We start from the raw sequence: 257,897 nt of genomic DNA on the forward strand, positions 1-257,897 counted from the left end.
TGTGGCCAGTACAGTGAAAAGATGAGAGACTAAAACAACACAGATATTTCGCCTGTATGTAAAATAGGAGTCTTCAGCACAAAAGAAACAACGACAAAAAAATTAAACTGAAAAAAGATAAAACCACCACTAATATTAATAAAATACAACTTTCGCAGCTGATCCACGCAGGGAAAAGAGCCATTAAGAGCTACTTCGATGAGAACACCGAAGCAACTGAGTAGAAAAAAAGTTTAAAAATTGAAATGAAGTTAATTATTCTGTTGCAAAATAATTCTCTTGTTAGCTATTCTTGAAGCAATTCTTTCTGGTCTAGTAGGTAATCTCGTCCTCTTGTGATTATGTAAAATCTTAATTCTCTTATTGACTATTGGTTCATTTCTCAAAAGACTATCATAGATTGGGTCAATATTTAAATTTCCCGTGTCTCTATTTATTGAAAGATTAGCAAACATATGTTTTTTAGTTTCTATAGCCTCCCTCGCCCACTGAGAAAAACTTCTATTATTAGAAATACCCTTGGCCTCATCAAATTGTATAAAATGTTCAAGATGAAAGAAAATATGTTCAGCCAGAGCCGAAAAAAAAGATTCAGGAGGCTTGCTTAATTGTAGGGATTTCCTATTGAGTTACGATGCTCAATAAAACTTTCAAGGCTCCTTATTAACTTTAAAGACTTACCAAATGATGACGCTGAGGCAAACCAAACTAGATTTACATTACATTTGACACAGCAAACTTTGCAGCAACCACTGGTTGGCTTTTTCAACAAGAGCATTTCGGGAGATACTCTTGTTTCTTTTTTTTTTCTTCGTCATCCACAAAACACAGTAGTTGTCGACCCCTCTCTTTTAAATGGTAAATGTTAAGAAAAATAATGTCTATAAAACTTGATGACACGTTCTTATACACAGCCTTGAAACGGATTGTTTAGCCTTATAGCCAACTTTTTTCTTTATTCCCCGACACCAAATCAATGTTATTACATTTAAAATGTACCGTCTATTTAAGCTAATGTTATTTCAACCTATTTTATACCCAATATATGCTAATTTAAAAAAATGTACAATGTGCAAGCTAAGGTTATGCTACTTTGCCACCATCTATAACGAGTAGTATTTTAATGTGTAGTAGTTTTTAATGTTTGTATTTGATGGTAAGTATAATTTGAGCCTTTCCATCACCGACTAATCGCCACATAAGCAGATTGCGTTGCAGTCATTTACAATCTTTGCGTAACCACTTACTTAAAGATAAATGTCTCTAGTCGACAATGTATCATGTCAGGCTGACTAAATAACCCATTTCTGTAATCCTTTGTCGCTGAAGATGAACAAACTCTACGATTTTGCTTACAAGTAGCTCTCCGTGATTAGCGAGAAATCGTCAAACAGTGTAAGTTAACACCTAACTGTACGAATCAATCCCATAAATTTTCATGTTTTGAGTTTACTTGCTGGAACCAAGCTAAGAGACTTGAAGTGAATACGAATACTTTACTGAAGGCGGGTGAATCTAAAGCCCCTGTCCTCTTAATCTAATTTCTTGGCCAATAAGTATGCCTCTGAAAATCATCATTCTCATGTCCCATTTGCTCTTTACGGTTTGAACAAGGTGGAACACGACTGAATTGGTGGTAAAAACTTTGAAAAAGGAGGGTAAGGGTGTTGTTGAACTGTTAACAATCCTTTCTTGATCCTCTAATCATAGAGATTAATAATAATTCTAGGATCCTTCCTTGATTTTGGTTCAAACAAGGTTCAACATGCCTACCTTTGTGCTAAAAACCTGAAAGGGATAAATAAGGGGCATATTGACCCCACTTGGATCTGTAATCACACCAATTGAAAATCTCTCTGTGATTTGGTTCTAACACGGTGCAACATGTCAACCTTTCTGCAAGAAAGTCTACGGGATCAGGCGGGAGTATCTTGGGAGGGGCGCCGGCTCACTTTACGCATATGATTCAGTAGATTAAATATCTTTGCATAATTCCGCTTCAAACAGTTCACAACATACTCACTTTTCTATAAAAACGTCAGTGGCTAGGGCGAGGAAAATGAGGGTGTTGTTGGGTGAGTCATTGGCCCGATTCCTCTTCCAGCCTTGCATATTGAAAATCACGGTCGTAATTTTAGTTCAAAAGAGGTTTGACAAGCCATCCATTGTACTAAAAATTGTGGCAATAAGAGAGATAGGCGAGCATTGGAGTGTATCCAGTCTTGTTTCCCCCATCATTCGAATCCAAAAACCTCACGCAATATTGATTCAAACGAGGTGCAACATCCCTAACTTTCTACTGAGAAGACGGTAGCAAAGCAAGGATACTTGGGGACAGTGGACCCACTCTAGACCTCAAATTACGTATATATATATATTGAAAACCATGGAATTATTCTGCTTCAAATAGGCGTGTACAGCATGTCTGCCTTTCTGCAGCACAAATTGCAGAGAAGAGGGCTGTGAGATGGTCAGGAAGAGCCATGGGTCCGTTTTGTTCTACATTAATACTAATTGCTATTCATGTGTGATTATTTTCAAAAAGGGTGCCAAATAATTAGCCTTTTTCTAAAAATCTGACAGCTGTGCGTGTTTTGGTGGTCTATGTTTTAGGTTATTGGGCGACTCTACAGTTAGTTGATATGTTGTTTAATGAGATTTGGATTGAATCAAATTTTGGTTGAGTTTACATTTGTTTTTCCACATTTACTGGACTGGGGCTTTGGACAGCCTTAGTTCAGGCTCTTGGGCAGTCCAGAAAAGTATTATGTTGTAATGTATGCTTTAAATAATTTGTTCGGTAAAAAAGAAGAGATCACAAAACGCCACATGTTGCTACAGTTTTACTAGAAATTCGCCAAATATATATCAATCATCAAAAAAATAACTAGTCCGTCGGTGAGACTAGACTAAGTAAGTTGGCAAAATGTCCAAGTGTCACTATAAGTCAGTGAGAGTCAGTTAAACAGTTTCAAAACATTCTGGCGGGTGACGTGTTCGATAACTTTGGGATTTATATGTATGTCTATATTTAGACATAACGATAAAATTTTTCTTGTTTCTTTTATTACTTTCAAAAATAAGAAAAAATGTAACGAAGGAACATAACATCAACAACAATAAACCAGAAAATTGCCACATCTCTATACATCAACACGTGTTTCACCAATAACAGCGCTCAGATTTTCGATCAATGGATTTAAAGTGCCCTCTAAATTCAAAAGTTGACCAGTATTTGAATTAGATTCAGCAATTAGTGTCACGAGCAAAGGGCTTCGGTTGAATTGAACGGCCTGTAAAAAGAGCACCGATTTAATACATACAAAAGTTATCGCATGTAACCATTTAATTACTGAATAGCAAAATGAAAGTTTTAATTTTCAAAACTTAAGTTAAGTAAAAAAAATAACAGCACATGCGTTCTTCGATATAATTCCGTTTAATCTACGCTTTAAGACAATATCCGTCATAAAAGAAAATATTTTAGCTGTTTTCAGTCACTAATTCTAGACCTAGGATTCGTGCCCCTATTGGGATACACAGAAGCTCATCGCTATTTCCCCACTCCTACTTTTTAGCTTTAGTCAGTGAGTCATAACACCACAAAATATCCAATTTAAGAAAAACGATTTGTTGAAAAGGTTTTATTAATAATACAGTATGGTAAAACCATTCTAAAATATGTGTAGAAAAAATTGTTTACTTTATACTGGAATTTAATACTCTTAAAATGGCAATTTAAAATAATGATTTAAGTTCTTTTTAGCCTTAAACGTACAAAAAAATTATTATAACTGCCCGCTTTACAGACCAAAGTTCATTACTTTACTCAGAGGTTACCTATGACTATTCAAGCTTGTGGGTATAATTCAGAATAAATCAAGCACAAAGGAGTTGACTGGAGATTTCAGACATTCACCTTAATTGATGGATAAGAAAATTCAAATCAACAGAGTCAGTCATAACTTATTGCAAAGAATGAAATTGCTACCCCGCCCCGTTTTATGCGTAGTGATATAGTTTTTCATAATACTATCTTTTCACTGTGTGCAAATTTAAAATTAGTTGTAGAAAGACAAGTGGACCAGAACGACAGTAGATAGAAAGAAGTGGAGAAAGACAAAAACGTCACTTGAAAGCATCAATTACACACCAAGATAGAAACCAAACGCTACAAAAATTGGATAGAATATTTAATAAAGAAAAAGGGCTATGTGGTGTAATTATTTCAACAACTTCCAAGAATGATACGAACAAAACAGACTTGACAGGCTCATGTGTATGTGAGACATGAACTGTTGAAAACAACTGTATTAGTCATAAATTTAGTTAGATGACTCTAATATTAATTTGCATTGTCTTTTAATTCTGATGTTGGAAACAACTATTATTAAAAAAAAACTGTTTGTGTCATTTTACGCAAAAAAAAATGTCTGCAATATATCCGTCCTATTTCAACGCCATCTAGAGTAGATTAGATGAAGAGGCCTAATATACAAATTAAGTTTCACCACATACAGAGAACAGGGCGAAAGGGCTTCACTATTCACGATCCCTCGTCTCCCACCTAAGCAGCTAGGCATTATCTTTTAACTTTTTAATTGACTTATTACAGTTTATTTATTGACTCATAAATGATTACTCATTATGATTTTTCTTTTTTGATGTTTTTTTTTTGCATTTTTGCCAGTTTTAGTGCAACCATGTGATTTGTCAACTCCGAAGTCCAAATTCGGCCCTTTGTGTTCCTGCGACAGAGACTGTTTTTGAAATAAATATCTTATCTAAATATAAGTTTTTTTCTGGGAGAATACCTTAACTGCCCCTCTGAAAAATCGAACTCCGCAGACACCAATACCTATTGGTGCAGTTTTAAAAATGGGCCTTCCTTATAGAGTCAAAATTTGCTACCAAAAACCTTGCAGCTAAGAAATATTTACAATTTAGGTTGACATAATACATGTGGTAACTTGATTTGCTGTGCTTCTAATTTGTTTCTGCACTTATTTTTACTCAAAGTCGGTGTATTTAGGTCACGTAGATTAGCTAGCTTCATGTAAATTCAAAGCCTGGTTTTTAACAAAAAATTTCTTACCCATTTTCCTCTGTTTCTGTTTCATACTCTAATTAAAGATTAAAAACCAACTTTCTACAATTTGCTGTTTTCGGAACCAAATATCAGCTTTCTTAGCACAGGCATTTCTAACAGTATAAAAAGTCGCCTATCCTTCCTCATCTGCAGTACATAATATCAGCTACAGCAAAGAACACCTCCTTTGGGGTCTGACTTAGTTCATCTACTGGCTTGTTTATTTCAGCTCCACCGATTACTAGTCAAACTTGGTGATTCTATATGCCATAAATTGATTTTAAATATGTAAGATTTACTAAGTTCAGGGTTAGCAATCAAAATACAAGCAAGATTCCATAGTTTCAAAAAATGAAGACAACAAATTGCCGTTTTTCAACATTTTGGATTGCAGAGCCACAATATTGGCCCCACAAGGTCAAAACATCATTAGATAAAAATTACGAGATAGCAATTTTCTTTAAAGCTTCGAGGAGCCCTATCAAAGCCATTCAGTTTCTAACAGCACACTCACATACGGTGAACCGTTTCGTTCTTGTGCATATTATCAAATAGTTTACAATTCACTTATAGCAACAAAAAGCAAAAAAAAAACAAGCGAAATCTAATGTTTTATTATTCTAGAAGCAGAGGGCAACATTAAAACTTAAATTAATAGAATCAAGCAGTTTACGTTGCCTGGGTAGCGCTGAGTGTTAAAGCAGCCTTTGGTCTGATTCTCAGACAAGTGTTGTGGTAGCAAAGCTTCGTTTATGTTTCTTCGCTGACAACGCTATAGATGGCAGCGCCTCAGCACTTTAAAAAAAGTAAGGCCTAAGAATCCCATTTTTGCTTCTGAGAAAACGACTGCCAATTAATTATAGGCGATTTCTGCTGTTTTTGTAAAAACCCAATTCATTTTATATTTCCTGACATCTAGTTTATAGTGTTGCTTTTTTGCGTCACCGTGCACACACAGCAAGCCAATGCTTTGCTACCTTGGTCCAAAATATAAAAATAATCATTTATTTTTAATTTATCTGGTGGATGGTAAGAACAATTTAATCCCAAACGATTTTTCATTGGCAAGTCAGAAATAAGTAATGGGCTATGTACTTAGTGCAAGTATCTAACCACTCCCCTGTTTTTGAACAGTGTAAGATTTTGATAATTGTTAATTAAACGTAACACACTCAAGAATCAAACAATTCATGGTAACGAACTGTGAGTAAGGAGTGACCCGGGCTCAATAGTAACCGAAAATCTGAAAAACAGAATTTTGATACCAATAGACATACCAAAAGAATTGGATTCTTAATAATTACTATAATAATAAAACAAAATACAAAAAACAAAACAAAAACAAATAAAACAAAAATATAATAATAATAATAATAAAATAATAATAAAACGTCATCCAAAAAGATATAGCTATTGGACCTTTCAATTATACGGAACAAAATGGCTATCTCAAAATTTTGATCCGATGACTTTGGAAAAGGGCGCTGGAGAGGGGGGGGGAGCTAGTTGCCCTTCAATTGTTTTGATTACTTAAAAAAGTAACTAGAATCTTAATTTTGTCCATTTGAGCCCTCTCCCAATATTCTAGGACAGATGGTTCGATATGGTTACCCCTGGGGAGAACAAAGATCAAAACGAACAAAGAATTTCCAAGGGTAAAATAAATTATATTGTATACTTAAAGGGAACCATGTTTCTCATTATTTTTTTTGGTCGTGGAAATTACGCACTAAGCAGCATCATTCATCAAAACAAGAGGGGTCCATATCTGGATAGTCAATGGGCATGGGATAGATAATATTTTTTTCTCCATATTATTGGGGATGCAACTACACCCACTACTTCTGAGAATATTTGCTTTATTTTTGAAAAAAGGGGGAAAACACCCCCAAATTAATAGAATATCAAAGTAATAAAATCACAATATCAGATTCAGCGTATCAGAGAACCTTATCGTAGAGGTTTCAAGCTTTTATCTGCAAAAATGTAGAATATTGTACTTTTTGCCAGAATAAAAATCGTGCATGCTTAGTTATTTGTTTTTGTTTTTTTGCCAAGGGTGACCGTATTGCCCCAGTGGTCCTAAAATATCGTGAGACGGTTCATTCCAACGGAAATTAAAAGTTCTAGTGTTGTTTTCAAGTGACAAAAAAGACTGGAAGGCAACTACGCCCCCTCCGCACTCTCTTTTCTCCCCAAAATCGTCCAATTAAAATTCTGAGATAGCAATTTTATTCATCATAGTTAAAAATCCCAATAACTATGCCTTTCGATATAACTTGACCCCCCCCCCCCCCCCCCCAAAGTCCCCGGGGAAAGGTCTTTAATTTATAAAAACTGTCCATTATTTATGCACAGTATTTGTTATTGGGAAGCATGCATACATTTTAGAGTGGGAAGACGAATTTTCTGCTGGGGGTTATTTCACAGGGGAACTTACCATGGAAAGGGAAGTTTCCAGGAGGTGAACTTTCCAGAGGAAATTATACACTGAAGGGATTTGGCAGAATTCCTACACAAAATTCTTTTTATGCTTCTTGCTTTCTCTTTTCCGTCTCAATTTTACGTATGGAGTTGTTAAGGGCAATTGTCCAGGGTACATTTTCACCAGGATTGAATCATCTAGAGCAGGGCTTCTTAAACTATGGGTCGTGACCCCATTTGGGGTCGCAAAGCAAAATTATGGGGTCACGAGTGATAAAAATACAATTTAACAAAAAATGTTTTTTAACTTCTAAAATTATTGTTATAAAGAAAAATAACAATCACCGTAGATAAATGTATCATAAAATCTTCTGGTTCGGAAAGACTGTTTATACCAGCATTTCTATTCCGATCATTATAATATCTTGTATAAATTTACTATGAATCAGAAGATGTTATAGAAATTTATAAAAAACGTCGATTTATTTTTGTCAATCTCTTAAAACCGAAATAATCCTGATAAATATTATCAACAAAATTTCTAAGTGTTATTTTGAAGAAACTATTTAAACATTTGGTGTTATTTTCATTTAGCCATTGTATGATTGTGAACGAAGTGCATGTTATTTCGAATTAGTCAGTTTAATCCTTTCGCGACCGGCGGGACCTTACAGTCCCGGCATATAAAGATCCTATGGGCGCTTCTTAATTGATTAATAGCACCAGAATTGAACGATGTGCTTCAGGATGCTGTTAAGGTCATAAATTTGATTAAGAACCATGCCCTTAACAGTCACTTATTTTCAAATCTCTGTAAGGATACGAATTCCAACTACACAACTTTGTTATTACATGCAGAAGTAAGATGGTTGTCAAGAGGTCAAAGTTTAAAAAGATTATTGTTATTGAAGGATAAGATCGAAATATTTTTAACTGAACGAAAATGTGAATTTGCTGTTTTTTTGCTGTTTGTGGCTATCCAAGCTGTGTTATTTGTCAGATATTTTTGCGAAGTTAAACGATCTTAACTTGTCTCTTCAAGGAAAAAATTGCAATATATTTACTTCAAGCAACAAAATTGAAAGTTTTATTTAAAAAATCAGCATTTGGAAAAGTAGGGTCGAAAAAAATTCGTTCGAAATGTTTTCCGGTGTCGACAATTTTGTAATTGAGAAAATTCATCGTAAAATTTTAATTGCAAAAACTGTTGTAGATCACTTAAAAGCACTAGAAATACAGTTCCGGACATATTTTATATTAAATATTGATTTCCAAAAAATAGTTTGGATTCATTTGCCCTTTTGGATTGGCTTAAGTGAGATTGATCATCTGCCACTTAAAGCTCAAGAGGAATTTGCTGAGCTTTCGTGTGACTCAAACTTAAAACTACAATTCCAAAAAAAAGCCCTTGACTGAAATCTGGATTTGAACTAGAACTGAATTTTCCACAATCGCTGATATGGCGTTAAATGTACTTTTGCCATTCAACACCACATATTTATGTGAAGTTACTTTCTCAGCTTTAACACACATTAAATCCCAATATCGTTCAGCGATAATAAATGTTGAAGAGGTCTTACGTCCAGCAGTTTCAAACATTACACCAAGATTTGATTTCTTATCCAATAAAAATAGGCACATCCATCTCATTAAATTTTTAACGTAAACTTTAATTTAATATTTACCACACAACTACTTGGATATATTCGAGAGAATTAAACAACAAAAAAACAAGTTTTTTTTTAAATGAAAGTAAGGAGCGACATTAAAACTTAAAACGAACAGAAATTACTCCGTATTTGAAAGGGGCTTTTCCTCCTCAACGCCCCGCTCTTTACGCTAAAGTTTGACTCTTTTTCTAACTCTACATTTTAAAACAGTAAAAAACTTTGGCGTAAAGAGTGGGGCGTTGAAGAGGAAAAGCCTCTTTCAAATATGGAGCAATTTCTGTTCGTTTTAAGTTTTAATGTCGATCCTTACTTTCATTTTAAAAAAAATGTTTTTTTTTTGTTTAATTTCTGGATGTTTTTGAATTAATGCATGGCTTGATCTTGGCTCTCCGCACATAAATAATTAAAACGGAATTTGCATATTAATTTTTTGGGGCTAAATGGCTTTTTCATAGTTTTAATCGGAAGATTTTGAGAAAAAAGGAGCGAGGGCGGAGGCCTAGTTGTCCTTCAATTTTTTGATTACTTAAAAAGGCAACTATAACTTAATTTTTTACGAACGTTTTCATAAGTAAAAAATATACGTAACTTACAAATTAAATTACGAAGAGAACTTCTATATTCTTATGTTTTTATTGCGTATATGAGGGGACTCACCCCTCGTCAATACCTTGCTCTTTACATTAAAGCTTAAATTTTGTCCCAATTCCTTAAGAATAACCCCTGAATCACAAAGGCCTTATTCCTTAAGTCCCAATTCCTTAAGTCCCAAGTCCCGAATATGTCCCAATTCCTTAAGAATGACCCCTGAATCACAAAGGCCGTAGAATAAATAGTTGAAATTACTAAAAATAATTTAGCGTAAAGAGCGAGGTATTACGAGGAGGTAAACCCCTGATATGCGTAATAATTTCTGTTCGTTTTAAGTTTTACTGCTGCTTCTCACTTTCCGTAGAAAAAACTTTTCATATTTTTTTTTTTCATTTTTTTTTAAATAATGCTAGAAAATCCTGCGCCCCCCTCCATTGAAAGTCTCTTCCCCCATGAGAAGTTCCTCCATGGAAAGATCCTCCCCGGTATCCCTCCCCCTCAAATATCCCCCCAAACCAAAAAAATCCCCCTGAAAACGTCTGTACACTTCCCAGTAACCATTACTATATGTAAACATAGGTCAAAGTTTGTAACTTGCAGCCCCTCCCACGGGGACTTTGGGGGAGTAAGTCGTCCCCAAAGACATAGATTTGTCTTCTGGCAAAAAATGCGAAATTCCACATTTTTGTAGATAGGGGCTTGAACCTTCTACAATAAGGTTTTCTGATACGCTGAATCTGATGGTGTGGTTTTCGTTAAGATTGTATGATTTTTATGGAGTGTTTCCCCCTATTTTCTAAAATGAGACAAATATTCTCAGACTCGTAACTTTTGATGGGTAAGACTAATCTTGATGAAATTTCTATATTTAAAATCAGCATTAAAATGCCATTCTTTTGATGTAACTATTGGTATCAAAATTCCGTTTTTTTTAGTTTCAGTTACTATTGAGCCTGGTCGCTCCTTACTACAGTTCGTTACCACGAACTGTTCAATTAAGACGGTCAGAATCCACGTTTGTTTTTGAAACTATAATAAAAACATTTCTATAATTTCAATTTTAGATTTTTATATGTTTTAAAACAAATTCTAAATTTATGTATTTTCATATGCATATGCATATTGTTACCTAATAAATATATCACCAAAAAATATTAAATTTATTTTTCTTTTATATTTGTTGGGGTCGCTAAGAAACTCGCAATCATAAATGGGGTCGGGAATTACAAAAGTTTAAGAAGCCCTGATCTAGAGAATATATCCGTGAGGAGGGTATTTTTCCATGGAAGTGGGGCCAGATTTCTGGGATTATTTAAAAAACGATCAGAAATTAGACAAAAAAAAGTTTTTTCAACTGAAAGTAAGGAGCAACCTTAAAACTTAAAACGAACAGAAATCATAACGTATATGGAGGGGGGTGCCTCCTCCTCAACAACTCTTTCTTTATGCTAAAGTTTGAATGTTGTTCCAATTCTTTGAAAACGGCTCCTGAAATACAAGGGTCGTTTAATTAGAACAATAAGAAGCTTTTTTCAGAAGTACTAAAAGACTTTAGCGTAAAGAGCGTGGTGTTGAGGAGGAGGGAATTCCCATCATATACGTAATAAGTTTTGTTCATTTGAAGTTTAATGTTGCTCCTTATTTTCAGGTTTTTTTTTTTTTTTTTACGCTTAGGTTAGATCTCACAAAACTGGTTTCATAGCAACTAAGACCAGTGACGGGTGATTAGAATGCGCTGGACATGTATAATTTAGGCTATATATTTGCAAAATAGGGGAGGGAGGTAGTTTAGGTTATGTTAGGCTATGGGGCGCTGTCCAAATACATTACCCCCACCTCTACCTCAATATGCAAATATATAGCCCAAATTATGCTATTATATAAACTAAAGGTTATATGAAGGTTATATTCCATTAGAATTAACTTCACTTCTTCGGTGTGTTTCATTGTGTTGCGAGAGCAATATTTTGGTTTTGTCCCGGTTTTTTTTTTTTTTTTATGCCGCCGATCTCAGCTAATTCCTGGAAACTGGTAAGGGTCTAACCTGTGCGGTTTTTACGGAAAGTGTGGGCCTCAGACCGGATTGATGAATATGACATTACATTTTGGAAAGCTCCGCAGAACTCTTGCCTGGGGCCAAAAAGAATAGTTTTTGCTTGTCCACGAGCCAGGGCTTATGGTGTGCGAAGTGAAAGAGTAGCTATATAGCATAGGTCAGTATCTGAAGTTGTGCAGCCAAGCTTTCGTTTCATCAAACCATGTTTTTGCTTTCGAGTGGAAAGCTCCGTTCTAGCAGGCAAGCAGGCAGGCATCACTTTCAAATTGAAGATGGACTAAAATCTATAAGTGTTAAATATATGCGGCAGTTACCCGGCCCCAAAGCCAATATATCTTCTTTGAGTGATAAATAGAAATATTTACAGAAGCAAAAAAGCGGCATTTTCCCACGGGTCTGAAAGTGCTGCCGTGATTTCGGCTGGGTTTATCATTTGTTTCTTCGGACTTGGGATTGAGGTAAAGAAATGTTATCAGATGTTCCTCTTAAACTTTAAAAGTTCTGTCATTGCTAAAGAAATTGGAGCTTATCCTTTGCTCCTTTGAAAGGGATGACGTTAAAAATTTGGCCTACGGCAAAAAAAAATCAACTATTGAACTAAGACAGATAGAATTTTTTTTTGGCGGCAATCGATAGCTCTTGATGAGCTGATCAAAGTACATGTCATCCATTTTTTGGTACAAAAATTTCTTCATGAGATATACTAGTTTGAAAGTTTTAAGGGGTTGAAAACTTCAGTAGTAGGGTACACACTGAAACCAAAAATAGGCCGATACCAATTGTGAGACAAGTAGAGGACTTGTAAGCAAAAGTCGACTGTTAGACCATAATCATCTTCGGCAATAAGGGGTTTGCAACTTTGGCTATTTGGTGTACCTATTATTTGTTTCCGGTGCATTTGATGGTAAGACCAATTTAGTTCCAGTGGTAAGACATACAGGGGACTTGTAAGTAATAATCGTCTGTTAGGCTACAATCATCTTCAGTGAAAAGGGGTTTGTAACTTTTTCTAGTTGGTGTAGCCTACCCATACTCACTATAACCTAGAATTAAGTGTTTACACAACGGGTACAAACGATAATGTAAAACAATGAAAGCACTGAGGGGTTGGTTTGTAACTTTTGCTAGTTGGTGTACCCATACTCACTGTAACATAGAATTAAGTGCTTACGCCACGGGTACAAACGATAACGTGAAACAGCGAGGCAGTTTCGTAATAATTAATAGAGTTTCATCTATGGTAATTTGATCCTGAAAAGTTACGGATAGCTTTATAATACCAACTAGATTATATAAGATATTGTTCCAGTCTTGATCCGTCACGATGTCTACGATTGAAAAGGACAAAGTTCAACTGGCTGCAAAGTCAATTTAGTCCCTTCTTTCGATATTCTTTTGTTATTGTTGTTTTTTCAACGCTGAATAATAGCCTTTGATCATATGATTACTGATCGCGTTCGTTTTTGAACATAACGTTTTAAAAGCTTCGGTAGGCTGACAACTTCAGCGTTTAACCGATAGCAAAGAAACAAAACTAAAGTGTTGCTCTCACAACACTTTATTCGGCGAAGCCGGACAAAGGTTGCCGTAACACTTCACGTTGCTCAGGTAACGCAGGTCTAGTTTTAATTAACAAGTAGCAAGATTTTTGCTGACAAGTTATTCTCTTTGATAGAGATGGCAACAAATGTTTATTAGCCTCAGTTTCATGACAGAAACCAACAATACGTACACCAAAGAGCGAAGGTTGCAAACTCATCATAACCAAAGAAAACTATGATTTAACAGCCGACCATCACTCCGAACCATAAAATTCATACCAGCACTCCTTCAGTAAATCTTGAGAACGAAGATTAGATGAAGAAGTAAATACTGAAATGTGAAAAAATCAGATCGCAGCAGATCATGTAGGATGCTGCTAAGCTATGTTAAAAACTAAGTGTAGTACTTATTACCCTGAGCAATGAAAATAAGGATTATCTGGTAGTGTCTTTAATAAGGAGTGTCTAGCGGGTGGAGGGGGGTCTTTGTATTATGGAGGAAAAAGATTTTGTCAGAGCTAACCGATGGACTCAAATACTTGAGTCAATCAAGTACTTGATGAACTGCCATCAAATACTCAAAAGAATCTAAATGTGTGGGCGATCTGGATTTCAAAATTCAGGATTTCGCAGACTATGTATTAGGCTTCATTAGGTAGAAACTAAAAGTCCATGTGAGTACGGTTAGGTAGCCAGCTTAGCAACATTATTGCTGTTCGGAAAGATGTAAAACACGACTCTATGCTTTGCCCAGCTCTTTCCAATAATGCCATCCGAACAATCACTAAAAATATTCTTTCATGTCTGACTAAGCCCAATGTAGATGCTACCCACCTCTGTAACGCAGACTATATTCTTCCAATATTAGACCATCTCCAAGCTCTTGAAAATACAATTGGTATAATTTGCTTTAGTCTCAATGAGATAGGCATCTTAGTTGCCTCCTCGGAAACTGAGTTTCTCGCTTACTGTTCGTCTCGCAAAGAGTTCCGTAACTACCAACGTTGGCTCAGTAACTATCTCTTCATGGTCTTCGCTGAAATACTTGTCTCCCGTATGGTTCAGCTGTCAAAGCTACTAATATACTTGCTATCTCAGCGCTGAAATAAGAGCTGAGGAAATCGTACGGGGTACTTGTTCGAGTTAAAGCCAGTTTTTCAAGATGACCCTGGGCTTTTCTGCCCCATATTTCTTCTTTTTGGTCCCCGTATGGAGTTTCTTCACACAACTGAATGGAAGAAAATTCGACCTATTTTCTTTTGCTTTAGCAAATATCTTCTTCAGTTGCCACTTTCGACTTCCGCTTCATTTTGTAGTATAAATTTGTTGTTTACGCAGTTGAGATGGGTTTTTTTCGTGTGGGTCTTTGTTGCTGCTTTTCTAAGCGCATTAATGTTTTGCATAATTATAGGGTTGAAATCAGTGCTGTCACTTACTTGAAGTACTACTTAAGTAAAATTTTCCGTTACTTGTACTTGTACTTAAGTAAAAACTCTAGGGTTTACTTATTACTTGATACTTAAGTAAGATTACGAAATACTTATTACTTAAGATACTTTTAATGTACTTGTTTTTCAAATACTTTACTTTTGACACGAAAATTGTGTGTGTGTGTATTTGGCAATGTACAGGAAAACATCACCTTTAGATTTAGAGCAAACTCAGATATAGCTTTTGTGTGTCTGTGCTTTGGCAATTTACAAGAAAACATCACCCTTTAGATTTAGAGTAAACTCAGATATAGCTCCATGCCCTGTTTTTGGAAATGAAATAAGGTATTTGTTTTTGACGAAAAAAAATTATAGTATGATTAACACTTGGTTTAATTTTTGTTTAGAAGTTATATAACAAAAAAATTGAAATTATTTCACAGTTCACTGGTCGACAGTGAGCTAAAATCCTTTGTTTTGTGCTAAATGTTGCATACTGTAGTCATTCGGGCTTATATTTCTAACATTGGTGTTTAAGTTTTATCATCTCGTAAACTGAACCAGATTTCTACCATTTCATCATCTTAAGGACCATATTATTGGTAAAACTACTGAAGCTATGAATCTTTGTCCATCTAAATGTTGTCTGCAATAAACAAGTCTAGGCAATTCTAGCTGGATCCAATGCAGTGGTATTTTGTCAAATTCGTTCCAGCAAATTCAGGTATTCAGACTTCAGATTTGTCACTCCTTTCATAAGTTATAGGCCCTACTAAATTAAAGGAAAACTCAACTTTCTTAAGACTTGAAACCCTCTCCCCCTCGCCCTATTTGAGATAGGGTTTGTGATACCAGAACTTGATATGAGCCCTGATCTTAGGCATCTTTGGTCTAGTTTTCATTTGGATCCATTACTCCATTTGCAAGTTATACCAAATTAAACTGAAAACTTGAATTTTTCAGGAATTAAAACCCACTCCCCCTTGTTAAATTTGAGCTAGGGTCTTTATCTCAAAACTTGATATGTGTCGTGGTCTTAGGTCTCTTTGGTTCAATTTTTGTTCAGATCCATCACTCCAGTCGCAAGTTACTATGAATTAAACGAAAAACTGTTTCAACAAGTAAAGCCCTCCCCCCTGTTTTATTTGAGCTAGGGTCTTCATCTTTCAACTTGATGTGTCTCATGATCCTTGGCACCAAATCTGGCCATCAAATTTTTCATCCAAATCCAACCAGCGTTTCTCCCCCTATACGTGATTACACAGATGGACGGACGGACAGACAGACGAACGGATGGATTTTGCAACGTCTTAGGTAGCCATGTTGGCTAATTGGATCCAAAAAAAGGAAAACAATGGCATATCATCATCCAGGTATCATTACCTATTTGGATAGTGGAAAATATCCATCGACATAGGTTTTGGAGATATGTCTGTCTGTCCGCCCGTCTGTGCGATCGAGTATAGCGGAAGAACCGCCAGTCAGATTTCTATTTAAATTGAACTATTTGGATTTAAAATTGAGCTTAATTAGGGTGATGAGGCTTTAAGTGTTAAAAAAATTCAAGTTTTTTATTTAATTCACTATAACTTGCATATGGAGATGAATTTCGATGAACATTAAATAAAGATGCCTAAGAGTATGGTATGCATTGAGTTCTGGGATGGAGACCCAAGCTTAATTAAAAGTTGAGTTTTTCATTTAATTCAGTGTAGCTTGTGAGAGATTAATGGATCTCAGTGAAGCTTTTGGTTTAATTTAGTATAACTTGCAAATGGAGCAACGGATCCAAATGAAAGTTAGACCAAAGATGACTAGGATCAGGAATCATATCGAACTCTGATATCACAAGCCCTATCTAAAATAAGGCAAGGGGGAGGGGGTTTCAAGTTTTAAGAAAGTCGTGTTTTCCTTCAGTTTAGTAGGGCCTATAACTACTTCCACCCATGGCTTGCCCAAAGCCTGGAAATACCCTTTTCCAAACTGAAGCCAACCATCAACCAAATATTCCATTCCCAGAGAAAAATTACTTTGTATGGCACTTGGTATTTGCCGAGTGACATACAGTGATCACAAATTCTGTAGGTCTGTTGGTCTGTCAGTCCCATTCTTGCTAGTTTAGGCACTTCCAAATAAGCTAGGACGATGAAATTTAGCAGGCGTATCTGGGACCAGACCAGATTAAATTTGAAATAGTTGTTTCCCCGATTCGACCATCTGGGGGGGGAGTGGGAGGACGGTTAATTTGGAAAAATTAGATCGAATCTTAATTGAATTTGATATTTGGGAGGATATCATGTCTCAGAGCTCTTACTTTAAATTCCGACCGGATCAGGTGAGATTGGAGGGGGAAACCTAAAATCTTGGAAAATGTTTAGAGTGGAGGGATCGGGATGAAACTTAGTGGGAAAAATAAAGCACATGTCCTAGATACGTGATTGACATAAACAGAAGGAATTTACTCTTTTTTGGGGAGTTAGGGGGAGGGTTAATTCTGAAAAATTAGAAAAAAATGAGGTATTTTTAACTTACGAAGGAATGATCGGATCTTGAATTTCATCGGATGAAATCTCATATTAAAAGGACCTCGTAACTCAGATCTCATGTTTTAAATCCTGACCGGATCCAGTGTCATTGGGTGATTTGGGAGGGACTGGAAATCTTGGAAAACGCTTAGAGTGGAGTGATCAGGATGAAACTTGGTGGGAAGAATAAGCACAAGTCCTAGATACGTGATTGACACAACCGAAATGGATTCGCCCTCTTTGGGGGAGTTGGAGGGGGTGTTAATTCGGAAAAATTACAGGAATTGAGGTGTTTTTAACTTAAGAGCAGATGACCGTTCGTGAGGTATTTTGAATTTGATATTAAGAAGGAACTTATGTCTCAGATCTCTTGTTTTAAACCCCGACTAGTTCTGGTGACATTGGGTGAGAGTTGGAGGGGAAAACCGGAAATCTTGGAAAACATTTAGAGTGTAGAGATCGGGATGAAACTTGGCGGGTAGAATAAGCAAATGTCGTAGATACGTGATTGACGAAACTGGACTGGATCCACTCTCTTTGGGGTAGTTAGGGGGGTCCAGTGCTTCGGGGAGTTCGGTACTTCTGGACGTGCTAGGACAATGAAAATTGGTAGGCGTGTCAGGGACCTGCACAAATGGACCTGATGAAGGTGATTTCCCCGATACAACCATCTGGGGGGGAGGCTGAAGGGAGAGGAAAAATTAGAAAAATGAGGTATTTTTAAATTGTGAGTGGGTGATCAGATCTTAATGAATTTTGAAATTCAAAAGGAATTTGTGTCTCAGAGCTCTTATTTTGAATGGCGACCGACATTAAGCCTCTGATTTTTCTTTTAAATTAATCTATTGATTCTTATAATTTTGCTAGAGCTCATGCCATATGAGCTCTTGGCTCTTACGACCTCGTCACAAGTGCCATATGAGTTCTTAGCTCTTGTTTTATTCCTTTTTTCACAGAAGATTTTCGACTTTGTCTCATGGTTTTTGCCAGTTCATGGTGTGAAAACTACTGCTAGAAATAGATAGGTTGCAACTTCTGCCGTATTGTCTTCTAGTATATTTAAATGTGTGCTTGCATCGTGCCTGCGTCCCCTTAAAAGTTTTGTTTCTTACGGTAATATTGGTTTATCTTCTGTTGCATATGCAGACGACCTTCTACTTGTTGCCCGGACTCGCCGTGGATTGCTTTCCAATTGTACTATATTAACCAATGAGCAATCTAAGATTGGACTGTCAGTTAATGCGTCTAATTGCGAGTTTATTTGTTTTAGTAGCCCTTATGCGGTCGCTCCATTCGTTGCTGGGACTGCAATTCTGTCATGTTCTTCTTTAGTTAGTTGGCCTGGTCTGTGTTTCGGTCCAACACTTTCCACTACCTTTTCATCCCTAGTGAATCAAGCCGTGAAAAACCTACGCGTCGCTTACGGAAAAATATCCACAAACAAAAGCCGTTACAACTGCAACGGTTTGTGCATGATTTATAACGCTTATTGCGCCCCTGTGCTTTTGTTTTTATCAGGCATGGCTCATCTGTTTTGTAAGAAAAATCCCCATACTCTACGTGCGGCTTATTTCAGAAATTGCAAGATCCTCCTCCGGCTTCCTAGATGGCACCAAAACAGAAAAATAATTACTCGATTTGGTTTAATAGATATGCCTTCTTGAATTCGGTCTTCCAGTGATGATTTATGTAAAAAAACTATCTACTTTATTCACGTTTACGACCCTCTGCAGCCTTTTTTCCATATTGATACTGGTTAATTAGTCCATGTTGTCTTTTGTTAGTTCGAATTTTTTTCTTGCTGTTTATCGTTTTTGTTTTTGTTTATTTATAATACTCCGTACTTTGTGTTTTTTTTTATAACTTTTACGGATAATAAAGTTCATTCATTGATTCATTCATTCATTCTGCACTTTCATAGCGTGTCTGAAATTTAACTTGAAAACATGAGGCAGTTTCCTTGTAAAGGTGCCGAGGGCGAGACATGCCATCAATTGATTTTTGATTATTGAGCTTTAATTTTTTATTAAAATAGTCTGCAACTGACTCACTTGGCTCCTTACTTTTAAATTTGAGTTTTTTTTGTTGCTAAGGTTTTTACTTATTGAATCAGAGAACGAACTACTTTATTACCTTTTATCTATTTTAAAGCCAATCCAAAGTTTATTTTTCTATTTTCAATATTTTTTCCACCATTCCGACATGTTTCAGAATAACCCTGTATTTTTTCAACCGTGCCAGATTTGACTGAACACTAATCGCCAGAAGTTCAACTTTATGTGCACTGTATTAATCCTGTCATGTGATCTGTCTGATCCAATCAGAAGTTATTTGACTGAACTTAATTGTTTTGATAGTCTTTTTCTTTCAAGCCGTTGTGTTGAAAATTGGTTCAGATTATTTTTTGGACTTTGTTGGGTGTCTACTAGCCAAACAAGGGAAAAACTTATTTTCAATATATTTTTTATCATTCCCTCATGTTTCAGAATAACCGTGTATTTTTTTCAAACGTGTTAGATTTGACTGAACACTAATCACCAGAAGTTCTACTCTACGTGCAATGTGTTAATCCTGTCTTGTGATCTGTCTGATCCAATCAGGAGTTTTTTGACTGCACTTAATTGTTTTGAAAGTCTTTTGCTTTCAAGCCGTTGTGTTGAAAATTGGTTCAGATTATTTTTTGGACTTCATTGGGTGTGTACCAGCCAAACAAAGGAAAACAATACTTTCAATATTTTTTCCATCATTCCCACATGTTTCAGAATAACCCTGTATTTTTTCAGACGTGCCAGATTTGATTGAACACTAATTGCCAGAAGTTCAACTCTACGTCCACTATGTTAATCCTGTCATATGATCTGTATGATCCAATACGGAGTTTTTTGACTGCACTTAATTGTTTTGATAGTCTTTTCCTTTCAAGTTGTTGTGTTGAAAATTGGTTAAGATTATTTTCTTGGACTTCATTGGGTGTACCAGCCAAACAAGGGAAACGGTTAAAAACGATAAAATGGAAATTCTGGTTCTTGATTACGATTTCCAAGAGAGGAATGACAGGGGACATTTTATAGGCAAGGGAAGGGGCTAAGAAGCCCTCAGAATGGCTTTAAAAAAAGGTAGCACGTGCTTTATATCAGATATATATATATATATATATATATATATATATATATATATATATATATATATATATATATATATATATATATATATATATATATATATATATATATATATATAGAATAAATACTTGAAGTAGTACTTGAAGTATTACTTAAGTACAATTTTGGCAAGTACTTGATATTTGATACTTAAGTAAGAATTTGGAAAGTACTTATTACTTGATATTTAAGTAAAAAAAACAATGAGTACTTAATACTTGATACTTAAGTAAAAATTTGGAGTAATTGTTGCAACACTGGTTGAAATGCATAACTAGTATTCAATTTTTTCTTCGATTATTCCACTGTTTTGGCTAAGTAAAAAACAAATCCCTGACGTTATATTTGTAAAAGGAAGAAGTAGATTTAAGTACTTCTTTTTTTTATATGGTTACGCAGCAAGTTACTTCTAGCGTATTACCATGCTTAAGTATATTCATTTTAAGTCTAATTTTTCAATTGACTGATAGTGCATGGTTTGTCACTGGGACATTCTTTTTTTTCACTTTTTTCTCAGGGAAGGAGTCTGAATCTCAAATTAATCAGCTTTGAAAATTTAGAGACTTTATCAATGATTTAATCGTTCCCCAAGAGAGCCTGATGGTTTTCATTTGCACTCAAAGATCCAAAATCAAAAAGGCAATCATCGACAATAGGTTGGTAAGAGATTTTAGTAGCAGAAAAGGTACGAACAACGCTAGAAAGAGGCTTCATGAACAAGCAAAAATGGTCCCTTCCCCACTAAGGAAGATAAACGAACTGGTGGGCTAAAGTACGTATGCCTATTCGTCCCAATTTAAATCAAGGGTAGAGTTTCCTTAGCCTAATAGAATTTTCACTATCTGTTCTAAATTAAGGGAATTTACTTTTAGGTTATTAGCATCACCTACTAGAAAAATAATGGCGTTCAAGAACTTACAGAGGACAATACCAGTACTACCAAGCATAAGTTGCAGAATGAAAATCCTTGAATGATGCTGATCCAAACAAGGTACACAATTCCATATTTCTAGAAAAAGTTAGTTGGGGGGGGAGTACCTGAGGGGCAATGACTGCGTTGGTCCTGCAATTATTCAGATTACATGACTTTGGTGCAATACACCCACTTTTGTACAAAAAAGATGGCATGGAAAGGTTGATATGTGTCACTGGCCCATGTTGCTTCTTCAATAGTACATATTTAAAAGTCCTTGATGATCTAGTTCAAACAAGGTGCAATACACCTATTTTTGCATTAAAATCCTGACGTTGTGGAGGGGGGGGGTTGCGAAGATAAATGGGCCACTTTGCTCCCCCAGCCGTAGCCTACAGGTTGGAGACACTTAGTGAACAGGTCCACTTTATGCTTCAAAAATACTGCTTAAAAATCCTTACGGGATTCCGCTTCAAACAAGAAGCAACATACCTACATTTTTGACAAAAATTTGGCAGTGGAACGGGCGGGGAGCTGTTGCAGCAACAACAAGACCACTTTGCTTCTCTATTCCAATGGATTGAATTTTCCTTGATTAATCCACTTCTAACAAGGTGGGAAATTTTCAAGCAGAAAAACTTTATAGCAGTAAATATTTTTCTAAACAAGTTGAATTGGAAGGGATGGAGTGCTGGAAGTGTCATAGTTTCTTTGTCCAGCCATGCAAGTTATGAATCCTTCACGATTCTTCTTTAATCTACAAGGACACGAAATCCCTCATTTTGGCAAAGGAGGATAGTCATTAGGCATATTTTTTTCCCCTTTTCCTTGGGTGAATACATTGACCCAGTTATCGAAATAGGACTCATTCAAACGAAAAATGTAAATCATCCCAGATACAAGACCGTGGTGGCGCACAGTATAAAATTAGTACGCAAGAATAGGCGGGTTCTTAAAGCCTCAAAAACAACCTTTCAGTCCACATTTTCCAACTTCCCATGAAATGTGCTTTAGATTAATTACATGAACATGCATATAAACACGGATTGACCTTGTTTCTTTTGGAAGAACAAGCGAAAGCTTAATATAGGATGAAGCGTACAGTTTGGATACTGAGGGGGTAATATTTTCACTCTTTTTACCCTCTCCCCTTCACTAATTACGGTAAAAAGCATTTTTAGGGCAAGAAATACATCTAGAGGTTCATTGCAAAGGTATTACTTATTGACTACCTTTCAAAAAAGTTTCAATGAAAACTCAGTTGTTGTTTACAGCCAATATACATTAATAGACCCTGTCATTCTTGAGGCACTGTGAAAAATGTGTTTTACCCCATATTCATTCCCCTGTGTTAAAGCATCTGTTGTTAACTGTGGATATAGAAGTCAAGATTTAGCGTAAAGGGTAGGGGGTTTCATTTAAAAGTTTTATTTTACTTTTCATTTAGTAATAATAGATGGAAGCACTTTCAGATCCTTGGGAACGTGCTCCTTTTTGGACCTCAGTCCTAATTGTTTAAATAATGTAAAATGCTAGGTGTTTTTAAAACATTGATATAGACCAGTTTATTCTTTGTTAATGTTAAAATAAACCAATGCATTCTACCTATTTGCTGCGTGCAAAGTAACTAAGTGTACAAAATAGCATAGTGTAAAGTAACAGAAACAGATTTCAACAAGTACATTGTCAGTAACGAAGAGAAAAAAAAAATTGGTGTTTTTTTAAGAACAAACCTGGTAGTTTCCATAAGAGGTGATAATTAACTTGTTTTTCCCCACTCCTAGTTTGCTTGCTTGTTCAGTTGCCATACCAAAAGTAGCAAGAAAATTCAGTTTCAAGGCAAGTTCAGGACAAGAAGAGGTTGTTGCTACAAAAAAAGGAAATGACTAAGAAGTAATGACATAAGAGAGTAAAAGTCAAATACCTGGCTAAAATTTTAAACCAGAGGGAGGAGAAGGTTTCCATTGGTTAGACATCGCAAAAGGTTTTCTACAATTGTCCTTCCCTTCTGTAGGTTCACGAGGATTAAATAACACCTTTCAAGTTTCCACAATCAAGGTCACGAGTGAAAGCAATTTTCTACCTAACATTGTTCTAAACGAACCTAAAGATAGACTATACAGTAAACACGATGAAAAACAAACACATGGGTACTTTGGCCCAAAAAAATTACTTTATTTCAGCTTCATATCCCAATAGTTCTGGGATTTCTCTTCCACACAGCACCCCCACCCACCCCCTTCCAAAAATCTAGGTTGTGCAGACCTATGGCCAGATACCATCTCCAGCATGTTACTTTCTTTTCCTGGTAATTAACCCAAATAAATATCAACAGTGTAAAACAAAATTTCTTTCATAATAGTTCCTCTGTGTCCAATCAAGACAATCTAATTTCAAGATAAGGCTAAAGACAAGGTCCCAAGAGTGATAAAAACAAACGAAAAAGTTTCTTTAATCAGCTTCACGCGCAGCTAAAATTCAGTATAAAATATAAGCATAAACTAACCATTGGATTAAATTTGTTAAATAGAAATAAAAACACTAATCAATGACACTATTTTTATGATAAAGAACTCTTTACGTTTGGTACAAGTTTTAACTTGTGCCATACAAGTAGTGAACAAACGAGTTATTAATTTGTATCTAATATCTAGGAATCTTAGACATTAAAATAGTGGTAGCAACAGTAATAGATAGATAGATAAATTTATTACCCATTCGAAAAACGGTACAAAACCACAAACAGAGTAAATAAACAAACAAAAAGGAACAAAAACTTAGGTGCTATAAAAATACACAAAGACACTTAAGGACGAATCATGATGGCAAGCCTATGGGTCTCAACTGACTTTCAAAATTCCGTCTGACGCCTAATGAGAGCTGCAATGGGATCTGCAACACCAAACCGACGCACTCCTTGTCCACGGTTTTAAATTGAGCAGAAAATTTTAAATATTTACAATAACCTGAGCGCAGCTGTCTTTTGTCACTTTCGGAAAAAATATTCCAAAATTGAGACATAGCTAGAAAATGAAGTATAACCAAAGCATTGTATAGCCGAGCTAGAATCTGCCGGTTATACTTATTTTAGTTTTGTTGGTGATAGAACGCCATAAGCTTTTCTCGCCTATTCTCCAAAATGATTCATCTGTAGGGCACGTGTAAAAACCATACTCGGCCCTACGAGCATTCCTAAATAAACAATAGAATGGAATAAAACAACATCATCATCACCAAACTGGACAATACGGTCCCATGAGTTCACTCCTTTTCTGCAAAACGCAACAACTTCACTTTTGCTAGTATTAAATGCGAGACCAATCTGTTTATACGCTGTGCTAAGTATATCGAAATTTGCTTCAATTCTAGAAAGGCATCGACCCATGTTTAAAATATCATCCGCATAATTTAACAGTGAGAGATCCTTCCCCCGGAAAATAAAACTAATTTTTACTGAACTCTGGCTCTCAAGGACGCTATTATTATACAACAGTGGTTACCAAATAGCATCTTGTCGGATCCCTTTCCTTACTGGTAATGAGCTATGCAGAATAATCCGTCCACTGCTAGAAGACACTTTAACTCGGATAGAAAGTTTACTATACCTATTACAAAAAGATAGATAACCGACCGGTCCATGACACGTTTATGTGCTTCAAGTAATAGCTGAGCATGTATTCCAGAGTTAAATACCCTACAGATATCATGACCTGCCAGGAAAATGCACTCATTTAATGCATCAGCTTCTATAAGCATATTAGCCCAAATATAATGGACACGCTCGCGACCAATACCTTTTTTAAAACCAAACTGGTTATCAGGAGTATGACAATTACTTAAAATATACTCAATAATGACCATTTCCATCAGTTTACACAGAATAGGTGAAACAGTTATTGGACGGTAAGACACGCAATCTGCCGGGGTCTTCCCCTTTTTTTAACACATGAGTAACAATGCCGGCACAAAAAATGTCAGGTAAAAGACCAGTATTATAGATAATCTGAAACAAAAGCTCAAGATGGCACAAAAGATAGTCACTTCCACATGTAAGGTGCAAACAACAGAGTCCGCCAAGACAACGCGATTGTTCTTTTTTAGCTTACAGATGGCGAAGGCTTTTTGATGGCTATTACGTAGCCAACATTAAAGTCAGGTAACTTTAGAGCTTTATCTAGTACTTTGCTGAACTTTTCTTTCAAGCTCTTGATCAGGAGGGGAAAAGTCAGAAGTAAAATGGGACATCCACTCTGTCCCTGGGATCGCGGCTTCGGAAACACTGCAATTTCTCCAATGCTTAAGAAATCTCCACATTAGATTTGGATCATTATTAGCTAATTTACTTTGCTGATCGGTCACTTCACACTTATGCTTAGATAGGGCTTTAGCAAACTTAAGCTTAACAAATAAGCGAACTTTATTTACGATACTAAATCTCGGACGATCACACCCAATCAAAAGCAAATTCCAAAAATTTGCACTTGCACAGCCATCACCAAGAGCAGGATTTTCAGACCACTTCGGGACTTCCGTACTGATTCTAACTTTCCGACTAGGCATCGCAGCTGTCTCTGCATACTCTAAAGGACGTGAAATTTCCGTGCAATATATGTTCAGACATATTTGTTTTTCTTCTTCTGGAATCAGTACTTTCTACTGTTATAACTGGAAAGGTATTTTAATATTGGCAAGAACCCCGTCTAATACTGCATGGTAAGTATACATATCAATTTTATTCTGGTCAGTCTTGAATGCCCACTACCTAGCACTAGGGGATTGTCAGGTAGTACGTAGGTGACTTGAAAGGAATTCATAATCGGAAAATGGTCAGATGCAGAGACTCTTATATCGACATGACATGGGCCACAGGCTGGGGCTTTTGGTAAGCTTAGAATAAAAACGAGGCTGGATGTCGAGGCCGAGTTGTGTATGTAGGTAAAACCCAGGTCATTGGTAGATACACTAAGACCATCGCAGGAGGCCAAGAACATTTCTACATAAGGATTATTCCTGTCAGAAAGGTCACAATTTGGATCACCGGCTATCATGTATTCAAAATCTTGACTATGACATCTGCTCACCGAGCTTGACTAATTGCTACATGCCTCACTAAATCGCTCTTCGAATATTTCATTTTTGCAATCTGTTCGCATACACACTGAAAAGACTACCATTCTGTGTACCTTAACAGTAACAAAGAATTCCTCAGTTTTATAAAGGGAGGGGTTTAGGGTGCAACTACTGAGTAGGGCAAGATCCCCAGGGGGCCTTCTTCTTCCTAATGAACTGGCTGGGACCACATAGGATTTTACTCCATCATTTATCTCTAGCCGGTTAACAGCTTGTTTGGAAAGGAATTGTTCCTGCACAAAGACCACATCGTTACAGCACAACCGTCCTTCCAAAAGTGGTATTTTCTTAATGACACCGCCATTTAAGTTCCACGAGACTAAGCGCACAGTGTCAGCAGTCATTGCTTAGAAATTAGACTTTGAGCAACGGGTCATTTAAAGCTGTAGCACGGGTGCTCGACGAGCCATAATTAGCTCATTTTTGTGGTGTTTTGATATGGATTGTCACGAGAGCTGTTGAGACTACCACTGCATTTTGAACATTTTGCCGCATTAGTGCAGAATTTTGCAGAGTGTCCATATAGCTGTCAGTTGTAACATTATATTGGGAGGAATTTATACTGCTTAACAGGAAGTCGTTCATAGCCAAATATTGGGGGAGAGTTAATTGCTTCGCATAGATGACTTTTACTGTCAAATTTTTGTTTAAACGAGCGAGTACTACCAATTTTTTGGGCATTTACAATTTGAAGCAAAATGACCAACAATAAAATGTTAGGTAATAAATATATAGATAAGATTAATTGACGAAACACATAATACATCAAAATAAGAAGCTATAAAGTCGTTCGTAGCCAAATATTGGGGAAGAGTTAATTGCTTTGCACAGATGACTTTTAATGTAAAATTTTAGTTTAAACGAGCGACTGCTACCAGTGTTTTGGGCATTTACAATTTCTAACAAAATGACCAATAATAAAATGTTAGGTAATAAATATATACATAAGATTAATTGACGAAATACATAATATATCAAAATAAATCAAATTATCTCAACATACAGCTAATAGCTCGTGGGGCTGAGGATATCCTTCTGAACAAAACCAAAAACATATTACCAGTAACACTATTACTAGAAAAAGAAAAAAGAATCAAAACAGCACAGAAAGAAAACTAAAATATAAGATCCACGCGTATATACTGATAAACAAATAAATAAAAAAGTCCGATTAAAAGATATAGGAAAAACCCCGACCTCAAAACAACCAAAAGGAATCAGCATAAATCGATAAATACACCACGACTCACTTCCTGCCATTGAGACTTTTTATATTGTAATGTATTTTAATTCTTTTGGACTAATATTTTAAACGCGTAAGAAAAAAAAACTTTCTCTCACGTTTTACTTGCTAGAAATATGATAGGCAATATATCGAAATGAACATCGTGATCTCTTTGTTATAAGTGTAGGAGGCTTATAATAAGTAAATCTACTAGCGATCTTGCTAGCTACTGCTATTAATACTACTAACAACTCACTGCAGCGCCAAGGCACCAGAGACCAACAAAGCTACGCATGCTCTTCCTCCATCCCAAGCTATTCAAATCCTCCGTCTGTAGGCCTTCAAAATAAGTTCCCATTTAAATTGTTCTTAAACATTAACTCTTTCATATCTTAAATCTTTCCTTACAACATCCTCCTATCCCATTCGGGGATGACCTGCTTTTCGGTTAGCCCTAGATGGTTGCCCGATTAGGAAGATATTTGGCAATCTGTCATCCCTCATCTGCAGAACCTGTCCTAGCCATCTCAGACTTTCTCTCATAGTAGTCCTAGAAAGCAGGACTGGACAACATTTTTTGTACAGCTTACTGTTTGAGATACTGCCAGTCAGTAGAGTACCCAAAACGATCCGTAGCCTATTTCTCTGGAAGACATTTAGCAAAGCTTCCTCTGTTTTTCAGAGCACACACGCCTCACAGCCATACTTGACCACTGCAAGATTTAACATAAAATTAACCATTCTAACAATGGATAACAAAAAGCCATACTGCAGTCTTCACTTCTCTTATCCGAGTCGAATTCAAAAAAACATGATCCAGTTTCTGAGACATCTGGAAGATTACGTCGTCTTTTGAAGTAACTCCCTAAAATCTCACTGATTTGTTTTGGAAATATGAGGATTTATTATCAATGATCAAAAAGTACTTAGATAGAAGTGTACGCCAATAGTTTGAATAAGATTCAATCAAAGGATTATAAATCAAAATATAAAAAACTCAAATAATGTATGCAATCACCATCCTGTGCTAATTTGACATGCAGTTGGATAGTATTAACTCAAAAGGTCAATGATTCATAATAGTAATGCTTATAACAATTAATATAGTAACTGATTCAACCCTTTTATTTGTATGATTTCCACTTAATTTTATCTTATTATTAGTCCTTGTTGAAAGACAATACCATGAATTTTTATTTTACCATACTTTTTCATTGATGGAAACCAATGACTAACATATTCTACACTTTTTAAAATTGCTGATATTTATGCACTTTTTATTATTACTAAATATCTTTTGCATTTACTGTTAGATTTCCAAGTAGCAAAGTACATGCTTCATCTTCAATCGTTAATGCTGTATCATCTGCAAATAGCTTTGCAATATACTATCTCCTTTTGAACAGCCAGGAAAGGCATTAATAAAAAATAAAAATGATAAAGGACAACAACTAGAGCTCCATGGGACACCAATACTCTCATTATTTGAAAACCGTTTATTAAAGAAAAGTATTTACTTCAACTATAATATTCCAACCAGAAAGGTATGATTCAAATAAGAACAATCCTTTTAAAAGTTATTCTTTAGAGGAAGAATCTAATAGATGTATGTGTTTTTTTTCAGGAACTCTGGCAAGTAAGTTCGAGTCTATACCTACAACTCCACCCTGCCTTAGTAAGACATGTGTGCACACAGGTTCTATAGAGTCATTAGGGGTTAAAAGATTCAAATTTGTTATTCATAGAAACTAATTCAGTTTTTTTATTAACAAATTTATTAGTTTTTAAGTAATAGACTAATGCAAGTATATGCTAATTTTACCGTTTTTTCAAATTTTAGTTTATAAGATCCTTTTACAAGTTTTAAACAACTGGCAAGATGTTTTTTTTTCCTTTTTTGTACGGTGATGCCACATCTTTGTTTAAATAACATTGTTCAGGCAAAAGTCATGTGTCAGACCCTGAAATTCAAAGCCAGCCCAAATCAGTTATACTATTTGTGTAGAAGATTTACTTGACATGGTAATAAACAAAATGAATAGAGCTTCAATATGTTGTAGTCAATTCTTCTGATAAAGCTCAAAAGAATAAATCCAAGAAGATGTGTGCAGAATAACATGTAGCCTACAAAAAAAAACACTTGGTAATATCTTGTTTTGCAATACTTAGCATACTTAGAATAATCTTTTTAAAGCGGGATTTAATTGCTTGCTTTAGCTTCAATTTTCAATTCCATTTTCTAGGCTAGCTATACCTTTAATGAGATTCACTCCGTCTCTGTCTGTTATGACAACTCCGAGCAACCCTTCAACTGAATCCAAAACACTAGACAAGCTTCTCTTGACATCCTGAAATTACTTCAACAATTAAATTTCCCCTAAATACCATGAAAAAATATTACCTAAATATACACTGAAAATACAAATACTGATTTGTCTATTAATGACTTAGCATCTCTGATAATCTATTTATGTTACCTGAAAATTGTACCAGGTAAAACAGAAACATATCCCAGAAGTGTTTTTCCCCAATGTGAATGGATGCATCTTGATCTTTTAAGAGCTGGACTATACATGGGTATTCAATAAATAACATTTTTTTTTTTACTTTTTCTATTGCGAAGTTTCGATTTTGTATACTCCCTACATTTTTTCCAATTAAAATGACATAAGTTAAACTTTTTAGAAATCGAATAATTTTGATTAGTGACAGAACTTCATACTATCTTTTTGAAAACCTAAGCAAAATTTCATTATCTCTTGTAATTTTAGGGAATTTATTACGGATATCCTGATTTCAAAAAAGAATTTCAATTCTTTTGCTTTTTTTCGAAAATTTTTGATTTTTATATTTATTATATTTTATACCTTTAATGGAATGAAAAGTAAGCAAGAATACCTGCACTCTTCTATATCCAAAATGAACTATGCACTAAAAAATCACTCGAGTTGTCATTGCATATTGATTTCCTTGACATCCTAGAGCTAATTTTTTTGTACACGGTAAAATTGTTGTAACCAATGCAGAAAGAAAGACTTTAATCTTCAAAGAACTTGAGCTCACATTTTTTCCAGAAAAAAATTCTGTGATTTCTGTGACTTTCTATTTTGAAGTTTTAATTCCGTGAACTCCCTACATTTTCTCTAAGTAAAAATGTCAAAGCTTCCAAGCTAAACTTTTTAGAAATTGAACAATTTTGATTAGTGACAGAACTTCATACTACCTTTTTGAAAACCTAAGCAAAATTTCCTCATCTCTTGTAATTTTAGGGAATTTATACCGGATATCCTGACTTCAAAAAAGAAATTCCAATTCTTTTGCTTTTTTTTTAGAAAATTTTCGATTTTGATATTTATTACATTTTAGACCTTTAATGGGATGAAAAGTAAGTAAGTAACCTGCACTCTTCTATATCAAAAAATGAACTATGCACTAAAGAATCACTTGAGTTGTCATTGCATATTGATTTCCTTGACATCCTAGGGCTAATTTTTTTTGTACAAGGTAAAATTGTTGTAACCAATGCAGACAGAAAGACGTTAATCTTCAAAGAACTTGAGCTCACGTTTTTTCCAGAAAAAAATTATGTGATTTCTGTGACTTTCTATTTTGAAGTTTTAATTCTGTGAACTCCCTACAATTTCTCTAAGTAAAAATGTCAAAGCTTCAAAGCTTAACTTTTTAGAAATCGAACAATTTTGATTAGTGACAGAACTTCATACTATCTTTTTGAAAACCTAAGCAAAATTTCCTTATCTCTTTGTAATTTTATGGAATTTATACCGGATATACTGATTTCAAAAACAAAATTCCAATTCTTTTGCTTTTTTTAAAAACTTTCGATTTTTATATTTATTATATTTTATACCTTCAATGGGATAAAAAGTAAGCAAGAATATCTGCACTCTTCTATATCCTAAATTGAACTATGTACTAAAGAATTACTCGAGTTGTCATTGCATATTGATTTCCTTGACATCCTAGAGCTAATTTTTTTTTGTACAAGGTAAAATTGTTGTAACCAATGCAGAAAGAAAGACGTTAATCATCCAAGAACTTGAGCTCACGTTTTTGCCAGAAAAAAAAAACTCTGTGATTTCTGTGACTTTCTATTTTGAAGTTTTAATTCTGTGAAGTTATAACTCCCTACATTTTCTCTAAGTAAAAATGTCAAAGCTTCAAAACTGAACTTCTTAGAAATCAAACAACTTTCAATACTGAAAGAACTTCAAATTATCTCTTCAACAACTTAAGTAAACTTCCGTACCTCTTATAGACTTTAGGAAAATACTACAGGAATCCTGATTTCAAAACAGAATTTCCTGTTACTATAATTTTTGTATCCTTTTAAAAAGTTTTGATTTTTATGTTTAGTATACTGCAATCATTTAATGCCATGAAAGTAAGAACACCTGAACTCTTCCATATCAGAAAAGCAGCTATACATCAAGAAATAAAAGTTGACACAAATAACCATTTCACAGACGTTCATTAACCGTTTAAATTGTACATAGTCTCAATTTAGGTAAAAATTAAAATAATACGGATACAGAGTTTGATGATTACTTCTTTTTCTTCTTCATAATGGTATTAGGACTATGAAAGATAGGGGTACAATAGTTCCGTATGAGATAGCGCAAGAGTTTTTCAAAAATAAAGTGTTGTATCTTGTTATTGATGTTCTAACTACAGAGATTGAAAGTAGGCTAGAAGAGAATTGTTTGGAGGTTTTGAACAGCTTAATAATGCTAGCGGCAAAAGAAATGAATAAAGACAGTGTAAGCTTTGTGTTTGAATCCTAGAAGCTAGATTTTGAATTCTGCATGTCTGAGCTACAGTGTTTTTATGGAGTAGCAGATATAAAAAACAAAAATATTCTAGAAAGAGCATCTGTTTTGCTGAAAAACGCCTGAAATGTGTTTCCTCTGATATTTCATCTATTTAAACTGTAATTCATGATTCCTATGAATTCCGCGTCATGTGAAAGATCTTTTTCTTGCCTTGAAGTCGTACTGCCACAACACTACAGGACAAGAAAGATTATATTCACTTGCACTGTTGGTAATTTAAAGAGAAGTACAAATTGACCTTGATAAGTGAAAAAGGAATTTATTATAGAAAAACATAGACGACTGCAGTTTTCACAACAAGCCTGTGTAATACAGAGCTAAAACGTTGATTTTTCAACCCAGGATTAAGTGTGTATTGGAAGTTTATTTTATATGTACATTTGTCAAAATTTGATATATCATAAGATTCGTGTTACAATAAAATATTACACTTGGAATTATATGTAGTAAAACTTAGAATTATCCTGTATTTTTCCTTTTGCTTTATGGGGCCTGCTTTTTTCAATGCTATCTATCAATATAAAGCAACAAACCCACTACCAAATCAATTTAATAAAAGTCATAAATAATATTTCAATGAATCACGCATAGTAAAAGTTTAGCACATCAAATTTAATCTCACATAGTAAAAATATGTGCAAAATTGGCATGCAACTGAATAGCACAATACATGCGGCTGTTAGAATGGTGCTTGGTTCAACTATAAGATTGAGCATCGTGTGCTGGGATGGGAGGTGGGGGAAGTGAAGGAGGGATAGGTTCTGCAACATTAGTGGTGAAGCCTGCTGAAAAAAGCCAAATGTATATGAAATTCACCTTAGCCCACACAAAAGCTTTTTTAAAATTATACTACTTTTGCCTGCAGCAACTCATTGCTGATATTTTCGTAAAAGCTTGGTCACCAGTACTTAATTTTATGTTTATTTAATGTGTGTTTATGTTTATTATGTATTGTTTAATATTTTGAGTTTAACCTAGTAGCGTCTTTAGTAAATGGTAACTTTTCTTCAGTAGCATTTGAATAAGATTATTGCCCACTTCCCAATAAAAATGCTAGCACTATGCCCCTGAGGGAAGGAAAGGCAGGTTCTTTCACCTTTTTATTGCACTGGCTACAGCACAGGGATATAATCATGACCTTTAAACTAGGAAAATCAGGTGCCATAAACCCAAAGCCGCAACATATCACTTGCATATTTGTCTCTTCTTTAGTTTTTAATTGATGACATAAATATCATTTTATCATAACGAGGAGGGAGATCAGAATTCAGGATTGCAGAGAAAATGTCCAGTATTTTAGCAAAGGAGCAGTGGCACTTGGGGGCAATGGTCAATTCACAGGGAGTATAGCTTATTCCTCCATAAGATCCCCCATGGAAAATGCTCTTCCTCTGACAATTACTTCCTTGAAAATGCTCCCCAAATGTAAAATTGAGCATCCAAAGGTAAATTAAGACAAGTAAAAAGAACAAAGAAAAGTGTATGATTGTACATCAGCTTTTATGAAGGATGGGTGGTAGGTAACTGAGTAGGTGGAGGCACATGCCTGATGCCTAAAAGAGCACATGTCAATGCCCAAATTGTCTAAATCTCCGTGAGTCTTCAGATAAATATAGGATTATATTTATCACTCATATCCCTTCATTTAGATTAAATAAGGGTACGACAGGGTGATACCTTACTTCTTGTTGTAGAAAAATGTTTCTGACATTTATTTTAAAATTTCGTTCAAGTAAACTAAGCTGCTTCACCATCTATAAAATTACATGTAATAATGTGTAAGTGCATCAGGTATTAAGATGGAGGTGGTGCCAGCTTTATTTCTTCAACTGACATATGCCATCCTGAATTGTTGGGAATCAGAAGACATGGAGTCTGAACTTGTGGGTATGGATAGGAATGAAAAGTTTTGTCCACTCAACAAAGGTAAAACAATTGGTCTATCCACTTTCACTCCCTTTAAAGGGCAGGATTCTAGTGGGTGTTCTAATGGTCAGTCTAGGGATCATCTTTCTGCTAGGGAAAACAAGGACTCTGGGAATTACATTTTTAAGAACTGACATGGTTTACTTTTAAAACTTGGAGAGAATCTAATTCAACATATGGCTGTAGATTCTATTTTGTTGGTGCATGGAACAAAAGTAGCTTAGTGTTCACAATATATAATGCAGCTACTCCTATCTACACAACACTTAAATGTTTATATGCATAATTTTGTCTTATTTCTTTTACACACTCACAACCAACTACACAGATTCTGTAAGTCTTAAAGTATGCTGACAAAGTATTTTGTTAACTTCTCTCTTGAAAATCAAGGGGGTTATGGAAACAATAATTTCCAGAGTGGAAAATACCATAACAAATGCTTGATTACATGTTCTAGATGAAAGTGCTGAAGTTACAACTTTGTTTGCATATTTTTCAATAGTAAACTGCAAAACCAATAACAAAGCTGGAAACCAGACATCCCGATAACAAGGATGCAAGGGTGACAGCCGATGCTTCCATCTGTAGTAAGCAAAGTAACTAGAGGAGTAATAACAAGTTATATGATTTTCTGCATCAAAACAAAAATTTTGGCATGAATGACAAAATGGAAATGAAAGAAAATTGTGATGGCAAACCAATGACAGAAGGCTCTACAACAGTTTTACCTTGAGGGTAGGGACACCCGCAAGACAAGGGACTACAAAGAGGTACATTAGATGGAAAATGTATGAAGCTAGACAATAAATTATGAAACCTCAAGATTTAAAAGCAGGGTAAAGTTTTTAAGGCCTCAAATCCTCTGCATCCATCTGAGCAATAAAGTCCAAAATATTACCATAATTTTGTCTTTGTCAAAAATCAAAACCAAGAAACAAATTGGAATGGTCATGTGTAGCTAAAGTCAGACTTCATTAATTTCTCTTAAATAATATATTTTACAGAATAATATTTGATTTTACAAGAGACTTGCTCAAAAATGGGTGCAGCGTCTGAAAAGAAAAAATTATATTAGAAAAGAGCATCAAATAAGGAATCAAATGGCACTAGTCTTTGTTTTATACTGTTCCATTCAGAGGAGGCAAAACTTTATGGTGATACCCTTTACTCTTACCAGTGTAATTTCTTCAAATATTATTTCATGGGTCCTTATGATTTAGTCCACGTTTCAAAGCCTATATTCTTTGGAATTTTCCAACCAATTCCCTAACTTAGTCCATCATTATCCCTCCTTTCTTTACAATGATGACTGGCAAAAATTTTTGTTGCAAATATTCTAAAACAAGGTTGATGTTTTAATTAAAAACATAAAGTTTGGAACAAATTTTAACCAGCTAACAAAATTCAAATTTTGAAGTGCTTTCCTACAATCATTAAAAGGAGTTTGGTCAATTATTTAAGCCAAGAATTTTGCTATTAACAGTGATATTTTAGAAGGAGAATACTCCATCAAGATTACTAAAGCTACTAATATTTTCATTTGATGTGCTTAAAAGAAAATTAATAATATTTTGTAGTTTCTTTAAAGCAGAAAAATTACAATTCAAGGATTGGTACCAAAAACTATTGCACAATCATGCCAAAATCCACAGGACTGAACCTTCACAGGCAGTTTCTTTAGTTATAAAGCCTCAAAAATAATTTTTTTGTTATTTGTTGAGCATTACCTCAAACTGCATCTGAAGCGATTTAAGAGGATAATACCATGTTTCTTGCTCCTCACACTACCAAAGTTATTGTTTGTCACTAAATAAGAACTAGGCTAGTTTAAACATTGGTAATATGGTTGTGACTCCAGGTAGTCCTCCTGTCTGTCTGCAATTTACTTCAATAGGTTAAACATGGTACAGAAAACAAGAATTATACTGATTGACCTGAAGTTTTCTACTTTATTTTACTTCCAATCTTGAAATAGTAGTTATAAGACCAATCATAGACTAGAAAATGAGTTTTAGAAATAGTTTTTTAGCATTGCTAAACAAAATAGTGATTTAGTTCATAAAAAGTATGACATATGAAAATTGTAGGTAAGATTCTAGTTGGGGAGCTTCTTGCTTATGTCAGAAGGTAGAAGAGTTAAATGGATTTAATTTTCAGAAATGAATCCTGGGTCTAAAACATAGGAAGGTGTTTTCAAGCTCCTCACTGCCCCTTTCTTCTTTGTAGGTCTTAAAATATTTCATAGATGACATATTATTACACGTTCTTAAATTTTGAAGAGTGGTGCCACTAAAGGAAATTATAGCCTAGTAAACAACACAACAATCACATGGAATTTTGATAAATGGACAATTCTTCTGGGCTTGGTCTGTTTTGACAGGTATTTTCAGGCTGAAAATCCTCTTCCTTGCTAATTTATCTACATTGCCTCACCATACTACCATAATATTTTTAGGAATGGATATATAGTGAGTTGGAGGTAAAGGTTTGAGACTGTCTGTGCAGAATTTCATCTCCTGATGATAAAAGAGCATTGCCAATTGCTGAAGACCTTGTTATGACCAAGATTGGCCCAGGATTGCACAAAGCCTCCGCTCATACTGGGGTCCAAGGGACTTCTTGCAGTTCAGTTCTAAGCTGGCTTAAGCACTTTGGTGTAGACTTGACAAGATATGTTGATCCCATCCTGCACTGGATCACTCCAGGATCATTGCTTTTCCTGAGGCCAAAATAATTTCAGTGATTGAAAGAACATGAAAATTGGAACTTTGAATGTTGTCATTTTGTCATTTTGACTGACAAATTCAGACAATTGGAACTGGACTTATTAGGAGTTTCTGAAACTCATATCCTAGGGTGAAGAGGCATGAAATTAGGTGATACAGAATTTTTTAACTCAGGTAGGAAATATGGAGTATATAGACAGGGAGTAGGGCTCATGGTGAATAAGGAGGCTGCTAAATCTTGTTTAGGCTGGGATGGTATTAATAATAATACTAATTGCTCATTTTATGACTAAAAGGTTAAGAGTATTGGTTATAGTAGTATATGCCTCTGTTGAAACAAATGGCAGAGATATTAGAGACTCAGATGAATTTTACTTATGGTTACAGGAGTAAATAAACAGGGTTCCAGATAGAAATATGGTGTTTTTTCTAGGAGATTTTAATGTCCAGGTTTGTAGAAATAGGGGTAGACAATATCCTAGCCTAGGTAAATTTATTGTAGGAAAAGAAAATAGTAATGGCTATAGACTTTTGCAATTTTGTAGTTATAACCAATATGATGTTTGGTCATAAAATGGCCTATACATTAACATTGTATTCATGTGATGGTAAGACAGGAAACCTTGTTGACTATGTTATAGTACACTGAACACTAGCAGGATCAATACAAGATGCAAGGGTATATAGAAGTGCTGTTATTGGTGTTAAAAGTAAAGATCACTATCTAGAAGTGTCTATGGTTAATTTAAAGATGAAATATTGGAAGGGTAACTATCTCCCAGGAAGTTATGATGTTGATAGACTCCAGGATGAAAATTTGAGAGAAAGTTTCCAGGAACAGTTGAATAGTGAACTTGATAGTTTAAAATTTGGCAATGTGGAAGATGGTTGCAATAACTTAGAAGAACAATTTGTGGAGTTGCTGACAGTGTCTTCTGGAAGAAAGTTAAGACTGGAGCTAGGAATATCAGTGAAAAAGCTTTGTTTCAGAGAAAGGAGAAGGGATTTGAACACAAATTAACTGAGTGATAGATCATATAAAAACAAAAGGAATGAAAAGAAAGTAGAGAAAGCATTAAATTATGAACTAAGAAGAAGTGAACTGGAGGCCATGGATAAAATTGCCAATGATAAATTGGGGGGGAGTAGTCAATCTGGACTTGTTCTAGTTAAAGATAGGAATGGGGCCACATAAGTCATAAGGAAAGAGTTAAAGAGAGATAGGCAGAACATTTTGAGAATGTGCTAAACCAGGATAAAGTTGAAGAAAAAAACTATAGAGGAAAATGAAAAGTTTGTGATACCTTGGATGTGATGGAAGAATTAGTTATGGTATTAAAGGCATTAAAAAATAATAAGGCTTCAGGTGCTGATGGTGTGGTAAATGAGTTTCTTAAAAATGGTGGCTCTGAGGTTAGAAATAAGTTACTGGTGATTATGAATATGATTTTTGAAAAAGGGGAAATACCTAACAATTTTAGCAAAACCTTAATTAAACCACTGTATAAAAAAGGTGATAAGAGTGAGTGTGGTAATTATCAAGCCATTAGTCTGGTCTCTATAGGTAGCAAATTCCTTAGTAATATTATACATTTTAGATTGAGAGATGTTGTAGACAAAGTTTAAGAGAAGAACAGTGCATTTTTGGAAAAGGTAGAGAATGTGTTGACCAAATTTTCACTCTTAGGTTAATAACTGAGAAGTGCCTGAGTTATCAAACACCTTTGGTCCTCAGTTTTATAGATTATGAGAAGGTGTTCAATTCTGTTGATAAAAGAGCTTTAGCAAAGGCCTTATCCTTGCATGGTATACCAGACAAATACATGAAAGTGATTAGTGCTATATATGAGAATAACACTGCTGTAGTTAAGGTAAAAAATGAAGTTAGCAGCTGGTTTTGTATTAAATCAGGAGTTAAGCATGGTTGTTTTCTATCCCCCTTTATATGAATCAATTTGATGACCTTTGTCATAAGGAGCACAAGAAAGGCAATGGAAGACCATGGAATCAAATGGGAAGGGGGAACTCTCCTGGACTTAGATTACACTGATGATTTAAGCATCTTAGATGAAAGTGTGAGCAAAATGAATGAAGTTTTAGAGGTTTTTCAAGTTAAGGGTGCTAGAATAGGTTGGACAATTAATGTTAAAAAGACTAAGTCACTAAGGCTAGAAATAAGTAAAGATAAAAAAGTGACATTGGGTAATGAAAAGATTGATGAAAGATTTGAACTCTTAAAAATGGCAAATTTTCAATTAAAGTAGGCCTATGAGTTATCAGTCATTTTCTGACAAAATATTAGTATCTTTTCTCAGTGCTGTTTTCTTGGTCATTTTCAACAAAATAATACTACATTTTCACAGTGCCAAAATTATTTATAATAAAGTTAGTTTGGGGTAGGTCAAAAGGGCTTAAATTTGAATTTGCAATAGAAGCAATTATTATATTAATAAAGAGCATAAAAAAGCATTGAGTGGAATGTTTGTTTTATTAGTAACTTGTAGGGCCTAATATGAACTGTCATAATTTTACCACCAAGTATTGTGCAGCAGAATAATTGTATTTGTATATTTGTCAATACCAACTATTTTAGCCTTAACTATCACTGAATCATGGCTATCTAAACCCAAGTCCATCATAGGAATCTGATATTTATATTTAATAAAGATATAACCTATTTTAAACAGCCATTTTATTTCAGACAAAAAAGGACATGAAGTAGTGTTTTCACCTTGTCTCCATGTAACTAATGCAACCTTTTCCAAGTTTATCCTTAAAAAATAGGAAATACAACCCATTCTTAAGGGTTTCTTTTGCCTAATTCAAATACTTCCCAATATAGGTAACTCGAGACTATAAAGTAGAATTTTTTCCTTACTAAGTCATGTACAAAATAACCTAACGAAATATGACAATGAACAGCATATCTGGGGTTGAATACAAATAGATTCGCCTTACTTCCATAATCAGCGTTTGAGTTACTTGAAAAGTTTGGCCAATCGTAATCATACAGACTTGCCGACACTTCAGTACATAAAACGTCGAAACTCGAAAAGCATCTAAAGCTGTTTTCGACCTCTTTCAGAGGTGCCAGTTAACTATAATAAAAACGAAAGAAATATGTACAAAGCATTCATAAAAATCAGAATGACAAAGTGAAATCGCGAAACCTTATAAACATATAAATCCCTTACTTTGGAGAAAATTCTTTCCTTGCGACATCACTGGCATAATCAGAATGCTCAAAAAAACAAACATAAAAAGCCCTACTTTGGTGAAAAGTGATATTTTCTTCCAAAATATATATCTAATTGGACAATATTTCTATTTGTCCCAGATTTCTAAATTCTACTTTTCATTCTTTTATGTCGTTGTCAAAACAAATTAGAATTTGACCTTTTGACTCAAAATGCGGCCAGTCGGCATTTTAAGTGAGCAAAGTGCGTAGCAATAGATAGGGGAGTCATAAAAAGAATATATGCCCAAGGTCCCATTTCTTAGGGTGAATTAATTCTTTTAAACAATCTCCTAAAAAAAATATTTTTAGTTTCAATTTTTTAAACTAAATTGAAAATTGTATTACTATGCATGTTATGTAACTATATACATTTGAAGAGCAGCGAAGTGTACTTTAAATAGTGTATTTTACTGCTTTAGTTTATCACAACATCGGAAAAACAAAAATAAATCACTATGATGATCAATATGACTGCAAGGCACGAATAGAAGTTAAATGAATGTATTTTATATAGTAATATTAATTCCAGGATACCTCGACAAATCAAGGTTTGTTTCACTGTATTTCTTTATTTTTGAATGTTACAGATATAAAAAATGCTCATAATAAGTTTCGTTTTCAATAAAGGAAAACATCGCAATAGCTTCTAAACTTTTTGTCGTTAAGGGAAGTGAAAAGGGGCAGTTGACAAAGACCTATCTGAAGTAATTTTTGTTAGTTTAAAATTGAATTTAATATATAATTTAATTATTACTTGTTTTTTTATTTGTTCATTCATTTATAACAGTGTGGGCTATTTTTATTTTTGATATGTTCATTCGTTTTAATCTCTCTTCATTTCATTTTTCATGATTTCCTTAATAGAACCTTCTGGTTGTTTTGATTGCGAATTATTATAGGATTTGTTGCTTCTGATCTTAAGTTAAATATGGCTCTTTTCTTTTATTTGAAGGAATACTTTCGGGAAAGCTTTTCTAAAATTCATTTCTGCTATTTTTTGCCAAAGCTTCATTATTAGTTAAAACAATGAATATTTCTTCAGTTTTTCACGTGTTCAACTTAAAAAATTAAAATATAGATTCTAATTTATCAATTCCAATTAATATTTTTCCTAAAAGTTTTAACTAAACTCCGTTAGCAATTCCGGAGATTTTACAGATACATCCTTCTGACAATCGGGATGTATATAGTGTCTATTGATCAAGTTCAACATTTTCCTAGACATTCTCTGAAAGTGTCAATTTAATAACCTCAACTGTACTTAAGATATTGTACACATATAGACCACACAAAGGCCATAATATTTCTTGTGCTTTACTGAAAACAAAATAAATTTTAAATGTTTTTACTTTTTAACTTTAACAAATGAAAAGTTATTAAAACTTTAAAGAATAAATAGCAGTATATGTATATAAAACTGACAGTCCACGGTAATTTTTTTTTTTTTTTAGTAAAGTACAAATTATATTCTGGTCTTAAGAAGGTATGGGGTTTGCCAGACTCATGTTAATTTTTGCTTATTTTGATTTTGACTCGGTTATTTATTCTAATTTCTGTTCGTTTTGGATTTTATTAATCTGTTGATGGTAACTCTGTGTTAGTCTTACGCCCAGAAAATTATCTGACTTTATTTCTGCTCATTTTTGGTTTATTGGGGCTCATTACTTTTATTTTAAAAACTTTTTTCTGTGGAAAATGATTTTTCTAATTTCACAGCGGATAGTAATAAAAGTTCATAATTTATTATTTTCAATACTACACGCATAAATATAAGGAAATAGTTCCAATACTCGTCATCATAACCGGCAAAAGCTTGTCTAAAAGTCTGCCTTTCTGCTAATGATAGTTTTGTCAGCATGCATCCTCCTCCATATACCAGTGCAAAAACAAAATATATGTATAAATAACTGTTCCAGCACTATCATATTTAACATCAATGCCATAAGAGTCACAGGGGATTAGGCCAATAATTCTCCTCTTTTTGTTTGTCTAGTTTATTAGTTGTGTTCATGAAATGAAGTATCAGTTTTATATTTTTACCATTTTTGCTGTCGAAACGGTTTTCCAATGGGCTCCATCCAGGATCAAATTCTGCAATCTAGATTCTGCATTATTTTCCATTCCCGTGGTAAATCCTTCAATCAAGGCTGGAATTACAAATAATTGCTGAAAAACTCTTTAGGTTCACATTTTCCCCCCTCAAACCAAGATGTCTAATTCGCAGTTTATACTATAAACTCAAAATTCTGATTGTCAGTAGGATGGCATTTCAATGATCTAGATTGTGAAAACAACAGTCGATCTAGAATATGAATTTAAAGTCTGATTTGTCTGTGGAAAAGGCCTCGAATAAGCCAAATGTCGTATTCGTTTCATAATTCTTAAAAAGGCAAAAAAATGGAACTGTGTTTAAGTACTGTTGAATACCTGGGGCTTCCACAATGTCAGCCATTTTCCTCACAAGACTTTGTTGACTTAATTATAGTCGAAAAGAAGTTCAATTTTTTTAACTCTCCCAAGAAAAGTCACCTAGCTGCTCTAAATATGTGTCTTCTTCTTCTTTGAGATTTACTGTAAAAATTCAGAAGCTTGCCGTAAAGTCCAAAAGGTGTAATCCTTATCTAAAAGGTGCAAAATGTTTAGTATAAACTTCATGGAAAACTTCATTAGCTTTATCGGTGATGCAAATCCCCACAATAGACCCCTTTGCTAATCCTTGAATTTGTTTGAAATTTACTTTAATAATATAAGAAAAAAGAAATTTGATGTGCTCTAAAATTTAAAAATAACACCAGGCTCAAAACTATTTAATAGTTTGACTCAAAAATGACTAAATTTTTCATCTATATCAGCAAATTTGATTGAAATTCAGTATCAGTTGAAAGTTTTCAGCATTGAACACTTTGATTTTATAAAAATTTATACATCCTCTTGAAAGCGATAGCCAAATGAAGAACAGTGAAAGTCATAAAGGTAAATTTCAAAATAAAGCATGCTTTAAATTACAAACTCAATTCTTGAAATAAAATTAACCCAGAGCTTAAATGGAAAAATATCAAGTTTTAATTCAAGTGGCTTAAAATAGGAAAATTTTATGCCTTTGTGGGATCTTCTATCTTGTCTGCTGAATTATGTGCCATCCGCCTGGCCTTGGATGCACTTATAAATTATAACATGGAATGTGAAAATATACTCTGTCTCTCCGACTCTAAATCAGCATTACTATTGATCCAAAATATTAACAGAATTGCTAATGACAAGGATTTATATAATATTAGAAGACAGCTTTTTAATCTTAAGATCAAAGAAAATGAAGTTTATTTTCAACATGTTCCTGGTCATAAAGGCATCAAATATAATGATATGGCTGATTCTCTAGCAGCAAAGTCTTCCATGTTATTTCCTAGTCCTTCCTCTGACCTCAATTCACGAGATATTATCAGGCAAAGATCCAAAGTTAATCACAGTAAATTAATTTTATCTCTATTTCATACAAGATTAAATACAGTGTTATATTACCGGCTGAAATCAGGTGCCCTATTTCTAAATAGCTTGTTATTTAATTGGAAGCTACATCATTCCCCTTTATGTCGAATCTGCTTTTCAGCAGAGGAAACAATCCAGCATATATTATTTGATTGCCAGGCTCAGAGTGAGGAGACTGTTGCTCTTAAGCGTTTATGCTCCTTGGCTAAGATTCCAAATACTTATACAGCTATCCTGGATTCTAACCTGCCATGGGAAATTGATCGTAAGATATTTAAGGCCGCAATTGATACCTTAAAGAAGAGAAATATTGTTTAATAAAGATTAAAGCTTGAAGAAGTCAATTTTTAAAAGGATGTGATTCACCCATAGTTTTTGATTGTGCAGAATAGAGCGGGAATGAATAGGAAGAGCCGTATTGGTACCGGCAGGCCTAGTGGCCTTAAACTGCTGGGGACAGGTAGCTCAGGTACTCGCACTTCCCACAATCAATAACAGTGTATAATTGTTCATAATTGCATATATTCAATGTTTGCAGACTGGAGGAGAATAGCGCTTCCAGTGGCAATTTTTTTTCTGGAGAAGAAGTCAAAGAGGTGAAAGGACTTGTTGTTAGTCTATATACCTCCCTACAATTTTTGGAACTGGAACTTTTTAATAGTTTGACTCAAATATTTCAAAATGGCTAAATTTTTCATCTATATCAGCAAATTTGATTGAAATTCAGTATCAGTTGAAAGTTTTCAGCATTGAACACTTTGATTTTATAAAAATTTATACATCCTCTTGAAAGCGATAGCCAAATTAAGAACACGTGAAAGTTATAAAGGTAAATTTCAAAATAAAGCATGCTTTAAATTACAAACTCAATTCTTGAAATAAAATTAACCCAAAGCTTAAATGGAAAAAGATCAAGTTTTAATTCAAGTGGCTTAAAATAGGAAAATTTAATAATGGTTATTATAAAAACATAGCTAGCGGTCTTAATTTTGGACACAAAAATCAGTTTTACTCTTTTAATTCGAAAATTGAAAGAACTGCTCTACACGTTAATTCTAGTGGTCTTAAGTTCCCTCTCTATATGCCTTTGTTTCTCATGATGTAACAACAATTATAGTTGAAAACAAAACAATACAATAGAGTTAAAATCTTACACCTTCATGCAGTTCTTAAAAAAAGTTCTAACAGGAAAGATAATGCATTTATATTTACTTGTTTGATTTTTATGGCGACGCTTTCTCGTAATCTTGTCACCAAAATCAAATTGTATTTTTTAATGTGTAGATATATACACTAAGTATTTTCTATTTACAAAAAAAAATACCGTTACTAGGCTCTGAAGCACAATAAGCAAATAATTAATTTAACAGTTTTCAATAAGCACTTTTGGACGCAATCCACTGCCTATTGAACACCAAAAATACAAAGCAAGAATTTTAGTGAACGGAGGATACCTTTTTATCCTGTGAGGCAACAGTGAGTTTGATCTCATTCTGATAATGCGTGACCAAGAGTTCGAACATGGCTGTAGCAACACACTGTAAGGCCAACTCAAAGACCCTAGTAGATAAAAAGTGTATTTACACTGAACACATTGTGTACACGGTTATTGATTCTTTGGTCAATGAATGTGTCCTTTGAGTATCCAAAAATATGTCATTTTTAGCTAAATTGTATCTTTCGTGAAATCTTAAAACCAGTGGTTATCTTTTTAGCAGTTGCATTATTGACAAAAGACGCTTTTTTAAATCTCTTTCAAAGTGGCCAGTTAACATCAAATACAATTAAAAAAGGAGTCTGTATAAACACTCATACAAAATGATTTAGTGGGAAAGCACGAAACTCATATAAGCATGTAAATCCCTTACTTTGGAGAAAATTCTTTACTTATGACATCTCTTGCAAAACCTGAATGCTAAAAAAAACGAGAAAAGTACTACATTCGTAAAAAGTGATTTTTTTTTACCTAAATATATATCCAGGTAGAAAAAGATTCGTTCTATGTCATATATTTCCTACATTCTTTATTTATTGTATGCTGTTTCCCAAATAACGGGTCATTGAGCCCTTTGGGATATTGTTTTTGTTATTGTTAGTTTATGAAAATAAATAGAACTTGAACATGATATTTTCAAAATGTGCCCATTTTTACCCTTTTATGTCCCAAGTGTCTAAAATTGGTAACGTTTTTTTCCTTTTATGTGACTAATAATCTTTATGCCTTTTTATGATATTTTTGCCCTTTTATGATTATAGATAATCTTGCATCAAGAGGAATAAGAACTTATTTCCAATATGTCCCAAGCCACTCTGGTATAAGTGGTAACCATAAGGCAGATGAAACTGCGAAAAATGCTTTAAATATTGACCAGCCAAGTGGGAGACCTATCCCCATTAGAGGTATATACCGTTGGAGTTTACCAGAGGTACTGTTAAATAAGAATAATCCAATCCTATCGCCTTTCCCCAAAAAGCACCTTTCTAAGATTTATCATAGGATTCGGTCTGACTACAATGGGCTAAATTTTCAGGCGCTTTCATATCAGTTCCCTAATTCAAGTGGCGAAGTTCCCTCTTCTCCCCTTTGCATGTCTTGTAATGATAAAATGAATCAAATGACCATTGCCTAGTCGAATGTAATATGCTGACGTCTGCACAGTTTACCCTGCAACGTATCAGCCAAGAGTCTAGCTGACCATACCTGCACACATAGCTCAGAAATCCCTGTTTATCTTCTTATATTTCAACTCTTAGAGTCAAAAGATCTCCTGAAAGAAATCTGAGCAGATTCAAGATAAATAAGAAATAACCTATTCAGTAGCTTTGATCATCTCATAGAGTGAGTCAAAAGGAAAAGGGCTGAATAGTCTCGACTGAACAGCCCACGTTTGCTGAAATAGAAGAAGAAAAAGTCACTGTGTCCTGGCACACGGGAATGTGACCTTTGGACATAAAATGTGTCCAGTTGGCAAATCTGATTAGGAATATAATTTGCAAGCTAACAACAAAAATGTATTGCAGCTACAAACATACATTTTTTATCTTTTGCTGGGCATTGTATCCCCATCACTTTATCCAACCAAATAGAAAAATTGCAAACACTATCTTCCGCCTGAGAGCTGGCCATGCTATGACCAGATCACGACAAGCATTATACCATCTTTCAGATAGCAAGACATGCCCTTTTGATAGTTGTAGAAATACTGACGAGACAATTGACCACATCCTCTCAGAATGTCCCCTTTTCACAATTGAGAAATATGCTAATAAGAAAAATTGAATCATTAGGTCCGAAGACGTCCACCCTTCTTGTTTTAGGTTTTACTTGCGTCAGTGAAGAAAAAAAAGATAGATATATCAGAGGAATTGGGTGTTTTCGTGTCTTCAACAAATGAATGCAATTGGTTGTACAAATATTCACAATTGGTTGTGGTTTCCTTTGCACCAATGGGATGTTTGCTTTTTACCAGTCGCAAGAGGAGGAGAGAAGACAAGGAGATTTGATTTGTAATTAAATATAATTTTATTCGATTTTGAATTTCTGTTTGGTGACAGAGAGCGAAAGCCGACCTTTTTTATTTCTACAGCAGCAACAGATAACAAGATTAAAATTCCAACACACAAATAGAAGTACTGTCTATGAAGACTGTTCAAAAATTTGGAATCATGAGTGACCAGAAACGGAAAATCGCTGATTCTTCTAAACTGAAGGCAAAAAAACTGTAAGTAATTCCTCACTCATAGTGATTTAAATTTCGATAGCAGTCTTTGTGTATGGGCTCTTATGTAGGCTACTAGGTGATAGTAGCCTAATCAATAATGCTAGGCCTACTCAATTTCTACGTCCAACACTGCTTCCAAGCATAGGCCAATGATTGCTGGGTTGGCTGCAGTACCAATTGTGCTCTGATCAAGTTATATTGAGGCTTTGAAGAAGGAAACATGATAAAATTCTGAAAACAACTAAAAAAATTAGGCTAGCCTGTGGGCTATTAATCCCAAAAGCAATTCACTTTAACCCCAACCCCCTCCTTCTAACCTGGGAATATATAGTCCAAATGGTAAATTTATAGCAAACAGTATTACTGGCTTTTGTATAAAGTGAATATACCACTCAATGCCTTTTTTTATGGTCTTTACAAATAAAACAAACATTGGTCTCAAACTTTATAACATTGGACTCAAACTTACCGTTTCATTATAAATCCATTTTTTCTAATGTTATATTATCCACAAGCACTGATTTTCCATGATTAAATTGGATAAATAAATTTTACCAATGTTATGGCGTTTTCTTCTTCCTTGTTGTCAAAATTTCAATTAAAGCATGCGTTTTCTGTCTTTTTTTTACAAAATAATAGGATATTTGTAATTGCAAATCTGTAATAGTTTAGAAATAAATTTGGGCTATATATTTGCATATCAGGGGGGTGGGGGTAAAGCATAGCATATATTAAATAGGTAAACCAACCATTGCTTTATTTAATAGAGTTAAATTTATAGCAAACAGTATAACTGGCATTTGTAATAGCTGGCTTTCATATTTTCAACCAAAAATGCATGTTTTTATTTAAAATTCAATGTCAAGGAAGAAGAAAACATCATAACATTGGAAAAATTAATTTATCCAAATTAATATTGGAAAATCAGTGCTTGTGGATTATATAACATAAAAAAAATGAATTTATAATGAAACAGTAAGCTTGAGATCAATGTTATAAGGTATTTAAGGTTTGAGACCAATTTTCTTAGCCTTTTTTATACCCCATATTTAGGTCATTTTTAAGAGGTCAAAAAGTGCTTAATTCTGAATTTCTGGTAGAAGCGATTATTATATTTGTAAAGACCATAAAATAGGCATCAAGTGGTATATTCACTTTATACAAAAGCCAGTAATATTGTTTGCTATAAATTAACTGCCCAAATTATTTATTTCTCTTTCATTTTGCTCTGTGTCCCTCTTGTTTCAACTTTCTACTTGCAAATTGAATCAACATTGACAAAATCAAGAAAAAGAAAAATGCATGAAAAATAGGCTATATAATTGTTTCTACCAGATACATTTTGCATTGGGCTGGGGGGGGGGGGGTAAAGCAAAGGGAAGTGTTGTTAAAAATGATATAGGTCTAAGTAGCCTATGGCAAGTATTTAAAAAAAAAAGGTAAAATTCTAGTTAATTGACTTCTTGCTATCTCAGAAAGGGTTTAGGTTATGAAAATGAAACTTTCAGGGATGAATCTACTGACTAAAGTATGTCCTGGGAAGGTATTTTGAAGCAACTACCTCAACTCCTCCCTCTAGAGGGCTCTGACCTTTGATGACCTTTAAAAATATGTGTGTTATAAAAGTGAAACTTGTAAAATAGATCTTCTGCTTAATTGAAGTACAACAAAATTGTTTTCAGCTTCATAACTTTTCTCAATCCCATTTTATAAGGTTTTAAAGATATGCAAATGCATTTCCTAAATTTTGAAAAAAACAACAACATTGATATGGCTCAAAATTCTACTCAAATAACAGGAATTGTATTTTCTGAACTAAAGGCAGAGAAAAAGCAACTAGTAACTGAAAATTAAGGTAAAATGTTGTTTTGTCAAAATTTCAATAGGGATAGACCTGTCATGTAGCAAATTTCAGGGCCCTTTAGAGAGAGAAGGAGTAGAGGTGGGTATTTTAAAATACCTTCCCAGGACATACTTTAGCCTGTAGACCCATCCCTGAAAGTTTCATTTTCCTAACCTAAACCCTTTCTGAGATAGCAAGAAGTCAATTAACTAGAATTTTACCAAAAAAATTAATAGTTTTAATAATTTTATAGCCTAGTGTTTTCTTTTTTCAGTAGTCTATGCTCATAACTGACTTACAAATAAAGTGTACATAGCCTACTACTTGATGCCTTTTTTATGTTCTTTACAAATACAATAATTGCTTCTATTGCAAATTCAAATTTAAGCAGTTTTTAATTTAACCTGATTATAAGTAATTTTAGCACTTAGAAAATGTAGCAGTATTTTTTCAAAAACAACCAAAAAAAGATGGCACTGAGAAAATATTGTATTATTTTGTTGAAAACAAGGGATTACTCATACTTTAATTGAAAATTCATCATTTTTAAGAGCTCAAAAAGTGCTTAAATTTGCAATTGAAGCAATTATTATATTTGTAAATAACATAAAAAAAGGCATCAATTGGTAATTCAGTTATATGAACTGTCATAATTTTACCAACAATTTCAGAACTGTTCCTTGGAACATCAACTGAAGTAGCATATGTACCTCTGCTGTTTCTGCCTCTAAAAGCCACTGATCTCTGATGAACCTTCACAAACTTTGTGTTATAAAAATAGAAATTTCAGAGGCTGTGTCAGATCAAAGATTAGGAACCAAGTGTCAGTGTTTATGAAAGTATGTTTTAATTGAAATATCAAACCTAGGCTTTTACCCTAGATCCACAGTGTACTCAAGGGCTAGGAAAGTGCTTTAAAGCTCTAATCTTTACCAAGATGGGATTTTTAAATATTTACAAGAAAAAATATGTCCTGAACTCAAAGAAAAGCCCTAATTCTGCTTAAAATCTTACTTAAGACATAATTATGTTTTCAAGACTTAGAATCAAAGAAAATCAGACTCAAACTAAAATTAAGAAAAATCAAAATTAAGAGAGGTATACTCAGGGGCATAGAACTAGTATTTTTATTAGGGACAAGAGGGGTCCATATTTGATTATTCAAGGTGCATGGGCTACATAATTTTACTCTCCAAATTATTCAGGGACAACTGCCCCCCCCTGAACCCAAAAAATGACACCTTTGGGTATACAATATATTAAGCCTTAAAAATACAAATTCATTTCATTTTTTGTATAACCCTCCCACCTCCTTCACCCATAATTTGGCCAAATATAGCTATAGGCTATATAAAATTAGGCTGATTCTATTTGTTTGCATTATATTATACTACTATAGTTCTTAGGTCTACATTGATTTTTCATTCCTATAGTTTTATGTTGATTTTTCATTCCTATAGTTTTATTTCACAATAGGCCATAAATAAGACTATTGCCCAAACTTTGGTAATGTTCATTATTTCCCCTTGAACTAGGCTAAATGCTATTATAATGCAATATTTGGCTAATATAGTTTTATTTGACATTCTTTCTAAATATAACAGGTGTTGTAAACTTACTTAGTTGCAATCTACAAAAGACAACATCAGATACCCATCCCATAGCATATTAAGTGAAACACTACAGACAATTAGGCAAATAACAACATTAATCATATGGCTTCTATTGTAAACATAGCTTAGTGACAAATTCCTAAAAGTGTACCATATTTCACAATGCTGTCCCATTTCTTTCTCTGCATATGGTTTTGTAGGTTTTTCAATTTTTGAATAGATTAAATTTTTGCTTATGTTATGATGTCACTTATCCTGCATTTTCTAGCGTTAGCAGGTGTAATACATGCAACAACTAGTCCAAGCTGTTCTAGGAAGTAATTCAGCTAACCTCTGATGTTATTTCTATCTTGGGGTTTAATAAGGATAAGTAATCAGGCCTTTTGTATGGCATGCCCAAATACACTAATAATGTTAACTGACAAAAAACATAAAGTTTTTAGGAAAGAGGATTAGAATACAACTACCAGAGTAGCCCTAATATGTTTGGAAAGAGTGTTGAATAGGGAATCAACCCACTGTGCAAAAAGCAGGGTAACAAAGTAGCAATGCTACCTAGGAGTTTTCAAATTTGTTGGCAGATTTTGTCTGAAAATACCATTTTTACATATAAAAATAAGTTTTGCTCTAAGAAAAGCTGTCAAAACACAAGTTGTGCTCTGCCATGCAAAAAGTGGGGTAGCATAGTAGCAATGCTACTTGGCAGTTTTCATGGCCTAGTAAAATTTATTGTCAGATATTGCTTGAAAACACCAGTGCTTCAACTATCCCAAATTTGTGGCAATTTCCCTGAAAATCTGTCTTCTTGAAAACAAAATTGGTTCCCCAATAATGTTTTCACTACTTTCCAAAGTTTTTGTCTCAGTTATTCAACACATCAAAAACCAGACATAGATCTTTGAATTACTGATGGACAAATCAATTTTCAAATGGGGATAAATCTATTTACTTAGACAGTGAAAAAAAAAAAAAAACAGGTACATAAGTCCAGATATTTCAATCATATGTACAGTAACCATCATCAGTAGTATTTATTTGTTTGTCATAGAACAGCAGTGTGGTTTAAGAAAAGAATACCTAGTTTAAGGTGTTATGTTGAAAAAACATTGTATATATAGGGAAATGAGACTAGTTGTTCCTAGTGAACAACTATAAACTCAACAATTCATTTGCAATTATGAATATTTATTTATTTGTCATATAATGGCAGTGTGGTCTAAGAAAAGAATACCTAGTTTAAGGTGTTATATCTATATACTAGCTGTTGGGGTGGCGCTTCGCCACCCCGACACCTAGTTGGTGGGGGCGCTTTGCGCCCCCCAAGCCCCCCCCCCTGCACGCGTAAGTCGTTACGCGCCATATTAGTTATGCGCCATTGTAGTTGTGTCCCTGTGTCCCACCTGTGAATATAGATAGATATATATATGTTTTTAACTACATAAAACTTGCTAATATACAACATTCTTTGCTGTCCCATTGTCTGTGCGTATAAATAGATTGTCAGGTTTACCGACTCTTGAACGTGCAATATATAATTGTCCATGGGAAAAACAATCCGCATTCAGATCTATACCTCATTATTCTAATGATTGCCCTTGAGCTTTGTTGATGGTGATTGCTAATCAAACATTCCCTGTGTCCCCGTCGTCATTTATATATCCCCCTGTGCCCTCCGGCGTCCCCGTTGTAGTTGTGTCCCTGTGTCCCGGTCGTCATTTATATTCCCTGTGTCCTGGTGTTTTTTTCTTTTTAGTTTTTTACCTTTGTTATTTTTTTCCTTTTTTTAAAGTTTTTTTCTTTTTAGGTTTTTTCTTTTTTTAGCTTTTTTCGCGCCATATTAGTTACGCGCCATTGTAGTTGTGTCCCTGTGTCCCACCTGTGAATATAGATAGATATATATATGTTTGTAAAACTTGCGAGTATACAACATTCTTTGCTCTCCCATTGTCTGTGCATATTATATAGATTGTCAGGTTTACCGACTCTTGAACATGCAACATATAATTTTCCATGGGAAAAACAATCCGTATTCAGATCTATACCTCATTATTATAATGATTGCCCTTGAGCTTTGTTGATGGTGATTGCTAATCAAACATTCCCCGTGTCCCGGTCGTCATTTATATATCCCCCCGGCGTCCCCGTTATAGTTGTGTCCCTGTGTCCCGGTCGTCATTTATATTCCCTGTGTCCCGGTCGTTATTTGTGTCCTGGTGTCCCAGTCTGTAATTTCTCTTTGATTGTCCTGGTTGTCATTTGTGTCCCGGTGTCCCGGTCTATAATTTCATCCGTCGATAAACAACTTCATGATGACATACAGCTCAATCCTTATAATGATGTCAGTCGACAAACATGACGTCAGTCAACACACAAACATGACGTCAGTCAACAGACAAACAACTTATTTTTATATATATATATATTATTTTTATATATAAGATAGACATAAAAATAAGTTGTTTGTGTGTTGACTGACGTCATGTAAAAATAAGTTGTTTGTGTGTCGACTGACGTCATTATAAGGATTGAGCATTATGCTGTCATGACGCTGTTTGTCGACTGACGTTATGGCGTCAAAGGCTTTGTATATGACGTCATTATAAGTATATAAAAAGGCCTATCAAAGAGAAATTTTTAATATAGATCTTAAAATGACAGAAGAACCTAAAATGGCAGAATAAACAGCCGAGGAAGCTGCTCAAAGAGTCTATGCTAAAAGCCTTGCGGCTAATAGAGAAAGTATGAAAAGAAAGCATGCCAAGGAATCACAACAACAGCGTGAAAACGGGCTTGCGTCTCAAAGAGAAATCACCAAAAGAAAGCATGCCGAGGAATCACAAGAGCAACCTGAAAATTTTTGTTAAACATCAGAAAATATAACTCATGTTTCCAAATGACGTTGTTTGGTGCCCAAATCGAAATCAAGATCAACTTATGCCTACTTTCAAAGTAAAAGGGCAAATTTATCATAGAGCAGGGTCCCTTCTACCATTCTCAGGCAAGAATCAAAAATTTTTACAACTGTACTTCATCAGTGATAGAAATTCTGAATTGAATGCACGTTGCAAAATTTCTCCCGACGTTGAAAGGACTATCGTTTCCCAATTGCAACATCTTTTCCACGAAAATAATAATTTAGTGCGTCTGTTCAAAACAGCAATCGATTTGATGCCTACTGATATGCATAAAATTGTTATTTCTGCTGACAAAACACCTACTGGCCAACATGGCTGACACAAGACCGAATGGGTATCTTTTCCATCTGTATCTTCCGAAGACGGTGCTAAACGTTGTTTAGAATGATGACCGTTCGGTTAGCGGGAGTATCCAGTAGCCCGACCGGACGTCAAGTTTGCTTACGGTTGATATGCCGTGTGAGTCCTCTGTTGCCTCTTCGAACGTGGGAATTGGGTAATGAGGTCGTCGGATTGCTTTGTTTAGATCCACGGGGTCTATACATAGGCGGACGCTCCCGTCCTTCTTTTTGACCATGACTATAGCGTTTACCCAGTCGGTTGGATCGCTGACTTTTCCAATTATGTTTAGGGCTTCTAGTCTGTCCAGCTCGTCCTTAAGGTTCTGTTTCATTGCTAAAGGTACTTTTCTTGCAGGGTAAACAGTGGGAACAGCATTTTCTTTTAGGGATCTCGCATTTGTTTTCCAGGTTTCCAATTCCTTCGAAAGTGTCCTTGTACTCATTTACCAGTTTGGACCAAGCACTAGTCATCCTGTCTTCTTTTTGGATGTTTAATATCAGCTTGATCAGCTCCAGATCTTTGCTGGTTTTTAGACCCACGATTGGAGTAGTGTCTTTCCATCTTTGTATTGGCAGGTCAGGTGACTGGTTCCCACATAAGGGATAGCTGATCCACAGTAGCTTGTCAGTTTGTGCCTGCCTTTTATCAAGCCAGGTTTTATTGGCAATTTATTGTAATACTGGAGTGGTTGCACATTCACCTGTGCTCCTGTGCCGATTTTGAATTTTATACACATTTGCCCCTCAATGGATAATTCGGCAAATGCTTCATCTTCTCTAGTGTTGTTCTGTATTGTGTACAGGAACACTTCGTCTGTGTCGTCTGCTGTTTCAGATATTGCTTCACCGTCCTCCACAGTATGTACAGCTTTCTTTTCTGCACTTCTGCAAACCTTTGCAAAGTGGTTTGGCTTTCTGCATTTTGAGCAAATCTTCCCTTTTGCTGGGCAAATATGCTTCTGTGAGTACGTTCCACCGCAGAAGTACCATTCTGGTTTCTTGGACTTGGGGTGTGGCTGACTTTTGGCAATGGAATCGATTTCCTGCTTGATTTCTCTGCCTTCGAAGGTTTTCAGCTGTGCTTGGGTTGTTTCGAATGCTCTACAAATGGTTACTGTTTGGTTCAGGGATAGAGTTTCTCCTACCCAGAGGAGTTTCTCACGTATTTTGGGATTGGCCACTCCGCCCACTATCCTGTCTTAGCATTTCGTCTTTGTCCGCGTAACCGCATGGTTTCACTAGGATTTTCAAATCGGTAATGTATTTGTCTATGCTCTCCTGCTTTTGGTCATGCTTTTGGAAGATGTATCGTGAGAAGACTTGATTTTTCTTCGGGGCTGCATATTCCCTGAATTTTGTGAAGTGTATCAACGTCTTCCTTTTCAGTGTCAGTTAGGTCAAATGTGCTGAAGATTTCTCTCCCTTGTTCGCCTGCCCAGATGAGAAGATATGCACATCGCTGTTTTGCTGTCTTTCCGGCAAGTGGTCCAATGAAAATTAACTTAGCATGGTTTTCTAACTTCGTCCATTCGGATTCTAGATTATCCGAGCTCCAGTTGATTCTAGGCGTTTCTGCATCCATCCCACTTCTGACACCATGTAGTGTTCGCGTCGGATTGAGTAAAGTCTATTTATTCAAAACCCAAGCATCTATAAATAAAAAAAAACAATAAGCTGGGGGTAAATAAACAATGCGCACACTAAGTAATTTGTAAGCAAGCATTACTGCAGTCTTTATTGTCGTAATGTTTAGTGCAAACAGGTTTGTAAAGCTTACTCTATTTGGTATTAAGAAATAAATAAACAATAAATCAAATGCTCTTTGATATAGACCTTTAATTTACTGATTTTTTTTTTACTTTGAATCTTTGCATTCTTCTTTTCATTTTTTCCCTCATTGATTCATCTTTTCCAGGGATCATAGAAACTTTTATACTATGAGTTAAAAGAAAACATTTATTCAAATAAAAAGTGAGTTTTCAAAAGCATTTCAAGAGAGTGTTATAAGGAATCGGGTTAATAATGTAAGATGTGAATTTTGTTTGTCTTATAGGTATTTTAAAAAGAGAGTGCTTCACCAAGATTACCCGTTTTTCCAGTTTAACCATGATTTTGTTTATCCATCATTTCCGGAAAGATGCTGGTTATTTTTGCTTTTAATGAAATTGGTTCTAAATTCTATTATGTCCATTGCACAAATAAAAAAAATTCTGGATCATGATGTTCCATGATAAAATCTGATGATTCTTTTGAAAAGTTGATTAACTTGTAAGGTAAAAGATGAGTATACCATTTGATTGGTCATTCAATATTGTTTCCAAATAAGCCTATAATAGTTAGTAAGTTCAAGTTCAATATATTAATATAATACGCAGAACAAATCAAATACACTGGGTTACCACGGAGTGACAGAGCTCGTGATTTTGGTGACCCCATCAATATTTACAACATAAATAATATTAGTTGAAGATCCAATACCCAAGTCGACAGCCCACCACAGAAAGCAGAATGACAAAATAATTACCAAAAAAACAAAACAATCAAGCAAACGTGCACAGAGAATGACATCATGAGCAATCAGAGATGATGAATTAAAAAAAAATCCATAGAGAGAAAAAAAGATATATATCTACCTATATTCACATGTGGGACACAGTGACACAACTACAATGGCGCGTAACGACTTGTGCGCGCGGGGGGCTTGGGGGGGGGGAACTAGGCTTCGCACCACACCAACAGCTAGTATTAAATGATTTAGTATCATCATATACAGTATGAAATTTTCTCCATGCGCTTGTTATTATGTTCCTTGGTGAAAATCTCGACCGCTCCGTTATAAATCGAGAAGAAATACGCTGGTCTTTATGCCGAGTCTCATAATGATGAAGTTCGCCCTTTCTCCCAAGCATATCAATGGACTGAAAATAAACTGGGAGTATTTGACGGTCATACTTAATTTTAAAAAGCACTGAAGAAAGATTACATAGACAAGAAATAGGAAGGATATGCATTATCAAATAAAGAGTTTCTGTCGTCGTCTTACCAGGGTATGACGAAGGTGATGGTAGATACTCATGTAAAAGCCCTAGGGCCCGGTTTTGCACAATTTGTAATGGTTTAAGATGGGTTTTAAATGTTGCCAGATAAACAATAGGACAATATGATAAGTGGGAATGAACTAAAGAAAAATATAACAATCTTAATATTTCATAAGGAAAAAAATGTTGCAACCTATACATGATTCCAACTCCTTGTGCTGCTTTAATTCGTAGACGACCAAGTTACCGGATCGAACTTACTCTATGTATGCTTATATTTAGGCCTTCAACACTCACCTTATCAAATTCAATAGGCTCTTTATAAATGCGGCTGTAAACCATGAATTTTGTTTTAGCTATGTTTAGTGACAATCGATTAGCCTGTAACCACTGAACCAATGCTGTTAAAACTCCCTTAATCTTTTGTTTCAAATCATCTGTGGACTCGCCAGTAAAAGTTGAACCTATATCATCAGCAAACAAAATGTTGAGACTCACCCCGTCAGAACAGTTGCAAAAATCATTAATATAAATCAGGAATAGCAAGGGACCAAGTATGGACCCCTGTGGAACGCCAACCTTTTCCGACTGATGACGAGGCATAGACAAATCATTAATTTGGGTTACCTGATACCGACCATGTAAGTATGATTTCACAAAATTCAGGGCTGGGCCTCTAATACCACAGTTATCTAACTTATACAGCAATATTTTATGACAAACTGTGTCGAAAGCTTTTTCTAAATCCAAGAACAGCGTCGCAGGAAGAAGCCCTTTATCTAAACATTCATGAATATACTGCAGCATGGCAAGAACTGCATGCTGGGTAGAATGTTCCTTCCAAAAACCAAACTGAAACTTACTGAAAAATTGCTGTGATTCCAAGAACTTGTACACTCTATTGTAAAAACACCTTTCAATTACTTTAGAAAAACCAGATAATATGGATATTGGCCTGTAATTAGTTGGGCACGCAGAATCCCCCCTTTATGCAACGGAATTATCTTAGCCCTTTTAAAAAAAACTTGGGAACGTTCCTGTTGAAAATGCAAGGTTAATTAAATGAGCCATAATTCTACTAATACTAGGCATAATAGACTTGACAATATTAGTCGAAGATTCATCAAGTCCTTGAGAATCACCTTTCTTCATTAATAGACATACATTCAACAGTTCACCTTCCATTACAGGAGTCAAAAATATTGATATATCTGATGAACTCGGTAAATACTTTATAAATCCATCATTACTATAAAAATTTCCTTTCTGCAATTTTTCAGTCACAACCTCTCCAATTGAAGCTAAGTGATCATTAAGGCAATCCACCACGTGAACATCGCCTTTTATAATTTGTCCTGCTAAATTATGTATCTCTATAGGACTCTTTGAAGGCAGGTTTTGACCAGGACAAGGATTAATTAGTTGTCAAGTCTTCTTAGGTGAATTTGAAGCATCCCGAAATGCCTCAAAATAATAGCTTTTCTTAGCTACGCGAATTATTTTAGTTAGACAATTCTTATACTTCTTAAATTGGAATTTATTTGATTCAGATGGGTCCGCCAAAAATAACTTAAACAGCTCATTTTTACCCGGATAGTTTTGAGTAGACCTGGTGTTATCCACGGTTGCTTTGGGACATTATATTTATTTCTACGAATTTTAACCTCAGGGCCACTATCATCAAGAGCCAGGCGGAATTTTTCTAAAAAAAGTTCTGTAACAACATCCACATTATCGCAATTAAGAAGATTAGACCAATCATTAGAAGATAGAATAGCGTTAAGTTTAGCTAGAGTACTGGTGTGATTTGATCATGGGACAGGAGATTGGTTACTTAGGGACACTGCATTAATTTAACAGATACTTCGTTTATTATTGGATTCAAAAGGTTGCTAAAAACTACAAAACTGAATATTTGTAAATGGAACTTGACCATTAGATGATTACCAAACTGAATATTTGGTTAGATCCACACGAAGACATATCAGTTCCATGACTTGTTGTTTCAACTGGAGACTGCAGGAGCTCTTAAATATGTCACAGCTTCGGCAGATTTTTCGTGATATCTTGAAAATAGGAACTTCCAGGCTGGTATATTCCTCTTGAGAAAGTTAACCAAGTACTTATCTATCTTAATTTCAAACTCTTTATCAATACAAAACTTCAAGCCTTTTTTCTTTTATATTCTACAAGGATAAAATGTCCACATTCTATGTTGGGAGTTTCACTTCTGCCATTCCTACACCCTATTAGCAGAAGGAATTGTCTGAATTATTGTTTCATTCTAAGTCAGAAACTCCTTGCTCGTTTCTACTTTTATCACTGAATGTTGGCCACTTTGTGCTTTTATTCTTTAGTATCTTTTCATTATTGCGCCTGAGTTGCTTTCTTGTTCTTCTGTAGATGCTCATTATGTTTTTTTCATTCATTTTCACCAGATTGAATTGTATATTTTACTGGAATAGAGGTTAGGATATTTGATACTCCAGGTTGCTTCCTGTCTTCCTTTTCAGTTCTTCCCTTCTAGGCAAGAGTGCAATGTCTCCTCGCTGGTTGAAAAAAATAGATATTAGTGTCCAAATAATTGAAACTTTGGCCTGATAATAGCTCTTCAGGCCAAATGTTCTTTGTTGAGAGACTGCTGGTTAGAGAATTAAAGTTCAATAGGTTTTTTGTTGTAAATCTAGCCAAAATTCACACTCTTGCATCCCACCAATGTCGAAGCAGGAAGTGCCAAGCTCGGAGAAACCTCTGGTTATGTTTGATTGGATGAAGACCTTTGTAAAAGCAACACCAGGCAGTTCTACAATCGTTTACTCTGCCAGAGCTCTATCAGGGTGAAATCTTAGTTGGTTATTGCTTGCCTTTAGCTAATAAGTCTTTGAACAATCATATGCGGTAGCATCAAGAGGCTTCAATGTAGCAAGAAAGGTTATCAAGTGCGTTTATTGTTGCTTGGTATGTGAAAAGGCATCATAGCTAATATAGTCTTTATGATTTTTCCATTAGATTCAAGACCAAACCCATGTGTAACATATGCATATGTGATATAAAATGCACAAGGTAATGCCTGAAACGGTCCTTCATAACTTCTGATAATACTTCTGTTTGGTTTCCATTAAGTCTAACGGATGAGCATAGGATAGAAAAGGTTCAGAGAAGGGCCACTAGATTGGTCCCATACCTTCAGCGCCTTTCTTATCCGCAGACACTTTCTAGGCTTCAACTCCCGTCGTTGAAATTTCGTAGACGTCGCAATGACCTTGTAAATGTGTTTCGTATAATTAAAGGAGTGGATGATGTTGATCCAAATTTATTTTTTAAATTTGGCCATTATCACTCTACTCGTCAGCATGATTATAAATTATATCCCCCAAAACCACTGAAAAAAATTGGTCAATTATCTTTTGTTAGTAGAGTTGTCGGACCATGGAATGGTTTGCCTTTGGAGGTTGTCGAGGCAGAGAGTGTTCGAAATTTTAAGAGTGCATTAGTAAATACGCCTTTTTATTTAGACGCTTTTGTTGTGTAGTGTCGTTTTATTTAGAAGTTTTTGCTGTTTAATTTGTCGTTGCCAATTTACTTTAGATTAGTATTATGATTTTGTGTTTTTGTGTTTTTGCGACAAGCATTAATGCTTACCGCTATTGTAATAATAAATAAATAACCTATGCATTTAAAGATTAAAAATTCAACTTTCTGAAAACTGAACTTTGGGCATTATTCATCAAGATTAGAGTAAAATGCATCAAAGCAATATCTTGAGGCCAAAATTCAATTGGGCATTTCTTCAAGGCAGACATTAGGTCTTCAAAGTGAAATTGACAGATGCCAATTGACAGATGCCAATTGAAAGAAAGCCACACAGCCAATTGTTTCATGTGGCTTCCTCTGTATCAGAGGTAGAAGAGTAGGACATTCCATTTGCTTTTGACAACAACCAGGGAAGTTTTCATGCTTCCTTTCTAAATAGGCTACAGTGAATATGAACAGAATGTAGTATATACTCCTCAAGTTGCACATCTTGTTTGCTTTTAAACACCTTCCTTTTGCGATATAATTAAGTGAAGCTGAATAGTTCATTCTCTTCATAGTTCTGTTATGATAGGTGGTAGTGTGTCTGCTAAGGGTAGATCTCTATACATTAAAAATTTCTGTTGTTGTTCATAGTGGCATTCTATTGAGGTGTGCCTGTGCTGCTTTACCAGCAACATCAGCCCTGCATACTGGAAACTCAAGTAATTCTTAAAATCAACTTAAAGAGCTTGTACTTAAAAAGTGTAACTAATTTATAGCTTTAGAAAATAAGTACATGTTTTATTTACATGTTTTTGCATGCACCAGAAAATTATGTTAAATCTGCATTGAGAAGAAACTGTCCTAGTCTCGTTAACAGACTTTTAATACATGATTTGGAAACTTAAATTTTTAAATAATGTTGTTAAGTATTTTGTTTTGTTTAGTCTATATGTCTGAGCTTGCTCACATTTTCAGGCAACTATTAAAAGAAGCTGTCATTAAGAAGAAAGAATGTCTGAAGAATGTTAGAGAAATAGTTGAACACCTCTCAGAGCAATCAGTTGATTTGTCATACTTGCAAGATGTGGTAATATTTTTCATTTTCATTTTCCTTTTATTCCCTATCCTCCTAGATTTCTTGTATTCTTAGAATATATCTACTTACCTTAGAATAGGCAACCTCTTGCCACAAATGTTAGCGTTCTTCTTTTTGCTACAAGTCTCAGTTGCTCTTAGTATGTTGAGTGGGTATTAGTTATGGGTCAAATTATTCATCTCTTTAACACTAGTTCTGACTTAACACTATCATAACCTTTAAACAAATAACATAGAAGAAGATTTGAAAAATTAGATGCCACTAAACAGGCATTGATTGCAATATTATAACCAGTTAAATAAATATTTTTGTAGTTTAGCCAATCATTCATGTTTTTAGATAATTTGAAATATTTTGATGGAGATTAGTGTCCTGTTGGGGTTCAGAAATGTATAAAATGGAGTGCAAGCAAATTGAAGAAACAAAGCCTTATTTTTAACAAAAGGACGTAATGGATGTTTGCAGTCTGGAACTATAATTTCTCGAAACTATTGTTTAGAAACTGTTCAAAACTGAAGAAAAAGCATGCTGACCTTTAATCCATGACAATGTCCTTCCTTGCATTAGTTGTGTAACCCAACTCAGTCAGTTTTAATGGGACATTTTGAACACCCGCCAAATAGTCCCAGCTGGGCTTCCATCTCTTCCCTAAATCGAAGCAGTGGCTTGGGTGGGAGGAGCACTCTCAAACTGACAAGGAGCTTAAAAAAGCTTCAAGTCATTGGTGGTGACATAGTAAAGAGCAAACCACAGCCCATAGTTACCAAAAGTTGAAAAACGCGTTTTGAACAAAACTGGCTAGTGAAAAAAAATCGCCATTTCACCCTGAATCAGGAATGGTAACTATTGCTTTGGTTAATCTTGAAATTAAAAGTTTATTCCAAAAACAAGTTTATGGCTTGAAAATGTCGTTGGATCGAAATAAAAAGTTCACCATTGGTATCAGCATGGTCGAAAACCTTTTTGTAGGATAATTACAATCCTCCACCTTGAACACCAAGGAAAATCTGTTTTTTGCATGGGTTGCACTGATGTGTCTCCTTTTCTTTCTTTTTTTTTTTTTTTCACCAGGGCTAGGGAATGACCAGAACATCATAGAGAGATGTTTAAAAGCTCATTTGAATGGAAATCAAGTTTGCCAGTGCCCTTTTTAAGTGACGAAAAAGATTGGAGGGTAGGTAACACTCCTCTCCCCAAAGACATTTTATAGAAAATTTGAGATAGCCATTTTGTTTAAAGTAGTTCAAAGGTCCAATAAATATGGTTTTGATGATTATATGAAACTCCATAGTTGCTGGGGAAGGGTTGTATGTGGTTTTTCGTGTATCGTTATTGGGCGTACTGGTATCGCTTGTATCGTATTGGGCATATCGCTATCGGGTGTTTTTTTTTCAGTCATTGGCTTTGTGCCTTCTATTGTAGTTGCTACAGTAGATGCGACCTAGTAAAGACCAAACCACAGCCCATAGTAACCAAAAGCTGAAAAACGCACTTGAAAAAAAAGACTGCCTAATGAGAAAAAATTGTCATCATGCATTGATTCAGAAATGGTAACTATTATTTTGGTTTAATCATAAAAGTAAAAGTTCACTGAAAAAACAAGTTTTAGGTGATTTTGAAAAAAATGAAACCTCTCAAAAATGGCATCAGATCAATGTCAAAGTTGCACCGTTGGAATCAATAAGGTCAAAAACCTTGTATAGGGTAATTAGGGTCCCCCACCTTCAACAGCAAAGAAATCATTTTTTGCATGGGTAGTGTGTGTCCTTTTTTTCCTTCTTTTTTTTTAACCAGGACTAGCGAGTTACCAGAACAACATAAAGAGATGTTTAATGGCTCATTCAAACGGGTATTAAAATTACTAGTGCCCTTCTTAAGTGACCAAAATGATTGGAGGCAGCTTAGTATTTTCGAAAAATTAAATCATGTATTTGAATTCGTCAAGGTTCAAGGTTCTTTTAATATAACCAATATATACAAAATATTAGGTAACTCAAGGCTGAGAGTATAGCTCGAATGCAATTGAGCTACCTTTAAGCAACACTAAATATGCACAAAAATTAAAAATAAGTAGTTCTCTTAACCAATCTTGGCAGAAATAAATTAAAAAACGAATCCCGTGCCGTACGATACCATTTCCATCCTCCGCGCACCATTTTGAGACACAATTAAATTTACAACTTAAAATCAAGTGAGTCATAAGACATCTGGAGGCTTCATGGGCGAACCCCGGAGACCAACCCAATACTTAAAAAAATAATAAACATCCTTAAAAAAAGAAGAAGCATTTTTTCATATTATTTAGATTTATAACTTTCAATCAGCACTCTTTTCAACTTCCGTCTTATAGCATCTATGCTTACATTAAAATCAATCTCATTTTTCAATCTTTCCCAATGTAGAGAAATCAAATACCTCAGGCAAAAACGTGACCTCTCTGTAACTATTTAGGAGTCCGCAGATTATATTTACCACGGGTTCAACTTGTGAAGATGAAGGAGAAGAAATAAGACCCATTGATTGAAAATATCTGGGGAGCTTTTCTCGTTCAAGCTTAATCTTAAACATAACACTTAAAAATTGGATACTTTACCGAACAGGAAGAATATTATGAAGTGAAAAAAGGGTCTCTGTTGTGGATTTTAAGGGGAATTTTGATGGCGATGGCAGAAAAGGTTTAAGGATACGAACTGCTTTATTTTGGATAATCTGTAAAGGGGCAACATTACTTTTAAAAGTGTTCAAAAAAAAGAATAGATGCATAATCAAAATGGGATTGCACAAGGGAAAAGTAAAGGGATTTAAGAGCGCAATATGGAAGAAGGTTTTTCAGTCTGCACATTATACCAACTCCACGGGCAGACTTTGCTCTAACCTGATTAATTTGCTCTTTCCATGACAAATTCTCATCAAACACAACTCCCAAATATCTTAACGATACAACCCTTTCAATAACAGACTCAGGTTCATTCGCAGAATGGGAAACTGATTCTATATCTGGAAACTTGTAACCCGTTCTGCTGTAAACAATAAACTTCGTCTTCTTTCTGTTCAGAAGTAGTCTATTATCGGAGAGCCAAGTAGATAATCTATCATATGTGGATGTTAAATTGACCACTAGCTCTTCACGAGATTTACCAGAAACGGTTGCTGCAGTGTCGTCAGCAAACTGAGTGTCTATAGAAAAAACTCCAGTAGCTGAGCACAAATCATTAATGTAAACTAGGAAAAGCAGAGGTCCTAATACGGATCCCTGGGGAACACCAACCTTATCTGACTGCTGTAAAGAATCAGATCTAACATCATTATATATAAGTATCTGCTGCCTCCCATGGAGATACGATTCAAGTAACCTAAGGCAATTACCACGAATACCAGCATTCGAAAGCTTATACAAAAGAATTTGATGAGAAATGGAATCAAAAGCTTTCTGTATGTCTAAAAATATAGTTGCAGGCGTTTCGCCACGGTCAAGACAATCACTAATATGTTGGACAATAATAGCCATAGGATGATCAGTGCAGTGCTCTTTTCTAAATCCAAACTGAAGTTTAGAAATGTAATCAAATTTTTCAAAAAAAGAATAAATTCTGTTATACAGTGCTCGCTCTACAACCTTCGCAAAAGCAGAGAGTATCGATATAGGACGATAATTAGCAGGAAGCCTCGGGTCATCACCTTTATGTAGGGCCACAATTCTTGCTGATTTAAATGTTGAAGGATTGACACCAGTTACAAATATAAGATTAATAATGTGGCATAACACCGGTGATATAACTGGGAATATTTCTTTGACCAAATTAGTCGAAGATCCATCAAGGGCTTCAGATGAACCGTTCTTCATTTTAGATATGATGTGTTTTAGTTCAATTTCAGTGACCGGGGAAAGGAACATGCTTTTATCAGAGGGAGGGGGCATGTGATCTTTAAATAAATCATTATTATTATTATTTGGAGAAACATGAGATGCATTAGCTGTTTTTTCACCAATGCTTACAAAATGAGCATTGAGAAAGTTCACTATTTCCTGCTCATCGGAAGAAAAAGTACCATCACCACGTAACATTTCATTCGGAAATAAAGATTTCTGAGACCTTCCCAACAGAGAGTTAATAAGTCTCCAAGTGTGTTTTTGATCCCCACGAGCTTCTACAAATGATTTTTCAAAATATCTAGCTTTTGCTTTCCGAATTAACTGTGTCAGGACATTTTTATACTTTTTAAACTCTTCTTTTTTTTTAGTAGATGGGAGTGACATGGATATTTTAAATAGCTTGTTTTTATTGAAATAGAGTGTAGAAGCCCGTGTGAGATCCATGGTTTTTTAGGGAGTGTATATTTTTTTATTTTAATGCGCCTCAATGGACATGCTTCATCCAAGCACTCACGGAAATATTTTAAAAACAGAGCCGTAGAAATCTCAGGGCATTCACATTCTAGAATTGCAGTCCATTCATTTAAATACAAAAGGTTCCTCAATTTATCCATTCCTTCTTTATCAATTTTTCGAGTTTGTTTAAATTCCGAAAATTTTGGTCTGTGATTAATTCCAACATCGGCAACTACCACACAATGGTCAGAAACATCTGTAAATATAATATGCGAAAGAGTAACGGGGATAGTAGAAAAAATATTATCAATGAGAGTAGCCGTATCTTCCGTAACCCGGGTCGCAGACCTGCATTATGGTAAAAGTAATTTTGATAGGCTCATGCACTGAAACTCAAGCGATTTTTCATGCAAATGATTAGAAATTCCCGGTCTATTTGTCTGAGCTAACAATAAATTAATATTAAAATCAACCATTACCAAAACCTGCTCAGAATTCAAATTAGTCACATCTTCAATGAAGCATTCATAAATTCGCAAAAACTCTTGTAACGAAGCCGATGGTGATCGATAAATAACACAAACAAGAACTTTCCTATTATCAATCACACACTCAATGCAAAGGCTCTCAAAAGTCATCTCTAGGTCATGCTTAGGTAGTTGCTTCTTCACAACAAATGGAATATCATCCCGAACAAACAGTCCAACTCCGCCACCCTGTCTATTTTCCCTATTATTAGATATAAATTTAAATTCATCACAATTCATGAATTCTTCATTTTCATTACTTAAAAACGTTTCACATAGGCCTAAGATACTTACCCTGTGGTTACAAAGTAACTGCGAAACAAACTCGTGGCTACTAGCCAAACCTCTGCAGTTAAAAAGTGCTAATCTTAAGTTCCCATCAATTACAGGTGTTCCTAAATCCCCTTCAAATAAAAAATCAGTAGCAGGAAGGCTAGCTAAATGATCATCATAAACACCTATAGCAAAAGGGGAAAAATCATAATAAATATTTTTTAGATCAAGCTGATCACCGAGGCGGCTCCCCAATCTTCCCCCAGACTCCCCACCACTCACGTGTTATATATAAATTTCATCTTTACCTTTTGTCCCAGACAGGCACGGCGAAAAAATGGAAATGGCATCGCACCACTAATCAGGCAAATCGGGTAAAAAAGTGGCAGAGAACAAACAAGACCTCGAAACCTGATTTTTTTCACTTGACCTACTAACACTAGAAAACTAAAAAAAAGATTATACGCAAAAAAACGAGTTTGTAGAACCCAACATGTACACAACAGTGTGACAGAAGTGGCAAGAAAATCAATCAAAATTTCTATCACAATACTAATAATAATCACAAAGGGACAGCAAAAACTAGCCCATCACTCTTTCCCAGAGTGACGAGGCCGTGGATTTGGATTCAAGCCAAAGCTTCGAGCCGTTCTGTTTAACACGCGTAAACTTTGCGGAATCTGATTCACGTAAATCCTTTGCTTTCGCAAGAAGTTCATTTCGAGTAGCGTTTAGCTTGGGGGGAAGATCCGTGCACACACGAATGCCGCTCCCCTTCAATTTACGAACTGAGTTGAGAATCCTCTGAATGTTCTGTTCGTTTACAACCGAGATAAATACAGGTGCCGGACGAGGCCTTCGATTAGTAACGTTAACGTGGCCTGACAGACGAGACGGAGCATTGGAACCACCGAGCATGCGGTAGCACTTCGTAATCTGAATGGGGTCGCTTATCTCCATTGTAACAGATAAAAAAATTTCACATTTTCTTCAACTGTTTGAGACGGCCGCTCAGTAGGCATGCCATGAATTAACAAATTCAATTTGCGGTCCTTGACATCACTTTCCAGTACCTGATGCTCCAGTTGATCACACCTTAATTTTGATCCTCCAACTCCTTTTCCAGTTGCCCAATTTTTATATCTCGATCGGAGGCATCCTTTTTTAGCGTAGCTATTTCCCCCGTAAGGGACTGAATGGACTTGTTGATGCCTTTTTGAGAACGGGTTACAGCATCAAGTTTTTCCGTTAAAATCTTCACTGCTTCATCAAAGTTTTTTGTGATACTGCCATAATGATTGCAATAAAGCCACTTCCTTATTGATTTAATGCAGCATGTAATCAAGTACAGGTAAACAGTAAATCTCCGGGCGAGCCAAAACCGGTTAGCTATTTCACTTTGCAATGCGACCTAGATTGAATAAAATCCAGTCAAACCAGTCCAATTAGTTTTATCCTTTTTAGACTAAATGGTCTTCACACCACGAACACGAATGAAAGACTGAGTCAGTTCATTGTTTCTTTTGGTCCCCATAGTCTTCAAAGAAAGGGTTTCATATATACCCTAGTATTTGTTATTGGTAAATATTTGGACATTATCTAGGGTGGGATTTTCTACAGGAAGAGTTTTCCATGGGAAAGAAAATTTCTGGGGGGAACTTTCCAGGAGAAAATTTACAAGGGGGGGGGGGGAATTTCCTAACATTATTCGAAAACCGTCATAAATCAAATAAAAAATCAACTGGAAGCAAGGAACAATATTAAAACTTAAAACGAACAGAAATTATTGTTTATATGATGGGGGGGGGCTCTCCTAGTAAACAAATAAAATAGATCATGGCAGTGTTCTTCTACATTAAACTTAAATCAAAAACGGGCAAAGATTGATCTTAAAAAACAAAGTTAATTAATAATCAGTTTTCTGTTGTTGTTTTTTTTTTGTTTTTTTTTTTGAAGAGAATATTACAAGACCTTTTTACAGATATGGTAAATGCCTTTGCCGCGTGGGTGATTCTGCTGAGAAGTATCCTAGAGTGTACATTTCTTTTAGTTATAAAAACATTACTTATATTCACCCCTCTTTCCTGTATAGGCAATCAGAAGTTGAAAAAAAACCCTAATATTTAGACTATTTATCATGTTGTGGCTTTGGAATTCTAAATTTGAATATTAGCCTCATATGTGTAATCTTATTAGACTCATATGAATCCTTAAATACAATCTTTTTCAGAAGATTGAATAGTGCTTGCAATAGCTCCTTCAGACTTACGATGAACAAGCTTAGAGTCCCTGAAATACCAACTTTGGTGGGGATCAAACGCCATTTGGGGAATGAACAATAGCTAAGTTTCAATATCTGGGCTTTTATATTGCAGTCTGAGCTTCATATTGGTAATCAAACAAGTCTTGAAATCATTAAAAACCAATTTAATTGGTCATCAAATACTATTTATGCATTATGTACTTGCTGTCTTTTGATTTCCGATTTCTTTATTGCAATATCAATATTTTTTACATATATGATCATAAACCGCCAAAATCTGTAAATACAGTAATTAAACAATATTTGTGGAATTAACACTTGGTGTATGTTGATTTTGGAGTTCTATTTTGCAATATTAGACTTTAATTAACCAGTTCAGCAACCTTTATATGCCAAGTTCAATGCAAATTGGACAGTATATCCGAAATACATCCTTGATGTGTTCTCATTTCCGGCAGTCATACTATGATGTTAATTATTGTTAATGATGAACATTTAATTGTTTTGTATCATTCCCTCAGTAATCCCTAAATGGTTGTAAGTTGAAGTAGGTACAACATGTCTATATGTGCAAAGTAGAAGGGTTGACAGGCGGTGGCACATGTTGACGGGAACACAGGCCCAACGTACTTTGGTCCCTTCAGTCATGTAGGCTGAAAATATTTACATGGCTCTTGTGTAATATATCAACCACTTGCGAATATGTTCTTGATTTTTGATAGATGGCTCTAACCCTATGGAACCAAATAACACATTTGAAATACTATGGAACGATGGTTTAGTTGGAGGGTTCATGTCTAAGATGCCTTCTTTTAGCCCTTTAATTATGTGGTTGAAATCTTTGCACAGCTTTGATTTTAAGAAGGTATACTGTGCCCAAAATTTATGAAATGTTTATCTAACGTGTTTTGATTTTAGACAGGGATATTGCTATGATAACATTAAATTTGCAATCAGCAAGCACAAAAACCCTTGAGTAGCAAACTTGGTATAATTGTCAGTGAAACATTGTCCCTAATTTGTTTTTATTGAGGACGGTCATTCTACAATCTTGACGTTTTTAATGATGAAAAATTAACAATTGATAATTTAGGAGGGTGGCGGGACAAGACTGGTCAAAGGCGTCTTCCTATGGGCATTTTTGAGAAAATTACACTAAAACGCAAAAAGTTCTAACTACGTGCACCTTAAAAAGATCCTGTCACATCTGCACAGAGTTGGGGGGGGGGGGGGTAAAAAAAATAATTGGCCTAAAAACTTACTTGCTTAGTGTCCATTTTGTGGACACCACGTCCACTAAGCGTCAAAAGCCTCCACTTCCTTAGGAAAAATGTCCAACACCCTCAAAAGGAAATAAATTAGAATGGTAGTGGTATAAGGTTTATATAGTTATGTTTTCCCTTCACCCCTTAAAGGTTGAATGTTTGTGAAGCTATGATACATAATAAAGTATTAGAATGAAAGTATTGCGATGCCCCCTCTCCCCCATCCTCAAATATTTACAATGGGTGTACTTATGCATAGGCCAAAAAGACTGCAATGCAACGGAAAGTAAAGCCCTTGATTTTTTTAAAAGAGATTTAAGATGTTTAGTACATGCAACAGAGTACAAAGAGTAATTAGAAAGGTAAAATGAAAAAGCTGTGTGGCTTGGTTTCCCTGGATTTAACCTGTCTTTTTGAGGTTTGATTTTAAAAAATTGTGCTTGTTCAGGAAATTGCACTCATGAAAATTTTAAACACCATCAAAACCGAATATGTGTATTTGCTTTGTTTTTTAGGCTGTGTGGCTTGATCCCCAATCATATCAAGATGTCGTGGAAGAGAGAGCTATTGGAAATATTTGTGGTTACCCACTTTGTTACAACGAAATAAGAGAAACACTGAAACAAAGTTACAAAATAGATGCTTATCATAACAAAGTTTATGACGTCAAGGATAGGAAAGTAAGTTTCCTTATTTGATCTCAGTAAGGTGAATTTTGAGCTTATATTAACCATCCAATAAATCTGTCTTTCTTAAAAAGTTACAAAATAATGAAGACACGAAATGTTAACACACTAGATACTCAGTGAAACGAAAAGGAAAAATTATCACTACGATAGTGATAAACATAATGAAGCCAACAAATATTTACGCCTCAGAAGGCTAGATTGTGATGGATTAAGCGAAACGAAAAGAAAAGAAAGGTAAATTGTAAAAGAGAAGATGCAAGCTAATAAAGTGGCCGAAACCAGTTCGTAGTATCAAAATACTGTGATAAAAATTAGGGGGGGGACTCTTAAAGAAAGTATAGAAATGTTTTTAAAGAAAAAAACATATCAAAGAATTAGCAACACGTGGAATGGACTATCAAAGTAAGACTCCACCATTCTAATTTCCGACATTGTTTAGTAACTACTTCAATTGGTTGTACTATCCACTAACATGAAGATCAGCACTGAAATTGAAGACTCATTGTGTATAGTAGAGGTTATTGACCGTTTGATTTCCCTTAGTCACAAATGGATTGCCCAGCACAGCCCCATAACCCCTTAACTTGGCTATTGAAACAGTTGTCACCATTTCTTAAGTTAATTGCTAGCATAATTTCCAAATATTTACTAGACTAAGCACCAGAACTCGAGGACTGGGGATATACATAACCCAAAATACGAACTTGTGACGAAAATTGTTCTTAGTTCTAACTTAGCTGCATTATAATGCTAAATTGAAATAAAGAAATTAATTAATTAACTACTTTATTGATTGGTTACATCTGACAAATCACTATATAGTGCCTTTTTAATTTTGCTGGTTTAAACAAATGACATGAAACGGCATGTCCCATCTAACCTATGAGCTTCAAACTTCAATTGCTTGAAATTTTTATTAAAACTGAATAAAGAAAAGTGTTTTTTCACAGAGTTGCCACCTGTAGCACGAAAATGCTATTTTGGCACTATTACAGTAAATTTTTTTCTACATAGCACCGAAAACCGCTGTGTAGGACGCACATTCGGGCAATTGTCCATTTTAGTAACTGACCATGGTGGTAACCCTGTTTCTTCAGGTTATAATGTTTCCAAAAGAAGATGGGCCCTTTGAACATATCTTGGAGGTTTGTATTCAAAAAATCTTCTATCTTGGAGCTGTGTAGTCATTTATATCATTTTATTACCAATATACACGAGTCATTTATTATCAAGTTTTGAGCTACAGAAATATAACCCCTGTTGTAAAAAATACGGTCTACGATACTGTAGCTACGATCTGATTGTAATAGCGTACATCAAGTCAAGAATATTGTAGCTCGAGGCAATTTTTTTTTTTTTCGAAGAACAATGGAAAGTGGCATTAAAAACTTTCTGCAAAGAGATTGCGCTGCCCAAACGCTTATCTTAAATTAGATAAAATTAATGAAGTAAAAAATATAGCTTCACAAAATGTAAGCTTCTTGGCTTACTACTTTGGATTAATTAGACATTAGACGAGTCTAGAAATTGAAGAACACTGCTGTAAAATGTAATTCAGTTGCATTTTGTATTTAATGACAACTTCCGGTATAGTATGGAAGAAGAGGGAAGAAAATTGTTAATGTAGAGCTCCAGACTCTTCTCCAATAAATGAAATAAAATAGGACAGTTCTCAATTTTGAAGCACCCGCGTTGGGTATTGATGCCAGTAGCCTTTTTGCAACCCCTCTGTCATATACTTGGGTGCACAAAAAAAAGCAAACTTAACTTTTTGTAGTAAATTAGCCTAAAGAGAAGATTCTATGCTTTTTTTTAATGTTTCAACTGTTATGAAACTTTGCAGAGATATATGGAAAACAGGCAAAGAACTTGTGATGTAGTCCTTTGTCCTGGTTTCAATTTATTTGTCTTATTTGTATGGTTGATTTTTGCCTTTTAAAAGTAAACCAGATGTGTTTGTATTTTATTAACAATTTTTTTGCCTAATTGCTTCTCTCTTTCAGAATTTTTGCTCTAACAGTTGCTACATTGCTTCATGTCATCTTAAAGATCAACTTCTAACTTCCCCTATATCGTCGAGAGATGAGGAGCAAAAATTAGAGCTCCATTTTAAACCACATAATATTCCGAGTAAAATTTTTGGGGAAGAAATTCGATTTGGCCATTTAATTTCAAATGAAGACCAAGAAGTTTGTCAAAGTGACTTAGATTGTGATATCGATGAAACTATTGATCTTGATGAAGTAATGCAGAGCCAAAAAACTCACAAGGAACTTGATGAAGTAATAAACAAGACAGGAGGTGGTAATACAGTAAAGCAAGTTAGATTTGCAGAGGAGTTAAAGACAGAGTGCCACTCCTCTGGAAAAATTGATAAACAGTGTGGAGTAGCTAAATCAAGTATCGGATACGAAACCGGTGCTATCCAGGGACATATTGAAGCGGGTCAGGAATTAATGAGTCTCAATTTGAAAGATAACAACTCTGAAATAGAAAGACTAGGTGAAAAATTCAAGAATGAATGCAAAACCATCGAAACGGAGAATATTTGTGATGCCATGAATGAGAACGTAAAGGAAATCTATGTTAAAGCTGTTGCGAACCTAGATGAAAATGTGAATGTCGATAATACTGAAATAGAAAAAAGAAATGAAGAAACATCGCTTAAGAAGGCAAATCATCTAGACTCTTTTAAATGTGACGTAACAATTACGAAAGAAGATCATTTTCCAGATCTGAAAGAAGAGGCGAGTCAGAAAAATGCTCAGATCCATGGTCAAAAGAAAAGAATAGCTAGGATAAAGAAAGTAAGAAATTTAAAAAGAGAAGAGCAGGCTTCCAGTCCACCTGAGTTAGTGTCCATCCATGTTGAGCGCACACTTTGTGAATGGTTCACTTTAGATACTTTGAAGTATCTACTTGGTGAGAAAATTGTGAATGATGCGTTAGCTGCAAAAGGCAAAACAATCACTGTAGAATCCTGTGGAGTGGATAACGGAGTTATGGATAGGCTGCTAGAACGCCTTGACCGCATGGATGTGCAAGAAGGGATCGCTGATTCTCATGTAAGAATCCCCGAATTTAGTACTAGTCTCATGTTAGCATAATCGTCTAACCGTTATATATTCTGTACATTAAAAAGAATTGAGCCACACTAAGTTGCCAAATCAAACAGTTCTTTCCTTCGTTTTTATCTTCTTTTTTATTCCTTTATTTTTGCTCATGTGTTTAACCCTAGAGGATATAAGAAAGTATTTACTATTGAACGAATAAGGCTTTTTTATTGGTTTGGCTATGATTTTATTTCTAGGAAAATGTCTCGTAGCAGCACGCTTTCAAAACTTATTCAAGTGCTTTGATGCTTAATTTAAAAGAAAATCCGTGCAAAGACCTTATAGATTTATCTTTTGAATGGCTGAACTGTTATGTTTTGCCTATAGAGGCCAAATGTGATCCTAGTAGTGGGGCGTTGAAAGGTCGTAGTTAAAAGAAAAAAAAAATGATCTTGCCAAATATTTAAATTCATTTGTTTCAGTAATACATAATTGCAGATGGCGTCGAATGTCGACAGCCTTTTTACCTAATCAATTGATGCCCAACCAAACTGGTTTATTGAAAATACAATGGTATTAACAAGGAGGAGGTTCCAAAGGCATTGTTAAAAGTTTCTTAATCATATAGTTCATTTACTATATTTCTTTAAGTATAGAAATTTTACTTGGTTAAAACCTTGAATTTGTAACTTACAGTCTGAAGGATAGGCTTTGGATTGATAAATAATTGCTATTTTATATAACAAATGCAAGAAAATTAGATTTTTTTTTTCCCAACCTCCACCTGTAAAGGATTAGAATGATCTAAGAAAATAATAAACACTTGAAGCAGCACTTTCGTTATTCAGAAAAGGTCTATACTTTCAGTGAGCAGCTCACGAAAGTAGAAGATTTTAGAAAAAAAATTGTTGGAAATAATGGATCAAATATGCGTAAAGAATATAAAATACTGAATTTACTCAAAGGATTGTTACATTTCTGTTGCTTTCCTTTTCTGCATTTCAGGGCAAATCATTTCGTTATTAAATAAAAAAATAAGTTTTTTTTAACTGAAAGTAAGGAACAACATTAAAACTTAAAACGAACAGACATTACTCCGTGTATGAAAGGGGCTGTTCCCTCCTCAACGCCCCGCTCTTTACGCTAAAGTTTGACTCTTTAAACAGTTAAAAACTGTATGAAAGGGGCTGTTCCCTCCTCAACGCCCCGCTCTTTACGCTAAAGTTTGACTCTTTAAACAGTTAAAAACTTTAGCGTAAAGAGCGGGGCGTTGAGGAGGGAACAGCCCCTTTCATACACGGGCTAATTTCTCGTGTCGTTTTAATGTCGCTCCTTACTTTCAGTAAAAAAATTGTTTTTTTTATTTAATTTCTGAACGTTTTTGAATTAATGCATGTTTTGATTTTGGCCCTCCGGACATCAATAATGAAAACGAAATTTGTATATATATTTTTTTTTTGGCTAAATGGCTTTCTTTTAGTTTTGATCAGACAATTTTGAGAAAAACAGCGGTGGGGGAGGAGGCCTATTTGCCCTCCAATTTTTTGATTACTTAAAAAAGCAACTATAACTTTTTATTTTTTATAAACGTGTTTATTAGTAAAAAATATGCGGAACTTACGAATTAGCTTACATAACGAACTTCTATATTCGTATATTTTTATTACGTATATGAGGGGGTTTGCCACCTCGTTAATACCTTGCTCTTTACATTTAAGCTTCAATTTTGTCCCAATTCTTTAAGAATGACCCCTGAATCACAAAGGCCATAGAATAAATAGTGGAAATTACTAAAAATTCTTTAGCGTAAAGAGCGAGGTATTTAGGAGGAGATGAACCCCTGGTATGTGTAATAATTTCTGTTTGTTTTAAGTTTAATGCGGGATTAAGTCATCCCCAAAGACATAGCTATAAGTTTTTCGACTTTGCTGAACATAATGGCTATCTCAAAATTTTGATCCGTTGACTTTGGAAAAAAAGTGAGCGTGGATAGGGCCTAGGTGTCCTCCAATTTTTTCTGTCACTTAAAAAGGGCACTAGAACTTTTAATTTCAGTTAGAATGAGCCCTCTCGTGACATTTTAGGACCACTGAGTCAATACGATCACCCTTAGAAAAAAAATAATAAATAAACACGCACATGCGATCACTCTTCTGGCAAAAAAATTCCACATTTTTGTAGATAGGAGCTTGAAACTTTTACAATAGGGTTCTCTGATACCCTGAATGCAATGGTGTGATTGTTACGATTCTATGACTTTTAGGAGGTGTTTTCCCCTATTTTCCAAAATAAGGCAAATTTTCTCAGGCTCGTAACTTTTGATGAGTAAGACTAAAATTGATGAAACTTATACATTTAAAATCAGCATAAAAATCCGATTCTTTTGATGCATATATTAGTATCAAAATTCCGTTTTTTAGAGTTTCCTTTACTATTGAGCCGGGTCGCTTCTTACTACAGTTCGTTACCACGAACTGTTTGATAAAGGTCAGAGTTGTCTCACCCTTCAAGTGATAAAGGCTTTTTTCACAGTATTTTTTTGTTCTTTTTTTTTGTGTTACTTAAATTATGTCAAATAGTGTAGGTATGATAATCAATAATACTACTATACTTATTAAAGGATGAAAAAGAAATTGAAGCAGTCAAAAAGCCTTTGCCATCTTTGGAGCAGTTACAAAAGGAGACACGAGAAAATAATGCAAAAGTCTATGCACTTCTAAAAGGGAAAATGGTCATTGAGCGACCTGATAATGACCAAGGTGAGTCTTTTTTTCCTCTCTTCATCTTTTTTCTTTCCTTCTTTTTCCCTTCGAAATCTGGTCTGTTATTTCTTATGAACTGGGCCTGTACCTGAAGAAGAGCCGAAGTTCATATAAAAAATTCTCGGATTAACACAGGTCCATACCCAGGTTTTGACTTGGAAGAGGGGGGGGAAGGATTTCAATGATAGAAAAGCTTTTTTTGCCTTTTTTTAACTAAAATGTGTGTATTCCTATATGAATTCTTCCAGTGGAGGTGGGGGAGCGTCATGACTAGGATTTTTGTTCCTGGAAATAACGGTTCCCACTTATCTTGTTAAATTATGCTTGGTTAGACCGAGTTGTGTTCGTTCAAACAAGACTGAGTTAACTAACAAGTCTGCTTTTTTTGCTTTAGTTTTTTATTTGTCAAAAAGTGAACTGGGAAAGTTCACAGGGCTTTTTCAAATAGAACGGAAAGGTTGGAAGAAAATTTAATGTTGCTATAACATGAGCCGTACACGAAATTAAAAATAGACTATCAGGCTCAGGAAGGTGAGACCTAAAACAGTCATAACAATGAGGTAGACTAAAACCATCCAGACTAACAAAAAATCAACCGTTTTTTGAAAACTTTACATGAAAAAAAACTGGAGTATTAAAAATATAGCCTCTGGGCGAACGATTTCAATAAACAGCTGGGAAATACTAAATGAATCATCATAATTTGCAAGAGGCCAGCCTTTTACCACGGCGTTTTCCACCCGGGGGTGTTACTAGCCAAAATATTTTGAGGAGGGGGCAATAGGTTTTAGCGACTGGCTGGCCATTTTTACTGACAACATTTACTTCCCTAAAAATTAACATCATGTCCGTTTCTTTCATACCGTATGGAGAAAATGTGCTTCTTATAATGGTTACCCTGTAAGAAGCTTATGGTATAGCTAATTGATCACATAACAGGGCTGCTTTGATCATGCTGACGTATTGGATAATAAACCCGTTGAATTCTCCAAAAAGACAAAAAACCTTGAGTTGAACTTCCTGTGCTTTGTGTTAATACCAAATCACTATCATAAAGGAAAGTAGACACTTAGTTTATGGTTGTGGAAAAACTGTTCATTCCTGGTCCAATATCAGTTGAGATATGGCAAAAAGAAAATTCATGGTATCTGTCCTCTTCCTTTATGTACCTGTACATACATGATTTGTGCATAAAATATCATGGAAATTAATCACTCACCAGACTTGTACACAAATAGGCCATTTTTGTAATACTGGTACTGGTATATTTCTTGCATCTCCATCTTTGAAGTGAAAGCACGAGCTGTCGAGTTCGAATTTCTTGCCAGAAATTCTTGGTAGATTAATAGTAGTTTCGTAGTCAACTTTTTAGTCTTTTTAGTTTACTAAGAATTCATTCAAAAAAATTGTTCTAAGTTAAAAGCTGTACCTTTTGGTAGACGTTTTTAATTCTCAAAACAATGTTTTTTAGTGTAATATTTCCCAACTCTTCTACCATTACTGAGCTGATTTGTTTAAATCACTTAAAAGTACAAATAACATTAAGCCTCAACGGAGAGCTCATAAAGTTGTATATAAATAGCAGAACATATTTATCACAAATAAGATGAATCTCGTCGTGATCTAATTACAAAAGTTAACTTGGTTAACAAAAAGCATAATCAAAAGAAATGATGGGTAAGAAGGGCGTGGGAGGCTACCTCAACAAGAGTACACTAAGATAAACATACATACACACAATAAAAATATAATATATTTTAATATTCCATGATCACTTGTCAATAAACAATCTTCAATATTTCTTTCTTTAATTTCAGCTGAGATTTATGGGATAAAGCAATTGAAGTTTTATCATTTATCTGGCGTTTCCTTATATATATCTTTATTTATATTACTTTATATCATTTAAAAATCAAAAAAGTAAGCAGACAAATCAATAGGCTAAGCATAGAATGATTAAGCACCAAATGAGTAGCCTATTGTAATTCAACTGTCAGGTCTTTCCGCAAATAATTGTCCGTATCCCCTTCAATATCCACGTCCGTGAATTTTTCGTAATTTATCATGCTAATTATACGTAATTATCAATTTTTCGTAATATAATTTATCACCAATAGTAGCTCACGCTTTTTTACGAATTTCGGCTGAAACATCGTCGCTGATAAACAAGCTAATGTTGTTTGCATGGGATATCTTATCCTTGAGCTTCCTAGCATTTTTTATTATGGTAAACATGTCATCTTTTTTATTCAGTGTCACCTTCAGAAATTCGTGATTAGTGTCATACTGAGTGATTTTGAAATTTACATTAGGTTTTTCCAATTCATGGCGAACTACCTCTGTGAATAAAACTTTAGCGTGATCATTATCCTTGGAAACTGCATTCCATATGATGACATGATTTTTTAACTTAGCGGCTTCCATTCTCACAATCTTCTTGACTCCTTTTTTTCATTAGTACATGTTTTATGTGCAATTTGAGGCAACAAGTTTCTTTTTCAATCTTTGAAATTTCCAGTTCAGTATTATTCATCTTATTTATTTGCAGCGGATGTTCTTTCTCCAAATAGTCAACCCTTGCAGTAAGAGTTCCTAATTGATTGTTGATATTTTCTAGTTTTTTTTTTTTACGACGTCGATATCAGCAAAAAAAAAGTGGTTCATTCGAATAACAATGGTACATTTAAACATGTCAAAATTGTTATGTGTAAATCATACTTGACCAACACAGCCAAAGTGGCAGAGAGAAGTGAAAAAGCGGCCCAGAATGTACCAAAATGAGGGGATTATCTGAAGCAAGTATCCTTGTCTGGATAGAAAGAGAAGATTTTCCACGCAGCTCAGGAAAAGATGGGAGGCCACCACCAACAAACATTCCAGATGCACTGCAATTCAAAGGAAGATTAAGAAGCCACTGTAAAGAATTTTTATAAAGAACCCGAAGAGAATTCTCACACCTAACAGACAGAGATTTGGTTAAGTCCGCAACCAGTATCAAGTTTTTCTGGTTTTGAGCTAGAGCCTGAGGTGTCAAATATACAATATTTGCACGTAAAGGAAAAGAGCATTGAATGTACTGATAAGAGACACTCTTTTTACATTATATCCGAGTTTAACCATATCTATTTTGGAGCGTCTAAAAAACAGATGTGATAAAGTGCTTCTGCAAAAGTGTATGTCTCTTATTGCACAGCACCAATTTTTCTTGTTCTTGTGCCGAAAATCTTCCACTGTATTTCAAACCAAACTTCTTCTATTATATTGTCCCCCCCCAGGGTTGGGCCTGTGTGCACCAATGGCGTAAAAGACATGGCAACAAGCTGAGCCGTTCCTAGGGTTGGTGGTACCCAGGGAAAAATTAATTACTGCCCTCCCCCCTCCAGACTCAAATATAAGTAAAAAAGCACAGTCAAAGCGAAAATTCTGATCAAAGTAGGCAATCCCCAAGCTGTGATGCCCGGAACAGCTGACCCGATTACCCCTCCCTCTCCCCTAGAAATGGCTCTGCCAACAAGCCCAATCTTGGTAATTTGAATCATTGCTGTTTGAGGCATGACCTTTACTGATGATTAAATAAAAAAAAACAAGTTTTTTAAATGAAAGTAAGGAGCGACATTAAAACTTAAAACGAACAGAAATTACTCCGTATATGAAAGGGGCTTTTCCTTCTCAACGCCCCGCTCTTTACTCTAAAGTTTGACTCTTTCTCTTAACTCTACATTTTAAAACAGTAAAAAACTTTAGCGTAAAGAGCGGGGGCGTTGAGAAGGAAAAGCCCCTTTCATATACGGAGTAATTTCTGTTCGTTTTAAGTTTTAATGTCGCTCCTTACTTTCATTTAAAAAACTTGTTTTTTTTATTTCTGAACGTTTTTGAATCAATGCATGTTTTGATTTTGGCTCTCCGCAGAGGAATAATTAAAACGAAATTTGCATATTTATTTTTTTGGCTAAATGGCTTTCTCATAATTTTGATCGAATGGTTTTGAGAAAAAAAGAGCGGGGGAGGAAGCCTAGTTGCCCTCCGATTTTCGGTTAATTAGAAAGGCAACTAGAACTTTTAATTTTTTACGAATCTTTTTATAAGTAAAAGATATACGTAACTTATAAATTAGCTTACGTAAAGAACTTTTGTATTCCTATGTTTTTATTACATATATGAGGGGGTTCGCCCCCTCGTCAGTACCTCGCTCTTTACACTAAAGCTTAAATTTTGTCCCAATTCATTAAGAATGACCCCTGAATCACAAAAGCCGCAGAATAAATAGTTGAAATTACTAAAAATACTTTGGCGTAAAGAGCGAGGTATTAGGAGGTGGTGAACCCCTCATATGGGTAATAATTTCTGTTCGTTTTAAGTTTTAATGCTGCTGCTTACTTCCAGCTGAAAACAACTTTTTTATTATTTTTTTAAGTAATGTTAGTAAATCCTGCGCTCCCTTCATGGAAATTTTTTCCCCCATGACAAATTCCTCGATGGAAAGTTCCCCCAACATATTCCCCTCTTCTCAACCCCTACCTCCAACCAAAAAATCCTCCTGAAAACGCCTGTACACTTCCCAATAACCATAACTATATGTAAGCACTGGTCAAAGTTTTGAACTTATAACCCCTCCCACGAGGACTGTGGGGGAGTAAGTCGTCCCCAAAGACATAGTTATAAGGTTTTTCGACTACGCTGAATAAAATGGCTATCTCAGAATTTTGATCCGTTGACTTTGGGAAAATAATTAGCGTGGGAGGGGGCCTAGGTGCCCTCCAATTTTTTTGGTCACTTAAAAAGGACACTAGAACTTTTCATTTCCGTTAGAATGAGCCCTCTCGCAACATTCTAGGACAACTGGGTCGATACGATCACCCCTGGGGAAAAAAAACAAAAAAACACGCATCCGTGATCTGCCTTCTGGCAAAAAATATAAAATTCCACATTTTTGTAGATAGGAGCTTGAAACTTCTACAGTAGGGTTCTCTGATACGCTGAATGTGATGGTGTGATTTTCGTTAAGATTCTATGACTTTTAGGGGGTGTTTCTCCCTATTTTCTACAATAACGCAAATTTTCTCAGGCTCGTAACTTTTGATGGGTAAGACTAAACTTGATGAAACTTATATATTTAAAATCAGCATTAAAATGCGATTCTTTTGATGTAACTATTGGTACCAAAATTCCATTTTTTAGACTTTTGGTTACTATTGAGCTGGGTCGCTCCTTACTACAGTTCGTTACCACGAACTGTTTGAAGTATATCTTAATGCAGCTTCTTTGGATACGTCTTATGTGGTTTTAGATTTTTGGTTATTTTTTAGAAAGTTGTGGTTTCTTTACTGAAGATAAAAGACGATTTACTCCCGGACACTTATAACATTAAAAAAAAATATGTTACTTCTTTTATCAGTATTCGTTTTTATAGAACCTGAAGAAGAAGAAAAAGAATCTGTGTACCTGCCACCAGTGGATAGTTATTCTCAAAAGATCCAAAGACGCCATATCGTTGCAACCAAGCTTAAGCTTGTCATTCCTGACCTATTGAGGACATTGGATTTTGGAGACTGCAATATTGATGCTGAGTTGCGAGACTTGATGTCTACTTTTAACTTTTCGTCGCAGAATATTGTGCATGAGCCATATCACTGGAACTTGATCGGGTTGGCTTTAATATACATGTAAGTTGTAGCATCACTTTCGAACGTAATTTATTTATCATTACTTTTGTAACTCGCTCAGACCAGTTATCAATCTTTGTAGCCCCCGAGGGAATCTTAAAATATCCGTGGAATCTTTCCATACTCCAAGGAGCCCTGGTGGAGAAACTTTATTTAAACTAGTTGGTATGGGTTTGATTTGTGGTTTAGTAATTGAAGGAAAAGGCACATATGTTCGAAGGAAAATAGAAGTAAAGGGTTTTCGAGACAAAGGTATTTTTGAGCTATGGCGCGACCATGGAATCTTTTATTACCTGTTCGTACACTAATGATTGACAGACCTAAGTGTCCTGAAGCTGACACCCTGGCAAATTCTTTACCTACTATTTCTTTAAACGTTCTGCCTTGGCTACGTACCACTAAACCCCCAAATATTTGGATTTCATGTTTATCAGGTACTGTATTAAAAACCTAAATATGTTCTTTTCTCAATATTTTTTCAAAAATGTGTTTGTAGTTGTTTTTTTCATAGTTCTGTCTTGGTCGATTGGAATATTCAAGACATTCTGCTTATTAAAAAGAATGAGAAGGGCTATTTCATCATTCAACTGAAAAGTATGTGGGACCAGGGACGTCGCAGAGGAGGGACCTCGTGGCCAGCTTCCCCCTCCTTCCTTGAATCCCGAATTGTCTCCAATTTCTGGACACTTTTTGTTCAAATTATGAAATTTTTTTATCAACTCTCCTCCTCCTCCCCACCATCCCAAAAAAAGAAAACAAAACTGTGTTCTTGGCTACGAGTGACCACATTGGATAACCCATTGGGGTCTATCTAGTCATCAAAACGTAAAAATATACCCTGCTTCAGAATTTATGAATCTCTGAAGCAAACATTTAAAGAGAAAGGAAGACCTTAAATTAACTTTTAGTTTCCTTGTACTGAGCCAATTCAAAATCCATAGGTGTGGCAAATAATGTATAATTGTTAGTTTGCTTGTCTTGTATATCTTACAAGATATACAAGATACAATGTATATCAAGATATATATCTTACAAGAGTTTTACTGCTGATGATGAACACTGTATATGTGTTCGAAATATCAAGTTAAATAATTTTATATTTCACTGTCAATAAAAAGGTATCATCCCTATTTTGAACTGTTTTACTTTCTTGTATATCTCATTAGTTAAGAGCATCTCAAAATACCAAGAACACCAAAAATTAAAACTAATTCTTTAAATGAGTTAAGAGAAAACTTACACAACCAGAAACGTCTTTAAAAATTAAGAAGAAACCATGAACTCAATTTTGATTTTTGATTTTTTTTTTTTTTTTTTTTTTTTTTTTTTTTTTTTTACGAATGTTCACCAATTTTGAAAATAATGAATGTGTTAAAAATCAGCAAAAAAATGTTATGGAGCTCTAGAAAGTGCAACTTCCCAATTGCTGTAACAGAAGGAAAACACAGTCATTAATTGGCAGTAAACTGAGTAAAAATCCAATGAGTTAAGTATTGGATAGCCCTAACATCTTGTTAACAAATAAAAGTTGGAAAGAAGTGTATGGATCATGGAATTGCTGAAACCCAAGCTAAAACGCTAGACATTAATTTATCTGGTATTAAAAGTATTCTGTGATTCAGGTTATTAGTTGCTAACTTACGTATAAGAACATCTTTTTTGAAAAACCAACTGTACTATTTTGCTCTATTTACAGCTTAACTTGTATCACAAAGTACAAATATCAATAAACTAATGAAAGAAATGAAGATATAGCACATTCAAATGTCACAAAGACAGATTAAAATCACCCTTGTTTCGCCCGTGGGTAGTAGGGGGTAGATACAGGATAAAGAATTAGACTACTTCATGGGAGATTAGTCTGAAATATTGCGTAATGGAAACTCAAGACATGTCTTTAAATAATTTGTTTTCAGGTTTCTGCAAAATCTTGGGTTTTTGCGTGGTCTTGGGTTGTTTCAGGTTTCTGAATTTTTGAGTCCAAAAAGCATCATTGAATTTTCTGAATTAGTTTCTACATATTGTTTTTCATGGTTAGTTTTGGAAACACTGGTGAAACTTTTTGCTCACGAAATATTTTATAACAAGCAAAAGAAAAAATCTTAGTAAATCCTGGTTTTTAGGTATGGATATGCCTAAGATGGAGCCAGGGAACAAAAAAATGTTTTCATTTCGATGTCCTTGGTGCTTGAAAAATATGGGCTTCGACTCCAATAGATGGTTCTGTAATATCAAATTACAAAAACACTGATGTTCTGGGAAAGAAAGGTCGAAATATAATGCATAAAGTAGCATTTTTTCTTGTCATTTAAAACAAGAGATTGGCATAACTTACTCGTCCAAAATATCAGGCGATGTTTTCATAATTTCTTTCAGAAGGAAGAGATTGAACTGCCAATGATGACATTTATAGGCCACTTTTTTCATGATATTGATCTTTTACACCGATCATAAAGAAAGGGTAATCACTACCCCCCTCCCCTGTGCACGTGTGGTCTTTAGTCAATTAAGGGTTCTAATTTAACCCATTATAAAACCCAAGAAGAGTAGTGGAGGAATACAAATAAAAAAGAAATTCAGCTGAAAAGCGTTTGGGAAAATCATACAACAAACTAGTTGAAAAACATGGGAAACGACCATGAAATGGCTCAAACTTCAAAATAGCATCCTCGGAGGCACATTTGTTCCTTAAGGAACAATTTGTTTATTATTGTTTACATACTGTACACCAGTTTTGTGAGTTAAATGTGTTTAGGCTAGACAATTCTTGTGCAGTTAAACTTCAGGAAAAAAAACTCTTCTGTTTGGGGCTGCTTCTTTTTCCCCTTTTGTGTAAGCCGTATTTAGTGTGAGTTGTGATGCTAATATTTTATCTTCGTGGATGACTGTGGTCTTCCAAAGGTAAAAACATAAAGCACGATAAAGTTAAAGTTGGGTGTAAGCGAATGACGACTAAAATCTAATGTGGGTTATTATTTAAAACATATTTGCTTTGTAATCAAAATATTTGTAGTGTTGCCTGTACTGTTGTCGCATCGAAAGAGATGTGCAGATATGCCATTTAACTCAGCTCTTAGGTAGTCAGTATTTTTCTAAGCTGTTTGACTTATCAAATTAAAATAGATTTTGTTAGTCATTTTAACCATTTCTAAAAATAAAATAGCGTCTTTAAAAATTTTAGGAGATTAAATTTTATTGATTAGCAATTTCATGAAGTCCTATATGGCAGCCACTTAACATAAATTTTATTTGCTTAGTAGTTTCAATCATTTTTAAGTGAAGTAAAAGTCAACATGCACTAGTGATTAAAGAAGGAATCCAACAATTCACTTATCTATTTGTTTTTTCATTTTGCCGTCTCTGATTTTTTTTTTTTTTTTTTTTTTGACCGATTTAAGTGTAATGACATTAGGGTGTGTGTGTGTTGTTTTTTTTTTTCAGTATGAAGAAAGAGAAAAGATTCTTTTTTTCTCAGTCATTTTGCCATGCCTTTCTAATTTTCTAAGATTTAATTTTTTTTTATTTTTACAGAATTTTCAATGTCTGAATCTATTCCCTTTTCCACCGTTCTCTTTTTCAGACCTTTTTAAACCTTGAAAAGAAAATGAAGATTTACATCCCTCGAAAAGAACTCACTTGTTCTGATTTAGCTATTCTAGGTAACGTTGTTTTCCTTTATCTTTTCAGGATCTTATTCTTCCAATTCTTTTATTAAAACACTTTTCTGGTTGGTAAAAACCCATTTTTCTTTTCTTTTAGTATATGCGAGCGTGATGCAATTTTGAGGCTTAAATTGGAAGAAGAGTTGCCGCAGAAATACATGAAAATGATGCTTCTTGGCTTTAATTTAGATTTTATGTACCTCCAGAGACTCGCTTGTTGGCTAGTCGACAAGATTCTCTCTTCATTCTGAATTCAGTCTTATCCTCTATTTCCGGTTATTTACTGGGTGTCTTGAGAGTAAGTTTATCCAAATGAAAAATTGTAAATAACTTACTTTCTTTTTTACTTAGTTGCAGCTCAAATCCTTGGAAGACCATACTTACTCAACCACTTCCGTTTCTGGTCTGCGGCCAGAGATTGTCGTAAAACTCTTTATCTTTTTGAGTCGTTAAGGTTGGTGTTTGCCGTCGGGACGTTTTTTGACATTTGACCTGGCACTTGTCTTTGTTACATTCTCTCTTAGTGACTGAGTCAAGATGCTTCTCTTTTTTTTTCTTTCAGCAACAATAGTAGGCACACCATACCTGCCATAACCTTTTTTTTATGTTATTTTGTATGTCATTCGCTCCTATCACAACTCTTTTACTTCAATGTTGGTTACCAACACTATCCAAGTGGGGATCAAAGAGTATAGGTAACTTACCAGAGTAGAAACTGGCGATAATGTCAGCCAAAAGATCATCAACACTATCTAGCTTTTGGTGTTTTTTAGAATATTTTCAGTGTAATAATAAGCCAGAATTAGTTTAATTATTGTAATTGGTAAGTTATTTTAGTAATAATTGTCTGATCTCAGTTTCTGAAAAACAAAAAAAAATAAAAAGCTTGAAAATAATACCATGAAACGTCAAACGCTAAACAGCGTAGCTGATTTTATTTAGATACTAATGCCAGTTTCCAGTCTTATAGGTTGTCCATACTCTTTGGTGAGGATGTGGTAAACGTCTTGTCAACAGTTAACTTGTCACATGGATTTAGTTAACTTTTGAGGCACCCTATGTTACCTACTTTCTTTCCTATTTCTGTTTCATTTTAGTGCAAAGTTTTACCCTGAAGAGTTCTTTCAAAATGTCTAGATGCATGTAACGTGAGATAGGCATAGAAGCCGGTTTTTCTTCTTCTACTGACTAATAGAGCTTTCACATTTTCATGTAAAAGAGACTACATTAAGTGACCTCCGCCGTAAGAAACGGTTTGATTCGTTTTGGCTATGAAGTGCAATGCATTAGTATAGCTTCAGTATTTATTCATTAAACTGTTTCCTCTCAAAACTAAAGATAGGTGATATTTTGCCCATAATCAATACGCTCTAATTATTATTTAGTTTTTACACTTACAATCCAAAGGAAACATTTATCTTAATATTGGATTTATTCTTGCTTCACACTGATTATCTGTAAAATTTTCCAGTGTGCACTTCCCTTAAGCTTTATCTTTCCCTTAAGCTTTAGACTTAAGAGTTTAGTCTCAGAAAAGCAGGTCCATCTTTCAGAAGAAAATGAGCATGTGTTTTGTTTTTCTTATATGTAACCGTGTATTTGTTTTGTTCGATAAATTTTATTGTCGCTCTGAAAATTGAAAGTTTCTGTATTTTTTTTTATTTTGTTCGAATAAATATCATAAAAAAAACTACAGCATTTAATTAGTTTTATTTTTGCTGATGTCAGTTTTGTTCTCTTATCGGTTTGTATACTTGTGATCAGTAAAAATCTCGGTTGATTTCGGCTTCTCGGTTGAATACAGGTAATGTGTCAGCTCCAAAAGCCAACATGAACCAAATTGTCGAAGTTCACAAGTACCTATGTACAGGATCAAAACGGAAATTTCCTCTCAAACGATTCCAAGGTAAAAAAAGAAAAAACTTGTAGCTCCGAGTTAGTAGCCATAAGCTACGCCAATAAACCTGGCCTACTAAACTCTAGCACCATCTACGAAGGCATCCTCGTTGACGAACTAACCCTGACTGAGGTCCCACAAGCGGCAAAGAAACTTAACTCAAAGAAGGCCCCAGGTCCGGACGCCATTCCTTGTGTGCTGCTCAAGCTCCTCAAGAATGGAGATATTCGATAAGTGACGTTGCTGCGGTTAAGGTAGGAACTAAGATTAGTTGATGGTTTCGTATTAAATCAAGAGTTAAGCAGGCTTCTGTCCTATCTCATGGATAATTTTAATGCACCTTGTCCTAAGGAGCACAGTAAAGGAGATGGAAGAAAACGGAATCGATCGGGGAAGTAAAACTCCCCTAGGCTTAGAATATGCTGATGATTTAAGGATCCTAGGTCCAAATTTTAGCAAAAGCAATAAATTTTTGGAAGTTTTGCGAGTTCAGTGTGCAAGAATAGGCTTGTAAATTAATGTTAAGAAGACTAAGAATAAGTGAAGGTGAAGAGGTGACGTTGGGTAATGAGAAGATCGATCAAGTTGACAGCTTCACTTACCTAGGTAGTATTATTAGTTAAAACGGTGGGTGCAGTGAAGATATTAAAAATAGAATAGCCCAGAATTTTCCCAGGTTTGGAAAAAGTTTGGAATAACAGGAAGATAAGTTGCCACCCCAAGATTAGAATATTGGAAGCTACAGTGATGATAATGGTCAAGTTTGGTTCTGAAGCGTGGGCGCTCCGAAAAACGGATTTGGATTTGCTAGATGTTTTCCAGAGAAATTCCTACGGATTGTTTTGGGTATCCAACTACTGACCGTATCTCCAACAGTAAGTCGTAAGAAAATGTGGACCAATCCCACTTTCTAGGGCTATGATAAGAGAAAGGTTGAGATGGCGAAGACACGTTCAGCGGATGAAGGACAGCCCAAGATCGTCCTTGTCGGGCTACTGTTTAGGGCCAAACGAAAAGCAGATCAACCCCGAACGGGGTGGGAGGGTGTAAACAGGGAGGCTTTAAATAGATTGGGATGGAGCTGTGTTGGCCTCGTGCAACTTGGTGCTGCAGTGAGTTGTTAGTAGTTACTGTTACTTCTATTGGCAGTCGAAGTGCACAGACAAGGCTATCAGAAAAGACTTCGACCAGGAATCGGGACTGCTGAGTAGTTTTTCGTCCTCGGTCAAATCCTAGATAACAGAGGAAAACGCCAAGAATAGACTGCTACACTGTTTATTGACTAAGTCACAGCCTTCGGCTTGACTTTGATCAAAAGAATGTCGAAAGTTCTGGCTGAAGACGGAAAGCCATTAATTCGAGACGTTAATAAGTTATCATCAAGGCATACTATATCCATGCTAGAGCTGCAAACCATGTTACTGGATAGCTCTCGTGTTATTTTAAATTGATTATTGTGCCAGATAGGGATGCGTTTCATCCCCAGTCCTTTTTAACTTTGCCATTGACTGGATCCAGAAACGACACTATGAAACTTCCATAGTGTTAAGGTTAGCCCATATTTTTCCATAACTGAGTTGAATTATGACAACGATATTGGCCTTCATTCAGAAACATCCTCAGAATTCCAGTCCAAGCTGGACGAAAGCCAAGTCGATGCATACTTCTCAGGAAACTCCCACCATGCTCAAAGGCTCTACAATAGATCTGGTGAGCGCCAATTCGAATACCCCGCTTCGCTTGTCGACCCTTATGGTGGATGCTTGCCTGAAGTCGGAATGATAATCTATCATGGCCAATCGATTTAGAACTGTCGAAAAGCTATATATATATATATATATATATATATATATATATATATATATATATATATATATATATATATATATATATATATATATATATATAGCCTCCTAGTTTCAGAGGTCGTTCTTGTTTGTACGTCAGAGAGGCAACTCTTGTTTTCATCCGTAAGAACCTATATCATATTGATATCAATAATAAACGGAACTCTCAATAACAGGGAAGAGCCCTTCGCAAAAAGTCGACGAGTCACACGAGTAACAAAGAAGAATGGCACTTTTAGAAAATTTTCCTAAGGACTAAAAAATTCGATTTCAAGTGATAAAATTTGTGTTGTTCTACATTTTGAATTTTGACTCTTGACATTTATAAAGACAACATAGCAACACTTAAGGGCCAGAAATGATTTGAGGGCAAACAAGCACCCCTTCTGTACCATTCCCCCACCCGCTTGATATTGGACCGATGTAGTTCTTTTGTTCAAAAATTTTGAAAAGGCATAATATGGAAGTAAGCTTTCGGCACTCGTACTGGAGTTGGTCTTATTATAAGTGGTTGCACATTAAATGCTATTCAACAAGATTGAAAATTGGACATTAACAAAAAAGAAACTTGGGAACGTAGGATAAATTAGGCACTGGATTCTCAAATTACTACATATTGGAAGCCACAAGCTGGTACTGGCAAGATTCAGTGCTTTTTTCCTTGATATGAATATAAAAACAGCATAAAAAACAACGGATATTTGTTTTCAATTTCTCAAAGCTAAACTTGACAACCACTTTACTATTTGAGAATTGAGAAGCTATTTGTAGATTGGTTAGCCTGTGTTGAAGGCAATGACATTTTTTTTTCAGTTCTCATTTATTAGGACTTTTTCGTGTTTATCAATGGCGGAAATTCCAAATTTAGGGTAAACCATCCTATTCGGAAACAATTGCATTCCAGACCCAAATTTGTGGCTAAATTTAATTTTACTGAGGCATTATTAAATGACCTGATCGCATCAATGAAAAACAGTTGAAACGACTTCTAGATAAAAACTGAAAAGGAACCGATGGATATAAAAATATATTTACCAAATGTAAAACACCTGAAATACAAAAAGTAATTTCGAATTTTTATTGTTATTTCATTCTTCTAAATAACTTCCACTACAATATCTTACAACAAAAAATTTAGCTACTTTACTGTTTGTTCACGAAGAACTTACCCTTGGGGGATATCAATGCATGGGAACGCGTCATACTAGAACAAAGAACAAAAAGAACGCTACGGGCCAAAATTCATTTTTCTTCAAAGCACCTACAAAACTTCCATATTATTGGTGTTTGTTGAGTAAGAATAGTCACTACTTAACGATCATCAGTAAATTCAATCGTAGTTTGACTTTCCAAAAGGTGTTGGAAGCGAAAATTATACCATTATGATGAATATTAAAGGCCATACTACTAAGAGGTATATGAATTTATTCTTCATTCCTTTCAATCTTACATCTTATTACAACTAACATTAAGGAACTGTATCCTCTACTTTTAGAACATTAAAAGGTTTTTCAGCTAAATGAGTAAGATAATCATGCTTAGTGTTTCGTCGCAAAATATCACCAGCAGTATCACCAGCATCATTAGTAATAGATAGATCACAAGACGGGTGACTAAGCATAACAATTGCAGTGTCTCTCTTTTGAGACCTGCTAGCAACATGAAGTGGGGTAGAGCCACCAACGGATTTAGAGTTGACGTCAGCGCCACACTGAAGAAGAAAATTAACGCAGTCCACAGCATCCCAATGTGCTGCTGAGTGAAGAGGTGTCCAGCCTTCTTCACTTTTGGCAGAAATATCCGCTCTATTATATATCAAAAACTTGGCTACTTCAAGGAAATTACACTGACAAGCTTTATGCAAAGCTGTATAGCCGTCTCCGTCTTTGAAGTTTATAATTTCCGGATGTGCCTTGATGATGGCTTTTATTGCACCACAATTCCCATCTTCAGCCTTAGACAAAAGTTCATAGCCAGGGTGGCCCTCCTGATAATCAGGGATAATACCAGTGTTGTCATCTTCCCAGTCACTTACAGCCACGCCTTCAATACTTCTTTGTGGATTCTGGTCCATTTGCTCCATTTCAAATCACAAAAAAAAATCTGAAAGTGAAAAGTTTTGTTACATCATAACAAATATAACAGAAATTGAGAAAAAAAAATACTTCCTTTGTACTGAAATAAGGGCAGCTCCATCAATGGAAGATAAATTTTTAACAACAAGTATAATTATCTTAAATAATAAATTTAATTTTCATTTTTACTCAAAAGCAGATGTATTCGCTTCTGATTTCCCTATTTTCTTCACAAGTTCATTACAGTCCTGTTTTGCAAGTTCATTGTCTTATGGCTCATTAGATGAGTTAAAGTATTTTAGTTAGGCAGTAAAATCCCCTTCAGTTCCGAAACTCACCGCAGTCGAGTGAGGAAGCAGAAATTTCAAAAGAAATTATTTTACATGTACCAAGCTTTCATGCAAAATGATAAAACATCTTGGAAAGCTTTAGTTTTTCCCATATTTCAACTTTAAAATAGTTTTTTTTTATAGAAATACCAAATGCGGTGGTTAAAAATTGATATCAGTAGAAAAAGTATTGTAGTAAAACTAAGTCAAACTTAAATCGACTAGAAACAACTGAACAAGTAAATGAAACCTAAAACAAATAGAAATTAACATTAATAATAAAGACAAACTCAGAGTCAGCAGATACTGGGCTGCAGCTTCCTCCGACTTTCCCTAGAGGCTTTTGGGATTTGCACTTTAGTGAAAACAATACATACTTCAAAGTGTATTTTATTATAGCAATTTTAAAAGAAACTAAGAAAACGCGAAAAAAAATCCTTGAAACAAGTGCAATTGTGACAATCAATTTATTTTTTTTACTTCTAAAATAGCAGTCGTTTTTATCGTTATATTTCCCTTTCTTTCTATTTCATTTAAAAATACATGAAATTATTAGCTAAATGAATTTCTTAAAATTTCAATTAGCTAGCCAATGAACTGCGCTTCAAAGCCCCAATGCTGAATTTATTAAATAAAATAAGTGGCGAATCTGTCTCACCTTGTGAAATCAGGGTTTTACTAAGATTTTCTAACTGCATGATTGAAGGGTCCTTCTGCCCGCGTCCCCTTCGTCGTGGCCTAGAATGTCCAATAGCGAAGTAAAAGCTGCTTTGGCATGGCTGAAGAGGTATCCTCTATCATCAAAAAACGTCACCTCAAACTTCTCGGCCACACCTTTTGCCGACCCAAAGGTACGATATGTCGAGACGTCCTCATCTGCGAGCAAAACCATCCTGGAGACGACATCGTGGAGGACAGATGAAAAATATTTGGCAAAAAGTCAAAAAGGACCTTGAGCTATGGGGAGGCTTCCGTAGGAGTGATAGGAGATGGGAAAGAGACTGGCTGAAGATCGCTGGGGAAACTGCAGCTGACAGATTGAAGTGATCGTCGGATGTAATTCCAAAGTCCATTGGTGTCGGCAGGAAAGTTCTTTGTCCAGTTCCCGCTGAAAGTAAGTAAGTCCCCATCGGCAACCAGCCCTCGGCCGCCAACATAAACATCGTATACCTCTTTTGCCGCATTTCATTCAAGGATTACCTAGAGAATGGTCCTTAATGAATAATTCTATTCATTAAAAATCATTCAGATCACAGCGTGAATGTCGTAAATAAACCCACATTAAGCGCATGTTTCATAATGCTGACTTATTTCCACCAGAATTTTTTTGTAAAGCGTTTTTCTTGCTGGTTACACTTTTGAGGTTAATATTGTAATGACGTCAATGAAAGGAAAAAACATCATCTACCGACTTCACAAATGGAGGCCACATCACGCCTTACAAAATTTGAGTCATGCACAGATTATATTCTTTAAAATTTAAAAGTCAAAAGTTGAAATCTTGGGCCTGTGCTCTTCCAATCCCTTCCCGTAATTAAATAAAAAAAAACTAATTTTTTTAGCTGAAAGTAAGGAGCGACATTAAAACTTAAAACGAACAGAAATTACTCCGTATATGAAATGGGTTGTCCCCTCCGCAATCCCTCGCTCTTTACGCTAAAGCTTTTAATTATTTTAAAAAGTAGAATTGTGGCAAAAAGTCAAACTTTACCGTAAAGAGCGAGGGATTGCGGAGGGGACAACCCATTTCATATATGGAGTAATTTCTGTTCGTTTTAAGTTTTAATGTCGCTCCTTACTTTCAGCTAAAAAAATTAGTTTTTTTTTTATTTAATTTCTGAACGTTTTTGAATTAATGCATGTTTGGTTTTGGCTCTCCGCACATAAATTATTAAAATGAAATTTGCATATTAATTCCTTTTTTGGCTAAATGGCTTTCTCTTAGTTTTGATCAGACGATTTTGAGAAATAAGGGGTGAGGAAGGAGGCCTAGTTGCCCTGTAATTTTTCGGTTACTTAAAAAGGCAACTAGAACTTTTAATTTTAACGAACGTTTTTATTAGTAAAAAATATGCGTAACTTAAGAATTAACTTACGTAACAAACTTTCATAACCTTATATTTTTATTATGTATACGAGGGGGTTTGTACCCTCGTTAATACCTCGCTCTTTACACTAAATCGTAAGTTTTGTCCCAATTCTTTAAGAATGACCCCTGAATCAGAAAGGCCGTAGAATAAATAGTTGAAATTACTAAAAATACTTTAGCATAAAGAGCAAGGTATTTATCTCCTCCTAAATACCTCGCTCTTTATGCTAAAGTATTTTTAGAACCCCTCATATGTGTAATAATCTCTGTTCGTTTTAAGTTTCAATGCTACTTCTTCCTTTCATTTGAAAAAACGTTTTCATGTTTATTTTTCATTGTTTTCTTATAGTAGTGCTAGAGAATCCTGCGCCCTTTTCATTGAATTTTTCTTCCCCCATGACAGATTCCTCCAAGGAAAGATCCTCCAACATAGCCCCCTCTCCTAAGCCCACCCCCAAACAAAATAAAATCCATCTGAAAACGTCTGTACACTTCCCAATAACCATTACTATATGTAAACACTGGTCAAAGTTTGTAACTTGCAGCCCCTCCCCCAGGGATTATGGGGGAGTAAGTCATCCCCAAAGACATAGTTATTATGGTTTTCGACTATGCTGAAAAAAATGGCTATCTCAAAATTTTGATCCGTTGACTTTGGGAAAAAAACGAGCGTGGGAGGGGGCCTAGATGCCCTCCAATTTTTTTTGGTCACTTAAAAAGGGCACTAGAAATTTTCTTTTCCGTTAGAATGAGCCCTCTTGCGACATTCTAGGACCACTTGGTCGATACGATGACCCCTGGAAAAAAACAACAAAAAAACACGCACCCGTGATTTGTCTTCTGGCAAAAAATACAAAATTCCACATTTTTGTAGATAGGAGCTTGAAACTTATACAGTAGGGTTCTCTGATACGCTGAATCTGATGGTGTCATTTTCGTTAAGATCCTACGACTTTTAGGGGGTGTTTCCCCCTATTTTCCTAAATAAGGCAAATTTTCTCAGGCTCGTAACTTTTGATGGGTAAGACTAAACTTGATGAAACTTACATATTTAAAATTAGCATTAAAATGCGATTCTTTTGATGTAGCTATTGATATCAAAATTCAATTTTTTAGAGTTTTGGTTACTATTGAGCCGGGTCGCTCCTTACTACAGTTCGTTACCACGAACTGTTTGACAAAGTCGCAATTATAGACAAGTTATTCCACTTTCATCTCATTATTAAACATGGATTATTTAAAGAATGGGCTTAAACGATTAAATACTAATCCCGATTTTTATACTAATCCTGATATTAAACATTAAAAGTCATAAAGATCTCAACATGAAATTCATAAGTCAAAACATACTAAGTACATAAAGGGTAAAAAAGACAAAAGGGAAATTTTGAAAGGCATACTGCCAGCCATATATAGTTGACAGCATTGAGTAACAGGAACCTTGAGCTTTTTATTTAGTAACCAGATCAGTGGCAGAGTCAACCCATCAGGAATGTCTGGTACTTTACACTGCAAGGCAATCAAAACCAACCGTATGAAATTTGTTTAGTGACTAACATCTTAGGTCCTCAAGATCACTGGATTTGTCTGTCTGTGATTTTTCTTGTGACCCTAACCTTAAAGTGAGACCTACACGGCTTGTCTAGGATAGGGGACGATTTTTAAACAAAGGATTCAAGACAAATATTAGGATATTCTAGGTGAGATTTTGCAGAGTCACTGTGGAACCTCGACACCAGATTAGACAAATGTATATGTGCAGAAGGACGCAATCTACACAAAATAATGTGCTTCATGACTGAAAATGAAAAATGAACACTCCAAAAACACTCCGTGTTCTTGGAGTGTTCAAACAGTTTTCTTGCAATAACTGTTCTACTCCCAAAGGGGAGGAGGAATCCATGGGGAGAGCCCCTTGTGATTTAATCAACAAACCGCGTCACAGAGCTAACCCAACTAGGGAAATAGTAACATTAAATGTATTGAGTATATTTGAAATTCAATTCGTTTTTTCTTTCTTCACTGGAGAAATACTTGCTTCGGGTGCTGGTGCATAATATCTTGTGATTACTATCAGACTAGTGATTGGCTTAGAGTTACCAAGATTGCCAGTTACATAGGAAGATTTGGATGGTGAAAATTCTCAAAAAGCTCACTCAAATCATTAGAATTGTACTTTCAAAACCTAGAGTCAAAGAAAGTAGACTCGAGCCAAAATTAAGGAAAGCAGTTGCTTTTGTCAAAGCCAGGACACTGACCTGTCTTCTATGCAATATTATAAGCCTTAGAAATAAGAAAGGAACAGACATTTGGTAGCAGAAATAAGAAAGTAGATTTATGTAATGTGCAAAAGGGAGTGGGAGTGAGTTTGAAGAGTCATATTGGTACCAGCCGGCCTTAAACTGCTAGGGACAGGCAGGTCTTATTTGCCCTATTAAACAAAATAACACATAAACAAAATTTTTATTAGATGCATTTGGGGAAATGATGGGCGTGGGGGGGGGCTGTTTGCCCTCCAATCACTTTTGACGATTAAAACGTGCACTAGAACTTACAATTTCCCATCAGATGAGCCTCTTTTGAAATTTTTATGACAACTCCTTCTATACAAAATGCCCTGGTCTAAAAAATAAATAAATTAATATCACTCTTTACTTAGGCAGTACTACCTATGATATATATATATATATATATATATATATATATATATATATATATATATATATATATATATATATATATATATATATATATATATATATATATATATATATATACCAGCCAATCTTGAGGAAGATCTTAAGGAGGGGGAGGGCATTGGATAGAGGGCACCAAAAAGACTATACAGGACACAATTGATATTTTCAATTTATCTGCATTAGAGTGCGTTACTCATAACAGTCAAGTATAGGGGACAAGCCTTTTTGAGAAAAAATGAATCAATGACGTGATCTATCTTTGGAAGATCATCTCTACATGTTTGCATGAATACTAACATCTCTAATCTTACCTCGGTAATTTTTCCTTCTTCTAGGTTGACATTGGAAGTGTTGTGAGAATTGTCAGTAGAACTAAGATGGTTGGGAAAACATTTTCCTGACACCTTTTTAGTGCTGAAACAGCAGTTTTTGGATTTTCCCTCAGTTGACCAATACTGCTTCCAAACCTCGAACTCCATCTTAATTTTTTTTTTGTGTCCAAAGAAGCTTTTTGTCCTGTTCATACCTTAGCTGATTCCAGTATTTACTTTTAAGTGAAGCCAAGATCAAAGACGACAGCTTTGCAGCACTTCTAAAATGAGAATTGAATTGTTACTTGAATCCGACATCAAGGAATCTAGGGCAGTAATGAAAGCAGTCATTCCATGATGACTTTCTGGATACATCTAGGGTGCCCCTTGTCTGATAATGCAAAGTGAAGGTTTGATTGGTTGTTTAATCTTGATTGTAGCATCAATCTTAACAGCCATACTCTCACCTCCTTGGAAGAGGGTAATGAATTCCGTTTCTGCTTGGTACCGCATATCTTCCAGTGTTGCACTCGCACAGCTTATTAGTAATAATGATCTTACAAGGTCACCAAATTTCTGCTGCAGTGACTTTGCCAAGGGTTTCATAATTGATGAAACTGAGTTGTCAGACATGCATGTCTGATTTTTAATGCAGTATCTTAGAGCAGAGACTTTGCTACTTGCCTCTTGATCATATCATTCATCTCCTTGAGGGCAAAAAAATTATGAAAGGGAGCCCAAAATCTGGTGATCACTTCATACCTCCCTACAAATCTTATTACGCAGAGGCTGGTCACTGTCTCTTCTTTTACTTTATCAGAAATAAAATATTTTCAAGAAGCCTTGTCTGGTTAGAATTTGAAATGAAGTGAAAAATTGTGGCTTGGACTGTGTCTTGGGTGCTGTGAAAAATTTGAACTGATGCTATTTTCCAGCATGAGAGATTAGTAACATGGCTGACACAGTGAAAGTGATATTTCATCTCAGCAACAGCACCACTAGTCAAACTTGCCATGCTAATAGGTCCATCATGCTGCTGGGCAACACACTTCAGCAAATCCAAACTGAATTCCCTGATTGCATTCAACAATAGCTTTCAAAGACTTTTGCCAACTTATTTCTCTTCAGAGCCTTAGCTACTCCCAGTTTCCTGGTTTCTTGATAGGTTTGTAAGGCATCAACTACAGCAAAGAAATCTTCTCAAATTACAAATCTTTTTTTCTGTTTTATGCATATAACACTAGAACCATTATTTGACTACCTGTTGACTTGTTAGCAATTAGACACCAAACTATTGCACTGTTTAGTGTTCTGGCAATTTTGATTTTCATTATCTATCCGATGGTTGCAGTTAATTTGTTCTCAATCCGCTTACTTGCATACTTTGCATTCCCTCTTGCATTCTCTAGTAGCCTCTGAAGTTGCAAGTCTCTACTCTGAATGCAACAGTGCAGCATATGATGGAAACTTACATGTTTCCGTTGTTCAGTTGTCCTGCTGAGACAACTCAAAACCTTGAATACCACGTTTACCATCGTCATAGTGACAGCAAGGGGGGGGGGGTTCTGTGCCCCATAAACCATGATATTTTCCACGAAGTTTCACAGAAGTTCACTATTTTTTCCACAGCATTCCTGGCACCTTATTTGCTGTTCTTCAATGAAGCTAAAAGCACAGCAACTCTTTCCCAGTAGTGTTTATGAATTGTGCTTCAGCATGGCTTTTAAGAGCATCATCTTTTATGGTAAGATTGTAATAGTCTTTTGAGGGATTTCTCATCAGACACCCAATTTTTCAGCACAGGAAGACCATTTTCCCCTGTTTTCAGATTTTCTCATTAAAACAAAAAAGACTGTACCAAAGGCCCTCGTGCTCTGGAGAACAACTCATAGCAGCCCAGAGAGAGCATACAGGATGTTCAATATTCAAAGGATGCTTAACTTCACCTCTTTTGCTTTTGTATTGTGGTTGAAAGATCAACTTGGTTCTTTGACATCCATCTCTTATTTATGTATTACAGCATATCTCCAGAAGATAGTTGATTATGTTCTTCCATAGCAAATACAAAACCAAAATTGCTTGGACTTGTCCTTTAAGGTAAAAGAGAATGTCTTCACTCTGCTGCAAGGGTCTTGAAATCTGAGTTGGAGTGAGTACCAACCTTTCCATTTGTTTCTAAATCTTTCAGTCAGCTGGTCGGAAATATTATTTTTGTCAGCATTTCTTGCATAGGCCTCTTACAAAGTTGATTGAGCTGCTGTCCATGATGAAGGTCTTGATATTTTCATCACTTAAATATTTGTTTCTAAATTTGATTTTGTTGGCATATCTTTGTTGTCCCCTACCAGAGAATCTTATGCAGTACACTTACCTGTAAAATTAAACAGTGCTTTACTGAACCACAGAATGATTAATAATGCTCCATGTACAATTAATCTAACTTTGAATAGAGTTTTCACCTCCATACTGTTTTTAAGTAGTGCTGTAACACGACAATTAAAAATTATAGTATAAAAGTGAGTTTTCTGTTCAAAATTATGTTTGCTATATCCCCAGTAGAATTGTCATGCCATGTTTGCGTAAAAAAGCATTCAGGTGAATTTTCCTGTCAAAAAACTAGGGTAAATTAGTAGGCAACATTGTTTATTGCAAACTAAGTTATCTGTCTTTTTTTTAAGAAAATTGCTAATTAATTTTACAGATAATACGAAAATTAGGCTGGTTGAGTGCCAATAATATTTGCTCTTTACAAGTTTCAATTTTGCTCTTTACAAGTTTCAATTTTGCTCTTCACTTTCATTAGAAAAACGTTGTTCTTTTCTTTGAACTATGTCAGAGAGTTGATTAGTAAGCTGAGTTGAGTTTTAATTTTCCAAGTACTTGACAAAAAGACATTGTTCTAAGCTTACATCCTCCTTGAAGTTTCTTTGTAAAATAGTCTGAAATATCCTTGGATTCTTCATACTTCCAGCCAAAAGTCTCCATTTTTTTATTATACTTTCACATCTAGATTTATTTTATATATCCCATACAATTAAGAATTCATGATACTTGATATTTCCTGTGCAATTGTCAATCTTATCAGGGCTCACCATGAGGTCAAAAATAAAATTACTAGAATCTTGAGAAAAAATGAATAAACAAGCATAAGTAATACAAGATTTTGACAACTTTTTTTCTTGAAAGCAGAAAAGAAAAGACATAGCTCTCAATTAACCTATCTTTGTCTTAAGAAAATGACACTTCGGCCACAGACAAATTTCCCACGTTTTGTTGCTTCTTTCTGAACTGTTATGGCATAACCAAGAGACCACTACAACCAGATTTGTGGAGATTCACCAGATTAATATCCAATCACCTATTCATAAGACAAGAATACCCCAATTTTCATGTTTTCCAAGAATTCCAGTTTCCCCCTCCAACTCCCTCCAATGTCACAGGATCTGGTTGGAATTTAAAATTAGAGCTTTAAAGCACAAGATCCTTCTAAATATCAAATTTCATTAAGATCTGGTCACCCTTTTGTAAGTTACAAATACCTAATTTTTCCAAATTACCCCCCCCCCCCAAACTCCACCAAAGAGAGTAGAGCCAGTCTTTTTATGTCAGTCATATATCTTAGACAGGTTTTTATTCTTCCCATCCAGTTTCATCCTGATCTCTCTGCTTTAAGTATTTTCTAAGATTTCTGGTACCCCCAACTGCCCCCCTCCAATGATGCTGGATCCAGTAGAGATTTAAAATAAGAGATCTGAGTTATGGGGTCCTTCTAAATATGTAGTTTCATGAAGATCCAATCACTCCTTTGTAAGTTAAAAATATGTCATTTTTTCTAATTTTTCAGAATTACCCCCTCCCCCCAATAGAGCAGATCCATTCCAATTATGTAAATCATGTATCTAAGATTTCTGCTAATTTTTCCCACCAAGTTTCATCCTGATCCCTCCAATCTAAGCATTTTCCATGAATTTTGGTTCCCCCCAATGTCACCAGATCCAGTTGGGATTTAAAATGAGAGCTTTGAAACACAATATCCTTCTAAATATCAAATTTCATTGAGATCTGATCACCCATTTGTAAGTTAAAAATACCTCATTTTTTCTAATTTTTCAGAATTAACCCCCCCCCAACTACCCCAAAGAGAGAGGATCCATTCTGTTTATGTCAATCATGTATCTAGGATTTGTGCTTATTTTTCCCACCAAGTTTCATCCCAATCCCTACACTCTAAGTGTTTTCCAAGATTTTAGGTTTCCCCCTCCCAACTCCCCCCCCCCAATGTCACCAGATCCGGTCGGGTTTAAAATAAGAGCTCTGAGCCACGATATCCTTCTAAATATCAAATTTCATTGAGATCCGATCACCCGTTCGTAAGTTAAAAATACCTCTTTTTTTTCAGAACCCCCCCCCCCAACTACCCAAAAGAGAACGGATCCGTTCCGTTTATGTCAATCATCTATCTAGGACTTGTGTTTATTTTTCCCACCATGTTTCATCCCAATCCCTCCACTCTAAGTGGATTTGAAATAACAGCTCCAAGACACAATATCCTTCCAAACATCAAATTTCATTAAGATCTGATCAACTGTTTGTGAGTTAAAAATATTTCATTTTTTCTTAATTAACAGGCCCCCCACTCCCCTCCTGATGGTCAAATCAGGAAAACAACTATTTCTAATTTAATCTGGTCTGGTCCCTGATATGCCAGCCAAATTTCATTGTCCTAGCTTACCTGGAAGTGCCTAAAGTAGCAAAACTGGGACTGACAGACCACCAGACAGACCAACAGAATTTGGAATTGCTATATGTCACTTGGTTAATACCAACTGCCATAAAAACCACTTAAACAATGAAATTTTTGCTGTATGATATAGAGCATTTTCTAGAGCCATTCAAAGGAAGGGGCAACAAGGACAAGCTACCCCAAGCATGGTTGCCCACTTTGACTTGGCTCTTTTTACTTTAATTTGAGTTGGAAGGGGGCACTATAATTCAATTTTTGGTAAAATTCAACTTCAGCTACTTTTGGCTATCTTGGAAAGGGGTTAGGTTAGGAAAATGAAACTTTCAGGGATTGGTTACAGGCTAAAGTATGTCCCAGGAAGATATTTTGAAGTACCTACCTTTACTCCTTCTCTCTCTAGAGGGTCCTGGCCTTTAAAAATCTGTGTGTTATAATAGTGAAAAGTACAACAAAATTGTTATCAGATTCACAACTTTGCTCAATCCCAATTTGTAAGATTTTAGAGATATTTAAATAGGCCTACAGTTCCTAAATCTTGAAAATAAAACATTGATATGGCTTGAAATTCTACTCAAATAACAGGAATTACATTTTAAGAGTGAAATGTTGTTTTGTCAAAATTTCAATAGATAGCCTATAGACCTGTCATGCAGGCAAATTTCAGGACCTTCTAGAGGGAGAAGGAGTGGAGGTAGGTATGTCAAAATACTTTCCTGGGAAAAAACTTTTGCCTGTAGAATCATCCCTGAAAACCAAATCTCTTTCCAAGATAGCCAGAAGTAGCTAAGTAGAATTTTACTAATTTTTATCCTGGGTAACACCAGCCCTAAGAATGGCTCTGCATTTTTCTAGTTATCAAATTAACTTCACTTGTTAGGCTAGCCTACTTATACTCATAAATTACTTTAAAATAATGTTTGATATCTGACATAGCATATACATAAATTAAGCCAAGGTGAGATTATGTCCAGATACAGGCCTAGCAGTTTTGACAAGTCAAGGAATCTTTTCACAAAGAGAATGAAGCATCAATAGATACAAGGCAAGAGAGAAAATATATCAAATAGTCTAGGGCTATATACAGAACCATCATGTTGTTGGGGTGCATTTACAAGTAAAATAAAACTTAGAAAGAGCACAAAATATGGTATCAAATAGTGTATTTTCACCTTATCTCATACCAGTAATCAAATCATGTAGGCCTATATAGCCTATTTACCAAAAACAACACAGCAAACACAAGGCTTATTCCAGAGCAATATTCATTGCACTACCCTGGTAAGTAAATGCACTGTTGTCTATCTTACCTCAGGAGTGGATATTAAGGGTTAAACGTCCTCTATTTATAAGCTGTGCTTCTTATTCCTATTTTAAGCTGTGTTATTTATAATTGTCATGCTGAACTGATTCAAATTTTTGTTATACATATTAAATAGATGGCCTTTTTTAACTATAAACCGTTCCTGAAACTCTTTATTGGTGGTAACGATTAGGTAGTGTTCTGTGACAGCAATCACAGAAACTCTAAAACGAAATTCTCTTAAAGAATATATCAAAAGAACCTCTCTTCCTGGAAAACCCCAAATTTAAACTGAAACATTGAATTATCAATAAAATTTGCAGCCTGTGAAGTTTGTGTAATTTAGAAATTGTTGCAATTAGGAGCCCCTACATTCTAGAATGCGAAATTTTATATTTTTCCAAGGAACTTAGCAACAGATAAGTTTATACTTGTTTTCTAAGGGATAACGAAATTGAAAAGTAGTCTTGAAGTATCAAGAAGAGGCTCATTCGGACGAAAATGAAATTGTGTGAAAAATTTTAGGTGTCCAATCGACTAGTTTGTCTTTTGTTCAGTTGATGTTTTGACGAAATCTGTGCGCACGAACCCTGAAAAAGTATATTTTCCTCAAATTTTCTAAATGTTCTTGTGAGGTATTTTTGATTAACGTAAATAAGAAATTTAGTCCATAGTATTCCTCATTTGAGGAATATATTTGGAAGATGTAATATGGATACTCAGGGGAGAACTGGCTTCCTTATTATCGGGTATTCTAAGTTTGAAGTAAATAATCACATTTGTTTGATTCTATTAGGCAGCTGAGTATATTCTTCAGCATATTTATCCAGCATAAATATTGACCATATTAGAAACTGTATGGGAATGTAGGCCACTTTTATGGCCTACATTCGTATCCATTAATGCTGATAAAATGTTCAAATATTGTTTATTATTTATGCTAAGTCTGTTGCAATGGCCGAATAGCGTTATATTTCAGGCGTCACATCATATTCTTACCTGTACAAATACAGAAGGGGAAAGGAGACATTTAAAAAAATATTAAGGGAATGTCTTTTCCGGGGGTAATTTTCATTTTTGAAGCATTGCTGTGCAAAATATATGCTTAGGTGGAAAGCCAAGGGCTGCATGGACAGGAACTCCCCTAATATTTAGGTTATATTCGAATTTAATACTTAAGTGAACTTAGTAAATATGCAAAAAAAATAACGAAAGTAAAGAGTAACATTAAAAATTTAAAACAAACGTAAATTTATTTTATATATTTTCGTATATATTTGTTTTTTTTTGTTTGTCGGTTTTGCAATTTCTTATTATTTGGTAGATAATAAATATATAGTAATAGTCAAATAGTTCATGATAATGAACTGTAAGTAAGTAGTGACGTGGCTCAACAGTAATCGACAGTCTAAGAGACAGGATTTTGATGACAATAGAAACATCAAAAGAATCAAATATTCATGCTGATTCAAAATACATAGAGATCACTAAGTTTAATATTACCAAAAATTACAAGCCTGAGAAAATTAGCCCAATTTTTTAATGGGGGAATAACACCCTTTGAACATTAAGTGACCTTAATGAAAATCACACCATCAGATTCAGTATATTAGAGAAGCTTACTGGAAAGAATTCAAGCTCCTATTTACAAAATGTTGAAATTTCGCATTTTTTCGCCAGAAGCGAGATCACGGATGACAGTTTATTTTATTTTGTTTTTGTATGCAGGGGTAATTTTATCGAACCAATGGTCCTAGAAGATAGGCAGAGAACTGATTCAAGCTGAAATTAAGACTTCTAGGATCTTTCTTACGTGATTAAAATATTGAGGGACAGCTAGGCCCCTGGGTCTAATAATTATGCTTTTGACGATGACATGACCCTCAATAGTTCCTGGCGGAAGGTCTGTAAGCAATACAATTGCGGTAATACAAGAGGAATTGTGTCGAAACAATGGTCTTAGAAGATCAAGAGAGGGTTCATTTGAATCCACCAAAAGGCTGGGGGACAGTTATAACTCCAACCCAGCCCAAGTTTAACTGTTTGTCACGGATCTACTTTTTAAAGTAATAAAAAACGTTAGCATAAAGAGCGAAGTGTTGAGAAAGGGGCGGCTCCTGTAATATACGACGCTCCTTACTGTTAATTGAAAACATTCGATATGTTATAACGATGGTAAAGCCGTCATATGAATCCCAATGGGTATCCGTAATGGTTGTTCAATGATGTTGCTGGTATTGTTTTTGTTAATAAATTTATTTATCCCTCTCCATCTAAAAAAAGAATTATGGTACAAAACATTGAGGTTACTATCCCTTTGGTCTCTTATTCTTTATATTAAAGTGACTTTTTTTCTTGCTGATTTTAGACTAAGTGCTCTTAGAGAAGAAGAATGTGATTAAGAGAAAAACAAAAATTATCACTGTGCTTTGTTGATGAAAGATCATATTTATTTTAATCTACCTTTAACCAATTGAAAAAATCAAATTTTCAGTTCAATGTTTTGAAAGGCAAGCGGTAAACAAACAATTTTGAAATGTCAGCTAGCTATGTATATTGAATTAAATAAAAAAAACAAGTTTTTTAAATGAAAGTAAGGAGCGACATTAAAACTTAAAACGAACAGAAATTACTCCGTATATGAAAGGGGCTTTTACTTCTCAACGCCCTGCTCTTTACGCTAAAGTTTGACTCTTTCTCTTAACTCTAAATTTTAAAACAGTAAAAAACTTTAGCGTAAAGAGCGGGGCGTTGATAAGGAAAAGCCCCTTTCTTATACGGAGTAATTTCTGTTTGTTTTAAGTTTTAATGTCGCTCCTTACTTTCATTTAAAAAACTTGTTTTTTTATTTAATTTCTGAACGTTTTTGAATCAATGCATGTTTTGATTTTGGCTCTCCGCAGAGGAATAATTAAAATGAAATTTGTATATTTTTTTTTTGGCTAAATGGCTTTCTCATAATTTTGATCGAATGGTTTTGAGAAAAAAAGGGCGGAGGAGGAAGCCTAGTTGCCCTCCGATTTTCGGTTAATTAGAAAGGCAACTAGAACTTCTAATTTTTTACGAATCTTTTTATAAGTAAAAGATATACGTAACTTATAAATTAGCTTACGTAAAGAACTTTTGTATTCTTATGTTTTTATTACATATATGAGGGGGTTCGTCCCCTCGTCAGTACCTCGCTCATTACACTAAAGTTCAAATTGTTTCCCAATTCATTAAGAATGACCCCTGAATTACAAAAGCCGCAGAATAAATAGTTGAAATTACTAAAAATACTTTGGCGTAAAGAGCGAGGTATTAGGAGGTGGTGAACCCCTCATATGGGTAATAATTTTTGTTCGTTTTAAGTTTTAATGCTGCTGCTTACTTCCAGCTGAAAGAAAACTTTTCCATTGTTTTTTTAAGTAATACTTGTAAATCCTGCACTCCCTTCATGGAAATTTTCTTCCCCCATGACAAATTCCTCGATGGAAAGTTCCCCAAGCATATTCCCCTCTTCTCAACCCCTACCTCCAACCGAAAAATCCTCCTGAAAACGCCTGTACACTTCTCAATAACCTTTACTATATGCAAGCACTGGTCAAAGTTTTGAACTTGTAACCTTTGGGGACGTCTTTGGGGGAGTAAGTCGTCCCCAAAGACATAGTAATAAGGGTTTTCGACTACGCTGAATAAAATGGCTATCTCAGACTTTTGATCCGTTGACTTTCGGAAAATAATTAGCGTGGGAGGGGGCCTAGGTGCCCTTCAATTTTTTGGGTCGCTTAAAAAGGGCACTAGAACTTTTCATTTCCGTTAGAATGAGCCCTCTCGCAACATTCTAGGACAACTGGGTCGATACGATCACCCCTGGGAAAAAAAATAATTAAACACGCATCCGTGATCTGCCTTCTGGCAAAAAATATAAAATTCCACATTTTTGTAGATAGGAGCTTGAAACTTCTACAGTACGGTTCTCTGATACGCTGAATCTGATGGTGTGATTTTCGTTAAAATTCTATGAGAATATAAGAATTTTTCTAAGAATTTATATATTATATATCATTAAGATAATAGGGGGTGTTTCCCCCTATTTTCTAAAATAACGCAAATTTTCTCAGGCTCGTAACTTTTGATGGGTAAGACTAAACGTGATGAAACTTATATATTTAAAATCAGCATTAAAATGCGATTCTAGATGTAGCTATTGGTACCAAAATTCCAGTTTTTGGACTTTTGGTTACTATTGAGCCGGGTCGCTCCTTACCACAGTTTGTTACCACGAACTGTTTGATAATATATAATCAGGATATTAAATGAACAATTCGAAGCCTAGGGCACTAAAAGTTTTAATTCCTGTTTGATTAAGCCTTCTCCAGATATTTTAGGACTACCGGTTTGATACGAAAATCCATGGCAAACAAGTAGCAAAGAAACATATAAAAATGTATTCGTGATGTTCTTTCTTGAAAAATAATGTCAAAAGACACATGAAAACTTTGCAACAGGGTTTCGTCATTTGCAACACCTTACGATTCATTTTTCATCATGATCATTTGCCGCTCTTGGAAAGTTTCTCCCCTTTTTCATAAGTCTGGTGAATTTTCTCAGGCTCGTAGCTCTTTGTAGGTAATTTCAAAGTTGTTAACTTTTTGTATATTTGAGATCAAGGAGGCACTCTCGTGCCTCTATAAAGAGGCGACACACGACAATGTTAAGCGATCTTCGGTTCCAGTGGTCGCAGAGAGATGGGGAGGAATGCATTTCGTAGTCCGAGCTCCAACTAAGAAACCTGCAAAATTTCATCCCCCTCCAACTTTTCCTTCATGGGGAAAATCTGGCCGAAAGTTTCGACCCGTCAACACCAGCCCCCCTTTAACGTTGTCCGATCGGGCTGAAATTCACAATTTAAGGTCCCCTAGGGCCCAGGAGCTTATCCGCAAAGTTTCAGCTTGATCCGATAACTCCTTCCCTGTTTTCCAGAAACCACGCATAGCCACTTAAAATTCATGTTCTTTTTTTTCCTAGACGCCTACAAGTCACATCCGACATCTGATCTGGGTGTACGAAGACTCATTCGATGCGGAATTCTCCGAGTAATTTTCCTGGAAAGTTTCGTAGGAAAATCTTAACCCCCCGAAAATTTCGACCCTCCACCCCCCCCCCCCTTTTAACGTTGTCCGATCGGGCTGAAATTCACAAGTTAAGGTCCCCTACGACCCAGGAGCTTATCCGCGAAATTTCAGCTCGATCCGATAACTCCTTCCCTGTTTTCCAGAAACCACGCATTAGCTAATTAATTAACGCATTTCTCTCCATAAGAGCCCATGTTAATTTGAAATTTTTAAAAGTTATTGAGAAGTTATATTTACACACATGCAAGTGATTAGCTCAGTCGGTAGACCGTGGGACTTTTAATCCTCGGGTCAAGGGTTCAAGTCCCTTACGGGCGGTTTTTTTTCACAACATCAAAAAAATTTTGATAACACCTGGACAGCTTATCATTTGAGAGATAACAGAATATTAGCTTCTTATGAGCAAAAGAAACATTTCGGTCATTCTATCTATTTTTTTTCTATTTTATACAATGATTTAAAAGCGGGGGGGGGGCGGCAGCCACCCAAGTTCCTCTCCTAATTCCTGTACGAGGAGTACAGGAATTATTAAATTACATCCACCATGGATTGTAGAAAAACGTACAGAAATAATATGAAAAAACTTCGTTTTCTTAAAGAGTTAAAGAGGCTGCGTCCCAAAGTCGAACCTTAAAACGTACAGGAATTAGAAGAGGCAGTTGGGGGGCTGCCGCCCCCCAAACCACCAGCTTTTAAAGACTCTTTTGTACAGGTTTTTTTTGTGGGGGGACTTCATTGTTACTAATTACTAGTTTCGGCGCAATGGTTCTCCTGTCCTCTTGTGTTTAACATTTTTCGAAGTTATTCCATTATTCATTCATTTCAATTTTTTGTTAATTAAAAGAGGGCCTTTCCGAAGCCAAGAGCGGGGGGTTAGCAAAAAAACAAAAAACCTGTACAAAAGAGTCTTTAAAAGCTGGGGGTTTGGGGGGCGGCAGCCCCCCAACTGCCTCTTCTAATTCCTGTACGTTTTAAGGTTCGACTTTGGGACGCAGCCTCTTTAACTCTTTAAGAAAACGAAGTTTTTTTCATATTATTACACTTAAAGTTCATTACTCGAATTTATATATTGGTTTCAAAACTCTTTTTTTTTTCAGTTTCAGTTACTATTTAGCCTAATCGCTCCTTACTCACAGTGGTTGGGACGTCATCTAATTTCCTTTTTAAATGTCAAATTTTAAATCGTTCTAGCGTTGTTCAACGTTTTGACTTCGTCTGTAAAACTTCAAAAACAAGAATATCACTTGCAAGTAACTTCAATCTTTTTTATTAACCCTGCTTTGAGAATTTTTTTTTAAAGCTTGAAGACACATTTCTAATGTTTTGAATATGATTATTAGCCGCCTTAGGACTTTTTTCGGTAAAATTCTAGTTAATTGACTTTTTGCTATCTCAGAAAGGGTTTAGGTTGGGAAAATGAAACTTTCAGGGATGAATCTCCTGACTAAAGTTTGTCCTGGGAATGTATTTTGAAGCAACTACCTCCACTTCTTATCCCTCTGGAGGGCTCTGACCTTTGATGACCTTTAAAAATATGTGTGTTATAAAAGTGAAACCTTGCAAAATAAATCTTCTGCTTAATTGAAGTACAACAAAATTGTTTTCAGCTTCATAACTTTTCTCAGTTCCATTTTATAAGGTTTTAAAGATATGCAAATAGCCTACATTTCCTAAATTTTGAAAAAAAAAACATTGATGCAGCTCAAAATTCTACTCAAATAACAGGAATTGCATTTTCAGAACTGAAGACAGAGAAAAAGCAACTAGTAACTGAAAATTAAGGTAAAATGTTGTTTTGTCAAAATTTCAATATGTATAGACCTGTCATGTAGGCAAATTTCAGGGCCCTCTAGAGGGAGAAGGAGTGGAGATGTGCACTTTAAAATACCTTCCCAGGACATACTTTGTTAAATTTATAGTTTACAAATTAATTTTATCTAGGATGAAAGAGAATACATCAATTGTTTGTTTTTTATGCTATTTCATAATTTTTTACTGCTTCTGGGGGAGATTGTATTTTGAGCCCTTAATAGGGCCCCAAACAGTCCTTAGCAACCAACAGTTAGTAAAATGAAAAAGAACTGTCCAGTGTGAAAAACTGCCATTTGTAGCTGATTCAGGAATGGTAATTGTTATTATTCTTAGTCTTTATTATAAAATATTATTTTGAAAAAAATTGCAGAAGTTCTCAAAAAGAGGCTGAAACCCATCAATAAGGCTACTAGTATTGTATGGTAAAATTCTAGTCAATTGACTCCTTGCTATCTCAGAAAGGGTTTAGGTTAGGAAAATGAAACTTTCAGAGATGAATCTACAGACTAAAATATGTTCCAGGAAGGTATTTTGAAGCAACTGCCTCCACTCCTCCCTCTAGAGGGCCCTGACATTTGATGACCTTTAAAAATATGTGTTATAAAAGTGAAACCTTGCAAAATAGATCTTCTGCTTAATCAAAAGAGGGAGAAGGAGTGGAGGTGTGCACTTTAAAACACCTTCCCAGGACATACTTTAGCCTGTAGACCCATCCCTGAAAGTTTCATTTTCCTAACCTAAACCCTTTCCGAGATTGCAAGAAGTCAATTAATTAGAATTTTACTGGGACTGAGAAAATGTAGTATTATTTTGTTGAAAACAACCAGGAAAACAGCACTGAGAAAAAAACATAGTATTGTTTTCTTGAAAATGACTAATAACTCATGCTTTAATTGAAAATTTCTCATTTTAAAGAGCTTAGTAAGTGCTTAAATTTGAATCTGTGATAGAAGCAATTATCATATTTATAAAGAGTATAAAAAGGCATCAAGTAGTATGTTCACTTTATTGGTAAGTCAATAATATGAACTGTGATATGTTTACCCAAATGGCAGCATCCCATATGGGCTGCCCCATATTGGGGCAGCATCCCAATTTTTTAGTGAGATGGCTGTTACCATCTCACTAAAGAATTCCAGAATGACACAATTCTCTTAGAGAATAAGTGGTTTGCTGTAAGTGTCTGGGCTCTTTTCTGGATGAATTTCAATGAGTGACCTCTAGTCCTCTGCTGGGTATCTAGTTGGAGATAAGAAAGAGGGTTGTTGCTGGTTAATAATTACTTAGTCAGAATTGTGTCTCCCTTTGTCTTCTATAAACTAGTGAAGTTAACTTAAGTTTTTGTAATCTTGCTAGATAATCTAGACCTTTGCACCCTTCTATACATTTTGTGGTCTTTTGTTGACTGGATCCAAACAAAACAACATCATCATTCCATATTCTATGACAGGCTGAACTAGGGCTTTGTATAACTTTAGCATGGTCTATAGAGCTCTGGAGGAGATTTTCCATTTTATTAATCCTAGTCTTTGTGATGTTATGCCAACAATCATTCCTCTATAGGATGTAAATTTCAACTTGATATGAATAATCAGCCCAAGATCTCTATCTTCAGTTGCAGCTGGAATTGGCTGGGTTGTGCATTAGTTGAACATATATTGTATATTATGTATATTATTATTATGTATATGTATATTATTATTGTATATTAGTACTTATTGTATATTCCCAAAATGGATAGTTTTGCACTTTTTAATATTTAGTTCAAGGCAGCAACTCTCTGCCCATTTAGAGAAAGAGTCAATAACAGCTTGTAAGGTGGTGTTTGCATTTACTGGGCCAAATGTTTTAGAATCATCAGCATATAGGCTCAGCTTATTTAGAACTAAATATAGGGCATCATCAATATAGATATTGAACAATGTTGGCCCAAGCACAGTACCTTGTAGAACTCCACTAGTGACTGTTGCTATTTCAGAAAAGAAAGATTAGCCTCCATCACCATGAACCATGACCATTTGCTTCCTGTTTTTCAAGAAAGCCATTATCCAGCTGATTACAACTGAATTAATAGCAAACAGCTTTATTTTCAGTCTTTTGTGGCACACTTTTTCAAATTCCTGGGCAAAGTCAAGAAGCAGAACATCTACATCCGCTCCTTGATCAATAAGTTCAGTTCCATATTTGTAGGCATTTAGGAGGTTAGTTTCATCAATTTCCTTTGTCTAAAGCCATGCTGTTTTGGGATGAGCAGCTCATTAGAAACTAAGTGCTTAATTATGGCTGAATTCACAAGACTTCCCAATACTTTACCCACAGCTGATGTTATGCTAATAGGTCTGTAGTTCTCAGCCATATCCCTATTACCTGCTTTGTGAATATGTGTGATAGGTGCCAGCCTTCAGTTGTAGGGTGCTACTGATGTGTCAAGTGATTTCTGGAATAGCTTAGTTAGTGGCTCAGCTAAACTGAACAACCTTCCTTCAAAAGTCTAGGGGAAATTCCATCAGAATGTGTTGACTTACTTTGATCCAGCTTTTTCAACTCCTTACAGACAAACCCAGAATCAAGACTAAGGGGTGGCATAGGATTATCAATTTGGTAATTAGGCTCTTCTGGTAGAGTTGTATCATCTGGGGTTATGAATGCGGACCTGAACTATTCACTTAGTAGATTTGCTATGTTCTTAGGGCTGGTAATCAATTGACATTGATATTTTAAATGGGTTACTTAGTGTCTATCTGAGTTTTTTTTCAGATGCCTTTTTCCAAAATTCTTTTTTGATTTTCTTTTGTCTCTGTTGCCAAAAAATCTTCATATTCTGTAGTTATTTTTCTGTCAAGTATCTATGGTGGTTTCTAGCATGTTTGAACTTTTCTAGTTTATCTAGGGCTAAAGATTTTTTTTTAATTTGTCCAAGTTTTCTCTCTTTTTTTTTGTTGACAGCTTTGCATACATCTTGGGAGATAAATGGAAGTGTTCTTGGTTTTTTTTTTTTCACAAGTTTCACTGTTTTATGTTTTTCAACTGTTTCTAGCAATAAAGTTCTCATTTCACTCTATGCACTTACAATACCTTGTTTTTCAATGAAAGACCAGTCAGAGTTTGTTAATTCATTAGTTACTTTGAGGTTGTCCACAAACACATGTCTTTTAAATTTATGTTTTCTAGGTGGAAACAAGCAATGTGTACTAAGGATGCACACATGATCACTATGCCCAAGTGGTGGTAAATCTTTTACTGATGAAACATCATCTATATCATCCACTATAAGTAAATCTAAGAGTATGGTTCCTGGTTTGCTTGGTATCATGTATTAAAGCTAACTACCTAACAATTCATTTTCATATAAACACTCAGGAGAGAATTGTCTCTAAAAAACTCTGTCCCAGATTTAGGGAAATCTCCCCCATTTGGTCACTTTATATCTGCTAAATTGAAGTCTCCTGTTACTATCATATGCTTTGAAATTGACTAGTTGGTTTATTGATCTTGTAATAGCAAGCAAGGATTCATCTCTACTAGGTGAACTGGGGCTGTAGTAAACACATCCAAAAGTCACAAAGTTGCCTGGGATGCAGATTTTTAATCATATTTGTTCAACCCAAGATTGAAAATTGTAAGTCACTTTGATTTGATTCACTTGCAAATAGTCTGGCATTACAAAAACGTTTTTCATTTAAGCAATCAGGTAGATTAAGTTTAGGGCTTACATGATTAAATGATTCCAGAGTATTAGACAAACAAGAAGCTGCTGAGGAGTAAGAAGTTGGTGTAGACTTCCTAGAGTAGCTAAATGATAATATAGTATTTAAACAATTAACAAAGGTAGAAGGAGATACAGACGTTAATGGGACATTGGAGAGGTTGGGGGATTGCTCCAACTAGTAAGTTTTCTTTTGAATGATGGCACCCTTATGAATTATCAAATCTGCCTCTCCTCTAGCTTTTCTGCATTTTAACTCCTCAACTTGAGCTTTGTGCTTTATTTGATCTTCCTTGGGACTATTATCATAGAAACTGACTGATCCTTTTGTTTCAAAGGATTTCTGTATTATTTGCTTTCTAAATTCAGTTGATGGCACATAGAAAAGGAGAGGAGGGGTGGTTACCAGACAGTTGATGGCAATTTGAAAGTCTTTTTACTTTGGCTGGGGGGAGGGCACCAGTGTCAACTCCATAAGTGCATAACAGATAATTATACAGGAAAACTACATCATCAGTCTGGGTGGGGATTCCATATGCAACAATATTAAAACGTCTCTCAAAACGCTGGCACTCTGAACTTGCTATATGACAAACGTCAGTTCCAGTTAAATGGGCTACAGGAAGTTGAGACAATGGAGAAGACACTGTAGAAGCCACTAGGTCCTGAACAGTTGAAACAGAGCACACTGACTGTAGTGGATTTTCAATCTGTGATACCCTATTGGTAATATCACTAAGCTGAGCAGAAATGTCACTGCAGAGATATACTAATAATACTAATGAAAATAATTCACTAATTACCATTTCTGAATTAGTAACAAATGGGAAATTTTTGGTATGAGTCTAGAATTGGGGCTGTTGAGAAGAAAACATGTTAATAAAACAATTTTTACTTCATAATTACATGGGCTAATATGTAATTCTGCATGATATGCAAACTATTTCATAGTATGTTATAGTTAACCCATTCCAACTACAGCTCTGCTTTACTTCACCCCCAAACCCTCCCTAATGTGTAAATATAGGCCTGCAGCCCAAATTAAATTGCCAATTCATTTTGCCATTTATCACTCTTGTTTCAACCCATGTACCCATAAATTGAATCAACTGTGACAAAACCAAAAACCAGAAATCACATGGAAAATTTATAATTTGGGCTATAATGATAAATTTATTTTAGGCTAACAAATTTAGTTTGGGCCTCTAATAATCTTCATTAAGATATGTTTCCAAGGGGGATGGGTCTTCTACTTGGCAGGTTAATATATAGGAAATGTTCAGCATTTTTTTCTGCAGGATGATTTGGTGACCACACTGAAATTTTCTACTCACTTTGGCAATTTTACCACACAGTTTAGTGCTCAGAAAGTGCAGTTTAAAAAAAGTTGAAAGTGGCAGAATTGATAAAATGTGAAAATAGCAGAATTATATTGAATTTGACAGGAACAAATCATTGCATGTAGAATATTTGACTTAGGAATAATTGATTTATAATGGAGTGGGAGGTTTTTAACCATTTATTTTAATCTATTTCAAGCAGAAAAAATCAAACAGTTCATGTTAACAAACTGTAGTAAGGAGCAATCCGGCTCAATAGTAAACAAAACTCTAAAAAATGGAATTTTGATACCAATAATTACATCAAAAGAATCGCATTTTAATGCTGAATTCAAATATATAAGTTTCATCAAGATTAGTTTTACCCGTCAAAAGTTACAAGCCTGAGAATATTTGCCTCATTTTCGAACATAGGGGGAAACACCCCCTAAAGGTCATACAATCTTGACGAAAATCACACCATCAGATTCAGCGTATTAGAGAACCTTCTTGTAGAAGTTTCAAGCTCCTCCAGTTCCAGTTCCAAAAATTGTAGGGAGGTATATGGACTAACAGCAAGTCCTTTCACCTCTTTGACTTCTTCTCCAGAAAAACTAGCTACTGGAAGCGCTATTCTCCTCCAGTCTGCAAACAATGGATATATACGATTATGAACAATAATACACTGTTATTGATTGTGGGAAGTGCGAGTACCTGAGCTACCTGTCCCCAGCAGTTTAAGGCACTAGGCCGGCCGGTACCAATACGGCTCTTCCTACTCATTCCTGCTCTCTTCTGCACAATCAAAAACTATGGATAAATCGCGTCCCTTTAAAAATTGACTTCTTCAAGCTTTAATCTTTATTAAACAATATTTCTCTTCTTTAAGGTATCAATTGCTGCCTTAAATATCTTACGATCAATTTCCCATGGCAGGTTAGAATCCAGGATAGCTGTATAAGTATTTGGAATCTTAGCCCAGGAGCAGAAACGCTTAAGAGCAGCAGTCTCCTCACTCTGAGCCTGGCAATCAAATAAAATATGCTGGATCGTTTCCTCTGCTGAAAAGCAGATTCGGCATAAAGGGGAATGATGTAGCTTCCAATTAAATAACAAGCTATTTAGAAGTAGGGCACCTGATTTCAGCCGGTAATATAGCACTGTATTTAATCTTGTATGAAATGGAGATAACATTAATTTACTGTGATTAACTTTGGATCTTTGCCTGATAATATCTCGTGAATTGAGGTCAGAGGAAGGACTAGGAGATAACATGGAAGCCTTTGCTGCTAGAGAATCAGCCATATCATTATATTTTATACCTTTATGACTAGGAACATGTTGAAAATAAACTTCATTTTCCTTGATCCTATGTATAAAAATGCGGAATTTCGCATTTTTTTGGCCAGAATACAGGTCATGGTTGCATGTTTATTTGTTTGTTTTTTTGTTGTTTTTTTTTTCCCAGGTGTGATCGTATCGACCCAGTGGTCCTAGAATCTTGCGAGAGGGCTCATTATGACGAAAATGAAAAGTTCTAGTGCCTTTTTTAAGTGACCAAAAAAAATTGGAGGGCACCTAGGCCCCCTCCCACGCCAATTATTTTCCCAAAGTCACCGGATCAAAATTCTGAGATAGCCATTTTATTCACCGTAGTCGAAAAACCTTATAACTATGTCTTTGGGGGCGACTTACTCACAGTCCCTGTGGGAGGGGCTACAAGTTACAAACCTTGACTAGTGCTTACATATAGTAATGGTTATTTGGAAGTGTACAGACGTTTTCAGGAGGATTTTAGGTTGGGGGGGGGGGGTTGGGAAGAGGGAGATATGTCGGGGGAACTTTCCTTGGAGGAATTTGTTGTGGGAGAAGAAAATTTTCATGAAGGGAGCGCAGGATTTTCTAACATTATTAAAAAAAAAAAACAATTAAAAAATAAACATGAAAAAGTTTTTCAACTGAAAGCAAGGAGAAGCATTAAAACTTAAAACGAACAGAAATTATTACGCATATGATGGGCTCACCTCCTCCTAATACCCTGCTCTTTACGCTAAAGTATTTTTAGTAATTTCAACTATTTATTCTACAGCTTTTGTGATTCAGGGGTCATTCTTAAGGAATTGGGACAAAATTTAAGCTTTAGTGAAAAGAGCGAGGTACTGACGAGGGGTTGAACCCCCTCATAAATGTAATAAAAACATGAGAATACAAAAGTTCGTTACATAAGCTAATTTGTAAGTTACATATATCTTTACTAATAAAAACATTTGTAAAAAATTAAGTTCTAGTTGCCTTTTTAAGTAACCCGGAGGGTAACTAGGCCTCCTCCTCCGCTCTTTTTTTCTCAAAATCATTCGATCAAAACTCTGAGAAAGCCATTTAGCCAAAAAAAAATAAATATGCAAATTTCGTTTTAATTATTCATCTGAAGAGAGCCAAAATCGAAACATGCATTGATTCAAAAACGTTCAGAAATTGAATAAAAAAAACAAGTTTTTTTAACTGAAAGTAAGGAGCGACATTAAAACTTAAAACGAACAGAAATTACTTCGTATATGAAAGGGGCTGCTTCCTCATCAACACCCCGCTCTTTACGCTAAAGTTTTTTACTGTTTTAAAAAGTAGAGTTGAAAGAGTCAAACTTTAGCATAAAGAGCGGGGAGTTGATGAGGAAGTAGCTCCTTTCATATACGAAGTAATTTCTGTTCGTTTTAAGTTTTAATGTCGCTCCTTACTTTCAGTAAAAAAAAAAATTGTTTTTTTATTTAATAAAAATCAAGGTTTCACCTTTAAGGGATCAAAATTGAAACTGCAACAGAAGCGAGTATTATACCTAAAAAGATGCATCAAATTGTGCATTTACCTTGTTCCTAGCTAAGTAATAGACAAAAAAGCTAAGTAATAAACTTGAAAGTTCTTTCCAAATATAATAATTCTTGCAGTTGTAGTTGTATCAGCTGAAGTTAGACTAATAGGTTCATAATTCTCAGGCTTGGTGCAAACCCCTTTTGTGAATACCAGCATTATTTTGGCTAATTTCCAGTCTACTTGTATTTTTCCTGGACGTAAATGATGTTTGGAAAAGTTACACAGGGGCTCTGCAATCATAGCCATGGTTTACTTCAGTCTATGAGCAGTTAAGAAATTAAACTATTGGAGTGACAAAATGGTCAATGCACCATTGCATGATGCATTTAAGAGAAGCCTTTAGCAGATGGTAGGAGCATGATGATAGGCCTTTTAATTATGACTAGTTTCCTCCATAAGCCATTGAATAACAATTGGGTGCTTCGTCATTTATTAACTTTTATTTTCAAATACATCTCCTGTGGTGGCATGTAAGTGGGTGGTCAGCAACACTCAATTTTGGCTGTATGTACTGGTCATCAGAATGTAATTTTTAGCAATTAACTTGAATACCACTTCTGCAAAATAAGGTTTCATGGGATCCTGTCAAGATTTTGTATTTGAATCTGTTAGGTGGAAAATTATAAACAAATAACAATCTTCCAGTCCCATCACAGTAAGTTGCCTTTTCAGATTTGTTGATTGTTTCTGAAGTTACTTTAGACTTAGAAAAACCTTTTTGTTCCAAATTTGGATGGTTTGGATCAGGAAGAAATAATGCTGTACTCTACCAAAGGAAGTGTTCAGTAGCTATTTTTTGGAGTAGCCAGATGTAGCACATTTTGACTGCTGAAGGAATGGTGTGAGGATTTTGGAATATAATGGACTGCAAACAAATGTTGCCTCTCCTGTATTTTCATAGTAGGCTACGGTTGGAAGCTTGACTACTACTACTAAAAATTTGCTGCAGCACCAAGCTACCTAATGTCAGCACAGCTGCTCACTCTCCTTAATCTTAATCTATTTATAAATTCCCTATTTACACCCTCCCAAGAAGTTCCAGTTTTCTTTAGATCTTTTCCTACAAGCTCTTCCCACCCGTTGGAGGTGACCTGCTTTCTGTTTGGCCCTAGATGGATGGCCAAAAAGGATTCTGTCATCCTTCATCTGCAAAACCTGTCCTAACCGTCTCAACATTTCTCTCATTACAGCCATAGAAATTGGGATAAAATCAGATTTCTAATACAGCTTACTGTTTGAAATACAGTCAGTCAGGTACCCAAAACAGTCCATAGACAATTCCTCTACAAAATAGCTAACAAATCCTCCTCTGTCTTCCAAAGCACCAATGTTTCTTAACTACATTTGGCCACCCTTGTCAGTGTATCTTCTAATATTTTAACTTCTTATTGTGAGCCCCTCTCCCTGTAGTATTAATTTTACTATTATAGTACCAGTGTAGAACTTGTTTCATAAATAACACAAACATTGATATGAAGTTAAATTTTTCCTCAGGGAGGTTGGAGCTTGACAAATTCGGTTAAACCTCTTCTCAGTGTGCTGGATGTCCCTCAGTTGAATACTCTTAAGCTTTTTAGGATGACTGTGGCCCCAAGTCGTCATAACTGTGTACCTGTGTTAATAAATAGTTGTCACTGTATTTCTCTAAATTTAGTTCACATTTGTGATCCGTGAGACTGATGGTCATTAGTATATTGGAGACTTAAAGAAGCTATCAACTTACCTTTTTTTGAGATTTATCAAAGTTTATATATTGATTAGGAACTTCGTAATTTGAGCTTGTTTTTTTTTTTAATTTGGTGGTTGGGGAGGTGGTAACGTATCATGTAGGACTATGCTTACTTTTGAATTTGGTGTTAACTGTTGTTTTTTATACAAAAAAAAGTTGTATGGCTCACAATTGAAAAAGAAAACAATACTTGTTAATCTTGGAACATGCACTGAATTTGTCTCTGTGTCATTTTAACTTTGATTGCAAATTTCACAGCTTTAGCTTAATTCAAAATACATTTAAACTCTCTGTTTCTCATTTCCCAAACAATTATGCAGTTGATTACCATATTTCAAGTTGAGAAACAGACATGAAGAAAGCCCTATTAATTTTTCAGGTTTCAACTAGATAAAACTTTATACAAGTTTTCCTTGAACATTTTGGAAGTACCCTCTAGTGCAAGCATCAGGATAACCTGTCAAATATAACTCAAGGTTTTTGAACTGTCTGTGATATAATGAGGTTCAACTACTCCCATGTTGTACGGATTGCAACGTTAGCTTCAAGAAAGGTAAAAGTTAATTTTAATGCGTCATCTTAGCTTTTACTGTGTCCCAAAAATGTATACAATGTGATTAGTTTTAAAATAATTCTATTTGACATACATTTTATGTTGGATCTACATACACCATTTAATCTTTTACAAAAGGCTGCTTTCAAATGACATCGATTTTGGTGCAGCTACTTCTGACAAAATGAAAAAAAATAAAATTGAAACATGACAAAAATACTTTGTTTAGTTGTTATGTATTAGTTGTTATGTACATTTTCATTGAATAGTTAAGGTCTTGCACATTCAGTTTCAACTGAACATCTGTCTTTTAAATTGCTTTTAAGTGCTGTTGTCTTTTATGCTACCTTTTCAGGATTATAAAGAATAGTTCTGGGGAGTGATACCAATTGAACATGGGGTATTCCACAAAACCTTATACTCCTATATTCTCTTGTCTGGTAAGATCTAATCAACGTTTTATATAAAATATAATGATGGTAATGCGGGGATTCCCTGATCTTTTTGAAAATAGGACACACTAAGTTGCTTGGTCATTCCATATAATATCAATGGCAAAAAAGGATATTTTTAATGTTATTTTCTCCCATTGATGAAAACTTGTAGGTTGATTCCTTTTAGGGAATTAAGCAGCCATGTAAATTATTTGTTGTACCCTTTTTAGATCTGGTTTCACATCCATTAAAATATTAGCTTTATTATTGTTGTTATTATGGAAGACTAATTCTTGAAGTTGTGTTGCATACATTGTTATTAAATCTTCATTTTTTGGAGTGTTGGTTTCTATTAATAAGTGCTGCTTTGGAATGTCAAGATGGATCATAGGGTCATAATTTCCACATTATTCAAGGTTTGCTCTCCAATTAATTTTTTTTATAGGAATGTCCCCAAAGAACGCCAGTATGGAGACCAGAAGGTATTAATCCCCCCCTGCAAGAAATGAGAAGACAGAAATATGAGAAATATTCTCATGTAAATCTTGATTAAAAAAAAAATGTATAGCATTTGTCCACTGGAAAATTTTCTGGTGGTGCTCATGATCTCTCACACCTCTCCCTCTTTTGTGCTTGTAAGCATATGAATACAATCTTTTGCGTTACATAAAAATATCTGCAATTACATGGGTATTGTCACCCCAACTACCCATATACCTATAGTAACCATAGTCCAAAAATATTCATGGGCATGAAGAGAAATATATTTCAAGACCTCCCCCCATCTCTCTCAAGCTCTGATATTTGTAGGTCAAAGAAAGAAACGAGACAATTTACAGCCAGTCAACCAAGAGAAAAATTTAAATATTTTGGCCGAGACCTCTTGCCAAAAGCCATTTTAATTCTGGAAAAATCTAATCCTTAGGGTTTCCATTTATAAATAAAAACAGGAAAAACTACACAACGATAGATACTTGCACTTTCATCCAACCCCACTGCTTATGTAAAAAAAAAAAGGTGTGGTAATAACCTTAGTTGATTGAATGTTCTTCTGAAATTTGTATAATTCCAAAACTGAAAACTACCATAAGAAAGTTTTATTCGTAATCTATATCTCATCAAATTGCTGGAATCTATTATAGAAAAAAAAAGGAACCGAAAATGCAGAAAACGATGCATTAATACCACTATATCCACCTGACAGTGTCCCTATGAGGGGTAATAAGAAACACTTCACCTTCTCAATAGTTCTCACCCTGAATTTCGTAACTGGGTGACAAACTGGGAATAAGTTTTAAAAAAGTCTTTGTCGCTTTGAAAATTTAAACAAAATATAGGGTTTTCTTCAGCTGTAGAAAGGATAAAACCAGCTCCATTCTAGGTAGCAGTATTAATTGAATACCTGGTTCTTGTAGTTATTCGTATGGTGTGGAAGTTGCAATTTTTAGTGCTATTTTTACTAGTAAGAAGTGATGCAAGGCTTGCCTTTTTGTCTAGGGTCCATTCCTGGTAAAATACGATGCGAGATTCCAAATAAAAAGAGTTACATGTATTCCAATGAGAAAGATTGAAATGTACTAAAACTATTTTCCTCAAGGCAAAGTCACTGATATATCTTGAAAAGGATGTTAAAATTATGTGATTGCAGCATCAAGCCACCTGAGGCCAACATAGCTTTTCTCCAATGTGTTCAAAGCTTGGCTCTTTACTCCCTCCGATGAAGCTCCAATTTACTTTAAATTCTTGTCGATGACTTCATCCATCCGATTTGGGGATGACCTGCTTTTTGCTTGGCCCCATAAGGATCGCAAAAAAAGCACAATCTTTGCCAATATGTCATCCTTCATCTGAAAAACATGGCCTGTCAATAGTAACCTTTGTTTCAACCCTAAATAGTGTGATCGAACTAGATGTTTATCAAAGCTTATCATGGTTGTAGCATGAGCTACAGCCTTGTAAAGAGACAACTGCATCCTATAAGTAATGTTTTAAGATGCGTTAAAAAAAATGTCTAGTGAGACAATTTTTGTCACTAAAAAGTGATTCAGTAGTGATTAAATAAAAAATACAAGTTTTTTTAACTGAAAGTAAGGAGCAATATCAGAACTTAAAGCGAAGAGAAATTGTTCTGTATATGAGGGGAGCTGTCCCCTCCTCAATTCCTCGCTCATTATGGTACATTTTTAAGCACTTAATCTGGTTAAATGGCTCTTGTGTTTCAGGAGTTGATCTTTGGGACAAAAAAAAAAAAAAAAAAAAAAAAAAAAAAAATCAAACTTCAGCGGGAAGAGCGAGGGATTGAAGAGATGCCCCTCTCCAATATATGGAGCAATCTCTGTTTGTTTGAAGTTTCAGTTTTGATCCTTACATTTACTTGAAAAAACTTGTTTTTTTATTGTGACTGTTTTCCAAATAATACCGGGACCTCCCCTCACCTCTCCGTGGAAAATATCCTCCAACTAATCCCCCCAATGCAGAGTTCCTCACGCAGAAAATTTGCGCATAATAAATTTCTCCCGAGGAAAATCCTCCTATACAATTCTCTCCCATCTGAATATTTCTCTTGGACTATTTCTCTTTGGACCACTGGAACATTTCCTCAACATTTGAAATTGAATCGCGAAACGACAAAGATAAGACGAATAAAAAGAATTCCGTTTGAAAATTCCAGCAGTCCCCCTTCCCTCCCGTGTGAAATTTCTCTTGAAAATTTCCCTCTCTTCTGGAAAATTTTATCCCAATAGGAAATTCTTCCGATGGAAAGTTCTTTCCCCACAGGAAATTCCCCTCCCCCTTTCCGAAAAATTCCGTATATTTACCAATAACATACTATCTGTGAACAATGTGCAAACTTCATTACTTACAGTCCTTATTTTTTTTTGTCAGTCCCAGTTAGAAAATTTGTCCAGATCCCAGTTAGAAAATTTGAGATTGCATCTTAGAAAATTTTGGGAAATGTTTTCTCTACTCAGTTTTCTTAGTTATTTATATTTTGTTACTGATTATCAAGTGAACGATATTTCAGAGCTGGAGTCCTCGCAAGTTGTTATTACCACTTCGAGCTGTGCCAAAAGGTACTACAGTCACGATTGGATTATTTAGTTTGTTTTCTACACCAATTGGCAAGCAAGAAGAAATTCTTGAAGAAATGGTAAAAAGGGGGATTCTAGAGTATCAGGTAGGTTACAAAAGGTTTTTTTTTGCGTTTTAATTAACTTGCTGTCTCTATCTGTCTCTTGGTCGCCAAAATTTGAGATGTTTATTCTGACCCCTTCTTCTCATCCAATTTGGCTAAAAATTTGTATATGGTTTTGCTTTACCTCACATTTTAATATTCTGACATATCTGAATCTTAAAAATGCGTAATTATCCTATAATTTAATCACACTTTACTTATAATAGTCAACTCAGGATAAAAGTATTTGGACAAGCATTCTGGCCTTCAAGTTATTTTCATGCAGGAGCAGAGACGACAGAGAAAACAAAGATTTCATCCTGAAAACTGATGCAAATTCCTAAACTTTTAAAAATTTTCCAAAATTTTTAATGTGGTGCGCATTTTACTTAAGTAAAAAACTGTGAATTTGTCATCTACAGTATTCATAAAATTAAGCTTGTATGATAAATAGTTAGATATCTATAAGTAGTTGACTGAAAATATTCATATCCGTTCGCAGTTGACTGAGAACGGATCCGGTCTGGTTATGTCAGTCACGTATCTTATTCTTTTCACCAAGTTTTATCCTGATCTCTCCGCTTTAAGCGTTTTCCAAGATTCCCGGTCCCCCCCCCCCAATGAAGCTGGATCTGGGCAGGATTTGAAATAAGAGATCTGAGTTACGAGGTTATTCTAAATATGAAATTTCATTAAGATCCGATCACTCCTCCGTAAGTTAACAATACTTTTTAGTTAACAATACTAAATGAGTTACGAGGTTATTCTAAAAATGAAATTTCATTAAGATCTGATCACTCCTTCGTAAGTTAACAATACCTCATTTTTTCTATTTTTTTCAGAATTAACCCTCCTCCCCCAAATGGAGCGGATCTGTTCTGGTTATGTTAATCACGTATCTAGGACTTCTGCCTATTTTTCCCACAAAGTTTCATCCCGATCCCTCCACTCTAAGCGTTTCCCAAGATTTTAGGTTCCCCCCAACTCCGCCCAATGTCACTGGATCCGGCCGGGATTTAAAATAAGAGCTCTGCGACACGATATCCTTCCAAACATCAAAATTCATTAAAATCTGATCAACTGTTCGTAAGTTAAAAATGCTTCAATTTTTCTAATTTTTCCGAATTTACGGGCCCAACACCCCCCCCCCTAGATGGTCAAATCGAGAAAAAGACTATTTCTAATTTAATCTGGTCCGGTCCCTGATACACCTGCCAAATTTCATTGTCCTAGCTTACCTGGACGTGCTTAAAGTAGCAAAACCGGGACCGACAGACAGACGGACACACCGACAGAATTTGCGATTGCTATATGTCACTTGGTTAATTCCAAGTGCCATAAAAAAAGAAAGAAAATAAGGAAGATAAAAAATAATAAATAAATACTTTATAATTTTAAAAAATCCGTTTTAGAAATGGACTCAAATGGGTAAAATAAATTTTTCGGTTCTAAAAGAATACTTTTGATATATATATATATATATATATATATATATATATATATATATATATATATATATATATATATATATAGGCTCATTTTAAATCCTGACCAGATTCGGTGACATTGGAAGGAGTTGGAGGGGGAAACCGGAATTCTTGGAAAACGTGGAATTGAGGCATCTTTATCTTACAAATGGGTGATCAGATCTTAATGAAACTTGATATGTAGAAGGATCTTATGTCTCAGATGCTCCATTTTTAATTCGAATCAAATCCGGGGACATAGGGGGTTGGAGGGGGGAAACAGAAATCATGGAAACCGGAAATCTTGGAAAACCCTTAGAGTGGAGAGATCGGGATGAAACTTGATGGGAAGAATAAGCACTAAGTATAGATATGTGATTGACATAGTCGGAACAGATCCGTTCTCTTTGGAGTAGCTGGGTGGTGATAATTTGGAAAAATTGAGGTATTTTTGACTTAAGAACGGGTGACCGGATCTTAATGAAATTTGATATTTAGAAAGAACTCATGTCTCAGAGCTCTTTATTCAAGTCCCGATCAGATCTGTTGACATTGGGGGGGAGTTTGAGGGGGAAACCGGAAACTTGGGAAACGCTTAGAGTGGAGAAATCGGGATGAAACTTGGTGAGTAGAATAAGCAAATGTCGTAGATACGTGATTGACGTAACCATACTGTATCCGCTCTCTTTGGGGGAGTTAGGGGGTGGTGTTCAGTGCTTTGGCGAGTTTGATGCTTCTGGACGTGCCAGAACGATGAAAATTGGTAGGTGTGTCAGGGAGCTGCACAAATTGACTTGATAAAGTCGTTTTCCCTGATTCGACCATCTGGGGGGCTTAAGGGAGAGGAATAATTAGAAAAAATGAGGTATTTATAACATACGAGTGGGTGATCGGATCTTAATGAATTTTGATATTTAGAAGGCCCTCGTGACTCAGAGCTCTTATTTTAAATCCTGACTGGCGTTAAGCTTCTGGTTTTCCTTTTAAATGAATCTACTTATTCTTAGAATTTTGCTAGAGCTCATACCATATGAGCTCTCGGCTCTTGGGTCTTCCGGCCTCTTCACAAGTGTCATATGAGCTCTTAGCTCTTGTTGACTATTAAAATTAGGTAGAAGATCTGATAGCATATTTTTTAAATTTTTATTTATTTCAATTCTGTTTTTTTCTTTTGAGGCTGAGTTATGATTGCAGGGTAAGATTCCATATTTGAAAATATGAAATCAGCGGCAACTGTATATGAGTTGTCTTATGATGGAAGTACACAGAGATAACAGGCTGGAACCAAGAAGTACGAGTGATTATTCTCCAAGGACTTGGTCTGATACTGACCAGAGTCATTACTATCCAAAATCTTCTGGGATAGGCAGGGGCGTAGCTACAGTACTTTTATGGGGGGGGGGGGCAAGAGAGGGTTCCATTAAAGTGGATGTTATTTAAGTGGTAACGAAGAAAAGTAGTTATTTAACAAACACGCTACTTGGTGAATTTAAAAACACTACGCAATACATTATAAGTAACAGACACACATTAAACAATCATAAATATAATTGCTGGTGCTTGGCTTTTACTAAAAGTGTCAGCAATGAGCTGTTGCAGACTACAGACGACAGCTGCTGTAGTGGGAAAAAGCTTTCGGGTGAGCAAAGGTGAACGTCGCATACACTCGATTTTTTCTGCCCCATTCTCCACTTATACTACAGTACAAATCCCCCTTCACTTCCTCTAACTCCCCCACCAGCACATGATGCTCAATCTCATAATTGAACCAAGCTCTTATTCTAATAGCCCCAGGTATCGCGCTATTCATTTGCTCGCAATTTTAAATGGATTTTCACTCTGTAACATTTAAATGGTTTATTAAAATATTATTTATGATTTTTTATTAAATTATTTTTTTTGTGGGTTTGCCAATTTGTATTAATAGATAGTATTGATATCAGCGGGCCACACAGAGCCGAAACAAAAATTATAGGCAGCGCAATAGTGCTGTGTAAGGAAAGATATAGGATAAGCCAAAGTATTACCACAGATTGTGCTACATGATATTGTGACATATTCCCCACATTTAAATAAGTGACCGTATTTCAAATTTGAAAGCGTTCGAAAAATAAAATTAGAATTATTTACTTATCCGTTAGGCATCGTTTGACAAAGAGTATCCAGAAAATCTGAGCAACTCTTGGCATCATTGTTGCAGAAATCTTGAATTAAGTAAAAGTTGCCAGAGATGCCAATTGGAAGGGTAAATTGACTCCTAGAGTTCAAAAATTACCTTCCACTTTGTATTTTTGTCGAAAAAAAAATGAATTCTATAAAAATTACACTAAACTTTTTTTGTGTAAATCAGGGTATGGGGGATATGAATTCTCGGAGTGCAGTTACACTCAGTATCGTTTTTATCTATATAATTCCCTTCACAAGCGAAGCTCGGTCTACTAGTAAGGTATGATAAAACTGATTACAATAGAAAAAGACAATGGTTTGATACCGCTTATACGTACACACAATTTCTAAATTGTGAGAAAAATATACATATTTTTTTTTTCACTTTGTTATATTCTTTGCAGACATTTCGAACAGTATGCTGATACTGAGATAAAAATGTCCCACACGTAGCACTGGCTTTGTGTGAAATGTGACTAATTTCAGCCATAATTCTTAGCCCATTTATGTAAAAAAAAAATTTGGAGGTGGTTAAAAGACATTTAGAAAAGCGAAAATAGAAAAAGTCAGTATGGTATTATGCATAGTGGCAGTTCTGTATTTATGAGCTAGTAAGTGAATCCGAAACATAAGGATTAGGACGTTATCAGTGCTTATTAGGTGTTTCAATGACAAATAAAAGAATCGGAGTTTCAACTAAATACTGAAAATAAAAATTAAAACAATTAGGGGATTCTTGGAGCGATCCCCCTCTACGAAATTCCATGACCAAACTACAACCGGAGTGACCTATCTAGCTATAGCACGAATATCATTATAAAAAACACTAAGTCTTATTTTCTTTTCCGTTATTTCTTTTTTATTCAAGAAATTATATTCAATGTACATCTACCTCCTTATTCTTCAATGATTCTATTTCTGTCCTATCTGTAGTTATAGATATGTATTCATTTTTGCCTTTGAAAGTTTTAAAACAAGAAAATGTAACCTTGAACTGATAGATTTTAGGAAGTATAAGCTAGAGGCGCCATTTGGGGGGGGGGGTCAGGGGTGGGCAAATGTCCACCCCAGATTTTCCAGGGGGCCCAAGCTTCCACCACAAAGAGCCCTTTGCCGGCCATAATAATCCATTATGTCCAACATAATCCATTCTGTCCAATTGATTTGAAATTACTGCACGCCTATTAACCAAAGAGCGTAATTACTTGACGACCCTTGGGGTAGTTACGCTATTTGCTATTAATTATTGTAAACTTTGAAAGTAGGTAAGATACATAATAAAATTCTCGAGTTCTGTCAAATGCCCATTTCCTAGATGAATACGCGACACGAAGTGAGTCGGGGGGCCCAAGATGGAGTTTATGCCCACCATAAGATTTGGTCCAAATGGGGCCTCTGGTATAAGCACCTTAAATATCAGGGGAAGAGTTGACTTGAGCAAATATGGCGAAATAGGAGGTATAGAACATTTTTCAATTTTACCATTAACTAGGCTAACATTTTTATTTGATAATAAGATTTCAAAGACAGTATATTTTGAAAATTATTAATATAGAACATATTATTAAGTGTAATGGGCCCCTGTTTTTCTCGTTTTCCTATTGTTAAAAACGAGTATGGATTAATTAAGAAAAATTATCAACTCAAATTAAAGAGCAAATTTGACACTTAAAACGAGCTTTTAAACAGTTTTAACGCTACTTAATACATTAATTTTTTCCCAAGTTATTTGGGGGAAATTGCCCCCCTCACCCAACGACGCCACTGGGGATGGGTCATGGGGTGATGGATTTTACTGATTAGCTCACCTTGTTTATATAATGATTTGGGATGTATTAGTAATAAAATCACTTCATAAAAAAAAGCAAACAAGCACGCATCCGTGACTTACGAGTAATTACTTTCCCGGGAATTGGTGTTCTTCTGCGTAACTGGCCAAAATGTTTGGGAGGGAGTAATTGATTTCACCACAGGGCAGGCCATTTTTAACGACCTTTTTGGGCAGTATTGCTGTCAAAATTAATTCATTAAGAAGAAAGAAAATCAACACACATTTGATGGGTTTTTTTCCTGGATAAAATACAAAATACCACATTTTTGTAGATAGGAGCTCAAAACCTCAACAATGGGGCTCTCTAATATGCTGAATCGGATGGTTTGATTATCATTGTGATTACTTGCTATTTCGGAGGTGTTTGCCTCATTTCTTGAAAATTTGTAATTTTATTTGGGCGTTTGATGTGTAATATTAAACTTTGAGTTATATGTATTTGAAATCAGCATAAAAATAAAACATACGTTATTTTTTTTTATTTTTTTTTTTTAGTTTTGGTAACTGTTGGCACGAGTTGCTACTTCAGCTCGTTACCACAAACTGTTATTTTACACCTTATATTCTGCGTTTACATTTTACAATGGAATATAGGTACAATTTCTGATATCTCCTTTCATTCCTTTGATTTGTCTTAATTTCCCTTTGGCAGCTCATTTTTAAATTTGGAGATAGTTTCCCTGGGTGAAATGTCGGGGTGAGTTTTTTAGGGGAAGGGTTCTCTGGGGAGGAAATTTTTCCGTGGGGTGTAACTTTTTAGAGAGTTTAGAAGGATTTGTATTTCAGGGGGAGGGCACGCGTCGGCCCCTAAGAAGGGCAGCAACTAGCAAGAAAGACAAGGCCCGAGCAAACATTCTTTTTAAGACTTTGAAAATGCGGTATTACAGCACATTCTAAATTTATCTGAATTATCAAATAAGGTTTCCGTTGCTATTATTGAGGCTCCTAATCTACTCAGGTACGTCCCTTGACAGGCGAATACATGCTATAAAAGTGATTAAAATTTTGTATTAGATATTGTAGAAACAGCACCAGTGCAAAAATTATCTTTACAAATAATTATCGAAAATAAATACACTGAAAGGGTGAAAACAAAGAATTAAGATGAAACGTTAGTAAGTCATATTTTTATTTAATACTCCATCTACAACTAGCCTCATTTAACAGAATTGTTTAACTCATTTTAACAAACAGCACGAGATTTGAATGTTGAGGAGTGGGCTCGGAGATTTGAATGTTGAGGAGGGGCTGTCCCTCCTCAACACCCTTAGGGTAAAAATTAAATTTTGTCCCAATTTTTTAAAAGTGACTCCCGAAACACAAGGGTCGGTTTACTACAACAATAAGAAATTTTTTTAAAGTACTGAAAAAATTTAGCGTAATGAGCGAGGTGTTGGGGGGGGGGGCAACCCCGTCATATAAGTAGTAATTTTTGTTTGTTTTAAGTTTTAATGTTGCTCCTTACTTTCAGTTGAAAAAAAATATTTTGTTTTATTTGATTACAAGACTGAAGCTGTTATTCACCTTTTTCTTATCTGCATAAAATCAATAAATTTTAACACACGGTACTCTCTGTACTCAACCAACATGATTATTGGCAGACGCTAATTAAATTTATGTCTGCAGTAAGTAAGGTGAGAATTATAGAAAATCAAAATCTACTTGGAATCTAGGACTGTCAATTGTAGGGTGGGGAGCAATTTTCCCTCTAGATATTTCGTTACTCTCCCGAAAAATAACTTCTATATTATCTGTGATCAAACCTGTTCTCAGGAATTTTTGTTGCACAAGAACATCAAAACTACTCCACCTATGGACGCCCCTACGAGAAAATTCAAGATAAATAGCACATTTAAAAAGTATACTTCCCATATATTTTTATATACTTTATATAATTAAATTTTTCATTTGTAAGCAATCACTTTCAAACAGGGGCGTAATTCCAGCATTTTTATTTGGGGGGGGGCGCAAGAGGAGGTCCACATCTTTGGAGTCAAGAGAAATAGAATATCTTTCAAGGGAAAGGGGTTTTGGAACTTTTGTGAAAAGTTTTAGCCTAAAAATGTTTTTAAGATGCCTAAAAACTTTTTTTGGGAAGTTATTTTATAATGGATATTGAATTTCACTCTCTTTCCATTTCCTCCAACTCCCACACTCGTCGGAGGATACCAAATCTCGCAGTTAAACCACGTGCTATTCCAACAGCCCCGTGTATTACGTCATTTGGTTTCATGTAATTTGAAAACGGTGTCTTAGCAAATTCGAAAGTACACCCTTTAAATCGCAAGGTGTGAACCTTGCATCTTTTTTATAGATCGGATTCTATAAAGCCGTCATGAAGTTCCAATATGACAACCTAAAAGTGCAATTAGGGTGACTTTTCTGGATTAGGAAGGCCGAGCCGGGCCGGGCCGGACACATGAACATCTTAGAGAGCTAATTATGGACCTGTTTATTAAATAATCGTTTTATAAATTCAACTTAATAAGGCAATCATAAAGTGCCATATGACAGCCAAAACGTGTACTTTTGTTAAAAAGACTTTTTTATATAATATTTATCTTAAATATTTAATGTGTTTTTTCATTTAATTTCACGGTTGAAACATGAGTTATGCCTAGCAAAATACACGGGAATACATAATTATGGCTATATATTTGCAAAGTAGGGATTGGGGGCTGTGGGTAAAGTATTGTGGTGTTACAGTCAAAATGTGTTAACTACAATTATTCTACACGTTATGAAGTAATTAAGAATTTTTTTTTTACATTATACATTTTACCTTCTCAAGACCCCCAATTCTAGACTTGTACCAAATCTAGGGAGTGGGGTAATTTTGTTTCTTCATCTGCTTTCAACGAAAAGACCAAATAAAAAGGTATTTTTGAAATCAAGGGATAGTGGAAATTCAGAAGGGAAATACTCCCACCCCCCTGATTGACACCACTGGAACTAGTTACAATAGCAACTAAAGAGTTATTCAGTACCCGGAATTTGGTTTCTTAGAGCTGTGTAGGTCTGAATCCCCTTAGCACAAACCTATGATATAGCCTTGATCCGGTATCGAGTAATTACTTAATCTAGCTAAAAAACGGAAAATTAACGTACCATATTCTAATTCAGATATAAAAAACTATCGAACTTTTTTCTCGCTATAATGTATTTTAAACACTGGACCTCCCAACAAAATGCTTGGAATTTAGAGCAAAATTCTCCCTGGTTGATGTTACGCTGAGCTTGTATATGAAGTAGATGACCTATTTGCTTGATGATAAGGTTTCAAAGGCGGTATATTTGCGTGAATATTACTTGCTCACCCTTATTAGGACTTATGAATTGTACTCGCTCACCCAAGAACTAATTTAGCTCTGTTAATGCACACGGCTTGCTTATGGTTTCTGCAATTGTATGGGGCTTTTTTTTTGCAACTTCTAGAGTAATTTCATATGATGCCTCGACTATAGCTAGGTTTTGTTTTTGAAACGTAACAATCAAATCAAACATTTGTTTCTTCAAGGCAGACTCACGTCGTTTGAAGAAGTCTAAATGTTTTCCAATGTGATTGTGATGCTTTGTCACTAAGTGACCTTTGAGGGCACATTGCATGAATTAATGCGTAAGCATAATTATCCCATTTTTCTGTAGTTTTAATTCATAGGATGGTAAATCTGCAATTTTAATCAGATTAAGAAATTCTGGCGTGAATTCCATACCCCATTCCCGTTTGCTTTTCTTAGAATTATGGCTTTTATACGATTTGTATTCCTCTGGGAAACGATGAGCAATCTGTTCTTTTGTCTTTCGTTTCTGATGGTTTGATGGAATGGGAGTTCTTTAGTCAGCGACGCGAGAATGACACGTTCCTTCATTCCGTCGTAATTTCGATTCGCAAAGCAATTTCCGAATGCTTTTGGATTAAATTACCGTTGAAAACTATATCCTCAGTTGATTTCATTTTCGTGAAAATTAATATTTTATATTTGCCTAAGTGTTTCTTCATGGTGACTGGATACTCCCCTCTTTTCCTGCGGGAAATTCTGCAAATCAAATTGTAATATACTTTTGAAAATATTTAGCACATACAAAGTAAAAGAAAATAAGGAGAAATTTTATGAACACAGTGAAGGCAGCCTAAGCAAATATATAACCTACATCCGTCATAAACGAAATATAAAACAAATAAAGAGAAAACACCTATTCAAAAAATCATGGATTAAAAAATTTTCGACTATAATTAAAAAAAAAATTGAAAGAGTCCTAACTTCCTTACATCGCTAGATTCAGCCACAGCTCGCTACTAGCACTGTCTCGACACGATCGCCCCTTGTTAAAATTAAATAAAAAAAACAAGTTTTTTTGACGGAAAGTAAGGAGCGACATTAAAACTTAAAACGAACAGAAATTACTCCGTATATGAAAGGGGATTTTCCTCCTCAACGCCTCACTATTTACGCTAAAGTTTGACCCTTTCTCTTAACTCTACTTTTTAAAGCAGTAAGAATCTTTAGCGTAAAGAGCGGGGCGTTGAGGAGGAAAAGCCCCTTACATATACGGAGTAATTTTCCTCCTCAACGCCTCGCTCTTTACGCTAAAGTTTGACCCTTTCTCTTAACTCTACTTTTTAAAGCAGTAAGAAACTTTAGCGTAAAGAGCGGGGCGTTGAGGAGGAAAAGCCCCTTTCATATACGGAGTAATTTTCCTCCTCAACGCCTCGCTCTTTACGCTAAAGTTTGACCCTTTCTCTTAACTCCACTTTTTAAAACAGTAAGAAACTTTAGCGTAAAGAGTGGGGCGTTGAGGAGGAAAAGCCCCTTTCATATACGGAGTAATTTCTGTTCGTTTTAAGTTTTAATGTCGCTCCTTACTTTCCGTTAAAAAACTTGTTTTTTATTATTTAATTTCTGGACGTTTTGGAATTAATGCATGTTTTGATCTTGGCTCTCCGCACATAAATAATTAAAACGAAATTTGCATATTAATTAATTGCAATTAATTGGAAGATTTTGGGAAAAAAGGAGCGAGGGAGGAGGCCTAGTTGCCCTCCAATTTTTTGATTACTTAAAAAAGCAACTAGAACTTTTAATTTTTTACAAACATTTTCATTGGTAAAAAATATACGTAACTTACGAATTAACTTACGTAACGAACTTCTATATTCGTATGTTATTATTGCGTATATGAGGGGGTTCAACCCTCGTCGATACCTCGCTCTTTATACTAAAGCTTAGATTTTGTCCCAATTCCTTAAGAATGACCTCTGAATCACAAAGGCCGTAGAATAAATAGTTGAAATAACTAAAAATACTTTAGCGTAAAGAGTGAGGTATAACGAGGAGGTAAACCCCTCATATGCGTAATAATTTTTGTTCGTTTTAAGTTTTAATGCTGCTCCTTACTTTCAGTAGAAAAAACTTTTCATATTTATTTTTTCATTGTTTTTTCAAATAAAGCTAGAAAATCCTGCGCCCCCTTCGTTGAAATTCTCTTCTCCCATGAGAAGTCTCTCCGTGGAAATATCCTCCCACATAACCCCCCTCCCCTCTCAACTCTCCCCCTAAACCAAAAAAATTCCCCTGAAAACGTCTGTAACTTCCCAGTAACCATTACTATATGTAAACACAGGTAAAAGTTTGTAACTTGCAGCCCCTCCCACGGGGACTGCTGGGGAGTAAGTCGTCCCTAAAGACATAGTTATTAGGTTTTTCAACTATGGTGAATAAAATGGCTATCTCAGGATTTTGATCTGGTGACTTTGGGGGAAAATGAGCGTGGAAGGGGGCCTAGGTGCCCTCCATTTTTTGGTCACTTAAAAAGGGCACTAGAACTTTTAATTTCCGTTAGAATGAGCCCTCTCGCAAGATTCTAGGACCACTCAGTTGATACGATCACCCCTGGGAAAAAACAAACAAATAAACACGCATCCGTGATCTGTCTTCTGGCAAAAAGTGTGAAATTCCACATTTTTGTAGATAGGAGCTTGAAACTTCTACAATATGGTTCTCTGATACACTGAATCTGATTGTGTGATTTTCGTTAAGATTGTATGACTTTTAGGGGGTGTTTCCCCCTATTTTCTAAAATGAGGCAAATTTTCTCAGGCTCTTAACTTTTGATGGGTATAACTGACCTTGGTGAAACTTGTATATTTAAAATCAGCATTAATATACATCAGCCTTACTACAGTTCGTTACCACGAACTGTTTGACAGACAAAGGAAAATACACGCATGCATGACCGTCCTTCCGGGTAAAAATATGGAATTTTGGATTCTCGGGGAATTCATAGGGTTAAAATTTCTGCTGTAGGGGTTTCAAATGTTTTGAATTTGATGATTTAATTTAATCCAAGTCACCCCCTTTTTGAAACATTGTGCATATTTATATTTGGAATATATTTTTCTGTACGTTTTGCATCAGATTATTTATAGTTGGAAAATTATTTGACAAAACTTTAGGTTGCGATGACCAAAATCTTTTTCTGTTTTCGTAATTACTGCAACAGGTGGTTAATATATGAGCTACTCTGCTCTAAAGCCAAATACAATTACTCTGCTAAACAAACGGCTAGAAAAGAGATACATTTTTCTTATTTTTTGTCACCATGCTGCTAAGGCCTTACTTCTCTGGTAAAACACCATACAACTAAGTTTCAACTCTCAGGCGTGGATCTAAAACTAGTTTAAATTAAATTTGGGCCACTCGGTTTTTCCATTCCTTTAAGTATTTATGACCCCCCCCCCTCCCACATCAGTCAACAATATTCAGCTATGAAAAACAATTGCTTGGTGTTAACAACAGGTACCCGATGTGAATAATCCTCGCTATACATTCATTAGCTTTCTGACCCTCATAATATTTTGTTTTGTTTTCTTTTTTTTATGATGTCTGACAGGCTGTGTTCCGAGTTTAGATAATATTGTACATGTTACTCTCTGGTTGAACAGTTTTACGAAGTTTCTTTCGAAGCTTGAGCTTACAGATCAATGATTGAAAGAAATATGCCATAAATTTCGCACAGTTTTCTTCTATAACAATGTGATAAGCCAATCAAGTTTTTTATGCTAAAATTCAAAACAACAGCGTCTCTGAACAATATATGTTTCTGTGTGTCGTTACTACAAACACATTACTTACTGAGTACTTTTTCTTAATTTAGAATTTTCGGAAGAACAATAAAGATTTTCATGTTATTTCAGAAAGGAGATGCAATTAAAGCAGAGAAACTGTTGCACGTTGCTTTGAAAACAGCGCAGGACTTGCATGACAAGAATGGTATTACGTTTATTTACGATCTGATGGCTAACATCGCTTTTGATACGCATAATTATCGAAAAGCAGAAAAGATATTCAGAGACTTGATCGGTAAGTATTTTGAAGATCAATAAATTTATTACTATCACTACTACTACTATGCAGCACCTAGCCGCCTGAGGCCAACACAGCTGTACATGCTCCTCCTCCATCCCAATCTATTAAAAGCCTCCGTCTTTACACCCTGCCGGTAAGTTTCCGTTTTCCTTAAACCTTTACTTACGACATCCTCCCACCACAACGGGGGATGACCTACTTTTCGTTTCGCCTTAGACGGTTGACCGAAAAGGACAATCCTTGGCAATCTGTCATCCTTCATCCACAAAACGTGCTCTAGCCATCTCAACCTTTCTTTCATTATAGCCGTGGAAAGCGGGATAAATTTATTGAATATTCTAAAGCCTAAAAAAGAAGAGAAATATATTAATTTGGAACCTAGTTCGAGATAAGTTTTTAACAAACCAATGTTTCTAATGTAAATAAGCATGGACAGTAGATTATTATATGACGATGAAAACGTAAAAAAGAATTCGTATGAATGATTATAAGTGTAGAGGTGCTGTTCATATGATATGAGTATCTGTAATTCATGACTTCTACAAATCTGCTATCCTAACTATTTTCTGTTATTTTTCTTGTTTAAAACCGTCTCGCTAGAAATACTGTTATGCCTTAAAAATTGCGTTAACAATTTTCTCACACAGATTTTAAAGTTACTATGATTGTCATGATTATTTCATTCTAGTCCAAACATACCAACTATTGTAGTTTGAAATGTATTTTGTCTAAGTTTTAGCTTATAAATCTCGAAACTGGTTTTACTGCCTATCTTCGTCAGGAAAACATGTAAGGAGAACGGACAATCTTTAAAAATTGAGTTTAAAGCTGTATTTATAAAAATGTGCCCATTGGTACCTAAATAGAGGGACTGAAAATATCAGAAAATTCATCTTTGATAAACGGAGTTCAAGGATGGTTTTAGCTTATAGACGAATACACTTAACGTTTTTTTTTAGGGAAATCAGTGTTTGAGGTGTGTAGGGTAAGGGAGAGGGTCGAAATATCTGATGGTTTTTTTTTGGGCGCTTCAGTGACGATTACTTCACGTCAGATTGACACTCTGGAAGCTTAACTATTAACTCTATAGTCAAAACACCAAACATTTGTATTTGAATTACTATATCTTTCTTGGAAATGTCCGTATTTCTGAGCGTTTCCACTTCTGGCTCCATTGAAAGGTAGCTTGCCTCTCTTCTTTACGCCTATATCCAAAAATCAAGACAATGTCTTTTTAAAGGAATTTGGTAGTATTTAATACCCAAGTATTTAAAGTGTTTGATTTGTTATTATTTGAATAAAATCTTTTTGTCCTTGTTCTAAATTTTCTTCAGTTGTAATAACTACTTTTGTTGATAGACTGTTTGCATTTGTGATATGTCTGTTTTTGTACAGCTAGATAGTATATTCTTTTCCCGCTCGCATTAATATCTAAATGTTTATCCTATTTTTTAGGCCGACTTATAGGAGATGGCGTTGACCCAGACCATAACAAAATCGTCCATGTCAGCGCAAAATTAGCCAGTATCTATGGCATGCTAGAAGAAAATGAAAAAGCAGAACAAGGCTTTCAATTTTGCATTGATACCATGAATAAAAAGATTGCCAAGGGAGCTAGCGATGAAGATACTCTTTTATTAACTGGTCTATGTTTAGATTGGTATGCTCGTTATTTGATGGGGCATATGAAGCTTGACGAAGCTAGTGCTAATTTCCAGAAAGCTTTTGAGCTTTGCAGTAAAGTGCATGGACTGCAGCATGATCAATCATTAGTGCTATTGAATGACATGGCTTCCGTTCTTGCTTTGAAAGGCAATGCTGCTGCAGCTGAAGAAAAAATGAAAGATGTGATTTCAATTGGTGAAAAAATTCAGTCAGAACACATGCCTGCTTTCTATGTCAATCTGGGCAGTATCTACATGCAAAATAAGTCTTACGAAAAATCCAGGGATGCTTGTGCAAAAGGGGTCAATCTGGCGAAGAAAATGGATAACAAAGAATATATTGAGGAAGCTGAGACCTGTCTTGAAGAGCTGAGAAAGGCAATGCGGCTGACGCATTGACGATGTGAGGGAAACGCGTGAGATATTGATGGATTTGGATTTTTTTTTTCTTTATTTTATGAACTGTGATGTGTTAGCTTCGAAATCAGCCACAGAATCGTTTTTTTTACGTTTTCTTTTTACTTTTTTTTTTTTTTTTTTTTTTTTTTTTTTGACGAATTTTGGTAAGATAGGCTTTTACTCGCTGCTAGGATTTTGCTTGCCGATTACTTTACTAGCCACAATTTCATTCAAGAACAGATTAGTGGTGCTTTTTATAGGGGTATTAGGTGGGAGGGACACATTTTTCATTTTTTATCCCCAAAATTTTTTAGAAAGAGTGTAAAGGGAAAACGGCACAAAAAACATGTATGGGTGCCATCTCGGTATATGAGCTATTTGCTTAGTGTATAGATAGAAATAGATACTGTCTACCATGATTAACAAAGCCGTCTACTGTAATGTTTACTAACACAAACACAAAAAAAAATGCTTAATATAGTGTTATTTGCTATTTATCGTATTTTGAGGTCTTCGGTGTTACAGAATCAATGCATTTGATGAGGCACATTTACCTTTTACTCAAAAGCTACCTGAATTTTCTTTTACTCCATCTAGCAGCATGCTAATTTTTGATGGATGTTTATTACTTAGATATTAATATTATGCTGCACATCAATTTTGTGCAGAATAATGTGAGTAAAGCTACTGTACTGTATCCACAATTTGATGCTGTTTATAGCAATCCTTTTTTCTTTAACTTATTGTCAATCTTTTTCCACTTTATTCATCTCGCTACTAAATTTATGGCAATCATTTTGTATCCGAACAATAATCACTTCTGAAATGCAAAACACAATCTGAGGTTTACAAACGGACAATTTTGTTGCCTTTTCACCAGTTGCCTCAGATGAATTCAATGCTACTGGTAAACTAGGTTTAAAAAGAAACCTACTTTGTAACCGTCATCAGAAACTGATAAGTTTTTGTGATTACATAAGATAGTTGTGAAAGCTGTGCAGCCAGTGTTGATAGCGAAATAGGGGACTTGTTGAACTTAATGTACATGCTGGTACTGAGCTAGGATATGGTTAGCTCTTGAATGAAATTAAAGGACAGTAAATCACCAGAAAACCAAAAAGTTTTTTTTTCTGATTGGTATTAAAGACTAAGTGTCAGTTTGCGTTCTAAAGCAGGCACTCTGACCAGCAAGTACTGAAAAATAAGTTTTATAATCAGGGTATCTTGGCGCAAAATATATCTTTTTTGTGAACTACGAGGAACAATTTTTAGACCTCTCCCCCTCTCATCTTTACAAGCCTTGACTGTTTGACTTCTGCTCCAAAATCTTGAATACTCGAGGATTTTCTTTCTTTTTCTTCAGAATTATGAACTATGCTCTAAGTTCGTAGCTCTGTGGAATATATTGTGACGTTACTTCCATGAGATATCAGTGCTGACTTCCAATTTCATCAATTGTTCGAGTATCAACTGATGTTAGTGTAGAAAAATACTCGACGCTTCTGTGGCTAGTTGATGTAAATAGTTTAGATACTTTTTAGAACCAAATCCTTTCTCTACTCTCCCCTCATTCATTTCTTTCTTTTTTGGCTAAATTAGTACCTGTGTTTCTTCTTTTCTTTTTTTCTTTTTTTGAGGCTTTCGTATTCGATTTTCAATTTTATCTTTTGTATTAGGTATTTTCTAGGTAATAAAAGTTTGTTCTCTATCGGAAGCATTTGTCATTGTGCATGTGCGAAGGCGGGGTCATGAATCTTGTGTGGTTTTAGATCTGTCCATAGGTAAGCATAATTGTAACTAGTAAGATCACCAGCTTCTCAATTATCCTAGTGACTTTAAAAAAAGGGCTGCCGTTTAGCCATCCTTAGTGCTGCATAATTATGATTTGCATTAATTCGTGATTAATATTTACTTTGATTCATGAAATGTTGCAGCAGTATTTAGTTACGTTAACTCAATGATCATACGTGATAATGCTAGATGGCAGGAGATATGTTTTTCATGGCGTGTTTGAAGGATCGGTAAAATTTTCAGTTTTAAGAACCTGTATTGTGCACACTAAAAATAATACTTTTGCTTCGAAAAATCGATTTCGCTTTTCGGGAAATGCGCAAATACGTACATAGCTAAATCAACCTCAATCTTTGTCCCATTATCACCTTGTGTTGGTATCGACATTTATTCCCTCCATGACTGTCCCATGGGGTGGGACCATATCAGAAAATGTACGAATATTCCATTCAGTTTTTGTTTGTGTTCAGCTTATTGGGTTCAACTAAACAAAATGATTCTTCTGGCCTGTGAACTACTATTATAATTTCGTGATGTTGATTTGCTAATTGAGATTATGAATATCCGTCAATTCGATTTTCGGTTACCCGCTAAATAGATGTAATATTTTCCAACTAAAATAAGTTTCAATTGTCCCTGATATCGTCCTGATATCGTCCCGATATTAGTACTGTTAACCTGATCTATGATTTTTTAAATAACAGAACATTTGTTGTCCAAATTGGTAATTGTAGGAGCCACAGTCACCCTATTAGAGAAGGCTTACCCCAGGGAGCCATCTTTAGTCCTCTACTGTTTAATCTATATGTATCTGAGTTCTATTATAAACTATGAATCTTCAGTGAAGTAATTGGGAATTGTTTTTGATTCCAAATTAAGATGGCATGATCACATCAAATCACTCAAGAAGAATAAAATCCAGAAACTGAACCTACTTAAACGACTTGCTAATTCCAAATGGGGTTCATCACCTAAAACAATGATAGATTTTTATAAAGTTTATATAAGAGCAAAAATGGAATATGGCATTCGATTTTTTGCTAATAGCTCGCCACAGATTTTTAACATGCTAGAGTCATTGCAAAATTCTGCAATCCGTATTGCTATGGGATTTCATAAGCGTACTCCAATAATTAAAATGATAAACCTGCCAGGGATCACCTCTTTGCAAGAAAGAGCTTTGCTTCAGAGAAGAAGATATTTCGCCAGAATACAAGCATATGGTAAATCAAAATTATGCATACCAGAAAATCTTATAAAATAACCCACCCTTTATGATTTCGGTATCATCTTCCTGGAATCTTTTTGTAAAGGAGTTTCCAGAGTGATCTTCTCAGTGGATGGATACTTTTCCCTTTGTGGATTCCCCACCATGGGAGATGGCCCACCATGGGAGATGGCCCATATTGAGTGTCATAAGAGTATGCTAAAAAAAGAATAAATCCTGCTATTTAGCCAAGGAAGTCGAGATAATTTTCGAAAATTATGTGAATGCCCATTTTCCCAATTATATGCATGTTTACACTGATGGTTCTGTTAAAGGTTCTAAAGCCGGGGCAGCTGTCTGTATCCCTGATCTAAACCTGAATGTTTTTGCCCCCCACTTCCAATTAATTCATCAGTACTTTCGGCTGAATTATTTGCAGTTCGACTTGCATAAGATGCTTTAAGTGAGCTTGGTACCTCTTCAAGAAATGTCTTGTTCCTGTCAGATTCCGTTTCATCAATTCATCTTCTCAGCCAGATAAATTATCAAGCTGATGATTATGACCTGAAAAATATACGTCAAAAGATTGGATATCTGTTCTCAATGGGATGTGGTATTGCATTCCTTCACATTCCTAGCCATAAAGAAATCAAATATAATGAAATGGCAGATAATTTGGCAAATAAGGCTGCTGAGATCCCTCCGGCAAGAAATTTGAGGACAATGAATTACAGAGATGTTGTTAGACCCAGAACAAATATTACTTACCAGTGATGTTTGTACCCTCCTATTTTAGGAATACCTATACTGTACCCTAACTATTTTACTTAACGCTGATCTTTTTAAATGGGGAATTCACCACACCCCACTATGTAGAAATTGCTGCCAGACGTTGGAAAACGCTCAACATGTGCTATTTGATTGCATCCCATGAGATAATGATTCCAGGAGACTGTGGAATTACTGCCATCAATTAAAGATCCCCTTAAATTTGATGCTCTCATGAATTGCTCCCTGTCACATCAATTAGGAGCTATATTTATAGGTTGATGATGTCAATCCTGAAAAGACGCCATTATTACTACCAGCACGTTGCTTGTTATCAACCGGCAGATTTTTTTTCTAGGAATATTGCCAGAAGCTTTCAATAATCAACGAAAGTATTCCTGTAATATCTAAGAGGTGAATGGACATCCTGCTGATCCACAGACCTCATAAACATATGAAGAAGCATATTACCTATTTAAAACAGTTTTATTCTTTTGGAGAACATTTATACATTTAGCTCTTTACGCTAAAGTTTGACTCTGTCTATCAATTCTTCTTTTTAAAACAGTAAAAAACTTTAGCGTAAAGAGCGGGGCGTTGATGAGGAAGCAGCCTCTTTCATATACAAAGTAATTTCTGTTCGTTTTAAGTTTTAATGTCGCTCCTTACTTTCAGTTAAAAAAACTTGTTTTTTTTTATTTAATTTCTGAACGTTTTTGAATCGATGCATGTTTTGATTTTGGCTCTCCGCAGAGGAATAATTAAAACGAAATTTTCATATTTTTTTTTTTGGCTAAATGGCTTTCTCATAATTTTGATCGAATGATTTTGAGAAAAAAAGAGCGGGGGAGGAAGCCTAGTTGCCCTCCGTTTTTTTGGTTAATTAAAAAGGCAACTAGAACTTTTAATTTTTTACGAATATTTTTATTAGTAAGAGATTTACGTAACTTATAAATTAGCTTACGTAAAGAACTTTTGTATTCTCATATTTTTATTACATATATGAGGGGGTTCGCCCCCTAGTCAGATCCTCGCTCTTTACACTAAAGCTTAAATTTTGTCCCAATTCATTAAGAATGACCCCAGAATCACAAAAGCCGTAGAATAAATAGTTGAAATTACTAAAAATACTTTAACGTAAAGAGCGAGGTATTAGGAGGAGGTGAGCCCCTCAAATGGGTAATAATTTCTGTTTCTTTAAGTTTTAATGCTGTTCCTTACTTCCAGCTGAAAGTACTTTTTCATATTTATTTTTTCATTGTGTTTCTAAATAATGCTAGTAAATCCTGCGCTCCCTTCATGGAGATTTTCATCCCCCATGACAAATTATCGATGGAAAGTTCCCCCAGCATATCCCCCTCTTCTCAACCCCTCCCCCAACCAAAAAAAATCCTCCTGAAAACGCCTGTACACTTCCCAATAACCATTACTATATGTAAGCATTGGTCAAAGTTTGTAACTTGTTGCCCCTCCCATGGGGACTGTGGGGGAGTAAGTCGTCCCTAAAGACATAGTTATAAGGTTTTTCGACTACGCTGAATAAAATGGCTATCTCAGAATTTTGATCCGTTGACTTTGGTAAAATAATTAGCGTGGGAGGGGGCCTAGGTGCCCTCCAATTTTTTTGGTCACTTAAAAAGGGCACTAGAACTTTTCATTTCCGTTAGAATGAGCCCTCTTGCAACATTCTAGGACAACTGGGTCGATACGATCACCCCTGGGAAAAAGAAAAAAAAACAAAAAAAAACAACAAATAAACACGCATCCGTGATCTGCCTTCTGGCAAAAAATACAAAATTCCACATTTTTGTAGATAGGAGCTTGGAACTTCTACAGTAGGGTTCTCTGATACGCTGAATCTGATAGTGTGATTTTCGTTAAGATTCTATGACTTCTAGGGGGCGTTTCCCCCTATTTTCTGAAATAACGCAAATTTTCTCAGGCTCGTAACTTTTGATGGGTCAGACTAAACTTGATGAAACTTATATATTTAAAATCAGCATTAAAATCCGATTCTTTTGATGTAGGTATTGGTATCAAAATTTTGGTATCAAGAGCCGGGTCCCTCCTTACTACAGTTCGTTACCACGAACTGTTTGATACATGTAAAGAATAAATCCCGAACTAGGAACATATGAAAATGTGTCTTGGCGTTCTTTTTAGAACAAGGATCTTGCTCCTTTCAAACATACATCTTCGGACAAATGTGGAAAATGGGTAGTATGTAGGATTTTGTTTTATGTATTTACGCAAGAAAAATCGTCTCGAGCTAGATAAAAACTGATATAAAAAAATGATTAAAAAAGACAACAAAAAAATCTTAGAAATTGGGGCATCTGTTAAGACTTCCTAGCGACAAGCACAATCGGATCTGGAAATCAATATTTCGGAAAAGCAATTTCTTGCACTATGCAGTCACAAGGTACTGTAATATGTGATCTTTCTACTGCTGTGTTCACATACTTTTTACAGAAATGTTACAGTGGCTTATATCTTCCTCTTTTGGGGGAGGGGGAAAGGGCTAAAAAGTAATGAAAGCTTTTGTGATTATTCTATTTAGGAATATATACAAAATGCAAGAAAAACGATGTTTTAAATATTTCTTTTTTAGATAAAATACAGCATTATAAAGTCTCTCTTTTTACTCTTTATCTGTAGTTCAATGGTAGCGTTGGATGACAATATAGGGTTCGACCGGTTGAGGATGTCTAACTTCTCTAACTTTCATAAAGTTTGTGTAGAGTATAAACTGTTTTTTTATACCACTGTATATAAATTTAAACAGTATATTCATTCCCTATCTCAACCATTATCCAAAGCCTGACAGAAATACACCTGCTCCGGAGAATATATAAGCAAATAGAAACATAAGCGACATTAAATTTTTTCAAGGGTGGGGGACGCGTGCGTCATCGGTATTCGAAGCCAGGAAAAAAATAAACGAATCGGGCGTCTAGGGGATAAGGAAAAATGTAATACGCTTACGCTGAAGAGATAAAAAAGGAAAGGAGAATAATTGGTATGGGTGTAATAATGCTAAAGGTTGTAATAACAATTGGTTTAATAACATGGGTATAAAAATAACATTGGTTTAAGAATGGAAAGAAAAACAAAGAATGACTTTATATCGATAATCAGGTGAAAAATAAGTGTTATTTGAACAATGCCATTACGTGATGACTTTTGATTAGAAAATTTGGTTCTTCGCATTGATATTTCAGTAAGCACTAGTTTTAAAAAAATCTCTTTGTTAATAAAAGAAGATATCAAATATTTAAAGATATCTAAATTAAAATATTCATTTGCTAGTTTATTTTCCTTGATAGGGATCTCTCCTGATTTCCTGATTCTTAAATTTTACTGCGTAATATGCACGTTGTGCAAAAATATTGCATGAATTGTTCGAAAGGGAAGTCCACGTAGCCAGTTTCCCAGTTCAGGTCTTTGCACTCAAGCCGAATTCGATGGATTGCTCTCGGTTTTCAACAAGAATTTCAATAATGTTTGAGAAAAATGGTATCACAGTCTTACAGAAACGAAATAACAACTAGCGAAGGAGCTGTAAGGTTGTATAAATCCAGGCTTGACTACTGGTAGGCCTTTCCTGCCGTAAAAGAGTAAGTTTCGTCGAAAACATCACTATCACCTTGAATTAGCTTTAAAGCACACATCGGACACTTATGCCAAGTGAGCAGCTTCTTAACAGAAAAACCAACGATATAAATGTAAAAGTGTAATTTTCAAGGCTGTCAGATACTTTGTTGAAGCCTTCATTCTCTTCTTCCGACAGAAGCTTATTCCCTTGGTGAGCTGTTGTAAGCCCAGTCAGCTTCACCTGCGGTATGTCACTTTTTTTCTGCGAAAGGAAGTTGACCAAAATATTTCCCTGGTCAGGAATTGGCTCGCAGTTACCTGTGTTTTTACATCTACAAACAAAATGTAAAGAATCAAATAATAAGAAGAAAAAAAAAACTCATCCCTGTTCCTTACTCAGTTAAATTTAAAAAAAAATTTTTTTTTAAACTGAAAGTAAGGAGCAACATTAAAACTGAAAACGATCAGAAATTATTCTGTATATGAAAGGGGTTGTCCCCTCCTCAACGCCCCGTTTTTTACGCTGAAGTTTTCATTGTTTTGAAAAGTAGAGTTGTGAGAACGAGTCCAACTTTAGCGTAAAGAGCGGGACGTTGAGGAGGGGACAGCCCCTTTCATATACGGAATAATTTCTGTTCGTTTTAAGTTTTAATGTCGCTCCTTACTTTCAGTTAAAAAAAACATGTTTTTTTATTTAATTTCTGAATGTTTTGAATTGATGCAGGTTTTGATTTTGGCTCACCGTACATGAATAATTAAAACGAAATTTGCATATTAAATTTACTCTTTTTTTGCTAAATGGCTTTCTCAAAGTCTGGATCGGACGATTTTGAGAAAAAAGGGGTGGAGGAGGTGGTCTAGTTGTCCTCTAGTTTTTTTGTTACTTAAAAAGGCCACTAGAACTTTTAATTTTATTTACGAATGTTTTTATTATTGATATACATACATAACTTACAAATTAATTACGTAACGTACTTCTATATTCGTACATTTTTATTACGTATATGAGGGGTTTCGCCCCCTCGTCAATGCCTCGCTCTTTACACTACAGTTCCAACTTCAGGTAATCAGGTACTAGTAAATGTAAACTAACTCTTGGTATTTCTCTATGTTTGCAGAATTCTAAAACCTAGTGCTTTACTGAGCTCACAAAATTGCCCCAAAAGAAAGGAGGACGTTCTTCCAAGAGCAGACAGATCAAGTAGTAGCGGGTAGAAAATAAAAGACTGATTTATGAGGCTCTCAATAGTCTATCGCCGGCCAGAAAGTCGATAAATTTTAATTTGCAGTTAAGATTCTATAAGAAACTCAAATAAGATCACTTTCAATGAAGCTCTAGGTTTTAGAATCCTGCAAATATAGGGAGGTACCACCAGTAAGCACGAAAAGTGCATTTTCAGGCGTACGTTTTCCCTCTTTTTTTGGGGGGGGGCATTTGGGAATGCCTTACGTAGGCTCACCTCCCTTTCCTTTCTACGTGTAGGCATGCTACAGATTGCAATAGCTTTAATATACAGTTTCCTAATTATTGGAACTCCATTGGAAAATGTTCGTTTACCTTCCTTAGGATTTGGGTAGTGTGCCGAGACACTTAGATACAATTTATTTCACTGGAGAATCCGTCAAAACGGGCGAAAGGTAACGGAGATAAAACGTACACAAAATTACCTCAAAGCTATAAAAATTGTGAAATTTTGGAAAAAGTCTTCCCATCCCCCCCTACGCATTTGCTTTCAAGCTCCATCGTGGCCAAATGTATTTTCATTTCTATTTTGTTATCTTTTGTGTAACCTATTTAAGAAAAAAAAATACTCGCTCCTGATTTTAGCGCAATCAATATTGTCCTTGACAAATCGGCACATGCTTTCCCAAGTTGTTCCAGATATTTGCGAATACGGGTCACGCAGGCCTGTGACGTCGGGACGAGTCTCCAAATTTGGGTCAATAGCGCTTCCCATAGCAGCAATAATAAACCAAACATGATTTTAGTAGTTACTCAGACATGTTTCGTGATTCAACTTAAAGGTATTATTCAATCAAATGCGTAAATATTTTAATCTTTTTTATGAATGTGGTTTTTAAATTCGTTGTTGAGGCCATTACAGTAATTCCGTTTCAGATGTTTGTTCAGGAACACGGAGGTGATTTTTGTCCTATTGCGGCAAAACCAGCCACTGTTATTACAATATAGCCTAGCGTTTTTCAACCAGAGTACTCATTTGGCAGTTAAAAGGGTTCACGATAGTTATTTTAATGGAAATTAAATGTGTTATGGACAGAAAAAATTTAGGATGTCTGTGATAAAAATTGGACTTGGTTCGTTTTTATAGATTGCTTAAGCCAATATTAAAATAAATTGTGGATTATTCTTGACTACCGGGACACAATCAACCCATAGGTGCAGTTTAAGGACATTTTTTTGGTAAATATATCGCAGTTCATATTATTGACTTACCAATAAAGTTAACATACCACTCGATGCCTTTTTTATGCTCTTTGCGAATGTAATAATCGCTTCTATCGCAAATTCAAATTTAAGCACTTTTTGACATAACATAACCTTATTATAAATCATTTTGGCACTGAGAAAATGTAGTATTATTTTGTCGAAAACAACCGAAAGCTCATACTTTAATTGAAAATTCGTCATTTTTAAGAGCTCAAAAAGTGCCTAAATTTGAACTTGCAATAGAAGCGATTATTATATTCGTAAAGAGCATAAAAAAGGCGTCGAGTGGTATGTTCACTTTATTGGTAAGTCAATGATACGAATTGTGATATATTTACTAAGTTGGTCAATGTTCCTATTACCTGAACAATTGTTTAGGGTCATGAAACTATTGTTAATAGATGCATTTGGACTTTTGGAACATCTTTTCTCGCTTGCAAAACTACCGCAAACTCACCGTTATGGAGTTATTCCGGCCCAAAAATCCTGTATTTACACATATAGAATTGCAATCATTGTGTTACGGAGCAACACTGCTTTCATAGTTTTTTTTTTTTTTTTTTTTTTTTTTTTTCACCGTGATCAGCGACCTGTAGCTCCGAAGTGGTAAGAGTTAAAAATTTGAGATTTTTCAGAGGGAAGGGAAACGTGAAACAGAGTAAAAAAGTTCCAGAAAAGTTCCTAAAATTTCTAAGTTTTCCATAAAAAAAAAATAAAACCGTTTTTTTCTTAGAAACTGTGCGTTCGATGTTTGGCGTCAAGTTAAGACGACCCTAGCTTCAGAAATAAACTTGTTAGAAATACAGTTATGCTGAACTCATGTAGAACTTTCTTTTGTCTCTTCGAGAACCGGAGCACAAAATTCCGTAGCTCTTACAGATTTCCCGGAAATTATTCCGGAAAGGTCCATCTCGTTCCGATTTTTTTGGAATTTTCTCAAATTTTCGATTTTGATGTTTCTTATATTTTTATCGAGTAGTGCTATGAAAAGTATGCAAGAAGAAGTGAAGTGTTCTATATACCAAGTTGCTTCGTTCTCTAAGAAATAATTTCCGAAGTTTCGACGTTCTAGAGGTAACTTCTGTTCTGGACCAGCTAGAATTTTTTTTCCAACGCGGTTCGACAGGTCTCGATCTCCTAACAACTGGAGCTTGCAATAGTTTCTCCGAAATAAAATTCCTTCTTTGGGTTTTTCTATTTGGAAGTTTTGTCATGCCCTCGGGGCAATTTAAATTTTTTGGTGAATTTGGTTTGTTTTATATTTTCCTAGTTTAAACCATCAAAAGTTAAGCAGAAAACTATAAGACGTTATTTCCGTATCTCTTTCAGATTTCCCGGAAATAATTCCCGAAATGTGCGTCTCGAAACATAATACTTCGAATTGGCGTCAAGTTAAGACGGCCCTAGTTTCGGAAGTAAACGTTTTAGAGATAAAATAATTATGAACTCATATAGAACTTTTATTGATGTTTTCGAGAACTGAAGCATGAAATTCCGTAGCTCTTACAGATTTCCCGGAAATAATTCCGGAAAAGTCAATCTCGTTCCGATTTTTTGAAATTTTCTTAAATTTTCGATTTTGATGTCTATTTTATTTTTATCGAGTAGTGCTATGAAAGTTATGCAAGAAGAAGTGAAGTGTTCCTTATACCAAGTTGCTTCGTTCTCTTAGAAATAATTTCCGAAGTTTCGACGTTCTAGAGGTAACTTCGGTTCTGGGCAAGCTAGAATTTTTTTTTTTCTCGTTTATTTCTGGACCAGCTAAACATTTTACCAAACTCAGTTTAGTAGGAGCTCGAAATAAAACCATATCAAAGATGCTTCAAGATAACAATCGAAGCCGCATTAGAAAAATGTCCTCTGAAGGACATAATGGAGACTGTTGCTCCGCAACTGTGCCCTAAGGAACAGGGCACAGTTGCTGCAACACTTCCCGTTGCACAGACAACGGAGGTCTAGTTTCCGTTTTCGTTGATCGGATATTTGAAATCGCGAATCTGTAATAGTTTAGAAAAAAATTTGGGGTATATATTTGCACATCAGGGGGGTGGGGGTAAAGCATAGCATATATTAAATACGTAAACTAACCATTGGTGTATTTAATATATGCTATGCTTTACCCCCCCCCCTAATGTGCAAATATATAATAACTCCATAACGGTGAGTTTGCAGTAATTTTGCAAGAGAAAAGATGTTCCAAAAGTCAAAATGCATATATTAACAATAGTTTCATGACCCAAAACAAATGTTCAGGTAATAGGAGGTAAATGTTTAGTTTCGTTCCAAGTGCGAAAGTTTCGTTCGAAGCAGCATTATTTCCAGTTTAGAGCTCTTAGAAATGCTAATTCTAGAAGCGCATCCATTTCTTGTTGAGCCTCCTCCATGGGGCAAACTAAAAATGCGGAAAGTGGGCTTGCTTACAGGTAACATTACCTGTTGAGTGAATATTATCAGTTGAATTGCAAACACCCCCCCTTCCCCTGACGGTCCTATATATAGCCTAAAGTTTATATAAAAACTAAAAGGAAATGAAAATTCTTTCATTTTTATCCACAATCATTCAAAAAGTAGTCACAATCGTTCAATCATTTCATTATTATTTACAATCATTTTTAAAAGTAGGCCTATTTGGCAAATTACGTAACCAGACATGGAGATAAATTCTAAACTGAGAAGAAAACCAATTAAGGTGTTGCCCTTTCCTGCATGCGAGGTGCCTCATATTGACTGCATTGCAAATAGTGACTTTATTGAATTAGTTGTCTACCTTGTATTCGCTGTAATGTTTAATCAGTTATGAATAAATCTTATCTAACTTTCAAAATGCAATAGAGTGTACAGTAATCTAGTAATATTGAGTGTATTTTTGTGCATCGATATGCAAGGGCGTATCCAGGATTTTTGTTTGGTGGTTGTTTTACACAAAAAGTGGTACGTATGTATCATTGCGGCAACACTCAAGTTTACATTGTGTAAAACTCGAGAACAAACCGGTTTTATCTGTCTGTATTAAGAGACAATTATCTTACGTTCAGTGGAAAACAAGTGGTGGGTGACAAAATACATTGGAATGTGGGTGGTAAAGTATTTGGACAGCAAGTTAGAAAACCATTCTTACTGCATAATATGCAGGATAATTGTAGCTTACATATTTTGCGTGCAGAACCGCAATAATTTACTTCCCTTCCCTCCTCCCTAATGTAAAAATACATAGCCCTAATTTGTTTCTAAAGTACTATATTTTCATCATGTTTTGGTATTTTTCATTAGGACTAGTCTAACTTCACTTCTTGAGTGTTTCCACTATAACACACAAGTACAAAAAAAAACTTCAAAAATGCATAAAAATTTCGTTGATATGCCCATTTTTTTTGTTACGTTTTCAGGGGTCGGGGATTATGTCGGGGGTTTAAAATTCGGTGAAGCCTGCCCAACGTTGCCCAGCCAGGGACGGATCTAGACCTGTCGGCGCCCGGGGCAAGGATGGTATTTGATACCCCCTCCCAGCCATTATTATATATACCAAATTATGGTTATTTGACTTCCCTAACCAATATATTGATTTATTGTATCATCCGGGGGCGTAATTTGCTATGGGGTAGGGGGGAGGCTGCTTTTATATAAAATGTATCAACATTTAATTGTTGACACAGCTCACATGTAATTTAAATTATATACATCCAATCGTATTCTTAACACTAAAACTTAACTTTACGTTCTTTTTTCGAAGTAAGTGTCTTTATAATATATTCATATGAAAGCTTCGAAGCCATATCATGTTCTATGTGGATTATGTCCAAGTATGTCAAGCGCTCCTCGCCGTCCTGCCCCTGAGATAGTTCTCAGTTAATTTTTATATGCTAAAGCTGCTTTTATTAAAAGCAACTGATAAATACACAGTTAAATACATATTCAAGGCGATTGTCACGTTCGGATAGGCTGTGTATCCTGTAGAATGTGCGGAAACAAACGGAAACAAGATGTGGTATTAATAACAACGGTTAACACTGTTGACAAAAACTTCAACCAAATGTTTTATAGTATAAAAGCTATGGGAGATAAAGGTTTTTTTTCACTTTCCGTATCTATTTTTTCCTCTTCTTAGTATATGTTAAAAACGATTGGTCTAGTAAATAATTTTCATGATGCTTTTAAAATATATATATATATATTGAATATAATTCCTACAGTATCGAACCGTAGACATGATAATGGTACTTATGTATTATAGCGGTAACACTCAAGTTCTTCATCCATTGACGCACTGTAGAACCGGTTTTATTCGTTAGTTTCTTTCAGCTTAGAGTGAGACAAGACAAAGACAAGTGACAGAATAGGTGGGAAATATATAATTCGGGCTATATATTTGCACATGAGGGGGGGAGGCTAAATTACTTGGACAGTGTGAAATTAGAAAGCAATTCTTACTTCATAATATACAGAATAATTGTGCCTAATACATTTTGCATGCAGTCCCGCTATACTTTACCTTCCCCCCTCCGCCTAATGTGCAAATATAGCCTATAACTCAAATTTAATTCAAAAGTATTATATTCTCATCATACTTTGTGACATTTCATTTGGATTGAGTGTCAGAGAAACAGGTTCTACTTAGATGAAGAGCTTTAGTGTTACCGCTGTAATACATAAGCACCATGACCAATAAGGAGCTTTTTTCGTTCCACTGACTGGTGCCTGAACTGTGAAATTTGAATGGTATTCACAATTTCAATGAGCTCATAAATATGGTCTTGACTATGAATCTATCAGCAAGCATAAATAGATGTGACATAAATATTGCAACTTTGAACACAGTGTGGCAGTGTGAAAGTACACAAAAGACGACAGAGTTCGTACCTAAAAACAATAGCATATTTCAAGAGTTCTATATGCCTTTCCTTCTACACAACAAACTATACTTCCTTTAATTTGGGGTTCTTTCGGAAAATGAAAAAAACACAAGGAGAAAAGAAACAAAGATAATAAATGTCTCTAGTTATCTGAAAAATGCCGACACACTTCAACTACATAATTCACAGACATTTTTAGGTCGGAGTCGGAACTTAGTACGATAGCTGTACTACTATGCTAGTTTCGATGTTGGAAGCACTTTATTAATACTGAAATTGACAAATGAAAAAATAAATGAAAGATGTTTTGTGCTAAATATCAAAGTCCCAAATATAATACCACTCACACTTATTGGCCTTTGGTATTCAAAGCTCAGAACGGCATTTTCCACTTGTGTCATCATAGTATTGTAACCAACTTTTAAGTGTTCTTCAGATCCGGCCACTTCCTCCTGTTAAAACGAATGCACACAACTATTTCCTACAAGTAAGGTTGCCTATAGGCGTTTTTAAGGGAGGGAACCTTCCCCCTGTCGTTTCACTGGTCCTATCTTCTATCCCTATCGCTCCCCGAACGTAGCATTGCCTACTCTCCACTTCCAAACGTCAGTGCGTTCTGGAGCTCAAAAATTAGCGGTCCAATTTTATATCTTGAGATCAAAAAGCGCCTTACGAGACAGGAAGGCCTTCCCCTTGTCCCCTCTTAGATCCATCCCTGTGCCCAACCCAATAGACTAGAGCGAGAAAGGACAAGCAATTGCACAACTAATTTGGACCTAAAATATGCAGTACTTTTAAAAGTTTTTTTTTTGCCAATAATTTAATTCTGACAAAATAAGAAAATGAACTATAAGATTGATTATTATTTTTTTTTTTTTTTTTTTTTCAAAAAAGACGTCTGAAGTCAAAACATTGTCTATGAATCTTATTTTCACATATCATTTTCCTGAAATGTTCTTTCTGCCGATGACTACACATCCATTATTTTGAAACTGCAGGTTTGCTAACTTGCTAACCTGCTAACGAGCATTTGGAATGATCTGGCAAGATGGTCTTTGGTATATTTTGGGTCACTACGGAATTCCCTCTGATATTATTCATTTTATAAGGAATACGTACCAGAAGGTGAGAAGCATGGCGCAAACTAGCGAAGGACTCACTGAAGGGTTTTCTGCTTATACAAGCGTTCTCCAAGGACGTCTTCTTTCACCCAGTCGGTTCTGCCTATTCCTAAATGCTGTGTTGGTACTTGTCCCTACTAGCATTGGGTAATCTTAAAAGGATACCTCTTCGACCTGCGCGCATATACTGATGGCATCAATCGTTTAATTTAGAAATAGAGGAGATTGAGGCGAGTGCAAATATTTTCAACAACGTAGCTATATCATTTGGAATGAAGATAAATGCTAGCAACACCAAGGCGATGAAAGTAGCACGGCACTCAGAAATGAGTCTGCTTCACACCAGAGTTGCTACTCATGGCAAGGAAATCAAGTGGGTCGATATGTTTGTTTACCTAGGAAGTGTGCTGACCTCCAGAAATGACTCTTCAAAGGATATCAAACGACGCCTGGTTCTCAGTTCCGCATGCTTCAAGTCACTATCACTGCTCCATTTGGAAAAATAAATACCTGTCTATAAAACCGAAGAAACGACTTTACAGTACTTTAGTGATTTCGGTTGCAACGTATGAAGCGGAGACATGGACTCTAAAAGCCGATGATGAGCACGGACTGGTGGCTTTCGAAATTATATCACTGCGAAAGCTTACTGGCACCACTCCATTAGTTTATTTTTTTGAGGTATTCTCGCAAGCCAATTACATTATTTCTTAAGTGTGTCAGAAACGGAAGCCAAATATGGATCCATTGTGGCTATTTCTAATTTTGAGCTAGTAAAAAGTACATAAGATCTGACTGGGTTTTCCGCACGGAATTTCAAGCGCGTTAAGCCAATAAAAAAACAAAATTTTTCACTGAGTTTTTTTCACTGAGAGAACAATATCTGTTGCCCGATATTTACTAATTAACTTCGGTTCCGAAATGACTGTGGTAAATAAAGTAAGAACTCACAATACCGATAGTAATCCGTTTTGACCCTCTTTAGATCACCTTTATTCAGAAGCATATAAAACCCAGCACAAAATAACACAGAATGGTCGTAGAAACTTAAGTACAACTTTGTAAGCGCTTGTCGCCAGAAATGTCCACGATTTTAAACAATTTTAGAATGCCCCATACTAAGCTTAAATTAAATATCCCGAATTGTCTGAAAACGAAAAGAACTGAGAGAATTGCAAACAGAAATCCCAAGTCATCGAAAAGAAGTGACTTGTGGTACGGAAAAAGAACTGCAATCCAAAAGATGAGACGAACCAACCCCATTAAATATAAGAAATTCACATTTATCTACGTTTAGCAATAATCCAATTCTTGCAAATGCATTAGCGACGGATGGGACGGAACGCGCTAAACCGGCCTCAGTTTGGCTAATACGAAGCAAGTCACCAGCATAAGCTAAGTATGATACGTCTGTGAATCCTGTAAAACAAGAACTACGTATACCAGGCAAAACATTTTCAGAAGAAGCATTAAAGATATGAGGAGAGAGAACTCCCCCCTGTCTAGATCCACACTTGACTGGTATATGTCCAGAAAAATTACCATTCCCTGACATTAATCTTAAATAAGAATTTGAATACCAAAACTTCAAAACCAGACTCACAGACGCATTCACACCAAGTTGAGTAAGAGCATACCAGACCTGAGGATGGCAAACACTATTGAATGCTTTAGATATATCAAGGGTGCAAAAATGAAGACTAACTACTCCGAGTGGCTTCCTTACTAAGAAAAAGAAAAAAGTGGCTTCCTTATTAGAAAAAGAAAAAAATAACTTAGAATATGAAAAAAACACACAAAAAACAGCCAAAGAATGATAAATTGAAAGATCATACACAGTCTGCAATAGACTATATTTTTCGTGCAGAAGAGTCTCCAGTCAACTGAACGAGAATCTGGCCGCGATATGACCACACATTTTCACCCCAAACTTGTCCCTTGCTTGATTTATGATGTCACGACGACGTTTTGTAAGAGCTTCCGAAACGTAGATACCAGTTTTTACTAGTTTGGACTTTGTCTTGTATCTTTTGTAAGCGAAATCTTGACTTGTAATTTTGACAAAAACCGGAGGAACTTTTTCCAAACTACTCTGTGATTGCGATGTATTGTTCATTCTGAACCGGTAAGTAAGTGCTATGTCACTCTCCGATACATTCACACCATATTGTGGTTGAACACACCAAGCAGGGTAGTTTGTTTTCAGACACACTCCTGGTTTCTGCTTTTTTCCTTGGAACACAAGACTGTCAAGCAGAGCATTCTGGTCGTATCCATCCATTCATGCAGATGCTGGTGATTGCTCTTGGGTTTGAGTCGCATTAAGAGCAGCAAATCTTTTGGAAACAATTTTATACATTTCTGGTGACGTTTGGGCTTCCTCAAATGCTTTTATTCACCCCCTTTGCAGTTTTCTTAGCGGCTTTATCAGAATGATCCTTGAAGGATGCTAAGCTAGCTTCAGTGACTCGGTGTTCAGAGTGCGATCCATAGCAAAACAACAAGTAGCTGGTGCCTTTAGCATTAGTACTAACTTTTAGGATCCTAGGTGGCCATAGTGGGTACCCCGGGAAAGTTGCTAAAACCAATTCAAGCTGCTTAAATTTGGCCATCATATAAATAAATAAACCAATGACCGATCAGATGTACTTAATTTAAGTGGGACAGGCCCAATGCAATAGTTGCGATCATCCTGTTCCAAGGTAAATGAAAGCTTGATAAACAGTGCAAAAACTTATCTTTAAGTAAGGGCTGGCTCTCATGAGAACATCCAAAGTTGAAATTCAAATTTTGTGAGGTCAGCTCATGTGCATTACACAGTTCTTACAATATATTTTAAGCATATCCTATTAATCCTTTAAATAATGCTAGAGAAAAATTAGCTCGCATAATTTGTTCACAAAATAATTAATCACTGTGTTTTTACAATAAATAACAGTTGTCTCTATTGCGTAACTACATTTCTTCTGGGATTTCATACACTTTCATACAATTTGCTTGAATTGATTGTGCATACGAACTTGCCCTCCTCTAAATCAGTTTTTTGCCCACACTTAAACTATCACCATTTCCAACCAAAGGGGTTTGAACCCCCCCCCTTAAACCGAAAAGTTTGTCCGACTCATAAAACGTAACAAAAATGAATATAAAAAATTTTTTTTAAGCGTTTTTAAAGTTTTTTTTGTACCCCCCACCCAATAAAAGATTTTTTGTCCAGCCCCCCCCCCCGAAAAAATCCTGGATACGGCCTGGCATAATCATCCTGCGATTAGATAAATAATTTTGATACAAGCTCTGACATTGATCTAGCTGTTTTGAAACAACCCAGTATAGTTTTTTTTAATTAAGACTTATTCTTTCAGCTTTTTAATCTGTCACCTTGTTTTCCAAGAGCATGGCAAGGAGCCAATTTTACCAGTTTTGGAGAATGAATACAGCCATACACAGAATTATGGAAACATAAACCTGCAATCCTTGAATCATGCCGGAAAATGTGTCTAAACTAGGATTGGCTTATTTAAAGGCTTCAACAATTTTGAAAAGGTAACTTTCAAGTTTTTTTTAATTATTATAACTTTTAACTGTGCAAATTCTCTATCCTAGCCTCGTGTTTTTAAAATATCAGTAGCCTTTTTGCTGTCACGATTTTATCCCTACATTCTTTTGCGGTAGTTCGAAAGGTGTTGAGGCACAGAATATGAATTTATGAAGGTTTTTTTGAAGTTTCATTCCCCGTATTTGTAGAAACTGATAGGACCAATGGGTCCGGTTTGCTCATATTAAGGGGTGGGATCAAAGAGTTTTGGTAACTTGTAAGATAAGAAACTGTCGCTAGTTTCGACAAAACAAACTATTATCACCATCTAGCGTTTGACAACACTTACATTTTTTCAGTTTAATAACAAGAATAATTAATTTAATTATTGTAATTCGTAAAATTAGGCTAGTAATGAATCTAATCTTAGTTCCTAGCAGAAAAACGATTATAAAGCTTGAAAAAATGCCAGGTGTCGCCTAGATGGTGCAGATAGTATTTTTTGTTAACACTGGTATCAGTTCCCATACTTATAAGTTAGCCATACTCACTGAGGTGGAATATTAATCTATCTTCAATTTACTTTGCTGACCTGGTAGTGCCATTACGCCTGGGGTTTTCACTTTCGTTTATTTATTATTTTTAATATGAAAATTATTTAAAATGCTCTTGAGATTTAAAATATAGCTTCAGAATACTACCGTCGGTCATCATTATTGTTGATTATTGGAGTTTTTCCTCCAAGGATTTACACAACGGGATAGTTTTGTTTTGTTTTAGTTAGTATTTATAGCTCCTTACAGTTGATAGTAGAACTACCCTTTCAAGCTGTTTTTCTCTTTCCCAATGAAAGTGAATGAAACTTATACTTGAATATTTAGTGATTTAGCATAGGAAGATGGGGATTCAATATTACTTGCCTCAATTATAGTCTAGATCCCGACCAACGATATTTTAAGAAATGTTGACAAGTTCAAAGGAAATTGGTCATTTTAGAGCAATGGTCTAAATTGCAATAGGATTAAAGCTGAATTTTCTGTTAGTAACGATTAATTAGTATTCTAATTTCCAAGAATTATCTTAAGTCACAATACAGTCTGCAATATGTAGACTTAGGTTAACTGGGAAAACATTTGCAAGTTTGATAGGATGGTTGACTTTGCGCTTCTAGGTCTCCTGGGGACAAAATAGCTTTCTTAACTCTCCCTTGTATTTCGAAGTACCTAAAATAAAGCACACTTCTGTTTTTGTCAAATAAAGTAGCCAAGTGCTAAATGATGTTGGTAGTTCTTATTTTCAACACAAGCGCCAGTTTCCAGTCTTACAAGCGTTCCATACTCTTCGTCCCGCTGTGTGTTATCGCAAGGGCAACCGACACACTTCAAAAAGGGTAGATAATATGCCATTTACTTTTAAGTATATTTTTCAATTATCATTCCTTGCGTTTTACGTTGAAATCGATTTTTGAAGCCAAAAATTGCCATTTGAATTGTTTTATGATACATGTTATATAATTGATATAGATTAAATATCTTCCATATTTATAAATAAACAAAAGTATTTTTCGCTTTTTCGTCATTTTTTTTTTACATCATTTCACCACTAATTTTTTCACATCATACGAAAACAGAGAATAATATCAGTTAACTTGTGAAGTATGCTCTTCCGTTTGTGAAAAAATCAAATCTTTTAAGGAGCTTAAAAGTTTCAGGCGTCATGCAGTCTACGGAACAGATATCAAGGTTGCAATCTGTGAAACGCTGTCATTGCCTCAACTAATAACTTTATACACTGTCTGATAAAACTCTTTTATAATCTAGAAGTGTATTAAAGTACCGACAATTAGTATACTAGACTAACTATAATTAGTTTAGTAAACTTCGGTAATCATTATTAAGACAGAACTATTTTACGCAAAAGAATACATCTGTGTGCATCCGGATGGTGTGCCCTTTATAAAAATCAAAGCGAAAGTATGTTTGGACAATAATACCTCCACCTCCTCCTATTTCCACTCTACTGAAAGGTCTCCCTTTTTTAGTTTTTTACCATAAAAAAAAAAAAAAAAAAAAAAAAAAAAAAAAAAAAAAAAAAAAAAAAAAAAAAAAAAAAAAAAAAAAAAAAATCTGAGGCAACCATCTTAAGCAAACTTCTCTTCGAATCGAGACTTTTTTTTGATGTTTTGCAGATCCTCAATCAGCCAGTGACGGATATCAAAACAACAAATATCTTGTGTGAAGTCAGACTTATTCAGCAGAATATCAGAATATGAGGACTAGGACATTGCCTGGACACAGACTAGACAGCTTGAAGTTGTTTCACGAAATGTATATTTTTTCTACCTCTTTTAGTTAGTTATTTTTCCCATTTCTCTCAATACCGTAGATTTTAGGTTTTAAGTACAGTACCGAATTCAAGCTTCGAATTCAGAATAAACTTCACAAATTAGCTTCATGTTGTCTTGCACAAGAGAGGGTGAGAGGAACATTAAGAAGAACACTAAAATATACTATCCAGATAGCTTAAAGTTATTTCATGAAGTTTATTATATTCTACCTCCTTTCTAATTTGTTATTTTTCTTGCTTCTTTCCATTCGTTAAATTAGTTTGTGTTCACAGATTAGCTTCTTGTCTTATTGTAATTGTGAAGACAGAAAAAATGCCACAAAGTGAACTGAAATGCACAGCAAGAAATAAATTGTTCTTATTCTACCTCTTTGTTTAGTTAGTGCTTATTTCTTTCTATTGCTTAGAATTTTTTTTTTTTTTATAATACAGTGGCGTAGCCAGATTCATATTATCGACAAAGAACATCAAATATAAAAATAACTCGTAAAATAGGCTTGTCTCTTTTGCATTCATGCTTGGCTTACCACATCCAAGAATCTACTCCAACTATGAAGTCTTTAGAAGTTAACATTTTTATTGAAAAAGAAAAGAATATTTATCATCGGGGAAATTGAACGAATGATATGCGAAGGTATATTTGAAAACTTGGTTTCAAACCTTTTTTTAAACCTAAAACTAATTCGTTAATTGTGGGAAGGATCTTTATTTTCCTCAGCCCCTTTCCTAGCTACGCCACATTTTGAATGAGATACACAGCATTGTTGTTCCTACCCTATATATCACTGCCTTTATTTAGTTAATTGCCATTCTGTTGATGATTATCTATCATCAACGAGGCGAACCGAGTAATTTTAGTGCAAAGTTAGTTGTAGGTAGTGTTTTATTTCTAGTTCGATTTTTTTTTTCTGAATTTGTCGCTACCAATTTCATAAATTTTATCGTTTTACTTTTCTCTTAACTCTATTACTTTTTTGCATAATCAAAACTCTTTCTATCTCAAATTTATTAATTCTCATCAAATTATTTCTTGCCTATTTTTCAAATTCCTTTTAACCTAACCTTTTTTTTAACTGTATCGCTTTTCTTCTAGATTTTCCCAGAATAGAAACGCTTCCGTTTTGCTTCTATACAGTCAAAAATAAAATAAATATTCAAATATAATTAAAGGCTGATAAGTTTTCGAAGCTTTTGCAAAGTTCTGTATTTCATGGGTACATATTTACCCTGTTAAAAAGTAACTATCAACAAATTAGCTTTCTCATTGCTATTGACCGTATGTAGCACCCTTTATTATTCCTATAAATTCGACTGTATTCTTTATGAAAAATGTGTGTTAGATCTAATCACGGTAATGTATCAGAGTCAGAGTGAGCTATTCTAATATAAAAATTTACTATTTAAATTTTTAAACCTCTATCACAATTTAGTTGCTATTTGTAGTGATAAGGGAATAAATACTTCTACAGAAGCAAAGTAAGAAAAAATCAATAAAAACTGGGAAGGCTTACATGCAAAACACTTTGGAACTACTATTTCTAGTGATGCATTTGAATCGAAATCCTTTTGTGTATAATAGAAAAGATAAAAAAAAACAAGCATATACCGTACATTCAAAATAGCATAAAACGCCTTTAAATTATGGTGGCACTTTGACAAGTGAAAACATTACCGGATGGAAGGTTATATTTCGTATGTTATGAATGTGTGTCTTTTTTTTGTTTTGTTTTTTGTCGCTGGGTCTTAATTAGTATAAATGGATGTTACTGCCATGAATTGTTCCATCAGTAATTTTTTAGTGCTGTCAATGAACTTTAATTAATGTGTAACAGCGTCACAGTTTAAGAATTTCTCAAATATGGCTCTAAATGTTAATCGAAACTAAGTTGACATATTTCTTAAAAGGAGATCAAATGTGTAAGGTTTTTTGCGTGAATGTTGGAATTTAAAGTAGTATTTGATTTATTAAAGGGCTTTTAACCATTTTTAAAGGGCGATGAAAAATCCCGGTGACTAATTAGACTGCCAAAACTGCGCCATTTTCTGGAAAAATGCCAGGATATTTAAGGGCCAGCGGCATTTAGAAGTTTTAGTGCTTTAAATTTTTATAGCTAATGCTTGTTTTATGTACTGTAAAGTGTTGTAAAGTTTTATTGCCTACCTTTAAAGTGTTCATAAAAACCCAAACAGTTAATTTGAAAATTTACTGCATCTACAACTGTTCCTGATATTCAAATCTAATTCTTCCCAAATAAAATCATCCTCAACTCGCTTCTAGATATTTCTAAGTGATTATTATGCTAAAATCAGAGATTATTTACTGTGTATGTTTTTTTTGTAATATGTAGCAACCCGTAAGTTAAATATGTCTAATAAGGAATGAGTTAACTTGAAAGTGTTTTGCTGCCTCTAAATCTGTTCCCGATGTTTAAAATTGACTGTTTTCAATAAAATCGTTTTTGTTTCATGTCTTTAACTTCTTAGGTATACACATACTAGACTAAGTTACATATTTATTGCTGTGTTTGTTTAACAATCTGCAGATCACCGTTGACTTTTGAAGACGGAGCAACAATCGTGCTGTTTGGGAATCCAGCTGTTCGACATCGATACTTGGTGCGACATATCGATATCCCGTATCGCCCAATACTGATAGTGAGCACCCTTTGAAATTATAGTAAATAGTTTAAAAAAAATCGAAATTCAAGGTTTTTTGGGTTCGCTGATTATAAAACGAGGCTACATAGTAAGTGTTGATTTCACAAATTGCGTTTTTGTTTTTAACAAATCGATATTTAAAAGTTTTCATGGCATTAACTACAAACGCGAGGCTTAGTTTGCAAGAAGAGTGCAGGCTAGATATTTTGCAAATAGCTTTCAATGTCATCAATCTGGTGCAAGTCCAACACCATTTGTGAAATGTGTGAGAAATTTATTATGTTCTTGAATTTTAGTCTAAAATTAGTTTCAAATTTAAAATTACCGAACTTTGGAATCCTTTAATACAGTACGTGATAGGAATTGGGAGTAATCTATAAAACATGATAGTACAGGCTATGTTTTGTTTTAAGAGACTCACTTCGCCTTTCAGCCTCATATTCAAAATAAGTGTCTTCAAGAATCCTTAAATGTCAATCTTTGGTAAAATGGAACGCATTTCTGAAATATATACTTAGGCTACTGTGGAATGTATCCTGTCAAAAAATTTGGAATTTCAATGGAAATTTAATAATATGCTGTTTTCTTGATGGGGAGTTTAGTGGGAACCTAGTCAAGCTTGAGTAATATTAAATGGTTAATCAGATGTGTATACCCAGGCTGGGTAACCCAGTAAGATGGCACTGCAGTTCACATAACCTCAAAGATTTTCGTAATTTCACAAAATGAAGAATTCTCCAAAAAGTTTCCCAGATTCAGAATAGACCCCTTAAAAGACCAAACTATTCGACAAAAGTACACCGCTACTCTTTTCGAAGAATAGACTAATTGAGTAATTTTACCAACTACAATTTAAAAATTACTCTGAAATCCATTAATTGCTTTATTAGTATTCAGTTGACTCTCGAAAAAAATATACTGACAGGAGATTTCCTATCAGTATTATTTTTTTTTTGAGAGTAACGAGAGTAAGCAACTTTGAACGCCGGTTGAAATCTTCAGTTATTAAAATTACGAAAATCTTTGAAGTTATGGGAACTGCAGTGCCATCTTACTCGGTGACCCAGCCTGGATATATACATTTGCTAACACTAGTACATTTTGACCATTTAATATTACTCAAGCTTGACTAGTATCCCTCAGCCTTCGCAGCTATATCCTAATATTTTGTTAATCTAAGTAGTTGACTATAGCAAGTTTTCGCAGATTTGGAGATGAGAATAGATTTCTTAAGTAAATTTGTTCCTACTCCCTCAATCATTAAATTAGAAAGAGCAAGAAGCAGAATGCAATTAATTACCATGTAGTATACTGTTTTCTTATATATCACTACATTTCCTTACAATTATAGTTCTTAAGAAAAGAATAACAGCATTTTTTTAACCTCATTATGACCTCAATAAAATGAACATCAAAGTTTTTTTTATTGAGGTATCAAGGAAATCCTTCTGTTTGGAACAGTCTCCTGAGGGACGACATACCTGAAAATCTGTCTTGATTCCTTCGAAAAGAAATTCCTTGGATACAACTCTATATCAGGCACTAATTTTTACATTGCCTGGGGTTATGACATACATGATAAAAAACGATAAATATCTTTAGCTTTACGCAGCAGATATACTTCTGTCTACGCAACCGTTGAGTCATAGAATATCAAAGCAGGATTGCCGCATCCTTCTATTCCTAGGCACACGTGAGGAAATGATACATTTTTTCTTTGATTTTATTCACGCTCAAAATGGTCCTTATCTTCCACAAGTTCATAAAAATATTCAATAACTTACTAGATATTTTGCTTCTTTTCTTGCCCAATAAAGCAATACATTTTCGGTAAACAACGCATTTCAAAACCACTACCCAGGAAAATTATTTCTGAAACATAGCTGTATCATCGAGTTTGAGTATCAGCGCAAAATTTAATTAGATTAATCATTAGAACATTCGTACTTAGTATATCTTATCTAACTATCTCATTTGACCCATATAAAGATTTCTGAGTACCTACTGAGTTACCTTCTCAGCTGGGGCCTCCCCCGGGCCATTCAGCGCGTTCTCAGGTGGTGGATAGGGGAACGTCCTACAGATATGTAAGATACCTCCATGGAGATGAGAGCTGCAGACCAAGGAGGGACCCGATTTCTGGGGGATTTTGAAATATAACTGGAACACCCTCACCGGGGGGGGGGACATAAATACAGGTGGAGGAGGAGGATGGCCCCTCTGATTTGCACTGGGCAGCGCCTTCCAGCGTGTGGACATGTCCCGTCAGTCACAATCCACTCCCGCAGCAATGGGTAAATTGTTCTTGATGCAGGATGCCATAAGGGCGCATTATCCGCAAGAGATGTAGTCGGCCCCTGCTAGGAACAGGGAGGAGTGGCTTATTGCTGTCCTGACGTAAGTCGAGAAACTCCTCCTTCACTTTCATGATGATTATGAGCAAACAAATGAATGAGAGAACCAAAGCTGCCGTATCCTGGGAATTCGACGATGCTACCGCGTCCGAAAACCCCGACGACGCTACCGCGTTCGGGGCAGCCGACAATACGACGAGCGTAAATCGCGCAAATACCTCAAATTTGACAACTCTACCCTTGGATGCCATTATATCACCTAAATCGACGTTATCAATTGGTACCCTCAACATCAGAACACTCGCAAAACAAGGGGAAAAGGAACTCCTCCTGAGAGAGATAAACCGTTAAAACTGGGACGTAGTCGGCCTATCCGAAACCAACATCCCAGTCCCCGGCGAAGAAAAACTTGATATCGCTACTCTAATACTGTCAGGACGCAATGATTGGAAACACCGGCAGGGTGTTGGCTTCCTACTCTCCAGTAAGGCTAGGAGATCACTAATCGCAGCAACACCCATCTCTGTACGTCTGATCATGATCCGCCTGAAAGGCTCACCAGCAAATCTTACAATCATCCGAGTATATGCATCCGACTCAAGCAGAGATAATGAAGAATCTGAAAATTTCTATCTCCAACTTCAGCGTCTAGTGGACTCTGTTTCAAAAAGATATAGCGTTTGTCATCGAGGACTTCAACGCCATTGTCGGTGAGGACCCATCTGAAAAAAATAATAATAAAAAGCCTAAGATTCAGCAGCCTCCTGACAGTCACCGGTAACAAAAACATAAAACAAATAAAAATACAACTAACAGTTTGTATAACATAAAACAGAAGCGATAAGACAGAAAAATGATTTATTTTCTATTTTTTCTCTTAATATTAGCAGGTCTGAAAGACTTTTGCTTTGTATTCCCAGTTTTTAGCCTTTTCAAGTTTTTCTTATGCTTAAGCAGATCTTCCAGGTCTTGGGCAGTCTTCTTCAATTTTGGCTTGTCTTGCTTCTTTTCAGAGAATTTTTTAAGCCGCTTTGCAGCTATGCTTCCAACACCACCATCAGACTTGCGCTTCTTTCCAGTAGACGGAAATAGGTCTAAAAAGAACGAAGTACATACATTACAAAAGCTGTCAGCTGCGTTAGAGCACCTTAGGATCGTGCCAGGAGAATTAAATTAACTGGAGTTTAAAGGATCCGGTGAAGGCATTTCGGTTCTATCTATAGTGAAAAACTATAAGCAGCGAAAGTTGTTTTCCGACACATAGTTGAATTTATGATTCCTTAGAAATTACGGCTAAAATATTCTACGTTGGGTTGCTAGTAACTAGTTCATGTCAACTATAGTATTTGAAAATAGTTTAAGCTTGTTTATTAATTTTTAAATATTAGATATATCACTAAAACCTGTTTATAGTTGGAAATCATGTTGATTCTTCCAGTTTTTGCAATTACGTATTATGCCAGTAGGACACTTCTAGAATGGTGATGCTAATATAGAAAATTTTCACCGAAAAGCTTAGAAACTTTTTTATTTTCGATTTTCCAAAAGTTTAGGTATTATATTCATAATTCATAGATATATTCCTCGCGTTCAATTAGCTTATTGCAACTGATTTTTGGCGTTCAATAGGTAACTACAACTATTAAATTTGCATTCTAAAGCACTTATTAAAACTTGTTGCAATTAATCATTTCTTCTCATTCTTCAAGGCTCAATAAGCTACAATTCGTCATTTTACAGATAGAAAATTCTTGCTATATTTATCTATTAGTATAAGCTAACAATATTTTTTTTTCAAAGGTTCAACGGGTTTGCCAGATTTTTTTGATTTTTCTTTTGTAAGAAGTTCATGTTGATGTACAAACAGCGTTCAATAGTCTACAATCAATACGCTTTTTCAATAAGTTATTAGAATTAATTGGGATCAACTGCAGTAAGATGTTGTACGAGGGGATCTTTTTACTGTAATAAGACCTCAAGCAAATTCTGACCAGCCCACCTACGTGTGAGGATTGCTTGGAGTAATTAAATTGACATGCAATACTTTATGCAATATGTGCTATCTATAGTTTAGTGTAAAAATATACAATTTCAGGTTTTCCAACTGCAGTCCTTGAAATAGAGGCACTCAGTAGGGTAGTATATCTCTTCCAAAGCCACTGAGTACTATTCAGAGAGCCCAATGAGTAGTGACGAAGATCACCCTTCTCGTTTAGAGTTGTTGTTGAAAGTGGTTCAATTAAAATGTTTTTACCAGTGGTTTTGAAAACAATAATGCAATGACTCGTACTATTTCTATGGTTAGCTAAATGTCAACAGCATCTGTGTCATGTCCTCTAGCTCATAGAGGAACACATTTAATCGACTTCAAATTAAAAATCAGGTAAGACAACTGATGTTGCGGGTTTAAAACAACAAAAAGTAATGGAAATCAAGCCTATAAATAGAAAAGCTCAGCTATGCCAGACAGGCAAATAACAATAGCACCTGCTCTACGGAGTTTGCTCATAAGTTTTTGAACAGAAGCCCCTACTCCTGAAAAAATGTTGATAAAAATCTGTCTGTCTAAATTGAGATGGCTCACCATTATATGTTATTCAATTTTATGATACACTAAAGTAAAGCCAATTTTTGAAAATTTTTGAACATTTCTAGCTTAGATTACCTTTGTCAGGAGCTACGCCAATTTCTTTCTTAAACCATTCTTCGTCATTATCTTCTTCCTCTTCTTCCAGATTACGTTCTTTTTCAGCCTTCCATTCTTCCTTTTTTCTTTTAATGCCTTCCATTGCCTTTTCATCGAGTACAGATTTTTCTTGCTCTTTCTTTCGCACATTCGCCTCCTTAAAACGTAAATAGTATTTATAAATATAGCTTAATCAGTCAAGTCAAATAGAACTACAAAACCTGTTTATTTATAACAAAATCGAAACAGTCAAAAAAAAAAAAAAAATGTAAATTGGACAAAAATTAAATGATTTCAAATATACAAATGAAATTTGCAAAAGTTTAAAACACAGTCACGTAGGAAATAAAACGAGATCTAATGCAAACTATATTCGTCAAATTAGACGACTTTAGACATTAATTGCCGATATGGATAGTTAAACTGCTTTCTGCCAGGCACGTAAACACGAACTAAGTTCAGGGTAAAATGGGGATGGTGGAACCCAAAAAAAACATATAACAGTGAAAATGTAAAGAGAAGCATACAAATCTGGACATTAGGGGGTTTGGGGGTTAGGTTCGAAGGAAACACATTCTGGCTTATTTCTTTATACTGTGAAATTTTGCATCATTGAATAGTCTCCGACATTTCGTTGTCTGACAATGTTTCTTGAATATTTTCTGTGAAAAAAATTTGATCTATGAACATGGTCACACATTATACTGTGTTCTTCTTTCATAATTCTTTCCATGTCCGTAATACTTTGTCTATTCAAAATAAAAAGAGAAAAACCCCATACAACACTCAGCAGCAGCCAGAGCTATCTAGCCTTTGCATATTTTATTATTTGGAAACTGACAAACGTCAGGATTTACTACTTCCTCTCAATTTCTTAATATGCAATGTCTTATGGTTGACACTTTTCATATCCTTGACAATTTTATCTGTAGTTTCTATTCCACTTTTACAAACACGCCCCTCTTCTGCGCACCTTAAAGCTTTCTCTCTGATATTTCTAACTTGGTTTCTTACATTCCTCCCTTATGAATGAAACACAGCAGATATATGTAAATATCTTCATTCAAATACTAGCCAAAAGGTTTTTGGCTACCAGAAGCCAGCCAATTTCGAGAACTCGGGTTGAAAAATTCCATTTAATCACTCCTCTTACAATGCCTTGAAAAATACCTGTGCAATAAAAATTGAAAACTGTGTTCTACAGACAGGGAAATAAACACTAACTTAATCTGGAATAAAAGAAGCTGAGAAAGTTCCAGCTTACCTGAATCTTCCTTCGCTTTTCTTTCAGTTTCTTTCTTTGCTCTCGACGCTGTCTAATCAATTTCTTCTCTTCTTCTGTTTTCTTAACAATGCTATGGTACAGCACTTCACCATCCATCACACCTTCTTCAACTTTAACTAGTTTCATTGTCATTCTTGGACCCAGTTCTACCATTCGGACAGCAGATTGTTGTCCTACTTTACCACCTCTGGAGGAAAGTGTTTGCGGCAATATTGTTTGATTCCCAGGTTCATCTTCACCCTCACTCTCTGACAGTGTATCTTTTGTAAGAAATTCAGAAATATCATCCAAGCGTGATAAGTCTGGTATTTTGCTCTTTACAATTTTTTTGATCGCTTTCGAAACACCAGTCGGGGCAATTTTTATGGAATAATGTCGGAACTCAATGGTCCCTGTCTCTTCGTCGTAGCTGAATAAGACACAACGGCGAATATTCACGAGTTTCAGCTAAAAATAAAAACAATTACAATACTATCAGACAAAAAGGATCTTTTTAAAGCTAAAGTTGTTATCAGCAGGGGTATGGAGTCTCTCCTAATTTACTGCTAAAGAAGCCCGAATCAGTTGAATAAAGCTGGAAGTAGAGTCGTTAAAATTTAAGTTTTTGGGGTTTGATGTAAGTGGAAACAAAAGAAACTTGGATTTCCTTTTCAGACGTTTTAGGGTTGTCACATTTATTGATATCTAATACTTCGAGGCTGCGAAATCGCCTCGAATGGTTTCGGTTAAAACATTTTTTTTTCCAGGATTCAAATTAGACCTAGATTTTTAGGAATAACGAGTCACATATACAAAAACCAAAGTAGTCAGAGACAGTGTCATTCCATCAAAAGTTAAACGAAATGGGTTCGGTGCAAAAATGCTACAGCTCTAGAAACGAAAGCTCATTTCGGTTCTGATTATCGCAAGTGCACTGGGATAAATAGACCAATTTTATGAAGGATGCATAAAATATAATATATACAAGGATAGAAAAGCCACAGACGGAAAAAAGAGCAAAAAAAAGGAAGTAAGACAATATACACAGAATTTCTGTGAAAATACCAACGTTTTGCTAGTATTTTATTGCCAATATTGCTGATTCTACAAAATATTACATCAAAGATAGGTACGTACCCGACAACTGACAGTGTAGCGTTATGAGGGCCACCAACTATTTTTAGTGTTTGCATTGAAAAATAATTTAAATTGGTTTTCGAAACAGACTAGAAAGTAGAAAACTACTCTTTCCAGAAAATCTATGAGTATACGTGAAAATGAGGGGCGCAGAACGGATTGGGCTTTAAATAACAAAAATCAAATTTGTCGAAGTTATAAATGCATAAATGGAAAAGTCCTTGAGTAGAGGAAAACGAGTCCCAAAGATCAAGTTATGGGAAACCTAAGCCGTTTTGCACCCCTCGTAGTTCACTGTATCAACACATAACCAAGCTCTTTTAGGTCGCTCTTAAGGTTTAATAGAAAAACATAACTTGCCCACACGAGAAGAATTTCCTTTTCTCACCTTTCTTTAAAACTATTCGCCACCGATCAGAACAATCCAGGTTTATTGGTAGAAGTCAACGTCGTGATAAAGGAAGTCAGTTGAATTTAGTTTTCAACTTCTGTTTCTCTAAAGAAGCAAAATTTGGCCTACTTGCCTGCTGCGAACCTATTAATCTATGGAAGTGCACAAAAAAAGAAATGGCTGATGTGGAATTTCCTTCTATTAGAGAAGCTGTGTGATGAGTTCAATATGAAGTTTCCTGACCACCCAGCAACAGTATTTCAAAGCCAGCTTCTGGTATCTCATTTTATAGTTGATACTGTTGCAAAACTGCAAATCTAAGACCAGTTTTGTTTCTTTGATGCTAATCTCCTTGGTGAGCTGACTGTGTTGCAAAGCAATTGAAACGTCTGTAGGCGAATTTCATCGTTCCTGTAAAGTTTATAAGGCTCTTTTTGTGGGCGATAAACTTTTTTTTTCATTTATACATTTACTCCTAATTGTATACGAGATTAATATTTCGATTGGATATCTTGACTGATATACTCGTATTCCCGCTTGCCTGTTTTAATTGTTTGTTAACAAATCAATCATTTAGCGCATCAAAAGAAAAGAAATTATACCTCAGAAATTAGACAGCGGAGGGCGGACTGAACGATCTCGCATATATGTCTACAAAATGAATTCTTAAGGTGGATAATGGATAATGACGATGTTTTAGGCGACTTAGGGAAGAAATCGAGAAGAATCAGAACGGAAGAAGTATTTATAGTGTTCACGTAATTTTGTATCTGATTCAAAGCTTAGCAAAACTAAATATTATTGGAATTATTTTTTTTTGGTTCAGCGAAATTTTGGAATAACATAGTCAATACTGGTTTTGGAATAAGCTTAATAGATATTTTACATACAGAGGTAAAATTTTTTCCCTCTTCCCCAAGTACAGAATCAATAGGCACCCCTCTTAAAAACCTTTCAATCAATTTCAACTTGGAATCGAATTTCAGTTCGATCCGGAAATTTTTGGCTAACTTCTTCAGTCGTGAGTCAAAACAGGATATGCCCTCATATGATGATAAGAGACCAAATGCCTCTGGTTTTCACAATAATCTGGAGAAATAATGAATTCAGCTACCTGCTGCAAAATCTAACGTGATGGGTTGACTGTTACGGACACTTACCAGTTGAATAAAGTAAGTTTTCTAATAACAAGCTACAAAATGTAATTTTCAGATTTTTACCTATTTGAGTCCTTGAGCAAAACTATTCACAAGTAAAACTTTATACCTTAACCTTTGTCTAGTGTGAAATCAAGAAAACAGGAAAAGAGCCCTTTTGTTTCAGGACTTCAGACCGGAAGCATATCCGAACTTGACAGGTTAATTAGGAGTACCATAACTAACATGGGTAGACAAATATAATTGAAATGGCATAGTCTTGTCATTATTGAAATTTGAATTTTTCCCAATTTAGCAAAAGTACTTGATTCAATGCCATTGCCAGATTATTCCAAAAAGACTGAGATGATGTGAAGTTGCCGAGTGGAGTGTTACAGCAGCTTGTTTATCGATGTGGAGCAACAATTGTGACTATGTCTTACAAGAAAAACTTTTAATTTGTTTCATAGTTGCTTTTGGACTTCAGAAATAAGTTTTACACGTACAAAGCACCAATTAAATGAACACCCTGATGACAATTTCTAGCTTCACACAAAACTTAAGACATTATTTCAAATTGGATTGATATAATCAATTCATTCAAAAAGTCTTCTTTTGTGTAGCTGGATAATCCCCTTATACAAGTCCTACAAAAAGAATGTTACTTAATATGGCTGCTCATCACTTTACAACGGGCTCTAAAAATTTTGGGACCCCGGATTATTCAGAAAAGGGTATCCAGTAGAGGGGGGGGGATGTACCATAGGCAGAGCCCAACTGCTTCCTTTCAAGGAAGAAATTGATATGACGTTCCACATGTCTTCCACAAAAACATCAACTCATATCGTTTTGGTGCAATTCCTCTTTCTGTTTCAAGACCACGCGACAAACACGTAGGCACACGACTCTGATCATCCTCAAAAGAAAATATCTAAGAGGAAATACTTAAATCAAGCTTTATCTGGAGTTGTACGGCAATGTGGGACCACCTTTCGTAGAGGGTATCTCTCGAAGTTGCTTGTTATTTCCATCAAATAGTAGTTCAACACTATCATAAATTTATTATATATCTAACACTGTAAAATCTGTTACAAAAAGAATGTTATTCTAATTTGAATATTTTCAAGTGCTACTATTCGTTACTTTTCAAGTTGGGATTAAATCCGACGTAGACCCCCTTGTATTTGTCAGGTCTTAATCGATTTGGAACAAATCTTTTAGGTACCGAATTATTGCATTGGACGAAGACCGTTCTTCTATAGAACATACAATACATACATACATAGAACATACATGTGGATTATTATTTGGTTTCAAGTATCCGTATATGATTTCGAGAGGTCTGTTTTCGTTCAAGGCAAATTACTATTCCCGTATTGATTATAGTTTCTGGTTCTATTAGTTACTTCTATTCAGAAACTCTAAAAAACTTTTAAATTCGTTTACTCCTCTAACCAAAAAATTCCTTCAGAGCCTCCTTTTATTACAAGAAGACATCATTTATGCCACAACTTCAATGACTTCTTTGTTTTACCATTATTTTAAAAATAACCAACTTCTTTTTTTTTATAAGAAAAACACAACAATTCCATTGTTCCTATGATTAGCCTATTCCTGGCTTAAATTGTTCTGTTTTTGTAGCCAGTTGTTGCTCTTACACCTAAAAGACAAAGCTCTTTATTCTATAGATTGGGCATGTACGCGGAATTTATGTCAGGAAGGGACATGGCAACCTTGTTAAAACTAGAAAACAAGGAGTGTGTTATAAGAAAATCATCGGGAGAATATGGAAAATATCACCAAAACTTTATGGTTCACACTCCACCACGGAAGTGCCCGGTCTAGACCGTCTTTACGGGAATTCAATTAAAAACTTAGTTTCATGTTTGATAAATTCTTTTGAGGGAGGGTGAGGGGGGGGGGGGTATTTTCTCTCTAATAAATTTTGAGTCTTTCGCACTCAACATTTACAATGTATTGTTTTTATGTTTTTATTTTTTACTGTTTATCAAGTAAACACTTTCTATGCGAATCACGTCTAAAAATCTACCACATTTGAAGAATACATTCATGCTTTTTGAAGAGAATCCTAGGAGATATTTTTCATTGCGTCATTCAACGCACTTTCAGAGCGAAAAAAAAATTAAAGACAAATTTTACAAAATTATCATATACACGGTGCGCGCATGACGACCAAAACATCTTTAACTATGATCTCCGTAACTTAAGATTATTCTAGTAATGTAAACATAAAAAAAAACAAGAAAAAAAATACCTTGACGACATTAATAGAAGGGAACATGTTTTGAAACATGGAAGACATGACTTTGACATGCATCTCTTCTGATCCTCCAAAGTTGTTCAGAATCACCAAAGGATGAGTCTTAAACTGTAAATCATACGTATTCTGCCTTCTCTGCAGGGAAGTTATGTCCTTAGCCAAAGAATATCTGAGAAGTCTGAATGTCAGAGTAGGGCCCTAGCAAAAGAAACATACAGTAAAGAAAGGTTCTCGAAAGCAATGGAGTCCATAGTGATCCGAAACGTTTCAATAATATATATATATATATATATATATATATATATATATATATATATATATATAAATATATATATATATATATATATATATATATATATATATATATATATATATATATATATATATATATATATATATATATATATTCGAAAGTAATCGGAGGGCGAATGCCCCCCCCCCCCCCAGACACCCATCATTTCTCAAGACACTTCCGGTCAAAATTTTTATAGCCATTTTGTTCGATGTGGTTGAAAATTCTGGAAATTATGTCTTTGAAGATGACAACCCCCCCCCCACAGCCCTCAGGACATGGGTTTTAAGTTTTGCCCATAGGACTTATAATGTTTTTATAGAAAGCGTTGTCGCAGAAACTTTAAAAGGGGCTGATTCGACTGGAAATCCAGAGGACTAGTGCCTTTTTATTAGTTGAAAGTGATGGGAGGGCAAATGCCCCCCCCATGCCCATCTTTTCCTGAAACACTTTCAATTAAAATTTTGAGAAAGCCAGTTTGTTCAATATAGTTGAAAGTTTCGGAAATTATATCTTTTGAGGATGAAAAATCCCCCCTCCCACCCTCAGGTCAACGGTTGTAAGTTATGTCCTGGGGGCATATAAGGTTTCTAAAGAGAGTGTGGCCATATAAACTTCGGAGGGGGCTCATTGGATTGGTAATCAGAAGCTCTAGTGCCCTTTCTAGGAGTCAAAATGATCTGAAGGCAGCTATCCCCCACCACACACGTCGTATTGTCCAGAAATGCATCTAATAAAAATTTTGAGATAACCATTTTATTCAAAATAGTCTAAATATCACATAACAAGGCTTTTGGGGTTGAAACAAATCCCAGAGCCTGGGGGCAAGGGTTGTAAGTTATGCCCCAGGGGTATTTCAAGTTTTTGTGGAAGGGATGGTTGTATAAACGTTAGAGGAGGCTCTTTTGGTTGAAAATTGGAAGTTCTAGTTCCCTTTTAAGAGTCATAAGTGGTGGAGGGCAGCATGCCTCCCCGACTAACCATTAAAATTGGGAGATAGTGATTTTGCGCAAAATAATCCAAAAACATATAACAATACCTCTAGGTTTGACACAACCCCCAGTGCCCTGGGAATAAGGCTGTAAGTCATGCCCTGGGGCATGACTTTTTATGGAATCTGTCGTCATATAGACTTCAGATGGGGCTCATTTGATTTGAAATTGCAAGTTATAGTGCCCTTTTTAAAAGTCGAAAGGGAATCGAGAGCAACCAGACCCCCCCCCCCCCAACCCCAGGCTCATAATTTCCCAAAGACGTCAAATCAAAATTTAGAGAAGGTAAATTTGTTCATTGTAGTCGAAGACTCTGGAAATTATGTCTTTGAGGAAGAAACTCCCGTCCCCACTGCTCTCAGAACAAGGGTTGTAAATTATGCCCCAGGGCATATAAGGTTTTCATGAAAAGGGTGGTCGTATATACTTCTGAGGAGACTCATTGGATTGGTAATCTGAATTTCTAAAGCCCTTTTTAAGAGTCAAAGTGATATGAGGGAAGCTATCTCCCCCAAAAAATATCGTATTTTCCCAAAATACATCGAACAAAAAATTTTGAGACGGTTATTTTATTCAAAACAGTCCAAAGATCATATAACAAGGCTTTTGAGGTTGATGCAAACCACCAGAGCCTCGGGGCAATGGTTGTAAGTTATACCACGGGGCATTTAAGGTTTTTATGGAAGGGATGGTTGTTTAACTTTAGAAGAGGGTCATTTGGTTAAAAATTGGAATTTCTAGTTTCTTTTTAAGCGTCAACCTCCTCCCAGACAACCTCTCTTTTCACCAAACGTATCTGATTGAAATTAAAAGTTAGCGATTTTTTTTCCAAAATAGTCCGAAGAACATAGAATAATATTTCTAGGATTGACACAATCTCCCAGTGCCCTGGGGATAGGGTTATAAGTTATACCATGAGAACATATAACGTTTCTATGGAATAGGCGGTCGTATAAACTTCAGATGGGGCTCATTTGATTTGAAATTGGAAGTTATAGTGCCCTTATTAAGAGTCAAAGTCATTTGAGAGCAACCAGCCACTCCCCCCCCCCTCAACACTCATCATTTTCCCTAATACCTCTCATCAAAACTTGGAGATAACAATTTTGTTCATCGTAGTTGAAGGGTCCGGAAATTATGTCTATGAGGAAGACCAACCTCCCCCTACAGCTCTCAGGACAAGGGTTGTAAGTAATGCCCTGGGGGTATATAAGGTTCTTACAGAAAGGGTGGTCGTATATGCTTGAGAGGGACTAATTGAATTGGTAATTAGAAGTTCTAGTGGCCGTTTTAAGAGTCTAAGTGATCAGAGCTCAGCTCTCCCCCCCCCCACACACACAAGCATGTTGTGTTTTCACGAGATACATCCAATCGATATTTTGAGACAGGTCTTTTATTCAAAATAGTCCAAAGATCATAGAACAAGGCTTTTAAGGTTGATACAAACCACCAGAGCCTAAAGGCGAGGGTTATAAATTATGCCCCTGGGGCATTTAAGGTTCTTATGGAAGGGATGGTGGTTGTATAAACTTTTCAGGTGGCTCATTTGGTTGTAACATCAAAATTCCGTTTTTTAGAGTTTCGTTTACTTTTGAGCCGGGTCGCTCCTTACTACAGTTCGTTACCACGAACTGTTTGATATTCACGCTCAAACACATCATGGATTAAGTTGTGTTTCTTGATCTGCTCCAGCAGATCAAATAATTTGATATGCAGTAGCCATAGAAAATATTCACCGTAGAGTAAGTCTGCGTTACGGACAACCAAGAATGAAATCCAAGTTACATTATTCTGACTTAAATAGCCTTTTAACGACATCAAATCACTAGGGAAAGGATTAAACCACTCAGCGCACTCGAGCAAGAGATAGTCTCATTACGATGCAATTCGTTAAAATTTGAAGCCAATCGCTGCAAAGATTGTGTTTAACCATTTCAAAGATTTCAGCTGTACATTTCCGAAATATAAAAAAAGCTCCAGTAAAACCATCTCCACAAAAACATCCATGAACAAGGAAAGGAGGACCGGAAATAAATCTGAATATGTTGATCCCAAGGGTGGCATCTAGAGACTAAAAGCTAAATTACAATATAAAACTGCTAGCACTATTTTTATAGCTCCGGTCATACTGATTTTTACACCTCATTTTACAAATTGGTTTGCTGTACAACTGTATCTTGAAAAACAGCTTCATGAACACAAACTCACTGATGACAGAGCTATAGTTACTCATCTAAAGAATGTGATGAGCGTAAGAGAAAGGAAGCGGCAAAGGTGCAAACTATAGAGTTTTTTTTAAAGTTACCGAAAAAGACTATTTGACTTCGAAACGACTGTCCCCAAACAATAGTGACCAGTAGTTGGAGTGCTACCGTGCCAAACTTTCAGGTCAAAATCCAGACCAGGCTTATACGTAGAAGTAGCGAAATCCGACTACAGAAATAGCGATATTGTCAACACACGAATAAAGTAAAACAAGGATAATTCCCTCTATCACGTTTTGTGCTGGGTTTATCTTGGTGCTAAGAATATCAAGCCACATTTAACGAAAAACACTTGTCAACACCGGACATGGCCCGGGATCGTTCAAAATGGGGACCAATCATTCCTGTATCTTACTAACTTAGACACAGGTCTTTCCACGCCTAGAGGCGCTTAAGACAGCAACGGTAGACCTCTAATTCAACTGAATTTGTACCAGGGATCAGCGCTCATTCAGGGTAGTTTCAAGACCAACAGAAGTCAAGTTGTTAAGTATAAAAATGTTTATTCTGGTTCCCTTCCTATTTCTTGAGGATTCCCACAGGGTACACTTGCAGGTCCTTCACTATTTTTGGTAATGATCAACAATCTTGCTAATGAATCAGCCGATCGATGGAAGTTTGTGGATGACATGTGATTGCTTGAAAAGTGCAGAAGAATATTGAGAGCAGTGCAATGGACATTCTCGAAGACGCTGCAAGTGAAGCAGTCAAGTCAAAAATGAAAGTGAATTCTCAAAAATCTAATATTATAACCATCAGTTTTCTTAAATCAAAGCCATCGTTTATAACTTCGATATCTAATGAAATAATTACAACAAAAACTAAATTCTCAGGGGTTACATTGACAAGCGATTTGAAATCGGAGGGCTATGTTTGTTCTATTATTAAACAGGCTAGAGCATCTCTGCTTAGGCTATTTGCTAAATTTTCATGCCCAAAAGCACATATCCTCCACCTTTACATGTATTTTATCTGTCCAATGCCTGAGTATACTTACCCGGTATGGCATTTTGGCCTTACGGTGTATCAAACCGATAAGCTGGAAATTATCCAGAAGAGGGCACTGAGAATTATCAATGATCGAGACAAAGTTTCTTACATTCTCCTTCTCAAGGAATATTGCATCTCAACCTTGGCAGCCCGACTTGTTACTCTGCACCAAATTTGGAAATAACCTACGTCTTAACCCACGTTTTCAATATCTGCTCCCAGCCTCTTATTGCCTACCAACATTTATTTCGATCAAAAGCACGAAAAATTCCGGTTTCCAATGAATGCAAGAGCTGAGTGCTATAGAAAGAGCTTTGTGCCAGCGTTTGTTGAAATCCTAAATAAATGAAAATTGTACTCTTGACAATGAAATTAAAATTGACAATATCTCAATTTGATTGTTGGCGTTGATAAAACGGCTTGTTGGCCTGATAAAAACGGCAAATTTGCCAGTTTAGTGTTCGTGAAAAAAAAGACCTATTACCTCTTTCTCCAGGGAGCGAACTAGTGTGTTGCACTCTTCTTTCCCTCCTTGGAAGAACGGGAGGGGTCCAACACCATATATCGGTCTTGATATATGGTGTACACCATATATCTCGTTACTCTGATGTTGTTGGTTACCTTTGGCTGTTTGGTATCTGCCCTTATCTAAGCATTATTCACTATATCCGTCCAGTGGATCGCAAGGATTCTACGTAGGCAATTGTTTTCGAAGCTATGTAATCGGTTCTTTGCATTCTTTCAAAGGCTTCGTAACTCACATCCATACATAAGTACCTAATAGTCTGAGTTTCACTTTCTGGGAGTAATTTCTGAATTTCCAAAGGTTACTCAGCTGAGAAAATGCTGCACCTGCATACGCTATATGCTGCATGACTTTTCTGTCAGTTCCCATTTTGGGTAATTCTGCTGCCAAGATATTTGAATTCTCATACCTCAAGACAGTAGGAAACCTAAGCCAAAGCAAAGTATGCACTGTACAACCTTTTTTTCTAGCAACCCAGGCAGCAAAAAATTAACAACTTCGTTTTAAGGGTATCTTATTTTCATTCTTTTTAATTAAACCAGTGTTCTAAGTCAGAAACAGTAGATGTTTTACATACCTGCGGCATCCTGCATAATCTTAAATAAGGACTCAATTCTGATCTGGTGATGATTCCGAGATGTGTCACATGGAAAGATCCAGCGATTGAAACATAGTCCTGCAAACTGCACTTGGGGCGCACCTAAAAATGAATATAAAAGTCAAACAATTGTTTTCATCTTTTTTCCTTTAGGTTTAAAATTTGGTTTCACAACTAATACTTCCACCCAACCATCCTAGTTTTCCATTACAAGCTCTTAAGACTTGATATCTTTCCACATACAAAACTATAAAAAAACAACAAAAGAAACAGCAACAATTAAAAAAAAGACAGCAAAAATGAACAGAAAAAACGTCTAAATTTATGGGAAATATATATACTATATAGCCACAACACTGTATATACATAACCCACAACATATATATATATATATATATATATATATATATATATATATATATATATATATATATATATATATATATATATATATATATATATATATATATACATATATATATATATATATATATATATATATATATATATATATATATATATATATATATATATATATACATAACCCACAACACTGTGCTGGGTAGAGAATTTAAAGTGGCGAAACCCTATATAGGCCAGTGTATTCTCCTGATGAGCCCTTGTGTTGGGTTGTTGCCTCTGAATTATTTGTCTATATTATTTTTTCTATTGTGCCATGGATATTCTATGGTAGCCACAACACTGTGCTGGGTAGAGAATTTAAAGTGGCGAAACCCTATATAGGTCAGTGTATTCTCCTGATGAGCCCTTGTGTTGGGTTGTTGCCTCTGAATTATTTGTCTATATTATTTTTTCTATTGTTTGGTAAATGACGACTTATACTTATTGACGACATGACTGCCTGTCCATGGATTATTCTTTATGGTTGATTGTGTATGGCTATGCTGTTTGACCTATGTGATTGTATGGATGAGTAGGGTTAAGGCCTCATTCAAGTGCTGGTCTATATTGATCACTAATTTAGGAAAACAGTCTTCCTTTTCTCCTTCTGTCTCTCTCTTTTTTTTTTTTTTTTTTTTTTTTTTTTTTGTGTTTGTGCTGTTTCATTGGTGATTTCTCTTTTCACGATATATATATATATATATATATATATATATATATATATATATATATATATATATATATATATATATATATATATAAAATATATATATATATATTAAAAAAAGAGTGAAGATCCTCGATTGTAAAAAGGTAAAAAGTAATATTCATGCCCTATCCATACCCCTCCCCCCTTGCCGTGTCTCCTACCTAAATCATTTGAAAAAAAGGTAGACATGTTGCACCTTTTAGAACCAGAATCCCACAGAGATTTTCAAATTTGTAGGTAGCTCTTAATGTCTAAGTAGACAGGCCCTTTTGGTACGGTCCGCCCCTTCCACATCAAGCTTCTTAGTTGAAATGTTGGCACATTACAATATTTTAAATCGAAGCGTGCATCGGTTTTGAATCTGTATGATATGAGGCAAAACGTTGATCCCTCGGTCGTTCCTACAGCCCCTTCTCATCTTCCACTAACATTTTAGCAGATAGGTAAACATGTTGCACCTTCTTTGAAGCAGAAATAGGCGAAGATTTTCTTTCTGCCCCCTTACTTTTCCTTGCAAATGTAAGTAAGGGGGCGTGGAATGACTTTTTTTCTCCAGCAATAAAGATAGAAAATCTTAGAATAGAATTTTAATTTAAAAGCTTCTATCACAGCATGGTTGCCAAATTTGAATTTTACGTAACAAATAGCACTAGTATATAACATATTACATCATATATATATATATATGTATATATATATATATATATATATATATATATATATATATATATATATATATATATATATATATATATATATTGGAAAGAATTTGAACTTCACGTCAAACATAATTCATTGTACAAAATACATAAAAAAAGAGTCAACACTTAGTTAAAAAGTCAAAAATAAAAATACATAGATAACAATAAAATTAATGACTAGTTTTCCTGGTTATTATACAACTCATTAAAACTCAGAACAAAACACTTGCGATATCGTTCATGTTTAGTGGGGATTACAGTCAGTTTGGAGACTTTTTGGAATTGTATACGGGACGGTCTATAGCGGGAGGGAAGGTAAGGTTTGGGGATGATGGAACGTAATCAGGCAATAGACAGAATCTTGGTACTGAAACGAAAGCACATGAGGTTTTTTTCTCTTGGCCAACATGGTGGGCTTGAGCTTACCAAGTGGATAATGATACTGAACCTTACTTTCACCACTTATGATTCTAAGGGCTCGTTTTTGGACATTTTCAATCGTATAGATATGCTCTGAAGAAAGACCGAAATGCCACACTGGACAAGCAAACTCGAGTATTGGCCAAATAAAAGAACAATAAAGTTGGAGAAGATCCTTAGGGGGTCAAGAAAATTTTTATCAGAAGTTTTAGAAGGGAAACCGAAGAGGAAGCTTTTTTGAGGATGTTTTGAACAGGGGAGTCCTGCTTCAAGTCAGCAGTAATTGTCACCCCGAGTAGTTTAGTGCATGTGACAGAGATTTTGGGAAGAATGAGGTTTGTGAAAAAAGGGGATGATTTAAAAAATTAACCGTCAGTACTGACGATTTATTAGCGTTAACTTTCATCTTCGACAAAGAAGCCTCCTGTGTGACATCGTCAAGTAATGTCATATTTGAGCTTTTAATATTTCGTCGACAAACCTCAAGTGCAGTAAGGTCGTCCACATGCTTCCATCGCTCTGTGTGGTCAGTCATGAGGCTATTAACCATCATAGGGAATAAAATCGGACCACCAGAATTTTCCGGGGGACCCCATAAAAGATAGGAAGAAGATCGGAATAAACATTTGTATATTCAAGCGCTTGAGAACGATTTGTTAAAAAGGAGGCAAAAATTTTAACTCGAAAGGGACTCACTTGAAACTCCGTAAGCAGTTTTTTTTACAAGGATATTGTGGTCAATTAGGTCGAACCCTTTCTGTAGATAAATTAATAAAAGATTCAACCAAGTATCACAGTTTTCAAGGTTTTTAAGAATTGTGTCAAGAAGACAAACAAAGTAGCGTGAAGTAGATGTCCCTTTCAGGTTTAGGTTTCCAAATTGTTGTAAGTCAATAAGTTCAAGATTCTCTGCCTTTAACCAACTAGCTAAGAAACCCTCGTACATTTTTGAAAAAATGAGGTCAAGGTGATTGATCGTACTCCAGTAAAATCGTTCAGAGCTCCCTTCCTTTGGATTGGAGTAATATAGCCCAGCTTCCGGCACGACGGATAACATCCGGAATTATTAATATGATTAAAAATACTAACAAGGGGTGTTAATATTTCATCAGGGAATGCTTTATTAGATTAATTAGGATAACAACTGACAAATACTAGTTTTTTCTAGTTTCTGTATTTTTTCTATTATTTGCTTCGCAGAAATTTCCAGGATTTTATCTTTTGGAGTTTCTGGGATTAGCTAAATTTCCGAGAGAAGGGGGGACGTTTGCACAATGGTAGCTAGCTGTTTATTAAGCTCATTGGTTGTCTTTCCAGGTGATTCATCCAGAAGAAAATCAAGGTTCTTGCACGAGCGACCCCCTATTTCGTTCAATTTCTTGAACCATTGCTGAGGTTTGCCCTGTTTTAAGGAATTTAATTTATTCTTACCACAACGAGAATTAGCACGACGTATTTCTGTCTTTATTTGTTTACAGAGGCTAAGGCACCCTGTTTCTTTCCGAGGCAATAATGTTTTAGTTTCAAATGGATTAGTTTTTTTTTTCATTAATGTAAGGTTTATCTGAGGAACATACCTTCTTGGCAACTTCAGGGAAGTAATTTTGGTAATTTTTTCTTTTTAATTTTGTTTGAAACAAACTAACTTTTGAATTAAGATTTAGACACGACAAAACATCATCCCAACTCTCAGACGTAATCCAAGATCCCAAATCAAAAAGACCTTGACATATAATTGGCAGGTAAAAAAATTCAGATACTGAGTAATTTCTTTTAAAAACTAGCAGTGGTTTCAAATGTAGCAGGAAATAATAGCTACCACCGAGGGGGAGAAGGGTAGTTGGAGTATTGTAAAAGGTTTTAAGGCTGGTACAAATAACATCCAAACTGGTTCCTCCTTTTGTAGTAGCACAACAATGTGCTTAAGCTTCTGATCTCTGCACAGACAATTAAGAGCATGAACGGACGCAAACTTAGATCGTTTGCGTCTCCTGCTATGAAAATGCCGGCATTTGGATACATTGTCGTCACATAGTGAAGATATGCTTGGAGCCTGTCATGAAAATTATGACGAGAACAAGCGTTCTGTCCGGGTGAATAATAAAATGAGCAAATGATTTCATCGCAATCACCTAGACCTGGCACATGGATAAGGGTAGTAGATAGGCAATCTTTTGCGAAAATCATTACTCCCCCTCCTTTTTTCCCCAGTGAGTGGTCGACCGAGCGTACCTTTATAAACTCCTGGAAACCAGTCATTTTAAGGATATCTGGATTTAGTGCTTGGACTTCAGTAACTGCAATTATCTCAATATGGTTCAATTTTCTGTTGCTTTTAACTCAACTAACTTTTCAAAATCCAAACTTTCGGCATTTGTAAGGAAGAAAACGGGGAAATGATAATGGTTTTTATAAACTCTTTAACAACAAATTTACTCAAAAAACTTTATTCTAAGGCAACTTTGGTCGGGGTAAGCGTTAAAATTAATGCTAGGAGGGGGAGACCATCCCGGGGTATTGTAGGATGGTTTGTCGTAAGGCTCAAACTCACCATCCTGGACCGAGAGACTACTAAACCGGTTTTGAAGTGGGAGGGGAAGAGGTTCACTTTTAAAAGTTGGGGGGTAAATTGACAGAGTCGCGAGTAAAAATTTTCTACCTCTGTAAAATTTTCTTCCATTAAAGAGGGGAAACTATATCTTTTATCTGAATATTCACGGGTAATCATCGCATGTAGGAACTCTCAAACCAGAGTCAAACTGGCAGGGTAGCCAGGGGGATTAAGTGCAAGAGAAGGGAAAAAGGTTTCCTGGTGATCGGGGAATAAGTCAAATCGGGAGTGTTCTTTATATGGAGGTGGGAAGGCAAGATGATGCTGGGAGAGGAAAGTACGGTGGAGGGTGTCTGAGAGGGGAGGGGTTGGCTTTATTTCGGCAAATAACGGGCGGAATCCAGAACCAGTCGATAACTTCTTGGACGCACGGAGAGGAACAGAGCCCAAAGAAAGTGGATTTTTGGGACGAATGTGGGTGAGGGGGGATGGTCCAAATTGAATAAAGTGATTTTGGGGGTTGGGTTGACTGGACACACGTAAGTACTAGGGGCGGAGGACTGTTTCGAGGGATGGATTCCTGGGCTATACTGCTCTGCATCGGGTATGCAGGGGATAAAGCTGAAAGTCAAATGGAACACGATCTAGGGGAGGAGGGGGTCCTGAATTCTTTCGGCGCTGCCTTCAAAAGGTTGGTTTTCAAACCTACCCTCCACCCCCTGATGATACATGAGCAAAATTACACGACTTATCAATACAAGATAAAACAGAACACCGGTCAACATGGTCAAAAATACACTAATCAGACACACAGATTCCTGAAATAAAATGACGACAAATATGTGAAAACTTGCATTGTTTGTGAAACTTGCTGAAACTACAATTAAAATAATTACAGATCACATTTTCCTTTCTGCTTCTTTTTACATTTCTTTTCCTTTTATCCTTCGCTTTCGTAATTTTTTCAAAAATAATAACTATATCATCATCTGGTAATGACTTCTCAATAACCATGCTATTCCTGTAATTTTTTTCATTATCACCTGATAATTTCTGTAACAAACCGGAAGTCACTCAACCATTCATGAACTCAACAGCTTCATCCATCATACTACAAGTAGGTATTTGTAAGCTCTCTTGGGATATTTTGCAGTTAATGCTGGAGTTACTAAACTTTGATAGTTGATCCCCTAGTGTAGTAATAATCGCTTTGTTGTTGATTAAATTCTCTTGTACTTTGGTGATTTTTGATTTTAGGGTCACTTGATTGTTTTGTAGAGTTGAAAATTCATCTGCCATAAGAAGGCGATAGGAGTTATGGGATTTGAAATCTTCATTTAGTTTTTTAATCTCCAGATCAGGTTCATGGAGTATACTGTACCCTTTTTTTCGTCATTAAAAAATACGTCAACTTGTTTTTTTTTCAAATCTTCTATGGTTGTTTCATGGTCTAAATTCTTCTCTAACAGTGAATTATATTTAACTCGGAAATCAGCAAGCTGTTGGATATATTTAATACTGTCAACACAAGGGGGACTTGAGAAGCTGGATTTTTTTAAACTGATCTTGGAGTTGTTGATTTTGTGACAGACTTGGGTGTACAACGTGGTTAGAGTTAGGGGGCAGAGAAAGTGCTGTTAAAGGTAGTTCAGGGTCATCGTTCAGAGAACAGGGGGACTGGCAGTTCAAACATAAGCACTCACCACATTGTTTTCTCTCCTCAATAGAAATGCTTACACACTTTCGATGAAACCACTGTTGACACTGACTGCACTGCACTGTTCCACTAGCGGCATGAAGTCTGCACTCTGGGCATGTGAATTTCATGGGGGTCTTGATATAATAGTGAAACAAATAATCCAGATTATGAAGCTTGGAACTGGTCAATGACTGAATTTGGGATTATAACAACTTCCAAAATGGTTTCACAATTTACCCAGCATAGATGTTCACAAGTCAAGTGTTTCTGCTTCAAACAAGTTTCAACATGTCTACCTATCTGCTAAAATATTAATGGGGCCTACTAACACCCTTCCTCTCCCAACAAAACATGTGTTACTCATGGCCCAGGGAATGATCCCTGAAAATCCCAGGCCAATCGGACACCCAAGACTTCAGACTTCTCAAACAAAATGACTATCTAAAAGTTTTGATTCAATACTGCAAGGAATTACAGGAGGTTGGGCATCAAAAATGGGTAATGTAGGGAGAGTTGGTTACCTTCCAGTCACTTCTAATCTCCCAAAAAGGGCACTAGAACTTTTGATTTTCAATCGAATGATACACGTAAGTTTCTACAGCCACCCCTTCAATATAAAGTGGTCTAGGAAACAAAAACAGCTAATACACGTGAAGGAAGCAAGTGACTCTATTTTTTTAGGCACTGACTGTATATTTTTCTACTAAGGATCCAAAGAATAAATTCTGGCAATGGGACTTTAGATTCGTTGCATATTTTAAGCACTTTTAGATTTTAATCGAACTTCAATTAGAAACTACAGTTTGTGTAAATCGAGGTTTCCATTTGAAAGTAGTGACATGGATCGAAGAGAAAGGGAGCTTGGAACAAAATATAAAACAAAAGAAACGCACATTCGAGGAATCTGATACCCGAGATTTATTAGTTAAGACAGACTCACAATTATAAATAAATTTCAAATTTCTTGGCATTTTAAAAGTTCAACTATTTTTATTATATCTGCTGAAGACAACTTTCGAGAGTACAAACGAAATGTCCATAAGAAGTTCATCTAAGATTAAATTGTAGTTTAGACTACAGTTATTTTGTAAAAACACTAACAATTATCAGTAGCTACAACAGAAATCAGAAGTGGACATGAAATCTTGGTGCAAGGGATTCAGGTTTATACTTTGTTCACCATTTTTGCATATTTTTTTTTTAATTATGTCCCTCTCCTGAAATAAATTATGACACATATCTCTCCCCACTCATATAAAGATTTGAATCTCTTCCTAAGATCAGCAACTTAATTACACACTGGTCTTGTAAAACAAAACAAAACTACTGGTCTTTTAAAACAAACCAAAACATCATTAGCAATAGACACAGAATTCCAGGTTTTTTTTTGCCATACCACAAATACTGTTCTATAAATTGAAAAAAAGATTGTACTTTTTAGCCACCCATTGGGGGTAAAAACAAAGCAGATTATCCCCAAACGGGGTGAAAAGAAGACAAAAGAAAAGATTAAAGGGAGTTGGAACTGAATGGGAGCGAGTAAACAGATAATTTGGGAAAGATTGGGATGGAGGAGGACTGTGCACCATTGACCTGAGGTGGCTTTCTGCTGCAGTGACTTGTTAGTAGTAGTAGCACACTGAAGAAAATTACTTTGATTGATTTAAACCATTCCACTGATGCAATTATGATTATACTGTTGGTACTTTTCCCTAACCTGAATCTAAAAATTCTACTCAGTTTCACATAGTTTCTGAGGTTTTTTTTTATTTGTGGGATGTTTTGTTTTGCATATTTAGTTTAAGAAATTCTGACCTTCAGGTTACTAGCAGTGTTTGGCTCCATCACTTTCCTGATATCTCTCATCAATATTTGTAGGTACCTGCCAACATGGCCTCTGTAGACAATTACTGAGTGAGGAGCATTTTTCGCTTCTGCTGATTCTCCTTGTGCTTTCCCTTTTTTTGCATTTGTTTTCCTCTACGAGAAAACATAAAATTATAAACTTGAACTTCTTTCTTTCAATAACAGTTTCATTCAAAGATTAACACCACCTTTGCTGAGAAAAGTATAAGACCATTAGGTGCTTCCATTCTATTTAATCAATGCTGTCTTCAAAAAATTTCATTTCTATTATACAGACTAACCATCCTTATATCTTATAGTGACAGAAAGCCAACCAATATAAATTCAGGACTGAAGTACAAGAGAAAGATACAACACCATGTTAAATAGTAGTTTTACAGTAGAAAAGGGGTGAACGTACAAATTTGGAAAAACGTTATTTTTTTATTTAATTATGGTTTCAGGTAAATATCTAAAAACATTCTTGGTGTGATGTGATTACTACTGTAACATTTTTAGGAGAAATCAATATTTCTTGGATAACACTGCCTTTTCAAATATAATTATAATGAAAAATAATATACAATAAAAGTATAAATTTAAATTGTGATGGTAAAAAAATTTTACAAATGAATCTAAATATTTTGGCTTAGAATCCATAAACTTTTACTAACAAGAATTTTTAGAATAAGAAAAAAAAAGTGTTAACAGTTGGCAACACTAAAAAAAAAAACATAAAAAGATGAGTAAATGCTATACAACAATGGGAATCAAGAAAAAAGAAAAACCTACGTCTGATAAACTATATTTTTTTTTTAGTACAAACAAACAATAATATTTTACACAAAATATTTACTTTCAGTTGGTACAGTATACCTTACTCTTGTAGAAAATGTTAGTGTAATGATTTCTTCAGTGGACTATTCAGTTAATAGGTATATTGACCCAAGCACCTAAAAACAAAATGTACATAAACAACAACTTCTTAAATAAAGCAAACAATAAGTTCATTTCAGTTAGGTCACCCAAAGAATTTTCTTTTTAATATTCATTTATTTATTAATACCAAATTTGGTAAACATTGTAAAAGCTTGTCACACTAAAAATTACAACATCAAAAACAACAATTAAAAAATAACACTGAAACCTACTTTATAACAACATACATGTCAAAAGGACAACTAATGTAAGAAAAGTTTTTTTTCTCAAAATGGACCACAATAAGACCTAGTATGGAGCTTTATAGCTAATCTGCTTTTTTAAGACTGTACTGTGATATTGGTAACTCTTTCTGGCAGTAAAACATTCCAGGTCTTTCACGCATGGCCCAACAAAGAGTTTTGACCTAATCTTTTCTTTGGACATGGTGGGTATATTCTGAATTGGTACTGATAGGTACTATTATATTTGGTCAAAGTAAAGAAGTGATTTGAAGAAGTATTATCCATGTTCCCAACAATAAAAATGTATTTATTAATTCAGCTTTGTCATGTCAGAACTGAAAACTAGGTAATTGAAGTCTGCATTTGCTGGTGGTATGCCAGATATGTCAAGCAAGGCATGACATTAGTGCCCCTCTGCTGTACTTTCTTAATTCTAGCTCTATCTCTCTTACTAGAAGAGAGACTTACAATACTGACCATACAGTCTTACCGTACTGATGAGCAACACTCAAATATTGGACATGCAGTAGACACATAAAGTGACATCAATGAACAAAGGTTAAACCTAGAGAATGTACATTATGCACAATAATTGGTAGTTCCCCCAATAGGTAACATCTGAAACATGTTTATCAAACTTCGGACTTTAGTTGAAGCAAACTCTCAGCAGTCTCTGAAGCAGTCTCAAACATACTCCATAGATAAAATTGATTTAGCATCAATGATATAATGATAATATTGAAGGAATCTATACAAATTGCAATTCTTGGCTGAATGGCCACAAAACAGAGATTGATACTGGTGGTTTGGACCTTAAGCATCTAGTACTGACAAACTTACTTTTTTTTCTCAGTCTACACAACAAATTCACTGCAATTGGTTTTGTTAATACATATTTTGCAGTGCAAAACATAGAATAAAGCATCAAACAGAATATGCTCCAAGACTATTAAACTCAGTATATTTCATATGAAATTGTAAGAAAAGACCAAAGATTTTCAATTCACTATTAACAACCACATTTATTTGATCAACTGGGCCAACTTAATGTAGTATCAAAGAAAGAATATTTGATTATCAAATTAGACTTTTATCTAAAAGGGGATTAGTATAAACAAGGATGGGAGGAATTACAGCTAACATTCTGCTAATACTGGTTTAATTAAAGAAAAAGCTACCACCTCATACAATCTTAGTAAAGAAGAAGACGTGGACACAGAGGGGAGAAGTCACCCCCAGCCAAAAGTTTGAAGCTACTTAATAAGAGGCAATATCCTAATGAAATAAAATTTAGAATATTAGGGGAAATTCAGGAAGTCAATGCCATTTTTTCAGATTAGTAAATCAAACAATCTATTATTTGTTAAAACATAATTGTATTTAAAAACATAAAAAAAACCTTGGACCTGTTACGATTTTAATTGGCTTTATTTGTAATGACCTAATCTATATGTGAGTATTTTTGAGCAAAGATATTTGCTTTTTTTTAGAATATCCATGTCAAAAGATATCATTTAAACTAATGAACCTACATAGCATTACAAAACAGTTTCACCTAGATCACTGTAGTATTTGTGTAGCCTTTGCATGTCTATTTTATGATCTTTGCATAAAAGTGTTCTAATCTGCTTTAAACTTGTAGACAGGAACCTTTTATTTAGGGAAGGGATTTTTAGATGTACATCACTTCCAAGCCTCATTTAATTCACTCAAGAAATTTTTATAGAACTGTCTTTTTTGGCCAAGGGGCTAGCAGGCTTAAAAGTTTCATAGGTAAACAACAAAATAGAAGGCTACAAGTACCTCAACCTACTATTTATGTTGACTCTAATTACAAATGATGCTTTGACCTTGAAAAAGATTGGGACATTATTCCTAATCCTGTTTGTGGTAACTTCTATTTGTTTCTAGTTTGACTTTATTTGCAGTAATTTTGGTTCATTTATGGGTTTTATGCTTGAAGTTTTCATTTACTTTCTGCTTGTCTTTGGTTTAATGTAGCTCTTTATGTTTCTCTGAAAACTTTTTCTGTTGAAAAAATTCCTTCAAACTAGCTTTTATTTACTGCTATTATGTTTGTTTTTAGTTGATAGTTTTGTTTTTCTTATAGGAAGATGAAAGAATATTAAAATATTTTTTCTGCATTTACCTTCTTAAGAATCAAGATTTTGGCTTGCTATTCACTTTTAGACAAAATTTTAATAATAGTTTTGCTAAATTACTCTGAATGAGTAGGTATGGGTAATAATATTCAAAAGAATGAATTGAAAATATGCATAATCTTTGGGCTCTTTTAGGGCTGAAGGAATTCTGACCAGGCAGACAATTATTAATTTGCCATCCTTCAGAACATATACTGAAATTTTCAACTTAATTCACTTTGCCTTTTTAAGATACCCTTTTGATTATATTAGACATAACATCTTTTGATTTAGTTCAAGATCCCTGTCAGCATGCCCTATAAGTTTCAACTTAATACCATACCTGTTTCTGATATATTGCAGAAGCTTCATCATTGGGTGCAAAGAATCCAGGATGTAAAATATACACGGGAAAGCTATTACCAAGCTTCTATGTTAACACTTTTAATTTCTATGTGGGAGAAATTTGTCTACTTGACAGGCTAAAATTCACACTTTTTACCATAATAAATTTTAAAAATTAAAATTTAAAGTTTACTACTTGACAGGTGACCTATTGAAATTAAAAAAAAAAATATTTTACCTTAATTTTCATTTATCAGCTTCTTTGTAGTTCTGAAAAATGCAATTCCTGTTATTTGAGCAGAATTTTAAGCCATACCAATGGTTTTTTTCTAAATTCAGGAAATGTATTTGTAGATCTTTGAAACCTCATGAATTAGGACTGAGCAGAGTTGTGAAGCAAAAAACAGTTTTTTTTATACTTAATTTAAGCAGAAGACCTGTTTTGCACGGTTTCACTTTCATAACACAAAGATTTTTAAAGGTCATCAAAGATTACTCCCCTCTAGAGGGTGAAGGACTGAAGGTAGATACTTAAAAATACCTTCCTGGGGCATACTTTAGTCTGTTAACCCATCCTTGAAAGCTTCATTTTCCTAACCTAAGCCCTTTCCAAGATAATGACAAGTAGCTAAACTCGAATTTAACTGTCCTCTTCTATCAATGACAATCTTGTGAAGTTAGTTTATACATCATTACTTATCAGTTCTTTGTCATCAGTAAACTAGTGTAGGCCTAGATAGTTTCAACAACCATCAGTAAACTAGTTTAGGCCTAGATAGTTTCAACAACTTTAGACATCCATCATAAGACTTGTCTATTCATCTTTGTTACTAGACTTACCTTAGTAGCCTAGGTCTCCTTTGTACCTATTCCAGAAGCTTTATGTCATCTCTGTGCTCTTGTGATACTATGCCTATTCAAAAGCCAAGCACTGGCTTGAAAACAATCGTGTAAAGGCTCACAAGACATAGAAAGTCCTACTAGAACTAGTCTAGTTCTCTTAAAGAAGCCAAGGACAGTTTGCATATGACAAAGTCTCAATGCAGTTTGAGGGGAACTTACACTGGTTGTCAGCAACAATACCAAGATTTTTTTCTTTATCCACACTTTGCAGCTCTTGCATGTTATTTACAGCTGGACTGACCACAGTAAAATTAAAACATAGGCTGGACTAGGCTAAATAAAATTAGCAAAGGACACAACTAAGCAGTGCTGCAACAAGTACTCCAAATTTTTACTTAAGTATCAAGTATTAAGTACTCATTGTTTTTTTTTACTTAAATATCAAGTACTTGCCAAAATTGTACTTAAGTATTACTTCAAGTATTTATTCTATATATATATATATATATATATATATATATATATATATATATATATATATATATATATATATATATATATATATATATATATATATATATATATATATATATCTGATATAAAGCCCATGCTAGCTTTTTTAAAAGCCATTCTGAAGGCTTCTTAGCCCCTTCCCTTGCCTATAAAATGTCCCCGTTCATTTCTTTTTTGGAAATCTTAATCAAGGACCAGAATTTCCGTTGTATCATTTTTAACCGTTTCCCTTGTTCGGCTGGTACACACCCAATGAAGTCCAAGAAAATAATATTAACCAATTTTCAACACAACGGCTTGAAAGCAAAAGACTTTCAAAACAATTAAGTGCAGTAAAAAACTCCTGATTGGATCAGACATATCACATGACAGGATTAACACAGTGTACGTAGAGTTGAACTTCTGGTGATTAGTGTTCAGTCAAATCTGGCACGTTTGAAAAATTACACGGTTATTCTGAAGCATGTGGGAATGATAAAAAGAAAAAATATTGAAAATATTTTTTCCCTTGTTTGGCTGGTAGACACCCAACGAAGTCTAAAAAATAATCTGAACCAATTTTCAACACAACAGATTGAAAGAAAAAGACTATCAAAACAATTAAGTATAGTCAAAAAACTCCTGATTGGATCAGACAGATCACATGACAGGATTAATACAGTGCACATATAGTTGAACTTCTGGCGATTAGTGTTCAGTCAAACCTGGCACGTTTAAAAAAATACAGGGTTATTCTGAAAGATGTCCGAATGGTGGAAAAAATATTGAAAATAGAAAAGAAACTTTGGATTGGCTTTAAAACAGATAAAAGGTTATAAAGTAGTTCATTCTCTGATTCAATAAGTAAAAACCTTAGCAACAAAAAAACTCAAATTTAAAAGTAAGGAGCCAAGTGAGTCAGTTGCAGACTTTTTTAATAAAAGAAACCAAAGCTCAATAATAAAAAATCAATTGATGACATGAATTGCCCTTGGCACCTTTACAAGGAAACTGCCTCAAGTTCTCAAGTTAAATTTCAGACACGCTATTAAAATGTATGGCATCTATATCCTTTGGCTGGTTTTCACTCAAGCAAGCCGCATACTGTGTAGTCAATTCAGATGGTCGGTAAAACTCCCTATAAACATATATTATAAAATCACGGGCCTGCAGCAAGCCCGCTGATTCAGACGCATTCCATATGGCTGGTCAAACTACAGAATGAATGAATGAACTTTATTATATGTAGAAGTATAAAAAAACACACAAAAGTACTGAGTATTATAAATAAACAAAAACGATAAACAACGAGAAAAGAAATTCAAACTAACAAAAGACAATATGGACTAATTAACCAGTATCAATATGGAAAAAAGGCTGCAGAGGGTCGTAAACGTGAATAAAGTAGATAGTCGTTTTACATAAATCATCACTGGAAGACCAAAATCCAAGAAGGCTTATCTATTAAACAAAATCAAGCCATTATTTTTCTGTTTTGGTACCATTTAGGAAGCCAGAGGAGGAATTTGCAATATCTGAAATAAGCCGCACGTAGAGTATAGGGATTTTTCTTACAAACAGATGAGCCATGCCTAATAAAAACAAAAGCACAGGAGCGCAATAAGCGTTATAAATTATGCACAAACCTTTGCGGTTGTAACAGCTTTTGTTTGGGGATATTTTTCCGTAAGCGACGCGTAGGTTTTTCACGGCTTGATTCACTAGAGATGAAAAGGCAGTGGAAAGTGTTGGACCAAAACACAGACCAAGCCAACTAACTAAAGAAGAACATGGGAGAATTGCAATCCCAGCAACGAATGGAGGGACCGCATAAGGGCTATTAAAACAAATAAACTCACATTTAGATGAATTTTCCTCTCACCTCGGTATTGCTCGATTTGTTCCCAGCAATATAAATGACGATGAACTTTGCGCACTGATTCCTAAATGTGTCAGTTCAAAACAGATTGGCAACACCCACTCGTTTCGATTGAAATTTGAAACCAAAGTTGATCTTATGAATACCATAAAAAATCCCCCAGTCATAGATTATGAGAGGATCAAAGTGGCTGAGTATCTCTCCCTCCCGGTAAGATGTTTCAAGTGTCAAGCTTACGGCATATATCCAGTAGCTGCAAAAATGAAGCTATTTGCGCAGTCTGCGGTGACCATGGTCATTCAAGCTCCAAAACATCTCCTTGTCAAAGGCCCAAGAAGTGTGCATTGTGCAAATCACAGGATCATCCCTGTTACAGCTTCAAATGTCCAGTCGCCCTTTAAGGACTTTTAAGTAAAGTTAAGTCAGCATAATGGCTCGAGCCTTAAGTCTCTTATCATGGAATATCAATGGCAAAGTGGTTGACAAAGGCCTAGTCCTCTCTAAACTTTTAAGTACAAATGAAATAATTTTTCTGCAAGAAAATTTTTTATCTGATGAAAGGAAAAATCTACTCAGCATTTCACAGAATTCTTATCTCTTATTTCACCCAGCGAAAATGAATAAGAGCCGTGGCCAACCTTCAGGTCTATTAGCCAACATTTCACAATTTTCCGGCAATCTCCTTGAGTCGAATGACCATTTTATTCCTGCCGAATTTTCGGACCTAATCTGTATAAACGTTTACCTGCCAACTAATTACTGCTCTTCGCAATCAGAGAATAAATTCATAAATGCTTGCAAAAAGCTAGCGAGTTTAGTGAAGGGAGTTTCAAAGCGTCCAAATGCTCGAGTTTTGATAGCAGGAGACTTTAATTGTGACTTAACAGACAGTTCATCTCCAAGAACCAACTACTCCTGAATTCCCTCCCCCCTTCCTACTCAGTTGCTGACAAAACAGAAACTTTCACGTTTATTGGTGTCCTGTCAGCGACTTCTAACCTTGATCATTTTATTGCATCTTTCCCCGGAGAAACTGTCGAGGTAATTAGTGATGGCTTTTATTGGGATCACCTTCCAATAAAGTTGAAAATAAATGCTTCATTTCATGCCCCTAAACAGCCAGACAAAAAGTGGTTTTATATAAAAGACTGGAAGAAGTTAACCGCGAGATGTTTCGTTTTGAATGTGACAGAATATTAAATAAAATAAAGGTGGCCTTTCATTTGCTGTGCACGCGCTCGGGCCTTAGTGAAAAAGAAATAGCCATCGGACTTAACACCTATCTAGCTGAAATTAACCATGCATTAAAGTATGCTGAAGCTTCAGCTGTCCCGTGCAAGCGTATTAGGAAAGGCTTTCAAGTTCAGGGTTGGTCAAAAAACCCTTCCCTTATTTCTGCATGCAAGTTTTCTAAAATTTGGCTGAATATTTGGAAGGGTTGCGGCAGGCCTAAGTCTGGGACTATAAATGGTTTGCGGCTACGTTCTAAACATTTTTTTGCTAAAGTGTTAAGAAAACATAAGGTTAATCTTATTGAGAAAAACGCTCATAAAATTGTAGAGAACCCTTCGAAGCTCTGGAAAAAATTTGAACGCCCTTGTGAACACATTAGTGCAAATAATATTCCTGAGTGGATAAATTATTATAAGCATGAGTATTCTTGTCCCGATCCTGCTCTTGAGTCAAAATTTGAAAAAGAATTAAGTGCTTGTCTGAAAAAACACGAACCTTCAACATTTATAATTAAGCCAAGTGACGTATTGTTTTATTGTAAAAAACTAAAGAAAAGAAATTCCGCGGGAGTTGATGGAATTACTACCAGACATTTTGATTATGCAAGTGCTCTTTTTTTTAATCATTTATCTCTACTTTTTCAAATGTCTATTGAAAACAGAGTTGTTCCTTATCAATTTACAGTTGGTCAAATAACCCCTATCCCAAAAAAAGGCAAAAAGGATTTTACTGCGTGTAATTCGTTCCGACCTATAACAGTTTCTTGTACTATTTTTAAATTGTTTTTGTCAGTTATTTTGGATGAAATTGTTTCTAAATGTTATGTCCCACCCCACCAGTTTGGTTACCAAAAAGGTATTAGCCGGGAGCATGCCCTTTTTGCTTTAATGAATGTTCTTGCTGATGCAGAAAGAAGTAGATCCCATATTATCCTTTGTGCTTTAGATGTTGCTCGTGCTTTCGACTCTTGCGTTTTTTTCCCAAGTTTTATTTGAAGCGTATAAAAGAGGGGTAAATTTTTGTATAGTAAAGTGCCTTCTGTATATGTACCACCACCATAAGGCGAAGTTAAAGGGGGGATATTCCCTTTTTGATATTTTGAAAGGAGTCCGTCAAGGTGGCCTTACCTCACCTTTTTTATTTAATAACTCTATTTTAAATGCCCAAAATTCTGTTAATTTTAGTTGTATTCACTGTGGATTTAACTTGTCTTGCAGATGACGTTTTGAACCTAAGCCGTACTTTTAGTGGTTGTGAAAACGCATTTAATCAGCTTTACAATGAATATAAAAATATTGGGCTTTCTTTCATTGTTGTAAAAACTGCTGTTGTAGCTTTCAATTTTAAAGAGACAAATGGTCCTATTTTTTTTTTATCTTTAGCTAATGTTCAAGTCCCCCTTTCTCAAAAATTAGTTTACCTTGGAATGCCTATTGGAAAAAATATGAAAGAAACTTTGAAATTATCCCTTGAAAATTTGAAGAAAAAACTGAGAATTGCTTATGCTTCAATTGTATCTAATATTAAACAAATTGATAAATTAAATCTTGCGAAAATTTATAATAGCCTAGTTGTACCTCATCTCCTTTCTCTTTGTCAGGTTTGGCAGTTTTTTAGCGAACCTCAGAAATTATCTGTTCGTAGAGTATATTTTCGTTATGCTAAATTCCTTCTCAGTTACCTTCCTGGGACTAGAAATAGTCACTTAATGAACAAATTCCACCTAATTTCTCCTACATCTATTATTGATAAAAGGCTTTATGATTTTCGTTCTTCTATGTCGATAGTGTCTCACCCATGGTCAGCATTACTTATTTAATTGTTTGTTTGTGTTGATTTGTATTTATTTGTAGCTTTTTTTCTTTCTTTTCTTTTATTACTCCATCTTAAGGGCGTTCTGCCCTCTTTTTTGTAGATGGGTTATAAATAAATTGATTGATTGATTAACTGACCGTCCAATCTTAGATAGTTCTTTGGTTAATATAGTAAAATTGGAAAGCAATCCACAGCGAGTCCGGGCAACAAGAAGAACATCATCTGCATATGCAACAGAAGACAAACCAATATTACCATAAGAAACAGAACTTTTAAGGGGACGCAGGCACGATGCAAGCACACATTTAAATATACTAGAAGACAATACAGCAGAATTTGCAACCTATCTATTTCTAGCAGCAGTTTTCACACCATAAAATGGCAAAAACCACAAGACTAAGCCGAAAATCTTCTGAGAAAAAAGGAATAAAACAAGAGCTAAGAGCTCATATGACACTTGTGACGAGGTCAGAAGAGCCAAGAGCTCATATGGTATGAGCTCTAGCAAAATTATAAGAATCAATACATTAATTTAAAAGAACAAGAGCTAAGAGCTCATATGGCACTTGTGACAAGGAAGAAAAGCTAAGAGCCAAGAGATCATATGGTATGAGCTCTAACAAAATTCTATGAATCAATAGATTGATTTAAAAAGGAAAATAAGAGGCTTAATGCCGGTCAGGATTTAAAATAAGAGCTCTGAGTCATGATGTCCTTCTAAATATCAAAATTCTCTAAGATCCGATCACCCACTCTTAAGTTATAAATACCTAATTTTTTCTAATTTTTCCTCTCCCTTTAGCCCCGCAGATGGTCGAATCTGGGAAAACGAACTTATCAAGTCAAATTGTGCAGCTCCCTGACACGCCTATCAATTTTAATCGTCCTAGCACGTCCAGAAGCACCAAACTCGCTAAATCACTGAACTCCTCCCCCCGACTCCCCCCAAAGAGAGCGAATCCAGTACGATTCTGTCAATCACGTATCAAGGACATTTGTTTATTCTATCCACCAAACTTCATCCCGATTCCTACACTCCAAGTGTTTTTCCAAGATTTCCCCTCCAACTCCCCCCAATGTCAAACAATCTGGTCGGGATTTGAAATAAGAGCTCCGAGACATGAATTCTTTCTAAAAATCAAATTTCATTAAGATCCGATCATCTATTTGTAAGATAAAAATACCCCAATTTTCACGTTTTCCATGAATTCCGGTTTCCCCCTCAAACTCCCCCCAACGTCACAGGATCTGGTCGGAATTTAAAATAAGAACTTTAAAGCATAAGATCCTTCTAAATATCAAATTTCATTAAGATCTGGTCACCCTTTCATAAGTTAAAAATGCCTCAATTTTCAAAATTACCCCCCCCCCTCCAATTCCACCAAAGAGAGCAGATCCGGTCCGGTTATGTCAGTCACGTAACTTAGACAGGTTTTTAATCTTCCCATCCAGTTTCATCCTGATGTCACCGCTTTAAGTATTTTCTAAGATTTCCGGTCCCCCCCCCCAATTACGCTTGATCCGGTTGAGATTTAAAATAAGAGATCTGAGTTACGAGGTCCTTCTAAATATGAAGTTTCATGAAGATCCGATCACTCCTTTGTAAATTAAAAATATGTCATTTTTTCTTATTTTTTAGAATTAACCCCCCCCCCCCCAATAGATCGGATCCGTTCCAATTATGTTAATCACGTATGTAAGACTTCTGCTTATTTTTCTCACCAAGTTTCATCCCAATCCCTCCAATCTAAGCGTTTTCCATGATTTTAGGTTCCCCCACCCCAAACTTCCCTCAACGTCACCAGATCCAGTCAGGATTTAAAATAAGAGCTTTGAGACACGATATCCTTCTAAATGTCAAATTTCGTTGAGATCCGATAACCCGTTTGTAAGTTAAAAATACCTCATTTTTTTCTAATTTTTCAGAATTAACCCCTCCCCCAACAACCCCAAAGAGAGCGGATCCGTTCTGGTTATGCCAATCATGTATCTAGGACTCGTGATTATTTTTTCCACCAAGTTTCATCCCGATCCCTCCACTCGAAGTGTTTTTCAAGTTTTAGGTTTCCCCCTCCCAACTCCCCCCCCCAATGTCACCAGATCTGGTCGGGTTTACAATAAGAGCTCTGAGCCACGATATCCTTCTAAATATCAAATTTCATTGAGATCCAATCACCTGTTCATAAGTTAAAAATACTTCATTTTTTCTAATTTTTCAGAAATACCCCCCCCCAACTATCCCAAAGAGAGCAGATCCGTTCCGTTTATGTCAATCATGTATCTAGCACTTGTGTTTATTTTTCCCACCAAGTTTCATCCCGATCCCTCCACTCTAAGTGTTTTCCAAGTTTTAGGTTTCCCCCTCCCAACTCCCCCCACTGTCACCAGATCCAATCGGGATTTAAAATAAGAGCTCTAAGACACGATATCCTTCTAAACATCAAATTTTATAGAGATCCGATTACCCATTTGTAAGCTAAATATACCTCATTTTTTCTAATTTTTCAGAATTACCCCCCCCCCCTCCCAACTACCCCAAAGAGAGCGGATCCGTTCCGATTATGTCAATCATGTATCTGGGACTTGTGCATATTTTTCCCATCAAGTTTCATCCCGATCCCTCCACTCTAAGTGTTTTCCAAGATTTTAAGTTTCCCCCCTCCAACTCCCCCCAATGTCATCAGATCCTATCGGGATTTTTAATAGAGCTCTGGGACACAATATCATTCCAAACATCAAATTTCATTAAGATCCCATCACCCATTCATAAGTTAAAAATACTTCATTTTTTGTATTTTTTCCAAATTAACCAGCCCCCCACTCCCCCCAGATGGTCAAATTGGAAAAAACGACTATTTCTAATTTAAGCTGGTCCCGTTCCTGATACGCCTGCCAAATTTCATTGTCCTAGCTTACCTGGAAGTGCCTAAAGTAGCAAAACTGGGACTGACAGACCGACAGAATTGGTGATTGCTATATGTCACTTGGTTAATACCAATTGCCATAAAAATCAGAGGGTTAATGCTGATCGGCACTTAAAATAAGAGCTCTGAGACACAAGGTCCTTTTAAATATCAAAATTCATTAAGATCCAATCACCCACTCACAAGTTAAAAATGCCTCATTTTTCTAGTTTTTCTTCTCCCTTCAGCCCCCCTCCCAGATGGTTGAATCAGGGAGATCAGCTTTATCAAGTCAATTTGTGCAGGTCCATGACATGCCTACCAATTTTATTGTCCTAGCACGTCCAAAAGTACTGAACTTGCCAAAGCCCTGGGCCCCCTAACTACCCCAAAGAGAGTGGATCCAGTCCGGTTTTGTCAATCATGTATCTACAACATTTGCTTATTCTACCCACCAAGCTTCGTCCCAATCTCCCAACTCTAAGCGTTTTCCAAGATTTCTGGTTTCCCCCTCCAACTCTCCCCCAATGTCACCAGAACTGGTCAGGGTTTAAAATAAGAGATCTGAGACGTGAGTTCCTTCTTAATATCAAATTCAAAAATATTTCACAAATGGTCACCCACTCCTAAGTTAAAAATACCTCAACTTTTGTAATTTTTCCAAATTAACACCCCCTCCAACTCCCCAAAAGAGAGCGAATCCATTTCGGTTATGTCAATCATGTATCTAGGACTTGTGTGCTTATTCTTCCCACCAAGTTTCATCCTGATCACTCCACTCTAAGCATTTTCCAAGATTTACAGCCCTCCCCCCAAATCCCCCCAATGACACTGGATCCGGTCGGGATTTGAAACATGAGATCTAAGTTACAATGTCCTTCTAATATGAAATTTTGTCCAAGGAAATTCAAGATCTAATCACTCCTTCATAAGTTAAAAGTACCTCATTTTTTCTAATTTTTCAGAATTACCCCCCCCCCCCCCAACTACCCCAAAGAGAGCGCATCCGTTCCGATTATGTCAATCATGTATCTGGGACTTCTGCATATTTTTCCCATCAAGTTTCATCCCGATCCCTCCACTCTAAGTGTTTTCCAAGATTTTAAGTTTCCCCCCTCCAACTCCCCCCAATGTCATCAGATCCTGTCGGGATTTTTAATAGAGCTCTGGGACACAATATCATTCCAAACATCAAAGTTCATTAAGATCCCATCACCCATTCATAAGTTAAAAATACTTCATTTTTTGTATTTTTTCCAAATTAACCAGCCCCCCACTCCCCCCAGATGGTCAAATTGGAAAAAACGACTATTTCTAATTTAAGCTGGTCCCGTTCCTGATACGCCTGCCAAATTTCATTGTCCTAGCTAACCTGGAAGTGCCTAAAGTAGCAAAACTGGGACTGACAGACCGACAGAATTGGTGATTGCTATATGTCACTTGGTTAATACCAATTGCCATAAAAATCAGAGGGTTAATGCTGATCGGCACTTAAAATAAGAGCTCTGAGACACAAGGTCCTTTTAAATATCAAAATTCATTAAGATCCAATCACCCACTCACAAGTTAAAAATGCCTCATTTTTCTAGTTTTTCTTCTCCCTTCAGCCCCCCTCCCAGATGGTTGAATCAGGGAGATCAGCTTTATCAAGTCAATTTGTGCAGGTCCATGACATGCCTACCAATTTTATTGTCCTAGCACGTCCAAAAGTACTGAACTTGCCAAAGCCCTGGGCCCCCCTAACTACCCCAAAGAGAGTGGATCCAGTCCGGTTTTGTCAATCATGTATCTACAACATTTGCTTATTCTACCCACCAAGCTTCGTCCCAATCTCTCAACTCTAAGCGTTTTCCAAGATTTCTGGTTTCCCCCTCCAACTCTCCCCCAATGTCACCAGAACTGGTCAGGGTTTAAAATAAGAGATCTGAGACGTGAGTTCCTTCTTAATATCAAATTCAAAAATATTTCACAAATGGTCACCCACTCCTAAGTTAAAAATACCTCAACTTTTGTAATTTTTCCAAATTAACACCCCCTCCAACTCCCCAAAAGAGAGCGAATCCATTTCGGTTATGTCAATCATGTATCTAGGACTTGTGTGCTTATTCTTCCCACCAAGTTTCATCCTGATCACTCCACTCTAAGCATTTTCCAAGATTTACAGCCCTCCCCCCAAATCCCCCCAATGACACTGGATCCGGTCGGGATTTGAAACATGAGACCTAAGTCACAATGTCCTTCTAATATGAAATTTTGTCCAATGAAATTCAAGATCTAATCACTCCTTCATAAGTTAAAAGTACCTCATTTTTTCTAATTTTTCAGAATTAACCCTCCCCCCAAAGGAGAGTGAATTCATTCTGTTTATGTCAATCCTGTATCTAGGACCTGTGTTTATTTTTCCCACTAAGTTTCATCCCAATCCCTCCACTCTAAGCATTTTCCAAGATTTTAGGTTTCCCCATCCAATGTCACCTGATCTGGCCAGAATTTAAAGTAAGAGCTCTGAGACATGATATCCTTCTAAATATCAACTTTAATTAAGATCCAATCAAATTTTTCCAAATTAACCATTATTTCCAGGCTTTGGGCAAGCCATGGGTGGAAGTACTTATAGGCACTACTAAACTGAAGGAAAACTTGACTTTTCAAACTTGAAACCCCCTCCCCCTCGCCCTATTTAAGATAGGGCTTGTGATATCAGAGCTTGATAGGAGTCCTGATCCTAGTCATCTTTGGTCTAGCTTTCATTTGGATCCATTGCTCCATTTGCAAGTTATACTAAATTAAACCAAAAGCTTGACTTTTTTCAGCACTTAAAACCCCCTCCCCCTTGTTCTATCTGAGCTAGGGTTTTCATCTCAAAACTTGATGTCTGTCATGGTCTTAGGCACCTTTGGTTCAATCTTCACTGAGATCCATCAATCTCTCACAAGCTACACTGAGTTAATGAAAAACTCAACTTTTGATTAAGATTGGGTCTCCATCCCAGAACTTGATGCATATCATACTCTTAGGCATCTTTATTCAGTTTTCATCAAAATTCATCTCCATATGCAAGTTACAGTGAATTGAATGAAAAACTTGAATTTGTTCTAACACTTAAAGCCCCATCACCCTGATTAAGCTCAATTTTAATCCAAATAGTTCAATTTCAATACAAGTCTCACTGGCAGTTCTCCTGCTATACTTGATTGCACAGATGGGCGGACAGACAGACATACATCAAAAACCTATCTTGATGAATATTTTCCACTATCCAAATAGGTGATGATACCTGGATGATGATATGCCATTTCTTTCCCTTTTTTGATCCAATTAGCTAATATGGCTACCTAAGAAGTTGCAAAATCCATCCATAAGTCTGTCCATCCATCTGTGTAATCATGTATAGGGGGAGAAATGCTGGTTGGATTTGGATGAAAATTTTGATGGCCAGATTTGGTGCCAAGGATCATGACACATATAAAGTTGAAAGATGAAGACCCTAGGTCAGATAAAACAGGGGGGAGAGGGCTTTACCTGCTTAAATTTTTTTTTTGTTTAATTCAGAGTAACTTGCAGATGGAGTGATGGTTCTGAATAAAAATTGAACCAAAGAGGCCTACAACCATGACACATATCATGTTTTGAGATAAAGACCCTAGCTCAAGTTTAACAAGGGGTAGTGGGTTTTAATTCCTGAAAAATTTAAGTTTTCTGTTTAATTTAGTATAACTTACAAATGGAGTAATGGGTCTGAATGAAAACTAGACCAAAGATGCCTTCATATCAAGTTCTGGTATCACAAACCCCATCTCAAATAGGGCAAGGGGGAGAGGGTTTCAAGACTTGAGAAAGTTGAGTTTTCCTTTAATTTAGTAGGGCCTATAATTTATGAATGGAGTTACAAATCTGAAGTCAGATTCATCTGAATACCTGAATTTGCTAGAACAAATTTGACAAAATACCACTGCATTGGATCCAGTTAGAATTCCCTAGACTTGTTTATTGCAGACAACATATAGATGGGCAAAGATTCATAGCTTCAGTAGTTTTACCAATAAGATGATTCTTAAGATGATGAAATGGTAGAAATCTGGTTCAGTTGACAAGATGACAAAACTTAAACACTAATGTCAGAAATATAAGCCCAAATTGACTACAGTATGCAACATTTAGCACAAAACAAGGGATTTTAGCTCACTGTTGACCAGTGAACTGTGAAATAATTTCAATTTTCTTTGTTATATAACTTTTAAACAAAAATTAAACCAAGTGTTAATCATACTAGGCTATAATTTTGTTTTCATCAAAAACAAATCCCTTATTTCATATCCAAAAATAGGGCATGGGGCTGTATCTGAGTTTACTCTAAATCTAAAGGGTGATGTTTTCTTGTACATTGCCAAAGCACACACACACAAAATTTTCATGTCAAGGGTAAAGTATTTGAAAAACAAGTACGTTAAAAGTATTTTAAGCAATAAATATTTCGTAATCTTACTTAAGTATCAAGTAATAAGTACACCCTAGAGTTTTTACTTAAGTACAAGTAATGGCAAATTTTACTTAAGTAGTAGCCTACTTCAAGTAAGTGACAGCACTGCAACTAAGTCAGTGTATCTATTAGGAAAGAGCCCAAGAAGACACATCTAATGTTATGTTGACCTTCCTGAGTAATTGAAAATAAAATTCAGCCAAATAAGAGAGAAAGAACTCACATTTTTCTTTTTTCCCATTGTGGCTAAGTCTTCTTATAGCAACAAGACGTGTTTCCGATTTTTGAATTGTGCGGCAGTTAATAGGCCTATGAAGTAGAAATAAAATAACTGTGAAATGTCTACTTTAAAGCTTCGTATTTTTCATCACTTATTTTACTAATATATTATGAATAAATCATTTTAGTTCTATTGATCTAAGTCCAGCCCTATTTTTTCAGTTTACTTTTCATATTCGCTCATTGTTTTTTTTATTATTTTTAGCTTAGAATTTATTTAAACTTTTTGTCATAATTTTCCGGTGAAGACGGATTTCACTTTCCGTTTAAAATTGAATTTAAGCGGCAAGTTACCTCATTTTCATTCGTAGAAATAATAGTGCCGCCAAATTTCTCTTACTTAGGTATTGAAGGTAAAAATGTTATTCTCAGCCTAATTTATTACACAGGCCGTTGACCGTGTCTTAGTTTAAATAATAAGATATCGTAAAGAAATTAGGCCGATTAATCGTTTAATATCAGTAAATTAAGGGTTTGGCTAATCATACATTGGAATTTTGTGGGGATTGTCAGGCAACCTCAAAATGCAGTTGGAACAATTTAAGAGGATAAAATATCCAGTCTGTTTCTCCTCACACTAATAAAGTAATCTTTAGCCATAAAAGTGAAATGGAATTAAACCATTGGTGTGATGGTGGTTGATATTTGGATATCCAATGACTATACTTTAAGAAAACATAGTTTCTGTAAAAATTTAATTTTTTTTTAGCCATAACCCCGCATTACTACTACTACTAATAACTCACTGCAGCACCAAGGCCAACACAGCTACGCATGCTCCTCCTCCAACCTAATCTAATTAAAGCCTCCCTCTTTACACCCTCCCAGGAAGTTCCCATTTCCTTTAAATGTTTATTTATGACATCCTCCCAGCCCAGACAAGGATGACCCACTTTCCATGTAGCCCCAGACAATTGGCCAAAAAGGACAATCTTTGGTAATCTGTCATCCTTCATCCATAGAACATGGCCTAGCCATCTCAACCTTTCTTTCATTATAGCCCTAGAAAGTGGGATTGAACCACATTTTTTGTACAACCTACTGTTTGAAATACAGTCAGTCAGCCGGGTACCCAGAACAATCCATAGACAATTTCTCTAGAGAACATCTAGTAAATTTTCATCTGCTCTTTGGAGTGCCCATGCTTCAGAACCATATTTGACCACTGCCATCACTATAGCTTCCATTATTCTAATCTTGGTTTGCAGACTTATCTTTCTGTTCTTCCAAACTTTTTTTTAACTGTGAAAAAACGCCTTGAGCCTTAGCTATTCTACTTTTAACATCTTCATTGCTCCCACCATCTTTACTAATAATACTACCAAGTTAACTGAAGCTCCTAACCTGATCAATCTTTTCATTACCTAATGTCACCTGTTCATCTTCACTTATTCCTAGCCTTAGTGACTTAGTGTTCTTAACATTAATTTTCAAGCCTATTTTAGCACCCTGAACTCACAAAACCTCTAAAACTTCATTCATTTTGCTCACACTTTCATCTAATATGCTCAAATCATCAGCATAATCTAAGTCCAGGAGCATTTTTCCTCCCCATTTGATTCTGTAGTCTCCAATTGCCTTTCTTGTGCTCCTTAAGATGAAGTCAATCAAAATGATCCATATAAAGGGATCATTTTGGGACCATATAAAAATCCAATGACTACTGGAACCTGTATGGACTTGCCTGCACTTAAGTCCAATTGTTTGGTAAATGATGGGTAAGCAGCAAAGAAACATCTGAACTGTATATAGCTTATCATTTTCTGGAATGTTGGGTAAATTTATGATAGCCTTTATAATGATGCAGAAATTATAGAAAAAAAAGATAAAATTGTCATTGATTGGCAGGGTAAAATTCTAGACAAGCTAGGCTACTCTTTGCTATCTTGGAAAGGGTAAAGTTTGATTTAATTGACTTGTTGCTATCTCAGAAAAGGGTTAGGTTAGGAAAATGAAACATTTAGGGATGTGTCTACAGCCCAAAGTATGTCCCAGGAAGGTATTTTAAAGTACCCACCTCTACTCCTTCTCCCTCTAGAGGGCCCTGAAATTTGCCTACATGACAGGTCTATACCTATTGAGATTTTGACAAAACAACATTTTACCTTAATTTTCAGTTACTAGTTGCTTTTTCTTTGCCTTTAGTTTTAAAAATGCAATTCCTGTTATTTGATTAGAATTTTGAGCCATATCAATGTTTTTTTCTTTGAAAATTTAGGAAATGTATTTGCATATCTTTAGAATCTTATAAAATGGAAATGAGCAATGTTATGAAGCTGAAAATAGTTTTGTTGTACTTCAATTAAGCAGAAGATCTATTTTGCAAGGTTTCACTTTTATAACACATATATTTTTAAAGGTCATCAAAGGTCAGGGCCCTCTAGAGGGAGAAGGAGTGGGGCTAATTGCTTCAAAATAACTTCCCAGGACATACTTTAGTATGTAGATTCATCCCTGAAAGTTTCGTTTTCCTAACCTAAACCCTTTCTGAGATAGCAAGAAGTCAATTAACTAGAATTTTACCTTGGAAAGTATAGGTTAGGCTAGGAAAATTAAACTTTCAGAGCTTAAATTCTAGTCACAAGTTTTGTCCTAGGGGCATAGCCTATAAGGTTTTTATAGAAAGGGTGGTTTAATATACTTCAGAGGGGACTCATTTGATTGGTAATCTGAATTTCTTGTTACCTTTTAAGAGTAAAAGTGATCAGAAGGCAGTTACCCCCCCCCCTCAACATATTGTGTTTTCCCAAAAAAAAAACATTGAATAAAAATTTGTGAGTTTTTCCATGAGGGCATATAAGGTTTTTAGGGAATTGATGGTTGTATAAACTTCAGATAGAGCTTATTTGATTTGAAATTGGAAGTTAAAATGCCCTTTTTAACAGTCAAAGTGATTCAAGAGCAACCAGCCCCTCACACTCATCAGTTCATTGAACACCTCTAACCAAAAGTTGCAGATAAAATTTTTATTCATTGTAATTGAAGGTTTGGAAATTTATGTCTGTAAAGAATACAGCCCCTCCCTCCCCCCTACAGCTTTTTGGGAAAGGGTTGTAAGTTATGTCATGGGGGCATATAAGGTCTTCATAGAAAGGGTGTATGCTTTGGAAGGGACTAATTAGATTGGTAATCAGAAGTTCTAATGCCCTTTTTAAGAGTTATAGTGGTCAGAGCTCAACTATTCCTCCCACACACAGACATGCAAACACATCATGTTTCATTCAGATATATCCAATAGATATTTTAAGACAGTTCTTTTATTCAAAATAGTCCAAATATCATATTACAAGGCTTTTGAAGTTGATACAAACCACCAGAGCCTGAGGGCAAGGTTTGCAAGTTATCCCCATGGGGCAATTATGGTTCTTATGGAAGGGATGGTTATATAAACTTTAGAGGTGGCTCATTTGGTTGAAATTGGAAGTTCTACATCCCTTTTAAGTCAGTAGTGATGGAGGCCCAGTACCCTTCCCCCCTCCCAACTACCCCTCTTTTCACCAAATGTATCTGATTGAAAGTGTTTGATGGCAATTTTGGTTAAAATAGTCCGAAGAACATATAAAAATGCCTCCAGGGTTAGCACAACCCCCAGAGCCCTGGGAAAAGGGTTTTAAGTTATGCACTGGGGAAACATATATACTTAATTTTAAATTGGATATTATAATGTTATTTTTAAGAGTTTTGAGTGATTTAAGAGGACCCCCCCCCCCCCTCATGTCCATCATTTCCCATGACAAATATCAAAACAAAGTTTTGAGACATAAATTTTTTCAGCATTGTTGAAAGTTTCAGAAATTATGTAAAGCAATATTTGTAGTAGCAGTATACTAATAGCACCTTTTGTTTTTAATTCCCTATTTGGCAATGAGATTTTTAACTTAATACCATCAACTGGTCTTCAAGCATGACTGATATGTCCCCTTGACAGCCTGTATAGGTACAGTGTGTTTGATTAATTTCATTACAGTTACAATGCTGCCCAAAATTTGTGCCTTATTACCCTTAAGTTTATAAACACAAGGTTTATAAAACCTTGTATGACATGAGGCCATGACTTACAACCCTATCCCCTGAGCACTAGGGGTTTGTGTCAACCCAAGTCATTGTCTTAGTTTTATGGCACTTGGTATTAACCAAGTGACATAACAATCGCAAATTCTGTCGGTCTGTCTGTCAGTCCTGGTTTTGCTACTAGGTAAGCTAGGACGATGAAATTTGGCAAGCGTATCAGGGACTGGACCAGATTAAATTAGAAATAGTCGTTTTCCCAATTTGACCATCTGGGGGTGTGGGGGGCCTGTTAATTAAAAAAAAAAGAAGTATTTTTCACTTATGAGTGGGTGATGGGATCCTAATGAAATTTGATGTTTGGAAGGATATCATGTCTCAGAGCTCTAATTTTAAATCCTGACTAGATCTGGTGACATTGGGGGGGGGGAGTTGGGAGGGGGAAACCTAAAATCTTGGAAAACGCTTAGAGTGGATGGATTGGGATGAAACATGGTGGGAAAAATAAGCACAAGTCCTAGATACATGATTGACATAACCGGAACGCATCCGCTCTCTTTGGGGTAGTTGGCAGGGGGTGGTAGTTAATTCTGAAAAATTTGAAAAATGAGGTATTTTTAACTTGCAAATGGGTGGTCGGATCTCAATGAAATTTGATATTAGAAGGATATCATTTCTCAGAGCTCTTATTTTAAATCCTGACCAGATCTAGTGACATTGGGGGGGAGTTGGGAGGGGGAAACCTAAAATCTTGGAAAACGCTTAGTGTGGAGGGATTGGGAAGAAACTTGGTGGGAAAAATAAACACAAGTCCTAGATACATGATTGACATAACCGGAACGCATCCGCTCTCTTTGGGGTAGTTGGGGTGGTGGTGGTGGTAGTTAATTCTGAAAAATTAGAAAAAATGAGGTATTTTTAACTTACAAACGGGTGGTTGGATCTCAATGACATTTGATATTAGAAGGATATCATGTCTCAGAGCTCTTATTTTAAATCCTGTCCGGATCTGGTGACATTGGGGGGGAGGGGAGTTTGGTGCTTCTGGACGTGCTAGGATGATGAAAATTTGTAGGCATTTCAGGGAGCTGCACAGATTGACTTGATAAAGTCGTTTTCCCAGATTCGGCCATCTGTGGGGCTAAAGGGAGAGGACAAATTAGAAAAAAATTATGTATTTATAACATACAAGTGAGTGATCGGATCTTAATGAATTTTGATATTTAGAAGGACATTGTGACTCAGAGTTCTTGGCTCTTGGCATAATTTCCTGGCTCTATTGCTAGAGCTCATACCATATGAGCTCTTGGCTCTTCTTGCCTCGTCACAAGTGCTATATGAGCTCTTAGCTCTTGTTCGGACTATTTTGAGCAAAAGTGTTATCTCACAATTTTAATCAGATTTGTTTGGTGAAGATGGGTAGTTGGGTGTGCTAGCTGCCCTCTATCACTTTTGACTCTTAAAAGGGAACTAGAACTGCCAATTTATAACCAAATGAGCCTCATCTGAAATTTGTACAGCCATCCCTTCCATAAAAACCTTAAATACACACTGGGCATAACTTACCCTTGCCCCTAGTCTCTGGGATTTGTATCAACCCCAAAAGCCTTGTTCTATGATATTCTATCTTGTTCTTGTTCTATCTCAAAATTTTTATTTTTTAAGAAAAAAATTAAGTCAATATAACCATGCTTTCTATGAAAACCTTATATTCCCTAGGGCATAACTTACAACCCTTGCCCTGAAGGCTAGAGGAATTTGTCATCCTCAAAGACATAATTTCCAGACCTTTCAAGTACTTTGAACAAAATGGCAAAATGGCATCATTTGCCCTCCAATCACTTTTTACAAAAAACAGCACTAGTCCTCTCAATCTCCAAGCAAATGAGCCCTTTTTGAAATTTCTACAACAATAGTTTTTATAAAAACCTTATATGCATAAAGGGCATAACTTACAAACCTTATCATTAGGGGTTTGGGGGAGGGGGTGTTGTCATCCCCAAAGACATAATTTCCAGACCTTTCAACTATATTGAACAACATGGCTATATCAAAATGTTGATCAGAAGTCTCTGGAGAAATGAGGGGTGATTCTCCCTGCAATTACTCTTGCCTATTGAAATGTGCAATAACCTTCTCAATTTCCACTTGAGTGAACGCTTTTTGAAGTTTCTAAGGCAATGCTTTCTATAAAAAGCCTTACAGGCTCCAGGCATAATGGACTCTACATTGAACAAAATGGCTATATTTGAAACGTTTTGGAGGTGTTATGGGAAATGAAGAGTGTGGGGGGAGGCTTTGCCCTCTGATCAATTTTGGCTATTAATAAGGACACTAGCCTTCTCAATTTCAATCAGATGAACCTTTTTTGAAGTTTTTACAACAATGCTTTCTATAAAAACCATGTGCCCCCAGGGCATAACTTAAAACCTTTTCCCTGAGGGCTCTGGGGGGGGGTCTAATCCTCAAAGACATAATTTCCAGACCTTTCAACTATGTTGAAGAAAATGACTATATTCAAATTTTGATTGGAAGTGTTTGGGGAAGGGGTGGATATGGGAGGGGAGGTAGTTCTCAATTTTTGATCAAATGAGTCCTTTTTGAATTTTTTACAACAAAGCTAACTATAAAAACCTTGTATGCCTCCAGGACATAACTTACAACCCTTGCCCTGAGGGTTGCAAGGGTGTTGTCATCCTCAAATACATAATTTTCAGGGAAATGCGGGCATGGGATTTAATTGCCCTTCAATCACTTGACTATTATAAAGGGTACTAGCCCCATCAATTTACAATCAAGTGAGCTTTTTTTGAAGTTTCTACAACAGTCTGTTCAAAATGAAGTGCTCTGGTCTAAACAAAAAAAAAAGTTCAAATAATACATTGTGTCAACATCATTCTTTACTTAGTCTGTGATATAATCAAACAGTTCATTAAAAAAAAAACTTGTTTTATTTATTTAACCACCTAACTGGTACTATTCAGAGATTATGAATGTGCAAATATCAAGGAATTAGACAAATTCTAGTTGTTCAGGAGTTACTGCTGTTTCAAAGTTATGTTTTACTATATGTCTTCTCATGTCCTACTAATTCTTCACTCTTTTTCTAGTCAAGAAGACATAGTGCAAACAGAAAATGTTTGAAGCAAGACTTACACAAGGTGCTCTATTGAAAAAAATTCTTGATGCAATTAAAGATTTAGTTAATGAAGCAGTTTGGGATTGCTCAGACTCAGGCATTTCTTTGCAGGTAACCCTTATTTGTTATTTATTTATTATTCTAAAAATTGTATGTTCTAAAAATTTGTCAACAAATTAATTGTTTTAAAACTCCTGCTTATGCTTAAGGGTTTCAACCTTCAGGGGTCTCTAATTTTAGTCTGAAGATGGTTTATGAAAAATATTAAGGGGACTGTGAGGGAGAAACAAAGTCAAGTTCTGTCTAGATTGTTTTTTCCTCATTGGGAAAAATTGTATGCCAGTTTTCACAAAAAAAAAATTATTGTGCCATTTTCAAGAAACCAATTATTTAGATACATATAGACAAGTATTGCATGTTTAATTACATTGATGAATTCACAATCCTGAAATAATTAAATTTAGTCAAATTCTACTGAGAATCAGTTGCATGAAGAAGAAGAGTTCCTTCAAAAACAAAAATGTCCATTCCATCCTTATTTCCATCAAAGGCAGATAACATTCTTTATTGTAGAATCAAAAGCAACTTTTTTATCCTGAGGCAAGAGGAATTTACTTGGCATAAGCAAGCCAGTCCATATTGCAGGCTTTGCAAATCTATTTCAGAATCCTTGAACCATCTGATTTTTGAATGTCAATGCATCCAGCAGGAAGTAATCAACATTAGGAGAATCTTCAGTGAGGCAAACTTCCAGCATGACGTCAACATGCTGCTGCTCTCGAGCCTACCATCTAACACTGAAAGACATCAATAAAAAAGTATTTCCAATTTTCTAAGACACAATAATATCTGTGAGTAGATCACATAGATGGTAGCAAGACTTATTCCTGACCCATCATCACCTGTAGATTGAAAATAGTTGCAAAGCCAAAAGGAGACCAAACTGGATTCTAGTAGGCTTGGCATTCCAAGAAGAAGGAGCATGAGTTATTAGATCATTTAGGCTTGCTTCTGGTATTGTTATTGCTGTATCTGTATCTCGTATTTCTTGCCCCAGATAGGGAAAATCATAAAGCATCAACAAGAGTAATAATTACAGTTCTGAAACATCTCTGTGGGGCTTAACAGTTTACTTTGGATTCAGCACTTAGAGTGTTATTAGCCATCCTTCCTTCAATCTTCCTCTGGACAATGATTTAAACCACAGAAAAGAGAGAGAGAGAACAGATTATTAAACAACTTTCATAGCTCTTGGCTAATTTGCAGTTGCAAAAACATTTAAAACAGGAATTATGCACTGTTAAAAAATAGATGTAAAAAAAAGGCACAAATGAATTATAATATTGGTTTGTCCGTGCACGTATAGGAATCAGTCTGCAGGTAAGATGTCTTGATGGGCTGGATCTAAAAGCAATGCTTTTCCAAACCTCATTGTCAGATCACACACTCTTTGTTCTAGGCACTGAATGTTCAGTGTAATGAGTGCTTCTTGGTAAGGAATATCTCTAGAGTCCATTATAATCGTAACTGCCCTTTTTTGCACTGACTAGGTTGTACAGTCAGGTGAGCAAGGTGTTGTATTGAAGAACCCCACACAGGAAACACAGGTAAGTGTAAACTTACCCATAACACACAGATCACTAAGTCTACTTGATAGTGATTCAAAATCCATGATGTCAATTGTATGTAGACACATTGGCCTCCAACTAGTCATTTTGCCAATTCCTACTCTTTGGTAGGGGTATGGCTCTTGTCTCCTTCAGAACACCTGGAAACTGGTCTTTTTCTTTGATAAATCAAAAATAAGATTTATGGTAATAAATAACATGCAATAGCCTTAAAAGTTAACATCATTTTCAATTTCTGATAGCATTCATGGTTCATTTATATTCTGTTTGCAGATTTTCTTTCATCAATGAAGCTTTTGTCATAATTAGAACAGAAGGTTGAGTAATGTTATGTTTTTTAATAGTTCAAACACTTGAGATGTACTTATAAAATTCACCTGTAGTATGCTTTGGTTAAGCCACCTGCTTCCACTTATCATAATATCATCAATCTTTCAATTTTTCTTTCAAAGGGAGTAGCCAATCTGGACTAGTCCCAGTTAAAGATAGAAATGGGGCCACAATTAGTGATAAGGAAAAAGTTAAAGAAAGATGGGTGGAACATTTTGAGAATGTGCTATAAACCGAGATACAGTTGCAGGAAAAGATATAGATGAAAATGAAAAAGTTTGTGATACCTTGGATGTGAAGGAAGATTTGTTTAGTGAGGAAGAATTAGCGACAGTACTAAAAGGATTAAGAAATAATAAGGCCCCAGGTGCTGATAGTATGATTAATGAGTTTCTTAAATATGGTGGCTCTGAGGTTAGGAATAAGCTACTGAAGATTACGAACATGATTTTTGAAAAAGGGGAAGTACCCAGTGATTTTAGGAAAACCTTAATTAAACCACTGTATAAGAAAGGTGACAAGAGTGAGTGTCGTAATTATCGAGGCATTAGTCTGGTCTCTGTAGGTAGCAAATTACTGAGTAATATGATACTTTTTAGGACTGAGACATGCTGTAGACAAAGTTTTAAGGGAAGAACAATGCGGTTTTAGAAAAGGTAGAGGATGTGTCGACCATGTTTTCACTCTTAGGTTAATAATTGAGAAGTCCCTTCGTTGTCAAACACCTTTGGTCCTCAGTTTTATCGATTATGAGCAAGCGTTCGAATCTGTTGATAGAACAGCGTTAACAAAGGTCTTATCGTTATATGGTATACCTGAAAAATACATTAAAGTGATTTGCGCTATGTACGAGAATAATACTGCTGCAGTTAAGGTAGGATATGAGGTTAGCAACTGGTTTTGTATTAAATCAGGAGTTAAGCATGGTTGTGTTCTATCCCCCTTTATATGGATCATTTTGATGGACTTCGTCTTAAGGAGCACAGAAAAGGCAATTGGAGACCATGGAATGAAATGGGGAGGAAGAACGCTCCTGGACTTAGATTATGCTGATGATTTAAGCATATTAGATGAATGTGTGAGCAAAATGAATGAATTTTTAGAGGTTTTACGAGTTCAGGGTGCTAAAATAGGCTTGAAAATTAATGTTAAGAAGACTAAGTCACTAAGGCTAGGAATAAGTGAAGATGAACAGGGGACATTAGGTAACGAAAAGATTGATCAGTTTGGGAGCTTCAGTTACCTTGGTAGTATTATTAGTAAAGATGGTGGGAGCAGTGAAGATGTTAAAAGTAGAATAGCTAAGGCTCAGGATATTTTTTCACAGTTAAAAAAAGTTTGGAAGAATAGAAAGATTAGTCTACAAACCAAGATTAGAATATTGGAAGCTACAGTGATGACAGTGGTCAAATATGGCTCTGAAGCATGGGCACTCCGAAAAGCAGATGAAAATTTACTAGATGTTTTCCAGAGAAATTGCCTACGGATTGTTCTGGGTACCCGGTTGACTGACCGTATTTCAAACAGTAGGTTGTACGAAAAGTGTGGTTCAATCCCGCTTTCTGGGGCTATAATGAAAGAAAGGTTGAGACGGCTAGGGCACGTTCTACGGATGAAGGGTGACAGATTACCGAAGATTGTCCTTTTTGGCCAACCGTCTGGGGCTACACGGAAAGCAGGTCGTCCTTTTCTGGGTTAGGAGGATGTCATAAATAAAGATTTAAAGGAAATGGGAACTTCCTGGGAGGGTGTAAAGAGGGAGGCTTTAAATTGATTAGGTTGGAGGAGGAGCGTGCGTAGTTGTGTTGGCCTCAGGCGGCTTGGTGCTGCAGTGAGTTATTATTATTAGTAGTAGTTTCAATGCATCATAAATAATTTGCCGAGTAGCTTTCCTGTTACCCCAATTTTTCCTAATATCTCGAAATAATGATTGTGCATGGAAGCTGTTTGGAATAAATGGACATTCAAGTAACTGCAACATTCTCTTTTACATTTTGAAATCATCTAGTCTTAAAATCTTCCCAAATTTTCATGCTTAAATTCTCCTATTTTTTTGTCTTTGGAACTTCCTAGATTGGCTTTTTTCAAAGACTCAATTGAAGAAATGAGAGGAGGATGATCTGATCTTGACAACATAACATCTCTGAAGCATTTAGAAATGAAACTTCCAGCTATTAAAATGTTATCATTTAATGCTGCTAAATAATCACTTATTCTTGTCAGAATGCCAATTCTTGGAAAATGATTAGACACAATAGGTGCACTAAGTAACAGTTATCTAAAGTCACTTAAATTCATAGTAGAAACAAGATTAACAATCACCAAAGGATTTTAACCTTTAAAACATAATTATAAAATAAGTAGATTTCCTTACTATAATCTATAAAACAATGACAATACAAAAAGAAAAGAAAGGTGAAGAAAAAGAGACAAATATAAGAGAGAAACCTATCATAAAGAATGGTCTACAGAATATTTGGAGTGCTCTCATTTTTATGAAAGACAAAAATTTACCCTTGATAGGACAAAACGTACTTACTTCCATATTTCTTACAAGCTTTGTTTGGGGCTATCACGCCAATTGCAGGTCAGATCTTTGAAGCACAAAACCCACTTATTTTCGTGGTTTCCTGGTTCCAAAATGTAACCAATAGGCCTACAAGGACAACATTATTAGGTTGGATAGAAACTCATGAGCAAATTGGTAAATCCTGCCAATATCAAAACCAGACAATGTGGTAAGATCTATCTTTTCCAAGAGGGTATTTGACATAGTAGTTTTGAAATCCAAACTAGTGTTTTGTTTAGGTTTTGAACTAGTGTTTAATCTCTTCTTCCTCGAAGTATGTGCTTATAGATAAAGATAGCAGGGAAGTGCGGCTTCTTGCTAGAAAAAGAGAGGAAATGGCTTGGAAAAATGCTACGTTATGTGTATTAAATTTTGCCCTTTATATCCCTAGACAAGGGGGTGCCTATTATTTAAGCATAATTCATAAGCCAATTTGTGGGTGTTCTTTTTTTTTTTTTTTTTTTTTTTTTTTTTTTTTTTTTTTTTGGATTTACAGTTAGAGCCTATCCTCATAAAAAAAATCTAGCCTTACTGTTAGTGGGGAGTAGAGGCACAGACACGCATATAGGATTTTTCTTTTTGGCGGACAATCCTCTAAGAAAATTCATTGTTAATTTGAATAAGAAGGGCCTAGCAGAGGCGCCATTTGGACCAAATCTTAGGGTGGGCATAAAATCCATCATGGCACCCCCTTCCCCCGACTCACTTCGTGTCGCGTAATCATCTAGGAAATGGGCATTTGACAGAACTCGAGAATTTTATTATGTATCTTACCTACTTTCAAAGTTTACAATAATTAATACCAAATAGCGTAATTACCCCAATGGTCGTCAAGTAATTACGCTCTTTGGTTAATAGGCATGCAGTGATTTCAAATCAAATGGACAGAATGGATTATTTTGGCCGGCGAAAGGCCCTTTGTGGTGGAAGCTTGGACCCCCTGGAAAATCTGGGGTGGGCATTTGCCCACCCCTGACCCCCCCCCCCCCCCCAAATGGCGCCTCTGGTGCCTAGCAATTCGAGAAAATTTAGAATTCATGTGGGCCCAGGCCCCAAGCCTGAGAGAAACTTTGATATAAGACAAAAAAAAAACAATGCCATCTAGAATGACAAACCAAAATCACAAAGTTAATTATAACAACCTAAAAACATACTTGTCTGGTTGTTATTTTTAGGCTTTTAGAATATCAGTAATGTTAATAGCTCTTATTCCTATTTGACCAAAGGAATAAATTATTCTATTTATTCCTATTTGACTGATGCTGAAGCATCAGTCTCTTGTAATCTTTTGGCCTAATGATTTGATTTAAAGATTTTGAATTTCAGGCTATGGACAATTCACATGTAAGTCTTGTATCATTAAACCTGAAAGCAGAAGGATTCGATAAATACAGATGTGATAGAAATTTGTCTCTTGGAATGAACTTGACAAGGTAAATGGTGATGAAAAGTAGTCATCCACAGCTATAAGTTTAGTTCTGTTTCTAAGATTAACATATAGATGTATCACTTATTTCTTTTTATTGATGTTTATTTTATACGGCTTTAGGTATGTATATACTTCCTTTCGGGTGCAGTCTAACCATGTCCATCATTCATCATTGTGTGTTTTTTTTTTTTTTTTTTTTTTTTTTTTTTTTTTTTTTTTTTTTTTTTTTTTTTTTTTTTTAAGTGGCTTAGTCAAATCTATGTCAGCGTTCGGACTCGCCTATAAATTCCTATATTCTAATGCACTCCTATAAAATGCCTATATTTTGGCTAACATCCTATTATTCCTATATTTTCGGCTGAAGAGCACTAAGAACATTGCTCATGATTTGCAATTTTTCACTTCTCTTTAAGTAAGCCAAGATGTGCTTTTCTTTTTGCTTTTGACTCAGTTGTAGACCGTGCAGTCTTTCGGTGTAGATCGATAATTAATTACAACTGTTGAGCTGTTTGAACTTAACTAATGTTTTGTACTGGGCTGAGTAAGCTGCTTCTGCCTGGGCTATGCTGTTGTGTTGACTTAGTAGCCTATGTTTTGTTTTTTGTCATTTTGGGCCTGTCCGAAATGAGCAAAGATCAGTATACAGGCTAGCAGTATCTGCTTAATAAGACTGGAGTTCTTGCGACTTATGCGTTTCCTGCCTGAAAGCTATTTTAAAGGCTGATGCGAATACGGCCCAGTTTTGGACATATCCATATTTTTTCTTTTTAAGGTCTTTTAATCTTGGGATGCTATTTTGTAGGTGATGCTTGGTAATTAAGTTTGGGGCCTACCAAATTTAATAGTTCATGGCTTGCTAAGACGGATTGCAGCAGTAGAAAGATTGGCGAATGGTGGAAGACTGGGTACGACCAGTACTCGTTCTTTTGCAAACTCTGCTTGAAAAATTTTGGTTGCACAGCTGGTGTTGCTCAGGGGTAAACCAACATGTGCGATCTGCACAACGCAAAGCCGCAGTTACTGCTTAACTACATCCACTATAGCTTCACCTGAATGGAAAATTTTGAGTTGATGAAACAACGAAGGAGAAACCGTTAGTTGGTACAAACGTGTTTTGTGAGCGTGATGCCGCTTATAAAGCTGAGTTAATATGGGCACTTCAGACGGTACAGTGTTCCATGTCTGCTAACTCTTCAGACCATATTGTCGCAACCTTCCATGCAATGTTCCCCGGTAAAATCTCAACAAAATGCCCCTATGTGCGAAGAAACTCATGTATCTGATCACCGATGCGCTGCATCCTTACTGTAAGCAAATGCTTGTGAAGGACACTCAGTCATATCATGTACTAGAATATGACGAGACACCCAACAACGCTGGTATGAAAGAGTTACAGATACGTGTTCGATATTGGTCCTCATATAGAAACGAAATCCAGAGCAGACTTTTATGCACAAGTTGTATGGGCCACGCGACAAGTGATGATCTGTGTAGGAAGATTGTGTCAGCCATTGAGCAGAATCAGCTGCCACTTGAAAAACTGATCACGCTTGGAAGTGATGGACCAAATGTCAACAAAAGTGTTTGGAACAATGTCAGTGACAAAAAAAATAAAGTGACAGGAAAGGGAATGTTGAATATTGGTACTTGAACCATCCATATAATCCATAACGCTTTCTTGAAATGTCTTCAGGTGTTCGGAGAAGAAAGTTCCGACTTTGTTATTCTTGTGCATTCATATTTTGACGGCTGGCCTTCACGTTGTGAAGACAATTGAAAGTGCCAAAAGAAAGTAAGAGTGCCAGAGAATGCTTTCGTATTGCATGTCCTAAGCCGCTGGCTGACGATCGGACGTGCCCTTGCTAGAATCATGCAGCAGTTGCCGGCAATCTTAGAGTACTTCCTGAACTTCATGCTGAGAGAGAAAAAATTAAAGAAACTTCTGTCCATTCCCAACTTTCTGAAGATTGTAGCTTATATCAGAAGTGAGACGATGAAGGCCCAACTCGAGTTGGTTCTAGCCTCAGCAGAACTGTCATAAGTTTCACCCAACTGTTCCAGAAAGAAGAGCCTCTCATTCATGTTCTGAACTCAGAGATCAAAAGACTAGTTGTGACCCTTTGCGGACGGGTCTTTATTCCAGATTTCGTGACCGAGATTGAAAATTTTTCACCAGAAATGTTGAACCTTGCTGAAAAATTTGCAGAAAAGCCCATAGTTTCAGAAAATGTGGAACGATCTTTCCGTGAGAAAGCAACACTGAAAGACAAGGTCATTTTCTATATCAATGTGCAAAAACATTTTATTGCGGGCATTCGCCATATTTTGAACAAATGTCTCTGGAAAAGATGGTTTTCTAGAGGCTTTACGCTTTTTGAGTCCAATCGCCATGAAGGATTCAAGAAGCATTGCAGACATAGCGGCTGTGGCACGCTAGATTGCGATTGGAGCAAGCTCAGACGTCGCCCAGGTTGAGTGGCTGCTTTTGCGAACAGAAAATGGACCCCGTGAGGACATTACTCGGATCGATCATTTTTGGAGCCATTACTTAGGACTGTTGAATGAGCGCGGGGACAGAAATTGCCCGGAACTTACCAAGCTTATCAAAGCAATGCTGACGTTATCGCCTGGCAGCGCAGCTGTTGAGCATGGGTTCTCGTGTTCTGGTAGGATTCTCGATGAAGACCAGGCATTAATGTCTGAACGTGTATATGACACGTTGAGACTTTATGGAGGAAAACCAGAACGGTTTGTTATTACAAAAGAACTGTTGAATCTTGCACGTTCTGCACGGTCTTGTTATCAACAATATCTACATGAAAAGAAAAAAGAAGAGCTATCGGAGAAGGAGAAAGGGGCTTTTGAAGAGGACAACAAGTGGAAATTGCAGGAGGTCCACGAAAAAAAGAAAGAAATAGAAGATTTGGAAAGGGAAAAGAAAAACTTAGAGCATCAGAGCTAAGAGAAAAGAGAATAGTAGCAGATACTCTACTTCAAGAAGTGACCGATAGAATGAAGAAGGTTGCCGGTTCTAAGAGTTCCATAACCATTGCCCTAGCTGTTTCTTTGCTCGAAGGTGATGTGAAGTCCAGAACAAGTGAAAGAGAGCAGATGATGGAATCTGCGAGAATGGAGCAGTCTCTTGCAAAGAGAAAAAATGACCTCATATCGAAATTGATGCCCAAGAAGCAGCAAGAGTGATTCCAGGTATTTTACCTGTATCAGTTAATCGTTGGCACAGTATGTGTATCTGATTAAAAAAAAAAAAAAAAAGAAAGCAGAAACTCGGGAAATGACGAATTCACGTAACCAGGCCTCCCACGCCATTTACCACCGATCTGATCCCGAAGACTTCCGAATCCTATATTTGGCCTATATTTGGGTTCGGGAAATCCTATATAAATAGGACAGAGCCTATAATTTCAAACGAACCAACCTGTCCGAACCCTGCTATGTCTGGTTCATGTCGCTTTCGTAATTTGGAAATCTTATGTGTCGTAAAACTATGGAAGTTAATTTATAATTTAACCAATCAATCCTTCATAGCAGTCAAGTGTGCAGGGAAACGATTGGTGGTCCATCCCCCCTGAAATATAGATATTTTATAGGATTCGTATATTTGCCCTCTTCCTTCGTAGTTGCCCGCTTGTTCCCAAATAAGTATTTAAATTGTCTCCTACATTCAAGAGATTGCTTCCTATTTCAGTTGGAATATACGATTTTAGTTGGATGGGGGGGGGGGGGTTTGTTAAAGGTGATTACCTTCTTGTCAATCCAGTTGTATAAGTGTAAATGAAAACAGCACACAGGCCAGGAAGAGAGACCTTCCCCACTCCCCGGGATCCGCCACTGCCATGTAGCACTACCATTTTTCAAAAAAGAAGAAGAATTAATCATACAAAACTATTCAAAAAAGCTGCAAATCTGATTTTGTGAGAAAAACAATTCATTGGGCAAATGCCTAAAATGCTAAATCGTTTTTGAAGTTGATAGCTCTCTAAGAAGGGATCGTATATAGTAAATGTGAGGCATGTACAAGTTGATTTGGCCCAAATTCGTAGATAATCTTTCCTTTTCATACTTTTTTTAAATAATTTTCGTCTAATGAACCTTTTTTGCTACTTGAAACATTCGCTCAATTCTCCTGAAATAAATTTCCGCTCATGATAGTGGCTGTTTTTGTTGATATAAAAAAAGTGAAATTTGTTGATTTTGTATGTCTTTCTGCTGAAAAATGCTTTAAGGGTTTGATGTTTTTGATCAATAAAAGAGCTCACATCAAAAACTAAGTATGCATTAAACTTATTTAAATGAAAACATGCCGCAAAAGAATAAAAAGATTCTATTCAAGATCCTCTTTGGTAAACTTTCTCATCTTGGTGTGCGTGGGGAAGCATTGTCTTGGTTCTCGTCATACCTAACTGACTGATCTATCGCCACGAAAGATACAGACAAAAAAGTTCCAATTGAATACAGAGTACCCCAAGGTTCTATTCTTGGGCCAACCCTCTTTCTAATCTATGTGAACGATCTCTGCCGACTTTTTAACACCCCAATTAACAATGTTTGCTGTGGATTGTTTCATAAATCTTACTCTCAGGCTACGTTGGTGTTCACATCTGATAGTCGGGAAGAATTGATAGCATTTGCAGATGACATTACTCTAGGTGCTGCAGTTCCGGATGAATCATCCCTTATTCTAAAGCTTCAAGCAATGACTGAGAAGATACTCAATTGGTTTGACATTAATCAACTAGCTTTAAATGTAAAAAAAAAATCGTACCTTCTTATTTTTTCTTGTAAACGTGTGAGCTGCCCCACAATTACTGAGCTTCCTACACCAAGAGGCTCCATAATTCGGTCCCCGGATCGATATGTGCGATTCCTGGGAGTTCTTTTGGATGAAAATTTATCATTTAAGTGGCATGTTGCAATAATAAGAGTGAAAATTTTCTGTAGACTTGGAATCATCCAAAATTAAAGTGTTTATTTCATTTTCCTATCCTCCGTCTTTTATACTTCTCTCTCATCTACCCTTATATATGTTCCTGTTCGTCTGTGTGGATGTCCACATTTCCCTCGTTACTTGCTCCTATTCACCATCTTCATGAGAAAGCGGCAAGAATTCTCCAGTCGGCTACACACACTCTTGACCTCCTTAAGATTAAAGATATTTATATTTTATCTTTATCTTCGTTGGCGTATCAGTACTTCCAGGGAGATCTCCCATGTTGTTTTTCGGTACTGATGAAACTAGTAGGGGAAGTAAATTTGTATACAGTTCGAAACTGGGGGATGTGATGATTCCGACTACTCTCTCGGTTCGTTCAGACTTCGGTATGGCCGTGACTGTGGGGCGTGCTTAGAACTTGGTTCCTGCTGAGATCCAGCAGTCACGAACACTTGGCTCCTTTAAGAGACAGGTGAAAAGTTTCTTATTAAATGTAAATATTACGTGTTTTATGTTTTTTTGTTGTTTTTTTTTTGCGGGGGGGGGGGGGGTTGTTTTGTTGTCGCTGGATACTCGATGACGTAGAGAAATTAAAATTGTATTTTATTGTCGGGTGATGTGAGGGTAGCTGTTTCGTGGGGACTGCCGGTGAGTTGACTTCTTTTCCTTATAGATTTATATTTAGATGTTGTTTAGTATGTTTATGTCAAGGTTTATCATTCTTTATTTATTCTATGTCGTTTCCCAAATAACGGGCCATTGAGCCCTTTGGGTTATTGTTATTTCATGGAAATAAATGGAACTTGAACTTGAATTATAGAATTTTGTTGTTAAGAGAAGCTAAAAAATGGAGTTGAATCCTCATGAATTTCCTCTCTCTTGGGAAGCAGCATATAATTGGGATGGTATTTAATTTCAACTACGTTGAAAATTTTGTTTTACATTTACACTTGGATTTACTAGTTTAGAATCGAACTTAGTCAAATTATTAAAACGAAACAATTGACTTTGTCAATTCTGAGATGGTCAAACCGGAATGTCAAAAGAAAAGAAATTGTGTCCGTAAAAACAAAACGTAAAAAAATTGTTTTCGCCTGCTGTTATGCAGTGAACAGACGAAAGACAATAATAAAACTAAAGATTTTAAAAAGTAGATAGGGTAAGTAATTGTAACTATAGGATTATCTTTAAAAAATAAAATAATTTAGGAAGGCTACCAAAAAAATACTTTTGGCAGCAATATGACTCAATCAGCAATTTTAATCGTGAAATTAATGCTTTCATTGACAATAGGACCTAAAATTTTAATTTTAAATTAGTCTCTTGTGTACTATTAATAGACTAAAAAAGAGATATTGCGTTATCATGTTGTATTTTATTTTTAGCATGTCCAAGATCCTAAAGTGTTCATCAAGTGATGATATAATCACAATGAAAGCTCAAGATAGTGCTGATACAGTAACATTCACATTCGAAGCTCCTTCACAAGACAAAGTCTCCGACTACGAAATGAAACTAATGAATTTGGATCAGGAACATCTTGGTATACCTGTAAGTTTTTCCTACTCTTTATTGTTATAAATATTGAGCAGTTCATATAAATGCCCCTACGAATAAGTCAACATACCACTCGATGCCCTTTTTATGCTTTTCCCAAATATAATGATTGTTTTGTCGTTAATTCAATTTAGCCTAGCTCAACCAAACCTTTATAACTCTACCAAAATATAGCCCGTATTATATATATCCCACGCGCTTGTCGATATCCGATTTTGTCACCGTCGATTCAATTTACGTGTAAACCGGTTTTAATAATAACAGAGGTATATAAGCCGTATCTAAAATACAGGTTAAAGGTATCATCTTTGATGATCCGTTAAGGGTTTAAAATTGAATATGCGACAGAAAGGATTATTATATTCTAAAAGAACTTAAAAAAGGCACCGAACGGTATGTTCACTTTATTCATAGGTCAGTTATGTGAACTTCTATAATAATTTATTTATCACCCACTTTACAAAACAGAGGTTAAGTGGAGTAAATACAAAAGAAAAACGGCAAAAGAAAAAAACAAGAAACAATGTTAATCACATACAGAAAAAAGGCGGTGAAAACACCCTAGCCTATAAGGCGCTTCAATAGCTAGCTTGGCATATAATTTTTCGATAACACCGGTAATATCTGTCGCACAATACTTTTTAACCAGTTTTGTATTCAAGTAAGAACGAGGCAGATATAAAAGAAATTTGCAGTACCGGTAATAATTTATACGAATACGTTTCAGATCACCGGTCAACAGAAGTGGCCGAATACCAGTACAGAAGAGTACAGAATGATCACAAAAATTTGAGTAAAGCCGAGTTAGTGCTCTTCTCCTATAGTGTCCACGATTTGCCACAATCTTAGAGTAACCGAGCCTCAGCTTATCACTAATATCTTTGAGAGCACGAGACCGGGGAGCATTCATAGAATCGCTAACTGTTATGCCAAGCCAATGAAACGATTTAACACGGGGAATACTAAAACCACCGCAGTATAGTGATTCTGGACAATTATTACCGTTGAAAACAAGAAACTCGCACTTGTCAATATTTAGGTACAGGCCGATATCGTGGAGAGCAGAAGTAACTGGCTTCACTGAACGGGCAAGACCAGACTCAGTTTGACTAATCAGAAGAAGGTCATCCGCATAAGCCGAATATGAGATATTAGATGGCCTTAGTAGGCACGTAGTCGATATTTTTGATAACACATCTTCGATACAAGCGTTAAAAATATACGGAGAAAGAACTCGCCCTTGTCTTAATCCTCAACGAACAGGGATATGACGAAAATAAGAATTATCTAATGACTTAAGGCGAAGGTAAGAATGGGAACAATAAGGATGGAATATATTTACCTTTTTTCACTCATTGTTATATTGATTGAATATTTAATTTGCTTGTTGTACTCCTATCTTTTCTGGGAATGTTATGTTATTTCTCGAATACTGTATCGGTATCCTGGATAAGTAAACTGAACTTACAGAATATGAAGAATTTGTCTTAAAATGCATTAACTAGCTGGTTTATCGGTATTTGAACAGTTTGTAGCCAAATAGAACAAGTACATAAAACAAATAGCCTTTGGTCAGATGTGTTAATCCAGTACATTTTTCAGGTTGATTGTCTGGTGAATGTGTTTGTCAGGTTGACGTTCGTGCTCCTTCACTATAAACTGAGCTGGTAGAATTGATTGCTCCATTAGGTTCATTTGGATCCTAGGTTAGATCAGAGGTTTGCTTTTTTTCTAAAGAAAAGTTTCTGTTTCTCTCCTGGAAAAAATTCTACTTAGAAAACGGAGCTTTTGACACAAGAAAATGTCCTCCAAGCCATGAAAGTTCCTAATTGTCTATCTTGTTTAAGCAATTGGTTTCTATTTAGAGTTACGAACGAAAATTATCGGTTTTCTGCTTTTTTGATAGCCTGTAATGTTGTTATCTAGTATCTTAACACCCATTTCGAATTATTGCAACTGCATCAGCAATTGTTTTTTCTTGGCATTGGAAGTATGAACGGAAAAGTCTAGTGTAGTTTCATTATTTCCTGGAACAGTTCTAAACGAATCAAAACTGAAAGTAATTGCTATTTATTTTACAAATATCACAGTTTATGAATTTATGTAAATAATTAAAACAAAATAATATCTTTACCACCTTTAATTTTACTTTGGCATTAAGTGCATCGTCCTTAAGGCTCATCATTCCTGTTTTCCTGTCTTTCAATTTTTTTCAAGTTTATAAAATCTAGGAGGGGGCACAGCTCCTCTTCCGACATTTTTAAAAATGCCTTTTTTATATTTTCTTTGAAGAACGACTACCCCTCCACCTTGATGTAAAAAAAACATTTCATTTTTTCCTCCTAGAATTATATATATATATATATATATATATATATATATATATATATATATATATATATATATATATATATATTATGTCTGTGTGTTTGGTCATAAAATGGCCCATAATTTGACATGGTATTCACGTGATGGTAAGACAGCAAACCTTATTGATTATGTTATAGTACACCGAAGACTGGCAGGATCAATACAAGATGCTAGGGTATATAGGGGTACTGTTATTGATGTTAAAAGTAAAGATCATCATATAGTGGTGTTTATGGGTTAATTTAAAGCTAAGATGTCGGAAGGGTAACTACCTCCCGAAAAGATATAATGTTGATAGATTCCAGGATGACAGTTTGAGAAAAACTTTCCAGGAACAGTTGAATACTAAACCTGAGAGTTTCAAATTTGACAATGTGGAAGATTGATGGAATAATTTTAGAAAAAAAATTTGTTAAGTTGCTGATGGTGTCCTAGGGAAGAAAGTTAAGACTGTAGCTAGGAATATTAGTGAAAAAGCTTTATGTTTAATTGAGAGGAGAAGGGGTCTTGAGAATTATTTGAGTGATAGATCACATGAAAACAAAAAGAATGTAAAGAAAGTGGAGAAAGCAATAAAATATGAATTAAGGAGGTGTGAAGTGGAGGCCATGGATAAAATTGCCGAGGATCTGGTAGATTCAGCAAGAAGGCATAATAGTAAAATATTGTAGTGGCATGTTAATAAGTTGAGAGGGGGTAGTCAATCCGGACTTTTCCCAGTTAAAGATAGGAGTGGGGCCACAATTAGTGATAAGGAAAGAGTTAAAGAGAGATTAGCAACATTTTAAGAATGTGCTAAACCAAGATACAGTTGCAGGAAATGATATAGAGGAAATTGAAAAAGTTTGTGATACCTTGGATGTGAAGGAAGATTTGTTTTATGATGAAGAATTAGCGACAGTACTAAAAGGGTTAAAAAATAATAATGCTCCAGCTGCTGATAGTGTGGTAAATGAGTTTCTTAAATATGGTGGCTCTGAGGTTAGAAATAAAGTTACTGAAGATTATGAATATGATTTTTGAAAAATGGGAAGTACCTAACGATGTTAGCAAAACCTTAATTGAACCACTGTATAAGAAAGTTGATAAGAGTGAGTGTCGTAATTATCGAGGCATGAGTCTGATCTCTGTGAGTAGAAAATTTCTTAGTAATATGATACTTTCTAGACTGAGAGATGCTGTAGATAAAGTCTTAAAAGAAGAACAGTGCGGTTTTAGAATTAGGTAGAGGATGTGCCGACCGAATTTTTACTCTTAGGTTAATCATTAAGATGTACCTTAGTTGTCAAACACCTTTGGTCTTCAGTTTTATAGATTATGAGTAAGCGTTCGATTCTGTTAATAAAAGACCCTTAGTAGAGGTCTTATCTTTATATGGTATACCGGACAAATACATTAAAGTGATTAGTGCTATGTACGAGAATAATACTGCTGCGGTTTAGGTAGGAAATGTGGTTAACAGCTGGTTTTGTATTAAATCAGGACTTAAGCATTATTGTGTTCTATCCCCCTTCATATGGATCATTTTGATGGACTTTGTCTTAAGGAGCACAGGAAAGGCAATGGGAGACCACGGAATCAAATGGGGATAGTTATGGTAGAGACTAAGTCGGTAAGGCCAGGAATAAAGTAAGATGAAAAGGTGACGTTGGGTAGCGAAAAGATTGATCAGGTGGAGACCACGGAATCAAATGGGGAGGAAAAACTCTCCTGAACTTAGGTTATGCCGATGATTTAAGCATACTAGATGAACGTGTGAGCAAAATGAATGAAATTTTAGAGATTTTGCGAATTCAGGGTGCTAGAATAGGTTTTGAAATTAATATTAAAAAGACTAAGGCTAGGAATAAGTGAAGACGAAAAGGTGACGTGGGGTGACTAAAAGATTGATCAGGTGGGTAGCTTCACTTACCTTGGTAGTATTATTAGTAAAGACGCTGGGAGCAGTGAAGATGTTAAAAGTAGAATAGCCAAGGCTCAGGATGTTCTTTCACAGTTAAAAAAAAGTCTGGAAGAATAGAAAGATAAGTCTGCAGACCAAGATTAGAATATTGAAGGGTACAGTGATGGCAGTGATCAAATATGGCTCTGTAGCATGGGCGCTCCGAAACGTGGATGAAGATTTACTTGATGTTTTCCAAAGAAATTGTCTACGGATTGTTCTGGATACCCGGCTGACTGACCTTACTTCAAACAGTAGGCTATACGAAAAATGTGGTTCAATTCCGCTTTCTATGGCTATAATGAAAGACAGGTTGAGATGGCTAGGCCACGTTCTGCGGAGGAGGGAAGACAGATTGCCGGAGACCATCTAGGGCTAAACGAAAAGCAGGCTGTCCTCGTCTGGGGTGGGAGGATGTCATAAAGAAAGGTTTAAAGGAATTGGAAACTTCCTGAGAGGGTTTAAAGAGAGAGCCTTTGAGTAAATTGGGATGAAGGAGGAACGTGTGTAGCTGTGTTGGCCTCAGGCGGCTTGGTGCTGTGGTAAGTTGTTAGTTGTAATATATATATATATATATATATATATATATATATATATATATATATATATATATATATATATATATATATATATATATATATATATATATATATATATATATATATATATATATATATATATATATATATATATATATGTTTAGAGGTTGATTTAATTCTTTTCTGTAATGCATTTAGGGGCTGTTATTCGTTAAATAATTATCTGATGCTGTTTAGATCTGTGTGAAGTACGGAAAGGAGAACACGTTACTTGTAGCTAACCGTCTTGGAAGATCCTCGTCTATGCAACTACTTCAAACTGATGACTGCGTTATGTAGATTAAGGTCTAAACACCAGGAACACTTATTTGGCTGTTTAAAATTTTTGTTGACATTGGGCACAATTTTTTATTTATGTTTTGTAAAGGTAATTTTCTCTAGATTTTCTTATCGAGTCAAACTTTCTATTAGAGGTAATTGTGCATCTAAATTTGAATACTTAAAACTGCTTAATTTAAAGTCAGGTATAATAATTATTTTCTTGTGTCCAGGAAACTGACTACGCCTGTATAGTTAAAATGCCAGCTGGTGAATTTGCAAGAATTGTTCGTGATCTGAGTCAGTTTGGTGAATCAGTAGTTATTTGCTGCACAAAAGAAGGTGTAAAATTCTCTGCCTCCGGTGATATTGGAACTGGTAAGCTGTTCGCCATTTTTTATTCAGTAAACTCTAAGTAAGTAAATGCAAAACAAAATAAAAATGGGCAGATAACTTCTTTTTACCACGTTTTACTTAAGTTGCTGACTCTCAGGCCAAAATTTGAGATGCTTATTTGGACCCCTTCCTCTCATGCAATTTGGCTCAAAATTTGTATACAGCTTTGCTTTACCTATCATTTTAATACTCAGATAAGTTTGAATCTCAAAAATACTTAATTATCCTGCAATTTAAAATTTGTGAGAATTGTAGCCCAAACGTACCTTTGCCTCTGCGGATGTGAGCGTTTCTAATAGGCAACTAAAGCATTTATTTGACAAGCATTCTTGCCTTTAAGCTATTTTTAAGTAGGAGCAGTGTATCCGCATATTCAATGCATATTAGATATAGTATGTATTGAAGAACTAAGTAGGCACAATTTACATAGTTTAAGACCAAAAAGAATTAAATAAATACTTTATGAAACATAAAACCCCTTTTTACAAATGGACTAAGAAGGGGAAAATATATTTCTCGGTTCTAAAGAATACTTTTGATATACATATTTTAGACATAATTAAAACGTGGCATTTATTTTCACTTGAGATGGTGAAACCACATACTGAGTAATATACAAGTAGATACTGAGCATTTCTAGTTCGCTTTCTGACTTCTAAGTTGAGAAAACAATTTTGTATAGATTCACTAAAGACGAGATCATACCTTTTGTTGTGTCTTCGTTTTTGTGCTGAAACCGTGTAAATGCTTTTTTTTTGGAAGGGTGAGATACGAAATTACTGAGAATCGCCGAGGACAAACCGTAAAAATAATAAGATTTAGTTAGGCTAGGCTTAAACCCAACGTTTAGTTAATTCGAGGATCTAATTGGAAATGCGCACCTCCGTCTAACGTGTTTATTTATTTATTTGAAAGATAGACCTACAAAACAGAAAAACGGAGCACATTAATTGCAAATAAAATGAACAACTCACTTCGCCAATAATGTTGTAAACTGAAACTAAATATTGACTTATCTATGCTCGTAAATATCTTAGAGTACAGTGCAATTGTCAACGGTTGCTTGTTTTTCTACATAGATAGTGAAATCAGCAATGCCCCTATAAGATAAGAATTACGAATTTGTGGGGGGGGTGTGTAGGATTCCAGAGATATTTTGCAAACTTGCAACAACAAAAAACAGTGTAAAGACATTTACTTGTAAACATTGTAAACATTGTAAACATTTACTTGGAACTTGTAAACATTTTCCAGTACAGAGCAGTAAGTAAGTAATACAGTAGATTTACTAAGTTGAAAAGATTTAAAAGGAGATGGCAGGCAGCTGAAGTTTTTTTTTTCTATCTGAAACAAAGGGATATCTTGGCAAGGTCAACTTGATGTTCGGTATGAACTAGCAACAGGTTTGGATTGTTGGGTCTCTGTAAAGGATCTAATGGGGAGAATGATTGAAGTAATGTGGTAAGTTGGCTTTATCCTGTGATTTCCTGGTGAAATATCCTCCCAAGGCCTTCCCTTGATTTTGAAAAGTATGACTTTACACTTTCCGGTGATAAATCCAAGATGTAGTTTTGGAGACATTAACTGTAGCGAGGCAAAGACTTGACTATGACGACGTTTTTGCTGTTGAGCAGTTAATACGGCTGACAGGCCGAGATCATGAAGTACGAAGAAGTAGAAAATGGCTGACTCAGCGTCAATAACTCTATTAGTGAAATGGTCCTTGGTTGGCGCCTTTATTATTCTTAGCAGTCATGCCAAGTGTGGATTTATATGACTAGAGCCAGTTTTCACTATCATTTAGGTTAGATGAAAAATTTCTTTTTGCGAAAATCCAAGATATGTTTTTCCGTGTACTCATGCATATCTCCTCTCTTTCCCCTATGCCTTACAGGAAAACTTGTGGTCTAAATATGTACTTTTTAATATCACCTTCATTTCTCCGTTGAAGATTCTGATTTTGTTTAGCTAGTTTAGTTTTGGATTTTTAGCTAGGTGAAAAGCAACTAGATAATTTGAATTTCAGCAACTGCAAATAAGTATTATTCCTTCACTCACATTAGGTTGCAACTCATTTAAATCTAATTCTCCCAAGAGTAAAAGTACTTTCTGTGAACAATGATTAAATGTAATTTGATTCATGGTCTCATATTTCTAAATAAGTGAACGTTTTGCCTGTATGTGTTTTACCAAAATATCCTCGCAACATGTTCAAACAGGAAGCGTTGAATGAATAGAGTGCTTACAGAATTTCGAGTTAGACAAAGCTTAGGGATACCTTATTCTTATGTTCTATCTTTTTTTTTATGATGGAGTTCAAAATCTTCAATATAATTCTTACGTTTATATTTTAGCAGTATATTATGTCTTATCTGAAAAGGAAAGAAGATAAATTATGCTTTATACCTTTGCACATAAAAAATATTGCTTTATTCCAGTATTTAAATTGAAGGGGTTATCTCTTTCCTTTTTTAGGCAACATTAAGCTGGCTCAGAATAAAAACGTTGACAAGGAAGAAGAAGCAGTTATTATTGAAATGAACGAACCAGTGACTCTGACTTTTGCCTGTCGCTACTTAAATTCATTCACTAAAGCAACTCCTCTCTCCAGTCAGGTATGTTTATATTCAACTGAATTTATTTATGATCTGTTGTAAATACTGTGAGAAACGGAGTATAATATAGAAAAGAAGAGAAAGATGGAAAATCGCAATTGAAAAGAAACCAAAATCCAAAGCATAACGCCATGGGTATCTATTGATTTGTCTATTGTAACCTTCAATGCATCAGCTGATGACAGCGATAGGGTCTATAATTCTGTTTCTTCTAGTGGCCCAAGAATTACTTACCCAAAGTGGGAGGCCGAGGAGACACTGCATACCGGTAGTATATTTGCTGGAGTTGTTTTGTTTCCATTGCCGAAAAGGAACGCTTAAAAGGGGCAAAGTGCAGAAAATGTGGAATCGGTGATGCGCTGTATAGTTCAGCTAGCAGCCGGCGATTAAAACGAAGCTTGTTAGTGACTACGTCGCCTTAGGCATTGGACGTCCAGCGCTGTGAATGACGAGGAATGAGCTTTCTAGTTGTTTTAAGAGTCACCGATTGGGAGGCCTAAACATTTCATTTCCGGCTTAGGAGCAACCAATACTCCGTCAAGATCACCTTTAAATCTTCGGAAAACTGTACCTCTGCTGAAAAGTAAGAGGTTAGACTTCATGTGTTAAACTTGGGACTTGTCTTTTAATGTTCTCGACAATTTTTCGAGAAGAAAAAATGTCAAAGGCCAGTAGTGTCCGGCTGGGGTTGAAGACACCATCCGCGCACATAATAAGAGATACGTCTATATTTTCTAAAATGTAAGAGGAAACAGCTTGGGACTGTGCATCCAGGATAAAGCGTTTCAGCATTAAAAAGATACAGATGTAAAGTTAAAGATTAAAAGGACAAAGCATGTCATCAGCAAGACTGATGACAGGCATGTTTATATTGAATTGAATTTACTTATGAATTGTTGTAAATACAGTGAGAAACGGAGTATGATATAGAAAAAAAAAGAAAGATGGAAAATCGCACTTAAAAAAAAAAATTGAAAGTATAACGCAATGGGTATCTATTGATTCGTTTATTATAACCTTCAATGTATTAGCTGATGACAGCGATGGGGTCTATAATACTGTATCTCCTAGTGGCCCAAAAATTACTTGCACAAGGTGGGAGGCCGAGGAGACACAGCAACTGCATACCGGTAATATATTCGCCGGAGTTGTTTTGTTTCGGTTGTCGAAAACGTACGTTAAAAAGGGGCGAAGTGTAGAAAATTTGGAAGCGTAGATTCGCTGATCTGTTTAGCTAGTAGTCTGCGATTAAAACGAAGTTTATTAGATGCTATTCTGACTTAGGCAATGGACGTCCGGTAATGTAAATTATGGGAAAGGAGCTTTCTAGTTGCTTTAAGAGTCACCGATTGAGAGGCCTAGTCATTTCATTTCTGACTTTGGAGCAACTAATACTCCATCGTAATCACCCTTAAGTATTTCGGGAACTGTACCCATGCTGAATAATAAGACGTCGAACTTTTATGCGTTAAAGTTTGAACTTATCTTTTAATGTTTTCGACTCAAAATAGAAAAAAAATTCTTAAATGCCAGTATCCTATAGCTGGGATTGAAGACATCTGTATAAACAATAAGAGATACATTTATATTTTCTAAGATTCAAGAGGAAACCGCTTGGGACTGTGTGTCCAGGATAAAGCATTGGATACAAAGTACGAATAACTCAAGTACTGACTCCGCGTTTGTAAGTTTCAATGGGAATATGCGCGTGAATTATAGAATCAAAAGTACGACTGACATGGGTCTCTGGAACGAGTAACTCTCCTCTTTTATCAGCATTAACCAAGACTAACGACAGTGGCGTCAGTGCCTGAGCGTATCCTATTTCTTTCTGCAACCCAAATTGGTTTGGAGGCATATAACTTTAATCAATAAGTTCAATCGGTTCCTCAAAAACTTCACAAATGATGAGCATTTTGCTTAAGGTGTTTTTCTCCTTAGGGAAAGGAGTAAGGTGACCAGTTGAAAACGAAGAAGGAACTATTCCCATCGAGAGCGCCATTTGGAACAGTGGAGCAAGGTGGGAAAAAAGGGGTGAGGTTCCAAGTAGGAGGTCTTTTGCGCAAACGTTATCTGTACCCCTTGAGAGAGGATTTTCGATTTTACGGATTATAGTTTAAGCTAAATATCTGAACCAGATACAGTAAATTGTGATGTGAGCTCTTTCGAAAGTATCTATTTGAGTGTAACTTTGAAAGGGCTTTTCTATAAATGAGGCAAGTTTTGAAAACTCAAGAAATGTTGTTCCCATAATTCAAAAGGGGGGAGGTGTGTCGGTGTCTAGATACCTAACCAAAATTGGCCTTATTATAAGCCTCAACGTGATGATTCTGGGACTAGCCCTTCAATTTGGAGCCAACTCGTACTTAAAGTCCTAGGGACGAACTACTTTTCCGCTTGTAATAAGGCTCGCGGAAAAAGTGACACACATATATTTAGCTTGTGACGAGTTTTTGTCGATTGAAGACGAAACGTAATTATGGGGTAACTGAAGTGCTATTTTCATTTTTGCAAGAAGATTATCGATGTAATCCTGGTACTGGGATGTATCAACCTTATTCCATTCTATTACCGTAAGCCATTTAGATTCTTGAGTTACCTGCACACGGTTAAATGGAATCGCAATACCCAAAGACAATGGGAAATGACGAGAAACAATAAAATCTTTTAGTACGGTTACACTTCCTACACCACTGATAATATTACTAGAAACAAGCACATAATCAAGGTTAAGGTAGAAGAGCACTTTCATTTGGAATTAGGCCAAGAAACAGAGCCGTGCGTGGATTATCACTTTTTGTCAAGTGACAATTAAAGTAACCCAAAAAAAAGTGAATGGATCTGCAAGGGTATAATTTTATTTATACATTTACCTGACTTTTTTGCATCCTAGATAAAAAAAAAATTCAGAACTTTCGTCTCTATAGTTTTTCAGCTGGTCGACACATACATTCATAATGACAGTGTCACCATTTTTTCTCCTCTTTATTTGAAGCGTCTTTTGTCTTCCTCTCTGTCTTTTGCAGATATTAAATTTTATTTTGTTCAGGGAAACTAATTGCAATGACGTACATTGCGTTATTGTATTAACAAAAAAGTTTGATCCTACGAAGTATACTGAAATGAAGAGAGCGTATATAGTGGTAGGGAATTTTGAATAGAGAAATAGGTATAGTCCCCGTGTTACCATATTGATATCTATTTCAATGTTGTGTCAAGTGGGACGTACAGCAGTTTGGATTCTAAGTGTCTTATTCTGCTTTTTAACATAAAAGTAGATATCCTAATGAATCCTACATTGCCAGGGAAACTACTTCTTTCGCTGCAAATAGCTCTCGCACTGAAATCAAGATTAATAATGGCAAAAAAAAAAAGTTTCATTTTCCGTCGGACGTGAGCTCCTTGTGTTGTATTTTATCAGATGCCTCAAATAGCAAAGGCTTATTAATTCCTTTCAAAGCTATGCAGTTCTTGCAGCAATATTGGCCAAATTCAATCAGCACCAAATCGGCCAATTTCAATTTCACATACATAAAATAGTTGTCAATTACATAAATAATTTGGCCAAAATGGTTATATGTGGACAGTTTAAATTGATTTTTTTATGTTCCTTTAATCTTTACCGAATTCTATTATGTAACAAGCCAACTAACCCGCCACCTCCCACTCCTATACACAGCAAAAAAAGCACAAATTTTAGTGAAAGTCTCTATTCGGTCTCCGAGTTCTAAGACAAAGCAGGGTAAAATCACCCGTTTGTGTATAAAGCTCTTCACTTTTTAATGCCTCTCTGACTGCAAGCATCTTTATATTTAATGAGATATAGTCGCTTACCTTTATACATAAAAAAACTCAAGTTCCCTTATTCCCTTATATATTATTATTATCCAAAACCGGCTGAGTTGTCGGCGGTGCGATTGTAGATGTCTCTGCTGGCTGTTCTGTAGCATTACGTTATAGTTTTCAGATTGGCTGTTAACTGATGAGTGTTATGGACGCTAAAGAATTATACAAGGTAAGACATTGCTTTCGAGTGTGTCTATGGGAAAGGAGAGGATTCTCCGTTGTCAAAATTAGCGTATTGGAATGTATGTTGGAAAAAATTTCGAAATTGGACGTTAAAGTCGACAGTGGAATTCATAGACGTTTCTACTGATTCTTACGTTTAATGTTATGTTATTATATGGCAAGCCTTTTGCTTTCTCTGTGAAAGCTTTCGCAAAAATTGCCATAGCTCAATAACACGCTGTTATCTTGATTTTCTTCCTGGAACTCTTTCAGTGTTTCTTTATGCTTTTTAATCCTTGTGCTTCAAATCATAATTTACGGACTGACGATATGATTAACAAAACTAATTCTATATCATGTTCAGTCTTCAGTCGGTCTAATGAGCGTTTTTCTTATTTTTCCTGTTCCATGGAATTGAGAAACTTGGATTTTCTTCTATTACCTATTTACTTTTTCAGGTTTCGTTGAGCATGTCACCTGACGTTCCTTTAGTTGTTGAGTACAAGGTTCCTGAACTGGGCTTTGTTCGTTACTACCTGGCGCCTAAGATTGAAGACGAAGAAAGTTAAATGGGAATCATTCCCCATAATACGTGCCTTTATTTTTAAAGAAAATATTAATGGGATGATTCATTGCCAATCTCAATTGATTTTTATACACTCTTTCAGTAAAATCGGCTAATATCATAATTTTTGTTTACTATATGTTTACTAGGCTGCTTTTTACCGACTGGCTTTGCAGGGGCAACTACACCTGTTGTAGGTAAAGCAAATTGTTAAAATTGTCTGTTTCCATTTGCCCTGAATGCTACTAAAAACTAGTCGAAGCGTAAAGCCACTTAGTTTCTTTAGTTTATTGAGATGTAAGGTGAGCATTTCTTGTTATGTATTTATAAAAAAAGAAGAAGAAAAGATCTTCAGCAAGGGTACAGCAAGATGAAACTAATGAGATTTAAGATTTATCGTTTTAAAAAATTTAATATTCAGGAATAGTTCCGGTCTTAGACAGCTGGTTTATTAATATGGATGAAGTTTGGTCTCTGCTAAATTTTGCCATTTTCGCGTTAAACTCAAGTATACGTGCGTGAACTTATAGAAATGTTTATATGTTTTGTCAAATCAATATCAAAATATGAATAAGATGCTTCAGAAAATATCGGTTCAGTAAAAAAAGCAATTGCTACAAAAGCTGAATAAACATATCACCCTAACCTCGGTGGTAATAACAAAAGGTGCTTTCTTAACTCATCGAATGGGGAAAAATGCTGCTTACAAAAAACTGTTCCGGGACCCACTATAAAATAAAAAATTCGTCGAGTATAGACGAATTTCAGAAACAAGTTCAGAAACTTGTTAAACGTTATACCTCGAAGTTGCAATTGAAATGTTTTTTTTTCTTTAGCAATTACTTGGTACTTCAAAACAAAGACTTAGGAAAAAACAAAGCGCAAGAACTTTCAAGTGATGGAGATCTTTTCCAATTATTTATTTTCCCTGTATCATGGAAAGGTGCGCTTGTGTAGTACTGGTGCATGCAAGTTGCTGTACACAAATTTGATTGCTAAACAAGGGAACTGAAACGGAGCAACTATTCAATCAGTTTCGATAAAATTGAAAAAATATACTTGTGACTGTTTACGACCCGGTGGCACCCCACCCAACTATGAGAGTGCTAAGCTCATTTGTTTTCCCGTTTTCTTCAGAAAAAAGCTGCAACTACCGACTGTGAATTCTCTTCCTCCGTTGTCCCACCATTTAAACAGAGCTACTGTTTTTCTTTCCATGTTTATAAATAAAATGTAATCAAGCGATCCTACGCAGCAATTATATATTTCCTATTTTTTTGCCATGCAAAAATTAAAGAAAATCTGCCACATTAATATCAACGAGGAGCCTTTAAAACTTTTTTATAGTTATTTGATGTATTACAAATTTTTATGATATCCTCCTGGAATTTTCTGTTTAGAGAAAACAAAACTTGCGGGAATAGCAGACTGCAGATGAGGCTTTGTCTAGGCTAAAACTTGTTGAAATGCTCAATCTTGTTAGTTTGACTAGATCTTGGTATTTAAAAGTACTAGTATTGGGCGATAATTTGATTAAACGATATATCGATGTTTTTAATTTCGATATTCGATCATCGATATATCCATTTCGATATTTCTGATCAATTTTTTTGATCAGTTTAACTTTAGGTTTTGCCAAAATTCAGTGACCAAAATTGTAATTAAAGAGTATTTTGCACATTTTTTTTTCAAATTTTGATTAAAAAACTTCAATTACATGAATGAATATCACGAAGACCGTGCTTTGGAACAACTCGGGCTCAGCATAAAGAAAAATAAGCTACTGGCTATTTTTGGCTATTCAAATTCAGCAACATGGCAATATTTCCTCTTTAAAAGTGGCTCTGCTATCAGTGATTAAATAAAAAAAAGTTTTTTTCAATTGAAATTAAGGAGCAATATTAAAGCTTAAAAGAACAGAAATTGTTCCTTATATGAGAGGAATACTCACTCTAATTAAACGGCTCTTGTATTTCAGGAGGCTTTCTTAAATAATTGGTACAAAAACTTGAAATTAGCGTAAAACACTGAGGTATTGAGGAGGGGGGTCCTCCTTGGACTTTGGAAAGTTTTTCCTGCGTAAATTTTCTTCCGTGGAGAATCTCTCCTGCAGAAAATACTCCCTACGGAAAATTCCAATTCCTCCACATGTAAGATTGGATTGGCAAAGAGAAAGTAAGTCAGATATAAAAAAAAAATATATAAGAATGCTGGTAAATTCTCCCATGCATAGCTTCTCCTTGGAATTTCATCCCTGGGAACTTTCGCCAACACACTAAATTCTCCCCTTGGAAAATTCTCTCACAGAAAATTGTCTCCTTGGAAAATCTCCTCCGTAGAAAATTCTCCCTCCAGAAAATTCACGTCCCCAAAAATGTCTGTTTACCAACTCGAAGCTAATGGGGGAATCCATTTTGATTGCACCATGGGCGCCAGAAGGGGGGGGAGCAGGTCCCCCTGGAAATTTGGGACTGTAAAGTGATTATACGGAAACCAAAGGAAAGGGAGCAGAATAGGGAAAAACCATGGAAAAAATTTTGTGTTCCCCCATTGTTGGCTGCCTGCCAATAGATTTTGACAGGAGAGGCACACTTACTCCCGCCGTTTACCCGTGCCATTTAACCAAACACTTGGAAAACTATAGGTTCTCTGACTATCTTAGCTCTATGACTATCTACCTAGGTTCTACTGCCCTAGGAATGACGCATGGACGGATAAAAGATAGACATATCTATTAACAAATGAACTAACATCATTTTATGCAATCCTAATAAGGGGGAGATTAATGCCAGAATTGCCACTCACTCAGTTGAACTATCTGTCTGGACTTTTTCTACAATTAGCCATGGCTTGATGCCCACAGCCATTCCATTTCAATTCGAAAAGGAAAACATAAGTTCTAATTTGTGACTGAGCAACCCCTTGCCTGTGTTTCACAAACATTTGTTCTATATGATTTGGTTGGAGTAACAAAAAAAAATCAAATTCTTTATAGTATTGAACTGTAAGTAAATAGCGATCCTTGTCAATAACGAAAGTATAAGAGTCTAAATAGTGAAAAATCAAAGAATCAGGTTTTTATGGTGATCCTAAATATGTATTTGTTTATTAGTAATTAGTGCTGTTATTAGGAAAGCTCGTATAATTACAGAAAACGACTTAATAAGGAGCGAATTCTGTAAAAATATGCCGTCAACTTTTGCTTGCATGGCAAGAGTACCCATGAGCTGATTTATGAAGCCACTATAATCAGAAATGTTTCCCCTGAACTGAATGCTGGGAATCTCTGTATTTTCCTCCTGAACGGACACGTTTTTTGGGTTTTATTATCATTTATTTTTTTCCAGGAATGATTGTATTTATCTAGTTGTCACTTTGAAAAAGATTATGTTTTTTATAGTTATAAAGTATAAAGGTGTCGAATACATAGTTTTTTTGTATTTAAAATTAAAGTAAAATATTGAATTAAAAATTATTATTTGATTTTCTTAATCTTAGTTTTAATGTTTTACTTTGAACAGTCTACTTTAATAATGTGTTACTTTTTACAAACACTGAGTCTACAGGCATTAAATATTTGGGTGTTTGATAACCAAGTTCAAAACTGTCGACATCGTTAAAAAATATCCGTCCGTCGCTCCGGCATTGCTCAACAGAAATAAATGCTCGAGAGTTTATATCTAAGTTTTTGTAAGTAGGATGTTGTTTTGTGTATTTTTTGTAATTATTTACTTTTTTAATTTTTATATGCGTTACTTTAATTGAAATACTTTTGCCATTGCCTTTAGAATTTTTTTGTCTCTAAGCTTCATTAAAGAAAAAAAAAGTTTTTTTTTCAACTGAAAGTAAGGAGCAGTATTGAAACCTAAAACGGCAAAATTACGTAAATCCACAATTACGTAAATGGGGGGGGGGAGTTGCTCCCCCCTCAACACCTCGCTCTTCACGCTACAGTTTTTCGGCATTTAAAAAAAAGTTACTTATTGTTCTAATTAAACGAGTTTGTGTTTCAGGAGTCATTTTTAAAGAATTGGGACAAAATTTAAGCTTTAGTGTTAGAGCGAGGTGTTGAGGAGGGGCAATCCCCCTCGTATACATAATACACTTTTTTTATGAATCTACCCTACACCCACCTAAACAATGACTCAACCCCCTCCTCATTATAGCTGATACGCAATTACAGATAACCAAACATAGCCTAATTTAATCACAAATAAAGCGAATCAACTTGGTTGAATCCAGTACTGCCACCGTCTGGCATTATTTCTTTTGCAACTGGGAAGCCTAAAATATAGCTTTTAGCACTTTTAAATCAATTAGCTTCTCAGAATTTTAAATTGATTGCAGATTCGTCCTCTTTGCGGTAAAGTCGTAGTTTGATGCCTAAAATGATAGAAAACAGACTTTCCCTGGCCCAATTTGTATGGTCACTTAAAAAAGAGCTTTAAATTTACGTTTGAATAAGCTCCCTCCAAATTATCTTGGATCTTCGGTTTGGTACAATCACCTACCCTTGGGAAAAAAACAAAACAATTAAAAATGCATCGGCGATGTTTCATCTGAAAAAAAGGCAAATTTCAACAATTTGGAGATTGGAGCTTGAAACCTCTGCGTTACGGCTCTCTGATATGATGTATCTAATAAAAGTATTTTCAATAAAATCGCGTGCTTTTTGGGGGATATTTTCCCTTTTTTCAAAAATCAGGCAAATTTTCTCAGATTTTTGGTTTTGGGTGGATAACAATAAACTGGAAGAATTTTACATATTTAGAATCAGCATAAAAAGCCAATACTGCCCGTTAGCAATTGGCATGAGGATTCCATTTTTATTTTTGGCGAATATTGGTCCAAGTCACTTTTGCCTTCCATTTTTATATCACAAACTATTTGATTGTTTTCTTGTGAAGGAATTTCTTTTGAGCCTGTTCATTTTATTTAGTTGAGTAGGATAATAAAAGACAGAGAGTCAATTTGACAGCTGGATAGTTAAGCTTAAATTTTGTTTTCTTTCGCTATTCTATATTTTCTAATGTGTGAATAAATGAGGGATTTAATTTTGAGGGGGAGAATTGTCTTCTTATGAAAGAGGAACATTTTACATTGCTGCTATAAAATCAAAGCGTAGTATCTATGCTGGCTGGGGGAATTTTGAAAATCTCTCCTCCTTCTGTAAACTATTCTAAGGTGTATGAAGTTGAATAAAGACAAGTCTACATCTCTTATAATCCACGGAAGCAACAAATCTTTCTGTAATTTTGATTTGAGTTTCATTTTCCTTTAAGATTAAAAGCATAATAATTAAATATATTATTGATTAATTGTGGTGTTAAATTTTGTTGAATGTGGCGTCCCCCAGGGCTCTGTATTAGGTTCTACTCTTTTTTAGATTTTTATTAGTGATCTGCAAAATGCTGTTGCAACTACTTTTAGAATTAGGGGTTTAGTCGATCCTGCCCCTTCTGGGGCCAGGATCGCTACAACCTTATTTACTGATGATGCGATATTGATGTGTGTGGCTTCAACTGAACAACTTACTATCGCGGAATTTATGGATTATCCGTAAATTAAAACACTTTTTTCTTCATATGTTTTACGGTTATTATATTTTTCTCTGATACATCCATATATTTTGTACTGTTTGTCTTTATGGCTTGGTACTTTCCCCTCAACACTTCGCCCAATACGCGTAATGCAGAACAATGTCATTAGATTATTTTGTGGATATGAGGAACCGGGATTCGGTCTGGTCAATGTAAAATATATTTAATATAATGCCTGCAACTGGATTGCGTGATTTTTATACACTGGTTTTTATGTACAAGTATTGTTATGGGTGCGTTCCAGACTGTTTTATAGGAATATTTCGGGAAAGATCCATCGTTCATTGTCACAGAGCTCGGACAAGTGAAGATAAAGTAGGACTACTTTTTCAGTTATTTATAGAGGGACTAAGCTGCAGAATAAACTTGTCCCGAGTACCAAGGAATCACCTATTAGTCAATTTAGATCTGAGCTGCGTGTGGGGTTGCTTGGTAAGTATACCTTCGAAACAGACTGACATTGATGGAGTAAAAATTGTTAATTATTTTTTTTTTTGCTTTGGGATCATGATATTATGTTGTTTTATTGTGTTTGAACTATTTATGTAAGTTTTTTTCGGTACACGGTTTCACACTTCTGTTTATTATAGATTATACTTGTTGTTTTTTGTTTTGTTTTTTTTTCTTCTATTTTTGCTCTTTTTTGTTACTAGCAAATCCTCGCAAGCGATGCTCTTGATGTGCTACCGATTGATTTTGTCTTAGTTTTTTTGGATAATAAATTGCTTTTACTGCTAAAAAATAAGTTGATCCCTTTGCAAGGAATCCTTGTCATTTAAATTTACTGTATTTTGTTTTCTTTTGCATGCAGTTTACTTGCTATTTTTATTTGACAGTTTTTTTTCCTAAAAGTATTTTAAAGTAAGCTTATTCCTACGAAAAAATATCCTGAAATATATTCCTTGTCACCCAACCACCGCTGCTATTTTGGCGTCTGACCTCCCTGGAAAATTTTTTGCTTGCGCCCCTGTTTTACAGGCCAAACTTCTGCATCTACTTCACTTAGTCTTATTTTGTTGGCAATTTTATATCAGTTCTAAGCAAAGTTTAATTTTTCCCTTTAGGAATGATGCCTACTGACTCCTTGACTGTACTTCAGGACCAAAAGTTTATTTAAAGAGATTGCACTTGTGCTGGCTAGTATTTTAATCCAGATTGTTACTTCACCTGCTAAGGACGTATCTTGTTTTGTTAGTAAGTGAATGATCAGATCTGGTTTACTATGATGTTTCTCAGCTTAAAAGAAAGAAGAGAGTAGTGCTGGGGATCCAGCTCCCATGCTAACACCTTTATTCGGGCACTAAAGCTTGCCTCTACACCGACGAGCACACTTTATTTCGGTACTATAGCTAGTCTATACTCCGACGAGCACACCTTATTTGGGGCACTATAAGTTGCCTATACTACAGATAGAACACCTGAGGTTTTTCCTAGTTAAATATCAGAGAGAAATAAGTTGACAAACAAAAAATTTGGAAAGTGGTTCATTGACATAACTTTTTTTGTATATAAATAAAGAGAGAGATATATAAAACACAGATATAATAGTCATCTCTCTGAAGGGAAAAACCCTACTTGCGTAACTGATGGAAATAATAATAAATAGCGTTGTAAGAAAGAGATAACAAAATATCCTCTGATTCCATCACTTGGAAATTCGATGGTCATGTGAATCAAACACTCAATTTTGACACTCTGTTACTTAACAATGTCATATATGACACTTTTTAAACTTTTTTTTGCCTTTTTTATATAAATAAGGTGTTATAATCCTGCCTGTTTTATCAATCCACAAATTGAACAATACTTTAAGTTTGACTCCACTTAATGTTGTACACAGAATCCAGGAATTACCTTTTTTCAAAACATCCCTTAGGCTGACTTACTAATTTCAAACCGTTTAGACAGTTAGCGATCTTATCATATTTACCTGTGGAACTAATTTAAAATGAATGTGTTACATAGATAATTTCTCGAGTAGAATAAAAAATATTAAATTTAAAGGGGAGATGAAGTTAAGGTTAATATGAAAAGAAAAGAGGAACACATATTAGTTAACAGTGAAATATTCATAATCAAAGAGGGTGAAAATTGAAGCATAGTAAATATCGTTGTTAGAAATTGGACTAGCCTCAATAAACAAATATCTTTGAACAGATTTAGTATGAAAATACATTAAATTGCGTAAAGAGCAAAGACAACTAGTGATTGCAAAAAATATTTGTATATATTATTTTAGTAAGGGGTTACAACAATTCAAAAACCTTAAAAAAAGAAAACCAAAAGTTTGAAGCTTAGTAGAAGTCGATGCTAGAAATTGGACGCCGCGTGCCGAGTTCCAGGGTCTGATAGCTGGTAACTAAAAAAAATTCAATTTAAATTTAAAATTGCATTTAATTTTAACAACGGAATTACAAGAATTCAAAACCCTAAAAAAGAAAACCAAAAGTTTGAAGCTTAGTAAATATTGTTGTTAGAAATTGGACTTTCTTTGATAATCAAATATATTTGAAATAAACTCTGTATGAAATGACAGTACTTTGTCTATGATTAGAAGCCTGCGACGTACCGAGTGCCAGGAATCTGGAGCCCTTTTTAACAAGGATTAGGCCTCCCTCATTGCGTGGTACATATTTGAATCATAGAAACCTGTTTTGCTTGGAATTATCTATAAGTCTGTTGCAAAACATCGGATTTCAGAGTAAAAACTGCTATTAAGACCTGGTTTTGAACTTTTCATCGAGAAAGTCCCTTTTTAACCAGAACTTGGGGAAACAGCCTTTCTTGGCTTTGAAATTTCTTGACGATAAGTCATAATAGAGTTTTGTTGAGGTAAAGGAAGAGAAAAACTTATATTCTGTATACGAGTCGACTTTTTCTTTTTGCTTTGTATAAAACTTTAGGGTTTAGAATTTTTCCTGGAACACCAGCCTTTCTAGGCTTTGATATTTCATGACGATAAGGCATAATCGAGTTTTGTTATGGTGAAGGAAGAGCAAAACTTGTTTTCTGTATACGAGTGAGCTTTCTCTCTTTTTATTTAATAAAAACGTCATGGATAATGCGTTTCTCGGGAATAGCTCATAAAAGGTGCTTTCTAAGATTACCTTTTATTTTCAGTTTACGGTGTCGTAAAGCCTTCGACAGAAAGCAGTAGGATTGAATTTGCTCAATTTCAAGTTTCTAAAGCATTCTCCAGAAAGGCACAACGTATGGAATTTTGTAAAACGTATATATCTCGGATTCTTCTAGGTTGAATGAGGGGAGGGGAGTAGGAATTATTAGTATTTTTTTCTTTTTCCACTCTGAGGAAATATCAGAGAGTGAGAGCGGCAAAAATAATACCCTCAAACACACAAAGTCAAACATATGAAAATATAAAAACAGACAAAGGGACAAGCAAACATCCGCTCAGACAAACAGGCGCAGAGAGAAGAAACATAAAAACACCATAAAAACAATAAAATAACACCATAAAAACAATACAAACACATAGAGTCAAACATACAAGCACACAAAGACAGACACAGGGACAACCAAACATCCGCTCAGACAGACAGGCACAGAGATAGAGACAAAGACAAAAACACCTACAGACACATAGAGTCAGACATACAAGCACACAAAAAACAGACATGGGGACAAGCAAACATCCGCCAAGACAGACCAGCACAGAGAGAGACGGAGAGAGAGAGAGACAAAAATACCTAAAACCCACAGACAAAGACTGACAAGGGGACAAGCACACATGCGCTTAGACAGACACACAGGCGCACACACACACACACACATAGAGAGAGAGAGAGAGAGAGAGAGAGAGAGAGAGAGAGAGAGAGAGAGAGAGAGAGAGAGAGAGAGAGAGATACCTACAAACACACAAAGTCAGACATACAAACATACAAAGACAGACACTTTGAAAAGCAAACATCCGCTCAGGAGAGAGAGAGAGAGAGAGAGAGAAAGAGAAAACATCCGCTCGAGAGAGAGAGAGAGAGGGAGAGAGAGAGAAAGAGAGAGAGGGAGAGAGAGAGAGAGAGAGAAAACACCAGCAAACACACAGAGTCAGACATACGAACACACAAAAGAAAGACACGGGGACAAGCAAACATCCGCTCAGACAGACAGGCACAGAGAGAAGGAACACAAAAACATCTACGAACACATAGAGTAAAACATGCAAACACACGAAGACAGGCGCAGGGACAAGCAAACATCCGCTCAGACAGACAGAGACAAAGAGAGAGAGAGACAAAAACAAAAACACCTACAAACACACTGAGTCAGATATACAAACACACAAAGACAGGCACAGAAAGAAGCAAACATCCGCTCATACAGACAGGTACAGAGAGAGAGAGAGAGAGAAAAGAGAGAGAGAGAGACAAATACACTTATTGATTATGTTCTCTCTTTATAGTATAGCTATTCTCTTCCTTTAGTTCGTTTCCGGTAGAATAATCATTAATCCATTTTGAGTCATACACAATTTATACTGTGGTGTCACGTACAGGCTCTATACGCGTTTTGACATTGGTATTATTGGGTTCATTGACTGTATCTGTTGGTATACGATCAATCGTACTAGTAATGTTCATATGCGCTTTGTTCTTTCAGCAATTCATCTTTATACCCCATTGTTATATTGTCTGCCAATGTCATTTTTATTTTGCTTTTGATTTCACTGTCTCTTACCATATTTTTTTTCATAGGTTGCAGTTTTGGCACATAGACAAGATATGCATTATGACCTTAGAGCAGCAATAGGCATTTCTTTTTCCCTTTGCTTTCATTTGAATGCTAATACCAGAGAGATAGCGATAAGATATGTCAATGGGTGACTTGATACCAGAACCATTAGCAAGAAATTGACCCTCATCGTCAAATTTTCTTGGAATATTTCATCTTCACTTTTTGATGAATAATGTGAGCGTTTATCCTACCAACGTACAAAAATACTGATTAAGTATATACAATAATCTAAGTAGTGTCGATGGCCAACCATAGATTACCACGGGGGAAGCCGCTTAAAAAAACCCTAATGAAAATATGATACTTTCAGTGAGTTCTATATTTAAAAGTCTAGATGGCAACGCGTTTTCACTACCTCAAGTTCTGCTGTTTTTTCGAGTTTAGCTATAGATGGCAGCATAAATGAATTTTAAGTTAGGTTACATTGAGTTAACTGCCTTCAAGTTAGGTTCGTTTAGATTCACTTAGCGTGCCAGCACGCTCGATATCATTTCCAGAGAAGTTAGTGGCCAAAGATAATGCAAGCCTGAAACTAATAGTTGACAATGATGATCAACATCTAGCTAATGGTGTTGGTAACACGTTATCCGCTGTCAGATCCTATCGCTATCTTTCTTGTATTAGCATTCAAATGATAGCAAAGTAAAAAATAAAAGCCGTGTAAAGAAATGTGTAATATTGTATGTAATGTTGTTTCAGTAAAAATGTTCAAAAAAAGAAAAGAAATGTGTAATATTGTATGTAACACTGTTTCAATAAAAATGTTCCTTTGCATTTTGGTGTTGTGATGGGGGTTTTTAAGGTTTGTCTGAGCAGATGTTTGCTTGTCCCCGAGTCTGTCTTTGTGTGTTTGTATGTCTGACTCTGTGTGTTTTTAGGTGTTTTTGACTCTCTCTCTCTCTCTCTCTCTCTCTCTCTCTCCCTCTCTCTCTCTCTCTCTCTCTGCACCTGTCTGTCTGAGCGTATGTTTGCTGGTCCCTGTGTCTGTATTTATGTCTGACTCTGTGTGTTTGTTAGTGTTTTTTGTCTCTCTCACTCTCTGAAAAAAAAAAATTATGACCCTTTTCCCATCATTCAACCTAGAAGAATTCGAGATATGTACATTTTACAAAATTCTATATGTTAGGCCTTTCTGGAGCTATTATGGTAGTTAATAAGGCTTGGTAGATTGTAAATTGAAAATAAAAGGTAATCCTGGAAAAGACCTTTTATGAGATTTTCTTCTGATTTAATAAAGTAATATTTCATCGGAGTACAAAACAAAAAAAAATATTAAGAATTCCCACTCCCTTCCCCTTATTCAACCTACAAGAGTCCGAGATAGGTAGGTTTTACAAAAGTCCATACGTTGTGTTTTTCTGGGGAATTCTTCAAAAATTTGAAATTAAGCAAATTTAGTCCTCCTGCTTTCGGTCCTAGACCTTAGTAGGTCTTAAATTGAAAAAAATGGTATTCCTAGAAAACACTTTTTATGAGCTATTCCCCACCAAAGTCATTATCCCTGAAGTTATTATAAAGCAAAATGAGAGAAAGCTGACTCGTATACAGAAAATAAGCTTTATTTTTCCTTTACGTTCACAAAACTCGACTATCATTAAGAAATATCAAAGCCAAGAAAGGCTGGTGTTCCAGGAAAAAATCATATTCCCTGATGTTTTTACAATGCAAGAAAAGAGATAGCCGATTCATACACAGAATATATGTTTCGGTCTTCCTTTACTTCAATAAAGCTCAATTATACCTTATCATAAGGAAATATTAAAGCCAAGAAAACTGGCGTTCCAAGAAAAATTCTAATTCCTGACGTTTTTGCAAAGCAAGAAGAAAAAAGTCGACTTGTATACAAAACATATGTTTTTCTCTTCCTTTATCTCAACAAAACTCTTATTCCTTATCGTCAAGAAATGTCAAAGCCGAGAAAGCCTGCTTCCCTAAGCCCTACTTTAAAAGAGGGGATGTCTCCATGAAAAGTTAAAAAAGTAGGTTTTAAAAGAACTTATTACTCGAAAATCCGATGTTTTGCATTTTTTTTTTTTGAAAATACTATGTAAAACACGTTTCTATGATTAAATATGTACCACACAATGAGGGAGGCCTAATCCTGGTTAAAAAAGGGGATCCAGGCCCCCGGCACACAGCAGGCTTCTAATCACAGACAACTTACCATCTTTTCATACAGAAGTTAATTCAAGATATTTGATTATTAAATAAAGTCCGTTTTCTAACAATGATATCTACCAATCTTTAAACTTTAGTGTTCTTTTTTAGGGTTTTTGAATTCTTGTAATCCCATTGTTTAAATATATGAACATATTTTTGCAGTTAGCAGCCATCAGACCCTGGGATTTAGCATGTGGCGTCCAATTTCTAACTCTACCATTTTCCCCCCAGAGAAACTTCTCTTCAGAAAAGTAGATCGGTCTGTTCCTCTTCAATCGAATTGAAACTAATTTGGCAAGTACCTAGGGTCAATAGGACATGAAGATAAGAATTTTAACGGTATTCGTGTCTTCTCCAATTTTTGTGTGAAAGTGCTTAGATTTACTTGAACCTTATGGAAAGGTTATATGTGCCCGCTTGGGCCAAGCGGACAGAGTAGACGGATTTTCAGAGGTATACACCACTTCTGAGTCTTATCTACTTTCTACATGGAAGTTTCCAGATCTGATTGGAATATATCGGGAACATAGCTACAGTCGAGAAGACTTCCCCAAGAATTTAAATCACTGGCTTTTTCTTGGTCGACGCGCTAGCAAGCTTCTAAATTTTAAAAAACCCGAATTTTATCAAAATTTCAAACCTTTAAGCCTGCTAGTGCCTCGACTGCAAATGTCAGTGATCTAAAATTTCTTGGGGGAAACTTCTCGACTATGGATCCTTGGCTATCAAATCTTAGCACTTTTGATTGCTCAGTCACTTCCCTGGCATTGGACCACTGAAACTACCAATCTCAGGCGATCAATCCTTGGCGGATCAGTCAATATTTTTCAAGTCTTAATTTGTAGCTATTCCTAGAAATAACAGCTCGTCAGTTGGGTATCAAAAGGCCGTATCTCCATTTTTGTAAATTTTCAGAAGAGCAAATAAACTTCACAACTTGTTTATATCCCCTCCGATAGCCCTAAAGCCAAAACGGATTGATATGTATTGATTTGCCCCGGACGAGCAAGCTTCCGGTGCAGGTGGCCCCTCCTGCCTCTCCCTAGATATGTTCCCCTGCTTTTATGTTTAGAATCGTGTTTTTCTTTTAATTTACACATGACAAATAAGAAAAAACGAATAGCCGAGAAAACGAAAGTAATATCATCCAGTGGTTAGAAAATAAGCGAAAATGACAAAAACAGAAGTCATTTTCTTCCTCTTTGTTCGAGCTTACTTCAAAGATTGGTTTTTCTTCTTCTTTTTTCTTTAGCACCGAAGACGGCTTGGCGTAGTTCCTTGCCAAAATATCTGCTTTGTCAGGTTCGCTTCTGTTCTGCCCAATGACCGATATTACCCTCTTTTTCAGGACTATTTAATTTAACTATTCATTTTTTCTTATTTGTCATGCGTCGTGTATAGCCAGTGTGCTCTTAGAATGTATTTATGACAAAATTAAACACCATTACATATCTTAAAGAAAGAAAATACAGGTTTGGCGAACGAAAACCTTTTTTCTTGTAACTTATTGTGCAATACTTCAGTATATTTCAGAATCTGTAAAGACCTGTCTGGTGGGGGTGGGGGGCTTAGGCCTGACCCCCAGCCCCCCTGAAATGCACAAATTAGATAAAACTTAGAACTCCGAAACTGGATTGACCTCCTCCATCGTCGCAACAAAACCCCGGAAGAAGCCTCTTCATGCTCATAAAATATCCGTGAAAACATCTGCCTTGTGTCGATCTAATATTATTGCAATCAGTGACAAAAACAATAAAGAAGAAGCTAAAAGACTGCAGTTACGGCTGTGTATAAAGGAATGGAGTAGGGGTTTTTCGGACCACCGACCCCCTCTAAAAACATTAATATTCTAGCTATGTTCGATTTACTTTTATGATATTCAAGCTGTTGCGTTTTGTTTTCAATTTACCAACCCCAGGGGGTGCCAGTTGGGGAAGGGGATCAGGAGGCTGGGTAATTGTCCCTCTTACTCGGTTTTCTTAATAAACTGAAAAACTAGTTGTTTTAATGAACTGAGATTGATTTATAAATCCATTAGGTTAATAAGCATTACAAGGCATTTTCGCTTTCGAAAAACACACAGCTAGAGAAAAATAGGCAATCCATTATGCCAGTCAAGTAATTCATCTTTCATTTCATATTTACGTTGGGACGGATGGGAAGTCTCTCATTAATATGAACGCTGCGTTTTTCTTTGAGGAGTTATTGCCAAAACCCGGTTTTAAATTATAGGTTACTTCAGCCGCTGACAGAATTGATCACTGCTTTGATAGTCGTTAAAGTAAATGCTATGTGCGTGCCATGTTATTACACTTCTAACTTGATTACACAGCAGTGTGGTAACGGGCTCAATTTACGAGTCTCGGCTTCCTATTAGCGCGTCATGGAGGAGCATTAAACCAAGGATTTATTACTATTATTACCATGATTATAGTCACTATAGTGGTTGGTATTACACATAATAGCTGAGAGCAGATGTAAAAACCCGGCGGCTATGGTGTGGCGCCCACTCAGGCGTGTTGGGTTATGATTATCAGCCCAGTCAAATGGCAGGTGATTTGGGTTTGGCGCTGTGTTTTTTTGCTTCTGACTTTTAAAAGTGCAAATTTCAGTATGATGACTAAAAGAAAAACACTACATTTATTTTCTTAAAATAATATACCTCTCGAAGATGTACTCTGTAACAACTGTTGTAGGTACTATTTACTTGGCTGGGGCTATTATGGTGAGAATAATAGAGCAGAGAGAAAAAAGTTACAAGTAGACACAGAAAAGATGTAGTGACGCCAGACATAATGGCAGTTCGGCTAGAGGAGCCCCATTAGAAAAAGAGATAAAACACAGGATGTAATACGACAAAAAGGTGTAATAAACCTAAAGAACTTTTATGATTTTCTTAATTGAATTCGAGCTTTTTTCTTTTACTTAATATCAATTTTAAAGATAAAACTATCTTCGCTCACTTAGTCATTGTAATAAACTTAAAACAGAGTATTTTTACACTTAAAATAGAATTTGCAGATAACAGTAGCAAAGACCACTAATCAGAGCCGTATCCAAGATTTTCATTCGGAGGGGGGGGGGTGGAAAACTTTTTAAAACGCATGAAAAATTTTTTTAATATTTGTTCTCGGATTTTAAGTCAGACAAACATTTCGAAGGGGATCTACCCCCTCCCGCCATGTATACGGCCTTGCCGAATATCTTCACGGTAAAATATTGCTTAAAAGCAGCCCTAATGAAAATAAAATCCGTGACTTTCGATTACCCTTGATCTAACTTTACTAATACTTCTCTGAAGCAAAGAATTAAATGTACGACACACTGGTACTATACAGTTTGCCGCAAGGTTGTAAATGCGCCAATATATTAAGTTCTGATGGGTATATGTAAACATGTCGATTTTCGCATTTTCCTGAAAGCGTGAATGGTCTGGTACAACAAAACTTACTTAGGTACTTACGTATTATCCAGAACACACTCAAGAAGTTTACTTTGTTGATCTGAGTAAACCGGTTTTTCTCTCGCATTGGGTAAAAATTAGCTTACTCTTTCGTGAACTAAATTACGATGCAGGAATATTTTAATTAAATATTTAATTATAGAGGCGGTTAGGTATTTAATATAGTGCATTCTGGGCAGCCTGCTTTCCACAATTCTCTGTTGTTTTCCATAATTTTGTTACTAAAGTATCATATTTTCACATTATTTTGGTATATTTCGATATGATCAACCTAACTTTACTTCTTGTGTCTGATAATACGTAAGTACCTTTACGTAAATATAACAATTAGGAATTGCATTATTGTATACTACTAATCAAGATTCAATTTTTCTTCCGTGAAATTAAAGGCCTTATCTTTCAATTCAAAATACTTATCTGTCAACAGTTCAATCTAATGATTAATCTGCATCTGTGTTTGTGTCCGTGGCCAAATTCTTCCTACCACCGATGATGGATGAATTCAATTCCTGACTTAATTGGTGATGAATGGGCTGTTTCTGTTCGATGAACAGAAAAATTGGGCAGTCAATTTCATTTCACATTTTATCAAAGTAGTCGTCTTACAAATAGAGGGTTGTCCCATACCTTAATAATAGAGACTTCCAATTGTCGTGAGGTAGTTTTTCGCAATGCATTGGTTAATCATAAGAAAGTTAGTGGGGGTAGGTGCCAGTGCCACTCGCTGATTGGTAAAATTATGACAGTAGATATTATTGACTTACTAATAAAGTGAACATACCATTTGATGCCTTTTTTTATGCTCTTTACGAATATAATATTCGCTTCCATTGCAAATTCAAATTTAAGCACTTTTTGAGTTCTTAAAAACACGACTTTTCAATAAAAGTATGAGTTATCGGTCGTTTTCCGACAAAATAATACTACGTTTTCTCAGCGTCATCTTTTCTCGGTCGTTTTCAAAAAAATAATCCTACTTTTTCTCAGTGCTAAAATTATTTATAATAGGGTTAGGTTAGGTCAAAAAGTGCTTAAATTTGAATTTGCAATAGAAGCGATTATTATATTCGTAAAGAGCATAAAAAAAGCATCAAGTGATATATTCACTTTATTGATAAGTCAATAATATTGATTGTCATAAATTTACTCACTGATTTTTGTCTACCGATCTTAACCACTGAAGTATTCTGAATACAAGGCTCGTTCACCTATCAAAAAGGTTTGGCTACCTGTCATGACAAGAAGAAATAAGCAAAAGACATTGATAAGCTCCTCTTTACCAATGATACATAGTCGAGAAAAACTAAGGCAAATATTTTTATGACAGAATAATAATAATAAAAACTCCTTTGATTAATATTGCAAAGTAAGTAAGTTCTAATGAGAGTGTACACATGCATGGGTACCGAATATCAATGACAAAAGACAATAATCCAAAAGTAAGCACAGTCATCCAAAGGAAAGTCTAGGCGAGGCAGGCTGGGTAATTCGAAAGGCGGCATATTACACAATAATGTTTTTTTACAGAGAAGTGGAAAAAATGAGGAATATGTTGTGAGTTTTTTCATATTTTTTTTTATTGTTGTTAAGAAGCAGATGTTTGTAAGACAGATTTTTTTTTTAGGTTCAAGATAAGGCAAAAATAATTTTGGTATCGAATATTCTACTTCCAACTTCTGAGAGAGAGAAAACAAGACATAACACATTTGGAAAAAAAATAAACCTATAAATATTCAGGAACTAAATCACATAAGGCAAAACAGACTGAATCATTTTATAGAACTTGGAATATAGTCGAAGTCTTTCGAAAAGTTTTACAGAAGGCCCTTTGAATTTATCCAGTCGAATGTCGGTTGCGACTAATAAGTGTTAATGATGCAAAAAGTAAAAACAGAAACAGCACTAAATTCCTTTATGAAATACAAACTAAATAACTAGTAAGTTACCCCATGTTGTCAAATAGGGCTTGTCAGAGGGGCACAACTAGCCTTTACGGATTTTGGCCCTTTGATACTCATACCAAAAGACGCTCTTGCATCTTTTGGTATATGCTACCCGCCATAACTGTAAACCAAACAAAAAACATCTGCCAAAACAAATGTCTGCAGAAGAATGAGGGAGGGCTTCTGTGCCCTCTTGAAGGCCAAAAAGAATATAGCAAATGTGATAAGTTTACATTTGGGGAAAGTTTGACACTTACCTTACAGAAAAATTTCCTAATTTTCAAAACCTAGTCCCTCACCTCCGGAAGATCATGTAACTACCTCATTCCTCTGCGAGGATTATTTTTTACTCATGTCTTCAGTACAAAAAAACGTGTTAAATAAAACATTACTTTTACTGAATAGATAGAATGATAGCCTGCTCATGAATGGAATGACAGAAAGCATTTTAATAACAGAAAGCATGTTTTCCATAATTGGAAAACATTAAACGGACTCAATTCTATCAGCAAGACTTTAACTGCTCGACTTCTAAAAAATTTTCGTGTCGAAGTTAAACTAAGATCAGATAATGCCACTAAATTTAAATTTATTTTATAATTAAATATATGATAAAAATAATTAAAAATTATAATCATAATTAAAATAGTCAAATATATTTCGTATCGAATCTATCCATATGTTCTTCATGAAATTATAACACAATAATATATTATATATAACATCATTATGTTAAAAAAAATAAAAACTATTAGGAATTTGTGTTTTTTTTCGAAAATTTAACGGCTTTAACTACTTATTTAACGAAAATTAAAATTGTATTTGGTCTGAAGTAAAAACACTGAAAAGCTCAACAATATGCATAATGAGGGGAAGGGGGTTGAATGGGTAGGAAGCCCTCTCATATACATTATAATCTCTGCTCTTTTTAATTTTATTGTCACTCTTTGCTGTCAGTTGAAAACTTTTTTTTTCATATAACACTGTCAGTGGCACCAGTATTTTTTTTTTTTTTTTTTAATCCCCATCGTCCCAA

At 35.5% G+C, this 257,897-nt stretch overlaps 6 protein-coding genes and 1 long non-coding RNA gene across 12 annotated transcripts; 4 read left to right on the forward strand and 3 right to left on the reverse strand.

The window, feature by feature from the left end:
• Window positions 1-3,049: 3,049 nt before the first annotated feature.
• LOC136031931 (ragulator complex protein LAMTOR3-like) lies at window positions 3,050-40,328 on the reverse strand. Of its 2 annotated transcripts, none has more exons than XM_065711924.1 (4): window positions 40,216-40,328; window positions 30,010-30,103; window positions 23,134-23,267; window positions 3,050-3,293 (listed from the first exon to the last, which is right to left on the reverse strand). In XM_065711924.1, the coding sequence occupies exons 1-4, from the start codon at window positions 40,264-40,266 to the stop codon at window positions 3,144-3,146; spliced, it is 429 nt and encodes a 142-aa protein (XP_065567996.1). In that variant the 5' UTR covers window positions 40,267-40,328; the 3' UTR covers window positions 3,050-3,143. The 2 variants fall into 2 exon arrangements, with proteins under 2 accessions (XP_065567996.1, XP_065567997.1); XM_065711925.1 differs by lacking the exon at window positions 40,216-40,328 and adding an exon at window positions 36,259-36,285.
• Window positions 40,329-47,387: 7,059 nt separating this feature from the next.
• On the forward strand, window positions 47,388-88,248 carry LOC136031932 (putative RNA polymerase II subunit B1 CTD phosphatase RPAP2). Of its 2 annotated transcripts, XM_065711927.1 has the most exons (8): window positions 47,388-47,703; window positions 57,810-58,094; window positions 61,948-62,059; window positions 71,242-71,406; window positions 73,419-74,480; window positions 77,089-77,227; window positions 82,641-82,893; window positions 86,653-88,248. In XM_065711927.1, exons 2-8 carry the CDS (start codon window positions 58,045-58,047, stop codon window positions 86,804-86,806), a joined length of 1,935 nt encoding a protein of 644 aa, XP_065567999.1. In that variant the 5' UTR covers window positions 47,388-47,703; window positions 57,810-58,044; the 3' UTR covers window positions 86,807-88,248. The 2 variants fall into 2 exon arrangements, with proteins under 2 accessions (XP_065567999.1, XP_065567998.1); XM_065711926.1 differs by lacking the exon at window positions 57,810-58,094.
• Window positions 88,249-91,313: 3,065 nt separating this feature from the next.
• Window positions 91,314-104,006, reverse strand: LOC136031933 (ankyrin repeat domain-containing protein 49-like). 2 transcript variants are annotated; one of them, XM_065711930.1, is made up of 3 exons: window positions 103,854-103,959; window positions 97,803-98,083; window positions 91,314-92,402 (listed from the first exon to the last, which is right to left on the reverse strand). In XM_065711930.1, the coding sequence occupies exon 3, from the start codon at window positions 92,380-92,382 to the stop codon at window positions 91,768-91,770; it is 615 nt and encodes a 204-aa protein (XP_065568002.1). In that variant the 5' UTR covers window positions 92,383-92,402; window positions 97,803-98,083; window positions 103,854-103,959; the 3' UTR covers window positions 91,314-91,767. The 2 variants fall into 2 exon arrangements, with proteins under 2 accessions (XP_065568002.1, XP_065568001.1); XM_065711929.1 differs by lacking the exon at window positions 97,803-98,083 and having other exon boundaries at window positions 103,854-104,006.
• A 6,111-nt stretch (window positions 104,007-110,117) lies between these two features.
• On the forward strand, window positions 110,118-141,160 carry LOC136031934 (tetratricopeptide repeat protein 19 homolog, mitochondrial-like). Its single transcript, XM_065711931.1, has 5 exons — window positions 110,118-110,213; window positions 120,777-120,950; window positions 124,410-124,562; window positions 137,218-137,383; window positions 138,845-141,160. The coding sequence occupies exons 2-5, from the start codon at window positions 120,897-120,899 to the stop codon at window positions 139,450-139,452; spliced, it is 981 nt and encodes a 326-aa protein (XP_065568003.1). The 5' UTR covers window positions 110,118-110,213; window positions 120,777-120,896; the 3' UTR covers window positions 139,453-141,160.
• Window positions 141,161-148,746: 7,586 nt separating this feature from the next.
• On the forward strand, window positions 148,747-163,578 carry LOC136031935 (uncharacterized). 2 transcript variants are annotated; one of them, XR_010618616.1, is made up of 3 exons: window positions 148,747-148,837; window positions 158,595-158,775; window positions 160,956-163,578. It is a non-coding gene; the product is annotated as an uncharacterized LOC136031935 (long non-coding RNA). The 2 variants fall into 2 exon arrangements; XR_010618617.1 differs by having other exon boundaries at window positions 148,831-148,856.
• A 3,388-nt stretch (window positions 163,579-166,966) lies between these two features.
• On the reverse strand, window positions 166,967-206,676 carry LOC136031936 (suppressor of SWI4 1 homolog). Its single transcript, XM_065711932.1, has 7 exons — window positions 206,527-206,676; window positions 188,980-189,144; window positions 180,662-180,784; window positions 175,015-175,218; window positions 170,076-170,543; window positions 168,791-168,968; window positions 166,967-167,219 (listed from the first exon to the last, which is right to left on the reverse strand). The coding sequence occupies exons 1-7, from the start codon at window positions 206,542-206,544 to the stop codon at window positions 166,984-166,986; spliced, it is 1,392 nt and encodes a 463-aa protein (XP_065568004.1). The 5' UTR covers window positions 206,545-206,676; the 3' UTR covers window positions 166,967-166,983.
• A 153-nt stretch (window positions 206,677-206,829) lies between these two features.
• Window positions 206,830-239,070, forward strand: LOC136031937 (proliferating cell nuclear antigen-like). Of its 2 annotated transcripts, none has more exons than XM_065711933.1 (7): window positions 206,830-206,935; window positions 213,701-213,840; window positions 219,583-219,689; window positions 226,022-226,187; window positions 231,596-231,740; window positions 234,234-234,373; window positions 238,840-239,070. In XM_065711933.1, exons 2-7 carry the CDS (start codon window positions 213,727-213,729, stop codon window positions 238,948-238,950), a joined length of 783 nt encoding a protein of 260 aa, XP_065568005.1. In that variant the 5' UTR covers window positions 206,830-206,935; window positions 213,701-213,726; the 3' UTR covers window positions 238,951-239,070. The 2 variants fall into 2 exon arrangements, with proteins under 2 accessions (XP_065568005.1, XP_065568006.1); XM_065711934.1 differs by having other exon boundaries at window positions 206,879-206,926.
• The last annotated feature ends 18,827 nt before the right edge of the window (window positions 239,071-257,897 follow it).

Source organism: Artemia franciscana, chromosome 10 (genome assembly GCF_032884065.1).
Source record: "Artemia franciscana chromosome 10, ASM3288406v1, whole genome shotgun sequence".
Lineage (NCBI taxonomy): Eukaryota > Metazoa > Arthropoda > Branchiopoda > Anostraca > Artemiidae > Artemia > Artemia franciscana.

Bases quoted from the DNA above. Each gene is read 5' to 3' on its own strand.
- LOC136031932 (XM_065711926.1), top strand. From the start codon at position 47,621: ATGAAGACTGTTCAAAAATTTGGAATCATGAGTGACCAGAAACGGAAA. The intron at 71,407-73,418 runs GTAAGTTTCCTT...TCTCTCTTTCAG, and splicing joins ATGACGTCAAGGATAGGAAA to AATTTTTGCTCTAACAGTTG. The intron at 74,481-77,088 runs GTAAGAATCCCC...TACTTATTAAAG, and splicing joins AAGGGATCGCTGATTCTCAT to GATGAAAAAGAAATTGAAGC.
- LOC136031937 (XM_065711933.1), top strand. From the start codon at position 213,727: ATGTTTGAAGCAAGACTTACACAAGGTGCTCTATTGAAAAAAATTCTT. The intron at 226,188-231,595 runs GTAAGTTTTTCC...TCTTGTGTCCAG, and splicing joins AGGAACATCTTGGTATACCT to GAAACTGACTACGCCTGTAT. The intron at 234,374-238,839 runs GTATGTTTATAT...TTACTTTTTCAG, and splicing joins CAACTCCTCTCTCCAGTCAG to GTTTCGTTGAGCATGTCACC.
- LOC136031933 (XM_065711929.1), bottom strand. From the start codon at position 92,382: ATGGAGCAAATGGACCAGAATCCACAAAGAAGTATTGAAGGCGTGGCT.
- LOC136031931 (XM_065711924.1), bottom strand. From the start codon at position 40,266: ATGATTACGATTGGCCAAACTTTTCAAGTAACTCAAACGCTGATTATG. The intron at 23,268-30,009 runs GTATAGCTAGCC...CTTTTTTTGTAG, and splicing joins CGGAGTGAATCTCATTAAAG to CAACAACCTCTTCTTGTCCT. The intron at 3,294-23,133 runs GTTTGTTCTTAA...CTCTTTTTACAG, and splicing joins CCTCTTATGGAAACTACCAG to GCCGTTCAATTCAACCGAAG.
- LOC136031936 (XM_065711932.1), bottom strand. The intron at 180,785-188,979 runs GTCAGAATTTCT...ATTCATTTTTAG, and splicing joins ACACTGCTAGTAACCTGAAG to GTGCGCCCCAAGTGCAGTTT. The intron at 170,544-175,014 runs GTATTTTTTTTC...TTTTATTTTTAG, and splicing joins CTTCTATTAATGTCGTCAAG to CTGAAACTCGTGAATATTCG.
- LOC136031934 (XM_065711931.1), top strand. From the start codon at position 120,897: ATGAGGTTCAACTACTCCCATGTTGTACGGATTGCAACGTTAGCTTCA. The intron at 124,563-137,217 runs GTAGGTTACAAA...ATGTTATTTCAG, and splicing joins GGGGGATTCTAGAGTATCAG to AAAGGAGATGCAATTAAAGC. The intron at 137,384-138,844 runs GTAAGTATTTTG...CCTATTTTTTAG, and splicing joins GATATTCAGAGACTTGATCG to GCCGACTTATAGGAGATGGC.